Genomic DNA, 288358 nt, shown 5'->3' with positions numbered 1-288358 from the left:
GAGAAGCCAGTGAAGAGTTTGGGAAGATGGTATGATGCAAGTCTCAGTGATAAGGCACAGTTTGAAGGGTTGAGGCAGGAAATGATTCAAGGCGTTTCAAGCATAGAGCGGTCAGGGCTACCAGGGAAGTTAAAATTGTGGTGCTTGCAATTTGGTTTACTACCCCAGCTAATGTGGCCGCTGACAGTGTATGAGGTTGCCCTTTCAAAGGTAGAAAAGTTGGAAAGAATGATTAATTCATCTATCAGAAAGTGGCTCAGTGTCCCACACTGCTTAAGTGGCACAGACTTGTATGAGAAAGGCATTCTGGAGCTCCCAGTTACCAGCCTGACAGAGGAGTTTAAGTGTGCTAAAGTTAGACTGGAAATGACTCTCACTCAGTCAAAGGATCCAGTGGTTAGGAGTGCATTGCCCACTGTTAAGACAGGGAGGAAGTGGTACCCAAAAGAGGCAGTGCAGCAGCTCTTAGGCATAGGGATATCATAGGCCATGTACAGCAAGGGCATGGAGGCCTAGGGCTGTGTGCAGGGAAACCTCTGTGGAGCAAGGCATCAGTAGTAGAAAGGAGAAAGATGGTAGTGGAAGAGATACAGAAACAAGAGGAAGCAGTTAGATGCTTTAAGGCAGTGTCACAGGCTAAGCAGGGTCAATGGGTGAACTGGGAGAGTGTGGAGAAAAGGAAGGTGAAGTGGAGAGAGCTTTGGAGCATGGATGATTAGATTTATGTTAGGGGCTACTTTTGATGTACTGCCAACTCCCCAGAACCTAAACCAGTGGGTAGGTGAAGATGCTGCCTACCTGCCAACACTCCCTATTTTTAACAGTTTCTCCTGCCCTGCTCCCGTTTTGAAATTTCTCCCTCTATCTCCCGATTTTAAAGTGAAATGAGTCAATGGTGTTCCATGTGTCCTGGTACCTGACAACCTGGCAACCCAACCCAAACGCTCCCGCCCTACATGCCTTGTGTCCCATACGTCACTGCCCACGTCCACGCCCACGTCAACTCCCGGGCTACACAAAATGAGCAAAATCTGCCTGGTGGGACACGTTCACCTTTGTCATCGTGAGTCACGTAAGTGTCTCCCATGCTTTTTGTAAACTGTGTCGGGCTGATTTCTGAGTGGAACACGGAGGGAAAAACACGATGTGCGAAACGCAAACAAGCAGTGGAGGCGTCCAGTCGTTCTTGGTGAGAGGCGTGATGGCAATGCTGGTCGCCAAGAACAACATCCCTTTTGTTTGCTGTGATGACTTCAGCAAAACTGTGTCTTTATTTTATTTACTTTACATTGACCCCATTAGTAAGGGGGTAACTACATTCATTTAACGCAAGTGCTCTACTGGAAATTGCTATTTTGAATTTAGAGAGCTACAAGGCTTATGTCCGCCCGGTAGAAGTGGGCTGCCGTGGATTTGTGGCCAAGTTGGTGATTGCTCTTCTGAGTGAGCTGAGCATACATGGAAGAAGCCAAAGGACTGCAGTCAGCAACATGTCCAGGGCAGCAGAGAGAGCGAGCGAGTGGCTATGGGTACGTAGGAAGCATGCTAGCTGGGGAACTAGCTAAAGGTAAGGATGGCTGCTTGACTTTAGTGTGTTTGCAAATCAAGATAGATGTGGTCGGTTTGGTTCGTGGTTCAGTCCACATCAACGGGGCGAATCGTTGGTAGATTTGTTTGTTTGGGTCGTGGTTCATAAAAGGACTAGGCTAATGATTGAAATATTAGTTGTTGATAGACATTGAATGGTGAGGAAAACAGGGTTGTGCAGTGGCAGTGTGGAGGGGGGTGACTCCAGGACGCTGGAAGTCACTGTTAAGCCTTCTTGAGGTGTCATGGGCCTAATTTAACGAAGCATCGGTGAAGGGAGGTGCCCACTTGAAAACCCCAATGACATGCTGCATACTGCTGTTGTTTAGGCCAGGTTCCTGATGTCTTCATGTTGCTTGGTAGCTATGGTTAGCTGAGCAGGCCACACAAGTCGGCAGCGTTTAGTTAGTTTATGTTTCATAATGTTTGAATTATCCTCTGCTGCTCTGTGGGCTTACAAGCCAGCAGCATTTACTTAGTTCATGTATATTGTAGGTTAATCATCATATCACACGACCGTAGGTTTGGTAGGGTTTCTTAGTTGAACAGGGCATCTAAATGTGTTTTGCCTGGGATCTTGGCACAAGGGATTGTAACATCTCATCCTGTGTATTACTGAATGCTTAATGTCACCCTCCATACAAAAACAACAGTGAAAGAAGACAGCACTGGCTGTATCTGTAGCTATACAGGCTCTCTTGATTTTGAAATATTACACTGTTGACAGCTGTATAGTTTCTCTTGAATCCTATGTCAGCTCTTAAATTGATGCGCAGTTAAGAAATATTTTACAAAATATTGACAGCCACCGGTTCGAATCCATGGGCCGGCTGGGCCTTTCTGTGTGGAGTTTGCATGTTCTCCCTGTGTCTGCGTGGGTTCTCTCCAGGTACTCCGGGTTCCTCCCACCATCCAAAGACATGCTCATTAGGTTAATTGGTGATTCTAATTAGCTGTAGGTGTGAGTGTGTGTGTGAATGGTTGTCTGTCTCTCTGTGTTGGCCCTGCGATGGACTGGCAACCTGTCCAGGGTGTACCCCTGCTTCTCGCCCGATGACAGCTGGGGTAGGCTCCAGCAGACCCCTGCGACCCTTAACAGGACTAAGCGAGTATAGAAGATGAATGAATGAATGAATATTGACAGCTGTATGGTCTCTGAGCGATTTTATACTGAAGAGGCATTTTGACACTATTCTCTAAGTGATGGCAGCTATACAGTCTCTCTTGATTTTCTGTTGTTGTGGTGCTTTGAAATCTTACACTGCTGACAGCTGTATAGTCTCTCTTGAAGACGAACACAGCTCTTAAATTGATAAGTTGTTTGGAAATTGTTCTCAAACTAATAGTAGCTTTATCGTCTTTCCGATTGATTTCATGTTGATGAGGAGTTTTAAAATTGTTCTCACATAGATTGCAGTTATACAGTCTTTCTTGATTCTATTTTCTGTTGTTGCGGAGCTATGAAATCTTAGTTATCTCAAATAACTCATTTGCGAAGCGATGGTGAGAGGTGGAGATGTACTGTATTATGGCTACTAACGGGAGTGGATTTGCTATGATACCTAATCTAATCAAGCTTCTCTAAAAGATATTAATGGGGAGTTTCAAAGTAATGACACCAACTCTTGTCTCAAACAGGTAACAGTAGGAACAACTGAGCCTATTTTTTCGTAGAGTCTTTTCGGCACGGTGACCGCGAAGCATCGGCGTCCTCTGGTGTGATGAAGTGGTGACGAAACGGCGCAGCTGATGCAGGTCTTTCCTGGACCGGTAGACAGGTACCTGTTGCGTGGTCTGCACTCTAACACTCAGCTTCTCTTGAGACCGTTGTACTTGTTCAGCCGAAGGTAGTAGATTCCAACTTCACAATGTCTTTGTAGGTGACCGGATTGTCACGATTCCTCCGGAGCGGCGTCGTTTCTATGGCGACAGCCTCTTGGTTTCTTGATCCGTGGAAGAGATTGGGTCTTGCTCTGATATCCCAACTGACTACGCTGGCTAACTTATAAACGAGGTTGGCTTTCTTAATTAGTACTTCGAATAGAAAAATTAATAAATTTTAAGAATTAAAGTTAACTACAAAAATCAGGGCAGTACCTCTGGAGTGGCAGACCGGGGTGGTGGTCCCCATTTTTAAAAAGGGGGACCAGAGGGTGTGTTCCAACTATAGGGGGATCACACTCCTCAGCCTCCCCGGCAAGGTCTATGCCAGGGTGCTGGTGTTGGAATAAATGCATATAAGTTATCCCATATTTACTCTATTACCTAAAAGTATTACATTACCTAGACGTATTACCATTGATCTATTTTAGTGTGTGTGAGAACTGCCTGTTTGTTCAGAAGTTGTTTTCTTAGGAAGGTAAGAGCAAGATGGATTGCCGCCAGCTGCATGAAAAACGGAGCCAAAGGAAAAAGGAGCCGGACCCCAACAATGGAGGAATGGCTGAGAGCAGGACGCGCGGTCAAGGATGGAACAGCGTGTGCAGACAAGAAACAAGAAATATAGCTTGAAAGGTTGCAGCTGTGTGTCCCCCTTTCCTGTAGCGCTGCAACTCTTTGTAACTAGGAACCCCCCCAAGGAAATAAAAAGAGAGGAGACGATGGAACACACCTCAGAGCGGTATAGAGATTGTAACTGAGTGTGTCTCTGTCCGTTCTCCTCGCGAGTAAGAAATCTAACCCTCTTGTCTTTCTCTTCTTCTGAATGTTCCAGGTTAATTGAACCAGGCATTAACTTTGTGTATAAGATTTTGTATGTCTTAGGCTGGTTGAACCTGACAGCTGGAAAAGAGGGTCCGGTCGATCGTTGAACCTCAGATCGAGGAGGAACAATGCGGTTTTCGCCCCGGACGTGGAACCATGGACCAGCTCTTTACCCTCACCAGGGTGCTGGAGGGGAAATGGGAGTTTGCCCAACCAGTCCACATGTGTTTTGTGGATCTGGAGAAGGCTTACGACCGTGACCCCAGAGGCATCCTGTGGGGGGTGCTCTGGGAGTATGGGGCGGATGGCTCCTTACTAAGGGCCATTCAGTCCCTGTACCAAAGGAGTGCGAGTTTGGTCCGTGTAGCCGGTAGTAAGTCGGACCTGTTCCCAGTGAGGGTTGGACTCCGCCAGGGCTGCCCTTTGTCACCGGTGCACTAGGCGCAGCCGGGTGGGGGAGGGTGTCGTGTTCGGTGATCAGAGGATCTCGTCCCTGCTTTTCGCGGATGATGTGGTCCTCTTAGCTTCATCAAACAACGACCTCCGGCTCCTGCTGGGTCGGTTCGCAGCCGAGTGTGAAGCGGCTGGGATGAAGATCAGCACCTCCAAGTCTGAGGCCATGGTCCTCAGTCGGAAAAGGGTGGATTGCCCACTCCGGGTCGGGGAGGAGGTCCTGCCTCAAGTGGAGGAGTTTAAGTATCTCGGGGTCTTGTTCACGAGTGAGGGTAAAAGGGAGCGAGAGATCGACAGGCGGATCGGAGCGGCATCGGCAGTGATGCGGATGCTTAACCGGTCGGTCGTGGTGAAGAGAGAGCTAAGCCAAAAGGCGAAGCTCTCAATTTACCGGTCGATCTACGTTCCAATCCTCACCTATGGTCATGAACTTTGGGTAATGACCGAAAGAACAAGATCGCGAATACAAGCGGCCGAAATGAGTTTCCTTCGTAGGGTGGCCGGGCTCAGCCTTAGAGATAGGGTTAGGAGCTCGGACATACGGGAGGAGCGTCAGAGTAGAGCCGCTGCTCCTCCACGTCGAGAGGAGTCAGTTGAGGTGGCTAGGGCATCTGGTAAGGATGCCTCCTGGACGCCTCCCGGGAGAGGTGTTTCGGGCATGTCCCACCGGTAGGAGACCTCGAGGCCGACCCAGGACACGATGGAGGGATTATATCTCTCGTCTGGCCTGGGAACGCCTGGGGGTTCCTCCGGAGGAGCTGGCTGAAGTGGCTGGGGAGAGGGCTGTCTGGGCTACCCTGCTGAAGCTGTTGCCCCCGCGACCCGGACCCGGATAAGCGGAAGACGACGAGTACGAGTACGAGTACAAAAATTGTGCGTCGGAGAAAAAAGGTCCGACCAGAAAAGAAGTGAAAAGTAAAAAGTCAAAAAGAAAGTTTGAAAGAAAGTAAAAAGGAAACAGCGTGTCCCTCTGATTTTATGTGTTAATTATTCAGGGCGTGTTTTGGATTAGGTTTCTAAATTCTTCGCGAGGAAAGAGAAGGGAACGCCTACAGTTCTTTGTCTAAGGATATCTTATTACCTGATCTTCTTACCCTACTTTATATTACTTAATTTAATCATTCCATCACTCATCGTGGCTCGTTAGCAGTGTTTTGCCTATGCAGCAACATTCAGCATTACAACATGACAAGATGACGTATCTGAATCAAGGTTATAATAGTTTTGGATTTTTCATTTTAGTTTAGTTTTTATTTCGTTTTTACCTTTTCCCCTCCAATTCAGTTAGTTTTAATTAGTAATGTGGGTTTGCTAGTTTTCATATTTCCAAAAATGCTTAGTTTTAGTTTAGTTTTTATTAGTTTTAGTATTAGTTTTAGTTTTTTCATGCTTTGGGTTATTTGGGCAGGATTCAGAAAGGTCAGGGTGAGTATTGTATAATAAAATTCAACAAAAGATACGTTTAAAAAATGAGGGTGAGTTAATAATGACTGACTTTTTATTTTTGGGTGAACTATTCCTTTAATCCAGGGGCACCCACTTTTTTGGCTTGCAAGCTACTTTTACAGTGACCAAGTCAAAGTGATCTGGCTCGCATATCCAGGTGGGCGCCATCTTGGGGAAACTGAACTCTCTTCGTTCAGTGCTTCTCTATGCTCTCAGTGCTTTCTTCTGAGGTATATTGAATTTTAAAAGAAAACATTCATGTGGAGTCAAACGGTTGGCCAGATGGCCAAGTGTTTATGTTAGTGTCAGGATTCGAACATGGACAATAAGAAGGATTGGAAGGCTTTGAACGAGGATGCTGGGATTCAACGCATCAGTAATACCAGACTGAGAGCCAACGCTGCAGAAGAGTTGCAGATGGATACCTTCTTTTCACATATATATGTTTTCATTATTGGACTGTATTAGCTATATTATACTTGATGATATTATTAGAGAATGTTTGTATACCAGCAATAATCATAGTAAGTCACAATAGTTTGCAATTTTCTTTTGTTACATGATGAATACATATGCATCATTTTAGTAGTACTTGTTTGAGGAATGATGGTTTTTGTCGTTGGGCAAATATATTTGTACCTCAGATGTTTTTTTCTTTTTCTCGATGTTTAGGGACATGGGAATTAGGCAGGGAAAGGTCCATTGGAAGGTCCGATGGGTTGACTAGCCAGAAGATGGACATTGGATTGATTTTATTTTCTGGGGTTTCATATGTATTTGCTTAAGTCATATCCTTAAACATAGTATTAAAATTTGATTGGGCTGGAGTGCTAAATGTGGCCACCTAGGGCAGAGGGGCCGTGAGAGAAGTTTTCCTGTCTTGATTGTCTGAAGGATGTTTAAGGATGAATAGCTGCCTGACAGGTTTTTTCACTCTCACACTCCATAAAATTATTGCGTTGCTAAGCTTATGTGACAAGCAGAATTGTTATCTCTGTAAACAATGTTAAACATGTATGTTTTATTCTTTTGTTTGTCGAGGCTTGTTTAGCCTCGAAGGGGGGAAATGAGGTATATTGAATTTTAAAAGAAAACATTCATGTGGAGTCAAACGGTTGGCCAGATGGCCAAGTGTTTATGTTAGTGTCAGGATTCAGCAGGCTTGAAGTCTGGAGTAAAAGATAGAGGGGCCTAAAGGTTAAAGGTTACACGCTATGTAGGAGAAGTAAGGTATGGTGCACATTATGTGTGAAAAGTGAACTCTGTTCCAGCTGGTATACATTAAGTTGAAGTCAAAAACAAGTCCCCCTATATAAGGTGGATGTCAGCAGAGATCAGCGGAGTCTCAATTTGGCAGAAGGGCTCTCCGAGCAGTTGCAAATGCTTGTATTTTGATGCTGAACTTCTTTGTAATAAACCTTTTTATATACAAGAAAGACAGTGTCAGCGGAGATCTTTTTCTTCATCATCTTCACATCATCACCGACGAATAAACAACACTTCCGGCAACAGACAGTTCAGTTTCCCCAAGATGGCGCCCGCCTGGATATGCGAGCCAGACGCGAACGGTACTGTGTTCCTTTTTTAATAAACTGCCTGTATACTTGCAAAGTTCTCAATGCTTCGGTTTACATGTAGAGACCCTAGTTATGCTACCGCGTAAGTGTGGTGATACTGTGAGCCTTGTTAGTGGTATAGAAATAGCGATTTCTTTTTATGTGTCGGTGTGCCCCGAAGGCTAGCGTTATACGCTAAATAGCGGTTTGCAAGAAAACTGGTCACATTTGACCAGCAAAACAAATGCATGAAAACAAATACCAGAGAACGGTCGAACTCGGTACACATGTGTTATTAACCCCAGGTTCATTTTGCGCCGGAGTTCCCCTTTAATGCTTCTCCTTCGGGGGGCGGTGGCGGCGGACTCACAGAGGCTAGCTTGTTTTGGTACTCGACATTAGCCGCCTTGTGCGAGCTTCTTAAACGGACTTTGAGATTCGTGGAGTTTCTCCCCTTGAGAAGCAAGCCACATATTTTGTCACAGTCTGTTTCCACCACAAGACACTTGCTTTTATCTTTCTCGTCGTCATATTAAAACAAAAAAGTCCAGTACAGGACTTTGCCGCTTTCTCCTAGCTTTTGCTGCAACCGCCATGGTCCTGCCAGCTGGCGTAAAACTGCCAGAGCGGAATAAATTGATCATATGAATCCAGCCACTTGAGGGCACTGTTGATCCATCTTTACTGTGACAAATTAGGTGAATTTGGGCTAGGTTTATCGTACAAGGATCAAAATTGTCTCATCATCATCCTAAGCACTTCCTGAAAAACAGTATATGAATTACCAGGTTATTACAATTTCGACAGACATAGTTTCAAACTTAGGTTTTTACAGAGGAGTGAAGACTGGCATTTTGCTCAGGGAGGTAAAGAATCTTTTTTCACTCCCCTGGTCACTCTGGGAGAGGGGGAGGAAGAAAGTGTCCTGCATGTTTGCATGTGAGTGTCTCTGAAAAGGAAGAATTAATGAATCACAGACTTAAAACATAATGAATATAACATTAAGGCTTCTAGATTCTGTCCATGCGAAGCCAGAGAGATAACTCCTCATCTGTCCTTTTTAGTTCCTGAGATCGCATTGATGTTCTTTCAATTCAAGACTAATTAGATCAGAAAAAGAGAGAAGGAAATTCCACAGAATTGTAAAACTGTGTTTTTGACTCAGTTGATGTCCTCAGCGTTCAGAGAGGCCCCTTAAGGGCCCATTATCGTGGGTCTGTCCAGCATCTGGACTTGACACCTTTATGGCTAAGGTGTAAAGGTTGGCCCGTTAGAAGGGGTCTTCCGCAGGGCAATCTATTAAATTTACTTTCCAGATAAGGGGAGAGATAGAGAGGATGGCATGATCCCCTACACTAATGACAGCTGTATGGTCTCTGAAACATTTTATATTGAAAAGCCATTTGACTCCAAATCAGTGTGGGATCATAGTCCCCCATGGGCTCCATGAGATACACCTCTGTTTTTTACATTCTCAATCTCTCAATATTTTACATTAATTTTTATATGCCAATATTAGCATCTTAGCTCAATAGCTTCGAGTTCATGTGATCTATTGACTCCAAATCAGTGTGGGATCATAGTCCCCCATGGGCTGCATGAGATACACCTCTGTTTTTTACATTCTCAATCTCTCAGTATTTTACATTAATTTTTATATGCACTCCGGCTTCCTCCCACCATCCAGAGACATGCTCATTAGGTTTATTGGTGATTCTAAATTGGCCGTAGGTGTGCATGTGAGTGTGAATGGTTGTCTGTCTCTGTGTTAGCCCTGCGATGGACTGGCGACCTGCCCAGGGTGTACCCCTGCCTCTCGCCCCAAGGACAGCTGGGATAGGCTCCAGCAGACCCCCGCGACCCTTAACAGGAATAACCGGGTATAGAAAATGAATGAATGAATGAATTTTTATATGCAAATATTAGCATCTTAGCTCAATACCTTCCAGGGCATGTGATCTATTGACTCCAAATCAACGTGGGATAATAGTCTTCCACGGTCTGCATGAGATGCACCTCTTGTGTTAGCCCAATACCTTCTCAATAGCTTTAAACAAACAGTATCTCTGCTTTAAATATCCCACATTTTTATTTTGAAAACGGAAGTCGATACACGCTGTAGTCATCTTCTATCTCCGTGTGTTTACCATACGGGTGCACTTGAAAAGTTGGAGTGGCTTCCTTGGAGTTGCACTGTACCCTTAGCGAAAAAGAGGTTTACCCAGAGCGAAGGTCTGTTGAATATCCAACTTATAACGAACTTCACTGCGGAGTTAGACCATTGCATTTGCGCATCACATATGATCTGTTGACATTTACAAATTCATGTAATGGTGCTTTTATATCAATGTGTGTGCAGTCGATAGCTCCGATAGCATTCAGAAAAGCGGTTCTCGCTGTAGACAGTGTTGCCAACTTGGCGACTTTCTCGCTAAATCCAGCGACTTTCAAATCCTCTTGGCGACTATTTTTTGTCAAAAGCGACTAGCGACAAATCTAGCGACTTTTTCTGGTGTTATTGGAGACTTTTCTGGTTCTTGGAGACTCTGATGTGAAAGCACATATCGGTTTCCAGTTACTGTCCTCAACAAGCAGCGGGTGGTGCCGTGAGCCCCTCTCCGTCCCAAAGCACTCACAGGCGGTCAGTCTCACAGTAGCCCCGCGCAGCAGCAGTCAGAACAGAGAGGGAGAACCACGCCACCGCGTCCAGACTGCAAACGAATGGCGCATGCGCAAAGCTGCCGCTGATCGCGCCCTGGTTTACAGAGCGGGATGTAAATGTTTCTTCACTGTCACACTAAAATAAATGATAAAATAATAATCCATTTAGATTGTTAATTTTGTCAAGTTAAAACCGTTTGTACAAAAAATGTTAAAAATATTCTAGTTATGGCAAAAAAGCTCATGTTCTACTGTGACTGTGACTTGTAGGCTAGAAACTAAACCAAACTTAAGAAAACAAACAAAAAACAACACTTAAGTTACTGTGCCAGAGTGTCTCTTTAGAGTCATTTTGCCAATACCAAGCCCGGATAAAGGAGGCACGTTAATAATACAGTGTCCATCACAATTACATCCAAAAGGTAAATTATGCAAATTAGTCGATGACGTCATTTAGCGACTTCTAGCGACTTTTAGGACAGCCAATAGCTACTTTCCTTACTGAGGAGTTGGGAACACTGGCTGTAGATTGTTCTTTAATGTTGACCTGTTCAGGTGCATTGTATGGGAATCTGATATACCTGGCTGGCATGGGGATAATTCCGTCCCACGTGGCTGGCATGGCTCTGCTCAGGGTCGACCGGCACAGTCCTGATTGGTCGGACTAATAGTTTTCACATTTCTGACAGTTTCCCAGCATCACCTCTAAGTGTCGCCAAAGGATCAACAGCTGTAGAAGCCAGCATACGCCAGACATGACGTTGGCGTGAGGAACATACAAGTTCACAGTCATTTCACTCTTGATACATCTGAACTTTTCCTTGAACAAGTACGTACGGGACGTTTTTGTGCGCACGCACCCTTCGTACACGAGGCCCCAGGTTTAACCACTTCCTGATTCAGACCGTGCTGCAAACAGCAATTAGTTGTGTTAACGAGGACGAGGTTCATTCAGAGCCATGCAGGACTCCTCTCTGTCCCTGAAGACGGTTATTAGCTGCAGGCCGTCGCTCAGTCTGACTCTGAGTTTCAGATCTGTAGAGAGATACAGCTGCCGTTGTCTGGAACATGGATTATTATTTATTTGGGTTTCTATGCTCTGTTTCTAAACCAGCATCAGATGACTTCTACTCAGACACTGACTGCAGCCGTCACAGACATGAACAGTTCATGTGGTCACCTCAGAGCTCAGTCTGATAAAACCACTTCCTCATCCAGCTCCAACGGTGGGGGAGGAGGCGACTGCAGCTTGAAACCAGAGACGCTCTGAAAACACTCCTCCCTCCATTTTGTTCTCTGGTTCCAGGGCGAGGTTTGTCTGGAGGCCTACAGGCTTTCTATCAGCTTTATTGAAATATTCTTCCTTCTGTTGTACAAGCAGGACATCATTCAACTGAAACCAGGCCTGATTTAGGATTTGATATGATATTATTCTGTTCGATCTGAAGAGAGACGTCACTCTGAACTGTTCCAGATGAACTGAGGACATAATGAGAGACTGCTGGACTATTTGAAGACCTGACTGTGACCTCTGCAGGTTGTTGACCTGACGTTACCTGGAAAACTGCTGCTGTGTTGTTGTAGTTGTAGTTTGTGTGGGGCTGGTTGAGCTGGACTCAGAGAGATTAGACTCTGGATTGAACATCTTTTAGATTCTCAGACTGCAGAAAAGAAAGCAGCCAGCAAATCCTTTCAGCTTCATTTTATTCATCAAAGCTCTGCAAAGAAGCTCAGGACACCAAGAGTGCAGCAAACTGCGTTCATCATCAGCTTGACAAACACAGAGAGGAAGGGTTTACTGGAGCTTTGACCTTTCCATCACAGTCAGAGCCATTCCATCCTCTGCATCAGTGGTTCCCAAACTTTTCACAGCCCGTACCCCTTCAGACATTTGACCTCCAGCCATGTACCCCCTATTCTCACGCACTTGTAGCAGCTAGAAAAAGAAATGTCTGAGAGCCAGACTGGTGGTAGCAGTTGAGGTCTCTCTGGAAGGGCAATCTATCCGTTTTAGCCATTTATCCATTTTTGGCAGTTAGCCGGGCGACCTAGTTTACCACAGACTGATGACTTGACAGCTCAAATAACAGAATGTTATCAGAATTGTTGACGACATAATTTAAAGACCCAATCAAGAACGAGATTTGCTTGTTTCTGGGGGGAAAATAACTGTAGCGAGTACAGCTATATCATCAGGAGATTTGCACCTGCCTACCAATCACAGACATTGCAGGGAATTGCTGTCTTTCTTATTTAGGTGACCTAGCGCTAGCTACATTATCAGCAAACTGATACATAGCTTCAAAGCCAGTTGTCCTACAATCCAGCTATTAACATACTTGACTCACATGAAAAACAGTCTTTAGATTTTTCATTTAGGTGGAGAATCAGAAAATGAGAAAATAGGGCTGCTTGATTATGGTAAAAATCATAATCACGATTATTAAAGAAGATTATTCATTGATTTGAGAACAAGCATTTATTGAACTTTTAACTCTGGTATTTCTTTTAACACGATAAGTTTGAACTGAAAATCAAGAAAAATACAAATAAGAGAAAAATATATTAATAAAGTTAAAAAATAAACACTATCCCAGACTTTGGCAGGGCCAGCGCGGTGATTTTTTTTTTCAACAATTTATTTTTAACACAAGATACGCAAGCAACAGTACCTCGACCAATGAGGTGAGCGGGATTTCCGCTGTCAGCTCATTGGTCACAGAGCAGGAGACGGCCTGGGAATACATTTACCATAAAAGTTCATATAAAGTGCCTGGTTATTCCTTAAATCCATTGACATTTTACACAGTATTTTTTATTTTCACAGTAATACGGGACAAAGTGCGTGGTGTGACAGCTAAATAGGAGACACATACTTTTGTTTGTAAATACGGAATGATTCTGTTTTTCAAGGGACGGTTGGCAACCTTAGTGTGACATATCTTGCACAATATCTTCGTTTGTTCCGAGTCAGACTTCTTGAAACCGAAGTGTTTCCACGCCACAGAATTTGCTTTACCTTTCTTCCCGACCAAAGGCTGCCTTTCTGCCATCTTCTGTCGTCTTCTTCTACACTTCATTTTCATCTTATTTTCATGATCGAAGGAAGCCAAAATCAAAATCGAAATTCAATTAATCGCCCAGCCCTATTAGAAAACAACCCGTTATCCGTTTTTTCAGTTTCAAAATGTAATCAGGCTGAGATCAGAATCAACTCTTTCGCTCTGCATACCACTGGGCGTACGCGTACCCCAGATTGGGAATCACTGCTCTACATGTTGCTAATTCTCTCCATCTGTATATGGACTCTTTGACAGTATTCATATCAGTACATGCATTTCTTCTTCAGGTGGTTCAATAAATACACAAATACATAAATACAAGCAGTTCACACAGGCCCAGATGGAAGAGAGATATAAAAACAGCTGGATGTGTTTGAGACCAACAACGTCACTTATATCACAGAAAATGATGAAGATGATCAGGACAAAGATTTCCTGGACGAGTCCAAATGAAGTCCTAGTGTTTCATGTAGTCACATGAACATGAGAATCTCCTCTTCCTGTTGACTGACAGAGGATCCTCCCGTGGTTCCTCTCCTCTCTCCTCCAGCTGCTGAACAGAGGGAACATCCTCCATGATGGAAAGAGCTGAGAATTTCCTCCAGAGTGAGACCTCTGTCAGTTCACAGGATCTATGCTCTAAAACCAAGGAGGACAACATGTGGGAGTCTGTTCCCACCCAACTCACTAGAAGTAGAGGGAGTACCAGAAGTCCACGGTTCTTAAAGGGTAGAAGAAGAAGCAGCAGTGGGAGGTGGATGCTACTCAGTCACCTTCCCTGCTCTTTCTAGTCAGAGGAAAATGAAATCCTGACTACACTCACTTCAAAACTGAAACAGCACCAGTAACCATCAGTAAGAGTCAGATTAGCATGTTCCTCACAGGACACACACTCCCAGGATGTTAGTTTGACTGAACCTTGAACCAGAGGATGTGATGACAGCAGATTGGAACTGGTCCAACGTCAGGGGAGGGGTCAGGGGTCAGGGGTCAGGGAGCACCAGAACAGAGCAGGGGGTTGTACTGGTCAGTTAGCAGAGGTGAACAGAGAGGACGAGGTCATCACACTGGGCCATAACACAGAGCTGATCAACACTGATCCTTAAAGAGTCTTCAGACCAGGACTAGGAGCTGACAAAGCGTCCTCCTCTCTTCATCCATCGTCCATCAGATCCTTCACTGATCAATAATCAAAGATCAACAACCTGATCAAACTGACTCTTCAGCCATCAGAGGAGACGTTTCATCCTGGACCTGGACTCTGTCTGCAGAGGAGACACAAGACAGTTAGAGACAAAGAGAGACAGAAGGAAGGAAGGAAGAAAGGAAGGAAGAAAGGAAGAAAGAAAGAAAGAAAGAGAAAGAAAGAAAGAAAGAAAGAAAGAAAGAAAGAAAGAAAGAAAGAAACAAACCTTTCACATTGAGCTCCACTGTTTTCCTTCTCAGGATGTTTCCCTCCTTGTTGTAGACTTTACATCTGTATCCTCCACTGTCTCCATCTTTGGGGTTTATCAGGGTCAGACTGAGGTCTCCAGTTTTCAGCAGGTCTTCATTCATCTTTGTTCTGTTTCTGTAGCTCTGGTCCTGGTCTTTAAGCTGGTCAGAGCCGTTCTGATACACATGGACCTTCCTGTCATTTCTGTCCCTCCACACCACTTTAGTGTCTTCAGGCAGCTCTGTGGTTCTGAAGGGCAGCTGGACAGACTCCACCCCCTCCTCCACCTCCACCTGACAGACTGAGAGGACAACAAATCCCATCATCAGCTGTAGAGACAGCAGCAGCAGCAGCAGGTTTTCATGACTTTATTAAATGACTGACACAACAAACTAAAGCTGGTTGGTTCCCATGACTCTGGACTAAAGGACTAAAGGACACAATTCAGGTTAAAGCTTTTTTATTGAATTTAATTTTTGTTTTTTGTTTTTAATTTGTTTTTATAACTTTATTTAGAAGATGTTAGCGAAAATTAGGAAAATAAAATTAAAGCTGCAAGTAGCGTTGGACGGGCCCTTACACCCCACGCCTGTCAGGGACCGGCCAGGGCGGGGTTACTGCAGGCCTTAAGGGATACACTGGAGTAACAATGCACCGTGGCACGATGCACAGTCTGTGCAGTTGAATCTTTTTCAGAGCAAATCACCTGTGACAGCTGTAAGTCTTGGCTGTTTTGAATGTATTCTCACTGTGGCATCAAAGTATTTTAACAGCTTCACCAAGTACTGCAGGTTAACCAACAGACACACACACACACACACACACACACACACGCACACACACACACACACACACAAACACCAGAGAGAAATGCTATGGCGCCATCTGCTGGACAAAGTAGCATACTACTTGAAATGATGGTGGAATTAAGGAGACCGTCTGTAATTTCACTTTCACAACCAGAACAGGCCCAAATTTCAATGAATACTCACAAGTTTCACAGTAAGTCATCACAATGAGAGTAAGTCTGTCCTGACTACATTTGAAGTGAATCCAGTCACCCTGACAGTAACAGCAGGTCACACTACAAACACACTACAAAATAAGATGTTTCATGTTCACAATAGGTGGTGCTACAATAATTGTATGAATATTGACATATGGATGTGTGCAGTTAGGGACCACTAACAATACTGTAAAGTTTGATACAGTTTGGAGAAAGTATGGCTGAATTACAGCACGTTTAATGCAACTTCCTGTTTCATGGCGCATCATGAAACTTTGAGGGGCCAGAATGGGCCCGACCCTTCAACATGTTTTTTGCAAGTTGATCTACATGTTCAAAAAGGAGTACGAAGAAGTAAATACTTATATGGTCCTACCCATGTTAACTGACCCATGACAAAAGTAATGCGCCTGTAATAATACTCATATTAATAGTAATGGTGACAATGATAAGAGACAGAAGGAAGAAAGGAAGAAAGAAAGAAAGAAACAAACAAACAAACCTTTCACATTGAGCTCCACTGTTTTCCTTCTCAGGATGTTTCCCTCCTTGTTGTAGACTTTACATCTGTATCCTCCACTGTCTCCATCTGTGGGGTATTTCAGGGTCAGACTGAGGTCTCCAGTTTTCAGCAGGTCTTCATTCATCTTTGTTCTGTTTCTGTAAATCTTGTCCTGGTCTTTAAGCTGGTCAGAGCCGTTCTGATACACATGGACCTTCCTGTCATTTCTGTCCATCCACACCACTTTAGTGTCTTCAGGCAGCTCTGTGGTTCTGAAGGGCAGCTGGACAGGCTCCACCCCTCCCTCCACCTCCATCTGACAGACTGAGAGGACAACAAATCCCATCATCAGCTGTAGAGACAGCAGCAGCAGCAGCAGCAGCAGCAGCAGGTTTTCATGACTTTATTAAATGATTGACACAACAAACTAAAGCTGGTTGGTTCCCATGACTCTGGACTAAAGGACTAAAGGACACAATTCAGGTTAAAGCTTTTTTTAATGAATCTAATTTTTGTTTTTTTAAAAAAAAATTTTATAACTTTATTTTGAACATGCTAGCGAAAATAAGGAAAATAAAATTAAAGCTGCAAGTAGCGTTGGACGGGCCCTCACCCCCCATGCCTGTCAGGGACCGGCCAGGGTGGGGTTACTGCAGGTCTTAAGGGATACACTGGAGTAACAGTGCACCGTGGCATCTAGACTGCCCCTAGCGGCAGCAAATTACATTTGCTTCCAGGGTCAGTCTCGTTACTCTCCGTTGACTTGAGATTTCGAAAAATCCAAGATGTACCGAGCCAATCACGAGTCGGTGGGCGGGCTTAACATGATGACGACTGACCTGCGAGAGAACTATGGCTGTCTCCTTGTTGAGCTTTACCGTCTTCTTCCAGGACGAAGGCAGAAGCATCAAACGAGGTGAAAATCATTATAAATCAGGTCATGTCGAGAGCTGTAGTTACACGAAGGGAGTTTTGGTCGGTTCTGTACGCGCCAGCATGCGGGTAAGCGGTAAGCGACTTGGACTTGTAGTTCGTTTAATTACGTATTTTCCATAGCGTTTTACTTAACTATCTTGCGACAAACTGTGACATTCTTGACATGTAAAATCATTTTTTATTCTGAAAAACAATATATGTATAATCCAAGGCACAAGTCGATCGGGACCAGAAAATAATTTATCTTTCGCCATAGACTGCCGTTCATATTTTTTTGAAAGATAGGTCCCATGGAGGCAATCGGAAGGGGCGGGACTTCGTCTCTCTATAAGAGCCATCCTGCTAGAACTACCAGAGCGATGGCTGCTGCTAGCGAACAACTTTCTTTCGAATCGGCCGTCACTCTGAAAGACTTGAAGTTAAGCTTTTCTCTGAGAAAGGAACTCTCTTTTCGGTCGCTCTGACTACGTCACCTTCTTCGTTGCTCTGATTGGTTGTAGCGCTATCCTATTGCGTGGAGAGGGAGTTTGAAAGACAACCATTTATCCCACCCTTCCGGTTGAGCCCTGTCTATGGAGAGTGCCCAGTCCCTACATTTAATGTGGGTCTGGCTCGTCAGGCTAGTAAGTCTTGGCTGTTTTGAATGTATTCTCACTGTGGCATCAAAGTATTTTAACAGCTTCACCAAGTACTGCAGGTTAACCAACAGACACACACACACACACACACACACACACACACACAAACACCAGAGAGAAATGCTATGGCTCCATCTGCTGGACAAAGTAGCACACTACTTGAAATGATGATGGAATTAAGGAGACCGTCTGTAATTTCACTTTCACAACCAGAACAGGCCCAAATTTAATGAAAACTCACAAGTTTCACAGTAAGTCATCACAATGAGAGTAAGTCTGTCCTGACTACATTTGAAGTGAATCCAGTCACCCTGACAGTAACAGCAGGTCACACTACAAACACACTACATAATAAGATGTTTCCTGTTCACAATAGGTGGTGCTACAATAATTGTATGAATATTGACATATGGATGTGTGCAGTTAGGGACCATTAACAATACTGTAAAGTTTGATACAGTTTGGAGAAAGTATGGCTGAATTACAGCACGTTTAATGCAACTTTCTGTTTCATGGCGAATCATGAAACTTTGAGGGGCCAGAATGGGCACGACCCTTCAACGAAAAGTCAAAAAGCTTGCTTATTTTACTTCACCTATGTCATAACAACTTGTTTCCAACTTTTGAAGTCAATCTGATAAGGCATCAAGCCTGGAGGCATAAAAACCCAAACACAAAATATGTCTAATTTTCACAGTTCCATCAAAGTAACAGACTTCCTTTTGGGTTTAGAAAATGGCTCCAACTGACTTTTTGTGCATCCTGGGATGTTAAATATGTGTGCAAAGTTTCAGATTTTTAGGTGCAAAAGGCTTCGGGGGCTGGGTCATTGGGCCCCTACTACTTCGTTGCTCAGGCCCTAATTAAGACCTAGACAAATAAACAAATGGTTCCACATTTTTTTTGCAAGTTGATCTACATGTTCAAAAAGGAGTACGAAGAAGTAAATACTTATATGGTCCTACCCATGTTAACTGACCCATGACAAAAGTAATGCGCCTGTAATAATACTCATATTAATAGTAATGGTGACAATGATAACGCTAATGACATCTACAAAGACAACAGTAACAGCAACAGCAACAGCAACAATAACAACAACAACATTAATGGGATTCCAAAAGACAGATGACTGGTGAATGCTAAATCCCTTCCTTCCTGTATTTTGTGAAAATTAACTGTTTATACTTGTATTTGACGTGATTCATGCTTGGACATTATTTAAGCTTTGTATTCAGGCTGTTCCAGACTTTTACCCCAGCAACTGATATTGAGAACCTTACCTTTGTTGTGTGAAATTTTTGAGTTTTAAAGTTTGATTTTTCCCTTAAGTTGTACCCTCCCTCTCTTTCCTGAAACATTTTCTATGGTAATAATGTTGTATGGTAATAGGTTGTTTCTTGCGTTGTACATGAATATTGCTGATTGAAGTTGCACAATGTCATGAAGCTTAAGTAGTTTGGATTTTATGAATAATGGATTGGTGTGTTCTTGAAAAGCGGCGTTGTGAATTGTTCTGATGGCTCTTTTCTGTAGCATAAACAATGGCTGTAAAGAACTAATGTAGGTGTTACCCCAAACCTCTATGCAATAGATCAAATATGGTAATATTAGTGAACAGTATAGGATATGGAGTGATCTGTAATTCAGAAAGTGCTTTGGATATGACAAAAATACTTTTCGACAGTTTAGTATGAATATGACTGATGAGATTTCCATCAAATCTTGTCGTCTATAATTACCCCTAGAAATTTGATTTCATGAACCCGTTCTATGTTAACACCCTCTATTTGCACCCATTCTTGATTTTTAAGTCTACTGTTACAAAATACCATGAATTTTGTTTTGCTAAAGTTGAGTGAGAGCTTGTTGATGTCAAACCAAGTTTTTATTTCACCAAGTTCTTGTGTACAAGTGTTGCCCACAGCTTCTCCGGTACCTGTGGAAGACTTTGAAGGTGATTTGGCGAAGGGGTAGAGTGGCCAACCAATGGAGGTGTGCAGAAGGAGTCTGGATTCCCAAGGAGGAGGGCTTGAAAAACATCAACCAGTTTCGGACAATCTCGTTACTGAGTGCGGAAAGGAAGGTTTTTTTCAGCATTGTCTCCCGAAGACTGACAGAGTTCCTCCTCAAGAACAACTACATCAACCCGTCAGTGCAGAAGGGCGGGATATCTGGAGCTCCTGGTTGCCTAGAGCATACTGGTGTAGTCACACAGCTCATCAGAGAAGCCCACGAGAACAGAGGTGACCTAACTGTGCTGTGGTTGGACCTGACCAACGCCTACGGGTCCATTCCGCACAGGCTGGTTGAGCTTGCTCCACACCTCTACCATGTTCCCAGCAAGATCAAGGATCTGATCCTGGATTATTACAACAACTTCAGGCTCAGGGTCACTCCTGGTCAGTCACATCAGACTGGCATCGCCTTGGGAAAGGAATAATAACAGGCTGCACCATCTCTGTTACCGTTTTTGCCCTAGCGATGAACATGGTGGTCAAGGCTGCTGAGGTGGAATGCAGAGGACCCCTATCTAAGTCAGGAGTCCGACAGTCCCCTATCAGAGCCTATATGGATGACCTTACCATCACAACATCATCAGTCCCAAGGAGCAGGTGGATCTTACAAGGGCTGGAGAGACTCATCACATGGGCAAGGATGAGTTTCAAGCCCTCCAAATCAAGGTCTATGGTGCTGAAGAGGGGGAAAGTGATAGATAAGTTCAGATTCTCCATCTCAGGAACTGCAATCCTGAAAGACTCTGCTGCCATCCAGCGGTTGAAGGAAGAACTTGGAACTTGGCTCACAAAGGTGGACAAGTCTGGCCTCCCTGGTATATTCAAAGCCTGGATCTACCAGCACTCCATCCTGCGCTGAGTCTTGTGGCCGCTTCTCGTCTACGCAATCCCTATATCAACAGTGGAATCCCTTGAAAGAAAGATCAGTGCCTTCCTTAGGAAGTGGCTGGGCCTCCACTGCAGCCTCACCAGCAACGCATTGTATGGGACCACAAACACCCTGCAGCTACCCTTCAGTGGGCTTACCGAAGAATTCAAGGTGAATTCCTGAATTTGTCGGTAATAATATACATTGAATTAGAGTTTATTTCAATAAGAGTTTCAGTTAAGTTGGTTGCTGTTGCTGGAGCTGGAATATTTTTACTTAGGTTAGGGCCAACATTCACAAAACAAAATATTCGATTTGTTGACTACATCTTCCATATTAGTGATATCTTTATCATTATCAGTGTGATGTGTTGGGTAGTTACACTGCTTTGAGCCATTTCTAATAAAGCTATTTAATGTATTCCATAGTCGCTTAATATCATTCTTATTCCTATCTACCAGCTTCCTCAACGAACTAAATAACTACTTTGGGAGGTTTGAGGCATTAAACAACACAGCAGGAATAAAATCGGTTCCTCGCCCAGACGAGCGGTCACTCTGCCTGGACCCAGCTGATGTCCGAAGAACCCTGAGGAAGGTCAACGTCTGGAAAGCAGCGGGTCCAGACAACATACCAGGAAAGGTGCTTAAGGAATGTGCTGACCAACTGACGGGGGTTCTCACAGACATTTTTAACACCTCACTGCACCAGGCTGTGGTACCAACATGCTTCAAGACTGCCACAATTGTACCAATACCCAAAAGGAATACAACCTCCTCCCTCAATGATTACCGCCCAGTCGCACTCACCCCCATCATGATGAAGTGCTTTGAGAGGCTGGTAAAGGACCACATCACCTCCAGACTACCCTCAACATTCGACCCGTACCAGTTTGCTTATCGTCCCAACCGCTCCACAGAGGACGCTATCTCCTCTGCACTCCATCGGAGCCTGGAGCATCTGGAGGGGAGAAACACACATGTGCGGATGCTGTTTCTGGACTTCAGCTCCGCGTTCAACACCATCATCCCACAGCACCTGATAAACAAACTGGCCCCCCTTGGATTCAGCACCCACCTGTGTAACTGGCTGCTGGACTTCCTCACCAACAGACCTCAGTGTGTGCAGGTGGGAAAAAACGTCTCCAGTGTCATCTCCCTGAGCACCGGTTCCCTCCAGGGCTGCGTCCTGAGTCCACTGCTGTTTACACTGATGACCCACGACTGCTCTGCTAGGTTCGCTACTAACCACATCGTGAAGTTTGCAGACGACACGACAGTAGTGGGCCTCATCAGCAACAATAATGACCAGGCTTACAGAGAGGAGGTGAAACATCTGGTGGACTGGTGTGAGACCAACAACCTGATCCTGAATGTCTCAAAAACTAAAGAGATCATCGTAGACTTCAGAAAGAAGCAGTCCAGCCACACTCCTCTCACCATCAACAACTCAGCAGTGGAGATCGTCAGCAGCACCAGGTTCCTGGGGGTGCAGATAACGAACACTCTGAGCTGGTCCAAACACACTGGATCCCTTGTAAAGAGGGCTCAGCAGCGCATGCACTTTCTGCGACGGATGAGGAGAGTCAACCTGCCCCCTCCCATTCTCACCACCTTCTACAGAGCTACTATAGAGAGCATATTGACCAGCTGCATCTCTGTCTGGTCAGGGCCTTGTAGTGCCTCTGACTGGAAGTCCCTACAGAGGGTGGTGAGGACAGCGGAGAAAATCATCGGGACTTCACTTCCTTCCATCCAGGACATTGCCAAAAGACGCTGTCTGACAAGGGCCAAAAACATAACCTCAGCCCCCTCACACCCCCAACATGGACTGTTCTCACTGTTGGCCTCTGGAAGGAGGTTTCGCAGCCTACAGAGCAGAACAGTCAGGTTCAAAAACAGTTTCATTCCATATGCCATAAGACTGCTCAACGCACTATAAACAGTATCCCCCTCCACCCACTCCCATTACCCTGCAATTAAAAAAGTGCAATAATATTTATTTACATTTTAAGTTTCTTAGATGTATATTTATTATATTCTGTATATATGTTCCTGTAAATTGTACATAATGTTTCTGTTGTACATACCGTTTCTGTTGCACATACCGTTTCTGCTAAATATTCCTGCTGTACTATGAGCCATTGTACCGAAATCTGATGTTTTTTTCATATAATTGCTTTTGTAAACTGTAAAGACTGGAAGGAGGTCACTTGTGTCATTTATCAATAATCCGCTTAATGTATGATTAGTGATATAATTCATAAATATATTATCAATTAGTTTAGCACTGTGGGTGGTAATCCTGCTTGGTTTGGTTATTTTGGGATGTAGGCCAATACTATACAGTGTGTTGATAAATTGTTCTGTCTTAGAATGTTTGTTAGGATTTAATAGGTCAATGTTGAATCACCACAGACAAACATGACATTGTGGCACATCATGGAGAAATGGACCTCCATCCAGTCTTTTAAGACATTTATGTCAGAATCATTCCAGTTCCATCTACTGCTGATGAATATTTGACTCCAGTATAGATCCAGTCAAAGCCATCAACAGGTCACTATCAGTGTGTGTTGCTCTGTCAAGTTCTTCATATCAACCTGATCTTTGCTCTGTCACTTGTTGAGCAGCAGTGGATTTCTCTGAATGATCAACACTTGATCTGTCAGGAGAACAGAGCTGTGAGCCGCCGTCTCTGATAAACTTCCTTCTGCTTTCATGATGCTCATTAAGGATGTGATATCTCTGAGAGCTTCACCTGTTGGCTCTGGCTCCTTCTGTGCTTCCACTGATGCCAACAGCTTGTTGCTGCTGGAACTGATCTGAGAACAGGAGGAGCTGGAAAAGCTCTCTGACCTCTGACCTGTATCTACAGTACTGACCTCTGACCTCTGACCTGTATCTACAGTACTGACCTCTGACCTCTGACCTGTATTGACAGTACTGACCTCTGACCTCTGACCTGTATCTACAGTACTGACCTTTGACATTGAGCATCACTTGTTTCTTCATCAGGATGTTTTGCTTCTTGTTGTAGACGGTGCAGGTGTAGGTCTTGGTGTCTCTCTCTGTGGGGTATTTCAGGGTCAGACTGAGGTCTCCAGTTTTCAGCAGGTCTTCACTCATCTTCGTTCTGTTTCTGTAAATCTGGTTCTGGTCTTTAAGCTGGTCAGAGCCGTTCTGATACACATGGACCTTCCAGTAGTAAGTGTCCATCCACTCCACTTTAGCGTCTTCAGGCAGGTGAGCTGTGGTTTTGCAGGTCAGCTGGACAGACTCCACCTCTGAATTCACCTCCACCTGGTAGACTGAGAGGACAACAAATCCCATCATCAGCTGTAGAGACAGCAGCAGCAGCTCTGATGGTAACAGGACGTCTCTGTCCATCCTTGTCTATGTGTCTCATGTTGGTGGAGGACTCTCACTGTTCAGTTTGTTTGAGGACGTGGATCAACCAGGTGACCTGAGCTCACCTGACGTCTGTCACACCTCTGACACAAACCAGTGGAAACTAGTTTGTGACTGAACACCAGTTTTCTTCTTCAGGACATTTGGAGCAGTTACCAAAGAAGAAGTCAGGAACTAATGAGGAACCAATCAGATGAATGGATGAGGAAGAACCCTAACCCTCTGCTCTGGTTTTACTGGGACTGGGAGAGACCTGGACTCATGAGCTCAGAGCTCAGGTCCTGATTGAGGACATCAGAGCTTCTGATTAGAGCTGGATTGTGTCTCCGTTTGTTCCTGATGTCTTCCTGACTCGTTCCTTGGTAACTAGTCAAAGCGTCCTGTAAAGTGCTGCAGACATGTTTGATGAAGAGTTTCTGACTTCTGGAACTAAACCTGGAAGTTTCTCTTCAGCTCTCTGTAGCAGCTGTTTGAACTCTGAACTCTTTCAGCAGCTAGAACAAGTCTCCTCCACAGGACACATGTTACCATCAGCATTATGGGTAGTGTAGTAGCAGAGACTCACCTAACATGAAGTAGTGTCGAAAATGAAACAAAAGACCCCCAACGACACCAAGAACAACCAGGAGAACCAGGAGAACCAGGAGAACTATGGTCCAGGTTGGAAATGGTTCTGTGGAGAAACATAAAGAACAACATGACCTCTGACCTCTGGCCTGTATTTACAGCAGCTGGTTTGTTGCTGACCTTTGACCTGCAGATGTACATCTCTCAGTCTCTGGTATCCAATCCTAAAGTCTGTGACGGAGCAGGTGTAGGTTCCACTGTCAGACGGTTGGAGGTTCCTCAGATTCAGGCTGAGGTCTCCAGTTGTCAGAGCGTCAGTCTTCATGGATGTTCGGTCGCTGTAAAGCTGGTTTTGGTTTCTCAGGTCATCACCTTCTGTCTGACGCTGGTGGACGGTTGAAGGACTGAGGTCATGGCGGATCCACTCCACCATGAGGTTCTTCAGGTTTGAAGCTTGAAACTCACAGGGCAGCAGGACAGACTGGTCCCCCTCATACCCTTCCACTGAGCTAAACTGGGAAACTGTGAGGACACAGAGACAGAGAAGGTTCATGTCAGCAGCTCATCTCATGCCTGGTCCATCCTCAGGTCAAACACAGATCAATGCAGCAAACATTAAAACTGAAGCCTCAACATGTTGTTGTGCTTTATGACAATAACATGGTTATTAACAATAATAATCACTGTTACTGTTCCAAGTGTTAACACAACACAATGAATGACTCCATGGTCCCAACAATGAGTCTGAATGAAGCAACATTTCATCCACATCTGTTGTTGCTGTCAACAAGAAGACCACAGCAAAGCAGGATGATTACTGAATATTATGAACATTAAACATAGAAGAAGCTGAAGAAACAGTCTGCAGACTCCCTGTTGAACACTAAATATCAGACAGAGTACAGACTGATGAAGCTAAAGCACATCATCCAGGTCACTCCTGGGTTAGACAGCTCAGTGGTTTGAAGAAGACTTGGCACCTGAAGGCCTTCATCAGAGTCCTAGTGGTTCTCTTCTTCTTCAGGACACATTTTACTAGTTAACAGAATATTCAGTCATGTTTCTAATAGAGGTGTTTTACAGTGTTGGAGCTGTTAGGTCATAAAATGATGAGCAGAGGAATAAATGAAGAGCTTCCACTGAGTCCTTCCTCTGTGGATACAGTCCTGCTGTTTGCTGAGTGTTGGAGGTCAGCTGCTACAGTGGGTTGCTCATGTCTGCTGGATGTCCAGCATTGTTAACTCCTGTCTGTCCTCAAGAAACAGCAGCAGGACACTCAGAGTTCAGCTTCAACTCTTATCAGAGACAAAGACACAAACTCAACTCTACTCACTCACCTGGTGGAACTACATCCAGTCTGATGGTGCTGATGGGGTCAGAATCCAAAAAGCTTCTCTTCCTGCGGTTTGATTTAGTTTCAACACGACACTCGTATGTTCCACTGTCCTCTATCTTCACATTCTTCAGAATCAGAGACACGTCTCCATCCTTCATCTGTCTGTCCTGTAGATCCACTCGGTTCTTATATGATGGATGCTGGTGTGCTGGAGCTAACTGATCATCTCGATATAAAAGAACATATTCATCTTCCTTCAGGTCAGTTCTGGTCCACTCTAGAACATTGACAGGATCATTGTTCAGAGCTTTACATGGTAGAGAGACAGTCTGTCCAGGTTCAGTTCTGATGAATCTCTGTCCTGAAGGAAACAAGACAGAGCAGAGAGGTTAAAGGTCAACATGCAGCAGTCAGTCAATGGGAGGAGCTACCAAAGAGAGGACACTGGTCTCTGGACGTAACTGTTGATGAGCTTCAAGAATAGAGCCACTAACAATCAGTTCTAGACGACTGATGGTTCCAACATCTGTCTAGAGCAGTCTGAGGACTATCAACTGTTCATGTCACCAAAGAAGAGACATTAGAGTCCAAGAAGTGAGCAGTAGTTTGCAGTGTTTGTTGATCTTTGATGGACTAAAGGTTTCTGATCTGTCTCATTCTGCTCAAGATCAGTGTGTCTGGGTGAACACATGAATACTGTGTGTCTTCACGTTTAACACACAACACACACACACATACACAACGGAGGACAACAGGGGACAACAGAAGACACTAGAGGACAATGGGGACAACAGAGGACACTGAGGAGTCTGAGTCTGTAGATTCTAAATGTGTTCCAGACTAATGAGACACTAGGAGCAGAGAATATGGACAACTCATGATAAAGTTGGGGGCGCTCGAGGGTAGCAACATGTAAAAACACTTTTTCCTCGAGCTCTTCGTGAAAATTACACTTTCATTAATTTTCTTCCTCTAAAACAATCCGACGCGTATCCTAAACCTCCTACTGTACTGTAGCTATAGGGCTGACACGATTAGTCGACTAGTCACGATTATGTCAACTATTAAAATCGTCGGCAACTAATTTAATAGTCAACACATCGTTTATTTTTTTTTAATCTTTGTTTTTCTCTCAAAACTGCTGTGGCACCTTCCACTGCTGCGTCTGCCTTACTGTCCTTGACACACATGCACAGTAGTGGTAATCGGTGTCAGCCATGATGTCACCGGAAGTTATACCAGACGGGCTCTGGTATCATGGCTACCCGGTGGCAACGGAGCTCAAAAGTGTGGGATAATTTTAAGAAAACAAAAGATAAAAGTATGCAACGCAATATCTGCAAGACAGAACTTGCCTTCCACGGCAGCACAACTGCGATGCACGAGCACCTGAAAAGGAAGCACGTTGTGGCTTGTGACTAGAGTTGCACGATACCCACGGTACCCACGGTACCCCGCGGTGCCAAATCATAATGGTTCCTACTATACTAGAAATTCTACACGATGGTACTACCGTGGATTACTATACTACCGGTGCCAGTTTCCGCTACATAGCGGCCGCCTCTACTCTCCTCCTGGCTTCTCAATGCATGCTACTCCCTTGTAAACAAACCCAACTACTGCCACCGAACTACACAGCTGCTGAATGATTGGCTGTTTGCCTGTTACTGGTGACGTCCGGGGATATGATAGGTTGTTCTGCACGCTGGGTCCGCCCGTCTGTTAGCTGATTGGCTGTTCGTGTGTTTCTTCCGGCAAGAATGAACTCCATGAAGACAGCTCCGCTTCGATAGAAATTCGCTTCAAAACAAACAACAAGCTAAAGTTCTGTCTCGCCCAGACGCGCGCACGGCTTACAGTCACAAACACGAGACAACACACTCACCACACCAGAAGCACCGGGCCTGAGCGGCGAGTCTGGCGCGTCGCCGTCAGTGGCACCACTAATTTTGCTCAATCTTATAAGTAATTAATAAGTGTTTATAACTTGTACAAATACATTGCAGTTCATAAAAATAATAATAATAAAAAAGGCCGCAGTATCGCGATAACACCTGGAACCGTGATACTTTGTCTGGTATCGTATCGTGGTAACTCATTTTGGTATCGTGACAACTCTACTTGTGACAATGATGAAGAGGGACCGTCGTCTCGGTAAACTCAGCAGTGAGAGTTTAGTGCAGATAACTGACCCCAGCAGTAACCTAAAATTAACTACACAAACTATCTATAGGGAAGAGAAATTATTCTCTAACAGAGGTTTGTGCTGGTTCCTGTTTTTAGGTCTCACTGCTGTTCACTCTCGTAAACAGAGAGCTACCATACATATAGCTGTAAATGTTAAAGTTTTAATGAACTATCATCTTAATTGTCTTTATTTTTAGTTAGCATATACCTTAAACACTTCAAGCTGAAAACTAATGATGGCTATATAAGAGCAGCTTCATGCTGGTGCGATAAGCTGTATGTTTTACATTCAATTTACATATGATCCGATTAGTCAACTAATCGAAAAAATAATCGGTGATTAGCATTGGGCATTGGGTCTGGACTATACTCCAACACTTGACTAGTAAATGTAAATGTACTTTATTTACATACTTTACAACAACCCACAGGTGAACCAAAGTGCTTTACAAACAACGATTAGAAAAAACACACCAGAGACAATAAACATGAGAAAAAGTAAGATAGGAAAATGAAAACAATAAAAAAGTCAAATAAAATAAAATAACGTAAAATAAAAGTGTCACCACAGTACCGGGTACTAAAAGCCATTCTGAATAAATAAGTTTTAAGTTCAGATTTGAAAAGGCCCAGGTCAGTGACGAGACGCATGTCAGCTGGGAGCAAGTCTGTCTACAGCGTCATGACTTCCCAAACTTGAAACAAGGGAAGGACTTGACCAGACTCAGGGTTTCACTCAATCTTCAGTTTATTTGTCTGTGAAGGTTCTCAGTCATCCAGGTCATGGTATATCCAAAAAAGGTTCAAAAAAGGCAACTGGACTGTAGAGTTTTCCACTCATTAGTTTTTCACAAATTAAATTTAAGATTTAAACTATTTTTTTTTCTCTTTTCCAAATCATTTTTTTTTTTTCATTTGGGAAAACCTAATATTTACTGTAATATCTAATTAGAATTTTTACTTTGGAATAAACTAATTAATAACTAACTAGTGTCGTAATAAATAAATGTGAAAACAATTGAATGATGTGCAAATCAGAGACACACGAACAATTAACACTGATGAACAATTAACACACTCATGTGTCTGCAGTTACAGGAGTGTATAAAAAAATAACAGCATCAGTTAATTGGGAACAACACAGATCTAATTCACAATTCTGGTGGAAATAATGGGTCATTCTTGGCTAACTGGATGTATTTATTTATTTTTTTTGACAATTAAATAGACTGATAAACAGAAAGCTACTTTAAAAAAAGAATTCTACAACCTTAACGTTAGCACAGCACACACAATACAAAGCCAGTCTTTAAGATAATGTCAGTTGTTCATGCTGCCACTGACCAGAAATGTGCTTGGAAAGCCCATGCAGCACGACAACAGCACAATTTTGAATTCTCACCTTGTTTTAAAGAGTTTCTGCGCAAGATAGACGCTCCACACCTGCACTCCACACTTTATGAAATGAAACAATAATGGCAGACATGGCAGGAAAACCCTCTGGTTTGAAATGAAAATAACATTTAAGTAGAAGTGTCTCTTTTAATATTGTCCACCGGGAGTGTCATTTGCTTTGAAGCAAACTGAAAACATTAGATTTAAACATGAAACATAGTTTTTCATTAGACCAATTTAAAAATAGACTTTATAGGAATGACTACTTTCACTTTTTTCATCATAGCGATCCAGGGTTGACTTTAATGTCCCAAACATACTACATACTCACATAAAGAGCGACATACTCCAACTCTTTTAATAAGTTCAGTCCCTCATCTGTCACTCAAAGCGACCACGCCCCTAATTATGCAGAACTTTCATTCATTCGTCTTCTGTAACCTCTCTTCCTGTTAAGCTGTCATCGCTCCACTTCTATGATCCAGAGGTTGACACCGGCTACGTAATATGCAAATGATATGTTAATGAGACGCTCCGTGTGTTCAGCTGTCAGTGTTTTAGCCTCATATCTAATGAAATACTGTCAGTACTACTTCATAGTATTTAAAAATATCAGTTATCCAAGCATGAAGAACAAGACTGAGAGAATAATGTAGAGCTGAGCTGACCTGCAGAGGAAGAAGCCAGCAGACAGACTGACAGCAGAGTCCAGCAGAGAGACGCAGATCTTCCAGCAGACATGTTCTCTGTCTGCTTCCGTTAAAGTCCGCCGGGAGTTTCAGAGAATATCAGAGAAGCAACGTTAGATCAGTAAATCCACAACTTTCTGTTTCTACTTCGTGTGGGTGGAGCTGTGAGGCTGCAGAGTCTGAGTTGGTTCAGTCAGGGTGGAGTTTATAGGAAGGACAGAGTGCGCATGCGCCAACTCACAGGCTGCAGAGTTTCTTGTAAATCACGTGACTTCAGAGTCTTAGAGTAACTGAGCAGATTTACTGGATGTTGAAGTATTTCTCTTTACGTTTTGTTCTTCTTTCACAGCTTTGATTATTTTCAGTTATTTTTCAGATTAAAGTATCAACAGTAAATGAAGTCCAATATTAAAAAGATGTTTAGTGGTTCATGTCAATCAGTCAGCGGTCATGTGACCTGAGAGAAAAGATCAAGAGAAGATCTCAGTCCAGCTCTAATCATGTTCAAACTATGCTCATACATACATTTGATAGATTATTCCATCATGGACTTTTCATGTTTAGCTCCTTTTATTCCTTCATTAGTTGAAGAGTTTTCTAGGAGACATAAAGGCTCTGTGGTGAAACAGATTTGAGTTTTCTCTTTCTCTAATGATTGTATATATCTAATGACATAATTATAATTACAGAAACATAATTATAATTTTTAGATAATTATAATTTTATAAAAACTGAGTTGTTTAGTTTAGTTTAGTTTAGTTTAGTTTAGTTTATTTAGATCCCCATTAGCGTTTGACTTGCAGCAGCTATTCTTCCTGGGGTCTTTCCATCATCATGACATCTACAAAGCATTAACACACAACACATTAATACATAAAAACAAAAATATATTACCTGCTCCTACATTGAACCACCACAAAGTATGAATATCAGGACCCAATTTACAAATACACAAAAAATACACAAAAAATAGGCTACTGATGGTTGAAATTACATTCAAAATAATAATCTCTTAATTTCATTTTAAAATTTACCATATTTCTTTGTTGTGTGACATCATTTGGAAGGGCATTCCAATCCTTCATGGCTCTATATAATACCGTACCTTGAGAGAGTGCCCTAGGTAAGATAAAATAACCTCCAGCAGCATGTCTAGTGGAATAATTATGTATGTTTGAACTAAAAGATAATTTCTTATACAAAATGTATGGCATTTTAGTTGTTATAATATTTCTGAGAAAAACCATCAACAAATATGACATTCTATGTTTAACCTCTAGCCAACCTAGATTGGCATGCATACGACATACATTCGACCTTGTTCCACACACAAGTGCAACACGTGCTGCTTTATTTTGTATCCGTTGCAGTTTTCTGATGTTAGTTAGTGAGGTATTGGACCAAACAACTGCACAATAATCCATATGAGACAGAACCAGTGCTTGAATGACTTGTTTAGTAATTTGTGTTGTTAGATATTTAGAACATCTCCTAATCATTAAAAGAATGCTTCCAATTTTGGTTATTATCCTCTTAATATGCATATCCCATGATAATGTACAATCTATGACGACTCCTAATAATTTCACCTCTTTAACTTGTTCAACCAATTGATTACCAATCATGACATTAAGCTCTGGACTTGAACGCAGCGAATGGTTTGATCCAATAACCATGCTAGTTGTCTTTGACACATTCAAAATTAATCTATTACAGTTAACCCACTCGGAAACCAACTTCATTTCTTCACTTAAATTTCTATTTAATCCATCAATATTTCTTTCAGCTAAATAAATTGTTGTATCATCAGCATACATTGTCATGTGTTTAGACGACACTAACATAAAACATCCTGTACAGTAGAGACTGAAGTTACTTGACAGCAGCAGGATTTCATCCAAACACAAATCAAATTTGAACCAAATTCAATCGGCAATAGAAAAGAAATGAATGTGTGTTTTATCTGCTACTGTTATGTGAATATTATGAGTTGGTTTGTACAGAAGGAATGTACAACCAGTGTTGTGGTTAAGGCGTTACAAAGTTACGAAGTAACGCGTTAGAGTACTCTAATTACTTCGTGTAACTTGTAACGTAACGCATTAGTTTCGTGCGTTAAGTAATCAGTAACTTTGTTATTTTTTTTAAAAAGTAATCCGTTACTTTAAGAATTTCTCCAGATAAGGAAAGGATTAAAAAAAACATCTTGTATCTAAGAAGCACCACTCTATCACCCTGGTATTGTTATCCTGCAGAGTTAATCTGGTTGGATGAATGACGTATTCATTGTCAGGACTTCTCGGTGCATTTAAAGGAGGCTGTGTGTCGCTGAGTTGCAGCATGTGCGAGGTGCTGCAAACGGCTTTTAATGTTTGGTAACGCATGAGTACTCTAACGCTCTTATTCACAGGTAACGCTGTAACGTAACAGATTACTTTTAATTGATGGTAACGCAGTAACCTACCTAACTACTTTCCAAAGTAACTATACCCAACACTGGGCACAACGAGATGTAGTACTGTATTTCTAGAGCTGAACAGTGTAATACCACTGAAGGACACTAGATGTTGCCTTTAATAGGCTCATTAAATATAATAAAACCAATATATATTGGGGGGGGGGGGGGGGGGGGGGGTTCTACAAATCAAGGCCTCACAGAGAGTTACAGCAGGTCTGGGGTGTCCTTGTCTTGACTGACATGTAACGTCTGGCTCCAAAAATACCAAACTTGAGGCTTCACATTCTGTTTAAATTTCATTTCCTCATGTGAGGAACTTTCCTATAGTTCATAAACATGAAGATAAGCATTCACACCAGCTAGGAAATACAAAGTGTCTTCCAGGGACAGAGGACGTTATCATCTAACTCTACAGCTGTGTCTGTAGACAGACAGAGAGTGAGACTGAAGACGCCAAAGAGGGACCTTGCTCTTGGTATGTTCCTCAAAGAGAAAATAGGGCAGATAACTGACCCCAGCAGTAGTCTAACATTAACTAACCAAACTATCTATAGGGAAGAGAAATTATTCTCTAACAGAGGTCTGTGCTGGTTCCTGTTTTTAGGTCTCACTGCTGAGTTCTCAGGGGAAGTTCCTGTCAGGGTGCTGGAGTCTCTGATTGTCAGACCTCATGTGGAAACTGCTGACTCTCTAGTTATTAATGCAGCCATAGTGAAGTGGTGATGGGAGGGTCCACACTGGACTGTATTTATGAACACACGTCTCCTGTGACATGTGGGGGTGTTGTCCTAAACCTGCAACAGTTCTTTTCATTAGTGATTACTGCCATATAAAGCAGCACATGATCAAGCAGCTATTTATTTCAGCTCTTCCAGGTTGTGTCTTATGTCTTAATTTTCTTGGACAGTTCAAAACACAACTAAAGTGCAGAGAGTGTCTTCATGGAAGCATCAGGATTGTAAACCCTGTGATCTAACAACAGTGTTTGATTTGTCTGTGTTCAGAGGTTCCACCAGAGCCAGAGGTCGTCTACTCTTCACTGAAGTAGTCCACCAGTCCACCCACTGATGTCCAGCTGCTGGACTCAGACTGGTCCCCTCAGCCCCTCAGACCACAGTACGCCTGTCTGAAAAAGATCTGGATGTGTTTCAAGTCTTTCTAAAACTGGACTCTCTCTAAATTAGTCTTTTAATGGTAGTGTGAACTTCATCTGACTCTGGTCCTATCTGTTTGGAGAAGCTACTGATATTCTGCTTCAGAGGTACATGTGTCATTTTCATCAAGTGAGGCAGATAGACATAGATGAGACCTCTGAATGTCTGTGATCCTCTGATCCATCTAATGAATGATTTGATTTGATTAATGACTGGGAGACTGTTTATTGCATTGCTGTCACTGCTTTGTGTTTATTGGCAGTCATTTCCTGTTTTATTTTGAAAGGTTATTAAACCTTTAAAACAGTCCCATTTAGTTTATTCCTAATAATCCTGGTGATCCTGAGTATTACAGCTGAGACAATGCTGTGCTGTCTTATTAACTAAAGGTTTATTTCTAATCTTTCTGTGCTGGCTAACCTCGTTCATTGATCTTTGGATCATGTCCTGTTGAAGCAGCTGCTTTAATAATAACTGTCTCCATCATGTAGGACTGTGTAAAGGTAGTGTGCTGCTTGCTGCTGTTAATGGAGAACCTCTAGGATCTGAGCTTGGTCCACTTTCATTATCTCTTTATAGAAATGATTTAGTTAGTTGAGTTATTGAACACAGAACTTATACTATTGTATTCTGGCTTGTGAAGCAAAAATAAACAATACTACAATGAATGTTAGTTCTTTATTGTCATTATTTCAGAGGCAGCTTTTTAGATTCAATGAAACTCTTAATCTTCCCACATGGAATTAATGAATCACCTTAAAGTCTTCCCTTGTTAACTTTAATGGAGCTTGATCTCATAGACGTATTACGTCATAGATATTCAGTCCCGCTGCTGCTGCTGCTGCTGCTGCTGCTGCTGCTGCTGCTCCACCTCCATGATGTCCTGTCCCTCAGTATATGTGGCAGCAGGTTGCTGGGTCCAACCTTGGACAGTCCTCAGGTCCTGCAGATGTAACCTCTGTGTCCCCTCAGAAGGCTGCTAATGTCTCTGAGACACTCTGATGGACATGATGTTGGACAGCAAACATCTCCCTCTACTGGTCACATGGAGACACTGCAGGGATGGTGTCAGGTCAGACTGTTGGACACATTAGTTGATTGAAAACACTCAAGTGAGGCCTCATTGTTCACAAAGACTGAAGCAGTAAAGTGACCTTAGAGAAAAGATCAAGAGAAGATCTCAGTCCAGCTCTAATCATGTTCAAACTATGCTCATACATACATTTGATAGATTATTCCATCATGGACTTTTCATGTTTAGCTCCTTTTATTCCTTCATTAGTTGAAGAGTTTTCTAGGAGACATAAAGGCTCTGTGGTGTTTGGAGTCTGATTTGTTTGAACGTAGATTTACTTCAAGTTCTTTATCTGTGACTGAGTTTGAACCAATAGAAGAAAGAAGCCAGTCAGAGGAAGAGGGCGGGCTTTACTTGGTGTCACTGAGAAAAGATGAAAAAAGGTCAGACGAGTGAGAAGAACAATGAAGGAAACGTCTCTACAGCGTCTGCTCTGTAAGTCCACAATCTTTGACTGTTGATAACTGATGAAGGAGACATGAAAACTAGTCAGGATCAAGTCAGCATGAGGACGAGCTGCAGGTCTAAAGAGGAACTGGAATCATTTAAAGAGGAAACTGGTCAGAAAGGAACAGGTCAGCTTCAGTCAGTGATTCTATCAGTGGAACTGTCAAGTCAACACACACCTGTCTTTATGCTCTGAGCTACAAGTGGTGTGTTTGTTGAATATTCCTGCAGCACAGTCACTGTTCATAGTCAGGAGAACCATGAGGAAGCTTCAACTTCTGCTTTTAGATTCAAACTAGAGCGTTAAACTTCAAGACACAACATCACAATTCATGTTAATGCTCCATTATCTATATTATTGGCTCTTATCATTTATGCATTTATTCATTTTTTTTATAACTGTCTTAGACCTATTTTGCTTTTTTATTAGTGCTTTTCAAGAGTTTTTTTGTTTTGTTTTTTTGTTTTTTGTTCAACTGAGCTACCGTGACCAAACAGTTTCCCTTGTGGATCATTAAAGTCTAAGAACAGAGTTGGTTAACTTCCAAGCAATAAAAATATCAGATAAAAAATATTCAGATCTGAATGAAACCAGAGATGAATGAAACTCTTCTTGATGATTTAGTTGAACTCAAACTAACCTGAGTGTCATTTCTCTTTAGTTCTGAGCTCTCTGCTGTTCAGCACAACAAACCAAGGTTAGTCAACGTCTTCATTCACTTTAAACTTGTTCAGTCCTCATCATTATTACTCAGTGGAGCCAGCAAATCCTTTCAGCTTCATTTTATTCATCAAAGCTCTGCAAAGAAGCTCAGGACAACAAGAGTGCAGCAAACAGCGTTCATCATCAGCTTGACAAACACAGAGAGGGAGGGTTTACTGGAGCTTTGACCTTTCCATCACAGTTAGAGCCATTCCATCCTCTACATGTTGCTCATTCACTCAATCTGTATATGGACTCTTTGACAGCAGACCAAGCTGAAGCGGCTCACACGGGCCCAGATGTGAGGGAGAAATAATAACAGCTGGAGCAGTAGAGGGAGTGTTACGGAAATTCTTTCATCAAGAATGACAGAGTCACTGCAGTCTCTTTCAAAAGTTTTACTTGCAGCAAGGAGTTGACACATGCACTACAGCAAGTACAGAATCAACTGGCAATAATAAGATTACATTCACTTTGATGGTTACAGAGAGACAGCCTTGCTCAATTAGTCATAATAAAAGGAGTCATAATAAAAGTAGACTTGGTGCAGCGGTGCCTTATCTGTGGGACCTTTCCCCTAATATTTAATAAGAAGATGAGAGTAAATATTTTTTTGCGACAATTTAACCTTGGTATTTTTCCAACATTTCCCTCCTGTTTAAACTGTGAACGCTGAAAAGAAAAAAAATACTTATAAGATAAAACATCCTGCAAAAAAATTAAATATAAAATGAATGGTTAAAATGAATAAAAATCACAAAACATCAACTTCAAAAGATTTTCATTATGTGTATCATGTAAAATATTAGAAAAAATAGTAAAATATTAGAAAAATCTTAAAACATTAACTTCACTGTGCTCATCCTAAGTATCATCAAAAGATTTTCATTATGTGCATCATGGGTAGTTTATTTTAGTGTCGTTAAGGTACAGGGTCCTTAGGATTAGATGTTTTCAGCATCGCCATAATCATCCATCTCCATCTGCTGGTACATGATTCAGGTCATGATGGTCTCAATCCAGCGCTGTATAAGTCCTCTGGTGCAAGGGACGCAGCAGCATCCGCAGATTCCAGAGACTAGGAGAGAGGATATTATTCCGCTCCACCTACCAATCCTCTACGAGATTCTTAAATGGATCATCTATCACTGCGTTCTCAGTCAATTCTTCAGACAGAGCCGTCAGTCTCTCCAAGGCCCTGGTGATGCTTCCGGAGCTGTGTTGTTAGGAATGAACGTACAACAAAACGTTCCGAAGATTCGTCATACACCTCTTCTTTCAGTGAGCAATGTGTCTATCTTACCATGCCATAAGAGATGTTGGAGCTAATTGTTCAGCTGTGGCTCTCATGCCATCTCTGGTGTGATTTATAAATCTGTTGGTTATAATACAAATAGTTAATCCAATTAACATTTTTGTTTATTGTAGACCACCAGAAAAGGAATGACTCACAACCAACTACCAATTGATTACATGCCTCATCAGGAACACCTCTTGGTACACCAATAGCATCAATGTACACTCTGTTATCAAACGTACCTCCTGGCTGGGCTCTCTTTGAATGGTGGTATGTCCTGTGCAGTTGTCTGTCATGAAGTATAGCTGAGAGATTCTTAAAATTTCTTACTCTGAAGAGTTGGAATGACATGAGTAACCGCACCATCACACAGCTACCATATCAACCCAGAGGCATCTTAGATCTCAGTTTTTGGTGTCCACACAGCCACCAGAGGTCAGCTCTGCTTGTAGTCTGATTTGCAAATCATGAGGCGGAATAGTTGCTGTTATCAGCGGTAATATTGATAGTACTGGAGCACCACTCAAGGGTCCTTACATCCTTGCCATTTCCTGATCATAGAAAACAGGTATAATTACCTGGTAGTTGTCATTGGTGGGAGAGAGTCCTTGACTGGAGGAAACCACAAACACAGAGATTCACATTGATTAGTTGTAGTTGTGATTTAATTAACAGGGTTAGGCCACATTGCAACCTTGAGGGGTCAGAGGTGGAATTGTTCTGGCAGTGGAACATGTGATGCAGCTGGTTCTACCAGTTTCTTGTGCTGTATATATCATCCAATCCATCCAATAATTTTTCATATTTGTTTGATTTGTAACTCCTCTTTTTCCCATAAAAGAGTAATTGTCTGTTGGGGTTGTCATCATATTATTCTTATGTGAATGTGTCATGTGTACTGTCAGCACCCTTGTGGGTGGAGTTAAGAGCCTTTGAGTGTTGAATTTTGTGTCAGAATATGGTTAACACAATAATCACTGCTAGTATTCCTAAGATACATGTTGTTCATGTAAGCCACAGAATCAAGGTCTGTCCATTTTTTTGGGGGGGGGGGGGGGGGGGGGTTCTTCAGGGAGGTACCTCTATTGAAATACTCTGTTGTGACCACTTTCTCCTCTGGGATCTTTAACTCTTCACTGGGTTTGAGACGGTCCTCTATCTTTACCTAAGTGAACCCCCTTTGTAGCCCAGACTTCCCCCAGCCACTGGTGGATCAGTGTCTAAGAGTTATCGGTTCAGTCTGTCCCCTCAGACAACCCAAGTACCTTTTCACAGTGTGTCAGGTGAATCCATGTGGTCCTTTCAGCGGTGGTGAGAAGGACTTGGAATGGACCTTCCCACCTCAGACTGGACCACGTCTTTCTCTTTATGACACCGATCAGCACCCAGTCTCCAGGCTTAGCAGCTGGATCCTCAGGACTCAGGATAGTGTCTGGAACAGAATTAACTGAAGAAATCTCTCAATGTGTTAGCATCTGTACCATGTAGTTGTGATGGTTCTGGTTTTGTGGTTCCTGTGTTCACGTTTTGAGTTTTGTTCATGTTTCTTGTTTTCCTGTTTCCTGTTTTATTTTGTTAAGTTTTTGATTTCCTGTTACTCCCCGTGTTTCCCTCCTTTTTGATTAGTCATTGGTTTCCTCCTTGTGTTCTCTTAATTTGCTTCACCTGTGTCTCGTCACCCCTCTGTATATATATATATAGCCCTGCCTTGTCGCATCATACTGCCTTTTACCACTCCTATGTGTCTCCAGTGTTCCCAGTATCTCATCTTTAGTTTCATGTTACATTTTTTGTCTTTTTGATAGTTTTGATTTTTGTCTTTGGAGTTCCTGCTGTTTCAGCAGCGCCTTGTGTTTCCTTTTTGTTTAATTAAACACCAGTTTTGCCCACTCCTGCCTCGCCGCTTATTGTCAAGCATTTGGGTCCTACCTTCCCCAGGAAAATCCACAACAGTAGTCAGCTAATGTTTCTCTTTCTTCTTCTGGCCTCTTGAATGGAATTTCAAATGGTGTTAGACAACAAAATGAGTCCCATTGTTGTTCTTTCAGGAATGCCATATCTTGGGATTATCTCTTTTACTAATGCTTTAGCATCTGTCATGGCATCTGGGTTTGAGCAGGGGAATACCTCTACCCATTTTATAAATATGTCTATTATTACCAAGTAATATTTCTTCCCTTCACATTTGTTTAATTCTTTGAAGTCCATACATATATTTTGTAATGGGAATTTTGGTTTTGGAAACTGTCCTCTCTTAGGTCTCATATTACCTTGTGTAATATGTTTCACACATGTAGCGCAGGTAGTACAAAAATGTTTGAGAATCCATATGCAGTAAACACTTTATTTATCATAGCTACCATCCCTCCTGTTGAGACATGACAAGGTCCATGGCTCAATAAAGCAGCATAATTAAATAAACTGTTTGAGAGGATTAGTTTACCTTCAGGTCAGGTGTATAGTTCTGTCTACCTGTAAAACATTCCTAGTCGTGGGGAGAAGAAAAGGAGGCGAGGATCTAGGGCGAGGGCCTGATCTTCCTAGCTTAGAAAAGGAAAGTTCACCTGCTGCCTTAAAAATGTGAGTAAATTCAACCTGAAGAAAACCTGTTTCAACTCAAAAGTCATAACTAATGATCATTTCTTGTTTCAAATTGATGCTATGGGTTTGTTGACATTGTAATACCGCGTTTTAATCTTCTTTTGTAGAGCCTTGTTTCAAAGGTATTGTCATTTTATAGTTATTGTTCTTTCTAATCAAAAAAATGCAAAAATGGCGTCTGTAGCCTGTAGATTTTCAAATCATATCACCCTTCCTCCTCCTCCTCCTCCTCCATTAATTTTTCTAACTCAAAACTTAAAGACGAGTTAAGTGAACATTGACCACACAGACAAAACTCAAAAGAAGTCAAGGCAATGGATTATTTTAAGATTAAGTTTAGAAAACTTATTAAATTGAGTTCAATATCAACAACTTGTCATGACGATTTGCATTAAAGAGAAGAGAAATATTCGCATAACTTGATGGGGCTGTAATGTTGTACTGTGTACTTGTAATTGTGCTCCTTCGTTTTTCCATTTGTTCTTTTTTTACATCTTCATCTAATAGTTCTGTTTTAGTTTTACGACCTAAGAGATTCCCCATCTTCTTATCTTGGCTGTTTTAATCTTATTTTATTTTCGTCTTGGTTATAGCCAACCAGTTTGTATGGAGTTCACCCGGGCACCTGGTCCAGTTTTGGTGAGCACCAGTTCTGTTATCACCGCTAGGTTTCCATGGTCAGAGAGTTTGTTGTCACCGTTAGGTTGCCCCTCTCTGTGTTCTTCACCAAAAGACACTATAACAAAGCCGACTAACCTCTCCTTTTTATCTATCTTTATTTACTTTACAGTTTTTTTGTTATTTTGCGTATTAATTTTTTTTTAATTTCATTTTATTTTTATTTCTAGGCCTTTTTCTCTCTTTAATGTCCTGGGCGGAGTTATTTATTCCTGTAGTCTTCTCACACAGACCATGGACTATTCCTACTCTTCTTACTCAGTTAAATGTGGCTGCGTTTCTCTGATTATTCTTGTATCAAGTCTGCAGTATGGTGGCCTGTATACTGACGGGAGTTAATTTAAACAAGAGTATCATCACCACTTTATCTTACACTTACCCTTTTATAATAATAATAATAATAATAAATTTTATTTATAACGCACTTTACATCAAAGTAATGACCTCAAAGTGCTACAATGCACATAAAACAACATAAAGACTTTAAAACTAGCATAAAAGAATAAAAAAGAGAGACATTAAAAATAGCAGTTTTAGCCATAGGCTTTTATAAAAAGATGAGTCTTAAGGCCTTTTTTAAAAGAGTCCACAGTCTGTGGTGCCCTTAGATGCACAGGAAGAGTATTCCACAGGGTGGGTGCAGCTGAACAGAAGGCGCGGTCGCCCATGGTTCGAGGAGGAATGTGAGGAGGAAAGGGGGGTGATGGGTTGTTTGAGGTAACCGGGGGCAGTGCCATGGAGGCACTGGTGGGTCAGAAGGGAAACTTTGAATTCAATCCTGTACTGGACAGGAAGCCAGTGGAGGGATTTGAGGATGGGTGTGATGTGGTGGTACTTCTGCACCCCCATCAGGATCCTGGCAGCACAGTTCTGGATGTACTGCAACTGCTTGATGTTCTTGCCTGGGATCCCGATAAGGAGTGCACTGCAGTAGTCCAGCCTGGAGGAGACAAAGGCATGGACAAGTTTTTCGGCATCACGGAGAGTGAGTATGGGGTGGAGTTTTGCAATATTCCTGAGATAGAAGAAGGAGGTTTTGCAAAGGTGTTTAATGTGAGCCTCAAAAGTCAGGTGAGGGTCCATTCTGACACAGAGGTTTGTGACTGAGGATGAGAGGTGGATGTCATGGCCGGAGAAGGTGATGCTGGTGATAGTGGATGACCGGGTCTGGTGTGGAGTGCCAACAAGAATGGCTTCCGTTTTTGAACTGTTTAGTTGCAGGAAGTTAGTCATCATCCATGCCTTTATCTCCTCCAGGCAGGTGGAAAGTGTGGAAAGGGCTGCAGAGGGGTTTGGGTTGGTTTTGATGTAAAGTTGGGTGTCATCAGCGTAGCAATGGAAAGATATTCCATGCTGGCTGATGACATGACCAAGGGGGAGCATGTAGAGCGTGAAGAGGGTGGGGCCAAGGACTGATCCTTGAGGGACACCACAGGTGACAGAGTGTGTGTCCGATTTAGCACCACCCAGGGATACATACTCTGTTCTGTCGGTGAGATATGATGTGAACCAGGCCAGGGTAGTGTCAGAGAGTCCAATGGAGGAGTGGAGGCGGTGTAGAAGGATGTGGTGGTCCACGGTGTCAAAGGCTGCGGTGAGGTCAAGAAGGATGAGAAGTGATGGAGAGCCAGCATCGGCCGTCATCAGTAGGTCATTTGTGACTTCTCATAAAGACTCTTAGTTATGAGGTGGTTGTGGAGTTGGGCAGAAACTACCGTTTCCAACACCTTTGACAGGAAAGGGAGGATGGAGATGGGGCGGTAGTTGGCAGGTACTTCGGGGTCAAGGCTGGGCTTTTTGAGTAGTGGCTTAATGACAGCAGTTTTCAGAGACGTGGGGACATGGCCGGATCGGAGGGACTGATTGATGATTTTGGTGATCATGGGACTTATTGCAGAGGAGTGACTTTTTATCAGGGCTGAGGGAAATGGGTCCAGGTCACAGGTGGAGGGCTTCATCTTCCTTAGGAGGTCCTCAATCTCATGCTGAGTGATGTCCGTAAAACAGCAGAGGAGCTGGGTGGTCCCAGATTGAGGGTCGTGTGTCACCGGGACCGTGTGTCACTGAGGGACTTGCTGTAGGCCTTCTGATGTTCCCGATAGGCTAGCTTGTGAACAGCAAGTCCTGAATCCTTGAAACGCCGTTCAAGGACACGTCCTGTTCTCTTCTGTAAACGCAGCTCCCTGGAGTACCAGGGGGCTGAGTGTGTGAAGGTAACGGTTCTGGACTTGAGTGGGGTATGACGGTCCAGAAGGGTGCTGAGTGATGAATTGTAGAGATCCACAGATTCAGTGACTGAAAGTGGGTTGGCAGCAGAAAGATGATGGAGGTCAGTAGTCAGGGTGACTGGGTTGATGTTCTCAAGGTTCCTGAAACTGATTTGTCTGCTGGGCTTACTGAGGGGGGACAGGGTGGGTAGCTCCATTGAGATGGCCTTATGGTCGGACACGCCCAGATCGTGCACCGAGAGATTGCTGATGGTGGTGGAGTTGGTGATCAGCAAATCAAGAGTGTGGCCTTTGGAGTGTGTTGGGGCATTGACGTGTTGGGTGAGGTTGAGACTGTCAAGAAGATTAGTGAATTCAGCTACAGAGTAGGAAGGGGGGTTGTTAACATGGATATTAAAATCACCGAGTATGATGATATTCCCTGGGGTTGTGCAGAGTGTGGTGAGGAGATCATGTATCTCGGGCATAAAAGCTGAGTTCGGTTTGGGGGTTCGGTAAATCAGCAACATTGTGGTGGAAAGTGGCGATTTGCATTTGAATGCAAGGCATTCAAATGAGGAGAGGACCGGCAGAGATAGGGGGGACAACTCAAAGTCTACCCGGTGCACAACGGCAAGGCCACCAACGCGGCCAGTGGTGCGGGCCCTGCTGAGGTAAGTGTAGCCAGGAGGACAGGCTTCATTCAGACTAGAGTAGACTTCAGGTTGTTGCCAGGTTTCAACTAGGCACATGAAGTGTATCTGCTCGTTGATGATGTGGTCATGAATAAAAGATGCCTTGTTATTGAGGGATTGTGCATTTAAGAGTTCAATTTTAACAAGGGGTGCTGGGTTGGTGGCAGCGGAGTGTCTCTGTAGGGGCCGGAGTAGGCTGTAATCCACTCCACGTTTTCTGTCCTGCTTGGAATGAAATAGCCTCTTGGTGGCAGTGCACTGATGACGTGTCAGTTGTGCGACGGGCGTCCAGATGGAAGGAATGCACTGCTCAGGCTGCTGGTGGTAAACGAAGCTTCTGCGTGTACTCCGGTGGACATAACGGGGGCAACGCAGAAGTCTGAGTTCATTTATGATGGAGATGTTAATTCCAGGAGTGATTGCAGCGTTTAGTTTGTGGAGTTGTGAGGAGGAAAAGCTGAACGCCATGCCAACCAAGGGCGGATGCCACCTAGCCTCGCTAGCCGCTGGCCGACAAACCTCGCTCGCCGCTGGCCACCTAGCCTCGCTAGCCGCTGGCCGACAAGGTAGCCAGTATGCCAATAGCCCGCTTTCGTGTGCCAACACCGATAGCAAGCCCCGTGCAAGAGTCTCACAGATGGAAGGCAGACATAGGAGGACAGCCCAGACCATGGATCAGCTGCCAGGAAAACCTCTCACGGTGGACTCCAGTCAAGTTCATGGAAGTTCGTGGAGACGGTGATAGAAGGTTTTTTTAGGTTAGTCAAACTTTGATTGGTATAAAACAATCCAAATTGGTATAAAACAATCCAAATGAGGGCTGTAGTCCCAGTGAGCAGCGGCAGCCAAACGCGCCAGCGTACGCTCGTTAACCTAGTATTACATGTAAAGCTTGCTCTGCTGACCCCAAGTCAATCAGAACTAGTCTGTCTCTTTCAACAGAATTATTTAAATTAACCTACCCGAGCGTCCAGTGAGTCCACTGTGTTCTCTTTAGGATCCCGTTATTCTTCCTCCTCCCAGAAGGTACCGACCTCTTTACACAACAATTCAGCTGGAGGTCTTTCTGTAGGAGTCCCAGACTCCCCTGAGCACGGTTTTGGTGCTCAGAACATGGACAGAGGAAAGGCTGTTGGGATCCGGCTCAAAGGACCAAGTTGTGACAGAAATTCTTTTATCAAGAATGACAGAGTCGGGGGCGCTAGTGAGCAGGCAATGGAGTAGGCAGTAAGAGAGACCTGCTCTGCTTAAATTTGACTTAAAAGTTGTTTTTTGGCACCATATTCCAGCAGAAAACGACTAAACACACTTTTTGACCAACCGCTTTTCATTATACGACTTTACTGGGGACATCGTTGAGGCAATGGCCAGCAATCTGAGGAAATACAAGTTCACCGGAGGAGCCACCGCAACTGGGCCTAAAGCCTTAAGCTCAACTGCGACGCCTCCCGCGTCCGACACTCGTCAGCCCGACGACCAGATGGATATCGCAGACATGAAGGCAGAAATCCTAACATCCTTGAAGACTGACATTGCCATGCTGCTCAGGTCGGAAATAAAGACTGCTCTGGCTGAGGCTTTTGACGCCATTAAATCCGAGCTTCTGGCGGTAAAAACGGAGCTAGCAAACCACACCTCGGCTATCCGCTCCGACATGGAGGCGATGAAGACCACTGTGTCACAGATGGAGCAGGGGCTCTCATCGTGCTCCGATGACGTGACTGCGCTGCTGACGAAGGTGGGAAAACTTGAGACCGAAGTCAACAAGCTGCGAGGGGCCAGGACGGAAAGCCCCGCGTTATCGTAGCGAAAATCCACTACTACCAGGACTGCGTCAAAGTTCTACGCCGAGCCAGGGAGACCGGACCGCTCCGTTTCCAAGGGACAGACGTCTCCATATTCCCGGACTATCCCCCCAGCGTCGTACAAGCTAGGTCCGCCAGGTGAGAGGACTACTCTGTGGACGAGCCGGTGTTAAATACAGTCTTCTCTACCCGGCATGGCTCCGGATTACGCACAACAGATCTGACAAACGGTTTCAAAACCCGGAGGAAGCCATGACCTATGTGAAAACGAAAATCATCAGTCATCAAGAGACTGAGCACGATTTGAAGTGAGTGAGAATATCTTAGTTTTAAATGTTAATAAGATTGGTGTTCACATTACCATTTAAACATAGAGGAGGAAAAAAAGAAGAAAATGTTTTTGAAACTTTAAGTCTGGATTTTGAAATTATTGATTTTGTTGTTATTAAGAGTGCCTCATATAATGTTATGTTTGTTAGGAAGAGCTGGTTCTTTTGAGAGCAATAGCTAGTTACCCAAGCACTTGGGTAACTAACTTTTTGCGAGGGGTTTGGGAAATTTACTGTACCAGAGTTTGACAGCAGTCTTTTTTTTCGTTGGCTTATTATTATTCTCTATTTTCTTTTACCTAAGTGTCCTTCCAACACTTTAGAATATACAGGTAGAACTAACACATCATTAACCACTCTATCTTAAATACATCTATGGTTGGTAAAGACTCTCCAAATAGATCAGTTAACTGCGATGTGACCTTTGTAAGCTGGAATATAAAATCTTTCATTCCAATTTTCATTCCAAATCTAGAGGCGTGGCTATCCTCTTTCTATGTAAACTTCTTCACTCATATCCCCAATTTGGACACACGTTGTCTCATCCTCGGAGGAGATATGAGCTGTGCATTTTCACCCATTTTGGACCGTATACTCGTCTAGGACTGTGTCCATATCCAGCGCATTGATTTCATTCATTCATTCATCTTCTATACCTGTTTAGTCCTGTTAAGGGTCACGGGGGTCTGCTGGAGCCTATCCCAGCTGTCATCGGGCGAGAGGCAGGGGTACACCCTGGACAGGTCACCAGTCCATCACAGGGCTAACATAGAGAGACAGACAACCATTCACACTCACACCTACGGCCAATTTAGAATCACCAATTAACCTAATGAGCATGTCTTTGGACGGTGGGAGGAAGCCGGAGTACCCGGAGAGAACCCACACAGACACAGGGAGAACATGCAAACTCCACACAGAAAGGCCAGCCGGCCCATGGATTTGAACCGGTGACCTTCTTGCTGTGAGGCATCAGTCCTAACCACCTCGCCACAAATACAACTTTTTCTTAATGCAAATGGTTTAAAAACCCTACAGCCCTAGGCTACTCTTTCTTTTCACCAGTCCATGGAACATACTCCCGCATAGATTATTTTTTTCTGGATAAAAAGCTTATTTCATTGATGAGCAGATGTGAATACCAAGCTATAGTTATTTCTGACCATGCCCCCCTGCTGATGACACTTTGTTTACCAATCTCCCACACCAATTATCACCCCTGGCGTCTTAATACCTTATTACTTTCAGATGAAGACTTCATTAAGTATATTTCATCTGAAATAACTCTCTTTCTTCAAGACAACCAGACCCCAGGTATGTCCCCCTCAACTGTGTGGGAGTCAATGAAGGCATACCTTAGGGGACAAATAATATCGTATAGTGCGCAACAAAGAAAACAACGCATTAAGAGAATTGAACAGTTAACAAATGATATTCTCAGTTTAGATGCAAAACTTGCTGTTACTCCTTCCAGTGATTTATTTAAATTGCAATTAACCCTGCAAACTGAATTTAATCTGCTGTCAACCAGACATACAGAAAATTTAATAAACAAATTGCAAAGTAAAACAGATGAACAGGGTGAGAAGACGGGAAAGATTTTGGCTCAACAGCTCCATCAGAAATCCGTAAATAGGACAATAGCAGAGATAAATGATGAATCGGGCACAAGACACATAATAATAATAATAATAATAATACATTTTATTTAAAAGCGCTTTTCAAGATACTCAAAGACACTTTACATAAAAAGGACATCAAATTGGCAAAACAATGTGAAATATAACATCAAAAACACAATAAACTGAGCTAAACATTAAAATTTTAAAAAGGTGTGTTTTTGTCAGAGATTTGAAGGTAGGAAGGTCGGTACAGTCGCGGATGTGTTTGGGGAGAGAGTTCCAGAGGGAGGGGGCAGCTGCAGAGAAGGCTCTGTCGCCCCAGGTTCGATGCTTGGTCTTGGGTGGTGGAGTAAGGAGGTTTGCGTCACATGAACGGAGGCTGCGGGATGGATTGTGGCGATGGAGCAGGTCAGTGAGATAGGAAGGGGCCTGGTTATGGAGGGCTTTGTGTGTGAGGAGGAGGATTTTGAACTGAATACGCTGTGGAACTGGGAGCCAGTGGAGTTTCTGGAGGACAGGAGTGATGTGATCACGGGAGCGGGTGTGGGTGAGCAGACGTGCAGCAGAATTTTGGATGTACTGAAGTTTATTTAAAGTTTTGGATGGTGTGCCATAGAGGATGCTGTTGCAGTAGTCAATTCTGGAAGTGATGAAGGCGTGAATGAGGGTTTCAGCAGCAGAGAAGGAGAGTGATGGACGGAGTCGGGCAATGTTCTTGAGGTGGAAGAAGGCAGTTCTGGTGATTTGATTGATGTGATGATCAAAGGAGAGGTTACTGTCAAAGATGACTCCGAGGTTGCGGCTGTTGGGGGATGGAGACAAGGTGGAGTTGTCGATGGTGAGGCGGAAACTGTCTGTGGTGTTGTTGAGGGATTTGGGGCCGATAATGATTAGGTCTGATTTGTCACAATTTAGTTTGAGGAAGTTGATCTGCATCCAGGATTTGATGTCAGCGAGGCAATTGGAGAGAGTGGAAAGAGTGGCGGGAGTGATGGAGTTGGTGGAGATATAAAGCTGGACGTCATCAGCATAACAGTGGAAATGGAGACCGTGGTGGCGAATGATGTTGCCAAGGGGGAGCAGGTAAAGTATGAAGAGGAGAGGACCAAGCACCGATCCCTGGGGGACACCTTGGGACAGAGGAACAGTGGAGGAGGTGCAGTTGTTGATGTGGATGAATTGTTGTCGGTCTGAGAGGTATGATTTGAGCCAGGAGAGTGCAGTGCCAGTGATGCCGAGGGAGGACTCAAGGCGGGAGAGGAGAATGGTGTGATTTATGGTGTCGAAAGCTGCAGTGAGGTCCAGGAGGATGAGGATGGTGAGCTGGCCGGAGTCTGCGGAGAGGAGGATGTCATTGGTGACTTTCAGGAGGGCTGTTTCGGTGCTGTGTTGGGAACGGAAACCGGATTGAAATGGTTCGAACAGGTCATTTGAGCAGAGGTGGGCTTTGAGTTGTGTGGCGACAATACGCTCCAGTATTTTGGACTGAAAGGGGAGATTGGAGATGGGCCGGAAGTTCGACAAGATGTCAGGGTTGAGTCCAGGTTTTTTGAGGATGGGGGTGATAGCAGCCAGTTTGAGTGAACGGGGGACTGAGCCAGACCTGAGGGAGGAGTTGATGATTTCTGTGATGAGTGTGGAGATGGCTGGTAAAGAGTCCTTAATGAGGTGAGATGGGATGGGATCCAGAACACATGTAGAGGTTTTCATGCCTATCATAATTTTGGGCAGCTCCCCTGTTGACACGGGGGAGAACTGAGACAGAGGCTGAGAGGTGAGGAGGGGAGGAGCAGGTGAGGGAGTGGGAGTGCAGGCCGTGGGGGCAGGAGAGGAGGACAAGTTGTTGTAAATGGTGTCGATTTTTGTTTGGAAGAATGAGAGAAAGGAGTCGCATTTGTCAGTGGTGAATGAGTTGGAGGTATTGTCGCTGGGCTTGAGGAGTTTATTTACTGTAGAAAACAGAGCCTTGGGGTTGGTGGAGCCAGAGTGAATGAGGTGAGAGTAGTAGGTGGATCGGGCAGTACTGAGAGCATCCTTGTACTGCTGAAGGTAATCTGTATAGGCTTGTAGATGGACAGTTAAACTGGTTTTCTTGTGAAGTCTTTCAAGCTGTCGTTTTTGTGATTTCATTTTGTGTAGTTCAGGAGTGTACCAGGGGGCAGAGTGGGTGAAGGAGACAGTTTTAGTTTTGATGGGGGCTAGCTGGTTGAGACAGGAGGAGAGTGTTACGTTGTAGAATTTGGTGAGGTCAGAGGGATTGTCAGTTAACGGAGGGGGGGAAGCAGATATTTTACTAGCAAGAGAGGCAGAAAGGGCTGAAGGGGAGATGGATTTGAGGTTTCTGAAAGATATTGTCCGTTTGTCCTTAGCGGTGGGAATGGGGATGTTGATGTCCATGATAATTGCCAAGTGGTCAGAGATGTTGAGGTTGACGCTGGAGAGGTGATGTAAGGTGAGACCAGTGGAGCAGACCAGGTCCAGGATGTGACCACGGCTGTGGGTGGCAAAGTTGACGTGTTGAGTGAAGTCGAAGCAGTGTAGCAGTTCCAGGAATTCAGTGGCAGATTTGCAGTCAGTGTCAATGTGGATGTTGAAGTCCCCCAGAAGAAGAACGGAAGGTGAGATGGCCGATAACTGGGTGAGGAAGTCAGAAAAGTCAGAGAGGAAGGAGGGGTTTGGTTTGGGAGGGCGGTAGATGATGGCAGTGACCAGAGGAGTGGGACCAGAGAGTTTGAATGTGAGGTGTTCAAAGGAGCGAGCAGCAGGGATGGAGATGGTGGATGTTTTAATGTCCTTCCTGTAGAATGCTGCTACACCACCTCCCCGCCCCTCAGATCGGGGTTTGTCCATGTAGGTGTATCCGGTCGGTGTGAACCTTGAACTAGAGGATGTGATGACAGCAGACTGGGAGGGGTCAGACCATTCTAAAATTAACACATGCTTTCATAGATTCTACTCAAAGTTGTATGATAGTGAATCCCTTAGTGACCATACTTTATTTAATAATTTAACCATACTCTACACAGAAAGGCCAGCCGGCCACTGTGCCGCCCCAAATGGTACAGTAATTTTTTTTAATCTATTTATTTATTTTTTTTGGGGGGGGGGGGGGCTCTGTTGGAGCATGGGTGGGGATTGTTTTTTTTTTTGTTTGTATTGATACATTTACATTTAAATCTGTGATGTATTTGGTTTGTACGTTCATTGCATATATGACAATAAAAAGACTTTGAGCAAAAAAAGAATGACAGAGTCACGTTCAAAAGTTTTACTTGCAGCAAGGAGTTGACACATGCACTACAGCAAGTACAGAATCATCTGGCAATAATAAGATTACATTCACTTTTGTATAATAGGTGATCCTGACCGAGTGATGGTTACAGAGAGACAGCCATGCTCAATTAGTCATAATAAAAGTAGACTTGGTGCAGCGGTGCCTTATTTGTCGGACCTTTCTCCTAATATTTAAAAAGAAGATGAGAGTAAATATTTTTTGAAACAGTTTAACCTTGGTATTCTTCTAACAGGGAGTAGCAGGAGTCCATGGTTCTTAAAGGGTAGAAGAAGGAGCAGCAGTGGAGGTGGATGCTACTCAGTCACCTTCTCTGCTCTTTCTAGTCAGAGGAAAATGAAATCCTGACGACACTCACTTCAGAACTGAACCAGCACCAGTAACCATCAGTAACAGTCAGATTAGCATCATGGGGAGATGTTCCTCACAGGACACACACTCCCAGGATGTTAGTTTGACTGAACCTTGAACCAGAGGATGTGATGACAGCAGACTGGAACTGGTCCAACGTCAGGGGAGGGGTCAGGGGTCAGGGGTCAGGGAGCAGCAGAACAGAACAGGGGGTTGTACTGGTCAGTTAGCAGAAGTGAACAGAGAGGACGAAGTCATCACACTGGGCCGTAACACAGAGCTGATCAACACTGATCCTTAAAGAGTCTTCAGACCAGGACTAGGAGCTGACAAAGAGTCCTCCTCTCTTCATCCATCGTCCATCAGATCCTTCACTGATCAATAATCAAAGATCAACAACCTGATCAAACTGACGCGTCAGCCATCAGAGGAGACGTTACATCCTGGACCTGGACTGTCTGTCTGCAGAGGAGACACAAGACAGTTAGAGACAAAGAAAGAAAGAAAGAAAGACAGAAAGAAAGAAAGAAAGAAAGAAACCTTTCACTCTGAGCTCCACTTGTTTCTCTCTCAGGATGTTTCCCCCCTTGCTGCAGACGGTGCAGGTGTAGATGTTGGTGTCTCTCTTTGTGGGGTCTTTCAGGGTCAGACTGAGGTCTCCGGTTTTCAGCAGGTCTTCATTCATCTTCGTTCTGTTTCTGTAAATCTTGTCCTGGTCTTCAAGCTGGTCAGAGCCGTTCTGATACACATGGACCTTCATGTATCTTTCTGTCCACTCCACTTTAGCGTCTTCAGGCAGCTCTGTGGTTCTGAAGGGCAGCTGGACAGACTCCACCCCGTCCTCCACCTCCACCTGACAGACTGAGAGGACAACAAATCCCATCATCAGCTGTAGAGACAGCAGCAGCAGCAGCAGCAGGTTTTCATGACTTTATTGAATGATTGTAGAGAAAGCTGAAGGACAGAAGCAGATGAGAGCCGAAGGAACAGGACAGAGATCTAGAAAGGTGTTCTAGATGATCAGAGTCTTGATGTGAGTTCTGGTTTCAACCAATCACCATCCAGGACGTCCTGAGCATTGACTCCTTTATCAGACACAACAAACTAAAGCTGTCTGGTTGCCATGACTCTGGACCTCCAACTAAAGGACACAGTTCAGGTTAAAGCTTTCATTCCAGTTCCATCTACTGCTGATGAATATTTGACTCCAGTATAGATCCAGTCAAAGCCATCAACAGGTCACTATCAGTGTGTGTTGCTCTGTCAAGTTCTTCATATCAACCTGATCTTTGCTCTGTCACTTGTTGAGCAGCAGAGGATTTCTCTGAATGATCAACACTTGATCTGTCAGGAGAACAGAGCTGTGAGCCGCCGTCTCTGATAAACTTCCTTCTGCTTTCATGATGCTCATTAAGGATGTGATATCTCTGAGAGCTTCACCTGTTGGCTCTGGCTCCTTCTCTACTTCCACTGATGCCAACAGCTTGTTGCTGCTGGAACTGATCTGAGAACAGGAGGAGCTGGAAAAGCTCTCTGACCTCTGACCTGTATCTACAGTACTGACCTCTGACCTCTGACCTGTATCTACAGTACTGACCTCTGACCTCTGACCTGTATCTACAGTACTGACCTCTGACCTGTATCTACAGTACTGACCTCTGACCTCTGACCTGTATCTACAGTACTGACTAGGGATGTCCCGATCCGATCACGTGATCGGAAATCGGGGTCGATCACGTGGTTTCAGACTCGATCGGAATCGGACGTTACATCCCGATCAGGGATCGAAAATATATATATATATTTATATTTATTCTCATTATTTTTTTTTATCAGATCTAAAATATTTCAAAACAAATGGGAAAAATAACAGCTTAGTATTTGCTGTTATGTGGTGGTACAGAGTCAGACCGTCTCAACTCCACACAGAAACAACGTATGCGGCATGACGTCACTTTGCTGCGTGCTGTAAAGGAAGCAGAACACGGCAGCAACTTCAAGCTAGTGGCGCGAATATGTCTGCGGTGTGGAGATATTTTAAAGTTGATGAAAAAAATTTCGCGATTGTTGATATCATAGAAGGATAAAATAAAAAATCAGGGATATCCTGGATCTGTTTCTTCGCTGTTCTTCATTTTTTTTTAATGTACTGTAGAAGTATCGGATCGGGACTCGGTATCGGCAGATACTCAAAATCAAATGACTCGGACTCGGACTCGGGGGCAAAAAAACCTGATCGGGACATCCCTAGTACTGACCTCTGACCTCTGACCTGTATCTACAGTACTGACCTCTGACCTCTGACCTGTATCTACAGTACTGACCTCTGACCTGTATCTACAGTACTGACCTCTGACCTCTGACCTGTATCTACAGTACTGACCTCTGACCTCTATCTACAGTACTGACCTCTGACCTGTATCTACAGTACTGACCTCTGACCTCTGACCTGTATCTACAGTACTGACCTCTGACCTGTATCTACAGTACTGACCTCTGACCTCTGACCTGTATCTACAGTACTGACCTCTGACCTCTGACCTGTATCTACAGTACTGACCTCTGACATTGAGCTTCACTTGTTTCTTCATCAGGATGTCTCCCTCCTTGTCGTAGATGGTGCAGGTGTAGGTGTCTCTGTCTATCTCTGTGGGGTATTCCAGGGTCAGACTGAGGTCTCCAGTTTTCAGCAGGTCTTCATTCATCTTCGTTCTGTTTCTGTAAATCTGGTCCTGGTGTTCAAGCTGGTCAGAGCCGTTCTGATACACATGGACCATCCTGTAGTCACTGTGCGTCCACTCCACTTTAGCGTCTTCAGGCAGGTGAGCTGTGGTTTTGCAGGTCAGCTGGACAGACTCCTTCCCTGAATCCACCTCCACCTGGGGGACTGAGAGGACAACAAATCCCATCATCAGCTGTAGAGACAGCAGCAGCAGCTCTGAGCACATTGAAGAGAAATATTTGGAGTGAAACATGTTTGACTGCTTCCAGTCTGAAATATGTGTTCCCTGGTAAAAATTAAGTATATTTAAATGTAAGAAACATATACTTCAATGTCAGTGAATGCATTTATAGTACATTGTCATTTTGTGTGCTAAACGTAAGTGAAATAAATGTATATTACAAACATACTGGTCAAAACTAGTAGTAGTAGTAGTAGTAGTAGTTAGGGGTGTAACGGTATTAGTATTCGTCCCGCGGTGTCACGGTTCGGTGCTCGCAGTCATACTGCGAATACATCTGAGTGAGTAGCCTGTTAAAAAATAGAAAAAGTCGAGTCCTCACTTAGGCGGCACAGTGGTGTGGTGGTTAGCACTGATGCCTCCCAGCCAGAAGGTTCTGGGTTCTAATCCAGGCCAACTGGTTCCTTTCTGTGTGTAGTTTGCATGTTCTCCCTGTGTCTGCGTGGGTTCTCTCCAGGTTCTCCAGCTTCCTCCCACCGTCCAAAGACATGCCGGTTAGGTTCATTGGTGATTCTAAATTGGCCGTAGGTGTGAGTGTCTCTCTATGTTAGCCCTGTGATAGACTGGAGACCTGTCCAGGGTGGACCCCCCCCTCTAGACCAATGACAGCTGGGATAGACTGGAGACCTGTCCAGGGTGGACCTGAAGATGAATGAATGAGTCTTCATTTTGATCCAGGTGGCGGTAATGAGCCTAAAAGCTAACAGCTAACGTCATTAGCCTACAGCAGAAGAAAAACAGATGAAGAAGAAAAGTAATGGAGAGTGTGGAGTTGGAAAGAGCCGCTGGCTTCATTTAAATCAGTGTGAGAACACTTAGGTTTCCTGGTGCTTTTTCTTTTCCTCTGTATGAACAAACTGAATGAATGCTATGAGAACCCTCCTAATGCATTTGTTTTATGTTTTATTCTATTTTTTACTTTTATAACAGGAGGTGGTTTTTAGTTGTTTCAGTCTGTTCAAAATAAATGAAAAAAGTTAGTCTTACACATGTGTGAGTTTTTGTTGCTTTTTTCCCCTTGTACTGAACTGTGATGTCCACACTGAGGTACGTATCGAACCGTGAATTGTGTGTACCTTTACACCCCTAGTAGTAGTAGTAGTAGTAGTAACTGTATTCATAAAAAGTATACTTTCAAAAAAACTTAAACTTACTTAGCAGTGACTTCACTCGGATCCTCTACCCAAAACCTGAAGATTAAAAGGTCATTTAAAAAGTGAATACTAATCTATTTATTTCACACCTCCCTCAGTGAACGACACAATCCACCCATCTCTCTCTTTCTCACTTACTCACTCACTCACTCACTCACTCTACAACAACTTCCAGCTTCATTCAACATTTGAAGTTACACAAAGAACAATGTGTAGAGCTCAGCACAAGAGCTAATGCTAAGCTAACTTTAGCTTATCAGCAAGGTGCTCCTGAATGAGCCAGACACACACACAGGCCTGCACAGGTGGATAAGAGATACTGTATAGAGTTATTATCAACACACTGTCTCTGAGCATCAATATGCATCTGTCCAAAGATTGAAGCAACTAGGTTCTTGGCGTCTACTGGTATCTGGAGTCTCTTCAGAGTTGAAAAGAGTCACTGGAGAAGTCAAGGTTTGATGCAGGCAGAGCTGCCATGTGATTTCAGACTGATTTCATGTTGTTGTGCATCTTCTTTTACACAGTTTTGTGCTTTATTAACATATGGGGCTGGGTACAGCCCTTTGACAAAAAATAGGTGCTTGTTGCACCTATATAATAACCGTGTTTATCAGAGAACTGTGAAAGCTGCCAAGTCCAAGCATTTCTCAGACATCATTACCTCTAACTGTCACAATCCTCATGTTCTGTTTAAAACTGTAAACTCTGTTCTTAATGCTCCACAATCAACCTGTCTGGAGAACCCAACTGAACTCTGTGAGAAGTTCTTGAGCTTTTTTATTAATAAAGTTACAAACATTAGGACCACCTTTAATCCTCCTTCTTATGACCTCTCCATATCAGTCACAAGCTCTGCTGTTTTTGACCAGTTTGAGTTTGTCACTCTGCCCTATTTGACAGAGTTAATTGGTCATATGAAACCTGCTGGGTCTCCCAATGATCCAATTCCACCTCGCCTTTTCAAAGAGGTTTCTTCCACCTCAGCACCATAGGTGCTCAATATAATAAATGGTAGATTAGCAAATGGGATTGTACCTGTGAGTTTTAAACATGCTGTAGTGACACCACTGATTAAAAAACCTGGTTTAGACTCATCTGAACTTTCAAATTTTAGGCCAATCTCCAAACTCCCTTTCCTCTCTAAGATTCTGGAGAAAATTGTTTACTTCCAGTTGAGGTCTTTCTTAGATGAACACAACATTCGATCTTCCAGTCTGGGTTTAAAACCCACCACAGTACAGAGTCAGCAGTGTTGAGAGTTTTTAATGATGTTCTTTTAGCCACAGACTCTGGTCACTGTGTTGTTTTGGTTCTGTTGGACCTAACAGCTGCCTTCGACACAGTGGACCATCACATCCTTCTGTATCGCCTGGAGAACTGGGTGGGCATTCGCTGTCGTGCTTTAGATTGGTTTAGGTCCTTCCTAACTCAAAGAAGTTTTTGTGTCCATGTTAGAGCGGCTGAGTCCAATGCAGCACCTCTCAGATCAAGAGTTCCCCAAGGCTCTATACTTGGCCTGTTTCTGTTTTCCCTCTACTTGGATCCTCTTGGATCAGTTCCCCTAAAACATGGCATTGGATTCTATTTTTACACTGATAAGCCACACATCACTGTCTCGACTACAGCTGATTCAAAATGCTGCTGCTCAACTTTTAACTGTTACCAAGAGACAAGAACACATTACCCCAATTTTAGCCACAACTCATTAGCTCCCAGTTCATTTCCGGACTAATTTTAAAATTCTTTTATTTGTTCAATTTGTTTGATCTGTACAACAACAACAGAAATAAAACAGGTCAGATGCCTAGCAACAATCATAATAAAACCACCAAGAGAAATAAAATTGGAATTAAAATTTAAAATCACCCACCCACAACAAAGTAATCATACAACAATGATAAAACAAAATTATAAAACAAAGATAAGAAAAGGCCAATCGATAAAAGTGAGTTTTAAGAGATTTAAAAGAAGCCATGAGCTCGCCTGCCTGAGATCGCTGGGCAGGGAGTTCCACAGCTGTGAAGCACAGACAGCAAAGGCCCGGTCACCTTTAGTGACAAGACGGGACCTCGGGACCGTAAGCAGAGCTGCGCCGGTGGATCTCAGGCAGCGGTCAGGCTCGTATGATAAAAGGAGGTCACGGATGTAGGCAGGAGCCTGACCATTCAGGGCTTTACAGTTTTTCTCAATTGCTAAAACACAATTTCTGAAACCTTGCTCCATTTTCTCAAAACCTTAAACACAAACCCTCAGCTTCAAGCACGATTTACAAAACCTCTGACTCCTCTTGCAAAATCAAACTTTGGCCTCAAAACAGTTTTACCTGTGCCCAAAATGAAACTTTGGCCTCAAAACAGTTTTACCTGTGCTCAAAATCAAACACTGCTCTCAAATAATAAACAAATTGCTCAAAATTATATACACTATCAAGCAGTCAGTAAACAATGCACCAAAAAATAGAAAACACATTGTTCAAAACATATAGTTCTCAGGGAGAAGTACATTTTTAATCTCAAAACAAATTTCATATGTTTCTGTCATTATACAAAAAGCTCAAAATTGATCAGAAATTACTGTGTTTTGCTCTTTGCATTTTTTTTTGTTCTTCCTCCTTCTTGTACCCTTATTTTTACAGTGCTGTACCCTGCATCTCAAAAACTTTATCTCTGTGATACTGTGATTCTTGTTCTTTGATGATATGAACCTGTAACCAGTCGAAATCTATTGAGCAGTCAGTACTGAAAACAAATGGAAAGCACAATGTTCAGGGCCATACAATTTGTTTATTGTACCATATACAGCCTACAATGCACTGTGCTACAGTATACAATGAAAGTGACAAAAATCAAAGGACTAAACACGTGATCAATGGGCTTCTTCTTGTCTTTGGGCTGGGTCAGGCCAGAGCACTTCATCGACATCACATACAATATTTTCCCTCCTGAGGCAACGGGGGAAAAAGCCTCTGGTGTGCCGTATCCAGCCCTGACATGATTCCTCACCTATATCACCACAGGCTAAATCCATGGCTTGCAGCAGATTTACTCTGGTGTAGGGCTGTCTATCATACACTTTCCATCTCCAAGAGGAGAAAAACTCCTCAATCGGATTCAGGAAAGGCGAGTATGGAGGGAGGTACAGGTTCATAAACTGCCCATTGATGGTAAACCATTCCCTCACTTGAGCAGCTCGGTGGAAGCTGACATTGTCCCACACTATTACATAGGTGGGCATGGGATCTAGCTCTTGACCCTGCTGCTCTTGAACCTGCTGCTCAAATAATACATCTCTTAGACTGACAAGAAATCTGAGAAGATGCTGGGTGTTATAAGGCCCCAATGTAACATGCTATTGTATAACACCATGGTTGCTGATAGCAGCACAGATTGTGACATTGCCACCTCGTTGTCCAGGGACTTCAACAATGGCCCGCTGTCCAATAACGTTTCGGCCTCTCCTTCTCCTCTTTTGAAGATTGAAGCCTGCTTCATCGACAAAGATGAACTCATGGGGTCTGTTCAAGGATTCCAAGTCAAATATTGTCTGTGTAGAAATACAATATACTGTATGTAGAATTGTGTAAGTTGTACAGAGACAGTGCTATGCTGTAGAGTACAATTAGGCCTAATGTATGCACTTCTGATTCATATACATTGCACTGAAGAGTAATATCTTTTACACAGTATGTGTCGACAATCTGGATTACAGTAAATGTGTCTGGATGTACACTTACTTGCACATACTGAGCTCGCAGTTCTTTCACCCTTGGTGAGTTGCGCTCAAAAGGTACTCTGTAAACTTGTTTCATTCGCATCCTGTTACGATAGAGGACACGGTCAATTGTGGAAATGCTCACACTGTCGATTCCCTGGAAGTGTGTGTTGTCTTGTATCACTCGTTCCTGGATTTCTCTGAGTCGTATTGTGTTATTTTGAAGGACCATGCCCACTATTATGGTCTCTTGCTCCTGAGTGAATATAGCTGTCCTTCCACCTGCACGTGGCAGCCTTGCAATTCTATAAAAAGTAGATATACAGTTACAAAAAACATTCATGCAGTGCAATACAGTGATGAATTTTACAAATTTCTACTGGAACAGCTGCATGTACTGTAGTACAGTAAATTTATTATTACAAAAATACAGTAGTATACTGTACCTGTTCTCTTCTCTGAATGTCCTTACTATGGTGGACACAGAAAATCGGCTCAAATTGGGTTGCACTCTAAGTCCTGCTTCCCTCATTGTCAGTCCATGGACAACAACATGGTCTATGATTGTTGCTCGAACTTCATCGGATATTTCCACTCTTTGTCTTCCTCTTCCTCTTCCTCTTCGTCCTCCTCTTTCTATTTCTTGCCCTCCTCCTCTTTCTCCTCATCCCCCACCTCGCATACGCACTCGTCCTCGTCCTCTCACATAAATTCTTCTGTCCATTCTCACACTTTCTCATTCCCACCTTCAACAACCTGTTTGCTCTCTGAACTGGCTTATATTGGTTGTCACATCATTTGAAACAAGTGAAATCAGTTTTGACTGATTGTGTTCAATCAATGACATTTCTGCTCTCTTTATATGTAATTGTTGCCACTTGTGTTTACCAGTATGATTGACATGTGCATTAGAGTGCAGAATGTGTTTTAAGAATGAGAATGTGTTCAGAGTTTTGCTAAACCATGTGAAATGGTTTAAGGTATTGACAACAGACTGAACAGTTAGCTTAATGAGTTCAAGCAACTGAGAACTTTCTTCAGCCAATGGATTTTAGTGTTTTAGCAACTGAGAAAAACTGTAAAAACAAGTAGTAAAATCTTAAAATCAATTCTAAAACTCACGGGCAGCCAGTGGAGAGTGGCGAGGGTTGGAGATATGTGGTCACTTCTCTTAGTACCTGTTAAAAGCCTGGCAGCTGCATTTTGAATGAGTTGCAGTGTACGGATGTTTCCCTTGCTGATCCCAGCGTACAGAGCATTGCAGTAGTCAAGTCTTGACGATATAAAAGCATGGACAACCTTCTCCAAGTCAGCGGAAGAGAGGAAAGAACGGATTCTTGCTAGCTGTCCGATGTGAGAGCAGTGATTAGAAGTGATTGATGGTGTCTCAAAATACTATAGTCAAGTACACTTATTACAACTTAATTATATCTGATATATTAAGTATCACTTATGACATAACATTAGCATATAAAGTGCATTTTTAGTACTGAAATAGAACATTTAAATTACTAACTCGACTTTACCACAGCTGGATCAGCAGCTGACTGATTACTGTAGGACTCATTAGAACATGGACATTATTTCTAAGGTCAGTCAGCTGATCAGTCTGTTAGAGAGTCATCAGTTCATCAGTTAACCTCTGACCACTGACCTGTATCTACAGTACTGACGTCTGACCTGTATCTACAGTACTGACCTCTGACCTCTGACCTGTATCTACAGTATTGACCTCTGACCTCTGACCTGTATCTACAGTACTGACCTCTGACCTCTGACCTGTATCTACAGTACTGATCTCTGACCTCTGACCTGTATCTACAGTACTGACGTCTGACCTCTGACCTCTATCTACAGTACTGATCTCTGACCTCTGACCTGTATCTACAGTATTGACCTCTGACCTCTGACCTGTATCTACAGTACTGACCTCTGACCTCTGACCTGTATCTACAGTACTGACCTCTGACCTCTGACCTGTATCTACAGTACTGACCTCTGACATAGAGCTTCACTTGTTTCATCATCAGGATGTCTCTCTTCTTGTTGTAGACGGTGCAGGTGTAGATGCTGTGTCTCTCTGTGGGGTATATCAGGGTCAGACTGAGGTCTCCAGTTTTCAGCGGGTCTTCATTCATCTTCGTTCTGTTTCTGTAAAACAGGTTCTGGTCCTCAAGCTGGTCAGAGCCGTTCTGATACACATGGACCATCCTGTATCTGTCCATCCACTCCACTTTAGCGTCTTCAGGCAGGTGAGCTGTGGTTTTCCAGGTCAGCTGGACAGACTTCTCCCCTGAATCCACCACCACCTGGAGGACTGAGAGGACAACAAATCCCATCATCAGCTGTAGAGACAGCAGCAGCAGCTCTGAGCACATTGAAGAGAAATATTTGGAGTGAAACATGTTTGACTGGTTCCAGTCTGAAATATGTCCCATTCTCCATTGAGCAGAGACAGTGTTGTCTTTGGTGTCTTGGTGTCTGTCCAATCATGTGACATCAGTAACATGTTTACAACATTAATGTCCAGGAAGATACCCCCCCCCCCCCCCCACACACTTTACCACAGCTGGATCAGCAGCTGACTGATTACTGTAGGACTCATTAGAACATGGACATTATTTCTAAGGTCAGTCAGCTGATCAGTCTGTTAGAGAGTCATCAGTTCATCAGTTAACCTCTGACCTCTGACCTGTATCTACAGTACTAACCTCTGACCTCTGACCTGTATCTACAGTACTGACCTCTGACCTCTGGCTTGTATCTACAGTACTGACCTCTTACCTCTGACCTGTATCTACAGTACTGACCTCTGACCTGTATCTACAGTACTGACCTTTGACATAGAGCTCCACTTCTTTCTTCATCAGGATCTTTCTCTTCTTGTTGTAGACGGTGCAGGTGTAGGTGTTGATGTCTCTCTCTTTGGGGTATTTCAGGGTCAGACTGAGGTCTCCAGTTTTCAGGTTTTTCTTCATCTTCGTTCTGTTTCTGTAAATCTGGTCCTGGTCTTCAAGCTGGTCAGAGCAGTTCTGATACACATGGACCTTCCTATTTTTTCCGTCCGTCCACTCCACTTTAGCGTCTCCAGGCAGGTGAGCTGTGGTTTTGCAGGTCAGCTGGACAGACTCCACCCCTGAATCCACCATGACCTTGTAGACTGAGAGGACAACAAATCACATCATCAGCTGTAGAGACAGCAGCAGCAGCTCTGTTGGTAACAGGACGTCTCTGTCCATCCTTGTCTATGTGTCTCATGTTGGTGGAGGACTCTCAGTGTTCAGTTTGTTTGAGGACGTGGATCAACCAGGTGACCTGAGCTCACCTGACGTCTGTCACACCTCTGACACAAACCAGTGGAAACTAGTTTGTGACTGAACACCAATTTTCTTCTTCAGGACATTTGGAGCAGTTACCAAAGAAGAAGTCAGGAACTAATGAGGAACCAATCAGATGAATGGATGAGGAAGAACCCTAACCCTCTGCTCTGGTTTTACTGGGACTGGGAGAGACCTGGACTCATGAGCTCAGAGCTCAGGTCCTGATTGAGGACGTCAGGAGCTTCTGATTAGAGCTGGATTGTGTCTCCGTTTGTTCCTGATGTCTTCCTGACTCGTTCCTTGGTAACTAGTCAAAGCGTCCTGTAAAGTGCTGCAGACATGTTTGATGAAGAGTTTCTGACTTCTGGAACTAAACCTGGAAGTTTCTCTTCAGCTCTCTGTAGCAGCTGTTTGAACTCTGAACTCTTTCAGCAGCTGGAACAAGTCTCCTCCACAGGACACATGTTACCATCAGCATTATGGGTAGTGTAGTAGTAGAGACTCACCTGACATGAAGTAGTGTCGAAAATGAAACAAAAGACCCCCAATGACACCAAGAACAACCAGGAGAACTAGGAGAGCCAGGAGAACTATTGTCCAGATTGGAAATCGTTCTGTGGAGAAACATAAAGAACAACATGACCTCTGACCTCTGACCTGTATCTACAGCAGCTGGTTTGTTGCTGACCTTTGACCTGCAGATGTACATCTCTCAGTCTCTGGTATCCAATCCTAAAGTCTGTGACGGAGCAGGTGTAGGTTCCACTGTCAGACGGTTGGAGGTTCCTCAGATTCAGGCTGAGGTCTCGAGCTGTCAGAGCATCAGCCATGCTGAGGTTTCGAGTTGTCAAGGCGTCAGTCTTCATGGATGTCCGGTCGCTGTAAAGCTGGTTTTGGTTTTTCAGGTCATCACCTTCTGTCTGACGCTGGTGGACGGTTGAAGGACTGAGGTCGTAGCGGATCCACTCCACTGTGGGGGTGTCCAGGTTTGAAGCTAGAAACTCACAGGGCAGCAGGACAGACTTGTCCCCCTCATACCCTTCCACTGAGCTAAACTGGGAAACTGTGAGGACACAGAGACAGAGAAGGTTCATGTCAGCAGCTCATCTCATGTCTGGTCCATCCTCAGGTCAAACACAGATCAATGCAGCAAACATTAAAACTGAAGCCTCAACATGTTGTTGTGCTTTATGACAATAACATGGTTATTAACAATAATAATCACTGTTACTGTTCCAAGTGTTAACACAACACAATGAATGACTCCATGGTCCCAACACTGAGTCTGAATGAAGCAACATTTCATCCACATCTGTTGCTGCTGTCAACAAGAAGACCACAGCAAAGCAGGATGATTACTGAATATTATGAACATTAAACATAGAAGAAGCTGAAGAAACAGTCTGCAGACTCCCTGTTGAACACTAAATATCAGGCAGAGTCAGTGTTGTTTTCGTCAACGATGACGATGACGAAATTATTTCGTTGACGCCCCTTTTTTTCATGACGATATGTTGTGGGTGGTCTGTCAGACGTTCAAAATGCATGACATTTCTGCCTATTGTCTATCAAAAGCTAGAAAGTATCAGCAATGGTGCTGCATCCTATCCTTGTTTGGCCACGCCCACCACATGGCATCATGTCAGCATCTGTGCACATTCTGCACAACACGCCTGCCGTCACAGTCACACTAAATGATGGACCTTAGTGGCAGCAGCAAGGGCCTTCGTGGTCAGAAATGACGAGATGATCTATGGCAGGGGTGCTCATTACGGTAGATCACGAAGGTAGTGTGGGTAGATCGTGTGCCACTGAAAGTTTTTTTTAGATGTTAGTATAAAACATTTATCTGTTGCAACTCCAAAACAAACAGCAAGACAAACGTTCATCTCTATTTATTTTTCAGCAAAACTTCAACAACAACTCAAGACCAGCGTCTTTCTTAAAGAGACAGCACTATTTTTGTAAAGGTGCAGTGCACCAGTTTTTCTTGATAAAAAATAAAACAGGAGATGGATAGAGCTTTTAACACTGCAGCACCAATTAATATGACTATATATACACTGTTACCATTTTATCTGTGTGTAATGCATAATCCTTATAGTAGATCAGAAAGTATTTGCTGTTGGGTGGAAAACTTGTCTAAAACCATTCCTTTATTATTGTAATTATTGGTGAAAATACTTTCTTTTTTTTCGTTTTAACTGAAATTGACTAAAACTAGACTAAAATCTTTTTGAGTTTTCGTTGACTAAAACTAGACTAAAACCTTTTTGAGTTTTCGTCGACTAAAACTAGACTAAAACCATCACATATAGAAATGACAAAAATGTGACTAAAACTAATTAGCATTTTCATCCAAAAGACTAAGACTAAATCTAAAATGGCTGCCAAAAACAACACTGGACAGAGTACACACTGATGAAGCTAAAGCACATCATCCAGGTCACTCCTGGGTTAGACAGCTCAGTGGTTTGAAGAAGACTTAGCATCTGTAGGCCTTCATCAGAGTCCTAGTGGTTCTCTTCTTCTTCAGGACACATTTTACTAGTTAACAGAATATTCAGTCATGTTTCTAATAGAGGTGTTTTACAGTGTTGGAGCTGTTAGGTCATAAAATGATGAGCAGAGGAATAAATGAAGAGCTTCCACTGAGTCCTTCCTCTGTGGATACAGTCCTGCTGTTTGCTGAGTGTTGAAGGTCAGCTGCTACAGTGGGTTGCTCATGTCTGCTGGATGTCCAGCATTGTTAACTCCTGTCTGTCCTCAAGAAACAGCAGCAGGACACTCAGAGTTCAGCTTCAACTCTGATCAGAGACAAAGACACAAACTCAACTCTACTCACTCACCTGGTGGAACTACATCCAGTCTGATGGTGCTGATGGGGACAGAGTCCAAAAAGGTTCTCTTCCTGCGATTTGATTTAGTTTCAACACGACACTCGTATGTTCCACTGTCAGCAATCGTCACATTCTTCACTACCAAAGACACGTCTCCATCCTTCAACTGTCTGTCCTGTAGATCCACTCGGTTCTTATAAGATGGATGCTGGTGTGCTGGAGCTAACTGATCATCTCGATATAAAAGAACATATTCATCTTCCTTCAGGTCAGTTCTGCTCCACTCTACAACTCTGACAGTTTCGTTGTTCAGAGCTTTACATGGTAGAGAGACAGTCTGTCCAGGATCAGCTCTGATGGCTCTCTTTTCTGAAGGAAACAAGACAGAGCAGAGAGGTTAAAGGTCAACATGCAGCAGCCAGTCAGTGGGAGGAGCTACCAAAGAGAGGACACTGGTCTCTGGACCTAACTGTTGATGAGCTTCAAGAACAGAGCCAGCAACAATCAGTTGTAGATGAGTGATGGTTTCAACATCTGTCTAGAGCAGTCTGAGGACTATCAACTGTTCCATGTCCCAAAGAAGAGACATTAGAGTCCAGGAAGTGAGCAGTAGATGAATTGTTGTGGTGAGGATAATCCTCAGTGTGTTTTTTTTTTTTTTTTTTTTGATCTGTGATGGACTAACGGTTTCTGATCTGCGCCCACAGACACCTTGGCTAGTGCTACCATAATGGAAGCTATGTTGGCCTTGGCCAACATACAGGACATGGTCGCTACACTATCGATAGACCAGGACACAAAAATACAGAGCCTCTTCGACGAGTTATGTCAAGAAATAAATATAGTCCGCTCTGAAGCTCTGGAGATGGCTAACCAGGAGCTCAAGCTACATGCTACATCGATACGTAGCCTGGAAGATGGGGCTAACCACTTATCCAACCAGGTCATTGAACTGAGACACAGCTCACATCGCTGTCAAGGAAGTCAAGCAGTTAACATCTAAGACAGAAAATCTGGAGTCAAGGCAGTGCAGAGATAATTGTTGTATTATTGAAGTGGAGGAAAGCCTCTAGGATACAGTGGCTTGCAAAAGTATTCATACCCCTTGCACTTTTCCACATTTTGTCACATTACGACCACAAACATAAATAGATTTTGTTGGAATTTTATGTGAAAGACCAACACAATGCAGCACACAATTGTGAAGTACAAAGAAAATTATACATGATTTTATTCATATTGTTACAAATAAAAAACTGAAAAGTGCAGTGTGCAAAAGTATTCAACCCCCCTGAGTCAATACTTTGTGGAACCGCCTTTTGCTGCAATTACAGCTGCAAGTCTTTTGAGGTATGTCTCTACCAGCCTGGCACATCAAGAGACTGCAAATTTTGCCCATTCTTCTTTGCAAAACACCTCAGTCAGCTCAGTCAGATTAGATGGAGCGCATTTGTCAACGGCTGTTTTCAGATTTTGCTACAGATTCTCAATTGGACTTAGGTCTGGACTTTGACTGGGCCATTCCAACACATGCCCTGCCGAAGAAAAGCACCCCATAACATGATGCTGCTACCCCCATGTTTTGGGCTCATCTGACCAGAGCACCTTCTTCCAGATGTTTGCTGTGTCCCCCACATAGCTTCTGGCAAACATTCTTCGGCACTTCTTGTGGTTTTCTTTTAACAATGGCTTTCTTCTTGCCACTCTTCTGTAAGGGCCAGATTTGTGCAGTGCACGACCAATAGTTGTCCTGTGGACAGCTTCCCCCACCTGAGCTGTGGACCATTGCAGTTCGTCCAGAGTCACCATGGGCCTCTTGGCTGCATCTCTGATCAATGCTCTCCTTGTTCAGCCTGTAAGTTAAGGTGGACAGTTGTGCCATACTCTTTCCATTTCCGGATGATGGATTGAACAGTGCTCCTTGAGATGTTCAAAGCTTGGGAAACCTTTTTTATAGCCTAACCCTGCTTTAAACTTCTCTGCAACTTTGTCCCTGACCTGCCTGTCAATTTTTTGCACATTTACAATAATATTTGTCAACCTAGAGATATTTTAAATATTTAAATCCAAATGTTAAATGTTACACCTAAATATTAAATGTTAAATCTAAATGCTGAATCTAAATCTAAATGTAAAATCTAAATGTAAAATCTAAATGTTAAATCTAAATCTAAATGTTAAATCTAAATCTAAATGTAAAATCTAAATGTAAAATCTAAATGTTAAAAATAAATCTAAATCTAAATGTTAAATCTAAATCTAAATCTAAATGTTAAATCTACATGTTAAATCTAAATCTAAATCTAAATGTTAAATCTAAATGTTAAATCTAAATGTTTCAGGTGAAACTAAATATTTAACTAATATGCAAATTCAATGCCGGTGACTGGAAGTACCAAAATAAAAGCTCGAGGAGGTCAGAGTGTGTTTAGAGTGGCAAATAACGAATAAAACCCATCTTATCCGGGGAAATGGACTCTTGGACATGGATTATCGTGATAATAACTACCTAAAATAACAAACACGTTTGGAGAAACTTTATTTGAAGAGTACTTTGAGTTTTTAGTATCACTTTTATGAAGGGTGCGGGACTTATGACTTATGACCTGTAGCCACTACAGCCAGCCACAAGGGGGCTCACTTTGACTGATCTGTCATGGTCGCGGGTGTAGGATCTTCTACAACCAACCGCTTCATTTCAAACAAGTTTGATTTTCTTGCGAGCACACGATTTGTGATGGGTGGGTCGTCGTGAGGTGTTAATCTCTCCTCGTTACCCCACGTATACTGCACGAAGCACGACACGCGATTGAGCCGAAATTCGGCCCGATTCAAAAAATAGTCGCATGAGTGGCAAATCGCCTCAAAATGAGCCGACAATCGCACAGTGTATGCCCGGCAATAGCGACAGCAACCGCCACAGGGCCACCACAGGGCACTTCGGTAAGTATGTTTTCCAAATGTAGCATTGGATTCTTGTCAAGGCTAACTTAACTAAACTAGCTAACGGTAGCCAGTAGAGATTTGCTACTAGCACCATTGCACTTTATGTGTAAACAACAGTAAAACTCACACCGGTAAGTGACGCAGTGCGAAGTGACGAACTCATGAGCTGAAAAACAAGGTGTGCAAATGTGAGTTCAAGATTACGTGAAGATGTTCTGAGCAGCAAAGCATAAATTGTATGTTTTAGCGTTACAGCTAACGGAGGTCATATGTAAATCTGCCTCTGTCCTCAGTCAGACATCTCACCTAGGCTTACCTGCTGGCCTTTACTCACAAGATAAAACCGTTCTCTGCTCGGCTAGAGAGAGAGTTATGCTGATGGACGAGGTAGTCACAATGATAAAGACATTTCATTTAATGTGTATAAGGTACCAGAGTGTATACTGTAAAAAAAACATTAAAATGTATCTTTTTGTTTCTACATTTTCCTGCTTTTTTGTCCTTTGCCAATCACATCCCTGGTTTTTGACTGCTGGGCGTATAAACATTAAAAACACATGAAAGATAATGTTGCTAATATTTTGCTAAGGTCTCTTCAGGCTCCCACCAGCTACAATACCACACCTGGGCCAGCCACACCCACCACCTCCACTGGGACGTCATACCGCTCGGTATACTTTCATGCTCATGTAACCTAGCTGGCTGTTTGTTTGTTTTTTAAACTGTGTGGTGTAATGTTTCCGCGTTAGTTCCAATCATGGTGGCATATTTTACACAACACCAGTATTTTGATTTATTAAATTGGTTATTGACAAAAAAAAGGTTGATGAACCACCTGGTAATCGATCAATAGTATAGAGACCCCATGATGGATTGATGATGCTATCAGCTAGTTGGTTTGCATCTACAGTTTGCATTCACTATGAACTAAAAACTTATTGCTCTCTTATAATGCACAGGTGTCTCTGTGTTCATTGATTTCAAGTTCCCCTTCCATTAGTTCCTCAAAGGCCTGCTAGACACTCACGTTTTGTGAGAAAAAACAACGCCTGCAAACACTATACAAGAGATGTTGTGTGCTTGCCTTTTTCTTCAGCATCAACATTCCACATTCCCAGGGGAGACTGAAGAGCAAATTTGGCACAAGATGGCCTTATTGGGAAGATTTTCTTTACTTTGGGGCACACCTCCCACTTGCACTTGGCCCACATGCCTGAAAGAATTCCAGCCCTTATGAGGCCCACATCCGGCATCCAACATGTGTGCCACATAAGGCCCACATCTCAGCCAAACTGCAACCAGAGCTGGCCCTAATGTGGACCAAACCATTTTCAGAAGTGGTTCCTGATGTCAGCTTTAACTCAGCCACTAAATTTATGTCCCATATATCTTCATATTCTTTTTTTTTATTCATATTCACTCGGGTATATATATATATATATATATATATGGTGGAGGAGTTTGAGTGTCCTAATGACCCTAGGAGCTATGCTGTCCGGGGCAATTTGCCCCTGGTAGGGTCTCCCAAGGCAGATTGGTCTTAGGCAAAGGGCCAGACTAAGAACGGTTCAGAAGACCCTTGATGAGGAAAAAGAGCAAGAGAAAGTGTACCCGGACCGGTTACCGGGGCCCCACCCTGGAGCCAGGCCTGGGGTTGGGGCTTGTGGGCGAGCGCCTGGTGGCCGGGCCTTTATCCATGGGGTCCGGCCGGGCCCAGCCCGAACGGGCGACATGGACTCGCCTCCCTGTAGGCCCACCACCCGCAGGAGGTTCATGAAGGGTCCGGTGCTTTGTGGATTGGGCAGCAGACCAAGGTGGGGGCCTTGGCGGTCTGATCCACGGTTATGGAAGCTGGCTTTTGGGACATGGAATGTCACCTCTCTGGCGGGGAAGGAGCCCGAGCTTGTGGAAGAGGTGGAGCGCTATCGACTAGATATAGTCGGCCTCACCTCGACACATAGCGTCGGGTCTGGAACCCAAGTCCTTGAGAGGGGTTGGACTCTCTTCTTTGCTGGAGTCACTCAGGGTGAGAGGCGGAAGGCCGGGGTGGGCATTTTGCTTGCCCCTGGACTATCTGCCTGTACGTTGGGGTTCTCCTGGATGGACGAAAGGGTTGCTTCCCTACGCCTGGGAGACTTCAACGCTCATGTGGGCAACGACAGCGTGACCTGGAGGGGCGTGATTGGGAGGAACGGCCTGCCTGATCTGAACCAGAGCGGTGTTCAGTTATTGGACTTCTGCGCGAGTCGCAGTTTGTCCATAACTAACACCATGTTCGAACATAAGGTTGTTCATCGGTGCTCTTGGCACCATGACGGCCTAGGTCATAGGTCGATGATTGACTTTATAGTCGTATCATCTGACCTGCGACCGTATGTTCTCGACACTCGGGTAAAGAGACGAGCAGAGCTGTCAACTGATCACCACCTGGTGGTGAGTTGGATCAGATGGCAGGGGAAGACACCACGTAGACCTGGTAGGCCCAAACGAGTAGTAAGGGTCTGCTGGGAACACCTGGTGGAAGAACCTGTCAAGATGGTCTTCAACTCCCACCTCCGGCAGAGCTTCAACCGTGTCCCGGGGGTGGTGGGGGACATTGAGTCCGAATGGGCCATGTTCGGCTCCACCATTGTGGAGGCGGCTGTTTCAAGTTGCGGCCGCAGGGTCGCTGGTGCTGGTATATTTGCAACATGCCCACAGTTCAGCGGCACACATCCACAGCCACGCGTCGTATAATTATTAAGTCGTTAGATTAGTCGACTAATCAAAAAAATAATCGCTAGATTAATCGTTTGAAAAATAATCGTTTGGGACAGCTCTAGTCTGGACTATACTCCAACACTTGATTGAGCTCACAGAAGCCTGCTGCCCAGATCCCCCGCGACCGATCGCTGTTAAGTTTCACTATTTTCAAGAAAAGACGGATGTCTTGAAAAAAGCGTTAAGCCGGCGCCTGGTTCTACATAACAACAAGCCAATCTACATCTATCCAGACTACACTGCTGCTGAGAGGAAACATCGGGCTGCCTTCAAGCGAGAGGGCTGCTGAGCCACTGCCCTAACACCTGGTTTGGTCTGCTGTTCCCCACAAAGTTGAAAATCACCGTCCCAAATGGACAACAGAGATTATTCATCAACCCTGCTGAAGACACTTGCAAAGCGAAGATGCAGGTAAACATAAATGTACTTTATTTATATAGCACTTTAAAACAACCCACAGGTTGTTTTACAAACGATCAAACAACGATTAGAAAAAACACACCAGAGACAATAAATATAAGTAAAAGTAAGATAAAAAATGAAAACAATAAAAAAGTAAAATAAAATAAAATAACATAAAATAAAAGTGTCACCACACTACCGGGTAAAAAGCCATTCCAAATAAATAATTTTTTAATTTATTTTTTTCACACAGAAACCACACAGAAACGCGTATTGGTCTAAACGCAGATGTTTTGCATCGTTTTGGCCGATCGTCCACACGAATCCTGTAAACGCATTGCCCTAAAACGCACTTTTCTGAAACCGGGTCCCAGGGTGGAAAAATTCGCAAACGCACCTCTTGGGTTTTCGTGTGGATGGCGAAAACGGAGAAGAGCGTTTCGATGATGTCATCACCACACCCCTCGAGCAGCTTTCCACCTCTTATATCCCGCGAGACGTCTCATAACAACATCAACAACAATGCCGGACTACATGCTCATGTTCCTGCTGGAGAAGATAGTGAGCCTATTAGGGTTACCAGGGCAAAATATCATTTCTCCTTGAGTTTGGTTTCTTCTAAAGCCGATTTGTAAACAGCGCTCAAGCTTTATGCGCATGCTCCGCCTCTTCCTCTCCGTTTTTGGTGAATTTCTGAAACTGAAACAGCGCCACCTATAGGGCTGGATATGAAGTAGCGTTTTCAGTTGTGTTGAAACGGATCTGTGTGGACGCAGATATTCTTGAAACGATGGCAGGGAAAATGGAGAGGGAAAAGATCGTTTTTGTACGTGTAGACGTGGCCTCAGATAAGAGTGCCACATCAACATCCTTTCTTTTTAATAATTCTAGAACTTTCAAGCGTTTAGATAGTGAGTTTAATCCCCTAACATTAAGGGATTGTATAGTGCAATTAGCCATCCAGATGACCTCTGACCAGAATGAAATGTAATCCTGATATATGATTAGTATAACATCCCTAAAAATATAGCAATTCAACCAAAAATACCCAGCGAGCCACGGCATAAAATATAACAAAATGAAAAGCCAAATGGTAATCAAATGGTAAAGAGACTGTTGACTGATAATAGATCGCTGGGTGAAAGTCCATCCAAGATCGACTCCCTGTGGATGAAAGATCAGTCCATGCCTTCAACGGACAGAGCTGGACCGAGCTCCAACATCTGGGCCGAGGTGTTGGTTGAAAAATGCCTCCGCAGCCCCAGCAGTGCTGAATGAGTGTCGGGACCAACTGAAGTACACCACGAGCGTTGCAGGGTACCATAGGCTGAACTTAATATCCCTCTCGTACAGCTGTGCTTTCACCTTCTTATAGGCGCTGCGCTTGGCCATCAGCCGAGCACTAAAGTCCAGGAAAATAAGATGGCCCGTCTTGGCCATCAGAGCTCTGTGACATCGCTCCAGCTCCGGAGGCTTTGTGAAGCTTTTGTCGTTCAGCACTTTCACCAGAAGCTCGGACATAAATTTCAGGGGGCACTGTCCCCACTCATTGTCCTCGGCGAAACCGAGGACCCTCAGGTTCATACGCCTCTGCCTTTTTTTTATATCCATCCGATGTATCTTTTAATCCTTCATTTTCCTTATCCAGGTCCAGCACGGTGGATTGTAGTACCTCTACAGAAGCTTCCAGCGTGGTTATCCGGTCACTGTGGTTTGAAAGTGCGCCCTCTGCCTCGATAAAATGAGCCTCAAACAATTCCACCTGGTGTTTGACAGCTTCCAGTGTTGTCTGGATCTGCAAGAGCGCTGTTTTTAGTGCTTGCGTGATGTTACTCCAGGTTTTCTCGAGGTCAGTTACCAACGTAGCTAATGTTAGCTGTTGTTGCTCCACCGTCGCCGCCTCGGTACTTCTAGTCGTTTAACCCGAAAAGGTCGTTGTCGTATGGTTATGGTCATTTTATAGGCGTAACTTTAAAAGTTAAGACGAACTCTATTCGGAAGCTCTCCTCTCCCGCATCCCCCAAATAAATAAGTTTTAAGTTTAGATTTGAAAAAGCCCAGGTCAGTGATGAGACGCATGTCAGCTGGGAGCTCATTCCAGAGCCTGGGTGTCAAGTCTGTCTACAGCGTCATGACTTCCCAAACTTGAAAAAGGAAGGACTTGACGAGACTCAGGATTTCACTCAATCTTCAGTTTAATTGTTTGTGAAGGTTCTCAGTCATCCAGGTCATGGTATATCCAAAAAAGGTTCAAAAAAGGCAACTCGACTGTAGAGTTTTTTGAGAAGACGTTTCACCACTCATCCGAGTAGCTTCCTCAGTTCTGAACTAGCTGAACTGAGGAAGCTACTTGGGTGAGTGGTGAAACGTCTTCTCAAAAAGCTCTACACTTTTTGAAACTTTTTTGCATATTCAGTTTATTTGACCAATAAACAATGAAGGTAAAAAACCGGTAGCCCTTTTGATTTCAATCCTCATCCCATGCGCTGATTAATTTGTGAAGTACTTCTTTAGCTGTTTCTGCTGTCCTCCTTCGCCTTGCACCTGGCCAAACGGTGCTGTTTTTATGTGTGCTGCCGATTAGTCTAATTCCACTCACCTGATGAGGTTGCGCCACAGAGCAGAACACCTGCTGTTACACGCACGCAGCAGCACACATGCACGCAGCCACTCCTCCAGGCAGATCGCTGCAACACCTGCCACTTGATCTTTGCATGGTCATGGTGTGACCCGGAAAGATGAGGACGACAAGGACGACGAGGCGTCGGACAGTTCGATGCAGTATGGTACCCTGGAAACCGTTCTCCTTAGACCCGGATTCTTTGGCGACAGGTTTTGGAGTCTTCACCTGAACACATCCACTTGGACAGACTTTCACATAGACATCCCTGACGATGCCTTTGGAATCTGACCTGTAAATCTGCCTGATGTTTTTGTGTCCATGTTGGAACAGCTGAGTCCAGTGCAACGCCACTTTGATCAGGAGTGCCCCAAGGCTCTATTCTTGGCCCGCTTCTGTTTTCCCTCTACTTGGATCCTCTTGGATCAATTCCACGGAAACATGACATTGCTTTCCACTTTTCTGCTGATGACAATCAAATTTATGTGCCCCTCAATCAAACACCTAAGATTGGGAACAGGATAAGATTGGGAAACTAAACTGCATGGATAACTATAGACCTATTGCCCTTGCTAGTATTTTGTCTAAAGTGCTAGAAAGGATCTTATTAACAAGAATAGAAATGTTCATTCTAACCATGGATAATCAATTTGGTTTTAAAAGAAAACATAGTACAGACGTGCATTTATGCTCTTAAAGAAATTGTTGGCCATTATAAAAGTCAAAATTCCACTGTATTTTTGTGTTTCATAGATGCGTCTAAGGCATTTGACAGAGTCAGTCATGAAAAATTATTTTTGAAACTGTCAGCCAGAGGTATTCCAAAGTTCATACTTTGGAATACCAAAAAATGGTGTTCGCCAAGGTGGCATTTTGTCTCCTATTTTGTTTAATGTCTACATGGATGACCTGTCAAGACAGCTGAACACATGTAACACAGGCTGTCTTGTTGGAAATACTGTTGTAAATCATTTAATGTATGCTGATGACCTGGTTATTTTTAGTCCGTACAGTGCTGGTCTACAAAGTTTGCTAAAGGTATGTTCACAGTATGGAAAGGATTATGACATTAAATTTAATGTCAAGAAGAGTAATGTAATGATAGTCAGGAGCAAAGAGGACAAGAGACTAGTGTTTCCTTTGTTTATTCTAGATGATAATCCGCTCATGATATGTCAGGAGACAAAGTATCTTGGGCATTTTCTTACTGATGATTGGCAGGATGATAGAGATATTTATAGGCAGTGTTCGAAGCAATATGCACAAGCTAATATGCTCCTTCGTAGGTTTAGTATGTGCTCAGTTGATGTTAAATGTTCCCTTTTCAGAGCTTTCTGTACACCTATGTATACAGCTCACCTCTGGTGTAGCTATAGGAAAAGCAGTATGCGGTGGCTCATAGTGGCCTATAATGATGGACTGAGGTTGTTGCTTCAGGTGCCCAGGTGGCACAGTGCTAGCCAACTCTTTGTTTATTTAAATGTACCCAACTGTGAAGCACTTCTAAGAAATTTAATGTATCGTTTTATGTGCCGCCTGGATAACTCGGGCAACAGCATTATTGTGGCTTTGACTAGCCCAAATAGGAGCTGCTATAGGTATTTATCCAGGCTTAGAAAACATTGGTGGGATAGCCTGCTTATGAAATTATGTGGAGCGTTGATTCCTTATCTGTGTGTCTGTCTCTTTATCTCTCTGTTTTTATCTTGTTTGTTGTCGTTGCTATGGACCGCATATTGTGTCTGGAATAAAGATTTAATAAAATAAATAAACAGACAACTACTCTGCAAATCAACTGCTAGAGTGCTTGGCAGAACTCAAGGCATGGCTGGCCATAAGTTTCTTACACTTGAACAGTAACAAGGCCGAGGTCATGCTGTTTGGGCCTAGTGATGTCTCCAAGGTCCATGCTGATTTGGGGCCTTTAAATCAGCATTTAACACAGACAGCAACTAACCTCGGTGTACGAGTTGACACCGATCTGAAATTGGATGCACAGATTAAATCAGTGGTTAAGTCCAGTTTCTTCCAACTGAGACACCTGGCCAAAGTAAAATCATTTCTTTCTCTCCATTACTTTCGAGGTTTTAATCCATGCTTTTATCACAACTCGTTTAGACTACTGCAATGCACTTTATGTTGGGCTTGGTCAAATGTCACTGTCTCGACTACAGCTGATTCAAAACACTGCTGCTCGACTTTTAACTGGTACCAAAAAGGCACGATCATGGATTGATTTTGAAATTCTTTTATTTGTATTTACACTACTCACAATAAGTTAGGGATATTGTGAGAGACTCAGTGGATGTCATACATACATTGTTTGTTTCACTTCAGAGATTTTTGAGATAGGGAGGCAATTGTATTGGGGTGATAGACACACCTCATTTTGTGTTTTCCACATAATGGTCTCACTGTGTACAGTGTGCCTTACATATTGGGGCCAATACCAAAAAATACTAAAAGACAACCATTTTCAATGTGGCATCAATTTCAACATTCTGTGGGTATAAAATTGTCAGTAAGTCATTCCAAGTTCATCATTCAAACAGCCATGAAAACACGATGTCACTTAATGGACGAGCAGCGCCACCTGGCCATAGCGCACCTTCGGGTCGGTGGCAGGCAGTCAGATGTTGCTCGTGAACTTGGTGTGTCTCAAAGTTTCATCAGCAGACTTGCATCAAGACACAGAACTACTGGCAGAGTTTGTGACAGACCCAGGAGTGGAGCCCCACGAGTGACAGACCGCAACGATGACCAGTACCTAAGGACCTATGCACTCTGCCACACAGCTGCAGGCCCATCTACGAGATGTGAGGGGTACTAGGGTTTCCAGACAAACCATTTGCAACCGACTCCACCACTTTGGCTTGAATGCCAGGCGACCGCAGGTGATTCCACTGACACCAAGACACCGCCGTGAACGTTTACAGTGGGCACAAGATCATATGACCTGGACAATGCAGCAGTGGTCGACCGTCCTGTTCACTGATGAGGTCGGGTCCCCTTGCACAGAAATGATGGTCGTCACCTCGCCTGCAACGCTGGCGATACGCCGAGGTCAACATGGTCCCCAGAGTTCGCTGTGGTGGAGGAGGTGCAACAGTCTGGGCAGGCATCACCAGTCAGCGCAAAACATATTTGGTTCTTGTAGATCATGGAACCCATCATCATCCCCCAATTCCACCAGCACACCCCCAACTTTCTGTTCATGGATGATATGCTCCACCACATCGTGCCAGAATTGTCACTGCTCGACTTCAGGAAGTCGGAGTGCCTCATATGGCATGGCCAGCATTGTCCCCTGACCTGAACCCCATAGAGCACATCTGGGACCAGCTGAAGCAGAGACTGGATGATTGTACCCCACCCCCACGTGACCTGGCAGAATTGCATGTAGCACTTGTGGAAGAGTGGAACGCATTGCCTCAGAACAACATCATGAGGCTAGTGAGGAGCATGACACGTCGCTGACAAGCTGTCATTGCGGCAAATGGTGGAAACACCCGCTACTGACATTGTCAATTTTTGTTATTTGGGGCTATCCTAGTTATTGTCAAAATTTTTGGGGTAATAAATATTAAACTAATGAAAATGGTGTTTCTTCTCATTCATTATTAGTAATATCAAAGGGAACTTTTACTTATTTCATTAAAATTCAGACCAAATAGGAAAAGCACTCATGTAAATAACAATATCCCTAACTTCTTGTGAGTAGTGTATATATATATATATATATATATATATATATACAAAAATATAAAAAACAAATACAGTATTATAAGCAAATGTTTATTTTTTTTAGTAATGTCAGAACAATATACACACCTGCACATTAAACAAATATTTAACAAATTTAAAAACTGCAGGTTACTGCAGTTCTATGCACATTGAACACTTTTGATTTTAAATGCACTGCCGTGTGTCATTCTTTTCAAGTTGTTAGTACATATACGATAGTTTGGGTCAAAATATGATCATTTTAAAGTGACAGTACAATATTGATTCATTTCCCATCTGGCAACACTGCTTACTGCTCACAGACACGTCAGTTACTTTACATGATAGACTAATATTGTCCAACCTCACACAGACACTTGTATGTACCATCAACCTTAATTCTAACTCTTTTAATAAGTTCTGTCCATCATCTGTCACTCAAAGCGACCACGCCCCTAATTATGCAGAACATTCATTCATTCGTCTTCTGTAACCTCTCTTCCTGTTAAGCTGTCATCGCTCCACTTCTATGATCCAGAGGTTGACACCGGCTACATAATATGCAAATGATATGTTAATGAGACTCTCCTTGTGTTCAGCTGTCAGTGTTTTAGCCTCATATCTAATGAAATACTGTCAGTGCTATTTCATAGTATTTAAAAATATAAGTTATACAGGCACGAAGAACAAGACTGAGAGAATAATGTAGAGCTGAGCTGACCTGCAGAGGAAGAAGCCAGCAGACAGACTGACAGCAGAGTCCAGCAGAGAGACGCAGATCTTCCAGCAGACATGTTCTCTGTCTGCTTCCGTTAAAGTCCGCCGGGAGTTTCAGAGAATATCAGAGAAGCAACGTTAGATCAGTAAATCCACAACTTTCTGTTTCTACTACGTGTGGGTGGAGCTGTGAGGCTGCAGAGTCTGAGTTGGTTCCGTCAGGGTGGAGTTGATAGGAAGGACAGAGTGCGCATGCGCCGACTCAGGCTGCAGACTTCTTGTAAATCACGTGATTTCAGAGTCTCAGAGTAACTGAGTAGATTTACTGGATGTTTAAGTATTTATCTTCAGGTTTTATTCTTTCACAGCTTTGCTTCTTTTAAACTTGTCAGTTATTTTTCAGATTAAAGTATGAACAGTAAATGAAGTCCAACATTAAAATGATGTTTAATGGTTCATGTCAATCAGTCAGCAGTCATGTGACCTTAGAGAAAAGATCAAGAGAAGATCTCAGTCCAGCTCTAATCATGTTCAAACTATGCTCATACATACATTTGATAGATTATTCCATCATGGACTTTTCATGTTTAGCTCCTTTTATTCCTTCATTAGTTGAAGAGTTTTCTAGGAGACATAAAGGCTCTGTGGTGTTTGGAGTCTTATTTGTTTGAATGTAGATTTACTTCAAGTTCTTTATCTGTGACTGAGTTTGAACCAATAGAAGAAAGAAGCCAGTCAGAGGAAGAGGGCGGGCTTTACTTGGTGTCACTGAGAAAAGATGAAAAAAGGTCAGACGAGTGAGAAGGACAATGAAGGAAACGTCTCTACAGCGTCTGCTCTGTAAGTCCACAATCTTTGACTGTTGATAACTGATGAAGGAGACATGAAAACTAGTCAGGATCAAGTCAGCATGAGGACGAGCTGCAGGTCTAAAGAGGAACTGGAATCATTTAAAGAGGAAACTGGTCAGAAAGGAACAGGTCAGCTTCAGTCAGTGATTCTATCAGTGGAACTGTCAAGTCAACACACACCTGTCTTTATGCTCTGAGCTACAAGTGGTGTGTTTGTTGAATATTCCTGCAGCACAGTCACTGTTCATAGTCAGGAGAACCATGAGGAAGCTTCAACTTCTGCTTTTAGATTCAAACTAGAGCATTAAACTTCAAGACACAACATCAGAACAGAGTCAGTTCACTTCCATCAGAGTTCCAGCTGCTGTACTCTACTGATCATTATTATATAGCACTGAGCATAGAACAGCACTGCTGCTGTTAGCGTTCCTCTTCATCTGTACCTTACCCTACGTACTCTACTGTAGTGGATGTCATCACTAATACGTTCCACTGTCTTCTGTGTCTTTGTACCATCTGCATATGTTGAACTTTATTTAGACTCAGTTCTGTGATGTTCTGTCCTGGTAGAGTGTAGATTTATATTTCTGTAGCACCACGGTCCTGGTTTTATTGCAACTCAATCAACATTTAACAGATGAAGACTTTCAGAATCCCAGCAGTTGACATAAAGTCTGTCTGGAGTTAGTGTTGAATGATTCTTTAACATCACTGAGTCCTCAGCAGTGGATCCACCAGAGATCTTAGAGGAACCAGAGATGAATGAAACTCTTCTTGATGATTTAGTTGAACTCAAACTAACCTGAGTGTCATTTCTCTTTAGTTCTGAGCTCTCTGCTGTTCAGCACAACAAACCAAGGTTAGTCAACGTCTTCATTCACTTTAAACCTGTTCAGTCCTCATCATTATTACTCAGTAGAGTCAAAGCTTTCAGTCAACATCTCTCAGAGAAAAGACATTAAATGAATCATATTGTTTCATCTGAACCCTCCCAGCTCGTCTGACTGTGAGTCCCAGCAGCTCTCAGGTCTTTAAAGAAGACTCTGTGTCTCTGAGCTGTGAGGAGGACGACAGCTCTGCTGGATGGACTCTGAGGAGAAACACCACCACAGGACAGAGGACTCAGTGTGAGGACTGGGGAAAACCAGCTGGTTCTTCCTGTACCATCAGTGGCGTCTTCACTAGGGACAGTGGAGTTTACTGGTGTGAGTCCAGAGAGGGAGCAACCAGTATCAGCATCAACCTCACTGTCTCTGGTAAGCTCAGACTGTGGAGTTAGTATTGATGAAGCTGTGTGGAAATGGATGAAATGCTGTAGTTTGTCTCTGTGTTGAGGTGGACCAGTGATCCTGCAGAGTCCTGTCCTCCCTGTGATGGAGGGAGATAACGTCACTCTGCTCTGTAAAACAAAGACCACTCCCTCCATCCTCTCAGCTGGTTTCTATAAAGATGGCTCCTTGATCAGGACTGAGTCTACAGGTCACATGACCATCTACCATGTTACCAGGTCTGATGAAGGCCTCTACAAGTGTCACATCATCAGTCATGGAGAGTCTCCATCCAGCTGGATCACTGTCACAGGTGAGGAGGTCAGAGATGATTCTTCAGCAGCTTTCAACATTAACAATGAGACAATCAGTTCATTATTAGCTTTGCTTCATTCTAGAGAAACCCACCGTCACGCCTCCTCCTACATCCACACCTCCTCCTGGTTCCTCTCCTCCTGGTTCCTCTCCTCCTGGTTCCTCCCCTCTCCACCCTGTGTTGTTGTCTCTTTCTTCTCTCTGTTCTCTGGTTCTTCTGGTTCTTCTGATTCTCCTGGTGAGACGATGCGTTCGAAGGAAACCCGAAGGTGAGACAGACTTCTGGATTTTACTCAGTTCCACATTTCATCAACAGTTTTCTTTCTTCAAATGTTCATTTTGGTTCATTTCAGCTGTTGGAGGAAACGTCCCAGAAGACATCACGTACAGTGACGTCAAAATATCACAGAACAAGAAACAACCAATCAGACGGAGCAGAGGTAGAGTTGTTATTATTATTATTAGGGGTCCATGCAACAACGTTGCCTCTGCGTCCCACTCGGGGATGACTTCGCCACAACATGGACCCCTTTATTGTGATCAGCTAGTTAATGTAGAACTTTAGAACTCTGCATGTAAAACCACTTCCTCCTGCTGACTGCACTGAACTGTGGTCTGATCAGATGGTGTGATAGTGGCACTTCTCAGTATAGTGTGGTCTCCTTTGGCTGCTCTTAGTGTGTACATGTGTGAGTTCTGTGTCTTGTTGTGAGATGTGTCAGCTTTTATAAATAGCAGCAAACTGTGGTCGTCCACTTCTCTGTTTCACAAACATTTCCACCAGAGGTGTTAAGAAGAGAAACATGAGCAGCCATTAGAGCCTCAGTTAATCTCCTCCTAATTGTACATAAATTAATTAAATGTTTGCCATAGCTGCAGTTTCAACTACTGCTGTAAATATTAAAGCTTAATTTATAGTCATGCATCACTTCTTCAGTATAGGCTGATGTGGACAAAAGAGAGAAGACATCTGAGTAACAGATGGTGTGAGGCAGGCGGGAGGACTTTCTGTCCTTGTCCAGCTTCTGAGACATGTAATCAACGGAATGCATTTTGGACCGATCACAGCTGTAGCTCTCTGTACCGCCTCAACATGTTGTGAACTTTCTGGGGTAGGATCTGAGGCAACACTGTATGTTCGTCATAGATGTAATAGTTGACTATAAATTAAACTTAAAAGTCATGTTTAATCAATATTTGCTCCAACTCCATTCTGAGTGTGAAGGGCACAGAGTAACTCAACACGGCTGAAGTGTTTTGTTAATTATAGAACGTTTCAGACACATCAGTGTACAGGTAGAAATAGAGTGGAATGATTATAGGATGTAGAAGCTGGTTAAAAGTTTTCTTAAAATCTTTTCTCTAATAAAATCTATATTTGTTTCCACAAGACAAGACTACAAATAAAGTAGCAGTATATCTGGTGTGTGCTTGGCTTGATTTACATGGTGTCTTGTGGGGTCATGCAGTGCAGAGGTTTGAGCAGAATGTTCAGACAGTTTATTGTTATACAAAGCAGCACTGGATCTACAGATACAAGAATCTGAGATCAGGTCCTGCTCATGTATACAAAACGTGTAAACGTACAACTCTGTTTGATTTACTCTGAACTGTGTGTGTCTGTGTTCAGAGGTTCCATCAGAGCCAGAGGTCGTCTACTCTTCACTGAAGTAGTCCACCAGTCCACCCACTGATGTCCAGCTGCTGCTCTGACTGGTCCCCTCAGCCCCTCTGACCACAGTAGATCCATGTTATAAATAAAGCTTTCTATTTGCTTCAACTCATCTTTCTATTTACCAGAGATTAATTCTAACTTCCACTTGTTTTATGTCTTCATTAATTTACTAACACATATTACATTTATTGTATTTCTGATTTTTTAACATCATAATAACAGCATAATTTAAATCTGTATCTCACTGCAATGATATGTATATTTTATAGTTTTCCACACTTTCAGTCCTTCATTATTAGCTTATTGTTTAAAATATTTTAACGGAATCTAATGACAATGTTGAATTATTTTATGTCTCTACTAACGTACTAACACAATAACTTGTATTTAATTTGTGATTTCTTTTACTCTGCTCTCGCCACCAAAGCAACGGTCTGGTTTCTCTGCAGGATCAATAAACTTTGGTCTCATTTGTTGTTTTGTTCTCGTGTGGTTCTGTGGTTTTCATCAAGATGTCAGGTGGAAAATTTGACTTGTTCCATTTTGGTTGTGACTGATACACACCTCTCTGCAGTGAAGAAAACAGACACACAACAACCCGCAACTGCAGACAGAAATAGCTGCAACATCGTTTAGCTGCTGGAAACTTTGGCGAAAGGTTTGTTGACTGTTTGTGTACAGCTGAATAGTTGTTTATACTTTTTTGGCGAAACTAAATCAAATGTGTAAAATGTGTCCTTGTGTAGCTGTGAATATTGTTCCCATTACGTGTTTTAAAACCAAATCCATCAGGACTAAAGCTGAATAAAAATGTCTGTTAAGAACATAGAAAGGCTTTTCAACGTAGACTGTTTCAAGACACCTGGAAGTTGATTGCGTCCAGATGCTTTGTATTAAAAATCTGAAAAAATTAAAAGAAATTAAAAGTTTAGACACCTCCCTCAATAAGTGACGTGACATGATGGTGGCCCTGAGGACCTGTCCTAGATGTTACTTGTCTTACTTTTGGTTGTTTTTCTTTGCATAGCTTCTCATGTGTACTCCATTTGGGTCCTACAGTGTTTGTCCATATTAATATTCAGTATCTCACCACAAGGGGGACATGCTATTTCAAGTGTCTAATATACACTGCCTTGCCAAAAAGTCTCCAGCTGGATTTAACTAACCAAAGAGGTATGAGACACCTGTTGGATAATCACTGCATGGGTGATTATCTTTCAGCTGACAACAAGTTATTTAACCCCAACTGATGCAATGAGTAGCTTCTCATTTCTTAAACAACCATGTCTAAAGACGCATCCTGTGGTCGTCTGTTTGAGAAGGGTCAAATCATTGGCATGCATCAAGCAGAGAAAACATCTAAGGAGATTGTAGAAACTACTAAAACTGGGTTAAGAACTGTCCAACGCATTATTAAAAACTGGAAGGATAGTGGAGAACCATCGTCTTCCAGGAAGAAATGTGGTTGGAAAAAAATCCTGATTGATGGAGAACGGCGATCACTTAAACGTTTGGTGAAATCAAATAGAAAAAAAACAACAGTAGAACCCAGGGCTATGTTTAATAGTGAAAGTGAGAACATTTCCACACGTACAGTGTGAAGGGAACTCAAGGGATTGGGACTGAACAGCTGTGTAGCCTTAAGAAAACCACTAATCAGTGAGGCTAACTGGAAAAAAAGGCTTCAGTTTGCTAGGGAGCATAAAGATTGGACTCTGGAGCAATGGAAGAAGGTCATGTGGTCTGATGAGTCCAGATTTACCCTGTTCCAGAGTGATGGGGGCATCAGGGTAAGAGGAGAGGCAGATGAAGTGATCACCCATCATGCTTAGTGTCTACTGTACAAGCCTGTGGGCGCAGTGCTATGATCTGGGGTTGCTGCAGTTGCTCAGGTCTAGGTTCAGCAACATTATGTGTCCAAAGAATGAGGTCAGCTGACTACCTGAATATACTGAATGACCAGGTTATTCCATCAATGGATCATATTCAAAGATGACAATGTCAGGATTCATGGGGCTCAGATTGTGAAAGAGTGGTTCAGGGAGCATGAGACATCATTTTCACACATGGATTGTCCACCACAGAGTCCAGACCTTAACCCCATTGAGAATCTTTGGGATGTGCTGGAGAAGGCTTTGTGCAGTGGTCAGACTCTCCCATCATCAATACAAGATCTTGGTGAAAAATGAATGCAACACTGGATGGAAATAAATCTGGAGACATTGGAGAAGATTCTAGAAACAATGATACAGAGAATGTGTGCTGTAATCAAAGATAAAGGAGGTCCAACAACCTTTTTTTTTTGGTGGCAACTTTTTCTTTTGGCGAGGCAGTGTATTTGTTACAATAAAATTCTTAAGATGTGAAAAGACATGTCCAGTCATAATTAAATAACATAAGATTTGATTTATTTCTAATATTTCTGTTCTGGCTATCATTCTTAAAACATTTAAGCCATCAGTTGATTTTGTGGATTCAGGAAGCATCTTAGTATCACTACTTCATTGAAGGTTGTAGATGAGATTATAAAAAGCCTGAACAAGAAGCAGCACTGTGCAGCCTCATTTACAGACTTGTGTATCATGTCCTCCTGATGCATTAACCTAGTTTAATAATTACTGTATTTATCAATTAGGACTCAGTGTGTGGAAGTTAATGTGCTCACTTTAAATTGGTTAACTATTTTTAATGGATAAGATCTAGGTTCTATTCTGGGTACTCATTCTTTCTCTAGATAAATAATTTAAAAATTTAACATGGAACTTGTATTGACTGTATACTAACTTGTAAAGAAATACATTTAATGTTTCTTAACTTTACTTGTCTAAAGGTTCAGGTTTGGGTTGCTGTACCAGACTTAGACTTTGTAGTAGGGACACAGCAGACTGACAGCTATATATTATATATTACTACCAGTTGGTCATTTGTTTTCAGATCTTAGGAAACATATGCCTGTAAGTAGTGATGGGTGAATGAAGCTTTTACATAATTAAAGAGATTTAGTTTATACTGTTATTCCAACACTGGAGACTGACTGTATATTGTGTAGGTCTCCCTTGTGGTGACTAATCCGAGAATGGACATGGGCCTTCTGAGGGTGTCCTGTTGCTTGGGGGCGGGGGAGCTTTGAGGGGAGGGGCTATGTGGATCTAGTGAATTTGGAGGCCAGGTCAACACCTTGTGCTGTTTTTCATGTTTTTTTTTTTTTTTTAGTTGTTCCTAAAGTGTTTTTGTGTGTGTGTCTGTGTCAGGCTACATGGCTGCTGCCATCAAGGAGTGTCATTGCTATGGGGTGGGGGTGTCTGGTCTGGTCTAGGTGGGTGCTACATGTCTAAGTAACATCCACACCAATGAATGCCAGGTCCAGAAGTTTCCCAGCAGAACATTGAACTGTCTCCTGTCAGTGGTCATAACGTTGTGGCTGGTTGATAGTGTAGTGTAATGTAGAATAGAATGCTTATTAAAAAAAAAGAGTCAGACTGTTAACTGATTGGTTAGCTAATGAGTGTGCTCCCAATTATTGTGGATTCCTCTCAGGTGTGTTTGTCATGTGACTAGTGACAAGTATGTTTATTCTCTCTTTAGCCGGTATCTAGTCAAGCTCTGTTTATCAGGTTATGGGCCCAGATGCGTTGACGTTTGTGCAGATATGGCGTGAGTAGCAAGGCAGTTTGCGCATTTTGAATTCGTCTCAAGTTTTGAAGTGCCAGCACCATGAGCGAAAGGATAAGTTCACGTTGGTCTCGTCTTGTGTTTGACGGAGACGAAAAGAACTATGAACTGTGGGAGACAAAGTTTTTGGGCCATCTGCGGTTGCAGAAATTGAAGGACACAATTTTGAAAGGGCCCGCCGTGGGTGCGAATGCAGACGCAAGGGCTGAGGATACAGCAAAGAACGCTGAAGCATATGCTGAACTGATACAATTCCTCGATGACAAAAGTTTGTCCCTGGTCATGCGAGAGGCTGCGGATGACGGCCGTGGAGCACTCAAGATCTTGCGGGACTATTATGCTGGCAAGGGTAAGCCCCGCATCGTGAGTCTCTACACAGAATTGACTTCCCTGCGAAAGATGAGAGGTGAGAGTGTGACTGACTATGTCATACGTGCCGAAACCTCAATCACAGCGCTGAGGAATGCTGGAGAAGTCTTGAGTGATGGACTATTAGTTGCAATGGTTTTGAAGGGGCTGCCAGAATCATTCAAGCCTTTTTCCATTTTTGTCACTCAAAGGGATGAGACTCTCTCTTTTGCAGATTTTAAGACAAAATTGCGGAGTTACGAGAACACTGAAGGTATGCGGACAGCTGTGGCCGAAGACAACGTCATGGGGGCCCGGGCGCATCCAAGGAAGGCCAGTGCCCCGGCAGGCGCAAGGGTGCAGGGCACTGAGAGCGGGGACATTGAGTATTTCCGTTGTGGACAGAGAAGACACAAGGCAAGACAGTGTCAGCGTGGTCAACAGTGGTACAGCCAGGGCAAGAGTACCACATGGTGAGGAGGATGGAAACAGCAGCAGCAGGACAACGCACGCGGGCTGCATGAGGAGACAGACAACACCTTTGCCTTCAAGCTGGTGACCAGTGATCGTCAGCCACGGAGCGGTGTCATCAGAAAGGGGCTGATGGTGGACACCGGTGCGACATCACATATCATCACCGACCTGGCCAAGTTCAAGAGCTTCGACGACCGAAGCTCTAGACTGCTCAGATGCTGCGATCATCATCTGAGCAGTCTATTGGCTGATCATACTGCTGGGCCATAATTTCGGAGTAAGGCTTTCTACAGCTTCGACTGTGTGAATGCCTGTCTCGGGGAAGTTGGCGGACATGGCGGCTACGCTCAGTGTCCCTGTGTGGCCCTTTATCACTCCCCTTTGGTCTGTTGTGAGAGTGACGTTTAAAAGTGGCAGACTGGGATGATGCCTTGGTGGTTGAGCTAGAGGGCTCACTTGTCTTCCCTCTTGCTTTGGAAGTGACAACAGTTTCCCAAGCCACCTGTGTCATCTTCCTGATGTCCTGCATCGAGGGGTCACCTTGGCGTGTCATGAGTACAACGTGAGTGCGTACACATGGGTGCAGGTTCTGCAAGAATAAGGACTTGAAGGTGGAGTTGTCTTCTAAGCCTGGTGCGTTCTTGCCCTGGAAGTACACATGTCTCAAACGTTTGTAGTAATCTCTAGGATGCTCATGACGGGTATGTTTAATTTGAAGGGCTGCAACCATTGAGTCAATCTCATCAGCAGTAGAGGAGAATTCTTCTAGTAGTGCTTGACGGAGCTCTGAGTAGTCATCTCTGACTGTGGGAGGTTGTGACTGGATAAACTTATGGACAGCTTTAGAGCTTGTTTTCCATACAAGTTTAACCTTCTCCCTTTGGGTTGCATGGGGCAAATCAATTAGGGCGTGGTCTAAATCCCTAACGTAATTATCAACGTTATGATCACAGCTGTCTGGATCAAAATGTTCAATGTCCTGAGCAAGGAACTCAAGCACTTCAAAGCCGGGACACTGTGGTGTCCGGGCAGGTGCATCACATGCAACAGTTATCTCTGGTGGAAAGGCGGGGGCTGGGCAAACCTGTGGTGTTGTAGTCCCCCCTTTGGAGAGATGGGCACGGATGGAAGTGTCATGCATCATAGACTGAAAAGAAGATTGGGCAGAATATCTTCTGGAGGATAAACTACACATCTCTTCACGGTCTATATCAGAGAGATGGGACGTCAGGTAATTGTTACCTCGGTCTCTCAGAGGAGGTTGAGGAGCTGACTCCATTCCCAGGAACTTAGAGTCGGCTGGAAATTGTTCCCATCTTCTAACTGTAGAGGGCGTTAACCTTTCACTACAGGAGGAGTGTGAATCGGAATAACCAGAATCACATTGGCTTAATGACTGTGGTGGGGAAAGACAACCTGATTTAAGCCTTAACAGTTCCTCTTTGTGTGCACAAAGATCTGACTCTGCTGAGTGCAGGTCTGCTAAGTAGCGCATAGCTTTATTATTGGCCATTTGTACCTCATGGAGGAGACAAGCCGTTTGCGCTTTAAGGGACTCTACCTCCTTTTCTAAGGCTGCTTTGCTCTGAGAGGCAAGGTTGGATTGCCTGTGAAAGTTCAGAAGCAAACATCTTAACAATGGGCCCTTGGATGCAGTCTGTGCATCACACCTGTCCTTCAGCAGAGAATCTATCTCATTCCTGCACTCACTGAAATTCAACTTGTTAATGAATTCAGGGTAGCCTGGGTTTAGGCTCTGTGCAAGGGAAGAAATGAATTGCTCTACACAGGGGTTCTCCATTGTTACGTGGGACGGAGGTGTCAAAAACAACAACAAAGCGATGGGGTTAGCAATGCTATGCTAAGTAGCTATGTAGCTTCTAAGGCTAGAAAGGTAGCAATGGCACCATCTAGTGGCTCTAGTGGGCACAACAAATTTGGTAACACAGTAAATGCAAATTTACTCACCAAAACTCAACATACAATAACTGAAATGCAGGGCAGTAACAGTTAGAGACGTAATTCTTGAAGTTAACTTTGGCTGGAATGCATGGCAGTAACGGCTCAGTATATAATATATGTATATTTCACAGGGCTGGTAGCACGCTGTGGCTCTATCTCAGACTCCTTATCTTACTTAGGCTGAAATGCATGGCAGTAACAGCTGGCACAAGTTCTTTCACACAGGGCAGGTGGCACGCTGTGGTTTAATTCAACAGGGGAGCACTTAAATTAACAGGAAACAGCCTGACTGGATTGCATTGAATACGTGGTATTCGAATGCAGAAATTCTTACGATTGAGAAAAGTAGGTTCAACTTGAATTATCTAGCAGCAAAAGCAACTCTTAATGTACCACAATGGGGACCTAAGACGGTAGTTATTAATAACGAATTATTAATAAATTATCAATTTATGAATTTCATAAATTATCACCACACTGCACCTGTTTGTAAGTACAACTGGACATCTACTCCTGTGGTAGACTAGTGGGACTGAACGTTAAGACTTCTGGAAAGTCTAAAAGTTGTTCAAAAATATTTTTGGCTTTGGCCAAAATTATGCTGAAACTAATATTGCACAATTATGAATAATTGCCAACAGTACTCTGCCTCACACGGGGCACCATTATGTTGGGCCTGGGTATCAAGGCACTCAATATTAGGGTTTGGCTATCATGAATAATTAATAATTATCAAAAATAATTATTTATTATTAAATAATTGGATCCGGATTACCAGATCACCTCGGGGCACCACCCTTCTAGGAAGGGAAAAGATAGCCAATCAATCAAATCAGTCTCATAAATTATACTAAATTGTCAATTTGGAGTTCGGATTAATAATTAACTTAATAACTATAACCAAAATTACCATGTTAACAACTAGTTAAGGTTGAAGGAATTTGGAGTTCTTGGCAGTGTAGAGGTTGGCAATATTCACTCTTGTGCAACATTAAACAGACAGGTATGTTTAAAAGACATTTATTAACAAGAATAAAATTAAACATACAAGCTAACTACAGTGTACTCAATACAGGTGTGTGTGTGTGTGTGTGTGTGTGTGTGAGCCAAAATGGCCGCTGGGTGTGTGTGAGCCAAAATGGCCGCTGGTTGTGGGTGTGCCAAGATGGCCGCCGGTTGTGGGCGTGCCGAAATGGCCGCCGGTTGTGGGCGTGTCAAGATGGCCGCTGGGCCTTGAGGTCTTGAACACAAAGGAAACAATGGCTGCTGAGTGGGGACACTATCAGTTCTGAAAGATTGCTGGGAATATCAAACTGAATCAAAAGGGTTTGGCTGGAACATTAACAACACAGCAGAACAATACAGAATTAAAGAATTTAAATTTAGTCCTTCACTGGTTCTAAGTGCGGTTCCCCCATGGTTTCTCCCATCACCAGAGGTCAACAGTGAATTACTAAAAGGAAAGAAAGAGTATCCAAATGAACAAAGTTTTGCAGCATATTGCCAGGGGTATTTAAAAACAGCATTTTATGGATATGTACAAATATATACTGATGGATCAAAAGATCCACAAAATGGGCATGGTGGTATTGGAATATATATTCCCGAGTTTAACAAAAGAGAGGGGTATAGACTAAATAATATGTTATCTATATATTCTATTGAACTGACTGGGATAATAACAGCCCTTAGGTGGATTGAAGAGGTTAAGACATTGCGAAATGTAATCTGTACAGATTCCATGGCAGCTTTACATAGTCTAGATACAGGTCACTCTTCAAGGGAAGATTTGATTATTGAAATTAAATATCTATTACTGCAGCTCAGGAACCTTGGAATCATTATTCAATTTTGTTGGGTTCCAGCTCACATAGGTATTAAAGGTAATGAAGAGGCAGATAAAATTGCAAAAAAGATGTTGGAAAATAAATATATAGGAATTAATGTTCCAATGGGAAAGGGAGAAGTCAAATGCATTATCAAATCAGTAATTATACAAAAATGGCAAAGGGAATGGGATGCAAAGGTTGATGCAAGACACTACCATACATATCAGAAGAATGTGACAGGGAAAAGGGTTAATTCACTGAGTCTAAACAGAAGAGAAGAAGTGGTCTATACTAGACTTAGAGTAGGGCATACAGGACTAAACTCTACCTTACATATAGTAGGAAAGGGAAATGGTTTATGCATAGTGTGCCAAGTTAGAGAAGATGTCGATCATGTACTTTTTAAGTGTGAGAAATATAACGATAATAGAATAATCTGGCAAGAAATGGAAGGGGAGAATTCAATTAATGAAACTCTGGAAGAAAAGGGCATGACAAGTGAGAGACTGAAAGCTTTATTTATTTACCTTCATAATACTGGTTTAATGAAAAGAATATAATTTCTTTTTTTTTTTTTTTTTTTTTTTTTTTGATTTGATTTAATATAAGCCTAGACACCATGACGTTCATGGTATTACACACTCCTGTACAGTTGGTGGCGGTATACTACAAAATAGTCATCTGCCAAGAAACAGAAGAAGAAGAAGAAGAGTGGGGACACTCAGACCATGTGCTCGCCAGTAGATGTGTGGAATGTGATAAGGGTTTTATGAGGTACCAGGTTAGAGGAAGAGTGGTTAGTTAAGCATGCAAGACCCTGAGTCTATGTGTTGCATAATCTAACTAACATCAAACCACTATAATATAAACAACTCAATATAAACAATATCACATCAAATCAACATGTCTAACTCTAGCTTAGCTTAGCTTGACTAGGCCCAGGTCATACTACCAGATTTGGTGAAAAGTCAATTTCTGGTGTGTTGCTCCTTTAGCTGGCAGTTCCTGATGGAAGGCCAAACTGGAAAAGTTGTAGTCCTTGCTGTGTTTTCCTGATGGCAGACGTTGGAGGGAAACGGCCGCTCCTTGAAGTCCTTTGAAGTGGCTTGTTAGCAGCTCGGTGCTAACTAGCCGTGTGGCTCCTGTTGTTGGGAGTTTAGCCTGCAAACCTTCTGTTTGTTGGCTAAAAGACCTGGTGTAGATTCCTCAGCAGGATCTCGCTTCGCTGCTGTAAGGAGAACAGGCCTGGCACCCAGCTGCAGCCAAGCAGCTGGGGGGTCTCCACGTGGAGGTGTGGAGTTGTAGAGGGTAGGAGGATAAGAGAATAAGAGAGAGAACACAGGCCAAACGGTGTATTTTATATGACCAGATGACCTCATAGGTCACATGCCACTGTCAGCCAGTGAGCTGCTTGGTAAGTTTTCACACCTGGAGGGTTGTGGGACTTGGGGTTTCCAGGGCTTCCCTTTGTCTCCAAGACAAAGACAGCCATGTGGTTAACTTGGTTATGCATGGTGAGCTTCCATAGCTCACCACCAGGTTCAGATCCCAACACTCATTCATGAACATAACAGACTGTTCTATTTGCCTACTGTGCCAGTGAACAATGACTGTGATGATCAATGTATGGTTTGTCATGATATTCAGACGTGGCATGAGATTTTGGGACACTGCAATTTTAATGATATTCAGAAGTTAGAGAATGTTGTGGATGGTATGTCAATCAAGGGTAAAGCACCCAAGTCTATGCAATGTGAAGTGTGTATCCAAGGTAAATCCACTCAGAGCAGGAACAGAAAGCCTGATGTGAGAGCCAAGTCACCTTTAGAATTGGTACATACTGACTTGGCAGGCCCCATTGACCCAAAGTCGAGCCCAGCCTATATGGTCTACTATCCCGACAGTAGAAAGGTGATGAAACATGACTGGTGAGGTTTATGTCCAATGTTGAGGGACAGGAGACTGATGACGTGTCTGATGACGATGACGTTGGTGTGCAGTATAGCACAACCAGACCTGACCCCGACAAACCCAAGCAGTGTGACATCCCAGAGACTCGGCTAGGCCCAAGCCAGATAAGCCTACAGCCAGCTGAGGTCAAGCCAGAATCACATTCTCCAGATACCCTGAGAGAGGAGATACCCTGATAGAGAGAGAAGGAGGCCAGATTTCTATGGGGTGGAGAGTGATCAGGTGCAGATCAGCATTGATTATTGTTATAAGATGGTTTCCAATGTACCTCAGACTTTCAGAGAAGCTGTGACTTCATCCAACTCAAGAGAATGGGTAGATGCAATGGATGAGGAGATGAAATCACTGAGGGATAACAACACATTTACTCTGACCACCCTACCTGAGGGCAAGAAAGCAGTGGGGGGTAGATGGGTGTATGCTATCAAAACCAATGCTGATGGATCTGATAAGTATAAGGCCCGCTATGTCGCCAAGGGGTATAGTCAGGAGATGGGTGTAGTCTATGGAGAAACCTTTTCTCCTACTGACAACCTTACCAGTGTGAGAGTGTTAATGCAGAAAGCTGCTCAGGAGGATCTAATCCTTCATCAGATGGATGTTAAAACCGCGTACCTACATGCACCTATTGATTATGAAATTTACATGGAACAGCCAGAGGGGTATGATGTAAAATTTCAGACAAATGAGACAATGGTGTGTAAACTGAATAAATCATTATATGGGCTAAAGCAATCAGGTCAAAACTGGAACAAAATGTTACATGACTATCTGAGTGAAAACATCTTTGTACAAAACCCAGCTGATCATTGTGTTTACAAGAGAGAAACAGAACATGAGAAAGTGATAATATTGATATGGGTTGATGACTTGGTTATTGCTGCCAGTGATGAGAGAGCTTTAAAAACTGTCAAAGAGATGCTTAGTGGGCAATTCCAGATGAAAGATTTGGGCAGACTGAAGAATTACCTTGGTATCACTTTTGACCATTGTGATGGGGGTGTGACTATGTCACAGCAGAGTTATGTTGGCAAACTGCTGGAAAGGTTTGACATGCAAGATTGTAAACCCAGGTCGACACCTTGTGAACCAAAGTTGAACTACACCGACAGTGATGAAAAGCTGAGTGACCCCAGGAAATACAGAGAGGCAGTGGGTAGCCTAATCTACCTAACCTCATGCACTAGACCTGATCTGAGTTATGTTGTTAGCAGACTGTCCCAGTATTTCAACGAGCCAACAGAAGAGCAGTGGACAACTGTAAAGCATGTACTGAAATATCTGAAAGGCACAAATGACAAGATGCTCTGTTACAGGAAATGTGATGAAGGGTTAAGGTTGGTGGCTTACAGTGATGCAGATTGGGCAGGTGATGCAAATGACCGATGTAGTACATCTGGTTATTGTGTTAGCCTATGTAAGAATGGTCCTCTGATTTCCTGGAAGACTAAAAAGCAGCCAACTGTAGCATTGTCAACATGTGAGGCCGAGTACATGGCATTGGGTGCCACTATACAAGAGTGTTTGTACTTGACTCAACTGCTTGAACATCTTGATGATGACCGGTATGGTGTACCTATGATTTATGAAGACAACCAAGGTACAGTTGCATTGGCAAAGAATCCTGTTAGCAGACAGAGATGAAAGCATATTGATATCAAATACCATTTTGTGAGATCAACTGTAAACAATGGTGAAGTGTCTTTGGAGTATTGCCCAACAGATCAGATGGTTGCTGACCTACTGACTAAACCAGCTACAAACGTGAAGCTACTTACCTTCTCCACGTTCTTGTTTGGGTTATAGCCAAGCCAAGATGCAATGCAGTTGGTTTCCATGATGTTTCTTTGTTTTGTTTTTCCTTGTGATTAAATGTGAATGATGTGAATGATTGTGAATAATGTGTGAGCAAGTGGGGGTGTTAACTGATTGGTTAGCTAATGAGTGTGCTCCCAATTATTGTGGATTCCTCTCAGGTGTGTTTGTCATGTGACTATGCCATGTGATGTCCTATTTAAGCTGCACCTGCTTCAATAAACAATTGATTGTGTGTTCTCACTGCAACCTGAGTCCAAGCATGTTTATTCTCTCTTTAGCCGGTATCTAGTCAAGCTCTGTTTATCACAGACTCAAAGAGGCAGAGAGACCAGAGGGTCTGGAAAGCTCGCTGTTCGCTTTGCCATCCAAAGAAGACAGTGGACAGCTATTTCTTGAAGCTGTAAAGGGATTTTAGAACAGAGATCTCAGTGCAGGCTCATGTCTGAAACCCAGTGCTAGCCGTGGTTCTGCATTGTTCTTGAACTTTTAAAAAAGCCAGTAGCAAAGACAGTAGAGACTGACATTTTGTGACACAAGTAGAAAACTAGCCAATATATGTTTGTAAAACTAAAAAAAGGACAGAATTTTGGCCAAAACCCAGCCCAAAACTAAAGGTACAAACACTTCTATGGTATAAAACAAGGTGTAACACGAAGAGAAACCTGTTGTGACTGCTTCAGCTTTATGTCTACTCAACAGCTGAGCTGACCTGCAGAGGAAGAAGCCAGCAGACAGACTGACAGCAGAGTCCAGCAGAGAGACGCGGATCTTCCAGCAGACATGTTCTCTGTCTGCTTCCGTTAAAGTTCGCCAGGAGTTTCAGAGAATATCAGAGAAGCAACGTATTTAACAAGCTGTTTGTTCAGGATCTTTTTTGTGGAGATCATTAACCTCTTTTATATTATATAGAATGGTGTTATGAAACATTTGGTGGGGACTAAATAAATCTAAAATAGTGTGGGATAATGTTGTACACTTTCCTTTTAAACACTGTGTAAGTGTCGTGGGTATACGGTGTACTGTTATGCAATGTTCCCTCTAATTTTTCATGTGTCTGGGCATACACAAAAACTCTATGAGTACGCTGTGGACCACTGTGAGCAACATCACACGTGCACACTGGGGCCACACACCAGTATCACACCTGTCCAAAACCTGAGATCATAGCAAGTTACATAGTTAATCAAAAGAATCCCATTATAGCAGTAATTTCTGTTACTTTTAATATAAGTGATTTGGCCCACTTAACATGAAAAGGACAAAAATCTTGTTGTTCATGAGCTGTGTAGTACGTTATATGTCAGTGTGAGGGTCCTGCTGTTGTCTGGGTGAGGAAGAGTCCTGCTCTGGAAGAACTGACACATGTACACCTTTCAGAGATAAAATAAACCCTGTATTAAAAAAATATTAAAATTAACAGATTAAAATAAATATCTTTCTTAAGCAGACACCTGTCCTGCTTAACTTACTTAAGTTTTTTTTTTAACCTATATATTATATTCATCTATTTATTGTGCATAGTGCTGTCTGTGATGTGTGTGTGTTGCTTGTATGTCTTTATGCCACTGTCAAAGACAATTTTCCATTTTATGTAAGTTTTATGGACATTAAAGAAGTCTAAGTCTAACTGTATAAATGAATATAAAACAATTGAAAGCAGAACATTCCTCTTGTAATAGTGCAATAAGAAAAGTTCAAACAGAAAGTTTGAGGAAAAGTTGTAGCTTTGTTGTCTTCTGGTATCTTCTTCACAAGCAACAGTACCTCGACCAATGAGATGAGCAGGATTCCCGCCGTCAGCTTATTGGTCACAGTTTACCGTAAATGTTCATATAAAGCGCCTTGTTACTCATTAATTACATTGATATTTTACACGCTACTTTTGATTCTCACGGTAATACGGGACAAAGTGCGTCCTGTTTCAGCTCAATACGGGACGCGTACTTTTGTTTCTAAATACGGAACGATTCTGTTTTTCAAGGGACTGTTGGCAACGCCAGGTTTTGCAGAGCAGACCTTTCTCTCTCGAAAAAGAAAAATCTTACCCAGTTTCACCGCTGTTTCTTCTGTTTGCACACACTCTGACAGCCATTCCATCTTAAAAGAACCACATTTAATTTTTACTTTGTCTTGGTGAGTGGATGCGCCACTGCCTTAACTCCGCCGCACTGTTACCTAGCTAACCTGCAAAACAGCGCCGCGGCGCATATGGGGGGGCACGTACTGTCATGATTGGCAGCGTAAGTGAACCGCATCATATCATTGGCTGGACAGCCGTCACTCACTGAGTTACATTGCAAAATGGTACATAAACAAATAACAATTTACTTGTTTAATTTATTTACAGTTCATGTTGGGTTTTTTTATGCGCTGCATAGATTTTTTGTGCGCGGAGAACGTGCGAGCAGTGCGCGATTGCGCAAGCGCGCAGCTTAGAGGGAACATTGCTGTTATGGTGCACTGGAGCTTATTCTTATAACTTTTAGTCAGGATCTCTGCACAACAACACTCCCACTAGTGGCGGAAAAAAGATTCGGGACCCAGTCCATATAACCGGCCACCAACGACAATTCAAGAATCGCGAATCTAGAGTCTATTTAACCGGCTCAGTTGAGTCCTACCACATTTGATTTGATATATAATCAATAAATGGCACCATTCAAACATCTTATACCTCACTCGGCAGAGAAGCAAAATGTACCACCCGACTTGACCACTAGCAAGCAGCGCCACCTGCACTCAGCCAGCAGGGATTCATGAGTAGTGAATCTGTAGTGGATTCACTACTTATGAGTCCCTGCTTAACTGAGATGACTCATGATCCGAATCCCTCAAAGGATCCGGGTTTTCCACTACTAGTTTCCAGATCCCGCTCTTGTTCTCTCCCCAATCTAAACAAAACACCGGAAGTCTCTTCTTTGGAAGATTCTACACCTCCACTCTCCTCATGGTGTCTTTATAATGACACAGACCACACACTCTAAATCACTCGCCTCACAAACACTCATCTGGACCAGATCTCTGACTACAGGGAATGGCCTGCTCGTCTCCATGGTGACACAGGCTAATCAGGTATCAGTGTCACTATTTATAAAGCACATTTGACCAAAATGATGTACAGGTATGTAACAATAAACAAAACATATAAACACACAGTAAACACAAAGACTAAAAAGAAGAAGTAAAAATTTAGAAATACTGTAGTGGATTAGTTTGTAGTGGATTTTTTTCACTACTTCGAATAAAAAGTTCTCAAAACAAAGGTTTTGTCTTTGTGAGTTTTATTGCAGAAAACAAAGGTATACCGTCCATGAAGGGGGAAGAAACATCTGTGAAAAACTCCGCAGATTCTCTCCCCAGTTTTAGTTTTGCAGACGGTTTTTATCTTTAAAACAAGGCATTGTACAAGTACATTCTGCTCATTGGTTCTTGTTCCTCTCGTAGGAGGTTTTGTCTCTATCAGTTTTCTCAACAACCGTGGGACCTTGAGAAGGTTCTCACAGAAACGGCTGAGCAGGTGCAGATATGTTTTGGTACGTGTGAGCAAAAACAAGACAGTCAGTGCTTAAGGAATTTCATCACTACAGGAGTGAATGGGGCATCGAAACACAGCTTCTAAATAACACACTATCTGCTAAAAAACACGTTCATTTCATCAATATTTTGTTATGTTAGTCAGTAAATTTCCACTACAAAGGCATAATTAAAAGAGTAGCCCTCAAACTGAATTAAATGCCCAAAATAAAAATTAGTTTTAAGTAACAGGGTTAAGTTTTATTCTCTTGATTTTCTGTCATTGTGGTGTTTTGAATTATTACACTGCTGACAGCTGTATAGTCTCTCTTGAAGACTATAGCAGCTCTTCAATTGATGAATTGTTTGGAAATTGTTCTCAAACTAATGACAGCTGTATGTTTTCTTTGGCAGATTTTATATTGAATAGGCTTTTTGACACTATTCTCTAAGTGATGGCAGCTATACAGTCTCTCTTGATTTTCTGTTGTTGTGGTGCTTTACAAAGTCAGCACTTAAGTTGTTTGGAAATGGCTGCCAAACTAATAGCAGCTGTATGGTCTCTCTGATTGATTTCATGTTTTAAAGTTTTAAAATTGTTCTCACACAGAACAGTCAAGAACGACAGAGTCACTGGAGTCTTGTTCTAAAGTTTTACTTGCAGCAAGGAGTTGACACATGCACTATAGCAAGTACATAGTATATTATATTCCAAGATGGCGCCGCGTACAGACGCCTCGGTACTGTGCTCTCTAGTACTTGTTGCTGTTTTACTTTTTAGTGTTGTTTTCTGCACTCCCCCTGCTATAAAAAATAGCAGAGAGGAACTCTTGAACATAGGGCTATTTTTCTCCAGTTTTCACTCAGCCAGATTGTTTTTTGGAGATTCTGGTCGGAGGAGCAGCAGTGCTCTGTGAATTTAGACAGAGATGCAGGCGCGGGAAATGAGCTGGAGCACTTGTCTAGCTGCGGCAGCGGGGATTACGCACCGCTCTCCCGTCCATACACCTGGGAAACGTCCGCTCTCTGGCTAACAAAATTAATGAATTGCTCCTTCTCCTAACCAAGAACTCGGACTTTCGCCGTTCAGCCGCCCTGTGCTTCACTGAAACCTGGCTCAGTGAACACATCTCGGACAGCGCACTACGGCTGCCGGGCTTCCAGCTGTTCCATGCGGACTGCTGCACGGAACTGTCTGGGAAGTCAAAGGGAGGAGGAACGTGCTTCTACATTAACGAAGGTTGGTGTACAGATGACACAGTGTTGAAGAAGACATGCAGCCCTCACTTGGAATATAAACTGTAGATCATTTTATTCTCCGCGGGAGTTCGCCTCGTTTGTGCTGGTCGGTGGACTTCAGGAAGAGACCCCCATCAACCCCTCCTCTCACAATCCTCAACAGGACAGTCCCTACAGTAGAGTCATTCAGGTTCCTCGGGTCCACAATTTCACAGGACCTGAAGTGGACCTCCCACATAGACTCCATAAAGAAGAAGGCCCAGCAGAGGCTGTACTTTATGCGTCAGCTCAGGAAGTTCAACCTGCCTCAGGAGCTGCTGATCATCTTCTACACTGCAATAGTCCAGTCGGTCCTGACCACATCCATCACTGTCTGGTTTGGATCCGCCACCAGGCAAGACAGGGACAGACTGCAGAGAACAGTCAGGTCTGCAGAGAGGATCATTGGTACTGACCTTCCCTCCATCCAGGACCTGTACCGGTCCAGGGTCAGGAAGCGGGCCAGTAAAATCTCCACAGACCCCTCACACCCTGGTCACAACCTGTTTAGACTCCTCCCTTCAGGCCGGCGTTACAGAGCAAAGTTGCCGGAGTCAAATTCCTTGTATGTGCACATACTTGGCCATTAAAGCTGATTCTGATTCTGATTCTACAGAATAGACTGCCAATAGTTGCATAAGGTTACATTCACTTTTCTATAGTAGGTCCTGCCCTAGACACAGTTACAGAGACACAGTCTTGTTAGAAATCAGCTAGTCATAACAAGGGAGCTGAATCCTGGGTGCATCTATGCTTTATCTGTGGGACATAGTTAAAGCAAGATAAGAGTGAATATCAGTTCAACTTTCGTATTTTTCCAACATTGGCTTGGATCATCTTTTGCATCATCGTTATCATCCACAGACAAGATGAGAGGGAATATTATTTCCAACAGTTTAACTTTGTATTTTTCCAACAACAGTCTCACTTGATTCTCTTGATTTTCTGTTGTCATAATGCTTTGCTGTCTTACATCGTTGACAAGTCTAACACAGCTCTTAAATTGATGAGTCACATGAACATGAGAATCTCCTCTTCCTGTTGACTTCCTCAGAGGATCCTCCTGTGGTTCCTCTCCTCTCTCCTCCAGCTGCTGAACAGAGAGAACATCCTCCATGATGGAAAGAGCTGAGAGTTTCCTCCAGAGTGAGACCTCTGTCACAGTTCACAGGATCTATGCTCTAAAACCAAGGAGGACAACGTGTGGGAGTCTGTCCCTACCCAGCTCGCTAGGAGTAGGAGTGTTGTCATCACACTGGGCCATAACACAGAGCTGATCAACACTGGTCCTTAAAGAGTCTTCAGACCAGGACTAGGAGCTGACAAAGCGTCCTCCTCTCTTCATCCATCGTCCATCAGATCCTTCACTGATCAATAATCAAAGATCAACAACCTGATCAAACTGACTCTTCAGCCATCAGAGGAGACGTTACATCCTGGACCTGGACTCTGTCTGCAGAGGAGACACAAGACAGTTAGAGACGAGGAAAGAAAGAAAGAAAGAAAGAAAGAAAGAAAGAAAGAAAGAACGAAAAAAGAAAGAGACAAACCTTTAAGTCTGAGCAGCACCGTTTTCCCTCTCAGTATTTCTCCCTCCTTATTGTAAACTATACAGATGTATTGTCCACTGTCTCTCTCTGTGGGGTGTTTCAGGTTCAGACTGAGGTCTCCAGTTTTCAGCGGTTCTTTATTCATCTTTGTTCTGTTTCTGTAAATCTGGTCCTGGTGTTCAAGCTGGTCAGAGCCGTTCTGATACACATGGACCTTCCTGGGGTAAGTGTCCCTCCACTCCACTTTAGTGTCTTCATCCAGCTCAATCGTTCTGAAGGGCAGCTGGACAGACTCCACCCCCTCCTCCACCACCACCTGACAGACTGAGAGGACAACACATCCCATCATCAGCTGTAGAGACAGCAGCAGCAGCAGCAGGTTTTCATGACTTTATTGAATGATTGTAGAGAAAGCTGAAGGACAGAAGCAGATGAGAGCAGAAGGAACAGGACAGAGATCTCGAAAGGTGTTCTAGATGATCAGAGTCTTGATGCGAGTTCTGGTTTCTACCAATCACCATCCAGGACGTCCTGAGCAGTGACTCCTTTATCAGACACAACAAACTAAAGCTGTCTGGTTGCCATGATTCTGGACCTCCAACTAAAGGAAACAGTTCAGGTTAAAGCTTTCATTCCAGTTCCATCTACTGCTGATGAATATTTGACTCCAGTATAGATCCAGTCAAAGCCATCAACAGGTCACTATCAGTGTGTGTTGCTCTGTCAAGTTCTTCATATCAACCTGATCTTTGCTCTGTCACTTGTTGAGCAGCAGAGGATTTCTCTGAATGATCAACACTTGATCTGTCAGGAGAACAGAGCTGTGAGCCGCCGTCTCTGATAAACTTCCTTCTGCTTTCATGATGCTCATTAAGGATGTGATATCTCTGAGAGCTTCACCTGTTGGCTCTGGCTCCTTCTCTACTTCCACTGATGTCAACAGCTTGTTGCTGCTGGAACTGATCTGAGAACAGGAGGAGCTGGAAAAGCTCTCTGACCTCTGACCTCTGACCTGTATCTACAGTACTGACCTCTGACCTCTGACCTGTACCTACAGTACTGACCTCTGACCTTGAGCTTCACTTGTTTCTTCATCAGGATGTTTCCCTCCTTGTTGTAGACGGTGCAGGTGTAGGTGTTGTTGTCATCGTCTGAGGGGTATTTCAGGGTCAGACTGAGGTCTCCAGTTTTTAGGTTTTTCTTCATCTTCGTTCTGTTTCTGTAAATCTGGTTCTGGTCTTCAAGCTGGTCAGAGCCGTTCTGATACACATGGACCTTCCTGGAACTGTCCTTCCACTCCACTTTAGCGTCTTTAGGCAGGTGAGCTGTGGTTTTGCAGGTCAGCTGGACAGACTCCAACCCTGAATCCACCTCCACCTGGTAGACTGAGAGGACAACAAATCACATCATCAGCTGTAGAGACAGCAGCAGCAGCTCTGATGGTAACAGGACGTCTCTGTCCATCCTTGTCTATGTGTCTCATGTTGGTGGAGGACTCTCAGTGTTCAGTTTGTTTGAGGACGTGGATCAACCAGGTGACCTGAGCTCACCTGACGTCTGTCACACCTCTGACACAAACCAGTAGAAACTAGTTTGTGACTGAACACCAGTTTTCTTCTTCAGGACATTTGGAGCAGTTACCAAAGAAGAAGTCAGGAACTAATGAGGAACCAATCAGATGAATGGATGAGGAAGAACCCTAACCCTCTGCTCTGGTTTTACTGGGACTGGGAAAGACCTGGATTCATGAGCTCAGAGCTCAGGTCCTGATTGAGGACGTCAGGAGCTTCTGATTAGAGCTGGATTGTGTCTCCGTTTGTTCCTGATGTCTTCCTGACTCGTTCCTTGGTAACTAGTCAAAGCGTCCTGTAAAGTGCTGCAGACATGTTTGATGAAGAGTTTCTGACTTCTGGAACTAAACCTGGAAGTTTCTCTTCAGCTCTCTGTAGCAGCTGTTTGAACTCTGAACTCTTTCAGCAGCTGGAACAAGTCTCCTCCACAGGACACATGTTACCATCAGCATTATGGGTAGTGTAGTAGTAGAGACTCACCTGACATGAAGTAGTGTCGAAAATGAAACAGAAGACCCCCAACGACACCAAGACCAACCAGAAGAACCAGGAGAACTATGGCCCAAGTTGGAAATCGTTCTGTGGAGAAACATAAAGAACAACATGACCTCTGACCTCTGACGTGTATCTACAGCAGCTGGTTGTTGCTGACCTTTGACCTGCAGATGTACATCTCTCAGTCTCTGGTATCCAATCCTAAAGTCTGTGACAGAGCAGGTGTAGGTTCCACTGTCAGACAGTTGGAGGTTCCTCAGATTCAGGCTGAAGTCTCCAGTTGTCAGAGCGTCAGTCTTCATGGATGTTCGGTCACTGTAAAGCTGGTTTTGGTTTTTCAGTTCATCACCTTCTGTCTGACGCTGGTGGACGGTTGAAGGACTGAGGTCGTAGCGGATCCACTCCACTGTGGGGGTGTCCAGGTCTAAAGTTTGAGACTCACAGGGCAGCAGGACAGACTGGTCCCCCTTATACACTTCCACTGAGCTAAACTGGGAAACTGTAAGGACACAGAGACAGAGAAGGTTCATGTCAGCAGCTCATCTCATGTCTGGTCCATCCTCAGGTCAAACACATATCAATGCAGCAAACATTAAAACTGAAGCCTCAACATGTTGTTGTGCTTTATGACAATAACATGGTTATTAACAATAATAATCACTGTTACTGTTCCAAGTGTTAACACAACACAATGAATGACTCCATGGTCCCAACAATGAGTCTGAATGAAGCAACATTTCATCCACATCTGTTGTTGCTGTCAACAAGAAGACCACAGCAAAGCAGGATGATTACTGAATATTATGAACATTAAACATAGAAGAAGCTGAAGAAACAGTCTGCAGACTCCCTGTTGAACACTAAATATCAGACAGAGGACAGACTGATGAAGCTAAAGCACATCATCCAGGTCACTCCTGGGTAGGGTTGCAAAGGGGTGGAAAATTTCCGGTAAATTTCCGGTAATTTTCCAGAAACTTTCCATGGGAAGTTAAACTGGGGAATTTTGGAAATATTCCAAATTAGAAACTTTCCATGGGAATTATGGGAATTATTGGGAATTTATCGGAATTTCTGGGAATTATGGGATGACAATTGATGTATAAATTCTTGTATGGTTACAGAAAACCGTCTTGCAGGAGTCAGAAGAAACAGCATCAAATTTGAGGTAGCTACCACCATAATTAGCTAGCCTCTTAAATGGTCAATGAAATGAAAAATAGCTTTCATTTAGCACCTAACTTACCAGATAGTTAGCTACTGTATTAATACATTTTTATTTAATATTTGCAAGTTAAACATTAATAACGTTATAGATCAAATATATTTACCCCATGATATTAACAAAACTTACTTGACTTTATATAGTCCGCGGGCTCAAATGTGTGGCTTCAATAGTCTTGTGCTTTGAGCTCAAAAGTGTGGCCTCCAGGCTTCAAGAAATCACCTGTGCATGTGATGGAGGAATGCACAGTGCATGTAGGGGGCGTGGCCTCAATAGCCCTGCAGTAAGCAGTGTGCTGTGTGCATGTGATTGAGGAGTGTACTTGCATTAAATCTGGTTGTTTTAGCCAAGACTATGCTACAATATATTCCCCCCAACTATATTTAAGTTCCCTGTTAAGGGCCAACCTTCAATTTTGTAAATTTCTTATTTATTCCTGTTTATTCCCATATATTCCCGTTAATTCCCGTTAATTCCCATATATTCCCGTTAATTCCCATGGAAAGTTTCCAACTTTGAAAATTCCCGGAATTTTGCAACCCTACTCCTGGGTTAGACAGCTCAGTGGTTTGAAGAAGACTTAGCATCTGAAGGCCTTCATCAGAGTCCTAGTGGTTCTCTCCCACATAGCAAAACTGGTGTGGCCCACCTCTGGGCCACACCTCCCACTTGCACTCGGCCCACATGCCTGAAAGAATTCCGGCCCTTATGTGGGCCACATCCGGCATCCAACATGTGTGCCAGACAAGGCCCACATCTCAGCCACACTTCAACCAGAGCTGGCCCTAATGTGGCCCTAAGGTGGGCCAAACCATTTTCAGAAGTGGTTCCTGATGTCAGCCTTAACTCAGCCACTATATTTATGTGCCATATTTATTCATATATATATATAAAAACAAGTACAGTATTATAAGCAAATGTTTATTTTTATTTAGTCATGTCAACACAGTACACACACCAGCACATTTAACAAACATTTATGATTATGTCCATAAAGGTTTAAGATTGTATTTGTCACATACAGTTATATATAGTACAATGCACAGTGAAATGTATTCTTGTACCTGCAGCCAGTAGTAAAAAAAAAATGAGTACTACAGTAAAACAGTAGTAATTGTAAATTCCTTAACACACAAGGTAAACAATACAAGTGTAAATGTACACCGATAAAAATAGAATAAAATATAGATGGTAAAATAAAATATAGACTGCAATATAGAATAAAATATAGATGGTAAAACTCAAGTGCAAACTTAGAGGGGGGGTAGTTTGTATATATACACACACACATTTACGGTATTGAGCAGCTATGTGAGTAAAGTGCAGTGGTATAAGTCCGGTTAAGGCTCAGAGTTGAGCAGGCTGATGGCATGTGGATAGAAACTGTTCTTCAGCCTTTCAGTCTTTGTCCTCAGACATCGGAAACGCAACCTGATGGCAGTAGAGAGAAAACTGGATTCTCCCCACTCTCAGCACGAGTTTAAGATAAGGTGCTGTCCATTCCCTGCTTCCTCTTCATCCTCTTCAGTCTGCCACCATCTCTACCTTGATGTAACCATATTTTGATGGTCCAGTCTATTTCCTGGTCTGTGGCCCCAGATGTTAGTCAGTTACGCCAACAGCAGCTGAAACATACACACACAAATGATTGGAAATTAACATTTAAGTATCATTAGGTAATATGGCTACTGTAATTCTATTAAAACTGATAGTGATGACAATATTCAGATAAGTGTTTTCCCTACATCTGCTTGGTTTAATTTATGAACAAAACAAGGACTTACAGTGTTACACAAACTGTGAGTAGTCAGTATCAGTATGTAATCAATAAAAATAACTCTAAGATTCTTGAAAATAGAGTCTGTAGGTTTGTAAACACAACATTCAAACTGACCCGTTTTATGGTTGTTTACAAACAATAGTTTCAGTCTAAGGCCCTGTCCACACGTAAACGCAAATACGCCAAAACGGAGGTTTTTTTAATCGTTTTGGCCGAGCGTCCAGACGTATCCTGTAAACGCATTGCCCTAAAACGCACTTTTTTGAAAACGGGTCCCAGGGTGGAGAAATTTGAAAACGCAGCTCTAGCGTTTCCTTGTGGACACAGAAAAACGAAAACGATGACGTCATCGTATGCGGCCCCCCCCCCGAGCAGCCTTACACCTCCCGTGAGCGAGACGTCTCGTAACAACATCAACAACAATGGCGGACTACATGCTAGTTTTCCTGCTGGAGAAGATATAGAGCCTATTAGGGTTACCAGGGCAAAATATCATGCTCCTGTGCCACCACGCTGAGCAAAAAAGGCGATTTGTAAACAGCGCTCAAGCTTTGTGCGCATGCTCCGCCTCTTCCTCTCCATTTTTGGTGAATTTCTGAAACCGAAACAGCGCCACCTATAGGCCTGGAATAGGAAGTAGCGTTTTCGGTCGAGCAGAAACGGATCTGTGTGGACGCGGATATTTCTTGAAACGATGACGTCGAAAACGGAGAGGGAAAAGATCGTTTTCGTACGTGTGGACGGGCCTAAGTTCCTAAACCTCAGACTTCCCACCAGTCCCCTAGAACTGAAGAAGCTACTCGGATGAGTTGTGAAGCGTCTTCTCAAAAAAAATAAAAAATAAAAACACATAACACATACATAAATGAAACTCTACGAGTCCACAGTTGCCTTTTTAAACGCTATTTTTGGATTGAAGCACGATATATCTGCAATTGCCAGCGGAAAAAACACGCCAACGGTCAGCTAGCAGAAGCTATGGTAGTAGCACTAATGTTTAACTAGACGGAAAAAACGTGAAAAAAGAAAACGACCCCTTCGACAAAACATCTGCTGTGTTAAGTTCGTCTATATCATTTATTCAAAACGAATATGATAACAGCAAAACAGTGCAGTCCATCCTTTCCTGAGCCGCATTTTAGGCTAACGGTAATCGTTAGCCACATAGCTAACCGTTAGCCACATAGCTAACCGTTAGCCACATAGCTAAACGTTAGCGCCCCTTGTTAACATTCAGGCTAGACTCTAGACAGAAATTGTCTTTGTATACCAACTGCTAGCGCATTATCTCAAAAACAAATGTTATCGTAAACATAAAACTGATGCATTTCACTCACCACGTCTTTGTTGTCCGTCTCACCGGAGTGCACGAGCAGCCATCAGCTCCGGCCAGTGACGTCGGTCGCGTCAGTCACCTGGACGGTTACGTTACTTCCGTTGATTGGCTGATGAATTTGAAAAGTGGATAGCTGGCTGACCGTTGAAAGGCCGCTGTTGCAAAGTTTAACTTTAAATTTTCAGATCAACTGAGGCTACCTTTACACGGAAACTATCTGAACCAAAAGCGCAAAAGTGGCGTTTCGTTTTCACTTTTAACTCCGCATTTAGACGAGCGTTTCTGAAACAAATCTGTGTTCAAACGGAAACGCAAAAGTGTGTGAAATTTCATACACATAGATGCAGTATACCGCCAGATGGCTAGGTGGCAACACTCCCAATAGTGCCTGCGTAGAGGTATTTACTTTTCTTCTACTTTTCCACGCTTAGCGCGCGAAATACATTAACCAAAACAACCACTTGGATACAAATTATTGCGGCTAGGGCCTGTTGAACCTCCATCGCGGAGCTCGACATGTTGTTTACCTGTTTTTCCGGTCCTGTCGCATGCTTGTCACGTCATTTCTATTCGACGAGAAACGCAGTTTTGCGTTATTCACCCTTTGCACGGTGACGCGAGGGTGGAGCGTTTTTAAGATTTCCACTCTGGAGGGTGGTTTCACTTTTTTGCGTTTTGAACCCCCAAAAACGCCGTCACCATCTAAACGATATAGGACATCCGATAAAATGTTTTGCGCTTTTCACCTCCAATCGTTTCCGTGTAAAGTGCCCCTGAGACATCTGTCCTGTTTCTACAAGAACGATATTGATAGTTGACATTGATTGACATCGACAATATATCATAATAATATTTAATTTACTTATTTATTTTTATTAAATCTGTGACGTTAAACAACAACTCACTCAAAAATATCGAAAAATAACTTAAAGGGTGGCATGAGTCCGGCCTCACATATGTGGCCCAGAGGTCTAAGCTGATATGTGGGCCGAATTCGGCACTCCTCAAGTGGCCCACATCTGTCTGCCGGAGTCAAGACAGTGCCGCCTTTGCCGCATCTGGGCCATGTCCGGCTCACATGCCGTATGCCAGTGCCGAGTGAATGCCACCTGTGCCGGCTTCAAGCCAGATCTGGCCCACATGTCTCTGCTATGTGGGCTTCTTCTTCAGGACACATTTTACTAGTTAACAGAATATTCAGTCATGTTTCTAATAGAGGTGTTTTACAGTGTTGGAGCTGTTAGATCATAAAATGATGAGCAGAGGAATAAATGAAGAGCTTCCACTGAGTCCTTCCTCTGTGGATACAGTCCTGCTGTTTGCTGAGTGTTGGAGGTCAGCTGCTACAGTGGGTTGCCCATGTCTGCTGGATGTCCAGCATTGTTAACTCCTGTCTGTCCTCAAGAAACAGCAGCAGGACACTCAGAGTTCAGCTGGAAACTGATCTGAGACATTTAAAGCTGCTGAGGATCAGCTGATTGTTCAGGAGGAGGCTGCTATGGATCAGGATTCATGTTCTTTATGTTTTTAAAGATCAGAGAAGCAACAGAAGCAGGTGTGAGGTGTGAGGTAGCTGATGAGTGAAGAACAAACTGCTGTCAGACATTATCTACTGCACTCTGATCACATCACTCAGACCAGCTGTTTTCTAGAAAGTCTCATCAACAACATCTTTCTAAAAGTCAAACATCTGATCTGAGATCTTTCTCTCTCACATCAACAACCAGGAAGCAGCTTCAACTCTGATCAGAGACAAAGACACAAACTCAACTCTACTCACTCACCTGGTGGAACTACTTCCAGTCTGATGATGCTCCTCTTCTGGTTTGGTTTATTCTGGGTGACACTACACTCGTATGTTCCACTGTCCTCTATCTTCACATTGTTCAGAATCAGAGACACGTCTCCATCCTTCATCTGTCTGTCCTGTAGATCCACTCGGTTCTTATAAGATGGATGCTGGTGTGTTGGATCTACCTCTTTGTCTTTATATAAAAGAACATATTCATCTTCCTTCAGGTCAGTTCTGCTCCACTCTACAACTGTGACAGGATCATTGTTCAGAGCTTTACATGGTAGAGAGACAGTCTGTCCAGGATCAGCTCTGATGTTTGTCTGTCCTGAAGGAAACAAGACAGAGCAGAGAGGTTAAAGGTCAACATGCAGCATCAGTCAGTGGGAGGAGCTACCAAAGAGAGGACACTGGTCTCTGCAGGACTGGACCAGAGGACACTAGAGGACAACAGAGGGCAACAGAGAACAACAGAGGACACCAGAGGACACTAGAGACTGTATGAGTGTGGTTTCTCAGCCTTCATCAGTTTGTTCCTTCAGTTCTGGAGACTGACTGTACATTGTAAATGTGTTCCACACTAATGAGACACTAGGAGCAGAGAATATGGACAAATCATGATAAAGGTAGATTTAGACACAATGTTCATCTGAGTATTGATACAGAAATGTTTATGGAGATTAATGGATAAAGAATTCATGTTGTCCTCAACATAAGGTTGAGTATAACCCTGCCTAGTCCCAAACTGGATAATACAGATATGTAATCTTCACCAGTGGTTCCCAAACTTTTCACAGCCCGTACCCCTTCAGACATTTGACCTCCAACCATGTACCTCCTACTCTCAAACACTTGTAGCAGCTAGAAAAAGAAATGTCTGTTAGCCTGCCGAAACCCCCACCACCCACATTTAGCATGCATAACATACAGATAATATCTCTTAAAGTGAATTATTTCGCACAAAATAGATTTATTTACTTTTGAAAAAAGAAATCTACCAAACATTTCTACATTTGTTGGCTGACTGGTGGTAGCAGTTGAGGTCTCTCTTGAAGGGCAATCTATCCGTTTTAGCTATTTACCCATTTTTAGCCGGGCGACCTAGTTTACCTCAGACTGATGACTTGACAGCTCAAATAGCAGAAAGTTATTAGAACTGTTGACGACATAATTTATTTTTTAATCAAGAAAAATTGGTGCACTGCACCTTTAGAAAAATAGCACTGTCTCTTTAAGAAAGATGTAGTGTTGAGTTGTTGAAGTTGTGCGTGGCTGAGGATGTGTGCCGCTGAACTGAGGGTATGTTGCAAATATAAAGTAAAAATAAATAAAGATGAACATTTGTCTTGCTGTTTGATTTGGAGGTGCAACAGATAAATGTTTTAGACTAACATCTAAAACATTTTTTTTTTCAATGGCATGCGATCTACCCGCACAACCTTCGCGATCTACCAGTCGATCGCAATCGACATAATGGGCACCCCTGATCTCGCTATTAACATAACTGACTCACATGAAAAATAGTCTTTTGATTTTAACCAGCAGGAGGCCCCGGTGAGAACGGTGAGGAAACGCTACCTTACTTCTGAAGTGGCTGCAAATTTTATCCAGATTTTACAGAGCACTCCTGCAGAGATTTTACCAGCACCCTGTAATTTTATCGTGGATAGTTTTAACAAAAATCTGAAATCAGCGCTGGACTCAGTGGCTCGTCTTTTAACAAAAACAATTAAGACAAAACCTACACCCCAGTGGAGAACTGAGGAGATTAAGAATTTGAAAAGAGACTGCAGGAGTGCTAAACGGTCCACTACGAAACCTTACGCCAACAACTCAAAATCTACAATAACGCAATCAAGCAGGCAAGAATTTCCCATTTCAAAAAAATCTTTTCCGACCACAAAAACAACCCTAAATTCCTTTTCTCCACCATAGATCTTTTAACAAACAGTAATTTTAACAGGTCCCACAAAATAACATCAGATACCCTCTGTGAGGACCTTGTAGACCACTTCAGAGGTAAAACTGATGATATCACATCCAGTCTTTTACCTCAACAGATTTTGGCCGCGTTTCCCAAATGCGATCGTTCTTAAGGACTTAAGAAGGCTCCTAAGAAGGGTTCGGCTAAGAAGGAGCGCTAAGATACGGGTGTTTCCCAGAAGCGTTCTTAACTGCCTTCTTAGGAGAACCTTAAGATCAAGCCTAAGAAGCTTCTTAAGAAGCTCTTAACGGGAGCTGTCAACCGCGGTGGTGCTGAAACTGAATCAATCGATGCCAGGCTAATCGATCACCCACTCCTTTATCAGCGCTGAGCGCAGCGCGCAGTCACACACAGCGTTGTTTATAAGAAGTTGCGATATTCATGATGAGTACAGAGTTAGTGAATTAGCTTCACATTGTGTGCTGATAACCATATATAGATCAAATAAAAAGAAAAGAAAAGAAAAAATAATAAAAAAGAAAACAACAAGTAGCCTAGTTGCGCGCCTACGCGCGTCTCTCCTGCTCAAACAAAGTGTTTGCACGTGGATATTCATGGGTTTCATCAGGTCCCTTTCCACAGGTGTTTTAATCAAGCACCATGCAGTATACATTCATAATCTAGGTGCTTGATTTTAAACACCTGTGGAAAGGGACCTGATGAAACCCATGAATAGCATTAAGTTAATTTTTGTTTTAAGTGTGTGTGTGCCATCAGGTGTATCCAAGTAGTAATCAAGCCCATTAGCGCATATATACCCCCATGAATATTGGCACACACATGTGAGAATGGATGAAACTGGGAGGAAAAAGAGCAAGCGGGCACCGTCGTTTACCGTGGAGGAGATGGGCGTCCTAGTGGACGAGGTGTGGCAGCACCGCGAGGTTTTATTTGGAGGAACAAAAGGGAAAAAAAACATCATGGTGAAGAACCGTGTATGGCAGGATATAGCTAAGAAGATGTCCCCCTCCAGCCCATGTGGCCTGCGTGACTGGGGTGCTGTCAGAAAAAAGTGGCAGGAGTTTCAGAGCCTGACCAAAAAGAAGAGTGCCAAGGTGAGAAGGGAAGCCATGGGCACGGGTGGTGGAGCACCGGGTGGGACGAACCTCACTCCTGATTAAGAGAAAGTCCTCTCCATCATAGGGAAGACGGCCTCTGAAGGCATCACAGGGGGCATCGACGTTGAGGGGGACGAGGGCCTCTCAGAAAGTGAGGAAGAGGAGCCATCCGGGAGCGGAGTAGGGGCGTGCACGCCCACAGGAGAGGACGACCCCACACAGCCGTGCCCTGTCCCCGTGAGCCAACCAGCACGGCCCAGTGTCCGCATGCTGGGAGGCTTAACCAGGAGGCCTGCAATAGCCACCTGCACCTGCAGCGAGACGCTGGTGCGCCTGGAGAGGGAGAAGCTGGTGGTGCTGCGGGGGATAGAGGACCAGCTCCTGAGACAAACTGCTCTCCAGGAAGAGATGGTCCGGATGAAGCAGGAGAGGTTGGAGCTGCACCGGAGACAGCTGGCGCTGTCCGAGGCACAGTTCAACCGTCCCTCCATCTCCGTTCCAATCATCCTTCCCCAGGATTCAGGTACGGGACAGTTCTATTTCAAGTAATTTATCTAAGCGTAGGTTCATGACGTGTGCGTAATGTGCGCCCTGACGCACGTGCTTCTCACTACTACTCACTATAGCACAGCATGTTTTGCCGGTAATTTCCCACTTGTTTCCTGAGGGGTATTTCACAAAAGCAGAATTAAGACATCCAAAATAAGTGATAAAGCGAGGCTTGACATATCACTGTATATATATATATATATCCAGAACTGGTTCTGTTTATTTATTTCAGCCTTCAGGCCTGACAGTTGATATGGGTGGTGTGGTGGTTGTGGGTTTATTGTTTTGCTGATCAGTGCTTGGTGACTGGTGGTGAAGGGGTAGGGGCTGGGGTTGTTGGAACTCAGAAGAGGTTGACGAGTTCCTGTCTGGTCTGGGCACCGGCCTGATGGAGCACTACTCGCACATCCTGGGGGGCGGGGTTCGGGGCTTCGTCCTCTGAATGGTCCTCTTCGTCATCCACAGGAGGCGGCTCATCTGCGCCAACGCGCACTGCGATGTTGTGCAGCATGGCGGTGACAACAATCACGCGGCAACACTTGCGTGGTGACAAGCGCAGCCCCCCCGACGAACGATGAATGCACCTGTAGCGGGACTTCCACCTGCCAAACACCCGTTCAACCGTCGTCCTGGTGCGTGTGTGGGCCTCATTAAACCTCTCCTCCTGAGGTGTTGCTGGATTGGTCACCGGCGTCACGAGGTAACTCCGGAGAGGGTAGCCACTGTCCCCAAGGAGGAAACTCCGACCAAACTCTCCTCTACCAGCCTTCTGCCCCACAGCGGAGTTGGCCCACATGAAGCTGTCATGTGTGCCCCCTGGCCACCTGGCGACGATGTCTATGATGAGGCCGTTGTGGTCCACCACAACCTGGGTGTTGATGGCCGCGTAATGCTTCCTGCTGATCCAGCACGGATCCACCAAGGAAGGGTTGAGGATGGGAATAAGGGTGCCGTCCACCACACCGATCACCCGGGGGATCCCAGCCACTGCATGGAACCCCTGATGGACCTGGCGGACCTCGTCCCGTGTGGTGGGCATCTTAATGTGGGTACGGGCATGGCGCAGGAGAAGAATCGGTGTCACAGCTGCCACACTCCGGGACACAGATGCTTTGCTGAGGCCTGTACCGTCCCCTACCACCTCCAGGAAGCTCCCCACTGCATAAAACCGCAGAGCAGCCAGGAGCTGCACCTCCGGGCTGAGGGCAAAATTGCGGCGGGTTGCTCTCTGGATATGTGGAGACACCAGAGTGATCAGCCGTCGGATCGTCGCACGGGGCAGCCGGTACTTTTCCTGGACAGCCCGGTCTGACAGTACGTCGAGTGGGGAGAAGTGCTGACGCACATAAACATTTATATAAACCGTCTGGCTCCGCGCTCGGCGACGCTGTTGATTAGCAGCGAGAATGTGCTGTATTGCAGCCATGGTTTCTCACACACGCGGACTTTGGCAACGCCTTTATATAGAGTAGCAGGTGAAGCCTCTCTGGATTAGGTTCAGCTGAGTTCAATTACATCTGTTTCCTTGATATCTGTGAAATGCCACAGGGTGGTTGATGTTTTTTATGTGTAAACTCATATGCAGATGTGTGGAAAACTTAAACGTGTACTTCAATAATATATATTTTTTCCTTCTCTACTATTAGCCTATGTTTCTTGCGCCAGTCCCCCACAGCTATGAGTGCATTTCAACATTAAACATTGTTTTATTATTTCAAAAAGTGGAGGATATAAATTTCCCTGACGCAGCTTGATCACTGTAGCCTAGAAATCTAGACGCCCCTGGTGGCAGGCTATGATCACTGAGCATTTGATCGCTAAGAAGGCTGTTAAGAGTGGGTCGGATCGATCTTACGTTTCCTTCTTAGTGAAAGATCTTCTTAAGCTAAGAGCGACTCTGGGAAACGCGTTCTTCTTTCGGAGCGTTCTTAAGAGCGCTCCAAAGAAGATCTTAGCGCTAAGAGCTTCTTAACTCGTTTGGGAAACGCGGCCTTTAACTGTCGCCACACCTGGATCTTTGATTTTACCCCAGGAAAAACTGGAGAGTTTTGCCCTGGTTGATGCAAGAACACTTGGTCGAGTTTTCTCCCAGGTAAACCCTACAACCTGCCTTTTAGATCCAGTTCCCACACCGTTTTTTAAAACATTTTATGGACTCCTTGAGGAACAGCTGTTAAACATTGTGAACTGCTCTCTTCAGACCGGTGTCTTTCCCACCTCCTTCAAAACGGCGGAGGTGAAGCCCCTTCTGAAGAAGAGCAATTTAGACCACAACCTTCTTAATAATTACCGGCCTGTATCCAACTTACCATTTTTAAGTAAAATTTTAGAAAAACTGTTTTTTAACCAAGTAAATTATTTTTTAAGGACAAACATTTTAAAGACAACCAGGCATCATGTCTGGTTTTAGGACCAACCACAGTACAGAGGCAGCCCTTTTAAAGATTTTAAATGATATCAGGTTCATCTTGGATAAACATAAACTCACAGTCTTGGTTCTACTGGATCTAACTGCCGCCTTTGATACAGTAGACATCACATTTTATTAAACAGATTGAAGAAACTGGTCGGCCTCTCTGGTACTGTTTTCAACTGGTTCGTCTCTTACCTCACAGATCGCCACTTTTTTGTGAGTATGGATACATGTTCCTCAGGAACCCATGAGATCAAGTGTGGGGTTCCCCAGGGGTCAATTTTAGGTCCAGTTCTTTTTAATCTCTACATGATTCCCCTTGGGGATGTCATTAGGAGGCATGCCATCAGCTTTCATAGTTATGCTGATGATACACAACTGTACATGGCCGTGTCTCCTGATGACACAGGGCCTATTGATGCCCTTTTTAACTGCATTTTAGACATCAAGTCATGGATGGCAGCGGACTTCCTGCAGCTCAACCAGGACAAAACAGAGGTTTTAGTCATTGGTCCTGAAGGCCAGAGAGAGAAACTTTTAACAAAATTACAAGATCTTAAACCATCTCAAACTGTAAAAAACCTGGGCGTGATTTTTGACTCTGAGCTTAGTTTTATCCCACATATTAAAAACATAACAAAGACTGGTTTTTACCATCTTAAGAATATAGTCAGAGTCCGCCCATTTCTCTCTCAGGCCAGCACGGAGGTGCTGATGCATGCTTTTATCTCTTGTCGTTTAGATTACTGTAATACCCTGCTCTCTGGTCTCACCCAAAAAGGGCGGGAGCACATTACACCGGTTTTAAAATCGCTGCATTGGCAAAACATCCGTTTTTTCAGTTTCAAAATGTAATCAGGCTGAGTTCAGAATCAACTCTTTCATGTACCCCCTATGTCTTTTTGGGTGCCCCTAGGGGTGCGTGTACCCCAGATTGGGAATCACTGATCTACACAAATCTAAAGATATTTACCTTCTGGACCAACGCACCAAAAGTCTAGGTCGCTACTGGAGAAAGGGGCATGTGGAGGGGGCGTGGTGCATCAGCTGCAGGAGAGAGGTGTGGAGAGGGCTCAGGAGAGCAGCACCAGGTGAGAGTGATTGGCACACCTGCATCCTGTTGGACTAATCACTCTCTCCTTTTAACACAGTAGCATCTTGGACCAGGAGGAACACAATGCAGAGAGACACACTCACAGCTGTCTGCAGCGGAGAAAGGCGTGCAAGCCTGCAAACGACAAGTTTTGTGTTGTGTTCTCAATAAAGAAACTTAAATGTCATTGCTCTCCAGGTGATTCTCTGCTGTAGGACTCACAGTGGCATCGGAGTACGCCACACTGGCGCCCAACGTGCTTCAGTAGGAGGAAAACAGAAGTGATGACGGGCCACAGCAACCTCTAACTACGCTTGCACAAATGCTGGTGGAGGGTGCTGCGATGAACTGGGACCAGGCTGTGCTCAGCAGGCAACAGCTGGCAGCACTCCAGTGCCAGGCGGAGCAACAGACCCAGCTACTGGAGGTGATGGTGAATCGGGTAGGGGCAGCGTCACCACCCCCCTCGCTCGCCGGTCTCACGCTCTATACAGTGTCACCACAGCATGACCCTCAAACATTCCTGGAGATGTTTGAGACGATGGTGACAGCATGCGGCTGGCCAGGGGCGGAGTGGGCCGTGCCTCTGCTTCCCCTGTTGTCAGGGGACGCGCAAACTGCAGCGCTCGGCCTGCTTACCCCCGAGGACCGTAAGAAGAAATCAAAAAAGCGCTCCTCAATCGACTGGGTTTCTCCGTAGAAGACCATCGCTGCAGGTTCTGGGGGACCAAGCTGGGACAAGCTGATGCAGCCCTGGGTTTCCGATGGCGAGGGGCGGCTGCTGGAAAAGATCATCTTGGAGCAGTTCATGAACGGGCTCCCAGCTGCCACCTCAGACTAGGTGCGCTGCCACTGCCCGGAAGACCTAGCTGCTGCCATCACCCTGGAGGAGGACCATATGGCTGTCCTCTCCCAGTGCTGGGCACAGGAGGGTCAGCCAGCCACTCCCACCTGTCCCACGCCAGCACCCCACAGAAGACCCGCGCCAGGTCCCCCGTAACACACACCCGCTCGACCTTCCCCTCTCCCTCGCACTAATCCTCCTTCTCTTTCCTTTCCACCCCAGGTTCCAGCCGCTACAGGCGCTGCTCTCAACTCACAGAGGGTTCCTTGGGCAGCAGGGCAGGAGTGCTGGAGGTGTGGACAACCCAGACACTTCCGCCGTGAGTGCCCACTCATGGAGATTGGTCAAGTGATTCGGGTTGTCGGCCCTCCAGCACCCTCCCCGGTCCAGGAGGGACGTACAGCGTTCTGGTAAGGATTCAGAGAGGTACGCATCAGGCGATGGTGGACTCAGGCTGCACGCAGTCTGTGGTTCACCAGCATCTGATTCAACCCGGGGCTTTGATAGAGGCAGGATGGGTGGATATAAGGTGTGTGCATGGGGATATTCACATGTAAGATGGACCACAATTACGGCTGGATGATGCAGCAATAAAATGACCCACAGGCAGGTTTGGCGTGTGTAAAAGATGAGGCTTTTTTTTTTTCATCCATATTCCGGAGCACATGAAATCTCCCAGCATCAGACCAGCAACACTCAAGCTGTTAAAATGGTGCCTTTTTATACCGTGTTTCAACTAATGACCTCGGGAGACTTCATCGACAGGGATCCACTGCCTGCTCACATATTAACACACTTTTCCTTTCTTCAATTATATACCCACACATCCTCACAACCCTATATACATATTAATTTCCCCTGTTATTCATGAAAACAACCCACACTAAACCACATTACATTTAGAACAATAAAACACACATATATCCAAAAACCCCCAAACCAATTTACACTTGGTTACCCCCGGAACTTTAAAACATGGAGTCCGTTGTCTGGGGAAGCCTTTTGCCCGAACACCCTGAAGACAGAGACCGGTGAGTACAAAATACGCCTCCTCATTGCACATTGCACCTACATACACCTAAAGAGCAACATATTATATTTTACATCCACCATCACATTTCTTTAGCTTGGCTCTTGCTCATTGTTTTATCAATTAAAACATGGCTGCATATTTTACCCCCATGTCCCTCTCTTCCAGGTGGAGCTACGTGGCCTACACAGCACCAGCCAGCCAATCCCAGGCTACAAAAGGACAATCAGTATGGAGACAAATATTGCAAACTATAGCTATATCAATGTGCAAAACGCAATGTGACAAAATGTCTTGTGCAAAGTGTTGTTGCTCCTATTAAAGTGCTTGTGCAATTATTAAAGTGCATGTGTTCCCATACTCTAACAGCTAAAAGTGCATGGTGCCATATTTACAAAGTCAAGTGACGAAGCGCTCTTCGTCACATCACAGATACACTGTAGTACCAGTGGAAATTCGTTTTAAGGGTAAAAAGCATAGTGTGAAGGCTGCGGTTAGCTCCCGCCTGACGCACCCCCTGATTCTGGGTACTGATTGGTCAGGGTTTGTCCGGCACTGCAGGGGGAGGGGGCACCGGTGGTGCCTTCACAGGAGGCAGGTTCCCGTGTTTCTCTCCATGGATTTTCACTCGAACAGTCTCGTGATGATACTCTACGCTTTGCCTACGACCAAGTGATAAAAATTGGTGCGCCCTGACACAGCATTAACATATCCACACTTTACATTGTGCATGGGCAGACTATACAGAGTGAGCCGTGACACAGATGAGATAATTACCCAGTTATTGCTACAGAAAACCCGCGGGGATATGGTTTTCCAGACGGCTCATTATAACCCAATGGCTGGACATATGGGGTGTGAGAAGACACTGAACCGTGTAATTGTGGTAGATTGATTTTATTAAAAAAATGACAATGAAAATTACTTCATGAGACAGTAAAAACAGCTACCAATTTAAAAATGATAAATGAAATCAATAGTTTAAGAAAAACAAAAAAGGGAATTAGTTGATGGGAAGATGTGAGACTTGTACTCCTCTCCTAACTGATGATTTAAAATTCATGTGAACAAGATTAAATATGTGAGGTTAAAATACTTAATTGACTTGAACGAGGTTAAAAATGGTTATAAATATACCTGTCAGATTAGCTTATCTGTCATCAACCTGTTGGGCCTTTAAGAAAAATTACTCGTGATCGATTAGTTATGCCTGCAGTGACCGTGAGGGGGAGTTCGTGGCAAGGATGCTTCACACTAGTGATGGGAACATCAGTTCTTTTGACTGTACTGAATCACTAGAATCAGTTCATTAAAATGATTCGTTCACCGAATCATTCAGCGCTTAGCAGGAGCCCTGAGTGCATAATGCACATATGTGAAACTGAAGGCCTGCAGGCCACATACGGTGGTTGCCATGGCAACCACTCGGCATATCGGCACGGCAGCCAGGTGCTCTTAAGTTACATCAGTCCATATAATTGATCAATAAAAGCTCATCACAAGCATTAGAGCACTCAATACTGAAATATGTTTCTTATGATTCTTATACAAGGACATTGTAACGCCGTACCAGTTAACAGACAACGGACTGAATCTGTTACTGATTTGTTCTGCTACTGTCCCAGTAGCACATACAGCTAACAGAAAACTTACTAAAATATAAATGACAACACCGCTGCAGATAAACACCAGTCTGTTCACATACATGCTAACATGCAGACACACTGAAAGTATCCGTTAGACAAATAACAGCATGTTTAAAACGGTATTAGCATGCTAGCTTAGCCCTGTAGTTAGCTGCACTCTCCACCGTATAGTAACCACCACGTCCTGCTAGTCTCATTTTATACTACACGGTGAACGTGAGTCCTCTAAAGCAGTACATTCACTGAACATGCTACATGGATGTTAACAAGACAGTAATTTTAGCGATATAGTTACTAAACGTGAATCAAGTCCTCTCCTTGAGTGACAGTTCTCTCCGTGTGTACGTCACAGTACGTGAACATGCTGTGCTTAAAGCAGATTTGCGAATCGTTCGTGATTCGCTGATTCTAGGTTCACTAGGTGATTCGAGAACCTAGCGAACGAATCTTGCAGATTCGCTAGATTCGTGAACGAATCTTGCAGTACGTTCGTGAATCGTGATTCGCTGCAAGATTCACTAGATTCGCGAACCTACCCACCAAACACCAGACGTCATTTAGACGTTGTTTTTAGGGCTAAATCTGGTCGGTCCGTCATGGCCTTAATTTAGCCCAAAAATAGTTGTTAAAAATTGGGCTTTCTGTAGTCGTCCTTTTTTTTATCCAAATTTAGCCTAAAAAAAAGTCGTTGAAAATTGGGTTGTGTTTAGTCGTCTTTCTTTAGTCCAAATTTAGCCCAAAAAAAGTTTAATCAAAATAAAAATTTTAATCAGTCTGGGTGTTTCTACTGGTCACGTGTTCCTTCCCACACTCTTATTGGTTATACCTACTTAAGCCCGCGATAAGAACCGGTTTGAGCTGGAGAGGAGCAGGAGCTGAGAGATGAGAAGAGGAATGGAGGAAAATAAAAAAGGTCTGCAGTTGTGCCATACTCTTTCCATTTCCGGATGATGGATTGAACAGTGCTCCGTGAGATGTTCAAAGCTTTGGAAACCTTTTTTATAGCCTAACCCTGCTTTAAACTTCTCTGCAACATTATCCCTGACCTGTCTGGTGTGTTCCTTGGACTTCATGATGCTGTTTGCTCCCCAATATTCTCTTAGCAAACCTCTGAGGCCATCACAGAACAGCTGTGTTTGTACTCAGATTAGATTACACACAGGTGGCCTCTATTTAGTCATTAGGTCAACTAGGGCTGAACAATATATCGTTATCGTATCTATTTCTAGATATGAACATTCAAGATATTAATATCGAAAAGGCAACGATATAGAACCCACCGCTCGCCATGCATGTACAGCTCCGGCAGTCACAACAAACATTATTTTTACGATTGCCCTTGAATGCATCGCTAAGGCCAGCCAACCACAAACCTTATTTCATGCTTGCTGTGGATCGACAGCTGAAGCCAACCAATGACAAACATACGAGGGCGCAAACACACACACGACATACACCGCGGGGAAATTAAAAAGAAAGGGAAGAAACAGTGACTTGAGTGCGGAAGATAATGCGGCTGGTGGCGGTGCAGCATCTGATTTGGTGCCAAAACACAAATCATCTTCCATCATTTGGAGGTATTTTGGATTTAAAAGGGATGATGTAAACCAGAGCGAGGTGTTGTGCTGGTCGCTTGGCGGAAATTGCGACGAAGCAAGATAGCACAAGAAACATGTTTCACCACATGAAACAACACCATCACGTGCTGCACGAAGAGTGTATTGCAATGAGAGAAACAGCGGGGACTTCTCAGTCATCCCAAAGGAAGCAAAGTTGGATTGCTGATGCGTTCAGTAGTGTTACACCGTATGAGTCAACGTCCACCAGACATAAACACATTACAGACGCTGTAACATACCACATTGCAAAACACATGGTACCCATGTACACAGTCTAGAAAGAGGGCTTTTAAAAAAATGGTTCAGACGCTGGACAAGCGTTATAAAATGCCATCCCGAACACACTTTAATCAAGTGGCCATTCTGAAACTCTATAATGAGTGTAAAATGAATGTTGAATCCGAGCTCCATGAAATCGATCATTTCGCCACAACCACGGACCTGTGGTCGAGCCGGACAACCGAACCTTACATCGGTTTAACGGTCCATTTTATTACAACAAACTTCGAACTCAAGACCCGCTGTCTGCAGACGTCCTTCTTCCCCGGGGACCATACAGGGGATAATACAGCGCAGGAGATGAGAGGTGCGTTAGCAGACTGGGACTTGAAGGAGGACGACTGATAACGCATCAAACATGATAAAGGCTTTGGAGGTGAATGGATGGATGCGCCTTCAGTGCTTTGGACACAGGCTACACCTGGCAATAGGTACATTTTGCTATGTTTATTTTAATAACTTTGAGACAGAGAGAGAGGTGTGTGGGTGAGAGAGAGAAAACAATCTGCATTAATATGTGGTTATTTAGCTATTGTAATATATTCATGAATTATTTTGTACAACTATTTTGTCTAGAAAACGCAGTGAAAGGTGACAACCGGATCAGCCGTGCAACAGGTGTCTGCAAAAAGTTGGTGTGCCACTTCTCACACAGCTGGAACAAGAGAGTGGCACTTGAGCAAGCCCTGAAGCGCCTCAACCTTCCAGTCCATGGACTCATAACTGAGTGTCAAACTAGATGTGGGTCTAGGCTGCTCATGATTGACAGGGTTCTGGAGCAGCAGAAAGCACTCCATGAGGTCCTCTCAGAGGACAGAAGCACCCGGCACCTAATTCTTGGACATCAAGAATTATGCTGGAGTCAGTCAGCAAGGCACTGGGACCACTACTTGAATTCACGGATGCTCTGTCAGGGGAGGATTATGTAAGTGTTTCACACATCAAGCCAGTACTCAGCCTGTTTAACACAAACATCTTGGCACCAGAGGAGGATGACACTGACATGACCAAGTCCTTAAAAAAGAAAATGTTGGAGTACATGAATAGCAAGTATGAAGAGAGGGTCACACAAGAGCTCCTGGATGTGGCATCCTTCTTAGATCCAAGATACAAGACACAGTACATCAGTGTTAACGATGTCCTCATTATCAAAGCCAGACTGGTGTCAGAGATGAAGACGATGGAACACAAGGTAAATATAACGGTTAGAATGGATTAAATGTAACACAGTGCGCGCGCACACACACACACAACTACCTTTGTTCTGTAAGTAATGCATTTTCTGCATACAGTTCTGTTGTCTTTTGAAGACTATAAGATGTTGCACTATTTCAGTGTTTCACCTTCCACCAGCTGCAGCATATATTTGTTATTTATTGTTAAAGCAGAGCTGCAGTAAAATGTTTGATTTTTCATTTATTTATTGGTGACTTTGTTAATGTTGATGACTGGCAGTGAGTTCTATCGATAAAACTGCACTTTCCACATTCTTTTGTATGATGTTCTTATTTTTCTGAAAAATGCTTGGTTTTCACCAAACCCGGAGACATATCGTATCATATCGATATCGAGATATCTGGCATGAATATCGAGATATGAAATTTTGTCTATATCGTTCAGCCCTAAGGTCAACATTCGATCATTCAGCAATCATCAGGTGACTTCTGAAGGCAATTGGTTGCACTCAGAGAAAAGGGGGCTGAATACTTTTGCACACCGCACTTTTCAGTTTTATATTTGTATAAAAAAAATTTGTATCATGTATAATTTTCTTTGTACTTCACAATTGTGTGCCACTCTGCGTCAGTCTTTCTCATAAAATTCCAATAAAATATATTTATGTTTGTGGTCGTAATGTGACAAAATATGGAAAAGTTTAAGGGGTATGAATACTTTTGCAAGCCACTGTATTCATATGGAAAGGTCAGTAGCTAAGATACTACAAGATGCATTGGGTCTGGACTATACTCCAACACTTGATTGAGCTCACAGAAGCCTGCTGCCCAGATCCCCCGCGACCGATCGCTGTTAAGTTTCACTATTTTCAAGAAAAAACGGATGTCTTGAAAAAAGCGTTAAGCTGGTGCCTGGTACTACATAACAACAAGCCGATCTACATCTATCCAGACTACATTGCTGCTGTGAGGAAACCTCGGGCTGTCTTCAAGCGAGAGGGCTGCTGAGCCACTGCCCTAACACCTGGTTTGGTCTGCTGTTCCCTGCGACGTTGAAAATCACCGTCCCAAATGGACAACAGAGATTATTCGTCAACCCTGCTGAAGACACTTGCAAAGTGAAGATGCAGGTAAATGTAAATGTACTTTATTTATATAGCACTTTAAAACAACCCACAGGTGAACCAAAGTCCTTTACAAACGATCAAACAACGATTAGAAAAAACACACCAGAGACAATAAATATAAGTAAAAGTAAAATAAAAAATGAAAACAATAAAAATAAAAGTGTCACCACATTACCGGGTACTAAAAGCCATTCCAAAAAAATAATTTTAAAATTATTTTATTTTTATAATAAACTTTTTATTGATTTTAAACATTAAACATTAAGTACACAGGAATCAAACAGACATAAGACATAAAACACCCCCACATATCCCTCCCCTTTACATCCCCCTCCCCACAGAACACACAGAGCGCGCCCCCCCCCCCCCCCCCAATGGAATACACAGACGACTTTTACGTGGTGTTAAGTAGGTCCTGTGACAAATTTTGTAGTGGATTAATTGGTGATTTGGGTTTTTAGATGACCGAAAGACATTTTCCCACACAGTATCCCAATCAATGGACTCTGTTCCTGGATGTATATCTGCCTCCCAAGATCTGCGTTCGGGAGATTCTGCAGGAATGTATGACAGGAGATTGATATAAATATAAGAGACTGTTTTCTTTCGGGGAGCTTTCTCTATCAGTGATATTAAAGGGTGAGTCTTCAATTCAGCCCCCCAAGGAACCTTGAGTGAATTAAGAGCTGACCTTACTCTGAAATAGAGGAACCATGAGCTTCTTGAGATACTGAAGTGGGACATTTGATTGGGAAAATCCAAAATTGCGTTTTGGCCTGAGATATCCCCCAATGTCCAAATGCCATGTTGAGCCCATAATTGTGAAATGAATGGTTCGCTACCTGTCAATAGATTGCCGTTATACCAAATAGGGGAGTGTTTGTGCCATTTTGATTTAAAACCCATACATTTCTCTACATTCGCCATAGTTTGTATTACATATGATACTATTGGACCAAATTGAGAATAACATTTCTTATGTTTGAATCCAGAGAAGGCTACATCTTTAAGTCTTAAAGGATAAACCAGTTCCTGTTCTAATGCCTTCGAGGGTGAAATTACTTCTGTATCAAACCATTGTTTCAAGGAACGCAGCACGAACGCCCAATGATATAACTTAAAGTTTGGGCAAGCCCATCCTCCCTGGGGTTTGTCTCATTGTAATGTTGGCCATTTAATGTGGGGCTTCTTTCCATTCCAAATGAACTTTCTAAGTTTTGAGTCAAGTTTCTGCCAAAATCCAGCTGGGGTTGGCAAAGGGAGCATAGAGCACGGAAGTACATTCATTGTGATTGTAGCTACCCGGGCTGGCATTGATGAAGGGAGTGCTGCCCATCTCTCAAGGTCATCCCCAACTTTCTTCAAAATGGACAAGTAATTATTTTTCGCTATTGCCTGGACACAGGGACTGATTTCTATACCTAAATATATTGCTTTTTGTGCTACCGGTATACGGGATTGGATTTCCAATTTCTTCAGATCTGTGTTCAACAACAATAGTAGGATCGATTTGGAGTAGTTAATCTTATAACCAGAGAATGCACCGAAGTGTTCTATGATTTTCAGCACATTTGGAGGGGATTGTTGTATGTTAGAGAGGTAAACAAGTGTGTCGTCAGCATACACTGAAATGGATGCGGACCCTATTTGAATTGGAGCAACCAGAATGCTTTGTTGTATGTATTGGGCTAACGGTTCGATGATAGATTGATAGATTGCTCACTTATAGTGGAATTAATAGTGTCTAACCAAATCGGACCTATAATATTCCATAGTTCTAAATATTGTTCGGCAGGGATCCCATCAATTCCTGGGGAGCGCCCCCTATTGGTTAATTTAACTGCTAGATGTAGTTCATTTAAAGTTATAGGGACATCCAGTTCCTTAGATTCGTTGTCAGATAGCGTGGGTAAATTCAGCTTGTCAAAGAATGAGTCGAATGATCCCGGAGAAAGTCTGTCCTCCGAAGAGTACAGATTCTCGAAAAATGACTTAAATGTATTATTAATATCAGCTGTTTTAGTAACCAGTCCCTTCACCGGGCAGTTAATAGATGAAATACTGAGTTGGTTTTCTTGCCATTTCAATGTTAAAGCAAGGAGACGGCTCGGTTTACTTCTATCAGTATAATATCTATGTTTGGTGGCGTGCATCAAAAATTCAACCCACTGCCTAAGTATATCATCTAGTTCTGCTTTCACTGACTTAAGCTTTGTTTCCACCTCATTACTATAGTGGTCCTTAAGCTCTCTCTCTAAGTTACTGCAAGTCTGTTCTAGCTGGGAAATCTTTTGCAAACTACATTTTTGATGATAAAATGAGAAACCAATCGCATTGTGACGTAGAAAGCCTTTGATCACTAACCATACTATTGCGTTATCTGAGACTGAATCTTTGTTAATATTAATAAATTCTACTAATCTGGTTTTAACTTGTGAGAGATATTTTTCATTTTTGAGAAGGGTTGTATTGAATCTCCACCTGGACGAAGTACATTGTAAGAATTCCAGATTAAATGAGGTTATTATTGCATTATGATCAGAAATAATACGAGGTAGGAATACAACCTTGTCTACAGATGGGGTCAGGCTTGGTGTGGCTAGGATATAATCTAGAGCTGTAATCGGGCCTTAAAAGTTAGGCCTGACAGAAATCAGCCCGAGCCCGAGCCCGAGACGGACAGCTTTTTAAAAGCCCGAACCCGTTTACAGCCGACATTATTGAAATGTGCACGCACACAGCTCTTTTGCCTTTTGTCAAGAATGAGTCATTTATACATTTTTTAAGATAATTTATTAATGACTAGGCTATAGGCCACTAGGAAGTTATAACAAAGAAATGAAAGTCCTCTAACATCGTAACATCTCAGTAACGACGTAACATCTCGCGCTCAAATAGGCCTAGGCATAGCCTACACTATAAATAGGTCAACGGGCCTATAAAAAAGAGTCTTTCTTAACAAATTAAGTCAAGATAAATTCTAAACTAAGATAAGTATTTGGGAATAACGACATAAAACAAAAAGTTATATAACATTGAGATTAGACGAACGAAAGAGGGACTTGTCTAAGACAAACAAATGCGGCCGCCTCTCTCCACAATCACCAATAGGAATATAAATAGGCCAACGTGCCAATAAAAATGAGTCTTTCTTAACAAAATAAATTAAGATACATTCTAAATTAAGATGGGTATTTGTCAATAACGAAATTAAGACAAAGGCTCCGTCGGATTTGCTTCGCCACTTCTCTCCACATTCCGGTCTCAATGCGACGGTGAACAGCAGCTGAAATAATAAAAGAATAATGCCAACATTAGCCTATATAGCCTACTCTGTTTATGCATGTAAGACTCAATTAATATTTAGTTATAAATTTTAAAAAAACCTTTACTCACTATTATTAGGCTACATGTTTTTGTGGAGGAAAATTATTGAATCCACTGTAGATGGCTTCAGCGCGGTCCTGCGCTTACTGATGGTGCGTCCAGCAGCACTAAACACCCTTTCACTGCTGCTGCTACGGGCCGGGATGCATAGTACTGATCTGGCTAATTTTGCAAGTTTTGGGTAGGATGGTTTGTTGATGTTCCACCAGCCAAGAACATCCGTTTCATTTTCCATGACAGCCATTTCAATGTAGCGAGTGACCTCGTCATCTTCGCAGTCAGCTTGCCTTACATTTTCCCACTCCTCAAAATTCGCTCTTTTTGCCGGAGGAGGAGTGGGTTCTCTGGAGAGCTCTTGGTCTCGAATCGCCACATCTGGTGGACCTGCAGCCATGGCTTGCAGAAGAGTGCGGGCATGAGCATGTACGGCATTTCTGTCTGAGTGTGACAACATTCTCAGCTGATTAAATTTTGGCCAGAGGAATGTTGCGATCTTATGGAGGTCCTGTATTACCACTTTACGCGAGAGCCAGTCTTCGTGCCATTTACGCACGACAGCTTGCTGAGGGGAGTCCAGGACATTGGGCTTACAGTGACGCTTCAGTTTCTCACACCAGAGACACACAAGATTAAGTGTAGGATACTTGTCTCCCTCAAGTTCCCGTTGTGCTTCATAGAACGGCTTCAGAAAGGCTACCAAAAAGGCCAGTGTGTCCGGTGCTATTTTTTCAATGTGCGCTCTCCCCTCGTTCCTAAGCTTTTCGTGGAGCTCATGATAAATGGCCTGTATAGAGGTAAGTGTGAGGTACACAGTACTGAACCGAGTGTCTCCCATTTGCAGCAATGTTGCTGACAGTTGTGCAGCCAACCCCGACTGTTTAACGTACCTCACTAATGATTTAGCAGCAGAAATTGCATCTCCTATGTCCGGAGCACCGTCGGCTTTGGATAACTCGGCAATGTCGAGTCCATGGCGCAGTACTGTATTAATGACATGGTCAATGCAGTCCAATCTCTGGTATGGCCGCAGAGCTAATTTAATGTTTGCCCCCTCATCGGTCACCCATACAATTTTGCTAAGAGAGGAAGCGTCAAGGCCAAACTTTGTCACCAGTAGTTTCAGTATCTCCCGTCTGATATTTTCTCCCGTCTTCGCCTCTTTCAAAGGGAACATTGTAGTTGTCAGGGTTTTATTAACCAGTTCCATATCCTCACTTATGAAATGGCATGTGATTGTCAAATAACTAATTTTCCTATAATCCTCTGTCCACATGTCTGTGGTCATTGCGACCATGCCATCTTTCAAAACAGTCTTAATTTTCTGTACTAAAGCTTCCCTCTTTTCTTCTGCCATGTCAGCGCACCTCTTCGCAATTGTCACATGGCAGGGAATAACACAGTTTACCGGAACCCTCCCATATGCAGCCCCCACATTAATTAACTCTTGCGCCAGCTCTTCAAACCCCTGGCCATTTACAACATTAAAAGGCCTAATGTCTTTACAACGAAAGCTGACGCACTTTTCAGTCAACGTTTGTTTCACCTTTGCAGAGATGGGGTTTAATGCTGTAACAAACGTTCTGACAGTTGGTTGATCCTGGGCACTGGCACGTGTTGAACAGCTTTGATCAATATGCCTCATCAGGGACGAATTCCCTGTCGTTTTGCTGTCGTACTTTAACAGAATGTCGCATCTCTTGCATTTCACATAACCCACTGGCTCGTTGTTCTCGTTATGCACATGCTCAAAACTTTTCCACACCTCAGACTTTTTCTTTTCCGGTGCAACCAAAACATAATCGCCAGAGGCCAGCCTCCGTTTCACCTCCTCAGCATCCATTTTCGAATCTTTCTCGTGCTAATCGAAACGCATCACCTGACCACTCATTTACCGCGCAAGCTGGAGCGCAAGCTGGAGCGCAAGCCCGAGCCCGGCCTGAGCCCGTGTAAAATGCTAAAAATTAAGACCGAACCCGTCTGGCTCGGGCAAAGATTTACAGCTCTAATATAATCTATCCTTGAAAACATTTTATGATAAGGGGAGAAGTATGTATAATCTCTAGCCGTAGGATTCTGAACCCTCCAGATATCCACCAAGTTTATGTCCTTAGCAAAATTTCTTAAAGCATCAGAGGATAAAGCTTGTGAATGCGTAACGGATGGATTAGATCTATCTAGGCTACAATCGAAAAATGTGTTCATGTCTGATCCTACAATAAGTGAATAAAGAGACACAGTAGCTCTTTAGTTAACCAAGGAAAATAAGTTGGATCAAAGGTTGTGGGCGCATATATACTTGCGAAGGCTATCTTTTTCCCCTGGATAGATACTCCACAATAGGCCAATCTCCCTGAATTATTAGAACTAAATTTCTCAATTGCCAGATTTACGTTTCATTAGGATCATGACCCCCTTGGTCTTGGATCCATCCCCCGAGAATGCTACCATTCTGTAGTGTTTGTTCTGCATACGACGGGCATCGGACGGTTTTAGATGAGTCTCAGATAAGAGTGCCACATCAACATCCTTTCTTTTTAATAATTCTAGAACTTTCAAGCGTTTAGATAGTGAGTTTAATCCCCTAACATTAAGGGATCATATAGTGCAATTAGCCATCCAGATGACCTCCGACCAGAATGAAATGTAATATATGATATATGATTAGTATAACATCCCTATGTGCCCCCCCCCCCCCCTGCAATATACACATAACTTCCTTGTAACCATCTTGAGCTATCTACCCTACCTGGCAGAGCTCCCAAGTAGGGGTGGGCGATATATATCGTCTGCGATAATATCGTGATTGTTGTGTTAACGATGTGCAAATTCACATTATCGAGTATTTAAATTAGTCCGAAAAAAACACTCCAAAACACGCATTAAAACTCCACACATTCAGAGGTGCGTGCAGCAGAAGCCCTTGGCTGCAGCAGGGCGTCACGTGATTGTTGTAGTGGGCCTACACGTCATAGAAATGTTAGAACAGCAGAAGGTAGAAATGTTAGAACAGCAGAAGGTTTTCTTTAAAGACATGATGGATCTCCAGGAAAAGAACTTTAAAACGTTCCTGCAACTAATCATGGAGACAACAAACAAGCGAATCGACGACCTCGTAAAAGACTTCACGGAATACAAACAGAGCCTGGACTACACGCAAACTCAGGTGGATAATCAGAAAAAGTCCTGCGACGAGATTGCAGCGCTTTGCAGAGATGCGCGCAAAGACATAAACACGGTATGCGAATCTGCACTGTCACTTGATGGTAAAGTTGACAACCTCGAGGGGCAGTCCAAAAGAAACAACATCATTATTGATGGCATTCCGGAGTCTAAACGTGAGAGCTGGAATGTAACAGAGAACAAGGTTCGTCGGATTCTAGCCGAAAAGTTGGAAATGGACGAGGAACGGATCGAGGTGGAGCGAGCCCACCGGATGGGTGACCCGACAACAGAAGGAGAACGACACAGGCCGATCATCGTTAAGTTCTTAAGATGGAAGGACAAGGAGGCTGTTATGGCGAGGGCAAACAAGCTAAGAGGCACGAACATCTACTTTAACGAGGACTACTCTGAAGCCGTGAGGCAGAAACGAAAGGAACTCATCCCAATCATGAAAGCTGAAAGATCAAAGGGAAACATTGCCTACATTCGCTATGATAGACTCATTGTCCACCCTCCCTCCCAAAAGACTGTTGGAGTCGGAGGGGAAACATCTGCCAAGACCACAGGTTCGTAACTTCGGGCGCGCAAGTACACGCACTATGGACTGCCTATTAGGCCTTATTTTCCTTTACCACGTCGATGTCACTTCCCAAGAAAGGGCTAAAAATAGCCCATGTGAACATATGTAGCTTAAGAAACAAAGTTCAAGACATTGACAATCTGCTAACGACTGACAAAATTCATATTCTAGCCATCTCTGAAACTCACTTAGATAGCACATTTGATGATGCTACAGTGGAGATACAGGGATATAGCATTTACAGAAAGGACAGGGATAAGTATGGGGGAGGAGTTGCAATGTACATTCAGAGCCACATCCCTGTTAAGTTCAGAAGTGATCTTATGTCATGTGATGTTGAAATGCTATGGCTACAGGTTCACCTACCCCACCTAAAACCTATATTACTGGGATGCTGTTATAGGCCACCAAGTTCTAGCAGTCAGTATCTTGATAATCTGTGTGAAATGTTTGAAAGAGCATGTGATGAAAACAGAGAAATCTATGTACTGGGAGACCTAAACATAAATTTTCTTGCATCAAGCTGTCCTCTGAAAAAGAAAATTCTTAGCATTACCGGTGTCTGCAATCTTGTTCAGGTTATTAACCAACCAACCAGGGTGTTCACTAACAAGAACGGAACTGTATCATCCACATGCATTGATCACATTTACACCAATGCTGTTGAACTCTGTTCAAAAGCCATATCTGTTTCCATTGATTTCAGTGATCATAATTTAGTGGTTATATCTAGGAAGGCTAAAGTTCCAAAGGCTGGGCCAAAAATTGTATATAAAAGATCATACAGGGGTTTCTGTTGTGAATCATATGTGAATGATGTTAAAAATATTTGTTGGTCTAATGTCAGTAAACAAAGAGATCCAGATACTGCGCTTAATGTTTTCACTGAACTGTTGGTTCCAGTTATGAATAAACATGCACCTGTTAGGAGGCTAACTGTAAGAGCTGTTAGGTGTCCCTGGGTTGATGATGAATTAAAGGAATGCATGGCTCAGAGAAGTGAGGCAAAAGAAGTGTCGAAAAGGTCAGGCTGTACATCTGATTGGCAAGCATATTGTAAACTGAGGAACTATGTCACTAAAATGAACAGAAAGAAGAAGAAATTGTATTATGGATCAATGATAAACGACATAAAACAGGATGCAAAGAAGCTATGGAGCACCCTAAAGGACATCATGGGCAGAAAGAGTAACTCGGCTCCATCTTTTATTGAAGTGGAAGGGTCATTCATAACTAAACCTATGGATATTGCCAATTATTTTAATGACTATTTCACTAGCAAAGTGTGTAAACTTAGGCAGGAAATGCCAACAACACACAATGAGCCATTGTATTCATGTATACAAAACAAAATAATGTATGACAAGAACTGCTCTTTTGAATTCTGCAATGTGACTATAGATGAAGTGAGAAAACCTTTATTGTCCATTAGTAATGAGAAACCATCAGGCATTGATAACCTGGATGGGAAGTTATTGAAGATTGTAGCGGACTATATTGCCACTCCTGTATGCTACATCTTTAATCTTAGTCTTGACAGTAATAAATTCCCTCAAATTTGGAAAGAGGCAAAGGTAATCCCTCTACCAAAAAATACTCGTGCTGCCTTTACTGGCTCAAATAGCCGACCGATCAGCCTGTTACCTGTTCTAAGCAAACTGCTGGAAAAAATTGTATTTAATCAGATACATTGTTACCTGTCATTGAACAACTTGTCAAGTAATTACCAGCATGCTTACAGGGAAGGACACTCAACCTCCACAGCGCTCACGCAAATGACAGATGATTGGTTGAAAGATATTGATCAACGGAATATTGTAGGAGCAGTACTATTAGATTTTAGTGCTGCCTTTGATGTCATTGATCATAGCTTACTATTGAACAAACTTAAGTGTTATGGCTTTACTCCATCTGCCATAGCATGGATTGAAAGTTACCTAACCAACAGGACACAGAAAGTTCTCTTTAACGGTAGCATCTCGAATGCACAACATATACATTGTGGGATTCCACAGGGTTCGTCACTAGGACCACTGCTCTTCTCCATTTTTACAAATGATCTCCCACTTGTTTGTAAGAAAGCCTGTGTGTCTATGTATGCAGATGATTCAACTCTTTATATGTCTGCACAAACAGCTGAGGAAATCTCCTCAGCCCTCAACAAAGAGTTGCAGGAGGTATTCAAATGGATCTCTGATAACAAACTTGTCCTGAACATATCAAAAACTAAGAGCATTATATTTGGAACAAAACACTCACTAAGCTCTAAGCCCCAGCTGAATTTGGTACTGAACAATGTTGCGGTTGAGCAAGTACAAGAAACAAAGCTTCTGGGGGTAAACTTAGACTGTCAATTGTCATGGTCAAGGCATATAGATTTACTGGCGCAAAAGATGGGGAGAAATATATCTGTAGTTAAAAGATGCTCTTCTTTTTTAACACCTCATCTAACCAAACAGGTCCTGCAAACCCTTGTGCTGTCGCATTTAGACTACTGTTCAGTGGTCTGGTCAGGTACCACTAAAATGAATCTAGGGAAACTTCAGCGTGTACAAAATAGAGCAGCAAGGCTTGCCCTTAAATGCACACACAGAGCCAATGTGAAGAACATGCATGACCAACTCGGCTGGCTGACAGTTGATGCGAGGGTGAAAGCATCCCTTCTTTCTTTCATAAAGAACATTAATATACTAAAGAAACCAGACTGCTTGTTTAGACAGCTCACACTAAGCTCCAATGTTCACACATACCCCACTAGACACGCCACTAGTGGTAACTACACAATTCCAACAATCAAAACAACACTAAAACAACGCACAGTACTATGTAGAGCTATGGTTGAATGGAACTCCCTTCCAGATCAGATATCAAAAATCCAGAACAAAGTTAGTTTCAAAAAACAAGTAAAGCGACACCTTACAGCTGATTGCACTAAATCCTAGTATGTACTACTGAATTGAATTTTTATTTACTCATGTTCTTTTCTTTTTTTTTTTTTTCCTTTCTGTCATCCTATCTATTGTTGTTGTGATTTCTTGTTTGTTTTAGTGTGTGGACCCCAGGAAAAGCATTTACTCTTTTCCTTTTTATATCTATTGTCTTGTATGTAGAATTCTTGTTTGTATGTTGATTTCTTGTCTGTTATATGTTGTGTGTGGACCCCAGGAAGAGTAGCTGATGCTTTCTGCATCAGCTAATGGGGATCCAAATAAAATCAAATCAAATCAAATCATCTCTCTCACAGGCATGGTTACCGAGAATGTGAGCGCACCGCTGTCTCCTGACTGCTTTTTGTCAGCTGAGCTGTTTGCATCCCGAGGCCCGGCCGTTATCACAGGCCTCTCCCGCATACTCTAGATAATCCGTTGTCTCAGCATTGATGTGGGCGAACATACAAACTGATCGCTCCATGTTATGTCAGCTAGCGCTAGCTTTGAAGCTAACGGGTGTTAGCTAGCGTGCAGCCGCTACTTTAAAGTGAACGAGGTTATCCACGGTCATGACGGAAATGAAACTTCAAAATAAATGATAGACGTTGATTTTACTCTCTTTAATTGCTATAAGGTCTCATAAAAGTCATGTTTACTCAGAGGTCAATGTTCTTACACTAGTTCAATTGGTATTTTGTATTTTGTCTGAATTGTTTTACTTGAATACTTACATGTTAAAGAAAATAAATAAGAACTGTTTTCATTCAACATGGTGCCCATTATTATCAGTGATTGAGTAACTCAGACTTTTAAAAACACATTTTTAATGGATATCGTCTAATTATCGTTATCGTTAAAATCGCCAAAAATATCAAGATATTATTTTTTGTCCACATCGCCCACCCCTACTCCCAAGTATTAAATTCAAACATTTAATGCCAAAATCAATATGCACTGAAGTAAATTAGTGTAATAATAACGAAATGAAATAGAGTGGGGAATGGGATTTGAGGGTAAAGAGTAACTTCTTAAATCTCAAACAGAATTTGTCCCTGTCTCCTCCCATCTCAGTTATTTAGTTAGTCAAATAATATGGAGACATGGTAATGCAGAGACTACTGCCGACCAGAAGACAACCACATACTGTCTGAAGTTCTTATGAGAGATAACTGGTCATCGTAAAAAAGAAAGAAAATATAGCAATTCAACCAAAAATACCCAGCGAGCCACGGCATAAAATATAACGAAATGAAAAGCCAAATGGTAATCGTTCGTTATGATAACGGGAAGAGACTGTTGACTGATAATAGATCGCTGGGTGAAAGTCTATCCAAGATCGACCCCCTGTAAGAGATCAGTCCATGCCTTCAACGGACAGAGCTGGACCGAGCTCCAACATCTGGGCCGAGGTGTTGGTTGAAAAATGCCTCCGCAGCCCCAGCAGTGCTGAATGAGTGTCGGGACCCATTGAAGTACACCACGAGCGTTAAAGGGTACCATAGGCTGAACTTAATATCCCTCTCGTACAGCTGTGCTTTCACCTTCTTATAGGCGCTGCGCCATCGGCTGAGCACTAAAGTCCGGGAAAATAAGAATTTTCTTACCCTCATAGGAGAGTTGGCTTTTCTGTATCGCCAGCTGCAGCACCCGTTCCCTCTCCTGATAGCGATGAAAGCATAGGATGAATGGACGAGGGCATACACCGGGGCCCGTCTTGGCCATCAGAGCTCTGTGACATCTCTCCAGCTCCAGAGGTTTTGTGAAGCTTTTGTCGTTCAGCACTTTCACCAGAAGTTCGGACATAAATTTCAGGGGGCACTGTCCCCACTCGCTGTCCTCGGCAATACTGAGGACCCTCAGGTTCATACGGCTCTGCCTTTTTTTTTATATCCATCCAATGTATCTTTTAATCCTTCATTTTCCTTACCCAGGTCCAGCACGGTGGATTGTAGTACCTCTACAGAAGTTTCCAGTGTGGTGATCTGGTCACTGTGGTCTGAAAGCGCGCCCTCCGCCTCGATAAAATGAGCCTCAAACAATTCCACCTGGTGTTTGCCGCCTTCCAGTGTTGTCTGGATCGGCAAGAGTGCTGTTTTTAGTGCTTCCGTGATGTTACTCCAGGTTTTCTCGTGCTCAGTTACCAACGTGGCTAATGTTAGCTGTTGTTGCTCCACCGTCGCCGCCTCTGTACTTCTAGTCGTCGGCCTCTCTTTTCTGCCTCCTTCCGACATTTCTAATGTAAATTTAACCTGAAAATGTCGTACGGTTATGGTCACTTTATGGGCGTAACTTTAAAAGTTAAGACGAACTCTATTCGGGAAAACTCTCCTCTCTCGCATCCCCCAAATAAATAAGTTTTAAGTTTAGATTTGAAAAAGCCCAGGTCAGTGATGAGACGCATGTCAGCTGGGAGCTCATTCCAGAGCCTGGGTGTCAAGTTTGTCTACAGCGTCATGACTTCCCAAACTTGAAAAAGGAAGGACTTGACGAGACTCAGGATTTCACTCAATCTTCAGTTTAATTGTCTGTGAAAGTTCTCAGTCATCCAGGTCATGGTATATCCAAAAAAGGTTCAAAAAAGGCAACTCGACTGTAGAGTTTTTTGAGAAGACGTTTCACCACTCAGCCGAGTAGCTTCCTCAGTTCAGCTAGTTCAGAACTGAGGAAGCTACTCGGATGAGTGGTGAAACATCTTCTCAAAAAACTCTACACTTTTTGAACCTTTTTTGGATATTCAGTTTATTTGACCAATAAACAATGAAGGTAAAAAACCGGTAGCCCTTTTGATTTCAATCCTCATCCCATGCGCTGATTAATTTGTGAAGTGCTTCTTTAGCTGTTTCTGCTGTCCTCCGTCGCCTTGCACCCAGCCAAACGGTGCTGTTTTTATGTGTGCTGCCGATTAGTCTAATTCCACTCACCTGATGAGGTTGCGCCACAGAGCAGAACACCCACTGTTACACGCACACAGCAGCACGCATGCGCACAGCCACACCTCCAGGCAGATCGCCGCAACACCTCCCACTCGATCTTTGCATAGTGTGACCCGGAAAGATGAGGACAACGAGGATGACGAGGCGTCGGACGTCTCGATGCAGTATGGTACCCTGGAAACCGTTCTCCTTAGACCCGGATTCTTTGCCGACAAGTTTTGGAGTCTTCACCTGAACACATCCACTTGGACAGCTTTTCACATAGACATCCCTGACGATGCCTTTGGAATCTGACCTGTAAATCTGCCTGATGATTTTGTGTCCATGTTGGAACAGCTGAGTCCAGTGTAGTAGCCCTTAGCTCAGGAGTGCCCCAAGGCTCTATTCTTGGCCCGCTTCTGTTTTCCCTCTACTTGGATCAATTCTACGGAAACATGACATTGCATTACACTTTTATGCTGATGACAGCCAAATTTATGTGCCCCTCAATCAAACAGACAACTACTCTGCAAATCAACTGCTAGAGTGCTTGGCAGAAATCAAGGCATGGCTGGCCATAAATTTCTTACACTTGAACAGTAACAAGGCCGAGGTCATGCTGTTTGGGCCTAGTGATGTCTCCAAGGTCCATGCTGATCTGGGGCCTTTAAATCAGCATTTAACACAGACAGCAACTAACCTCGGTGTACGAGTTGACAGCGATCTGAAATTGGATGCACAGATTTAATCAGTGGTTAAGTCCAGTTTCTTCCCACTGAGACACCTGGCCAAAGTAAAATAATTTCTTTCTCTCCATTACTTCGAGATTTTAATCCATGCTTTTATCACAACTCGTTTAGACTACTGCAATGCACTTTATGTTGGGCTTAGTCAAACGTCACTGTCTCGACTACAGCTGATTCAAAACGCTGCTGCTCGACTTTTAACTGGTACCAAAAAGCACGATCATGGATTGATTTTGAAATTCTTTTATTTGTATTTACACTACTCACAATAAGTTAGGGATATTGTGAGAGACTCGGTGGATGTCATACATACGTTGTTTGTTTCACTTCAGAGATTTTTGGGATAGGGAGGCAATTGTATTGGGATGATAGACACACCTAGGGATGGGAATCGAAAACCGGTTCTTGTTAAGAACCGGTTCCCAGTGTTTCAATTCCTTTGAATCGTTTGCAAAATTTGCAAACGATTCCCTTAACGATTCCAGTGGGCACGATGACGTCATCACGCGCATTGCGTAGCTTACGCTCAGTCAATAGTAAACATGGCACCCAAGCGGAACAAACGCTCGAAAGTCTGGTTGTATTTCACCAAAAAGTTCGAAAACAGGGCCACTTGCAATACTTGCAACGTGGATATATCCTCAAAGGGAGGAAATACCACTAACATGCTAAAACATTTACGTACACAGCATGCAATAACAATAAATGAATGTCGCGTTTTCGATCCGCTCCGGACTAACAGTTCTCAAACCACCAGCAGCAGCAGCAGCAACGTTAGCATGTCCTCGGCTAACAAAACTGCAGGTAACTAATTAACTAACAAACACTGCCTATCATATTAGCTGTGTAAAACTTGCTGTTAGTAACGGTTAACGTTAAATGAATGCCTTCTCATGCATTACATTTAGATGACCATCACGAGAGACAGAGTCTGGCTGGCTCAGAGCCAGAGGCTGGCAGTGCTGCCTCCAGTTCACGGCTACCTCTAGTTGCTTCTCCTTTCACTGAAGCAGGGAAAAGTAAAATGACCCATGCCAGGATAGATGAATGTCACAGAGCAGTGACTAAGTTTGTGGTAAAAGGCTTACACCCATTTGCCACGGTAGATGCCCCTGAATTTCGGTAGGTGATTGTGAATGTGTTCAATTGCATGCCAAGTCAGAGAATGTCAAAGTTGCATGTTTTCCTCTAAGTTAACCAGATGTTTCATTCAGTCATTCATTCCCATTATATATTTTCTAGGGAGATGACAAAGATTCTCAACCCTAAGTACAAAGCCCCAAACAGAGACAGTTTAACTAACCACTTGATCCCTGCTTGGTATGCTGTTGAAAAGGGAAATCTGATCTCTGAGCTGAAACATGTGTCAAAGGCAGCCATCACTGCTGATGGCTGGACAAGTTTTAGTCAAGATCATTACCTCACAGTAACGCTGCATTATGTCAGGAATGGCCAAGCTCAAGAAAAAGTCCTCAAAACCAAAGCAGTGTACCAAGCACAGACAGGGACAGCTGTAGCAGAGGAGATTGATGAGATCTTGGAGGAGTATGGTGTCAGAGAGAAGGTTGTGGCAGCCACGGTGGATAATGCGGCAAACATGGATGTAGCTGTGAAAAAGCTACAAATTGTAAAGTTTCCATGTTTTGCACATACTCTGAACCTTGGAGCTCAGAAGCTGTACAACTCCACTACAATTTCCAACTGGGCAGCAAGAATTCGCTCTGTGATTGTATGGATGAAGAGGTCCCACATGGCAAAAGTGGTCCTTAAGGAGAAGCAAGACTTGCTCAGTAAGATACTTTATATTGCAAACAGAATTAAATGTGTGCATGTAAACTATTATATCATGATCAAATTAAATGCATAATATTACATAAGCATTTAAATTGTGTATGTTACCCCTCAGAGCTGCCCAAGCACATGCTCCTCCTTGATGTAAAGACCAGATGGAACTCTCTATATTTGATGATGGAGAGATTCTGCGAGCAGTTTCCTGCCATCCAGGCTGCAGCCATAGACCCACGGATAAGAAATCCCATGGAGAAGGAAAGGTGAGAAATATTGGGAAAATAATGATAATCTGGATTATTTTACACTTGGACTCAGGTTTTGTCTTTGTTTGTTTATGCAACATATATCTTGTTTGTGTTTTGTTTATATTACAGACTGGCCAAAATGGGCAATGAGGACTTAAGAAGAGCAGAGGAGTTTGTGTTGCTCATGCGAAAGCATTACACATCCACACTGGCAGTCTCCAGTGACAAAAGTCCGACCTGTGGGGAGATTTTGCCCATCCTGCAAAAGCTTCAGCTACACTACACCGTGCAGGAAGAGGACTCTGCCTTCACAAGGAGCATCAAGGAGAACATTTGGAAAGATCTTTCCACACGCTACCAGGTACAACTGATGATCATCATAAATTAATAACAGTTATGATAAATACTAAAGGATAGTCACTCATGACTCATGATGTCACATTTTCCTCCTTTTTGAAATTTAAGGAAGCTGATATCCAGAGATTCCTGGAGGAGGCCACCATCTTAGACCCCAGATTTAAATCCAAAGTGGATAAGGATGAAGTGTGGCACAGGATCAGGGAAGCAGCAATGGCAGCAAACACAGAGGCAGCAGCAGATGAGGTATTTGAATTTGACAATGTCTTTGATTGTAGCACATTTCCATTGTGAGAGTGAGACTTTCATCTATGGCTCTGTGGTACTGAGATTTATTTGTGTGTTTATTTGTTACTTTCTTAAGCTCCCGGAGCAAGGAGAGACAGAGAGGGAGGGATACGAAGATCAAGAGGAAGACAAATTAGACTATGTAAGTTTAGCTCATTGTCATGATCATTTAGATGTCATCGATTATTGAGTGATTTTTCACTGAAATGTCCATTTAATTTCAGGCACCGCCGCCACCAGTAAAGCAGAAAAAGACAGCCTTGGAGGAGCTCTTTGAAGAGGAGGACAACGAGCTGGAGTCATTCCAACAACGACAGCCCCTTCTTTCCGTGGCCCAGAGAGTGGATCAGGAGATCCAGCTCTACAGAAGCCTGCCCCCCATCCCCTGCAAGGATAACGTCATCCTATGGTGGTGGAGCAAGAGAGAGTCTCTGCCCCTGCTGGCAGGACTGGCTGAAAGCTTTCTGTGTGTGCAGGCATCCTCCACCCCCTCTGAGAGGGTGTTTTCCACAGCTGGAGACACCATAAGTCCAGAAAGATCGCGTATCCTTCCTGAAAAAGCTGATATGCTTATTTTTTTGCAGAATTGAAAGAATTGTTGATTCTTCATAGCAAGCTGATGGTTGCAGATTTGCAAAATGCACAGTTCAGTTGCATTTGACACTGTTTGTATTTGTCACTGGCTGACAGTTTTATTTTTGAGTGCATATATATCCTTTTAAAAAGGAGAATTTTCATTTCTATTAGAAAATGTTGGACATTCTTGTGGAATTGCCACAGAATAATTTATGTTGTATTTTGTTAATTTCTACAGAAGAAGAATATTTATTTTATTATTTAATAAAAAGTTTTTATTGGTGATGCTAATCAACAATTTATTGTCCTTTTTTTTCCAAATGAGAATCGATAAGGGAATCGATAAAGAACCGAATCGTTAAGCAGAATCGAAAATGGAATTGGAATCGTAAAAATCTTATCAATTCCCATCCCTAGACACACCTCATTTTGTTTGTTTTTGACACACCTCATTTTGTTTGTTTTTGTTTTGTTTTCCACGTAATGGTCTCACTGTGTACAGTGTGCCTTACATATTGGGGCCAATACCAAAAAATACTAAAAGACAACCCTTTTTAATGTGGCATCAATTTCAACATTCTGTGGGTATAAAAAGCTGGTATTGTCAGTAAGTCGTTCCAAGTTCATCATTCAAACAGCCATGAACACACGACGTTACTTAACGGACGAGCAGCGCCACCTGGCCATAGCGCGCCTTTGGATCGGTGGCAGGCAGTCAGATGCTGTTCGTGAACTTGGTGTGTCTCAAAGTGTCATCAGCAGACTTGCATCAAGACACAGAACTACTGGCAGAGTTTTTGACAGACCCAGGAGTGGAGCCCCACGAGTGACAGACCATAATGATGACCAGTACCTAAGGACCTATGCACTCAGACATCGTTATGCAACTGCTACACAGCTGCAGGCCCGTTTACCAGATGTGAGGGGTACTAGGGTTTCCAGACAAACCATTTGCAACCGACTCCACCGCTTTGGCTTGAATGCCAGACGACCGTTGCAGGTGATTCCACTGACACCAAGACACCGTTTGCAGTGGGCACAAGACCATGTGACCTGGACAATGAAGCAGTGGTCTACCGTCCTGTTGACTGATGAGGTCGGGTCCCCTTGCACAGAAATGATGGTCGTCAGCGTTGCTGGAGAAGGTGAGGTGAGCGATACGCCGAGGTCAACATGGTTCCCAGGGTTCGCTTTGGTGGAGGAGGTGCAACAGTCTGGGCAGGCATCACCAGTCAGCACAAAACAGATTTGGTTATTGTAGATGGCGCAGTCACTGCACATTCTTACCTCAGAGACATCATAGAACCCATCATCATCCCCCAATTCCACCAGCACACTCCCAACTTTCTGTTCATGGATGATAATGCTCCACCACATTGTGCCAGAATTGTCACAGCTCGACTTCAGGAAGTCGGAGTGCCTCATATGGCATGGCCAGCAATGTCCCCTGACCTGAACCCCATAGAGCACGTCTGGGACCAGCTGAAGCAGAGACTGGATGATTGTACCCCACCCCCACGTGACCTGGCAGAACTGCGTGTAGCACTTGTGGAAGAGTGGAACGCAGAGAACAACATCATGAGGCTAGTGAGGAGCATGAGACGTCGCTGTCAAGTTGTCATTGCGGCAAATGGTGGAAACACCCGCTACTGACATTGGCTGCGTTTCCCAAATGCGATCGTTCTTAAGGACTTAAGAAGGCTCCTAAGAAGGGTTCGGCTAAGAAGGAGCGCTAAGATACGGGTGTTTCCCAGAAGCGTTCTTAACTGCCTTCTTAGGAGAACCTTAAGATCAAGCCTAAGAAGCTTCTTAAGAAGCTCTTAACGGGAGCTGTCAACCGCGGTGGTGCTGAAACTGAATCAATCGATGCCAGGCTAATCGATCACCCACTCCTTTATCAGCGCTGAGCGCAGCGCGCAGTCACACACAGCGTTGTTTATTAGCGTCTCTCCTGCTCAAACAAAGTGTTTGCACGTGGATATAGCATTAAGTAAATTTTTGTTTTAAGTGTGTGTATGCCATCAGGTGTATCCAAGTAGTAATCAAGCCCATTAGCGCATATACCCCCATGAATATTGGCACACACATGTGAGAATGGATGAAACTGGCAGCAAAAAGAGCAAGTGGGCAACGTCGTTTACCGTGGAGGAGATGGGCGTCCTAGTGGACGAGGTGTGGCAGCACCGTGAGGTTTTATTTGGAGGAACAAAAGGGAAAAAAAACATCACGGTGAAGAACCGTGTATGGCAGGATATAGCGGAGAAGATGTCCCCCTCCAGCCCATGTGGCCTGCGTGACTGGGGTGCTGTCAGAAAAAAGTGGCAGGAGTTTCAGAGCCTGACAAAAAAGAAGAGTGCCAAGGTGAGAAGGGAAGCCATGGGCACGGGTGGTGGAGCACCGGGTGGGACGACCCTCACTCCTGATTAAGAGAAAGTCCTCTCCATCATAGGGAAGACGGCCTCTGAAGGCATCACAGGGGGCATCGACGTTGAGGGGGACGAGGGCCTCTCAGAAAGTGAGGAAGAGGAGCCATCCGGGAGCGGAGTAGGGGCGTGCACGCCCACAGGAGAGGACGACCCCACACAGCCGTGCCCTGTCCCCGCACAACCGTGCCCTGTCCCCGTGCGCCAACCGTACGGGCATGGCGCAGGAGAAGAATCGGTGTCACAGCTGCCACACTCCGGGACACAGATGCTTTGCTGAGGCCTGTGCCGTCCCCTACCACCTCCAGGAAGCTCCCCACTGCATAAAACCGCAGAGCAGCCAGGAGCTGCACCTCCGGGCTGAGGGCAAAATTGCGGCGGGTTGCTCTCTGGATATGTGGAGACACCAGAGTGATCAGCCGTCGGATCGTCGCACGGGGCAGCCGGTACTTTTCCTGGACAGCCCGGTCTGACAGTACGTCGAGTGGGGAGAAGTGCTGACGCACATAAACATTTATATAAACCGTCTGGCTCCGCGCTCGGCGACGCTGTTGATTAGCAGCGAGAATGTGCTGTATTGCAGCCATGGTTTCTCACACACGCGGACTTTGGCAACGCCTTTATATAGAGTAGCAGGTGAAGCCTCTCTGGATTAGGTTCAGCTGAGTTCAATTACATCTGTTTCCTTGATATCTGTGAAATGCCACAGGGTGGTTGATGTTTTTTATGTGTAAACTCATATGCAGATGTATGGAAAACTTAAACGTGTACTTCAATAATATATATTTTTTCCTTCTCTACTATTAGCCTATGTTTCTTGCGCCAGTCCCCCACAGCTATGAGTGCATTTCAACATTAAACATTGTTTTATTATTTCAAAAAGTGGAGGATATAAATTTCCCTGACGCAGCTTGATCACTGTAGCCTAGAAATCTAGACGCCCCTGGTGGCAGAAGATATCTTCTTTGGAGCGCTCTTAAGAACGCTCCGAAAGAAGAACGCGTTTCCCAGAGTCGCTCTTAGCTTAAGAAGATCTTTCACTAAGAAGGAAACGTAAGATCGATCTGACCCACTCTTAACAGCCTTCTTAGCGATCAAATGCTCAGTTATCATAGCCTGCCACCAGGGGCGTCTAGATTTCTAGGCTACAGTGATCAAGCTGCGTCAGGGAAATTTATATCCTCCACTTTTTGAAATAATAAAACAATGTTTAATGTTGAAATGCACTCATAGCTGTGGAGGACTGGTGCAAGAAACATAGGCTAATAGTAGAGAAGGAAAAAAAATATATACAAAAAGTAAAACCTCACTTCGTTGTTGGTCTTTATGAAAAGCGGTTGTTCACTTTGTGTGTGACGCTATTTTCCGCGTCTTTGTTATTCCAACCGTGAGTTCTTTGGGGGAGAAACGAGAATTCGCACGTACCCTGAATTACTTACACCTGGCTTCACATAGTCGCTCCTATTCGTCCTTGATTGTTAGTGCGTTAGTGAAACGAGTTGAGCATGGATGACCAGACAGTGCTATGTCAAGCCTCGCTTTATCACTTATTTTGGATGTCTTAATTCTGCTTTTGTGAAATACCCCTCAGGAAACAAGTGGGAAATTACCGGCAAAACATGCTGTGCTGTAGTGAGTAGTAGTGAGAAGCACGTGCGTCAGGGCGCACATTACGCACACGTCATGAACCTACGCTTAGATAAATTACTTGAAATTACAATTTGCCTCGGACTTTTTGTTGGTAGGTTTAATACTCATTTCAATGCAAAATGATACACACAATACATGGTTGAAAAGGAAACCAAAGTTTATTGAAAGCATAATGGGGGAGGAGGGGTGGCGTCTCCGGCTTCACTGGGCCGTCTGGGCGTCTGCATCACCTGCAATGAAGGGGGATTGATTAATGAAATTGAATGGGATACATTGCGTAATGCTAATAAAACAAAATAGAACTGTCCCGTACCTGAATCCTGGGGAAGGATGATTGGAACGGAGATGGAGGGACGGTTGAACTGTGCCTCGGACAGCGCCCGCTGTCTCCGGTGCAGCTCCAACCTCTCCTGCTTCATCCGGACCATCTCTTCCTGGAGAGCAGTTTGTCTCAGGAGCTGGTCCTCTATCCCCCGCAGCACCACCAGCTTCTCCCTCTCCAGGCGCACCAGCGTCTCGCTGCAGGTGCAGGTGGTTATTGCAGGCCACCTGGTTAAGCCTCCCCGCATGCGGACACTGGGCCGTGCTGGTTGGCGCACGGGGACAGGGCACGGTTGTGCGGGGACAGGGCACGGTTGTGCGGGGACAGGGCACGGCTGTGTGGGGTCGTCCTCTCCTGTGGGCGTGCACGCCCCTACTCCGCTCCCGGATGGCTCCTCTTCCTCACTTTCTGAGAGGCCCTCGTCCCCCTCAATGTCGATGCCCCCTGTGATGCCTTCAGAGGCCGTCTTCCCTATGATGGAGAGGACTTTCTCTTCATCGGGAGTGAGGGTCGTCCCACCCGGTGCTCCACCACCCGTGCCCATGGCTTCCCTTCTCACCTTGGCACTCTTCTTTTTGGTCAGGCTCTGAAACTCCTGCCACTTCTTTCTGACAGCACCCCAGTCACGCAGGCCACATGGGCTGGAGGGGGACATCTTCTCCGCTATAGCCTGCCATACACTAGGGCTGAACGATTTTGGAAACAAATCTAATTGCGATTTTTCATGCCAATATTGCGATTGCGATGCGATATGCAATTTTAAAGGTCTTTGTCTTCTGTATTATTAAGCAAAGACAAGCAATACATCATATAGTATGGCCAACACTGTATTAGATTAAAAAGAAACGGTTCTTTCCTGGAAGCCAGACCTGTTATGATGACATGAGGTGATGCAAGAATTGATGACTGACATTTTTATTTGATTAATTCAATCACAATAGTATTTTGAACATACACAATAGTATACTGTCACGTGACCAGAGTGCAGCCTCTGTGATTAGACAATCTCGTTTGCTCACACGTTTTACACGCGCATGTCACGCGCATGTCACGTTGTAGCGGGTTTGACTCGTTTTAATGTTGGGGTGCCAGTCAGAGTCAAGTCTGACAACGTAAAATAAAACAGAATAAAAAAATAATTAGTCAACCCACACAAAATAATAACCACAATTATGATCATCAGTGCCAAAACAAACAAACAAAAAAGGGTGCGCCTTAGTCCGTCTCTTAATTTCAGTTCAGTCCGGTTGGAAAAGTCTGTTTCAGTGTTCCGCAAAATCACAGTTCAGTCCAGTACCTGCGCCCCCACAAAACAACAACTCAAAACTCCGCTCCGGGTTTTACCGCGGGCTCCAACACAAAATAAGGAAATAACTCAAAATAACAAGCGCCTCTCGTCGCGGTGCAGCAAACGGCACATACAAAACAAAAATGCACACGAGTACTCACGGTACCGAAGTTTTTTAACGTAGTCAGTCAGTCAGTCAGAGTCGGACTTGCTCCACTGGAACGGTATCGACGGGGGCTCACCGGTGACTTGCACTCATCATAAATGTCCTTCCTGGAGGACGGATTCAAACTACGCGGGAATCGGTGGATTATCTCCATTGGAGTAGGAGATGAATGTGGGTGGATGACGGAGGAAGCCATGAATGGAGGTGTGTTTTGTGATTATGACTTTGCGGGCGCTACAACGTGAGCAGGGTATAATCGCAGCCGTAATCGCAGCCTTTGCGGTTAGAAAATTGCACTTGATCATATCGCGATATTATCGCAAATGCAATATATCGTTCAGCCCTACCATACACGGTTCTTCACCGTGATGTTTTTTTTCCCTTTTGTTCCTCCAAATAAAACCTCACGGTGCTGCCACACCTCGTCCACTAGGACGCCCATCTCCTCCGCGGTAAACGACGGTGCCCACTTGCTCTTTTTGCTGCCAGTTTCATCCATTCTCACATGTGTGTGCCAATATTCATGGGGGTATATATGCGCTAATGGGCTTGATTACTACTTGGATACACCTGATGGCATACACACACTTAAAACAAAAATTAACTTAATGCTATATCCACGTGCAAACACTTTGTTTGAGCAGGAGAGACGCTTATAAACAACGCTGTGTGTGACTGCGCGCTGCGCTCAGCGCTGATAAAGGAGTGGGTGATCGATTAGCCTGGCATCGATTGATTCAGTTTCAGCACCACCGCGGTTGACAGCTCCCGTTAAGAGCTTCTTAAGAAGCTTCTTAGGCTTGATCTTAAGGTTCTCCTAAGAAGGCAGTTAAGAACGCTTCTGGGAAACACCCGTATCTTAGCGCTCCTTCTTAGCCGAACCCTTCTTAGGAGCCTTCTTAAGTCCTTAAGAACGATCGCATTTGGGAAACGCGGCCAATATCCCTAACTTACTGTGAGTAGTGTATTTATATAATACTTTATAAATTGAAATACGTCCACACGGCAGACATGCCCGTGTTCGTCGATAAAAGTTGTTCGGCCGAAAACCAAAAAATGCACTTTTGGGCCATTTTCAGCTGAATATTTTCAGTGGCCAAATATTCGGTGCATCCCTACTTTAACGGAATGACACAGTAGTTTCACTTTTTTCATCATAGCGATCCACGGATGACTTTAATGCTCCAAACATATACTTTATACTACATACTCATGTAAAGAGCAGGATACTGCCAGTGTCCCAGATATACAATCATTATCGTATGTATATGACAGTTTCAGAGCCTGTACGATATAATAAGGCAAATATACGATAGTTTGACTGACGATGAATAAAGCAGTTCATTCCATGGCTGAGGCTCCTTGTCTAATTAGACTTAGACTTAGACTTAGACAGACTTTATTTATCATTTTGATTTCCATCAAAAAGAAATACAACAATCGGTACAATGGCTCATAGTACAGCAGGAATATTTAACAGAAACAGAAACAGTATGTACAACATAAACTGTATGTACAATTTCCAGGAACGCATATACAGAATATAATAAATATAAATATCTAAGAAGCTTGAAATGTAGATAAATATTATTGCACATTCTTAATTACAGGGTAATGGGAGTGGGTGGTGGGGGGTACTGTTTATAGTGTGTTGAGCAGTCTTATGGCATATGGGATGAAACTGTTTTTGAACCTGACTGTTCTGCTCTGTAGGCTGCAAAACCTCCTTCCAGAGGCCAGCAGTGAGAACAGTCCATGTTGGGGGTGTGAGGGGGCTGAGGTGATGTTTTAGACCCTTGTCAGACAGCGTCTCTTAGCAATGTCCTGGATGGAAGGAAGTGAAGTCCCGATGATTTTCTCTGCTGTCCTCACCACCCTCTCTAGGGACTTCCAGTCAGAGGCACTACAAGGCCCTGACCAGACAGAGATGCAGCTGGTCAATATGCTCTCTATAGTACCTCTGTAGAAGGTGGTGAGAATGGGAGGGGGCAGGTTGACTCTCCTCATCCGTCGCAGAAAGTGCATGCGCTGCTGGGCCCTCTTTACAAGGGATCCAGTGTGTTCAGACCAGCTCAGAGTGTTTAATTATAGGTTCCTGCAGCTCTATGCACATTAAACACCTTTGATTTTAAATGCACTGTCATAGTGTGTCATTCTTTTCAAGTTGTTTTAGTACATACGATAGTTTGGGTCCAAATATGATCATTTTAAAGTGACAGTACAATATTGTGTCATTTCCCACCTGGCAACACCAAGGACGAAATTCTGATTTCAGAAGTCAGGGGGACACAAGTATTTTTAATAAATCTCTAATCTTTCAGTTCACTGTGTTTTCTAGTAGTTCTTCCAGTTTTCTATTGCTACTTATAGATAGATAGATAGATAGATAGATTTTTTTATTAATCTCAAACTGGGAAATTTCTCTGTTGCAGCAGCAATGAACAGGCATTCAACACCAACATAAATATAACAAAACGCTAAAAATCAACAATAAAAAAACAACTAAAAAAAGAACAGAAATCTATACACAATATTTACAAAAAAGTTTTTTGGTTTGACTGGTTGTAAAGCATGTAGCAAAACATTAGAATAAGAATAAGAATAAGAAAAACCTTTATTAGTCCTGCAATGGGGAAATTGCAGTTCACAACAGCTTACAGAAAATGCAAAATAAAAAATAACAAGTAGCTGTACATTATCACCCAATTCTGTGTTTCACCTTGTTAGTCAACTTCACTCCAACTCAGTACCACCAATGTTACACTTATTTATGGAATATATGTTAAACAGAGCTCATTTACATAGCACCACCCAGTGGTGGGCAGGTCAAACTGGCATCACAGGTGGAGAGAAACTGAATCAAATGTCGGCACGCACATACGCACATGGACACCGATTCAAAGGTTAATGTAAATGAAAGCTCTGATGTTACAATCCTTCTAGCTGACGTGACCCAGGCAGAACAAAGGAACAATTTACAGTAGCAGGTTAACAAGGACTCCTGACCAAAGACTAGCAGACCGGTGTGACAGCAAGGTGGAGTGACAGCGGGGACGGCCAATCACACAAGAGACGGCAGAGCCAATGGAGGAGCTGGTGGGCGGGGCTAAACTAAGAGAAACAGGCTTCAGCTTGAGCGGCCGTTTTCCGTTTGGTCCTAGTGCTTGACGCGTCTCTGGTTACTATAGTAACATTGTTTTAGGACGATAAAAAGTGCAGGGGACCAAAACGGCCTTTTGAAAAAGTGCAGGGGACATGCCCCCCCCCCCACCTTAATTCTAACTCTTATAATAAGTTCTGTCCCTCATCTGTCACTCAAAGCGGCCACGCCCCTAATTATGCAGAACTTTCATTCATTCGTCTTCTGTAACCTCTCTTCCTGTTAAGCTGTCATCGCTCCACTTCTATGATCCAGAGGTTGACACCGGCTACGTAATATGCAAATGATATGTTAATGAGACTTTCCTTGTGTTCAGCTGTCAGTGTTTTAGCCTCATATCTAATGAAATACTGTCAGTACTACTTCATAGTATTTAAAAATATCAGTTATCCGAGCATGAAGAACAAGACTGAGAGAATAATGTAGAGCTGAGCTGACCTGCAGAGGAAGAAGCCAGCAGACAGACTGACAGCAGAGTCCAGCAGAGAGACGCAGATCTTCCAGCAGACATGTTCTCTGTCTGCTTCCGTTAAAGTCCGCCGGGAGTTTCAGAGAATATCAGAGAAGCAACGTTAGATCAGTAAATCCACAACTTTCTGTTTCTACTTGTTGTGGGTGGAGCTTTGAGGCTGCAGAGTCTGAGTTGGTTCCGTCAGGGTGGAGTTGAAGGACAGAGTGCGCATGCGCCAACTCACAGGCTGCCGTTTCTTGTAAATCACGTGACTTCAGAGTCTCAGAGTAACTGAGTAGATTTACTGGATGTTGAAGTATTTCTCTTCAGGTGTTCTTCTTTCCCAGCTTTGATTCTTTTAAACGTGTCAGTTATTTTTCAGATTAAAGTATCAACAGTAAATGAAGTCCAACATTAAAAGATGTTTAGTGGTTCATGTCAATCAGTCAGCAGTCATGTGACCTTAGAGAAAAGATCAAGAGAAGATCTCAGTCCAGCTCTAATCATGTTCAAACTATGCTCATACATACATTTGATAGATTATTCCATCATGGACTTTTCATGTTTAGCTCCTTTTATTCCTTCATTAGTTGAAGAGTTTTCTAGGAGACATAAAGGCTCTGTGGTGAAACAGATTTGAGTTTTCTCTTTCTCTAATGATATATCTAATGACATAATTATAATTACAGAAACATAATTATAATTTTTAGATAATTATAATTTTATAAAAACTGAGTTGTTTGTGATTAGACGACACTAACATGAAACATCCTGCACAGTAGAGACTGAAGTTACTTGACAGCAGCAGGATTTCATCCAAACACAAATCACATTTGAACCCGATTCAGTCGGCAGTAGAAAAGAAATGAATGTGTGTTTTATCTGCTACTGTTATGTGAATATTATGAGGTGGTTTGTAGAGAAGGAATGTACAACCAGTGTTGTGGGTAAGGTGTTACAAAGTAACGCGTTAGAGTACTCTAATTACTTCGTGTAACTTGTAACGTAACGCATTAGTTTCGTGCGTTAAGTAATCATTTTTTTTTTTGCTATTTTTTAAAAAAAGTAATCCGTTACTTTAAGAATTTCTCCAGATAAGGAAAGGATTTAAAAAAACATCTTGTATCCAAGAAGCACCACTCTATCACCCTGGTATTGTTATCCTGCAGAGTTAATCTGGTTGGATGAATGACGTATTCATCGTCAGGACTTCTCTGTGCATTTAAAGGAGGCTGTGTGTCGCTGAGTTGCAGCATGTGCGAGGCGCTGCAAACGGCTTTTAATGTTTGGTAACGCATGAGTACTCTAACGAGTTACTTTTATTCATCGGTAATGCTGTACCGTAACAGATTACTTTTAATTGATGGTAACGCAGTAACCTAACTAACTACTTTCCAAAGTAACTATACCCAACACTGGGTACAACGAGATGTAGTACTGTATTTCTAAGAGCTGAACAATGTAATACCACTGAAGGACACTAGATGTCGCCTTTAATAGGCTTATTAGATATAATAAAACCAATATATATTGTTTTTTTTCTAGAAATCAAGGCCTCACAGAGAGTTACAGCAGGTCTGGGGTGTCCTTGTCTTGACTGACATGTAACGTCTGACTCCAAAAATACCAAACTTGAGGCTTCACATTCTTTTTAAATTTAATTTCCTCATGTTGTCATGTGTTCAGTTGGTCATCTGTCTGACTCTTCAGACTTGAGGTTGTTAGGGAGGAATTTGTGGTGATGCCGATGAAGAAGAAGAAGTACCAGAGTCCTGTATGTCTTATGCTGAAGAAGTTTATTTAGGCTCGCATACGAGGAGAACAGAAGCTTCGTCATCACAATATAAGTGCATGAGTTCACCTCAATTCTAAGTGACAAACAGTAAAGCTCAGATTCTTATACTAGAAAGGTGGGCCGAGGCAGCAAACGGGAGATGTGTTAACATCCAATTGGCTATAGTTCATGAACATAAAGATAAGCATTCACACCAGCTAGGAAATACAAAGTGTCTTCCAGGGACAGAGGACGTTATCATCTAACTCTACAGCTGTGTCTGTAGACAGCCAGAGAGTGAGATTGAAGACACCAAGAGAGAGACCATGGCCTTGGCATGTTCCTCAAAGAGCAAATAGGGTAGATAACTGACCCCAGCAGTAATCTAACATTAACTACACAAACTATCTATAGGGAAGAGAAATTATTCTCTAACAGAGGTCTGTGCTGGTTCCTGTTTTTAGGTCTCACTGCTGAGTTCTCAGGAAAAGTTCCTGTCAGGGTGCTGGAGTCTCTGATTGTCAGACCTCATGTGGAAACTGCTGACTCTCTAGTTATTAATGCAGCCATAGTGAAGTGGTGATGGGAGGGTCCACACTGGACTGTATTTATGAACACACGTCTCCTGTGACATGTGGGGGTGTTGTCCTAAACCTGCAACAGTTCTTTTCATTAGTGATTACTGCCATATAAAGCAGCACATGATCAAGCAGCTATTTATTTCAGCTCTTCCAGGTTGTGTCTTATGTCTTCATTTTCTTGGACAGTTCAAAACACAACTAAAGTGCAGAGAGTGTCTTCATGGAAGCATCAGGATTGTAAACCCTGTGATCTAACAACAGTGTTTGATTTGTCTGTGTTCAGAGGTTCCACCAGAGCCAGAGGTCGTCTACTCTTCACTGAAGTAGTCCACCAGTCCACCCACTGATGTCCAGCTGCTGGACTCTGACTGGTCCCCTCAGCCCCTCAGACCACAGTACGCCTGTTTGGAAAGATCTGGATGTGTTTCAAGTCTTTCTAAAACTGGACTCTCTCTAAATTAGTCTTTTAATGGTAGTGTGAAATAAATTCATCTGACTCTGGTCCTATCTGTTTGGAGAAGCTACTGATATTCTGCTTCAGAGGTACATGTGTCATTTTCATCAAGTGAGGCAGATAGACATAGATAAGACCTCTGACTGTCTGTGATCCTCTGATCCATCTAATGAATGATTTGATTTGATTAATGACTGGGAGGCTGTTTATTGCATTGCTGTCACTGCTTTGTGTTTATTGGCAGCCATTTCCTGTTTTATTTTGAAAGGTTACTAAACCTTTAAAACAATCACATTTAGTTTCTTCCTAATAATCCTGGTGATCCTGAGTATTACAGCTGAGACAATGCTGTGCTGTCTTATTAACTAAAGGTTTATTTCTAATCTTTCTGTGCTGGCTAACCTCGTTCATTGATCTTTGGATCATGTCCTGTTGAAGCAGCTGCTTTAATAATAACTGTACCACAATGAATATTAGTTCTTTATTGTCATTATTTCAGAGGCAGCTTTTTAGATTCAATGAAACTCTTAATCTTCCCACATGGAATTAATGAATCACCTTAAAGTCTTCCCTCTTCCCTTGTTAACTTTAATGGAGCTTGATCTCATCACATCTCCCTCTACTGGTCACATGGAGACACTGCAGGGATGGTGTCAGGTCAGACTGTTGGACACATTAGTTGATTGAAAACACTCAAGTGAGGCCTCATTGTTGACAAAGACTGAAGCAGTAAAGTGACCTTAGAGAAAAGATCAAGAGAAGATCTCAGTCCAGCTCTAATCATGTTCAAACTATGCTCATACATACATTTGATAGATTATTCCATCATGGACTTTTCATGTTTAGCTCCTTTTATTCCTTCATTAGTTGAAGAGTTTTCTAGGAGACATAAAGGCTCTGTGGTGTTTGGAGTCTGATTTGTTTGAACGTAGATTTACTTCAAGTTCTTTATCTGTGACTGAGTTTGAACCAATAGAAGAAAGAAGCCAGTCAGAGGAAGAGGGCGGGCTTTACTTGGTGTCACTGAGAAAAGATGAAAAAAGGTCAGACGAGTGAGAAGGACAATGAAGGAAACGTCTCTACAGCGTCTGCTCTGTAAGTCCACAATCTTTGACTGTTGATAACTGATGAAGGAGACATGAAAACTAGTCAGGATCAAGTCAGCATGAGGACGAGCTGCGGGTCTAAAGAGGAACTGGAATCATTTAAAGAGGAAACTGGTCAGAAAGGAACAGGTCAGCTTCAGTCAGTGATTCTATCAGTGGAACTGTCAAGTCAACACACACCTGTCTTTATGCTCTGAGCTACAAGTGGTGTGTTTGTTGAATATTCCTGCAGCACAGTCACTGTTCATAGTCAGGAGAACCATGAGGAAGCTTCAACTTCTGCTTTTAGATTCAAACTAGAGCGTTAAACTTCAAGACACAACATCAGAACAGAGTCAGTTCACTTCCATCAGAGTTCCAGCTGCAGTACTCTACTGATCATTATTATATAGCACTGAGCATAGAACAGCACTGCTGCTGTTAGCGTTCCTCTTCATCTGTACCTTACCCTACGTACTCTACTGTAGTGGATGTCATCACTAATACGTTCCACTGTCTTCTGTGTCTTTGTACCATCTGCATATGTTGAACTTTATTTAGACTCAGTTCTGTGATGTTCTGTCCTGGTAGAGTGTAGATTTATATTTCTGTAGCACCACGGTCCTGGTTTTATTGCAACTCAATCAACATTTAACAGATGAAGACTTTCAGAATCCCAGCAGTTGACATTAAGTCTGTCTGGAGTTAGTGTTGAATGATTCTTTAACATCACTGAGTCCTCAGCAGTGGATCCACCAGAGATCTTAGAGGAACCAGAGATGAATGAAACTCTTCTTGATGATTTGGTTGAACTCAAACTAACCTGAGTGTCATTTCTCTTTAGTTCTGAGCTCTCTGCTGTTCAGCACAACAAACCAAGGTTAGTCAACGTCTTCATTCACTTTAAACCTGTTCAATCCTCATCGTTATTACTCAGTAGAGTCAAAGCTTTCAGTCAACATCTCTCAGAGAAAAGACATTAAATCAATCATATTGTTTCATCTGAACCCTCCCAGCTCGTCTGACTGTGAGTCCCAGCAGCTCTCAGGTCTTTAAAGGAGACTCTGTGTCTCTGAGCTGTGAGGAGGACGACAGCTCTGCTGGATGGACTCTGAGGAGACAGGACACCACCACAGGACAGAGGACTCAGTGTGAGGACTGGGGAAAACCAGCTGGTTCTTCCTGTACCATCAGTGGCGTCTTCACTAGGGACAGTGGAGTTTACTCCATCCACCATGTTACCAGGTCTGATGAAGGCCTCTACAAGTGTCACATCATCAGTCATGGAGAGTCTCCATCCAGCTGGATCACTGTCACAGGTGAGGAGGTCAGAGATGATTCTTCAGCAGCTTTCAACATTCACAATGAGACAATCAGTTCATTATTAGCTTTGCTTCATTCTAGAGAAACCCACCACCACACCTCCTCCTACATCCACACCTCCTCCTGGTTCCTCTCCTCCTGGTTCCTCCCCTCTCCACCCTGTGTTGTTGTCTCTTTCTTCTCTCTGTTCTCTGGTTCTTCTGGTTCTTCTGATTCTCCTGGTGAGACGATGCGTTCGAAGGAAACCCGAAGGTGAGACACAGACTTCTGGATTTTACTCCGTTCCACATTTCATCAACAGTTTTCTTTCTTCAAATGTTCATTTTGGTTCATTTCAGCTGTTGGAGGAAACGTCCCAGAAGACATCACGTACAGTGACGTCAAAATATCACAGAACAAGAAACAACCAATCAGACGGAGCAGAGGTAGAGTTGTTATTATTATTATTAGGGGTCCATGCAACAACGTTGCCTCTGCGTCCCACTCGGGGATGACTTCGCCACAACATGGACCCCTTTATTGTGATCAGCTAGTTAATGTAGAACTTTAGAACTCTGCATGTAAAACCACAGCAGCAACTTCCTCCTGCTGACTGCACTGAACTGTGGTCTGATCAGATGGTGTGATAGTGGCACTTCTCAGTATAGTGTGGTCTCCTTTGGCTGCTCTTAGTGTGTACATGTGTGAGTTCTGTGTCTTGTTGTGAGATGTGTCAGCTTTTACAAATAGCAGCAAACTGTTTGTGGTCGTCCACTTCTCTGTTTCACAAACATTTCCACCAGAGGTGTTAAGAAGAGAAACATGAGCAGCCATTAGAGCCTCAGTTAATCTCCTCCTAATTGTACATAAATTAATTAAATGTTTGCCATAGCTGCAGTTTCAACTACTGCTGTAAATATTAAAGCTTAATTTATAGTCATGCATCACTTCTTCAGTATAGGCTGATGTGGACAAAAGAGAGAAGACATCTGAGTAACAGATGGTGTGAGGCAGGCGGGAGGACTTTCTGTCCTTATTCAGCTTCTGAGACATGTAACCAACGAAATGCATTTTGGACAAATCACAGCTGTAGCTCTCTGCGCTGCCTCAACATGTCGTGAACTTTCTGGGGTAGGATCTGACGCAACACTGTATGTTCGTCATAGATGTAATAGTTGACTATAAATTAAACTTAAAAGTCATGTTTAATCAATATTTGCTCCAACTCCATTCTGAGTGTGAAGGCCACAGAGAAACTCAACACGGCTGAAGTGTTTTGTTAATTATAGAACGTTTCAGACACATCAGTGTACAGGTAGAAATAGAGTGGAATGATTATAGGATGTAGAAGCTGGTTAAAAGTTTTCTTAAAATCTTTTCTCTAATAAAATCTATATTTGTTTCCACAAGACAAGACTACAAATAAAGTAGCAGTATATCTGGTGTGTGCTTGGCTTGATCTACATGGTGTCTTGTGGGGTCATGCAGTGCAGAGGTTTGAGCAGAATGTTCAGACAGTTTATTGTTATACAAAGCAGCACTGAATCTACAGATACAAGAATCTGAGATCAGGTCCTGCTCATGTATACAAAACCTGTAAACGTACAACTCTGTTTGATTTACTCTGAACTGTGTGTGTCTGTGTTCAGAGGTTCCATCAGAGCCAGAGGTCGTCTACTCTTCACTGAAGTAGTCCACCAGTCCACCCACTGATGTCCAGCTGCTGCTCTGACTGGTCCCCTCAGCCCCTCTGACCACAGTAGATCCATGTTATAAATAAAGCTTTCTATTTGCTTCAACTCATCTTTCTATTTACCAGAGATTAATTCTAACTTCCACTTGTTTTATGTCTTCATTAATTTACTAACACATATTACATTTATTGTATTTCTGATTTTTTAACATCATAATAACAGCATAATTTAATTCTGTATCTCACTGCAATGACATGTATATTTTATAGTTTTCCACACTTTCAGTCCTTCATTATTAGCTTATTGTTTAAAATATTTTAACGGAATCTAATGACAATGTTGAATTATTTTATGTCTCTACTAACGTACTAACACAATAACTTGTATTTAATTTGTGATTTCTTTTACTCTGCTCTCGCCACCAAAGCAACGGTCTGGTTTCTCTGCAGGATCAATAAACTTTGGTCTCATTTGTTGTTTTGTTCTCGTGTGGTTCTGTGGTTTTCATCAAGATGTCAGGTGGAAAATTTGACTTGTTCCATTTTGGTTGTGACTGATACACACCTCTCTGCAGTGAAGAAAACAGACACACAACAACCCGCAACTGCAGACAGAAATAGCTGCAACATCGTTTAGCTGCTGGAAACTTTGGCGAAAGGTTTGTTGACTGTTTGTGTACAGCTGAATAGTTGTTTATACTTTTTTGGCGAAACTAAATCAAATGTGTAAAATGTGTCCTTGTGTAGCTGTGAATATTGTTCCCATTACGTGTTTTAAAACCAAATCCATTTTAATATTGTTCATGGCATCAGGACTAAAGCTTAATAAAAATGTCTGTTAAGAACATAGAAAGACTTTTCAACGTAGATTGTTTCAAGACACCTGGAAGTTGATTGCGTCCAGATGCTTTGTATTAAAAATCTGAAAAAATTAAAAGAAATTAAAAGTTTAGACACCTCCCTCAATAAGTGACGTGACATGATGGTGGCCCTGAGGACCTGTCCTAGATGTTACTTGTCTTACTTTTGGTTGTTTTTCTTTGCATAGCTTCTCATGTGTACTCCATTTGGGTCCTACAGTGTTTGTCCATATTAATATTCAGTATCTCACCACAAGGGGGACATGCTATTTCAAGTGTCTAATATACACTGCCTTGCCAAAAAGTCTCCAGCTGGATTTAACTAACCAAAGAGGTATGAGACACCTGTTGGATAATCACTGCATGGGTGATTATCTTTCAGCTGACAACAAGTTATTTAACCCCAACTGATGCAATGAGTAGCTTCTCATTTCTTAAACAACCATGTCTAAAGACGCATCCTGTGGTCGTCTGTTTGAGAAGGGTCAAATCATTGGCATGCATCAAGCAGAGAAAACATCTAAGGAGATTGTAGAAACTACTAAAACTGGGTTAAGAACTGTCCAACGCATTATTAAAAACTGGAAGGATAGTGGAGAACCATCGTCTTCCAGGAAGAAATGTGGTTGGAAAAAAATCCTGATTGATGGAGAACGGCGATCACTTAAACGTTTGGTGAAATCAAATAGAAAAAAAACAACAGTAGAACCCAGGGCTATGTTTAATAGTGAAAGTGAGAACATTTCCACACGTACAATGTGAAGGGAACTCAAGGGATTGGGACTGAACAGCTGTGTAGCCTTAAGAAAACCACTAATCAGTGAGGCTAACTGGAAAAAAAGGCTTCAGTTTGCTAGGGAGCATAAAGATTGGACTCTGGAGCAATGGAAGAAGGTCATGTGGTCTGATGAGTCCAGATTTACCCTGTTCCAGAGTGATGGGGGCATCAGGGTAAGAGGAGAGGCAGATGAAGTGATCACCCATCATGCCTAGTGTCTACTGTACAAGCCTGTGGGGGCAGTGCTATGATCTGGGGTTGCTGCAGTTGCTCAGGTCTAGGTTCAGCAACATTATGTGTCCAAAGAATGAGGTCAGCTGACTACCTGAATATACTGAATGACCAGGTTATTCCATCAATGGATCATATTCCAAGATGACAATGTCAGGATTCATGGGGCTCAGATTGTGAAAGAGTGGTTCAGGGAGCATGAGACATCATGTTCACACATGGATTGTCCACCACAGAGCCCAGACCTGAACCCCATTGAGAATCTTTGGGATGTGCTGGAGAAGGCTTTGTGCAGTGGTCAGACTCTCCCATCATCAATACAAGATCTTGGTGAAAAATGAATGCAACACTGGATGGAAATAAATCTGGAGACATTGGAGAAGATTCTAGAAACAATGATACAGAGGATGTGTGCTGTAATCAAAGATAAAGGAGGTCCAACAACATTTTTTTTTTGGTGGCAACTTTTTTTTTTGGCGAGGCAGTGTATTTGTTACAATAAAATTCTTAAGATGTGAAAAGACATGTCCAGTCATAATTAAATAACATAAGATTTGATTTATTTCTAATATTTCTGTTCTGGCTATCATTCTTAAAACATTTAAGCCATCAGTTGATTTTGTGGATTCAGGAAGCATCTTAGTATCACTACTTCATTGAAGGTTGTAGATGAGATTATAAAAAGTCTGAACAAGAAGCAGCACTGTGCAGCCTCATTTACAGACTTGTGTATCATGTCCTCCTGATGCATTAACCTAGTTTAATAATTACTGTATTTATCAATTAGGACTCAGTGTGTGGAAGTTAATGTGCTCACTTTAAATTGGTTAACTATTTTTAATGGATAAGATCTAGGTTCTATTCTGGGTACTCTTTCTTTCTCTAGATAAATAATTTAAAAATTTAACATGGAACTTGTATTGACTGTATACTAACTTGTAAAGAAATACATTTAATGTTTCTTAACTTTACTTGTCTAAAGGTTCAGGTTTGGGTTGCTGTACCAGACTTAGACTTTGTAGTAGGGACACAGCAGACTGACAGCTATATATTATATATTACTACCAGTTGGTCATTTGTTTTCAGATCTTAGGAAACATATGCCTGTAAGTAGTGATGGGTGAATGAAGCTTTTACATAATTGAAGAGATTTAGTTTATACTGTTATTCCAACACTGGCAACTGACTGTATATTGTATAGGTCTCCCTTGTGGTGACTAATCCGAGAATGGACATGGGCCTTCTGAGGGTGTCCTGTTGCTTGGGGGCGGGGGAGCTTTGAGGGGAGGGGCCTATGTGGATCTAGTGAATGTGGAGGCCAGGTCAACACCTTGTGCTGTTCTTCATGTTTTTTTTTTTTTAGTTGTTCCTAAAGTGTTTTTGTGTGTGTGTCTGTGTCAGGCTACATGGCTGCTGCCATCAAGGAGTGTCATTGCTATGGGGTGGGGGTGCCTGGTCTGGTCTAGGTGGGTGCTACATACAGTGGTCATAACGTTGTGGCTGGTTGATAGTGTAGTGTAGTGTAGAATAGAATGCTTATTAAAAAAAAGAGTCAGACTCAAAGAAGCAGAGAGACCAGAGGGTCTGGAAAGCTCACTGTTCGCTTTGCCATCCAAAGAAGACAGTGGACAGCTATTTCTTGAAGCTGTAAAGGGATTTTAGAAAAGAGATCTCAGTGCAGGCTCGTGTCTGAAACCCAGTGCTAGCCGTGGTTCTGCACTGTCCTTGAACTTTTAAAAAAGCCAGTAGCAATGACAGTAGACATTTTGTGACACAAGTAGAAAACTAGCCAATATATGTTTGTAAAACTAAAAAAAGGACAGAATTTTGGCCAAAACCCAGCCCAAAACTAAAGGTACAAACACTTTTATAGTATAAAGCGAGGTGTAACACAAAGAGAAACCTGTTGAGATCCAGAGGACACTTGGGTCTAACGATGTAGAACTTATACTGAAATAAAGTCTATTCTTCACATCTGAACCTGACTGCTTTAGTTTTATGTGTACTCAACAGCTGAGCTGACCTGCAGAGGAAGAAGCCAGCAGACAGACTGACAGCAGAGTCCAGCAGAGAGACGCAGATCTTCCAGCAGACATGTTCTCTGTCTGCTTCCATTAAAGTCCGCCGGGAGTTTCAGAGAATATCAGAGAAGCAACGTATTTCACAAGCTGTTTGTTCAGGATCTTTTTTGTGGAGATCATTAACCTCTTTTATGTTATATAGAACAGTGTTATGAAACATTTGATGGGGACTAAATAAATCTAAAATAGTGTGGGATAATGTTGTACACTTTCCTTTAAAACATTGTGTAAGTGTCGTGGGTATACGGTGTACTGTTATGGTGCACTGGAGCTTATTCTTATAACTTTTAGTCAGGATCCCTGCACAACAACACTCCCACTAGTGGCGGAAAAAAGATTCGGGATCCAGTTCATATAACCAGCCACCAACAGCAACTCAAGAATCACGAATCTAGAGTCTATTGAACCGGCTCATTTGAGTCCCACCACATTTGACTGATATATAATCAATAAACGGCACCATTCAAACATCCTATATCTCACTCGGCAGAGACACAAAATGTACTACCCAACTTGACCACTAGCAAGCAGCGCCACCTGCACTCAGCCAGCAGGGATTCATGAGTAGTGAATCTGTAGCGGATTCACTACTCATGAGTCCCTGCTTAACTGAGAGCATGGAGTCAACAGCCATTCATTCGCTCATGATCCGAATCCCTCAAAGGATCCGGGTTTTACACTACTATTTTCCAGATCCCACTCTTGTTCTCTCTCCAAACTAAAGTCGAAGTCTCTTCTTTAGGAAATGGCCTGCTCGTCTCCATGGTGAGACAGGCAAATGAGGTATTAGATGATGTCAATGTCAATTTATAAAGTACATTTGACCAAATTGTTGTACAGGTATGTAACAATAAACAAAACATATAAACACACAGTCAACACAAAGACTAAAAAGAAGAAGTAAAAAAAAAAAAAAAATACACAATAAAAGGCAAAATTAAAAGAGTAACCCTCAAACTGAATTAAATGCCAAAGAACAAAAATTAGTTTGAAGTACAGTCGCTCTTGATTTTTTTTTTGTTGTTGTGGTGCTTTGAAATCTTATGCTGTTGACAGCTGTATAGCCTCTATTGAAGACTAACACAGCTCTTAAATTGATGAGTTGTTTGGAAATTGTTCTCAAACTAATAGTAGCTGTATGGTCTCTGACTGATTTAATTTTGATGAGAAGTTTTAAAATTGCTGTCACACAGATGGCAGTTATACAGTTGTTATGGAAATTCTTTTTTCAAGAATGACAGAGTCACTGTAATATTGTTCTAAAGTTTTACTTGCAGAAAGGAGTCGACACATACACTATAGCAAGTACAGAATCGACTGCCAGTAGTAAGGTTACATTCATTTTTAGACACGGTTACAGAGAGACAGCCTTGCTGGAAATTAGCTAGTCATAACAAGGGAGCTGAAGCCTAGGTGCGTCTGTGCCTTACTGTCGGAGCTTTGCCCCGCTATATCTTTTTCAACAGTTTAACTTTGTATTTTCCCAACATTTTACTCCTGTTTAATCTAAGCAAAGAGAGAAGAGAAGAGAACAGCAAGATAAACATACATCTGTCATAGATACACATATCTGACTAAAGCGTACATGTGGAATCTGATGATACAAACTGATGATGTTAGATCAGGAACCAAAGTCTCTTTCAGGACATTTACTGATCATCCACACATTTGATGGAGTCACTTCCAACGGAGAGATGATGATTTCAAACATCCACTCTTTACTCATTCTCTGTTATTGTTAGATGAAAAGATAAAAAAATGGTTGATTGTTGTTTCCACCTTTTAGTTTCCTCTCCTGTTTGTTTCAAATGTTTTATGACATTAAAGCAGCAGCAGTGAACATAATAATAAAAACATCTTCAGGTCTGCAGCAGTCTGAGGATCCATCATCCCACGTCTGTCAACTTATGCCGTCCGCTTTCTTTATCTTCTGCCTGTCACATCCCACAGAAACACTCACAGGTGATCTGTCCAGGACTTTCACAAATGATCCCAGAGCTGAAGCACAGAGGGCTTTAAAGTGAACTCTGCAGAGAGGAAGCCTCGCTGCTGCAGCCGTGGACATGTCAACCATGAAGGTCAAGAGTCAGAGTGAGAGCAGATGGAGGTTCAGAGAGCAGCCCTCAACTGATTCTTCAAAGAGATTCTCCAACTGTCTAAAAGGATGTTCCGAACAAGGTGAGCACTTGTGACTTCTCTCTGAGCAGTGCTGAAGCTGAGCTCTGTATCATCAAAAACCTGCTAATGATCTCAACTTAGACCCCTGAGCTCACAAGACCTGTTCCCCTCATACTGAGATAATTTATTCTAAAGTAGTATCAGACTGACTTTGCTTCAAGTCCACTGAAAACCTGCAGCAAAGCAACTACAACTACTACTGAGCAAATAAATTGAACAAGCTGACTCATCAGCCATCAGAGGAGATGGATCCAGATGAAGTCCACCGTTTGGTCCCAGACCTGGACTCTGTCTACAGAGGAGACATAAGGCAGTAAGAGACAAACAGACAGACGAAACAAAGAAGTAGTTTTAATGTTATAGCTCAAAACATGAAGAACAACACTGAATGAATAATGTAGAGCTGAGCTGACCTAGAGAGGAAGAAGCCAGCAGACAGACTGACAGCAGAGTCCAGCAGAGAGACGCAGATCTTCCAGCAGACATGTTCTCTGTCTGCTTCCGTTAAAGTCCGCCGGGAGTTTCAGAGAATATCAGAGAAGCAACGTTAGATCAGTAAATCCACAACTTTCTGTTTCCACTTGGTGTGTGTGGAGCTGTGAGGCTGCAGAGTCCCGACTGAGAGTTCAGAGTTGGTTCAGTCTCAGTCTGAGACAGTCTCAATCAGCCAATCATGTGGTGGCTGTCCAACTTTAAATCTCTTGTCCTCTACTTGTGTCCTCAGCTGAGCCTCCTCCTCCTCCTGTCAGACTCTAAGGTGTTGCTCCGTTAAATCAATCATGTGATCATCATGTCAGATTCAGACTGATCTGTGGTTCTGTGCTCCTTGACTCATTGTTCTCAGTTTAACTTGACACAGTCAGAATCCTGAAGCAGCAGCAGAGAAGAAGAAAACATTTCAAATGAAAACCATTCTTCTCAGTGGTTGACAGGCTGTGTTTCATTCTGCTGTCTACAGATATGTGTGTCACTCTCTGGCCTTTTACTTTCTTCCATTTCAGTCACAGAGCTGAACGACAGGAAGAGAGAGAATAGTCTGACAATGACATCATGACACCGCCTTCAGATGAAACTCAGTGGATTAGATTTAAAGAGGGACGGTCCAGAACATGATGTGGACTGCATGGATCTGGATTCTTGAAGGTGTTTCTCTACAGAGCAGCTGGTTAAAGAGGGAGAGCTCAGGTCTCTGTTGAAACCACTTCCTGATTCAGACTATGCTACAAACAACAACTGGAGGACCAGGTCCATTCAGAGCCATGCAGGACTCCTCTCTGTCCCTGAAGACGGTTATTAGCTGCAGGCCGTCGCTCAGTCTGACTCTGAGTTTCAGATCTGTAGAGAGATACAGCTGCCGTTGTCTGGAACACGGCCAAGTGGGTGTGATCAACGTCTACATCCAGACACAGAGTCCACACTCAGACTCTGGATTAACATCCGTCCACAACATGTCTGTGTCTCATGGAGACTTTGTCTTCTTTTCCTTTGATTCTTCTGGCCACATGAACAGGAGGAAAGTCTTTCTAGCCTTTTACAGTTGATTGTGTTAAAGAGGAACAGCTCTGTTCTTCCTGGTTCACACTGAGGGGGAGGTGCTGATGACCATGAAAACTTTCCACTTGACTTGATTCAGACTCTGTGGAGTTTTTAAAAACTGCTTCAGAGCGACTGCAGTGAAATCCCCTGAATCCCAGAGCAGAGAAACCCACGAGAATGTGACTAAATATTAGACTTTCCAGGGACTGACTCTTGAGCAGACACTCAAACAGTAACACAATCTGATCTCCTCTTAGCAAAAAGTAGTTTATTCAAGTATACTACAAGTGTACTTATTTTATACTAAAATTGAGGTGCTATACTTTAAGTTTACTTTTTTCATTCATTCATTCATTCATCTTCTAAACCCGCTTAGTCCTGTTAAGGGTCGCGGGGGGTCTGCTGGAGCCTTTCCCAGCTGTCATCGGGCGAGAGGCAGGGGTACACCCTGGACAGGTCGCCAGTCCATCGCAGGGCCACACACAGAGAGACAGACAACCATTCACACTCACACTCACACACACACCTACGGCCAATTTAGAATCACCAATTAACCTAATGAGCATGACTTTGGATGGTGGGAGGAAGCTGGAGTACCCGGAGAGAACCCACGCAGACACAGGGAGAACATGCAGACTCCACACTGTGCCGCCCCAAGTTTACTTTTTATATACTATATCTCATATACTTAAGAATAGTATAGAGAAGTATACTTGGCTTATACTGAAAAGTAAAAAGAAAAGTCTAAGTATATATATACTAAGACTTACACTTATACTTTAAGACTAAAGCTTATAGTATAATTTTTACTTCTTTCTGCCACAAAGTACTAATACTTAGTATATCTTAGTCCAAGTACAGAATAAGATCAAGTCATTGACTTGCATATGTTTAAATTAGCAGAATAAAAATGTTTTTCCACTACACAATTTGTTTGTGGTATTACCCCTGTTAGAAACTTACATGTTCAAGATCATATAGTGCTGGACTTTAAAAGTTTACAGTAAATAGTATGTGTGCTTACTATCATTATTTTTATGTACCTTAAAAACATACACAACAACAGAAACATTGACTTGACTTTATTGATCAAGTTCTAGTCCCTTTCATAAGAGTTTGACAATGGTGTTAAGTACACATCATCATCTGTTTCAACAAGAACACATTTAGTTTTAATCATGTCAGGCCACACAGCATTAACAGTTTCGTTTTTTTTATTCTCATATATAAAGTACTTTGTACTGTGAATCTTTACATACAGGCCTGTCTGATTCAGTAAGTACCTCAACTAAAACACAACATAGTTTGGCACTAGCCTGGGTGTTCCCATACTGCTTTGCGCGCGATTTCATTCTCGCTGCAAAAGCAGTCTGGAAACCATCGCCCATATTTTCGAGATAGGGAACCAATCACAGAACGGGGGGGGGGCAGCAAGACGATGACGACGTCTATGCGCGACACCGAAGCTTGTAGTGTCAGAGAACGTCTAATATGGGGAGAAGTTCCACTCTCACTGAACTTCCGGGTTCTGAACTGTTGCAGTTCCACTCTGGTTCCATATGAGGGCGCTCTCAGGACGAGTGCAGAATGAATGGCGGTCTATGGAGCAGTACCCCTCAAAATCCACTTTTCTCAGGATATAATTTTTTGTGCAGTAATTTGAATATTGAATTTGAAAGGAGATGCAAAGAAATGACACACTGCTGGGTGTTAGATTTTTTAGAGTCACTTATTTTGCTTTAAAAAGTATTTTAAAATGTCAATGACGTCATACACATCGTACGACCAGATACTGCTTTACGGCAATTCTTCAGTCACTGCTTTGGTGCTTTCGCGCTCTGCACTTTCTTTTCTCTCGAGGCATGGACAACACAGCTGACACGGGTAAATAATCGTGCTAGAAGAGTTTCTGTTTTGTTATTTTAAAAGACCGGGCCGAAAAAAAAAAAACTTGGGCGAAAAAGTCCGTCTTAACATTCTGGTCCCGCTTCGGATGCCACGATGCCGTCAAGCGGGATCTGGTCGTAATCAGTCCTTCACTGACCAGTCAGCGTTCATTAGCACAATGCTAGCGTGTTATGGGCAACAACAACTGAACCTGTAAGAAAACGAAAGGACATAAGTTCTCGTTCATTCAACTTTTGACCTATAACCCATGTTGAACTTCCAAAACCTACAATCAAATCTGAGATTTCTCAACGACAATCGGATGAAAGAGACACATTTAGCCGTTTAGCTCCATAGAGTCCCATTCATGTTGCACTCATGGCGATCGCCCCCAGTGGAAATCTGGTGGAACTGCAACCAAAATTCGTTACAATGGGACTTAATAGAGAGTGGGAAGGCTCTCCGTAGACGGGCTCTGGTAGTGTGTTAATCCAACATGGCAGCGGACCTAACGTTACCGTTCGATGGAGCCTTACAAGTTTATTTTAAAAAAGAGCAACGTTTGGCGTTGAAAGACTTCATTGCCAAGAAGGATGTGTTTGCTCTGCTACCAACAGGCTTTGGCAAAAGCCTTATTTACCAGCTAGCCCCGTTGGTGGCTAAGGCTATGGGGCTTAGCGAGATAGACTCTGTGTTTTTTTGGATACAATAGGTCTGCAGAGTGACCGTATATGCCTTCTACCCTCATATTGACTTTGCTCAAACGGCAATAATCATTAAACGCCATCGTCTTCTCATGGACAGTAAAGCTTCTTCTTCCTCGTCGAATTTCTGTCGCTCTACATTTGTTATCTGGTATAAATGATACGATTGGCTATGAATCGCGCGCAAGGCAGCATGGGAATTACCAGGCGCATTTGATAGACATTCGTAGCGCCCAATAAATGGCTCTAGGCATTTGTAAAACCACGCCTCAAATACGAGAAAATGAACACGTAGTTTCCAGACCAGCATCTCATTGAGATGTGCAGTCGCGTCAGCCAGGCTAGTTTGGCACATGAACAAACAGCAGAAATTTGATGTCAACACATTTGTTTAAAAATAACCAAGTCATTAATTAAACTAAATGTATCATCTTTCAAGCATACAGCACTGTTGTATCTCTTCTTTAGTCTGAAATGTCCACATCCAGTTTGCTTGTGGTAGGGTTCTCAGTGTTGACTTCATCATCTTCATCTTCATTGTTGGAAGTGTTACTCCAGTGTTCTTCTGTGTTGATTTGGTTATCTTTATTATAATACGACATGTGAACCAAGGAAAGAGAATGAAAAATGTAGTTCATAAAACCATGACTGAAATTGTGCAGGTGGTTTGCTGTAGCTTTTGCCTTGTGCTGACAATGATGTCATTCGTCTACACTTGGGTTAAACTAGAGGTCTAACCCTAACCTTAGGTCAAAATGTTCTACAGTTAAGATAAACTGTCCGTTAGATGGTATGAATGCACTCAACTATTACAGCAAACCTCTAACTACATGTACAGTAAACTACATGTGTGCACTGTTGACACTTTTTGAGGGTGTCACTGGAAGCCCTCTGATGAATATGATATAAATCAGTGAAGTGACATATGACGTGGTAATGATTATACCTACTCAGGGGAGCTGACAGCACAGTTTAGTCTGACCTTTTCACATCACATATCAAACCAGTTCAACATAAATATGCAACTGTAAACGGTCATTTAATGTAAAGCTAGACACATGATAATCTTGGAGCTGACCTCACATCACCAGCAGCCTGTGGAAAGTAATGGAATGGAATATTCTACCAACTGTGTTGAACATAAAGCTCTGCTGCACTGTAAGCAGCAAACTAGCTGCTGTGTTCTTACCTTAGACATCATGAAATCATAACAGTCTTAATTCATTATCTGTTACTTACTTTTACTTTCCATCTGTACTTGGTAGTCCTTGGAATCTCTGCTGTGTAATCCTCCAAATGTCTTTTATAAGGTCTACGACGTTTCTCCATGTTAGCTCTAATGAGCTAATTCAGAAGCTTCTCCAGCTCTCGCTGTCACAGTGTCGCGCACATAAACTGTACGGTCGCGCTTTGCACTTCCGGTCCATGTTCCCGCCTCCCTACCTGGCAGCCAATGGGAGCCTAATTTCAAACTGGCGTCCACCGCTGCAGGTAACGATCTTGTTCTCCAAAGAAAAACCAACGGTCCCGTTCTCAACAAGGAAAGAAGGAGAAAACGACATGGAGGTGAAGTGGAACATTAAAGGCAGAGAAAAGTCAGACGGTCCAGCCTTTTTCCCAGCAAAGGTTTTAATGTTTGGTGGTAAGTTGTTGCATTTTATTTCTTCCCAGTTACCTTGATAGCATTGATTTAATCTGTCACTTTGTCATAGCCCAGTTGTTTGCACGTGACGTCACCTCCGGCATGCTGCCCATTGTTTTCCATCAGTTACCACTCTGTCATATTCAGTCTAGATCAGGGATGGGCAACTGACGATTCGGGGGCCGCACATGGCTCTCCGTAGACGGGCTCTGGCCGTGGCTAAGAGCGGAGGAGAGGGAAAACTTGATTGAGAAAATGGTGTGTGGGTTTCAGGTGAAATGGGAAGAAGGTTATCTAAGTACGCAAACAACAGCGACTTTTTACCAGTGCCCACTTCTGATAGTGGTGAGGTAGAGTGGGTATACAGGGAAAATGTTAAACTCTTTCTTAGTGTAAAAATGCACAAATTAGTTCTTGCACTTAATGTTTGTCTGTTGTTCTGCAGGTTTCTGCCATCCTTGAGATGGATGGTGATTTGTATGTTTTATTTTCATGAGCCCTTTGCGCTAAAAAAACAAACTGTAAGTGGTTATTTTTTGTTCGCTTCAATAAACATATATATATATATATATACACACACACACACACAAACATATTTAAAATGGCAGTTTTATCATATGGTTAAGTGTGCAGTCCTATGTGGCCCTCTGGTCGTGTAGATGAAAAATTGTGGCCCCCTCAAAAAAAAAATTGCCCATCCCTGGTCTAGCTGATTCAGGTGTGATGTATGCGCATTCCCTCTATAGAATTTTTTTCCTGATTGCATTTAAGTTCACAAATGTACCTGATAAACCATCCTTCATGCCTCTTTAACAATTGTATTAATTGTGGATGGTGAATAAAAATAACACTGAAGTAATGTTTTGTGTTTTTTCACTCACAGTCCATGACCAGGCCAAGTTCCCTGACACCACCATGCACGATGTGAGACCAATCAGAAGAAAGAAATGCCTATGGGAAAGAACATTTTACACTAAATGTATCTAATATTGTGTTGTTCATATTTAAATAATTCATTATGTTTTGTTGGGAAAAAAAGAGGATAAAATAAAAAATAAATAAAAAATCGCAACCTGAAGCACAACAGGAAACAGCCAATCAGACACCTTCAAAGCATTGGACTTCCTCACTGTCACCTGAGCCAATCACCTGCAGTCTTGCCAATCACCTGCAGTCTTTTCCACCTGGTATTCACCCCTTCCTTTGTTTGAAGTGAATTCAGCTTCATTCAGACACACGGTGGCAGGACTGAGGTGCGTTCTGGGTTGATGGCAATGGGAGGAAGTGACGTAGCAGAAACGAGTGAGAGTGAGATGGAGAATGAGGAAGCGGGAGAAACAAACCGTGGATGGGAGAAAGTTATTTCTAGGAAAGAACAAAAGAGAAGAAGATCTAATAGTGATAATAGTTTAAATGCTAAATCTCTGAAGTCAGGTGAGGACGATACTGGAGTAAATGTAAGACAACAGGAAGAAATAAAGGTAAAACTTCAGTTTGATTCGCCATGTTCTTTGAATCCATTGAAGCTATCAAAAGCGTTATATGACGCTGTGGGAACTGTGTCAGTTAAACCATTGAGAGATGGAAGTTTAATCATTACATGTGTCGATAACAGACAAAGAGACCTTCTGGTTAAAATGACAATCTTGGAGGGGAAGAAGATCAAGTGTGGATTATGGGAGAAGAAAAGAATAGTGCAGGGAGTGATCACAGGGGTCCCAACTGAGTTGACTAATGATGAGATTATGAGAAATGTGACGGGAGCTAAGGTAGAGAGAGTGAAGAGGTTAATGTATAACAAAAACGGGATTAAAAAGGAGAGTTTATCCATACTGTTATCCATGAGAGAGGAGGCATTACCGACAAGAGTTGGGGTAGGTTACATGAGCTACCAAGTACGTGAGTACATCCCACCACCACTCAGGTGCTTTAAATGTCAAAAGTATGGGCATATAGCAGCAGTATGTAGAGGGAAAGCCAGGTGTGGCAAATGTGGAGGGGAGGACCATGAGTATGGTAAATGTAAGCAAGGTGTTAAAGTTAAATGCTGTAATTGTGGAGGAGAGCACAGTGCTGCGTATAAAGGGTGTGAGGCGCACAAACGCGCAGCAGAGGTTCAGAGAGTAAAAGTAGAGGAAAAGGTAACATATGCTGAAGCAATTAAACAAGTTAAAGGAAAAAAGGAAGCAGTGTTAACAGCAGGAGTTGGTCCCGGAATACCTGGACAGAATCAGCAATGGCACTCTCAGGAAATTAGACAGATCGGAAAAGAAGTAAAGTCAAAATATATCGCAGTGGACAATGTAAAGTTTATAGCCTTCATAGCAGAAGTTATCAATTGCTCTGCTCAAACAGCGAGCAAAACTGAGAGAATCAAAATCATCATAAAAGCAGCACAGAAGTACATTGGTGTGGGGGAACTAACTATAGATAGCATCAATGATTTACTACTAGCAGAGGTTGGGCGAGAGGAATCACAAACATTATGACTCTGTCTATTCTTCAGTGGAATGCTAGAAGTTTAATTGCTAATGGTCAGGAACTAAAGCATTTTATTGAGGAATTAGAAGACAAACCCAATATTATCTGCATACAGGAGACATGGTTAAAACCAACACTGGATTTCATTATTTATGGATATACAGCAGTGCGCAAAGACAGGGACACTACAGGAGGTGGAGTGGCTACATTTATTCAACAGGGGATTAATTATAGAAATATAAACTTGAATATGCTGGTAGATGTAGAAGTAGTCCTGGTGGATATATGGATAGGTAAAACTAAGACCAAAATCATCAACTTTTATAATCCTTGTAAAAAAATCGTGAGAGAAGTGCTAGATAGGATGTATGAGGGCGGAAATGGAAAGGTAATATTATGTGGAGATTTTAATGCTCACAACACTCTGTGGGGAGGAACAAAAGTGGATGAAAATGGAAGTACTATTGAGGAATTTATGGATGACAATAAATTAATATGTTTAAATGATGGAAGATGTACTAGATTTGATGCATATCATGGGACAGAATCTGCGTCAGATCTTACGATAGTATCTGATCAGATAGCAGGGGTTAGTCAGTGGGAGGTTAAGGAAAGATTTCTTGGCAGCGATCATTATGTTATCTGGTTAAGTGTTGGGAATCAAAATTTGTGTTTAGAAGATAATTGGTTTCCAAGATGGAAAATGAGAGAGGCAAACTGGGGGCTGTATAGTTATAAAGTGAGTGGTAAGATGATGGAGATAATATCAGATAGGAGTTGTGATGTTGATGAATTAAACTCAAAAATAACGAATATACTGTGTGAGGCAGCGGGGGAGGTTATTGGTAAATCTTCTGGCATGGGGAAAAGGAAAATGGTACCTTGGTGGTCAGATGAATGCAAGGAAGCAGTAAAATCCAGAAATAAAGCCTTCAGAAATGTTAAATCAAACCATTCATATACCAATTTAATAGAATTTAAAAGAGCACAGGCAAAGGTTAAACAAGTTGTAAGAGAGGCTAAAAGGAAATATTGGCGTGAATTTTGTGGTAAGATAGGGGCAGAAGTTAAAGTGGGTGATGTTTGGAGCATGATTAGAAAGATGGGAGGAATTAGAAGGGAATTCTCTATACCTGTGATTAAAAATAATGAGGTAGAGGCAGTGACTAATCAGGAGAAAGCTGAGATGCTTGCAAAAGAGTTTGTCAAGGTTCATAGCTCAAAAAACTTAACAGATGGAGAAGTATCATGGAGAGTTAAAGTAATGGAGGAATCACTAGGGAAAAAGGTAGATAGTGAGAGTGTACTTGATAAGGAGTTTACTTTATTTGAGCTTAAGAGAGCATTAAATGGGGTCAAGAATACTTCACCAGGGAAAGATGGTATATGCTACAAAATGATTAAGGAGATAGATGATGTGGCCAAGTATGGGATTATAAAACTTTATAACAAGATCTGGGAGCAAGGTAAATTACCTTTGTGTTGGAAACACTGTAGTGGTTCCTATTGGAAAACCAGGAAAGGACAGAACTGAAGTTAAAAGCTATAGACCAATTGCATTAACATCGAATTTATGTAAACTAATGGAAAGAATGGTGGTTAGGAGGTTAATGTATGAGGTTGAAAAGAAAGATCTACTCTCCAAACACCAGAGCGGGTTCCGTAGTGGTCGAACAACAATGGACCCTGTAGTTTGTTTGGAGAATCTGATAAGGAAAGCACAAAATAACAAAGAAGTAGTTCTGACTACATTATTTGACATAGAGAAAGCATATGATATGCTATGGAAGGAGGGGTTATTGATCAAGCTGAATAGGATGAACATTGGTGGGAAGATGTTCAATTGGATTAGGGACTTTTTAAAAGACAGAACAATTGAAGTCAGAGTTGGGGTTAATTTTTCCAAGACCTATTCTATAGAAAATGGAACACCTCAGGGCAGTGTGTGCAGTCCAGTGTTTTTCAACCTAATGATCAATGACATATTTGAGTCAATAGAAGATATGAGAATAAACAGAGCATTATATGCTGATGATGGAGCTTTGTGGGTAAGAGGGCGTAATATTGAAAACATTACAGCTAAGATGCAACTAGCTATTAACAAGGTTGAAAAATGGGCATTTGAATGGGGTTTTCATTTATCAGTGGAAAAGACACAAGTTATCTGTTTTTCAAAGAAAAGAAATAACCCTACCATAGAACTAAAGGTATATGGACAACAATTAAAGCAAGTCAATACTATTAGGTACCTGGGAGTGTGGCTTGATGTAAGATTAACGTTTAAGGAACATATCCAAAAAATGTTGGAGAAATGCAAAAAGGGAAATAATGTATTGAAATGTTTAGCAGGGTACAACTGGGGAGCTTCAGGAACGTCCCTTAAGAGAATTTACATTGCTCTGATTAGATCAGTATTTGATTATGGATGTATTGTGTACCAATCTGCATCAAAGACACAAATCAAAGAACTGGACAGAATGCAGGCTAAAAGTCTAAGAGTATGTAGTGGGGCGTTTAGAACATCTCCTGTACCAGCGCTACAAGTAGAGACAGGAGAAATGCCATTAAACCTCAGGTGCCTGAAATTGTGTATGGCTTATTGGGTCAATTTAAAAGGACACAATGCATCACACCCTACTAAGGAAGTCCTAAGCGAATGTTGGGAATATGGGAGATCGCAGATATGTAGCTTTGGGTGGGATGCCAACAGATTAGCAAATCAGTTAAAGATACAGGATATACATTGTAGCAAGACCTTACATCTGGCAATAACCCCACCTTGGTTGTTTTGTTCTCCTAGAGTAATTATAGAAACAAAAGATATAGTAGGGCAGTATATTGAGACTATGTGTTACAATACTGCAAAAATATATACAGACGCATCAAAGGATTCTGAGGGTAAGACTGGAATTGGGGTGTATATTCCTGAATCAGAGATATATATCAAAAAGCGAACTACTGATAATTTATCTATCTTTGCAGCTGAGATGGTAGCCATTATCATTGCATTGCAATGGCTAGAAGAGGCTAGGCTCCCTAAAGCTGTTATCTGCTCTGACTCTATGTCATCATTAACATCTATTCAGAATGGTGAATCAGTGTGTAGACAGGACCTCCTGAATGAAATCAATCAAATTATGTTTATAATTAATCAACAGGGAAGAATAGTGCAGTTTGTATGGGTCCCCGCACACAAAGGCATAGAAGGGAATGAACAAGCTGACAAACTTGCAAAAGAGGCAACAAAAGAAGAGGAAATTCAAATAAATGTTCCACTCAGTAAGTCAGAGATAAAGGTAATAATCAAACAAAAAGTGAATGCAATGTGGCAGTCTGAGTGGGATAAGGAGAAGAGGGGTAGACATCTATACAAATTGCAACAAGAAATATCAAGGAAAAGGACCAGTTACACAAATAGACAGGAGGAGGTTTGGTTTAACAGATTACGAATAGGACACACTGGTTTAAATAGTAATTTATTTATCATCAAGAAACATCCATCTGGGATTTGTGAGGTTTGTGGAGAGAGAGAAGATGTGGAGCATGTCCTTTTAAGGTGTAGAAGGTTTTCTAGGGAAAGAGAAATACTGAAAAGGGCGGTTAATACAGCTGAGAAAGTATTCTCCTTAGAAACATTATTGACAGAGCCCAGGTCAGGAAACATGAATAGCTCTATAGTAGTAGTTCATCAAAGACACACAGTTAGCAAGTAGGATTTAGAACTCTTTGTTTTGTTTTGATTATTTTGTTTTCCTATATTTTATTTTTATTTATTTATTTTCTTTTACTTTTATACTTTATTCAGTTTCTTAAAAACCCAAAATGAACTGCACCTCAGTCCAGCAGATGGCGGTAATACACTTTGATTGTAAACTGCCATAAAACTCAACAGAAGAAGAAGAAGAAGAATTCAGACACACACAGCAGTCACTCGATCACACCATATCACTCAGCATCAGAATCTCTATCATAAACCAGCAGGAAACTGGAAACAGGACTTCTCCTTGGATTGGTGAGTCAAATCTCAATTGAAACAAGTGGGAAACTGCTCAGTATCAGAGCTAACAAATGCTAATGCTAACAGGCCTCCACCACTCCATTACCCAACCATTTCTACTGCTGCCTTGGATTTCTGGATATAACATTTGGCTGAACAGTGGTGAGACTGAGGAAAAGGCATACATTAATGTGGAAAGACTGATGATGATGATGATGGTTCTAATGATGCCTGTTTGCAAAACAGGTTAGGCTTTTATGGATGAAGAGATTCGAGATTGATGGCGAGCTACCCTTTGAAAGAACTGGACAACTTCTGAAAGGATTCGAGGATTCACCCATTCACCCACCCCACCTATTGGCAGGCCTCAAGCATACCTGCTCCATGCCCTTTCTCAATGGTGTGGTAGGAACATAACATCATATACCGCATTCACTGTTCACCTCCTGAACAAAGAACTGCCATTTCATACTGCTTTTGATTTAATTGATTGAAAGGTTTGAATTTGAGACTTGGAGGCGCATTTAACGAACTTATACTGAAACCACTACTAGCAGGACTGAATATAAACTATTGCATTGCAACTGTGAGATTTTTGTGTTACTGTTTTGGCTTAATCATTTTGCTCATTGTTTTCCTTGATGCATTTCAAGTATTTTTTGTTATAAGAATATTCAATACAATACCGGTAACATCCGTACTGTGTCTTGTGCTTCATTAATCTTCACACAGCTCCATGAGTCGAACCTTAGCCCAACATTATCCTAATAATTACATATAGTAGCCTAGCAAATTATTATTCCTCATATCTATTGTGCATTGTTTAATATGAATATTCTATTGTAAGTGTTACAACGACAAGTAAACTAGAAAAATAGCAAAAAATAGTTTTTCAGTTTTAGTAATTCCAAGTTCATATTTACCCTTAGCAAAAAGTAGTATACTTGAAGTTCATTTTTAAGTATGCTTGAGTATAAGTATACTACAGACCATGTACTTGTAGTGTACTAGAAAGTATACTAATTTAATACTACTTTGGACTAAATTGGAACATTTTTAATTTTATATAAGTATACTTTATAAGGTCATTTTAAGTTTACAAAAGTACACTTTGAAGTATACAACAAGTACACTCATCTATATACTACTAGTGTACTAGTTATATACTTCGCGTCCACATTTTAGTTTATAAAAGTTTACTTAAAGTATACTTTAAGTAAACTTTACACGTTCCAATTTAGTCAAAAGTATTAAATTAGTATACTTTCTAGTACACTACAAGTACATGGTCTGTACTATACTTACTATACTTATACTCATGTATACTTAATAAAATGAACTTCAAGTATACTACTTTTTGCTAAGAGTCTGAGTTCCTCTTTGAACCTGCTGCTCACTGATAACTGGGACACCCTGAGGCAAGAGTCTCGTCTAGTCTAGATTTTCGTCACATTTTTGACATTTTTAACTTCCTGCTGCCAGAAAGGAGTCAGTCAAGGTTGTCATTGTCACGTTTCCTAATCAGGGAACCAGACAAAAAGAGTCCACACCAGGCATGTACTTTTTAAAGAAAGAAATTTATTAAACAACTCAGAAACCAGGAATCAGTAATCAATTGTGTGTAATGGATGTGTGTCTGTAAGTGAGGTGGCTGAATGTGTATGAGTGTGTGGATGCAAAAACCTAAAGTTAATCCAACATAATCCATTACCACAGAACACCAGGCCCCAAACAGTTCCCACACCATGTGCGAGAGATCCAAGCCAGACAAAATACAGAGAGAGACTGTGTGGCCTGAGCAGAGTACTAATGCTCAGGCCTAGTGGCCACACCCACACCTTGCCAGGTGCCAGCCATTCAGCCTGATGAGCAGGCAGCACCAGGACTGGGAGGGATCTCCTCCCTCCGTCACAGCATTCAACAGCCATCACAGACATGGCTGAGTTCAGCTCAGTCTGATAAAACCACTTCCTCATTCAGCTCCAACGGTGGGGGAGGAGGCGACTGCAGCTTGAAACCAGAGACGCTCTGAAAACACTCCTCCCTCCATTTTGTTCTCTGGTTCCAGGGCGAGGCTCGTCTGGAGGCCTACAGGCTTTCTATCAGCTTTATTGAAATATTCTTCCTTCTGTTGTACAAGCAGGACATCATTCAACTGAAACCAGGCCTGATTTAGGATTTGATATGATATTATTCTGTTAGATATGAAGAGAGACGTCACTCTGAACTGTTCCAGATGAACTGAGGACATAATGAGAGACTGCTGGACTATTTGAAGACCTGACTGTGACCTCTGCAGGTTGTTGACCTGACCTTACCTGGAAAACTGCTGCTGTGTTGTTGTAGTTGTAGTTTGTGTGGGACTGGTTGAGCTGGACTCAGAGAGATTAGACTCTGGATTGAACATCTTTTAGATTGTCAGACTGCAGAAAAGAAAGCAGCCAGCAAATCCTTTCAGCTTCATTTTATTCATCAAAGCTCTGCAAAGAAGCTCAGGACAACAAGAGTGCAGCAAACAGCGTTCATCATCAGCTTGACAAACACAGAGAGGGAGGGTTTACTGGAGCTTTGACCTTTCCATCACAGTTAGAGCCATTCCATCCTCTACATGTTGCTCATTCACGCCATCTGTATATGGACTCTTTGACAGTATTAGTATCTCAGGCTGCATTTCTTCTTCAGGTGCTTCAATAAATACACAAACATCTCCGCAGAATATAAATGCATTTAAAAAAAGCAATCAGCACGTTAATGTGCAGTGGTAGATCGTTCCATAGCAGCAACAGAGAAAGCTCAGGGAGGTGAGGTGGGGTGAGATCATTTAAAGATTTGAAGGCAAATAAAAGAATCTTAAAATGCGCAGGCAGCCAGTGGAGGGAGGCCAGAAGGAGTTATGTGCTCCCTCTTACGTCCTCCAGCTAAGTGACGAGCAGCCACATTCTGGACCAAAAGGAGACGTGAGAGGGACGACTAGCTAGACCTCTTTAAATAAGTGACGAGAGACAGTGTCACAGGGAGAGCCTGGTGGCTTAATATGGGCGACCACATCTTCTACAATCAACAGAGACACCGGCTCAAACTTATCAAACACAGCAGAGGATGGAACAGGGTCAGAAGGGTCAGATGTAGGATCTGAGATGAGGGCCCTTGCAGTAGCAACCTTATCGATAAAAAAGTTCAGGAACCTATTGCACATTTCAGGGGATGTCTCAGTGGATACACGCTGTGGGGCATTAAGAATACTGTCAATAGTACACGTTGGTTGTGGTAGTTGGATTCAATCTGTTTTGCCAAGTGTTCCCTTTTGGCCTATTCTGGTAATGGCGCAAGCAGTCCTTCAGGATCTGGAAGAAACCTGCAGCTTGTCCTTCTTCCACCTGCGTTCAGCTCTGCGGTACTCCTGTCTAGCTGCTCGAGTTCTGTCGTTAAACCAGAGCTCAGGTTTAACTTTAGGCTGCACAGTTTTTAATGGAGCCACAGAGTCCAGTATGGTTCGGCAGGAGGAGTCAGACCAGGAACAGAGCTCCTCCGTGTTAGCAGATGCTGAGCTGGTCTAAAGCAGAAGAGAACTGAGCAGCAGTTAAAGAGTTAAAAGTCCGATGATACTGAGCAGGAGCGCCAAGTTTAACTGCAGCAGACACACGATCAGAAATCACATCGTCACAGATCTCCAAGTTAGACACAGAAAGACCGTGAGAGAAAACAAGGTCTAATGTGGGACCAGACACATACTGCACCAAACTAAAAGAGTCAATAATGTTTAAAAAGTCCTTCACCAACGGCTTATCAGGACAGCACACGGGAATATTAAAATCTACAATAAAAAGGGCAAGATCATACTTTGAGCGTAATTTGAGCCCGAAGATCAGAAAAGTAATTAATGAAGTCCTTATTGTATTTGGGGGGGTCGGTAAATAACAGCGCACAGCACCAGTCAGAGCGACCCACCTCACGTAAGGTCGCTTCAAAGCTGAAGATTGAAGATGAGACAGCGCGCTGCTTACATGTAAAACTGTTTCATGTAGTCACATGGAACATGAGAATCTCCTCTTCCTGTCAACTAATAGACTTCCTCAGAGGATCCTTCTGTGGTCCCTCTCCTCTCTCCTCCAGCTGCTGAACAGAGGGAACATCCTCCATGATGGAAAGAGCTGAGAGTTTTGTCCAGAGTGAGACCTCTGTCACGGTTCACAGGATCTATGGTCTAAAACCAAGGAGGACAACATGTGGGAGTCTGTCGCTAGACGTGATCAAACTGACTCTTCAGCCATCAGAGGAGACGTTACATCCTGGACCTGGACTCTGCCTGGAGAGGAGACACAAGACAGTTAGAGACAAAGAAAGAAAGAAAGAAAGAAAGAAAGAAAGAAAGAGAAAGAGAAAGAGAAAGAAACAGACAAACCTTTAACTCTGAGCAGCACTGTTTTCCCTCTCAGGATGTCTCCCTCCTTGTTGTAGACTATACAAAAGTATTGTCCACTGTCTTTCTTTGTGGGATATTTCAGGGTCAGACTGAGGTCTCCAGTTTTCAGCAGATCTTCATTCATCTTCGTTCTGTTTCTGTAAATCTGGTTCTGGTCTTCAAGCTGGTCAGAGCCATTCTGATACACATGGACCATCCTAGGGTAAGTGTCCCTCCACTCCACTTTAGTGTCTTCAGGCAGCTCTGTGGTTCTGAAGGTCAGCTGGACAGACTCCACCCCTGAATCCACCTCCACCTGACAGACTGAGAGGACAACAAATCCCATCATCAGCCACAACCACAATCCTCCAGGTGTGAAAACTGATCCAGTTATCACTGGCCGACAGTGGCATGCGACCTCTGAAGTCATCAGGTTTATATAAAAGCCTCTGCTTGGCTTTTGCTCTCTCTCTTCTCCTCCACTTGGCCCTTCCACTAGGAACTGCCAGCTTAAGAGTAACACACCAAAAAGCGACTTTTCCACCAAACTGGTAATATGACCTGGGCCTAGTCGAGCTAAGCTAAGCATAGAACTATGAACTTTGACTTGATCTGATATTTGTTTTTATTGAGTTGTTGTGATCATATTATAGTATAGTAATTTGATGTTAGTTTAGGTTATGCAACACATAGACTAAGGGTCTCTTGCATGCTTAACTAACCATTCTTCCTTTAACCTGGCACTTCTTAAAACTCTTATCACATTCCATACATACGTTCAACCAGCACATGGTCTGAGTGTCCCTTCTCAGCAGCCATCTTCTTTGTTCAAAACCTCAAGGCCCCAGTGGCCATTTTGACCCCCCCCCCACTGTATAAAGTACATTGTAGTTACTTTTATTCTTGTTAATAAATGTCCAAATTCCTTCACCTTAAACAGTTGTTAATGTGGCCATTTTGTTTATAGTTATTAAGTTGATTAACTGACAATTTAGTAACTATTATGAGACTGATTTGATGAATTGGCTATCTTTTCCTGTCTTAGAAGGGGGGTGCCCCGAGGTGATCTAGTAATTCAGATCCAATTATTTAATAATAAATAATTATTTTTGATAATTATTAATTATGGCGGGCACAGTGACGTGGTGGTCAGCACTGATGCCTCACAGTGAGAAGGTCCCAGGTTCGAATCGATGGGCCGACTGGGCCTTTCTGTGTTCTCCCTGTGTCTGCGTGGGCCAAGGCCGGTGCTGGAACAACACCCCCAGGAGATCGCTGCAGTGAGACGCTCTATCCTATTCCTCCCTCCCTTCCTTCACTGACACCTGTTGATGGTTGACTCCGTCTGGGACCCGATCAGGGACGTCTCCATGGCAACCTGCTGTGTTATCGCGATGACATCCTGTGAACTGAGGCACTGATTGGAAGGCTAGACGAAGCGACTCTCCAGGCTTATGTACACACAAGCACCCACGGACACTTACACACATGCACATATGCAGTACACCTCCCTAACCCCCAATCCCACGCCTTCGCCGATTTACCCCCCCAGTGCGACAGGCGGGGTCCGAAGGCTGCGCCTTAGTTGGCTATGGCTGGGGGATGCCTGTCTGCGCTGAACACCCCCCCCCCCTTTCCCCAGTCCCCTGGTGCAAGTTGTTTTGAGTTTTTATTTTGTAAAGTGTGCTCATATGTGCTTATGTTGCTGAGGTTTTTTTTCCCGGTCCCACACTGTACTCCCCCAGATAAGTGTAGTCTGGGAGCTGCTTTTTTTATCGTCCCCTCTCTTCTTGTTTTTCTTCCCTTTTCCTCCCCCGACTATTGTAATATCCCCATTGCGGGATCAATAAAGGTTTCATTCATTCATTCATTCATTCATTCTCTCCGGGTACTCTCTGGCTTCCTCCCACTGTCCAAAAACATGCTTGTTAGGTTCACTGGTGATTCTAAATTGGCCGTAGGTGTGAATGTGAGTGTGAATGGTTGTCTGTCTCTCTGTGTTAGCCCTGGCGACCTGTCCAGCTCCAGCAGACCCCACAACCCTTCACAGGAACAAGCGGTCACATAAGATGAATGAATGAATGAATTATTAATTATTTACGACAGCCAAACCCCAACATTTAGGCCTTAGTACACAGGCCCAACATAAATGGTGCCCCATGTGAGGCTGAGTACTGTTAGCAGTGATTCATAATTGTGCAATATTAATTTCAGCATAATTTTGGCCAAAGCCAAAAATATTTTTTATCAACTTTTAGATTTGTCAAAAGTCTTAATGTTCAATTCCACTAGTCTACCAAAGGAGTAGCCCAGTTGTACTCCAATAGTTTAGTAACTATTATGAGACTGATTTGATGAATTGGATGAATCTTTTCCCTTCTTAGAAGGGTGGTGCCCTGAGATGATGTAGTAATTCAGAAATGATTTAATAATAAATTATTATTTTTGATAATTATTAATCGTTTATGATAGCCAAACCCCAGTATTTAGTGCCTTGGTACACTGGCCCAACAGCTTTCATTCCAGTTCCATCTACTGCTGATGAATATTTGACTCCGTATAGATCCAGTCAAAGCCATAAACAGTATCACTATCAGTTTGTTTTGCTCTGTCAAGTTCTTCATATGAACCTGATCTTTGCTCTGTCACTTGTTGAGCAGAGGATTTCTCTGAATGATCAACACTTGATCTGTCAGGAGAACAGAGCTGTGAGGCGCCATCTCTGATAAACTTCCTTCTGCTTTCATGATGCTCATTAAGGATGTGATATCTCTGAGAGCTTCACCTGTTGGCTCTGGCTCCTTCTGTGCTTCCACTGATGCCAACAGCTTGTTGCTGCTGGAACTGATCTGAGAACAGTAGGAGCTGGAAAAGCTCTCTGACCTCTTTCAGGAACATCTGAATGACACTGACCTCTGACCTCTGACCTGTATCTACAGTACTCTCCTCTGACCTCTGACCTGTATCTACAGCACTGACCTCTGACCTCTGACCTGTATCTATAGTACTGATCCCTGACCTCCGACATGTATCTACAGTACTGACCTCTGACCTTGAGCTTCACACGTTTCTTCTTCAGGAGGATTCCCTCGTTGCTATAGATGGTGCAGGTGTAGGTGTTGTTGTCATCGTCTGAGGGGTATTTCAAGGTCAGACTGAAGTCTCCAGTTTTCAGGTTTTTCTTCATGTTTGTTCTGTTTCTGTAAATCTGGTTCTGGTCTTCAAGCTGGTCAGAGCCGTTCTTATACACATGGACGATCCTGTAACTGTCCTTCCACTCCACCTTAGCGTCTTTAGGCAGGTAAAGTATGGTTTTGCAGGGCAGCTGGACAGACTCCACCCCTGAATCCACCTCCACCTGGTAGACTGAGAGGACAACAAATCTGAGAGGACAACAAATCGCATCATCATCACGCCTCTGACACAAACCAGTGGAAACTAATTTGTGACTCAACACCAGTTTTCTTATTCAGGATATTTGGAGCAGTTACCAAAGAAGAAGTCAGGAACTAATGAGGAACCAATCAGATGAATGGATGAGGAAGAACCCTAACCCTCTGCTCTGGTTTTACTGGGACTGGAAGAGACCTGGACTCATGAGCTCAGAGCTCAGGTCCTGATTGAGGACGTCAGGAGCTTCTGATTAGAGCTGGATTGTGTCTCCGTTTGTTCCTGATGTCTTCCTGACTCGTTCCTTGATAACTAGTCAAAGCGTCCTGTAAAGTGCTGCAGACATGTTTGATGAAGAGTTTCTGACTTCTGGAACTAAACCTGGAAGTTTCTCTTCAGCTCTCTGTAGCAGCTGTTTGAACTCTGAACTCTTTCAGCAGCAGGAACAAGTCTCCTCCACAGGACACATGTTACCATCAGCATTATGGGTAGTGTAGTAGTAGAGACTCACCTGACATGAAGTAGTGTCGAGAACAAAACAAAAGACCCCCAACGACACCAAGACCAACCAGGAGAACCAGGAGAACCAGGAGAACTATTGTCCAGGTTGGAAATCGTTCTGTGGAAAAATATAAAGAACAACATGACCTCTGACCTCTGACCTGTATCTACAGCAGCTGGTTTGTTGCTGACCTTTGACCTGCAGATGTACATCTCTCAGTCTCTGGTATCCAATCCTAAAGTCTGTGATGGAGCAGGTGTAGGTTCCACTGTCAGACAGTTGGAGGTTCCTCAGATTCAGGCTGAAATCTCCAGTTGTCAGAGCGACAGTCTTCATGGATGTTCGCTCGCTGTAAAGCTGGTTTTGTTTTTTCAGGTCATCACCTTCTGTCTGATGCTTGTGGACCGTTGAAGGATTGAGGTCATAGCGGATCCACTCCACTGTGGGGCAGTCCAGGTCTAAAGTTTGAAACTCACAGGGCAGCAGGACAGACTGGTCCCCCTCATACCCTTCCACTGAGCTAAGTTGGGAAACTATGAGGACACAGAGACAGAGAAGGTTCATGTCAGCAGCTCATCTCATGTCTGGTCCATCCTCAGGTCAAACACAGATCAATGCAGCAAACATTAAAACTGAAGCCTCAACATGTTGTTGTGCTTTATGACAATAACATGGTTATTAACAATAATAATCACTGTTACTGTTCCAAGTGTTAACACAACACAATGAATGACTCCATGGTCCCAACAATGAGTCTGAATGAAGCAACATTTCATCCACATCTGTTGTTGCTGTCAACAAGAAAACCACAGCAAAGCAGGATGATTACTGAATATTATGAACATTAAACATAGAAGAAGCTGAAGAAACAGTCTGCAGACTCCCTGTTGAACACTAAATATCAGACAGAGTACAGACTGATGAAGCTAAAGCACATCATCCAGGTCACTCCTGGGTTAGACAGCTCAGTGGTTTGAAGAAGACTTAGCATCTGAAGGCCTTCATCAGAGTCCTAATGGTTCTCTTCTTCTTCAGGACACATTTTACTAGTTAACAGAATATTCAGTCATGTTTCTAATAGAGGTGTTTTACAGTGTTTGAGCTGTTAGGTCATAAAATGATGAGCAGAGGAATAAATGAAGAGCTTCCACTGAGTCCTTCCTCTGTGGATACAGTCCTGCTGTTTGCTGAGTGTTGGAGGTCAGCTGCTACAGTGGGTTGCTCATGTCTGCTGGATGTCCAGCATTGTTAACTCCTGTCTGTCCTCAAGAAACAGCAGCAGGACACTCAGAGTTCTGCTGGAAACTGATCTGAGACATTTAAAGCTGCTGAGGATCAGCTGATTGTTCTGGAGGAGGCTGCTATGGATCAGGATTCATGTTCTTTATGTTTTTAAAGATCAGAGAAGCAACAGAATCAGGTGTGAGGTGTGAGGTAGCTGATGAGTGAAGAACAAACTGCTGTCAGACATTATCTACTGCACTCTGATCACATCACTCAGACCAGCTGTTTTCTAGAAAGTCTCATCAACAACATCTTTCTAAAAGTCAAACATCTGATCTGAGATCTTTCTCTCTCACATCAACAACCAGGAAGCAGCTTCAACTCTGATCAGAGACAAAGACACAAAGTCAACTCTGCTCACTCACCTGGTGGAACTACTTCCAGTCTGATGGTGCTCCTCTTCTGGTTTGTTTTATTCTGGATGACACTACAGTCGTATATTCCTCTGTCACCAGTCTTCACATTGTTCAGAATCAGAGACACGTCTCCATCCGTCATCTGTCTGTCCTGTAGATCCACTCGGTTCTTATAAGATGGATGCTGGTTGACAGTAATAAACTTATCATCACGATATAAAAGAACATATTCTTCTTCCTTCAGGTCAGTTCTGATCCACTCTACAGCTGTGACAGGTTCATTGTTCAGCGCTTTACATGGTAGAGAGACAGTCTGTCCAGGTTCAGCTCTGATGGCTCTCTTTTCTGAAGGAAACAAGACAGAGCAGAGAGGTTAAAGGTCAACATGCAGCAGTCAGTCAGTGGGAGGAGCTACCAAAGAGAGGACACTGGTCTCTGCAGGACAGGACCAGAGGACACCAGAGGACAGCAGAGGACACCAAAGACTGTATGATTGTGGTTTGTCAGCCTTCATCAGTTTGTTATTTCAGTTCTGGAGACTGACTGTATATTGTAAATGTGTTCCACACTAATGAGACACTAGGAGCAGAGAATATGGACAAATCATGATCAATGTAGATTTAGACACAATGTTCATCTGTTGATGATTAAATGAATGAAATAGCTTTAAATCAAAGTACTTCTTGTTGTCTTCGCGTTTACTGCGCAACTTTTGTCCTCCCGGGTCAATTTGATCAGGGCTGTTAAAACATGTTGTATACAGTTTTTTAATTTTTCTTTGTTTCACTCTTTTATTGAACTTGTTTCCAACACATTAACATACATTTTATATTTATTTTTGTAATTTATGGAATGATTCACCTAATTTACAAAAAAAGTACAACTTGTTTTTGAGTGAAAAAAAAGAAGCAGAAATTCTGAATTATTTTCACTATGCTTATGATCAGAGGCATATGTGTTGATCCATTATCACAGACTGGTATATGTCAATGTTCAGTCAGGATATTGTTTTGGAACCTTTTTGTTTTGTTTTTTTAATGGCAGCAAATTGTCACACCTGACTATTCAGTTTGAGCCGGGCTGTTTTAAGTGGTTATAATGCATAATGTGTAAAATGATCACACCATTCTGTGTTACATATTTTTGGCCAACTTCATTACAAGTCATTACCACAAATTTTAAACTTCTTTTACACCTGTATTTATGAAAATAAATCTAATTTACATGTAATTATTAGTTATTTGGATAACCCACTGATTGGTATATGTAAAGCATTAACCAGGATACCCCAACGTCAAAACTGACTGATGCAATTTCATAAATAAGAGAGCAAACAAATACAATTTGCAAACTGCAGCATTTATTTTAAAAAAACTATTTTTTTGACCTTCTTTATAAAATAATAAACACAGAAAAACAGTGCTGCCCGTCACATAAAAACAGCCTGTTGTCTCCTGACATGGGTCAGTAATCCATTTACAGCTGTATACACTGGTGACCTGCAACAAAAGTCATAAACAAGAAGTCATTCAAAAATGAATTCTTATTTCACACAAGAATGCAATGCATTGAATGAATATTGATAAATATTACATGATAAAAGTGCAATACCTTGTCGAGGCTGTTGACTCCCCCCTTGTTCTTGTTACAATCAGGGATGATCTGGGGCTTTTCGTCCTCCATGGAGCTACTAAAAGCAGTGTCCCAATGCAGAGTGCTCATGAGAAGCAATTTTTTTTCTCTCTTTGGGGCAATAGGAGACAAGAGAATACGTCTTCTTCATCATGCTCTCTCAGAGTGAAATTACAGTTTTTGCCAGTTGCTTTAACACTATAGACACATGCTTAAATCAAAGTAACATAACTTGAAGTTGTTGTTACTATACCTTAAACAAAATGTAACCATACCTTAAACAAAAGCGCTGCTTTGCACTTTAGTTGAAATTCTGTAACACACTTGCCCCTTTCTGCAAGACACTTGCTGCTGTACACTAGACACTATTTCCTACATAAGACAATTAGTTCAAAAATGAAATCTCAAGGTACCATTAGGAAAACACATCTATTCAAAATACAGCACACATTGGTTTACAGTTTTTTACAATCACTTTGCCACTATTTTCAGAACCTTGATGTCATTTTTCACAACTCTAGACACAAAACTCACAACCAATGATCAAAATGCACATTTTTCAAAACTCTAACCATTTTCTCAATTGCTTGGATACAATACACATAAAACTTAGATCATTTGTTCATTCAAAAAAAATCACCTGTTCAATATGATACAACTTAACATCAGAATACTACTATTTAAAAAGGCAATTCACACATTACATTTCAAATGAGTGTCTATTCATGTCCTTACAATGATCTAACTATCAATTGATACAACTGCTCAAAATGATAAGTAACTGCTGCATTACTCTTACTGTAACATCAAAGTACTACTATTTCAAAAGGCAATTCACACATTACATTTCAAATGAGTGTCTATTCATTTCTTCACAATGATCTAACTATCAATTGATATAAAATGATAAGTAACTGTTGCATTACTCTAAATGCATAGTTGTATGGAAACAGACAAACAATCTTCCATGTCCAATCATGAAAGCTTCAAGATACTTTACGTAACGAGATTCATTGTCACCAATTAGCGTGGAGCATGAACCAATTAGACTACAATATCCATGGATGACGCCTGCAGACCACTTTAGTGATCCCCAAGGGGAAATTCAAGACAGTACAATCACAGCATAGGTTTACAGTATTTGAATCAAAGCAAAAATACTGTAATTAGCTATGAAATACAGTAGAAAATAAAAGACAGTACTGTAAAACATCAAATGCAGTGTTCCTCAACTTGCTTGTTTGTACTGTACATGTAAGTAACAAAACAGGAGTGATTACTGTACTTCTACATTGTCATCAACTCTGTGTTGTGGATTTGGCCACAGGTTCTCATTTACATCACAATGGATGTTTTCATTAGCCAAACATCTTGGAAAAAACCTTCGGGCATGGCGAATCCAGGCCTGACAGTGGTCTGCTGTGATGTCATTGCAGGCGTCATCCATAGATATTGTAGTCTAATTGGTTCATGCTCCACGCTAATTGGTGACAATGAATCTCGTTACGTAAAGTATCTTGAAGCTTTCATGATTGGACATGGAAGATTGTTTGTCTGTTTCCATACAACTATGCATTTAGAGTAATGCAACAGTTACTTATCATTTTGAGCAGTTGTATCAATTGATAGTTAGATCATTGTAAGGAAATGAATAGACACTCGTTTGAAATGTAATGTGTGAATTGCCTTTTGAAATAGTAGTATTTTGATGTTACAGTTTTTTTCAGTCGCTAACAAGCGTTTGTCCAATCAGTTGTCACATTTTCAAAACTCTAAACACAATTAGCACAGCATCGGACTTTTGTGGCCATACCATTCACACATTTCATGTTGTTTTCACACAATATGCAGTCAATGAACACATTTTCACAATGCTTACATTTTCTTAACAGACCAGCTGTACCTCCCAACAAAATTATGGATTGTTTTTGTATTATTTATGAATGTTAACAGACAACATCCAACAATAGCAAAAACAATATTCCAAACCTTAGATAGAGTATAAAAACCTCTTCTTCTGCAATGATATCAGTTCAAAAACAACATATCTCAGCTGATACAGTTTTTGCCAGTTGCTTTAACACTATAGACACTTGCTTATACCAAAGTAACATAACTTGAAGTTGTTGTTACTATACCTTAAACAAAGTGTAACCATACCTTAAACAAAAGCGCTGCTTTGCACTTTAGTTGAAATTCTGTAACACACTTGCCCCTTTCTGCAAGACACTTGCTGCTGCACACTACACACTATTTCCTACATAAGACAATGAGCTCAAAAATGAAATCTCAGGGTACATTTGGGAAAACACATCTATTCAAAATACAACACACATTGATTTATTGAAAGCACTTAGACACACCAGAAAATACTTAGAAAACTGAACACCAATCAGCCAGATACAAAAAGACCTCAACTTTGCAAGCATGGAGGCAGGGAGAGCTAGAGGCAGAGGAAAAGGAAGACAGAGACAGAGAGGAGGACGTGGTCGAAGAGGCCACGCAAGGACCATTATTTTGGATGACATAAGAGCAACTTTGGTGTACCATGTCATAAACCATGGCCTGACTGTGAGGGAAGCTGGGCAGAGAGTCCCCCCTAATCTAAGTCGTTTCACAGTTTCATCCATAATGAGGACATTCTGACTGGAAAACAGGTATGTCTTCAACTCTCTACTCTACTCAGACTGTATCTAGAGTATTTACAGTACTGTACAATATCACGTTACCGTATCACATGTACTGTATTGCAGGGTGGCTAATGCTCCTTTTCGAACAAAAGTGGTAGTTTTGTGAAACATTCCGTGATCATGTGTTGAGATGTTTCAGTACTGTGTATGATAAATACAGTAAAGTACAGTATATTCAGTACTGTTAAAAAAGAAACAAACAATACCAATTTGTGGTTGCATTTTTCTACAGAATGGCTAGAAGACCAAATGGGGGTGGACGCAAACAGACGGCAGGATCCGAAAGCCCATTTGTGCAGAATTGTGTTTTTCTGTGTTTACCGTAGTGTATTGTTTGTTTTATTTTTGTTTTATTTTTGCTTTAACTAAATTTACTGTACTGTAAAATACACTACTGTAATGTAATGATTTTGAGTATTTCACTTTTTGGTTGTTGTGAAAACTTTCCGTCTGTGGAACTGAATAAAAACAGTGAAAACAAAAGTCTGCAGTGTTTTATATAAAGCAGACTAGTGTGTTGCTGCTGATCTGACAGTGTATTCATATGATGTAAGTGGGTATCATTTTGTCATCAGAGTGACATTTTGACAAAGGATTGTTAAGTTTTGATAGCAGAGTTTCAATTTGACATAGATGTGAATGGTTTATTTCCCAGTGTTGTGTCTTTTTTGCCTGTGTGAAGAGTTTTGAAACACTGAGCCGAGTTTTGCAAAACGTGTTCAAGCAACGGACAAAAACTGTAATACAGTTTTTTTTCAATCGCTAACAACATGGTTTGAAGTCCACTGTTGAAGAAAAAAAACAATCCAAGTCTAGTTCCAAGTTTGCTGAAGTGGTGCAAGTTTATTGGAGTTCCAGGTCATGGTGAGCCTACCGACACAGAGTGGGTCTGAGACCGGAGACTGACCCTGAATGTAGGGACAGAACAAAGATATACCCTGTCCCCAGGTGTGGTTGCATATTGGTCAGTCGAGGGCAACTTTACACAGGAGGGTAAACTCAGCAGAGGGGCAGAGGTGGCTCCCAGACGTGGTCAGAACAAAAGGACAAAAGGACAAAGGAGTGACACTCAGGTAGTATGATCAGGAAACTCTCATCAGCAGGGGAGCAGAGGCAGGAGAGATCAACATATGGCTGGAATTGCCCCAGACGTGTCAATTTCAATGTCCCTTCAAAGTTTACTTCTTCACCACCCAAGACTGGTACGTCTCTTCCTTCCACCCTATTCACCGTTCCTCAACCCCATAGAGGAGTTGCTTTCTGCATGGAGGTGGAAGGTTTATGACCGTCAGCCACATGACCAGATGTCCCTCCTTGAAGCCATGGATGCTGGCTGCAGGGACATGACAGTTGATGATTGCCAAGGGTGGATCCGACATACCAAACGGTTTTATCCAGGGTGCATCACCTTGGATAATATCAGATGCGATGTTGATGAAAACATGTGGCCTAACCCTGAAGATCGCAAAGATTAGATACAGTAGTCCCCCCCCCCCCCCCCCCCCCTCCCCTTTTTTTTATCTGGGCTTTTTCCTCCTCTTGTGTGTTTCATGGATATTTTGTTGCTGTACTGTAAGCAATACTGTAAAACGGGGTTATTTCCTGCAGCAGTACCTCCACCTCTGAATTACTAAAGTTTTTTTTTTCGCTTTGCCTGCTGCGCTCCAATTGACTTACGTTTTGCTTTAGGCATTTTTATTGTAGTTTCCTCTGTTCGACATCTGTGTCAACTCACGGCCCTGCAGTCCCTTTTATGGGCACTGATGGGCGGTTACATATGCTAATCCTATGTTAATTAGACTCATCTGGCAAGCGCTCTCAATTTACGAGGAAATGGCATTCATCAATCTAAGAACACAGCTGCGAACAATTCTGCGGCTTAAGAACACGTTGATGAATGCGACGTAGAGTTTTCTTAAGAATCTTCTTACGAACAGCTTAAGAGAGAATCTAAGAAGATTCTTAAGAAAATATTGGTGAATGAGGCTCAATGTTTTGGAGTGGCCATCACAAAGCCCTGGGGGGTATTCCAGAAAGCAGGTTTAACAAACACTGAGATAAAACTTAACCTCTGGGTTGTCTGAACCTGAGGCGACTAAACCCGAGCTGTCGGTTCCAAAACACCGGTTAGCAATCAGTTCAATCAACCCCGGATTGTTTAACCTAGAGTTGTGCGCGATCACGGCGAAGTTATAAAGGCAGCATCTATTGAGAGTCGAAACCATGAGTAAAAATGGCAAAGCGCAGAGCAGCCTATTTTTCTGAAGCGGAGCAGCAAGTTCTGCTCGAGGCGTACGAGGAGGAAAGAGGGATAATCACGAAAAAAAGCAATACTTGCGCGTCTGCCAAGGAACGAGATTTTGTTTGGCAGAGAATTGCCGACCGCGTAAATGCGTAAGTTTAGTAGGCTATAGCACATTAATGTGTCAGAAGCAGTGCTTTAAGTGGGCCGGTACGCACCGGTACGGAGTACCGGCACTTCTCAATTTTAGCCTCTGGCGTACCGGGACTTTTTACGGCGTACCGGGACTTCTCATGAGCTCTAGTACCCTGTCCTGTTCTATTTCTCGCTTTGCGATTCGTGATACTCATGCTCCTATACTTACCGTAAATTCCGGACTATAAACCGCTACTTTTGTCACTTGCTTTGGACCCTGCGGCTTATACAACGGCGGTCACTATCATGTCATAGACGATGACACGAGGATTAAGAACTGACTTTTCTGATATAGTAGGCTGGTTATTTTGATACAGTAAACGGCCGTGTTACTGCACCTTTACTGCTGTGTTGGCTGTTTTCGAAAAAGATTCAGTTGAGCAGCCGGGTTACTGCACTTTTGCTGCCGTGTTACAGGCAAGCACTTTTACAAACGAATTAAATTTAGCCATTTAACGTTATTGCCTCGTCAAGCGTTGTAAGCTTTGTTTTTTGTTATACTGCACTACTACGGTACTATGACTGCAGGAAGTGCGCTAGGAGCGCACCGTTGTATTATTTGTGCACTGCACGAATGCTGTTTGTAATGTCAAAGATGTGAAAGTTTGATCGATTGATTTTTTGTTTGATTGATCGAAAGATTTGTTTCTCAAATGTAAATAAATGGGACGCTTTGCGTTTCCAAACAGTCATTTCTGTCCCGACAATCCCCTCTGTGGTAGAAGAAACTCTTACGGTAATTAAACATTAAAACACCAGCGGTTTATAGTCGGGTGCGGCTTATATATGGCACGATCTGTAGTTTCTCCAAAATTTAGCTGGTGCGGCTTATATTCAGGTGCGCCTTATAGTCCGGAAAATACGGTACTTACTACATTACCCAGTGTGCACTGGTCACACCGCACTCCTGCCCCTCGCGAGAGGAGGTCTCGCGAATCGAGTGTGCCGGAAAGGAATGGGCCACCATTAGAACAGTTCAGTCCACAAAGTTATGTGATCATGGCTGGCAAAGGGGAGACGAACCGCAGATGAGAGGGAATGTGAAGCTCCAAGCCGTTCGAGCAAAGATGACCCCAAGACCTGCTGGGGCCTTTTTTAAGTAGGTTGAAATATAATCACAATTGTCTTATATACTCATAGTCTACTTCTTTTGACACATCTGTACAATATAATGTCATCCAGAACAGCAACATTGCCATGAATTCTGCTTCAAAAAAGCTTAGTAGTTTTTAACATTTGTTGTCTGGAAAAAAATTATATATATTGTTATGATAGAAACACAGGAGTATGCCATTTAATTGATTTACTTGTCAACTGCATAGCTTCTCCAATTTTCTCCATCTCTTATCCATGTCTGTCTTTGATGTGTGTGTCCACAGGGTATGTTCAGTACCTGTTGCCTTGTACGTCAACCTCCTTTCCAGGATTTGTTTGCATTTGTGTAAGTATATGAAGATCTTATTCATCAATAATATCAATGTTATGTTGTAATATATTTAGGTCTAAAATAATAGACAGTCATTGTCTACTGATTTGTTATGATGGAAACAAACACAGGAGTATGTCATTTAATCAATTTACTTGTCAACCGCATTGCTTCTCCAATTTTCTCCATGTCTGTTCTCCATCTCTTATCCAGGTGCCAGTTTGTTACCTTGTTCATCAGCCTGTATGTTACCTGAGAACAGCCTCCCTGAAGACCTTCTTTTGGGCCACATGCAAGTGAACAACATAATTTGTCTGGAGAGTTGAAAGTTCAATAAAACGATTTTCTTTTAAAAAATCAGCATCGTGTTTTAGTATTTGAATATATCACTTAATGATCTGCTGGAACCGACCGCCCACCGCCTAATTTACCTGGCAACAGTTGTATAAGGGGAGTACTGGCACTTATTTTTTTCCACTTAAAGCACTGGTCAGAAGCACAATAATTCAGTAGATATTAGGCTACATATTAACTGCTTTGTATGAGACTTTCTTATACTATAGACTACCTTGTCATATATTGTACCTATTATTTTTAATTAGATGTAACCCGACCGCCCTTAAGAGAACGTGGCCGCAGGTCAAAACAAAATATAAAAACATTGTCCAAGTTGGTAAGATATATCTGGGTGCATCATCTTAGACATCACTTATCCAGTATTATATTCTTGAATTGCCATATTACAACAAGTTACATTCATTTCAAAGCCAATAGGAAGAAAGCAGAGGAGAGGAAGACCGGTTCTGGGCCAGCGGTGTCCCCCCTCACCAGTGTGGAGGAGTTGGCGATCAGTATCAATCGAGGGCGTCCGATGATGGAGGGGATTTCAGGGGGTACGTCATCGGAGTCCTCAACCTCCCAGGAGGAGCAAAATGAACAAGTGCAATGTATTTACCCTAATAGGCCTACGCCTAAATCACTTATGTCTAATTTGTGTAGCCTTGCAAGTTCGAAAATGACCAATTTATGAACTTCTCAGTTGTAGGTGGAGGTGGAGTGGTGGAGCCCGCACGCGCAACAGTTACGATGAGCGAATCCACGATGCGTAACGTTCGAAATGTGGGGATGGAGAATGTTGTTTAAATATATTAAAGATTCCGCAGAAAAACAGTAGCGCTCTGGCAAAAACTCATTAGGAAAAGAAAGGATATTAAGTCGTGGTCTTATACCCTCTCACGGTGAATAGCCCGAATGATTTGTGCTTCAATGTCAATTGGATCTTCCTCAAAAGGAAACGTCATTGTGTGACAAGTGTGGAAACAGCAGCCTGGCTGAACGTGCACTTAAATACCCGAACATAACCTGAACAAAACCTACCCCTACCAGGTTAAGTTCAGAGCCTATGTTACTATAGTTACTTACATAGCCTGATCATATTTGAGCGTTCTGGAACCAAAATCCCAGGTTTACCGCTAACTCTGGGTTTACATATCCAGTTAAGCCAGTAAACCTGCTTTCTGGAATACCCCCCTGATCTCAGTCCCATAGAAGTTTGTGGGCAGATCTGAAAAAGCATGTGCGAGCGAAATGGCCTACAACCCTGACTTAGTTACACAAGTTTTGTCAGGCGGAATGGACCAATGGAATTTCAGCAGAATATTGTGAGAAGCTTGTGAAAGGATACCCAAAGCGTTTGACCCAAGTCATTCAGTTTAAAGGCAATGCTACCAAATACTAAGGAAATGTATGTAAACTTCTGACTTTGAAGAAAGTAATAAAACATTCTGTAACAAATTCTCTCTCTCATTATTGTGGCATTAAGCAAATAGAAATAATTTTGGTAATCCTAACTGACCTAAAACAGGAGAGGTTTAGTCTGATTTAACTTCAGACAGTGAGGAAAAAAGGTTTATGTGTCTTTTAACACAGTGTATGTAAACATCTGGTTTCAACTGTAAATTTTGATAAAACACACATAATTTAACAAATATAGTCATAATTAAATTGACTTGCAAAGAGCATAGTAGGGGACTATCCATGTAATTTTCAGGCAATGATATGGAAGAAAACCAAAGTTATGACAGTTTACATTTTGAAATCGGGCCAAATTGACCCAAAGACAACAGGAGGGTTAATTCAGATCAAATCATCAGTTAAGTAAATGCTGAGTTAAATGATGACTGTATTAATATGTATCAGCTCATGTTCAGCTAAACCAGGTGGAGTCAACCACAGTCTGTAGAAACAAGCACCAGGAGAACTCCACATGGACCTGTCACTTCATCAACTTTATAAAGACTCTGAATGTGTGAGTGACATAGAGCAGACGAAAACTCCAAGCATGAAGAACAAGACTGAGAGAATAACGTAGAGCTGAGCTGACCTGCACAGGAAGAAACCAGCTGACAGACTGACAGCAGAGTCCAGCAGAGAGACGCAGATCTTCCAGCAGACATGTTCTCTGTCTGCTTCCGTTAAAGTCCGCCGGGAGTTTCAGAGAATATCAGAGAAGGAACGTTAGATCAGTAAATCCACAAGTTTCTGTTTCCACTTGGTGTGTGTGGAGCTGTGAGGCTGCAGAGTCCCGACTGAGAGTTCAGAGTTGGTTCAGTCTCTCAGTCTGAGGCAGGGTGGAGCTGACAGGAAGGACAGAGTGCGCATGCGCCGACTCCGCTGCAGAGTTTCTTGTAAATCACGTGCGAGCTGCATACCGTGAATGGTAAAAACATGATTTCATTCTGTCATTCATCTTCTATACCCGCTTATTCCTGTTAAGGATCGCAGAGGTCTGCTGGAGCCTATCCCAGCTGAAAAGCATGATTTATAGACTCTAAAATGCATTTACCTGTTTGGTTTTTTTTGGTCATACTAGATATCATCATATTTCACAACATGACTTTTGCTTGAGGATATGTCGCTATAATCTCTGCATAAAGTTAGTAGAGGAAGTTTTATTTATTTATTTTATTACCTCAGCCGTCTTCCCTCCTCTGTTTGAGCAGCTTAAGTGAGAAGACAGGATTGCTGGAGGTCAAAATCAGAAACAAAACAAATATTATCTTATCACGATCGGCCATGTCTGTTGTTTATGTTCAACTTCGTTCTCTAGTGTTGTTACGAGACGTGCCGAGGCTTCGAAGCGTGTGTCGAGAATGGAGGCGGGGTTTCCGCGAAGCGCGTATCGAGGCTTGCTTCATTTAGGGGAGGGGCCAAAAAAATGACGTCCGAAGCCTCGCTGCCCGGCTGTACCACGTGACTGATTCAGAAAGTGGTTCGGATTTTGCCGCGAGGTTTGACAGCACTATAAACCCCTCGGGGTTTTTGATAGAGTGTCAAGTTGCGGAGTTTGGATAGAGTTTATATAATTTGGAGATAGTTTGGAGAGTTTAAAAAGAGAGATATAGTTTGAAGATTTAGGAGAGTGAGGAGAGAAAGATAGGTAAGAGGATGGAGCCAGCTAGGAAGAGACATAATGAGTGCCCTCTTCCTAGTTCCACAAGCACTTTTACTTTCCTCTGCCTGTTTAAGCCCATGCCATTTGCCTAAAGTGACGGAAAAACACACAACCTGCCATATCATATCATACTACCATTTTGGGAAAAGTTACATATATTGTGTGTTTTATTCAAAAAATATCATACACCTGTGATAATTTAAGTAGGCTAGAGAAATTATTTGGTCATACATTTTTTTGTAATTCATAGTCATTCCCAAGAGCCATTACAGATAGTGATGGCCCTCTGACACCCGAGGCTCCGACACATGCGCCGTAGCTCATGAAGCAATTGTACCGAACCACTGTGCCGAGGCGTGGTTCGTTCGAAGCAGCTGAGTGACGTCCGAAGCAGTTCAAGTGCTTCGAGTGACGTCCGAAGCACTTGAACTGCTTCAGACGTCACTCGAAGCACTTGAACTGCTTCAGACGTCACTCAAGTGCTTCGGACGCTTCAGCAGCAAACGAATCACCTGAGGGGTTCGGTTTGTCATGTGAATCACTTGGCGGATCGTGTGTTCAGGGATATCCCGGATACCCTATCCCTATTTAATGGCGCTCATTTGAATGTTTCTTTGCAGAGTAGGTTGGTTCGTTGCTGTAGTTGGAGTTAGTTGCGTATTTTGTGGAGATAGATCGTAATTAGAGATTCAGAGAGAAATAGATAAATTAGTTTCATAGTTAGATAACACTGTACTGATAGATAGACAGTTACATAGATAGTCCTAAATAGCGGTATATATAGATAAGACAGAGAGAGAGATACAGATAAGATATAGACATATATCTAATATAAAACTATAGCCCAAAACTATACACGCACTTCTGACTATATATAGTCACACTACTAAACCATGATTCCAAGAGCAAAAGAAAATAGTTGACGTAAGCGCTGAAACATAAACATTAGTGCAAATTAGCGACGGTCCATAGAGTGTAGTAGTGACGTAATGAAAATGGTGCAACGACAACCGAGCGCCATTAACGGGTTTAGTGGCACATTGTGAAATCACCGGTCTTTCGTTATTGAAGCAAGGGATCGATTCCCGTTGGTTCTTTTTTATTTTTTATTGTTATATGTATATAATTTTCTTATAATCAACTTTAAACCACATATCCATGTAACGTAGTCGAATAGGAATGTGCATGGCGAATCAAGTCCCACACAAGCATGAACCAGTATGACACGTCTCCATTGCACTACATTGTATTGTCCACTAGATACAAAAAATAGAGCACGGAGTCACTGAAGCTTCGAGTAATGAACCTTTTTTTAATCACGTGTCGAGGCTTCAACAAAACCTCGATTGCCCATCACTAATTACAGACACAAAAAATCAATGCATCACACATTATGTGGTTATACACCTGGCCAGTAGGTGGTTTCATGTGCACATGAAGCTTCGAGAAATGAACCCTTTCTCGAACCAGTTGGCTCAAGTGGTGCGATGCCTCATGAGGCTTCATCTCGCCATCACTATCGTTCTCCTGAGGGGTATTGTACAAAACTAGAATAAAGAAATCCAGGATAATTGAGCAAGCGCGGCTTAATTGGTTGCACGTTTGCCGAGCCAGGATTAAAAGGCTCAGCTATGTTAAACCAGATGAAGATAGCTGGGATAAGTGCGCATTCACGGGATACTTAAACAGACCTCGCGATCGCTCACAGAATCACTGATGAGAACATGGATAAAAGTCGCGCGTCATGTTTCACAGCCGCGGAACAACAGCTCCTGATGCAGTTTTACGAAGAGGTGAAAGATTCAATATGAAAAAAGGCAATACTATTGCCATAATTAAACAACGCGAGAAAGCCTGGCAGACAATAGCGGACCGGCTTAATGCGTAAGTAGTCCAAAACTGTACAATTAATAAACAGTGCTCCATTGGAACCGTCATAATTAGGCTACAGTTAAAAAGGACTAAAGGAGTTACTTTTCAAGTTACTCAGGAAATGTAGAGTATGATTAAGTGCAAACAAGTATCCACAATGTGTGTGTTTAATCTATTTTTCTCATGTTACGTTTTTATCTATTTTATCTTTAATAAAGAACAAACTTGTCTGGCCATAAAAGGACCTGGCAGCAAGTTAAAATTAAATATAAGAACATTTTGCAGGCTGGTAAGTGACTTTAAATAAAGGGAGGCCAGTGATGGAGGGGATCAGGGAGGGACAGTAACCGACTCTGTCCCTGCCACAGAAGCTGTCCGCTTCATACAAGGTACATATTGTAGCACTACTGCACATGGAACACAATCAAATCAATAAATCAATCAATAATTTGTTTTTGTTTTTTTAAAAAACTAGAAAACATTGTGGTGTCCTCCCTCTTTCATGAATGTAAAGTAGAATTGAAAAGAGCCACCAATGCTAAGCAAAATGCACACAACAAAAAGTGACATTTAAGATCTTTTATTAACTAAAGAGAGGCTAAATCCAAAAATGAAGTGAAAAAGCTTGCAATATATTGCTCCCTCACGAGTCTGCCATTAGTGTTGTCTGGGAAGATGGGAGCACTTTCCCAGTCAACATCAACAGCCACTCGGGGGGGCTGCAATGTTATGCAGTACTACACATGCAGCCATAACGTCACAGGCCGTGTCCGGGGGAACCCTCAGGTAGTACAGGCACTGAAACCGAGATTTCAGAAGGCCGAATGTCATCTCGATTCGAGCCCTTGTTTTATTGTGTGCATGGTTGTAGGCCTACTGTGGTGGGGTTTGGGGGTCCGCAAGGGGAGTCAAGAGGAATGACTCGCAGGCATATCCTTAGTCTCCCAGCAGCACACCAGAGAATTCACCTGACAATACAAGGTATCATTTAGAAAACACAGCAGAGTTACACACACAATGTCCAAGGTGCTTACAGTACAAATAAAAAAAAAATGTGTGGCTTACCTCGTGAAAGCCACTCGTAAATTGGACTAGCCCGAAAGACTCTGGAGTCGTGCACTGAGCCAGGCCACTTTGCCTCTAAATTGCTCACAAGGCAGTCAGCATCACAGATCATCTGAAATGTTAAGTTGTAACGTATTAAGGTCATTAAATGCACAGAATTAATTTCTGTAGGCCATAACCACAAATCACTCTTACCTGAACATTGATGCTGTGAAAGGATTTCCTGTTAATGTAATCCTTACATGTGTGCAATCCACTGCACCAATGACGTTAGGGAACGCTGTAACAAAGAATAGTGAGTATCCAACTGTGACTGATCAAATTAGAAACTAATGGTTGTACATTGAAATTGAGGTTGCAATCTTGTAAAACTCCTCCTTGATGTAGAGGGGTCTTCTGTGGCCAGGGAAGGTGATGAATATGTTGCTAAATGATTTCAGCGCCAGACAAACACGTCTTATTGTGCGGCAAATGGTTCCTTAATTGAGGTTCTTCTGCATCCCCAACAGAATAAAGGAAGCTCCCACTTGCAAACCACCTCAATGTAACACAGACCATCTGTGGTACAGTGAGAGCATGGCTTCGCGCAGTCTGGTGCTGGATTTTTGGACCCAGCAGCCTACATAAATATCTTAGTCCATCACCTGAGATCAATTACTGCAATACAACACATATTTATGAAACCTCTGACAGCAATTTGACAAGCAGTCTTCATTAGCATAGCAATATAACACTTGGCCTGAGTAATAATACTACCACTTAAATCAATATAAAAAGACTATTGAAATTACAAACAGCCAACAGATTTAAATGAAATGGGAAATTACTATATATATATATATATATATATATATATATGTAATATTTTAATACAGGATAATTAAAATGATGCAACATACTTAGAAAGACCATGGACATGCTGTAAAACACATTAATTCCTCACAGGATTGATGGTGGAAGTACAGGTGGATCACCAGGATTAATCTTAGCCTGGCTGTTAGCCTGGTCTGGAGCAGGCTAGCTGCAGAGAATAAATCACCATAGTAACTTGGCCGGGTTAAGTTTGAGCTGCTTTCATGCAACCGACTTGAGGCTAAATTAAGCCGGGATAACCAACATATCCCGGCTTAATCCCTTATCTTGGTTTTGTGCAATACCCCTCTGGAATGCTTTGAGGTCGAACGAATCTAGTTCACTCCATAAATCTGACATCCCAGCTTTCTGGAATGCAGCAGAGTAGATTTACTGGAAGTTGAAGCAGTTTTTCAGATTAAAGTAGCAATAGTAACTCCAACATTAAAAAGATGTTTCCTGGTTCATGTCAATCAGTCAGCAGTCATGTGATCTCTGATCATTACCTCCCTCCTGACTCTACTACAAACCAGTCTGAGAACCAGACTGAAGAGCTGCTGGCTTTTGATTTCAACTAGTGGTGTACGATACAGCTATATTTGGTATCGATCCAATACCAAGTAAATACAGGGCTAGTATCGCCGATACCGATATCGATACTTTTTAATAATTAGGGTGGATGCATTATCAGTCTGAATCAATATAAATCTGAATGAATTTTCATGACCTTTAAGTGTTTTTGTGATTTGAATTTTGGATTATTAATCAGTTAAAATCCAGTACAGAATTTGGGCAAAGTTTATAAGTAAATAGAAAATACTTTATTATCACAATAAAAGATTTTGTTCAGAAACAACACAAAATGATCACTTGAGGACAAATAAGAACAGATTGTTTTTCAGGCAGAGTGTTCAGAAACTACAATACAATAAACTGAATATCTCCCTTCATTGAACTTCTTTCTGGATTTGGATGTATAACATCCAAGACAACATTTCTCCCCTTTAGTGCACTTATTTCTTCTTTTCAGGGGTCTGTCCGGGCCTGTGTCTGAAACTGACGGTTCAATCTCATTACATTGGTATCGATCAATCTCTGCTGCTGCTGCTGCTGCTCCACCTCCATGATGTCCTGTCTCTCAGTATATGTGGCAGCAGGTTGCTGGGTCCAACCTTGGACAGTCCTCAGGTCCTGCAGATGTAACCTCTGTGTCCCCTCAGAAGGCTGCTTATGTCTCTGAGACACTCTGATGGACATGATGTTGGAAAGCAAACATCTCCCTCTACTGGTCACATGGAGACACTGCAGGGATGGTGTCAGGTCAGACTGTTGGACACATTAGTTGATTGAAAACACTCAAGTGAGGCCTCATTGTTCACAAAGACTGAAGCAGTAAAGTGACCTTAGAGAAAAGATCAAGAGAAGATCTCAGTCCAGCTCTAATCATGTTCAAACTATGCTCATACATACATTTGATAGATTATTCCATCATGGACTTTTCATGTTTAGCTCCTTTTATTCCTTCATTAGTTGAAGAGTTTTCTAGGAGACATAAAGGCTCTGTGGTGTTTGGAGTCTGATTTGTTTGAACGTAGATTTACTTCAAGTTCTTTATCTGTGACTGAGTTTGAACCAATAGAAGAAAGAAGCCAGTCAGAGGAAGAGGGCGGGCTTTACTTGGTGTCACTGAGAAAAGATGAAAAAAGGTCAGACGAGTGAGAAGGACAATGAAGGAAACGTCTCTACAGCGTCTGCTCTGTAAGTCCACAATCTTTGACTGTTGATAACTGATGAAGGAGACATGAAAACTAGTGGTGGGGTGTTAGCATGTACACATTAACACGCAGCAGGATGACAGTTGCAGCACAGGAAAGTAGAGGAGGCGAAAATCTTCTTCAGACTTTGCGGCATATTTATTTAGGCAAACAACACTGCTCTTTTAAGAGCCATCAAGTTGAGAGAGAGGGTGAGAGGGGTCGGAGAAAAAGGGAACACCCATCCATACACGTGATGTGACGTCACCAATCACACTTCGCCCCTAGACAATCAACAGCACCCCCTTGTGGAGTGGAACCAGTATGTACAGAATACATCTCAGTCATACACATTATGTCAACACTCCCACTTATGAATGACTTGTATACTGTACAGCTTTTTAACAATCAAAACAGTAAACTCAAAAATAAATGACAGGTCGAAACAGTTACAGTACATACCTATGTACTTAACATATGTACAATACATCAGACACTTACACCAAACATGAGTTCTGAAAATCTCATCAACTTAACCTTGGAGACAGGCTTGGTCATAGCATCTGCAACCATCTTATCTGTAGGACAGTAAACAAGTGTCATCTTCCCTTCTTTAATGGTTGACCTAATGAAATGATATTTAACGTCCACGTGTTTGCACCTTTGTCTGCACACAGGGTTCCTAACAAGTGCAATAGTGCCCTGGTTATCCTCGTAAACGACTGTTTTCACATATTCATAGGAATCGATGCCCTTCAGTAATTGCTCCAAATAGATGCATTCCTGTATTGTCAGAGCTAAAGCCATGTATTCTGTTTCACATGTGGATAACGCTACTGTGGGTTGCTTTTTGCTTCTCCAAGATGCCAGTGAGCTGTCATTGCTCATGCTCACACAGTAACCAGACGTGCTCCGTCTGTCACTAGTGTCTGCCCCCCAGTCTGCGTCACTGTATGCCTGGAGGCCTAAACCGTTGCTGCTCTTCCTAAAAGTCAGCTGCTTGTCTGTAGTACCTCCTAGATAACGCAGCACATGTTTCACTGTAATCCAATTTTCATCTGTGGGGTTTGCAAAATGTTGTGATAGCTTGCTCACCACAAAACATAGGTCAGGTCTCGTACAAGTAGCTAAGTAGATGAGACTACCTACAGCTTCTCTGTACAGTACTTCCTAACATCAGTCATCTTAGGTGCATCATCAGAGTAGTCAATCTTTTGTTCACACGGTGTCTCACGTGTTCTGCTCTCCTGCATATCAAAACGGTTGAATCTTTTCAACATATCTCTGTTGTGACATTGTTACACAACCATCAGATTGGCTGAAGTCTATGCCTAGAAAATGCTTCAACCTGCCTAGGTCCTTCATTTTAAACCTGGTAGAAAGCATTGCCTTCACTTGCTCTAGACTTCATATATTGTTCGCTGCGATGATAAGATCATCCACCCAAATGACTATTATCACCTTCCCTGCCTGCTTAGACTTTTTTGTGTAGACACAATGGTCCGCTGGGTTCTGTGTGAAGTTGTCATTTATCAAACATTTGTGTAGCATCTCATTCCAATTACATCCCGACTGCTTCAGACCATAAATAGACTTCTCTAGTTTACACACTAGGGTTTCTCCCACTTTTTCATAACCTTCAGGTTGATCCATGTAGATGTCGCGGTCTATGGGTGCATGCAGATACGCCGTCTTTACATCCATTTGGTGTAGTACCAAGTTCTCTTGGGCCGCTTTCTGCATGACTACACGTACACTGATCAGATTGGCCGTGGGGGAGAATGTCTCACTATAATCTATCCCTGCTCTCTGGCTATATCCCTTCGCCACAAATCTGGCCTTGTACTGTTCGCGTCCATCACTACGCTCCTTAATAGAGTATACCCACCTACCTCCCACTGTTTTTCTGCCCTCTGGCAATTTGGTCAGGGTAAAGGTCTGGTTTTCCTCTAGTGACTGGATCTCCTCGTCCATAGCACTCTTCCATTTACCTGACTGTGGTGATGCCATGGCCTCTTTAAAGGTTAATGGCACACCACACACTGCTCGGTAGCAATAGTCTACACTAGTGAGCGTACTATCATCATCGTCACTATCTTTCTGAGTATAATCACCAAGATAACTCGGGGGCTTACGCTCTCTAGTGGGGTATCTCCCACTGCTTGGGGCCTGTGGCGTCACCCTGTGGTGCTCCTCGCCATCATCTCCTGGGGATTGTGGACTGTCGGTCTGTACGTCTGTGCCGGTAGCACTGGGCTGTGATGCGTCTGTCTTCTCACCATTTACAGTGGGGTCAAATCCTAGCTCCTGAGTCTGAGTCTCGCTTTCACATGTGGTCTTTGTGAAAAACTTAACCAATCTGTGCTTCTGCACTTTTCCCTTGCTGGGGTAGTAAACTAGAAAGGCAGGACTGCCCTTGTCGTGCCCTACGAAGAGCCCCTTCTCACACCTGGGATTTAGTTTACCCTTGTCTTGTTGGTACGCGTAACACTCTGACCCGAATTTGTGCATCTTGGCTAGATCACACTTCTTCCCTATCAGTGCTGTGTACGGAGTAGTGCCAATGTGCTTATTAAAGCATCGGTTCCTGGTGTAGGCTGCTTCCTGAATGGCATAATGCCATAGGCTTTTAGGTAAGTTGCTGTCAATAAGCTTACACCTAGCCATCTCAAAAAGAGTGCGCCCTTCCCTCTCAGCTATCCCATTCTGCGAGTAAGGACAGGACGTCTCGTGTCTGATTTAGTTCTCTCTCAGTAGTGCTTGAAAGTCTCTGTTAGTAAACTCGGTCCCATTATCTGACCGGATGCATTTCACAGTGCCATAAGGCGCTACGTCAGCCAGGAACTTTTCAGTAGCCTGTACGGCATCGCTCTTTGCTTTGAGAAAGTAAGTGAAAACTGCTCCTGTGCACACATCTGTAAATGATTGCATATATTCGTAACCATCAATTGACTCATTGGTCACTGGACAAGCTAGATCAGTATTCACCAGCTCAAGTGGTGTATTCACCTTGTCAGTTGCATTTCTGTTTCTCGTCTGAGTAAACTTCCCTTCTATGCACACATGACATTCTTTGTCAGGCTTACGCTTTGCACCTTTAATGTGCATGCCTACAGTTACATCCTGCAGTTTCAGTATATCATCGTAGTTGCATGCGGTCAAAGATCCGCCGTTCTTTTTCTTCGGTGCTGCGCGGGCTTTCAGCACCCTTTCTCCCACTCCCTCAGCTACTAGCTCTGCATCCTCCGACGCCTCAAAGTTTCGCAACTTTGCCTTGAACTCCGCCAGTTTCATGTCCGCCAAACCATGCGTTACCATCAGCGTAAACGGCTTGTACTTCTCTGGATGTCCTCTCATAATCATAGCCATCATTAGTCCCTCACTCGGTGCTTCACCTGCACCCTTGAGTGCCGTAATGATCTGCTCTGCCCGGATAATGTACTCAGTTACAGTCTCTGTATCCGCTTTCTTCAGCGAGGTCAATGTTATATACATGGAGACAATTCGTGGCCTACCTTTGCCAATGTAATGCTCTCTCAACACTTGCAGACTCTCACGTCCCTTGTTTTTAGTGTCTCTGAATATTAGTCCCAAACTCACGTTGTCCAGTAGTGGTGCCAACGCCCAGTATGCGTCAGCATTCAGCTTGTCATCCTCGGCTTGTCCCGCCGCGGTCAGTGGTGCGCCAGGCTCGTTCAGAATAGTCTCTTTTAATCCAATACGGTGCATGCAACACAGCATCCGTTCTTCCCAGAGCTCATATTTTTCGGCCCTACCGTCGAATGTTGGCCACTTTGTCTTGTTTTGGTTTGCCATTCTTCTCTGCTTAGCTTAGCTCCCCGGTTCCACCGCGCTAAACTAGCTACCACACTTTTAGCTAACATGTTTATCGCCAAACTTTCTGTCGTTGCAATTATTGTCGTCGTTCCTGGGCCCATAACCTGTTAGCATGTACACATTAACACGCAACAGGATGACAGTTGCAGCACAGGAAAGTAGAGGAGGCGAAAATCTTCTTCAGACTTTGCGGCATATTTATTTAGGCAAACAACACTGCTCTCTATGAGCCATCAAGTTGAGAGAGAGGGTGAGAGGGGTCGGCAAAAAGGGAACACCCATCCATACACGTGACGTGATGTCACCAATCACACTTCACCCCTAGACAATCAACAGCACCCCCTTGTGGAGTGGAACCAGTATGTACAGAATACATCTCAGTCATACACATTATGTCAACATGGGGGGATCGATCCAAATATCGATACCAATAAGAGGCTGTAACCTGACTCTGTCTAAATGCCGCTGCTGTCACAGAGCAGAGCAGACTCATTTTGCTCCTCCTCCCCCTCCTGTGTTTAGGCGTGTTCGACTTCATGCAGATCTGTGCAGATCTGACTTAACGTGATGCATGCTGGGTTGAACAAGTTCATTTTAACCAATCATATTCGAGGTCTATGAGCATGAACAACCTAGCATGCATCACGTCAAGTCAGATCTGCACAGATCTGCATGAAGTCGAACAAGCCTTTTGTTTTACCGTCACGTGACTCCGCGACGCCAGGTGACCGAACTCCGCCCACCTCCACCAGCCAGGTGCGGCAGCAGCAATGGATTAAACACAACGCAGAGACATAGCAGGAGAATGGCAGAGAGAAAGAGTAGAGCTGTTTGGTTATATTTTCGGGGCGAAAATGAAACGATAGCAAGTTGTACTATTTGTAAAAAGGCTGTAAGATACAGTGATAACACAACAAACTTGTATAAGCATATGTACATTTTTACAATCCCCAGCCCTCTGGCCCTGACAGACTCCTGAAAAGAAGAAAAAAGTGCAGCTAAAGCTCTAATAACTTTATCAAACAGTTGACGTGCAGCCTCCTTCTCTCTGTTACCACAGGACGTTTGGTGACGTTGTTAACTGACTGCTGTCCAGAGGATTTGGACCGTTTCTCTGCTAGCGTCAGCCTTAGCATGTCTTTATTTGCAGTAGTACTTTAGTTGTATTTCAGTGTGAGTCCAGAGAGGGAGCAACCAGTAACAGCATCAACCTCACTGTCTCTGGTAAGCTCAGACTGTGGAGTTAGTATTGATGAAGCTGTGTGGAAATGGATGAAATGCTGTAGTTTGTCTCTGTGTTGAGGTGGACCAGTGATCCTGCAGAGTCCTGTCCTCCCTGTGATGGAGGGAGATGACGTCACTCTGCTCTGTAAAACAAAGACCACTCCCTCCATCATCTCAGCTGGTTTCTATAAAGATGGCTCCTTCATCAGGACTGAGTCTACAGGTCACATACAGATACAGAAAGCTTTATTAATCCCCGAAGAGCAATTCAGTTTCTACAATCCACCATCTAGACATACAACCATTCACACAGCAATAGTATATAGCAGGAGTAACGCGATGAGGTCTGGGTCCAAATACAATTTATAAATAAAAAGACATCAGAAGCAGAATAGATAATGATAAAAAGAATACAAATAACTGCTTGTCCTGATAGAGAAAAATAAAAATAAGATAAAAATAAAAATAAAAATAAAAATAGAAATAGCAGCCCAGAATAAAAGATAATGTGTGCTTAATAAAAACACAGTAATAAATAAATAAATAAATGGAAGATGGATTGCACATATCCGTAGCTCCTAAAGTGCATTGTGCCAAGAACAGATCAGTCAATAATTATTTCCTCAGCTCAGTATTTAGTAGTGTAATTGCTGAAGGAATAAATGATCTTGCGTAACGGTTTGTCTTTCTGGGAGGCTGCAAGTAACGCCGACCTGATGGCATAAGAACAAATTCATCTTCCAGAATATGATGTTGGTTCATCAGACTTTTTGCTTTTTGGAGGACACGTTTCTCCCAAAGAGAATTCAGGTCGCACATTTGAATTCCAATAATTTTGGAGCAGACTTTCACAATATTATTTAAACAGTTTCGGTCCTTCACTGTAATGTTACCAAACCAACAAATGAAAGAAAAGGTAAGAAGGCTCTCAATATATGACAAATACACAGTGCACAGTATAGAACTGGAGACCCCGAAGGAATTAATCCTGCGCAATAAATGGACTCTCTGCTGGGCACGTTTGACCACTGAATCAGAGTTAATTTCAAACTTCAGTTGACAATCAAAAACCGTACCCAGATATTTATAAGAATTTACGATCTCCACATCCTCACCATGGATCCTGCATACTGAGGTATTTGTCCCTTTTTTTCTAAAATCGATGATGAGTTCCTTAGTTTTAAGAACATTAAGGTCGAGAAGGCTGTCGTCACACCACTTTACAAAATCAGGAAGCGCACGTCCGTGGTCTGACTCTGCGCCATGGAGGAGTGACATCAGAGCAGTATCATCAGAGAATTTAACGAAAAAGCTGTCCTCTTTAAGAGACCTGCAGCTATCCGTGTATAAAATGAACAGGAGCGGGGAAAGTACACAGCCTTGTGGGGAACCTGTGTTGGAGACTTGGGTTTTTGATGTAACCCCATTTACTAAAACCCTCTGTGTCCTATCAGTCAGAAAGTTTAAGAACAAGGCTAAAAGCTGGTCGGGCAGATTAAAATGAGAAGCAAGCCTCTCAATCAAAATGTAAGGCTGCATTTTGTTAAAAGCTGATGAGAAGTCAGCAAATAAAAGCCTGGCATGAGATTTGGGTTTCTCCAGATGCTTATAAATTTTGTCCAAGATAAAAAGCTTAGCGTCATCCACTCCTTTATTCCTCTGATAGGCAAATTGAAGTGGATCAAGTTTGTCCTCGACCAAGCTGAGAACCTCTTCTTTTAGGATTTTCTCAAGGTTTTTTACTACAAGAGAAGTAAGCGCCACCGGTCTGAAATCTTGTAATTCCCTAGGTCTATTTATTTTGGGAATAGGAATAACAGTGGAAGATTTCCAAATTGTTGGGAGCTTGCAGGTATCAACACACAATTGAAAAAGATGGGAAAAAACACCACTGAGTTGTTCAGCACAGTGGTGTAGTGTGTGACCACAGATAAGGTCCGGGCCTGAGGCTTTCCTCTTTTTTGTTTTCTTAAATAGAACCTCAACTTGTTCTTGAGATATGTGAATGCCACTACATGGTGTCAAAGAGTTCTTCAACCTGGAGACATCATGCATGAAATCAGACCTTTCAAATCGTAAAAAGAAAGTGTTAAAAGCATCAGGCAAACAGTCATCCTGAACACTGTTTAGACTGATAAGTTGCTTGGGTTCATTACCATGCTGATTAATTGCAGCCATAGATTTAATCCCTCGCCATGCTGACCCAAGGTCGCCATTTATATATTGTTTTTCTATTTTTTCCCTATACTTACTTTTGGCTTTGACTATTTCAGCCCTAACCTCTCTGGATACAGACTTTCTCTCCAGTGAGTCACCAGTAAAGAAGGTCTTTTTCTTCTTATTAATAACTGTTTTTAGATCTTTGGTTACCCACGGTTTATTGTTAGGGAAAGTGACAACAGTTTTGGTTGGGATAACAGTGTCCACACAAAAGGTGACATAGGACGAGACAGTGTCCGAAAGTTCATCAATATTGTCCCCACAACCATCGAAAAAACATTTCCAGTCCGTACACTCAAAACAAGCCTGGAGGGAGGATATGCTGTCCTCTGTCCAGAGCTTAACAGTTTTTGATTCTCCCTCCCGACGTCTAATACAAGGTTCATACGTTGGCACAAGGAAGATGCTGTTGTGGTATGAAGCCCCCAACCCTGGCATGAGAAGAGACTTATATCCTTCCTTTACGTTGCCAAAACACAAGTCCAGTGTGGTGTTTCTTTGCGTGGTTGGGCAAGTCACATATTGTTCATATGTCCGCAAGACCTTGTCTAAACGGACATGGTTCATATCCCCCATGTAAAATTTGGGAGCCTCACTGCAAATAGTATCCAGCCGCTGAGATAAATCCATGATCACTTGTGTGGCTGCAGTAGCGTTGGCCCGGGGATGACAGTACATCAGCGTGAAAAACAGCTGAGGGAACTCACGTGGTAAATAGAAGGGGCGTAAAGACAGAGTGAGTAACTCGATGTCGGGAGTACAGATTTTTTCCCGCACATGAATAGTTTTACAGTACCTCTGATTTACATAAAAGCAGACGCCTCCTCCACGGCTCTTCCCTGTCATCTCCCTGGAGCGGTCCAGTCTGATGGGACAGCCGAAGCCTGTGAGCGCCATCTCGTTGTCCAGGTCGCTCTCATTCAGCCAGGTCTCAGTGATCCCCAGCAGGCAGCACTCTTTAATCTCTTGTCTTAATTTTACCAGGCTCTCCAGCTCGTCAATATTGCGCCTCAAGGACTGCGCATTAGATAAAAAGACCGAGGGCAGAGGGGGCAGCCGGCGTCGATCATCAAGGCAGAACTTTTTAACTCTGCGCTTGATGCCTCCCCTCCTACCTCTTTTCCTCCGCGGTGGCCGCCTTGGGGGGTTCCGGTCAATGTGGAGAGGCACAAAAATCTCTGCCGGTATTGTGATCGGTATCTCTCCCTCCGTTGAAGAACGTAGTGACAGGAGAAGCTCTCTGGTAAAAACAAGGCGGTATCCATGCTGCTGGGCAGTATTCGCCCCTCGACAGGTGCAGCAAACCAGCGTAACGATAAAAACAAGTGAAAAAAGTTGCGAAGACGACCACAGATTCCACATCTCTGTACTCCGTCGTTATACACACACGCACACAGCGTTCAAAAATCACTTAAACATAAAAACAACATAAAAACAACTAAAAGACGGTGCTGGCTGTAGTGGGTCGCACACAGAGGAGCGCCCCCGGAAGTCACCCGGGGGCGCTCCATGACCATCCACCATGTTACCAGGTCTGATGAAGGCCTCTACAAGTGTCACATCATCAGTCATGGAGAGTCTCCATCCAGCTGGATCACTGTCACAGGTGAGGAGGTCAGAGATGATTCTTCAGCAGCTTTCAACATTCACAATGAGACATCAGTTCATTATTAGCTTTGCTTCATTCTAGAGAAACCCACCACCACACCTCCTACTACATACACACCTCCTCCTACATCTACACCTCCTCCTGGTTCCTCTCCTCTCCTCCTTGTGTTGTTGTCTCTCTTCATTCTGTTCTCTGGTTCACAGTAGAGGCAACGTTCACTCTCTCCAACATTAAACACACCAGCTTAGTTATTCAGAAACATTCATTTACAAGATAATAAATTAAACAATAATAAAACAGTAACAATAATCCTTAATGTCTTAATAATCTCCTAACACAGGAGGTAATCATAGGTTTGAACAGAGTTCTGTAGATTTGACCTGATTATGAATTAGAGTCAATAAGACTTTATAGACTCATTAGAGCCTCATGTGACAAGTGATAGAAACAGTTGTCATGGAAACAACATGGACTGTGAACAGCTTTCATTCATTCATATCTACGTCTCAGAATATAAACATCTGATGTATCTGACCAAGTAAAGCTCTGACTGATTTAAATGAAGATCAACCAGAGTCCAGCTGCTGTTGATGGACTTTAATGCAGGTCAGTGTGTGTTGGACTCAGTGTCACATTGTGATGAACTGATGTGTAGTTAGTGTTTAACTCTGAGCTCTGGTCCACACTCAGTAGTTGTTAGTAGGATCCATTCATCACTGGTTTGTTGTGAGGATGGAATTAGACTTTCTGAAACCATGAGAGAATAAAGAGACTGATGAGAACAGAGATCCTCTGCTGGGAGTTTTCAGCCTCTCAAACTGTCTCTTGATCCAGTTATTAATGTAGAACTTTAGAACTCTGCATGTAAAACCACAGCAGCAACTTCCTCCTGCTGACTGCACTGAACTGTAGTCTGATCAGGTGCTGTGGTAGTGTCACTTCTCTGTATCAAGTGTGTGCATTGTGTCTTGTTCTGAGATGTGTCAGCTTTGACAAATAGCAGGAAACTGATTTTGGACGTCCACTTCTCTGTTTCACAAACATTTCCACCAGAGGTGTTAAGAAGAGAAAAAAACTGAAAACCTGCTGCAACTGCATCCTTAATTTAATTTCTTTCTCATTTTACATGAAACAATGAAATGTTTGCTATAACTGTAGATAGACCTGGTGCAGTAACAGTAATGCAACTAAAGAGTTTATTATGAGCAATAAGAGTTCTGGGTCATAAATTATTGGTGATTAGACTGAGACAGAGCAATGCCTCAAATAGAGGAAGGTGTTTGTGGAGCAAAGGCATCGGCTTCAGACACTCCTGACACAAACTGAGGTCATTCCAAGTGTACTCCGAATCCTCTGGTAGACCCCTTTTGTGTTGGAGGCAAAACAGTCAACAGGAATACACTTGATAGATAAACCAAGCATGGACACTAAAGATAAATCCTCAGATGACGACAACTATGTCCTGAATGGTTATGAACACGACTTAACTTAAAAAGATCAAACAGAAGAGTTTTGTGTTGTGTGAGCCGAAGTTCTGCCAAGCTAGCAGGAAGGCTGGAAAACAAACATGGCTTGGGTTATTGTGAACAAAGCCAATGGATACGTCTTAACAGCTAACTGCACTAGCTTGGCTGGATAAGTAATGTATGTTTGTATAAGGTAATGAATATGCCAATGAGGGCTATTACACAGGCTAATGGCTAAAAGGCTAATGAAATAGCAAAATGCTGTTGACATACAACAAGATGTTGACCAGACAATGCTCTATTTATTGTCACTGCACACACAAGCACACCTCGGTCTAATCCCTTTGTATAATCATGTTTAACTACAGGTTTGTTCGATCTTTTTGACACGCTCATAAGAAAAATTCTCAGGGCCTTCCACCTCCATAGTTCCAAGGCTCCAGGTATCCTTACCCCTTTTAATTTTATTGCATCGCTTTTTTTCCAATAGATATGATCTCTGCCTAGCTAACTGGCTTAACAGTTTCAAGGCATATCTCAGGACATATTAATTTTCTTTTTCTTTACAAGATGTTTCATCTCCAGCTTTATCACTCACACTCATTTGATTCTAAAAATCTGCAGCTCCACCATCCAGACTTAAGTGCAGTTTATGCCTCTGTGGGACATAGACACCATAACCAACGTATGTAGCCTACACTGGTGCGGACCATTTATACCTGTGTGCTTGTCAGCCTGGCTCGCCCATTCTCCCATGTCTAAGCTTGTTACAGGCTGATGAACTTAATTTTTTTTCACTTTGTTTTCCATATTTCATCATCTGGATGACTGGGAATCTTTAGAGACTTATTGTCAAGATGAAAAAGAAAAACTGTTTTAAAGATAACATGTTCAGTGTATAGTTGTGAGTATGTTATGCTCAATCATGGTGTGAAGGAAAATTACTGAATTAGATAATATGTAAAAATAAGAGGTTCTGCATATTTTGGTTAGGCTGTTGTTTGGTTGAGGATATCTTCCAGACTGAACTGTAATAGTTCAGTTGATGTCCATTTGGCTCACTGGACGTTCATCATCACCACTCTTCACTCTTTCCACTTTCATTGTCTGTCTTTATCATATTGATAACTGAGAATCAGGATGGACATCAGCCAGCATCAGTCAGGTCCTTGGAGACCAGAAAGGCTGTTCTTGCAAATTGTCCGGCAACTCCAAAAGGAGAAGCAAGTCTTTGCTCAGCATGTGTTCCCCCAGGGAAGAGAACTACTAACCTAGGTTGGAGATGCTTTCACTCAGTGCAAGAAGGAATTTTAGGACCTCTTGAATCTGGCCAACATGTCCTTGAGGAACTCAAGGAAAGGAATCTCTCTCTGTTAAAAACCTCCTCTGTGACAAGATGCCATATGTGCCTTGTTGGGTCATCTTGGCTGACATGCCTCTTCAATGTCTAATGAGGATAGGAACAGGATCTGTGGAGTGGCTGACCAGGTGGGTGGGTTTAATTTTTGGAAAGGGTGAGTGGGTACCACACTGCTCAGTCTCTGTAGAAAAGTTTATTTCAAGGTGCTAGATAGGAGACTCCAATCCTGAGGAAGTGGTGAGTAGTGGCTTTGTTGCAATGAGCCACCCAGTCCAGTTCCTGTTTCTTACAAAGTCTAACTTTATTTTAGGTTAAGTACTTTTGTCAAGAAAGGCAAACGCCCACAGAGTCCATTTTTATTCATGAGTTATTTATTATTGTCTTTTATCGTTAATTTTCTCTGCTTTATCCAAAACAAACAAAGAAAATTTTCTCATAAATATTAGTGGACAGGAAACCACAGCACTGACAGTCAGAGGAAGGAGGAGGGATTTACTTGGTGTAGCAGTGAACTGATTAGAGTGTCGTTATATCGTGTGACATCGTCAAAAGACGGTATGGAGGAAGCATCTCTGCTGCATCTGCTCTGTAAGTTCACTCTGTTTTCATGTCTTGACAAATATTTGACAGAAACCTTTAGTGTCATTCTAGATTAGAACACAAGTCTGCAGCTGTTCTGTTGTCTAATTAAATTAGCTTTCACTTTAGTTTTTACACCGAGTTCCTGTCTATGTGGGAACCATGTATGAAGTTTTGGTTCCAATAAACTTCACGAAAGTGAACAGTCCTTAAAATAATAGTTTATACTTTGACTGGATTAACATGTAATAAATAGATATTGTAAATGTTTCCCTGTAATATTATCAGAATAGGTTCCGACTGTTTTATACAGTGTTGCCATTTTAAAGACACTTGAAAATACTTTGTACGTAAAGAAGAGAAACAAACATCGATCTCTGATCTCAGTGATGAATATGAAACAGGTCTGTGACAGAGGTCGGTGATCTCTCACTAAATGTGAAACCTCAAACTAACCTGAGTGTCATTTCTCTTTAGTTCTGAGCTTTCTGCTGTTCAGCACAACAAACCAAGGTTAGGAAATGTTTTGTCAACGAAAAACTGCTTCTCAACAGAATTTATGAAACTGTGTATTCAGTTGTACTAGATTTTCTAATTACTGTGTAGGCAAAATTAACAAATAATTGTCATTGTATTATTAAGACACGTACACTGTTAAACCTTCTCTCTTCCTCCCAGCTCGTCTGACTGTGAGTCCCAGCAGCTCTCAGGTCTTTAAAGGAGACTCTGTGTCTCTGAGCTGTGAGGAGGACGACAGCTCTGCTGGATGGACTCTGAGGAGAAATACCACCACAGAACAGAAGACTCAGTGTGAGGACTGGGGAAAACCAGCTGGTTCTTCCTGTTACATCAGCGGTATCTTCACCAGGGACAGTGGAGTTTACTGGTGTGAGTCCAGAGAGGGAGCAACCAGTAACAGCATCAACCTCACTGTCTCTGGTAAGCTCAGACTGTGGAGTTAGTATTGATGAAGCTGTGTGGAAATGGATGAAATGCTGTAGTTTGTCTCTGTGTTGAGGTGGACCAGTGATCCTGCAGAGTCCTGTCCTCCCTGTGATGGAGGGAGATGACGTCACTCTGCTCTGTAAAACAAAGACCACTCTCTCCATCCTCTCAGCTGGTTTCTATAAAGATGGCTCCTTGATCAGGACTGAGTCTACAGGTCACATGACCATCCACCATGTTACCAGGTCTGATGAAGGCCTCTACAAGTGTCACATCAGTGGTCATGGAGAGTCTCCATCCAGCTGGATCACTGTCACAGGTGAGGAGCTTCACTTTGATTTCAACTCTTATTTCATCCACATGTTCACCTGACCAGATGAGATTCTCTCTACAGAGAAACCTACAACCTTAGCCCCGCCCACCTCTGGAGCTCAGACCTCTTATGGAGCCCCACCCACCACAGGAGCATCACCCCCTCCACCACCCCCTCCACCATCCTCCCTCCAGCTTGTCCTCAGACTGGTCTGCCACCTGGTGGTGTTCTGTCCATACTTCATCTCCACTCTCCTCATGGTGTCTTTATGTCGACACAGACCAACAGGTAACACTCTGAATCACTGACCTCACAAACTCTCACCATCAACCAGTGGATGATTGACAGTTGCTTGTCTGAACTCTTCATGTACTGACTGTTGATAAATGATCTACTTTTCATCACTAAAGGAACTGACCTGACCATCTCCATGGTTACAGCCCCACCCACCCAGGCTGAACAGGTATTGGATGATGAGGATGGATGGATTGGATGATGTCACTACAGAGCATCACATGTACTGAACCAATGACAGTGTTTGTTTGTATGGGACTCGTCTCAATGTCCCTGCCTAAAGAATACATCATGTACCTGGGTATTGTTTACTGACATCGTACTGGAAAATCTATCAAGATACAATAATAATAAACCAAACATCTTTTCTGTCAGTGTTTCTGTGATCATGTGTTTTGTTTCTCTTCTATTCTCATGTCAAAGTGTTAACTGGTAGCTGCTGCAGAAAGAAGAGGAAAGATATTTAAATATCTGTCAAACTACTTCTGGTCTAATTCTAGTCCAGAGGCTGCTGGCTGAGTTTGATCTGCTGGATGTGTGTTGGTGTCTAAACATTTAGGAACACTTTAGTGTCGTTTCTTACAGCTTTTTATTCCTTGCATCTCATTTAGTGCCAGTTGACATTTAGGCCAATCAAACAATGTGGTGAAAGCCACTTTGGGTTGAGCACCATCTAGTGGCTGTAGGAAGCATTGGAGTAGTAAAGCCAGACTTCAAGATCATGCTGTAGGCAGCCACACTACAACCTGCTTAATGTCACCCTCCATACAAGACACAACAGTGAAAGAAGACAGCAGCACTGACTGTATCTGTAGCTATACAGGCTCTCTTGATTTTGAAATATTACCCTGTTGACAGCTGTATAGTTTCTCTTGAATCCTATGTCAGCTCTTAAATTGATGCGGTTAGGAAATATTTTACAAAGTATTGACGGCCGTATGGTCTCTGAAAGATTTTATACTGAAGAGGCATTTTGACACTATTCTCCAAGTGATGGCAGCTGTACAATCTCTCTTGATTTTCTCTTGTGATGCTTTGAAATCTTGCACTGCTGACAGCTGTATAGTCTCTCTTGAAGACTCACACAGCTCTTAAATTGATGAGTTGTTTAGAAATTGTTCTCAAACTGATAGTAGCTTGTCTGTGTCTCTGTGACACAGACTACAGACTGGCGACCTGTCCAGGGTGTACCCCCGCCTCTTGCCCGATGACAGCTGGGATAGGCTCCAGCAAACCCCCGCGACCCTTAACAGGAATAAGCGGGTGCATAAGATGAATGAATGAATGAATGAATAATAGTAGCTTTATCTTCTCTCTGATTGATTTCATGTTGATGAGGAGTTTTAAAATTGTTCTCACTTAGATTGCAGTTATACAGTCTCTCTTGATTTTCTGTTGTTGTGGAGATGTGAAATCTTACCCTGTTGACAGCTGTATGGTCTCTCTTGAAACATGTGACAGCAGTAACTGATGAGCGGTTTGGAAATATTTGTCAAACTAATGGCAGCTGTATGGTTTCTCTGATAGATTTCACACTGAACACTCATTTTGACATTGTTCTCCCACTGGTGGCAGCTGTACAGACTCTCTTGATTTTCTGTTATTGTGTTGCTTTGATATCTTACACTGTTGACAGTTGTATGTTCTCTCTTGATACCTTTGACATCTCTTAAACTTATGATTGGTTAGGACAGGAGTTCCCAAACTTTTCCATGCCAAGGCCCCACAAACAGCATTAGCTTCTGGTCGGGGACCCTCTTTGCAAACCTACAGACAATGCTACAAAATATGTAAAGAAATGTCATTTTTTATAATGTTTTTTCTTACTTTTATTCACTATTCAATAACTATTACATTTGTTTAGCATAAGTGCTGCCTCATATTTTCTGATTTTAGTTGGCCAGGAGTTCTTAGTTTTTTTTTTGCAGCAGTGTCCTCCACGACAGGGCTGTTGGTCTGTCTCTTTCTTGTCAAAAACCTGTCCATTTTGTGCTAGCTACATGCTAGCTTGAGGAGCAAAGCAGCTTGATAAATGGTGCCACCGCCAGATTATGAGGTCATGAACGATGTTTTGACTGGCAGGGAATCAGAAAGATGAGCATGGCAAATAACATTTAGATATGATATATTATTAATAATTATGTTTTATAATAATGACTTAAAAATAATTCCATTATATTTTATAACAATGGTTGAAAATAATCTGATTTTTTTTTCATTTTTCTAATTTCTTTTTCTTATCTTCCCTCTAATTGTCTGAGGCCCCCCTAGCGCCCCCTGGCGGCCTGTATTGACAGCTGTATGGTCTCTGAAAGATTTTATACTGAAGAGGCATTTTGACACTATTCTCCAAGTGATGGCAGCTGTACAGTCTCTCTTGATTTTCTGTTGTTGTGGGGAGTTTCAAAGTAATGACACCAACTCTTGTCTCAAACAGGTAACAGTAGCAACGATTGAGCCTACTTTTTTCGTAGAGTCTTCTCGGCACGGTGACCGTGAAGCATCGGCGTGCTCAGGTGTGACGAAGTAAGTGGTGAGAAACGGTGCAGCTGATGCAGGTCTCTCTGGGACCAGTAGACAGGTGCTTGTTGCGTGGTCTGCACTCCAACACTCAGCTTCTCTTGAGAGCTTTGTAGGTGTTCAGCCGAACGCAGTAGATTGCAACTTCACAGTGTCTTTGTAGGTGACCGGATTATCACGGATCCTATGGCGACAGCATTTTGGTTTCTTGATCCGTGGAAGAGACTGGGTCTTGCTCTGATATCCCAGCTGACTACACTGGATAACTTATAAACAAGGTTGGCTTTCTTAATTAGTACTTCTACGTGTAGAATAGAAAAATGAATAAACTTTAAGAATTAAAGTTTACTACAAAAATTGCATGTTGGGGAAATAAGGTCTGACCAGAAAAGAAGTGAAAAGTAAAAAGTCAAAAAGAAAGTTTGAAAGAAAGTAAAAAGGAACGTGCAGAGAAGAGCGTGTCCCTCTGGTTTTATGTGTTAATTATTCAGGGCGAATTTATTACCTGATCTTCTTACCCTACTTTATATTACTTAATTTAATCATTCCATCACTCATCATGGCTCATTAGCAATGTTTTGCCTATGCAGCAACATTCAACATTACAACATAACAAGATGACGTATCTGAATGACCAAATCAAAATAACTGTAAAACATCAGTAAATTAATAACATCAGGTTTTCTTTACAGATGATATTTTGCTAATAAGGGAAAAGGTTATGGTTGCTAAAATAACAATTTAAACTAATAGCTACTATTAGTATAAGAACATACCTTAGGTTCAACATGCTTTCATTTTAACAATGGTTTAAAAGAAAGAAAAATGTTTTTAATGATAGCCACTTGAGGGCACTGCTGAGCCATCTTTATTGTGACAAATTATGTCTATTTGGGCTAGCTTTATCGTACAAGGATCAAAATCGTCTCATTGCGATCCTAAGCACTTCCTGACAAACATTATATGACCTACCAGGTTATTACAATTTGGATAGACATAGTATCAAACTTAGGTTTTTACAGAGGAGTGAAGACTGGCATTTTGCTCAGGGAGGTAAAGAATTTACGACCCTATCTGTTTTCACTCCCCATGTCACTCTGGGAGAGGGGGAGGAAGAAAGTGTCCTGCATGTTTGCATGTGTCTCTGAAAAGGAAGAATTAATGAATCACAGACTTAAAACATAATGAATATAACATTAAGGCTTCTAGATTCTGCCCATGCGAAGCCAGAGAGATAACTCCTCATCTGTCCTTTTTAGGTCCTGAGATCGCATTGATGTTCTTTCAATTCAAGACTAATTAGATCAGAAAAAGAGAGAAGGAAATTCCAAATTGTATTGAATTGTAAATCTGTCTTTTTGGTTCAGTTGATGTCCTCAGCGTTCAGAGAGGTCCCTTAAGGGCCCATTATCGAGGGTCTGTCCAGCATCTGGACTTGGCCTGTGGCTAAGGTGTAAAGGTTGGTCCATTAGAAGGGTTCTTTTGCAGGACAATCTCTTAAATTTACTTTCCAGAGAAGGGGAGAGAAAGAGAGGATGGCATGATCCCCTACACTAATGACAGCTGTACAGGCTCTCTTGATTTTCTGTTGTCGTAGTGCATCGCTATCCTACACTGTTGACAGCTGTATGGTCTCTCTTGAAGTCAAACACACCTCTTAAATTTATGAGTTGTTTGCAATTTGTTCCCAAACTAACGGAAGCTGTATGGTCCCTCTGATAGATATAATAAAGAGTCATTTTGAATTCATTCTCAAACTGATGAAAGTAGTATTGTGCCGCTCCTTTAAGAGTGAGGGGGATTGTTTAGGCTGCTGCACTGTTTGTCCCTGCAAGTTTACGGTACTTCCTTTTCAGTCAGTCAACGAAGCTGTTACACCTGCACAGGTCCTGAAGGCTCTGAAGAAGGTGAACCCCCACAAGGCGGTGCGACCCGATGGAGTGCCTCCCAGAATACTGAAGGCCTGTGGGGAGCAGCTAGCCGGTGTGTATGCTGACATCTTCAACATGTCATTATCCCAGGCTGTAGTCCCCTGTATCTTCAAAACCTCCATCATCATACCAGTCCCCAAAAGACCAGACACACCCACCCTAAATGACTTCAGGCCAGTAGCACTCACACCAGTCACCATGAAGTGCCTAGAAAAAATAGTACTCACCCACATCAACAACACGGTCCCAGACATGGTCTACCCCCTCCAGTTTGCATACCGCCCCAACCAATCAGTGGACAATGCGGTAGCAATAGCCCTTCACCACACCCTGCAACACCTGGAGAGCAGCAGAACGTATGACAGGATGCTCCTCCTGGACTACAGTTCTGCATTCAACACCATCCGCCCAGGCAGACTGATCGAGAAGCTGACAGACCTTGGAGCCCCAACTCCCACCTGCAACTGGATCTTGGATTTCCTGACCGACAGACCACAGGTGGTGAAGATGGGAGGATGGGTGTCTGCTGAGCTCAGGGTCAGCACAGGATCACTACAGGGCTGCTGCCTCAGCCCCAAACTCTTCACCCTGTACACACACGACTGCGTCTCCACCCAGGACGGCACCATCATCAAATATGCTGATGACACCACCATCCTGGGGCTTATCAAGGGGGGAGACGAGTCAGGATACAGGGCCCTGGTCAACAACATACTGGTCTACGGAGAGGAGAACGACCTCGTCCTCAACACAGACAAGACCAAAGATATTATTCGGGACTTCAGGAAGAATCCTCCCCCTCTACAGCCTCTCTTCATCAGAGGGACTGAGGTAGAGAGGGCAGACAGCTACAGATTCCTGGGACTGCAGGTCACATCTGACCTTAGCTGGACTCTCAACACCACAGCCACAGTGAAAAAAGCCCAGCAAAGGCTCTATTTCATCAGGCTGCTCAGGAAAGCTGGTCTGAACCATCGCCCCCTCAGTCAGGCCTAGAGGGCTGATAGAGAGCATCCTCACCGCAGGCATCACTGTCTGGTACAGACACCACACAGGCAGAGAGGAAGGCTCTGCAAAGAGTCATAAAGACAGCAGAGAGGATTATAGGGACAAAACTTCCTTCCATGGACTGTATGTACGTGCAGCGATGTAGGAAACGAGTAGAGGGAATCATCAAAGACTCACTCCACTCAGCTCACTCTCTGCTCAGACACAAACACTGCACATACAACCTGAGACACAGCAGAGCAGTGGGTTCTCTCCGGGTACTCCAGCTTCCTCCCACCATTGAAAGATGGGTTAATAGGTTAATTGGTGATTCTAAATTAGCGTAGGTGTGCGTGTGAGTGTGAACGGTTGTCTGTCTCTCTTTGTTGGCCCTGCGATGGACTGGCGATCTGTCCAGGGTAGAGAGCAACTCCAAAACAAACAGCAAGACAAACGTTCATCTTTATTTATTTTTACTTTATATTTGCAACAAGCCAACAGTTCAGCGGCACACATCCACAGCCACGCACAACTTCAACAACTCAAGACTAATCGTATAATTAGTCGTTAGATTAGTCGACGAATCGAAAAAATAATCGCTAGATTAATCATTTGAAAAATAATCGTTTGGGACAGCTCTAGTCCAGGGTGTACCCCTGCCTCTCGCCCGGCAGACCCCCGTGACCCTTGGCGGGAATAACTGGGTATAGAAGATGAATGAATGAATGAAAACATCCTGTAGATGCAGCCAGCAGGGGGCATCACAGGAGCTTCAGTTAGTCTATGAACACATGATGAAGTTGACTCTGGAGTCTGTAACGTGTGAGGAGCAAGAACGTGAAGGTATGAGGTTTGTATCCACACAGACACTGAGAGTTACGGCAAATATCAAAGAAGGAAACCAGGAAGTGAACGCTGCAGCTTCAGAATCCTGAAGAAGAAAACGGAGACTTTTTGTTCACACATCACACATTTGATTCTGCTGTCTACAGATATGTGTGTCACTCTCTGGGCTTTTAGTTTCTTCCATTTCAGTCACAGAGCTGAACGACAGGAACAGATAGAATAGTTTGACAATGACATCATGACACCGACATAAGGTGTTTCTCTACAGAGCAGCTGGTTAAAAAGGGAGAGCTCAGGTCTCCGTTGAAACCACTTCCTGATTCAGACTGTGCTGCAAACAACAACTCTCCTCCATTTAGTTGTGTTAACGAGGCCCAGGTTCATTCAGAGCCATGCAGGACTCCCCTCTGTCCCTGAAGACGGTTATTAGCTGCAGGCCGTCGCTCAGTCTGACTCTGAGTTTCAGATCTGTAGAGAGATACAGCTGCCGTTGTCTGGAACACGGATTATTAGAATTTACAGAGACTGACTCTTGAGCAGACACTCAAACAGTAACACAGTCTGATCTCTGAGTTCCTCTTTGAACCTGCTGCTCACTGATAACTGGGACGCCCTGAGGCCAGAGTCCCGTCTAGTCTAGATTTTAGTCTGTGAATACTTGGTAGAGCTGTTTAATATCAATCAAGTCAAATATGTGATCAGCAGCAGCTTCAGCAGCTCCGACACTTTTAGACTTGTTTCCAGGAACTGTCTCTACTTAGACCCTGATCATGAGAAGACTGAACAGAACAGCAGCTTCTTCAACCTGTTTCTATCCATTTCTACTCTCAACCAGCACATATGGTCTTCAGTGTTGTGGCTTTGGGTTTCTCCGCTCTGTTTCTAAACCAGCATCAGATGACTTCTACTCAGACTTCCCCTGCTCTCACTCACATCAACATTTTGAACTTCCTGCTGCCAGAAAGGAGCCAGTCCAGGTTGGCACACTAACTGCAGTTGAGTTCAGCTCAGTCTGATAAAACCACTTGTCTTTGAAGGTTCTCAGTCATCCAGTTCATGGTATATCCAAAAAAGGTTCAAAAAAGGCAAGACCACCTTGTCGGCTGGCAGGAAAGGAAGGCGCTGGGGTCACTGCAAAGAGACCAGGACATCACCATCTTGCCAGCCGACAAGGGAAGGTGCACTGTGGTGTTGAACACAACGGACTACCACACAAAAATAAACAACCTCCTCAGCGACAAGGACACACATGAAACACTGAGACGAGACCCAACCAACACCTACAAAACCAAAATAATAAACTACCTACAACAGTTGGAGAAGGAGAAGGCAATCGATAGATGCCTTTACTACCGTTTGTATCCAGAAGATGCCATCCCGTGTATTTATGGACTTCCTAAAATACACAAGGAAGGAGCACCTCTCAGACCCATCTTCAGCAGCATAAACTCGGTCACATACAACATTGCTAAACATCTGGCATCCATCCTGTCTCCGTTGGAGGGCAACACTCCCCACCACATTGAAAACTCCAGGGATTTCGTCCAAAAAGTTAACAACGTCACACTGGGTCCAGAAGAAACCATTGTATCCTATGATGTAACCTCCCTCTGCACGTGTATCCCCACCAGAGAAGCCACAAGAGTAGTAAGGAAAAGACTACAAAAGGATGACTCCTTAGCGGGTAGGACCACCCTCACCCCAGACCAACTCTGCGTGTTGTTCGATCTGTGCCTGACGACCACCTATTTCCAATTTAATGGAGGATTCTACAGGCGAAAACACTGCTGTGCAATGGGGTCACCAGTGTCACCTATTGTGGCCAATCTCTACATGGAGGAGGTCGAGACCAGAGCCCTGAACTCTTTCACAGGAAACACCCCCACTCACTGGTTCAGGTACGTGGATGACACTTGGAGGAGTAAAGGAAGCCATCTATGTGACTGGAAAAACCTTCACTAAACAGTTGAGGTGGACTGAGATTTAATCTGCCATCTATTTACAGTTTTAACTTCTGTCCCCAAGAAGTTTCAACCTCATTCACACCTTGACACTGGAACCTCTGACGGACAAGAGTCGTTAGAGAAACATTCACAGGGAAGAGGACGGGGACAAAAACAGTCCCCCCTCAGCAACAGGTAAGTACCCAGTCGTTAGTGGAAATTAGCTGCATCAGTTTCTGGTTGTCAACATATCAAGCAAGTTTCAGGAGGAGTTCCTATTTAAACCTCAGACTTCCCACCAGTCCCCCAGAACTGAAGAAACTACTCCGATGAGTGGTGAAACGTCTTCTCAAAAAACTCTACAAGTCCAGTTGCCTTTTTTGAACTTTTTTTGGATATAAAACCACTTCCTCATTCAGCTCCAACAGTGGGGGAGGAGGCGACTGAAAACACTCCTCCCTCCATTTTGTTCTCTGGTTCCAGGGCGAGGCTCGTCTGGAGGCCTACAGGCTTTCTATCAGCTTTATTGAAATATTCTTCCTTCTGTTGTACAAGCAGGACATCATTCAACTGAAACCAGGCCTGATTTAGGATTTGATATGATATTATTCTGTTAGATATGAAGAGAGACGTCACTCTGAACTGTTCCAGATGAACTGAGGACATAATGAGAGACTGCTGGACTATTTGAAGACCTGACTGTGACCTCTGCAGGTTGTTGACCTGACGTTACCTGGAAAACTGCTGCTGTGTTGTTGTAGTTGTAGTTTGTGTGGGACTGGTTGAGCTGGACTCAGAGAGATTAGACTCTGGATTGAACACCTTTTAGATTCTCAGACTGCAGAAAAGAAAGCAGCCAGCAAATCCTTTCAGCTTCATTTTATTCATCAAAGCTCTGCAAAGAAGCTCAGGACAACAAGAGTGCAGCAAACAGCGTTCATCATCAGCTTGACAAACACAGAGAGGGAGGGTTTACTGGAGCTTTGACCTTTCCATCACAGTTAGAGCCATTCCATCCTCTACATGTTGCTCCTTCACTCCATCTGTAGATGGACTCTTTGACAGTATTAGTATCTCAGGCTGCATTTGTTCTTCAGGTGCTTCAGTAAATACACAAACCTCCCAGCAGAATAGAAAAGCATTAAAAAAGCAATCAGCACGTTAATAGAAAAATAAAATACAATGTTGGATACATGATGCTAGAACAAGTCCAGATGAAGTCCTTGTCTTTCATGTAGTCAAAGGACGTTAGTTTGTCTGAACCTTGAACCAAATGTTGTAATAACAGCAGATTGATTGGAGGACAGACTGGAACTGGTCCAACGTCAGGGGAGGGGTCAGGGGATTCAAGATTCAAGGAGAGGAGGTCATCACACTGGGCCATAACACAGAGATGATCAACACTGATCCTTAAAGCGTCTTCAGACCAGGACTAGGAGCTGACAAAGCGTCCTCCTCTCTTCATCCATCGTCCATCAGATCCTTCACTGATCAATAATCAAAGATCAACAACCTGATCAAATTGACTCTTCAGCCATCAGAGGAGACGTTTCATCCTGGATCTGGACTGTCTGTCTGTCTGCAGAGGAGACACAAGACAGTTAGAGACAAAGACAGAAAGAAAGAAAGAAAGAAACAAACAAACAAACCTTTCACTCTGAGCTCCACTCTTTTCTCTCTCAGGATGTCTCCCTCCTTCTTGTAGACGGTGCAGGTGTAGATGTTGGTGTCTCTCTTTGTGGGGTCTTTCAGGGTCAGACTGAGGTCTCCAGTTTTCAGCAGGTCTTCATTCATCTTCGTTCTGTTTCCGTAAATCTGGTTCTGATCTTCAAGCTGGTCAGAGCCGTTCTGATACACATGGACCTTCATGTATCTTTCTGTCCACTCCACTTTAGCGTCTTCAGGCAGCTCTGTGGTTCTGAAGGGCAGCTGGACAGACTCCACCCCCTCCTCCACCTCCACCTGACAGCCTGAGAGGACAACAAATCCCATCATCAGCTGTAGAGACAGCAGCAGCAGCAGCAGCAGCAGGTTTTCATGACTTTATTGAATGATTGTAGAGAAAGCTGAAGGACAGAAGCAGATGAGAGCAGAAGGAACAGGACAGAGATCTAGAAAGGTGTTGCAGATGATCAGAGTCTTGATGTGAGTTCTGGTTTCTACCAATCACCATCCAGGACGTCCTGAGCAGTGACTCCTTTATCAGACACAACAAACTAAAGCTGTCTGGTTGCCATGACTCTGGACCTCCAACTAAAGGACACAGTCCAGGTTAAAGCTTTCATTCCAGTTCCATCTACTGCTGATGAATATTTGACTCCAGTATAGATCCAGTCAAAGCCATCAACAGGTCACTATCAGTGTGTGTTGCTCTGTCAAGTTCTTCATATCAACCTGATCTTTGCTCTGTCACTTGTTGAGCAGCAGAGGATTTCTCTGAATGATCAACACTTGATCTGTCAGGAGAACAGAGCTGTGAGCCGCCGTCTCTGATAAACTTCCTTCTGCTTTCATGATGCTCATTAAGGATGTGATATCTCTGAGAGCTTCACCTGTTGGCTCTGGCTCCTTCTCTACTTCCACTGATGCCAACAGCTTGTTGCTGCTGGAACTGATCTGAGAACAGGAGGAGCTGGAAAAGCTCTCTGACCTCTGACCTCTGACCTGTATCTACCGTACTGACCTCTGACCTCTGACCTGTATCTACAGTACTGACCTCTGACCTGTATCTACAGTACTGACCTCTGACCTGTATCTACCGTACTGACCTCTGACCTCTGACCTGTATCTACAGTACTGACCTCTGACCTGTATCTACAGTACTGACCTCTGACCTCTGACCTGTATCTACAGTACTGACCTCTGACCTGTATCTACAGTACTGACCTCTGACCTCTGACCTGTATCTACAGTACTGACCTCTGACCTGTATCTACAGTACTGACCTCTGACCTCTGACCTGTATCTACAGTACTGACCTCTGACATTGAGCTTCACTTGTTTCTTCATCAGGATGTTCCTCTCCTTGTCGTAGACCGTGCAGGTGTAGGTGTTGGTGTCATTGTCTGTAGGGTACAGCAGGGTCAGACTGGGGTCTCCAATTTTCAGCAGGTCTTCATTCATCTTTGTTCTGTTTCTGTAAATCTGGTTCTGGCCTTCAGGCTGGTCAGAGCCGTTCTGATACACATGGACCATCCTGTAGTCTCTGTCCGTCCACTCTACTTTAGCGTCTTCATGCAGGGGAGCTTTGGATTTGCAGGTCAGCTGGACAGACTCCACCCCTGAATCCACCTTCACCTGGGGGACTGAGAGGACAACAAATCCCATCATCAGCTGTAGAGACAGCAGCAGCAGCTCTGAGCACACTGAAGAGAAATATTTGGCTTGAAACATATTTGACTGGTTCCAGTCTGAAATATGTCCCATTCTCCATTGAACAGAGACAGTGTACCCAGTATGTCTGTGAAGGTTCTCAGTCATCCAGGTCATGATATATCCAACAAAGGTTAAAAAAGGCAACTGGACTTGTAGAGTTTTTTGAGAAGACGTTTCACCACTCATCCGAGTAGCTTCTTTCAGGAGTAAAGGAAGCCATCTATGTCAGACTGGAAAAACCTTCACTAAACAGTTGAGGTGGACTGAGATTTAATCTGCCATCTATTTACAATCAGGGCTCGACAGTGCGAGCACCTCGTTGCAAATGCTAGTAAAAATTGTTCAGTGCGAATTGTGAAATGCAATTAGTAGCACGTGTGCGACTACCGAATTTTACCGTTCAATAAATGTTTTATGATGTGTTTCTGACGTTTGGAGGTTGTGGCCGGTTGTGCACTTGAATGCAGCCTCAGCTGAAAAAATAAATACGCGATTTATACGTAGTGAGCGTGCTTGCCGACGTGCTGCGGAAGACGGTTAAAGGCAGAGGGAATGGAATGGAGAATAAGGCCCTGAAATACTAGAAAATACACAAAGCTGTTGATGGATACGCTGATAGTCAAGATGGCGCCAGTGTGTTTGGCCCGCTGTCTGTCTCTGCGAACTTGGATTATATTTACGTATGTTGTTTCTGTCATTTGTCTTTTTAAATGTCAACTCTCTGCTGGTGTATTATCACCAAACACTTATAAATCTTTGAGAATGGACACAAAATGTGGGCCCGTCGTCCAGATGGTGCCAGATAGTAGCCTGTACCTCTATACTTCAACATGTAAACTAGGTTCTTGGCGTCTACTGGTATCTGAAGTGTTTTCAGAGTTGAAAAGAGTAACTGGAGAAGTCAAGATTTGATGCAGGCAGAGCTGCCATGCGATTTCAGACTGATTTCATGTTGTTGCGCATCTCCTTTTATACAGTGTTGCGCTTCATTAACATTTGAGGCTGGGTACAGCCCTTTGACAAAAAATAGGTGTTTTTTGCTTTTAAAAAAACCCCTGGAGATCAGGTTTTCCCCCTCTTCCTTAAAAACAATGATGTCCATATATGGACACTGAATCCAATAGTGAGTACGTCCTCATCCTTCTTCTTCTTTGCCTAGCGCTCCATCGTGGAGCATAGGCCATTGATCACAGTCCACCAGAGTCCTGGGCCTTCTTTATAGAAGAACCTTCCTTCCTTCTGTCTTTCTGTGTTAAACGTTTCTGTAGCATATGTATGAGCTGGGGTTGCTGGCCCCAAGCCCAACCTTCCCCCATTTCTGGGTTCCCTAACCTCTAGTCCTCCAGGTAATGGATTACAGTCTCATACCATGTGAGACCAGACAGGTTTCGGGTCAAGCACAAGCACAAGTACAAGTTGCCTTGGCACGCGAAGCCCGGCCAACCCCAGCCAACCCCTGCTACTGTGTAATCAAGGTTTCCCCAAGAGAAAACATTTCATACCAGCAGTGCAAGACAGATTCTCATCCTTCACCTGTCACAATTATTTCTGCTCCTTTTCCCTTGTACATCTTTTAAAGAAACAACTCCATATATCGTCTGGTTGGCTCTGGGTACTGAACGTACTCCTAGAATACAGCTGACTGTGCCCATTCCTAATTACAATGTGACTACATGTTCAAACTTTAATAATATCGTCTTGTGTTCTTCCGCGGGGGCAGCAGCTTCAGCAGGGAGGCCCAGACAGCCCTCTCCCCAGCCACTTCAGCCAGCTCCTCCGGAGGAACCCCCAGGCGTTCCCAGGCCCGATGAGAGATATAATCGCTCCATCGTGTCCTGGGTTTTCTTGTCTGGCCCTTCACCTACTGACCTTGCTGAACGTTTGTCTTGCTGTTTGTTTTGAAGTTGCAATAGATAAATGTTTTAGACTAACATCTAAATAAATTTTTCAGTGGCACATGATCTACCTGCACTACCTTTGCGATCTACCGGTCGATCGCAATCGACGTAATGAGCACCCCTGCCATAGATCATCTCGTCGTTTCTGACCACCAAGGCCCTTGCCACTGCCACTAAGGTCCATCACCATAAGGTCCATCACCTTAGTGCCACAGCAGGCGTGTTGTGCAGAATGTGCACAGATGCTGGCGTGATGCCATGTGGTGGGCGTGACCAAACAAGGATAGGATGCAGCACCATTGCTGATACTTTTAGCTTTTGACAGACAATGGTCAGAAATGTCATGCACTTTGACAGACCACCTACAACATATTGTCATGTATATAATTTCGTCATCGTCATCAATGACGAAAACACCCACTAACATTTTTGTCCAGTCTCGTCTCGTCAACGAAAGCTTACAAACATCTCGTCATGTTTTCGTCATGAAAGAGCCATGCTTAGCTTGTCACTGTCTCATTATCGTCATGAAAAAAAGGGTCGTCAATGAAATAATTTCGTCATCGTCATGGTTGACGAAAACAACACTGCATATCTGCCACATGCTCTGCTGTTTTTGACCAATTTGAGTTTGTCAGTCTGCCCTGTTTGACAGAGTTAATTGGTCATTTGAAGCCACCTTAGCACCATATGTGCTCAATATAATAAATGGTAGACGAGCAAATGGGATTATACCTGCGAGTTTTAAACATGCTGCAGTGACACCACTGATTAAAAAATCTGGCTTAGACTCATCTGTACTCTATAATTTTAGGCCAATCTCCAAACTTCCTTTCCTCTCTAAGATTCAGGAGAAAACTGTTTATTGCCAGCTGAAGTCTTTCTTAGATGAACAATGACATTCTCGAGATGTTCCAGTATGGGTTTAAAACACACCACTTAATTATAGCTTAAGTATCACGTATGACATAACACTAGCATATAAAGTGCATTTTTAGTACTGAAATTGAGCATTTAAATTACTTACTCTACCACAGCTGGATCAGCAGCTGACTGATTACTGTAGGACTCATTAGAACATGGACATTATTTCTAAGGTCAGTCAGCTGATCAGTCTGTTGGAGAGTCATCAGTTCATCAGTTAACCTCTGACCTCTGACCTGTATCTACAGTACTGACCTCTGACCTCTGACCTGTATCTACAGTACTGACCTCTGACATAGAGCTTCACTTGTTTCATCATCAGGATTTTTCTCTCCTTGTTGTAGACGGTGCAGGTGTAGATACTGTGTCTCTCTGTGGGGTATTTCAGGGTCAGACTGAGGTCTCCTGTTTTCAGCAGGTCTTCATTCATCTTTGTTCTTTTACTGTACAACAGGTTCTGGTCTTTAAGCTGGTCAGAGCCGTTCTCATACACATGGACGATCCTGTATCTGTCTGTCCACTCCACTTTAGCGTCTTCAGGCAGGTGAGCTGTGGTTTTGCAGGTCAGCTGGACAGACTTCTCCCCTGAATCCACCTCCACCTGGGGGACTGAGAGGACAACAAATCCCATCATCAGCTGTAGAGACAGCAGCAGCAGCTCTGAGCACATTGAAGAGAAATATTTGCAGTGAAACATGTTTGACTGGTTCCAGTCTGAAATATGTCCCATTCTCCATTGAACAGAGACAGTGTTGTCTTTGGTGTCTGTCCAATCATGTGACATCAGTAACATGTTTACAACAATAATGTTCAGGAAGATAACCCCCCCCCCCCACACACACACACACTTTACCACAGCTGGATCAGCAGCTGACTGATTACTGTAGGACTCATTAGAACATGGACATTATTTCTAAGGTCAGTCAGCTGATCAGTCTGTTAGAGAGTCATCAGTTCATCAGTTAACCTCTGACCTCTGACCTGTATCTACAGTACTGACCTCTGACCTGTATCTACAGCACTGACCTCTGACCTCTGACCTGTATCTACAGTACTGACCTCTGACCTCTGACCTGTATCTACAGTACTGACCTCTGACCAGGGTTATCATAGTTAACGAAAACGAACAAAATAATGAAAACTAAAATTGAAAAAACAATTTAGTTAACTGAACTAAATAAAAACGAAAATTAAAAGAAAAAAACATTAAATAATTGAAACTGTGCGTGTTTAGAAAACGAACTAAAACGAACTGAAATTATAGATATAATTCCCTTCATTTTCGTCTCTGTCAGTTTAATTATAAGCCTCAACTGGTTGGATTCATATGATCGATTTATTCCGCTCTGGCAGTTTTACGCCAGCTGGCAGCAGCAGCAGCACTTTACGGCACCACACGGTCCGTGACGTCACCTGGCAGCACCTTGGCGGTTGCAGCACAGTGTTGCCAACTTGGCGACTTTGTCGCTAAATCCAGCGACTTTCAAATCTTCTTGCCGACTTTTTTTGTCAAAAGCGACTAGCGACAAATCTAGCGACTTTTTCTGGTTTCATTGGAGACTTTTCTGGTTCTTGGAGACTCTGATGTGAAAGCACATATCGGTTTTCAGTTACTGTCCTCAACAAGCAGCGGGTGCTGCCGTGAGCCCCTCCCCTGTCCCAAAGCACTCGCAGGCGGTCAGTCTCACAGTAGCCCCGCGCAGCAGCAGTCAGAGCAGAGAGGGAGACCCACGGCACTCCGCGTCCAGAATGCTAACGAATGGCGCATGCGCAAAGCTGCCGCTGATCGCGCCCTCGTTTACAGAGCGGGAGGTAGCCTAAATGTTTCTTCACTGTCACACTAAAATAAATAATAAAATAATAATCCATTTAGATTGTTAATTTTGTCAAGTTAAAACCGTTTATACAAAAAATGTTAAAAATGTTCTAGTTATGGCAAAAAATGCTCATGTTCTACTGTGACTTGTTGTAGGCTCTAGTGGAGCATAAGGTTAGAAACTAAACCAAACTTAAGAAAAAAAACTAAACAAGAAAAACTTAAGTAACTGCCAGAGTGTCTCTTTTGAGTCACTTTGCCAAGCCCAAGTCCGGATAAAGGAGGAGCATTAATAATACAGGACAAAATTACTTTTGTGTGGCTAGGCAAAGCATAAGTCATGAAATTATTTTGAGAGGTGATGGCAAAATAAAAAAAAAAAAAACAAAAAAAACAACAACCAAGAGTCAACAGAAGAATGTTCATTTGTAGTTCTAAACATTTTTAGTTTTTTTTTACTCTTTCTTATTCACATTATTCCTCTCTCCTACCGCGTCCATCTCAATTAAATCCAAATGGAAAAATATGCAAATTCGCTGATGACGTCATTTAGCGACTTCTAGCGACTTTTAGGACAGCCAATAGCTACTTTCCTTACTGAGGAGTTGGCAACACTGTTGCAGCAAAAGCTGGGAGAAAGCGGCATAGTCCTGTATGGGACATTTTTGTTAATATGACGACGAGAAAGATAAAAGCAAGTGTCTTGTAGTGGAGACAGACTGTGACAAAATATGTGGCTGGCTTCTCAAGGGGAGAAACTCCACGAATCTCAAAGTCCGTTTAAGAAGCTCGCACGAGGCGGCTAATGTCGAGTACCAAAACAAGCTAGCCTCTGTGAGTCCGCCACCGCCCCCCGAAAGAGAAGGATTAAAGCAGGGGTGACCATTACGTCGATCCCGATCGACCGGTAGATCGTGAAAGTAGTGCGGGTCGATCGTGTGCTATTGAAAAATGTTTTAGGTGTTAGTCTAACACTTATCTGTCGCACCTCCAAAACAAACACCAAGACAAACCTTTATCTTTATTTATTTCTACTTTATATTTGCAACATGCCCTCAGTTCAGCGGCACACATCCACAGCCACGCACAACTTCAACAACAACTCAAGACGACCGTCTTTCTTAAAGACGTCGCTATTTTTCTAAAGGTGCAGTGAACCAATTTTTCTTGATAAAAATAAAAACAGATGGATAGAGCCTTTAACACTGTATCAACAATTAATATAATTATTATATTAATATAATATATATAATTAATATAATATATTTAGATCACTTTGACTTGGTCACGGTAAAAGTAGATCACAAGCCAAAAAAGTGGGTGCCCCTGATTAAAGGAATAGTTCACCCAAAAATTATCATTATCATTATTAACTCACCCTCATTTTTTAAACGTATCTTTTGTTGAATTTCATTATATAATACTCACCCTGACCTTTCTGAATCCTGCACCTGACAAATAACCCAAAGCATGAAAAAACTAAAACTAATACTAAAACTAATAAAAACTAAACTAAAACTAAGCATTTTTGGAAATATAAAAACTAATAAAAACTAGCAAACCCACATTAAAAACTAATTAAAACTAACTGAATTGGAGGGGAAAAGGTAAAAATGAAATAAAAACTAAACTAAAATGAAAAATCCAAAACTATTATAACCTTGCCTCTGACCTGTATCTACAGTACTGACCTCTGACCTCTGACCTGTATCTACAGTACTGACCTCTGACCTCTGACCTGTATCTACAGTACTGACCTCTGACCTGTATCTACAGTACTGACCTCTGACCTGTATCTACAGTACTGACCTCTGACATACAGCGTCACTTGTTTCTTCTTCAGGATGTCTCCCTCCTTGTTGTAGACGGTGCAGGTGTAGGTGCTGGTGTCTCCATCTGTGGGGTATTTCAGGGTCAGACTGAGGTCTCCAGTTTTCAGCGGTTCTTTATTCATCTTCGTTCTGTTTCTGTAAATTTGGTGCTGGTCTTCAAGCTGGTCAGAGCCGTTCTGATGCACATGGACCACATCCTCTCCACTATATTTCCACTCCACTTTAGCGTCTTCAGGCAGGTGAAATATGGTTTTGCAGGGCAGGTGGACAGACTCCACCCCTGTATCCACATCCACCTGGGGGACTGAGAGGACAACAAATCCCATCATCAGCTGTAGAGACAGCAGCAGCAGCTCTGAGCACATTGAAGAGAAATATTTGGAGTGAAACATGTTTGACTTGTTCCAGTCTGGTTCCCTCCTCTACTTTACCACAGCTGGATCAGCAGCTGACTGATTACTGTAGGACTCATTAGAACATGGACATTATTTCTAAGGTCAGTCAGCTGATCAGTCTGTTAGAGAGTCATCAGTTCATCAGTTAACCTCTGACCTCTGACCTGTATCTACAGTACTGACCTCTGACCTCTGACCTGTATCTACAGCACTGACCTCTGACCTCTGACCTGTATCTACAGTACTGACCTCTGACCTCTGACCTGTATCTACAGTACTGACCTCTGACCTCTGACCTCTATCTACAGTACTGACCTCTGACCTGTATCTACAGTACTGACCTCTGACCTCTGACCTGTATCTACAGTACTGACCTCTGACCTGTATCTACAGTACTGACCTCTGACCTCTGACCTGTATCTACAGTACTGACCTCTGACCTCTGACCTGTATCTACAGTACTGACCTCTGACATTGAGCTTCACTCGTTTCTTCATCAGGATGTCTCCCTTCTTGTTGTAGACGGTGCAGGTGTAGGTCTCTATGTCTCTCTCTGTGGGGAATTTCAGTGTCAGACTGAGGTCTCCAGTTTTCAGGTTTTTCTTCATCTTTGTTCTGTTTCTGTAAATCTGGTTCTGGTCTTCAAGCTGGTCAGAGCCGTTCTGATACACATGGACCTTCATAGTAAACGTAGGCCTTTCTATCATCCACTCCACTTTAGCGTCTTTAGGCAGGTGAGCTGTGGTTTTGCAGATCAGCTGGACAGACCTAATCCCTGAATCCACCTCCACCTGGTAGACTGAGAGGACAACAAATCACATCATCATCTGTAGAGACAGCAGCAGCAGCTCTGATGGTAACAGGACGTCTCTGTCCATCCTTGTCTATGTGTCTCATGTTGGTGGAGGACTCTCAGTGTTCAGTTTGTTTGAGGACGTGGATCAACCAGGTGACCTGAGCTCACCTGACGTCTGTCACACCTCTGACACAAACCAGTGGAAACTAGTTTGTGACTGAACACCAGTTTTCTTCTTCAGGACATTTGGAGCAGTTACCAAAGAAGAAGTCAGGAACTAATGAGGAACCAATCAGATGAATGGATGAGGAAGAACCCTAACCCTCTGCTCTGGTTTTACTGGGACTGGGAGAGACCTGGACTCATGAGCTCAGAGCTCAGGTCCTGATTGAGGACGTCAGGAGCTTCTGATTAGAGCTGGATTGTGTCTCCGTTTGTTCCTGATGTCTTCCTGACTCGTTCCTTGGTAACTAGTCAAAGCGTCCTGTAAAGTGCTGCAGACATGTTTGATGAAGAGTTTCTGACTTCTGGAACTAAACCTGGAAGTTTCTCTTCAGCTCTCTGTAGCAGCTGTTTGAACTCTGAACTCTTTCAGCAGCTGGAACAAGTCTCCTCCACAGGACACATGTTACCATCAGCATTATGGGTAGTGTAGTAGTAGAGACTCACCTGACATGAAGTAGTGTCGAAAACGATACCGAAGACCCCCAACGACACCAAGAACAACCAGAAGAACCAGGAGAACCAGGAGAACTATGGTCGAGTTTGGAAATCGTTCTGTAGAGAAACATAAAGAACAACATGACCTCTGACCTCTGACCTGTATCTACAGCAGCTGGTTTGTTGCTGACCTTTGACCTGCAGATGTACATCTCTCAGTCTCTGGTATCCAATCCTAAAGTCTGTGACGGAGCAGGTGTAGGTTCCACTGTCAGACGGTTGGAGGTTCCTCAGATTCAGGCTGAAGTCTCCAGTTGTCAGAGCGTCAGTCTTCATGGATGTTCGGTCGCTGTAAAGCTGGTTTTGGTTTTTCATGTCATCACCTTCTGTCTGACGCTGGTAGACGGTTGAAGGACTGAGGTCGTAGCGGATCCACTCCACTGTGGGGGTGTCCAGGTCTGAGGTTTGAGACTCACAGGGCAGCAGGACAGACTGGTCCCCCTTATACACTTCCACTGAGCTAAACTGGGAAACTGTGAGGACACAGAGACAGAGAAGGTTCATGTCAGCAGCTCATCTCATGTCTGGTCCATCCTCAGGTCAAACACAGATCAATGCAGCAAACATTAAAACTGAAGCCTCAACATGTTGTTGTGCTTTATGACAATAACATGGTTATTAACAATAATAATCACTGTTACTGTTCCAAGTGTTAACACAACACAATGAATGACTCCATGGTCCCAACAATGAGTCTGAATGAAGCAACATTTCATCCACATCTGTTGTTGCTGTCAACAAGAAGACCACAGCAAAGCAGGATGATTACTGAATATTATGAACATTAAACATAGAAGAAGCTGAAGAAACAGTCTGCAGACTCCCTGTTGAACACTAAATATCAGACAGAGTACAGACTGATGAAGCTAAAGCACATCATCCAGGTCACTCCTGGGTTAGACAGCTCAGTGGTTTGAAGAAGACTTAGCATGTGAAGGCCTTCATCAGAGTCCTAGTGGTTCTCTTCTTCTTCAGGACACATTTTACTAGTTAACAGAATATTCAGTCATGTTTCTAATAGAGGTGTTTTACAGTGTTGGAGCTGTTAGGTCATAAAATGATGAGCAGAGGAATAAATGAAGAGCTTCCACTGAGTCCTTCCTCTGTGGATACAGTCCTGCTGTTTGCTGAGTGTTGGAGGTCAGCTGCTACAGTGGGTTGCTCATGTCTGCTGGATGTCCAGCATTGTTAACTACTGTCTGTCCTCAAGAAAGCAGCAGGACACTCAGAGTGTCTGATCTGAGATCTTTCTCTCTCACATCAACAACCAGGAAGCAACTTCAACTCTGATCAGAGACAAAGACACAAACTCAACTCTACTCACTCACCTGGTGGAACTACTTCCAGTCTGATGATGCTTCTCTTGTGGTTTGTTTTTCTCTCAATGACATTACACTCGTATGTTCCACTGTCCTCTATCTTCACATTCTTCAGAATCAGAGACACGTCTCCATCCTTCATCTGTCTGTCCTGTAGATCCACTCGGTTCTTATAAGATGGGTGCTGGTTGACAGTAATAAACCTCTCATCACGATATAAAAGAACATATTCTTCTTCCTTCAGGTCAGTTCTGATCCACTCTACAGCTGTGACAGGATCATTGTTCAGAGCTTTACATGGTAGAGAGACAGTCTGTCCAGGTTCAGTTCTGATGGCTCTCTTTTCTGAAGGAAACAAGACAGAGCAGAGAGGTTAAAGGTCAACATGCAGCAGTCAGTCAGTGGGAGGAGCTATCAAAGAAAGGACACTGGTCTCTGATGGACTGGACGAGAGGACTCCAGAGGACACTAAAGACTGTATGATTGTGGTTTGTCAGCCTTCATTAGTTTGTTATTTCAGTTCTGGAGACTGACTGTAGATTGTAAATGTGTTCCAGACTAATGAGACACTAGGAGCAGAGAATATGGACAAATCATGATGAATGTAGATTAAATGAATGAAATAGCTTTAAATCAAAGTACTTCTTGTTGTCATCGTGTTTAATGCGCACCTTTTGTCCTCCCGGGTCATTTTGATCCGGGCTGTTTTGACTGCTTATAAAACTTGATGTATACAGTTTTTAAAATTTTATATATATATATATATATATTGTTTCACCTTTTTATTGAACTTTTTTCCAACTCTTTAACATACATTTTATATTTATTTTTGTAATTTACAGTATGATACACCTAATTTACATAAAAGTACAACTTGTTTTTTAGTAAATAAAAAAAAAATGCAGAAATTCTGAATTATTTTCACTATGCTCATGATTAGAGACATATGTGTTGATCCATTAACACAGACTAGTACATGTCAATGTTCAGGATATTGTTTTGAAACCTTTTTGATTTTTTTACAGGTTTTGCCCATTGCTTGAACACTATAGACACCTGCTTAAACAAAAGTAACATAGCTTGAAGTTGTTGTTACTATACCTTAAACAAAGTGTAACCATACCTTAAACAAAAGTGCTGCTTTGCACTTTAGTTGAAATTCTGTAACACACTTTCCCGTTTCTGCAACACACTTGCTCCTGCACACTACACACTATTTTATACATGAGACACTTAGTTCAAAAATGAAATCTCAGGGTACCATTAATCTGAAAATACTTACTTAGAAAACTGAACACCAATCAGCCAGATACAAAAAGACCTCAGGTAAACCATTTTGAGAACTTTGCAAGCATGGAGGCAGGGAGAGGTAGAGGCAGAGGAAGAGGAAGACAGAGAGGAGGATGTGGTTGAAGAGGCCATGAAAGGACCATTATTTCGGATGACATAAGAGCAACTTTGGTGGACCATGTCATAAACCATGGCCTGACTATGGGGGAAGCTGGGCAGAGAGTCCACCCTAATCTAAGCCGTTTCACAGTTTCATCCATAGTAAGGACATTCTGACTGGAAAACAGGTATGTCTTCAACTCTCTACTCTACTCAGACTGTATCTAGAGTATTTACAGTACTGTATTATATCACGTTACCGTATCACATGTACTGTATTGCAGGGTGGCTAATGCTCCTTTTCGAACAAAACTGGTAGTTTTGTAAAACATACCGTGATAATGTGTTGAGATGTTTCAGTACTGTGTATGGTAAATACAGTAAAAAAGAAGCAAACAATAACAATTCGTGGTTGCATTTTTCTACAGAATGGCTAGAAGAACTACTGGGGTGGACACCAACAGACGGCAGGATCCATAAGCCCACTTATGCTGAATTGTGTTTTTCTGTGTTTACAGTAATGTATAGTTTGTTTTATTTTTGCTTTAACTGAATTTACTGTACTGTGAAATACACTACTGTAATGTAATGATTTTCACTTTTTGGTTGTTGTGAAAACTTTCCTGTTTTTTCTTTTCACTAAAAACAGTGAAAACAAAAGACTGCAGTATTTTATATAAAGAAGACTAGTGTGTTGCTGCTGATCTGACAGTGTATTCATACGATGCAAGTGGGTATCATTTTGTCATCAGAGTGACATTGTGACTTTGATGAGCTCTTTACTCTCATCCATCTCTGGAGCTAAAGTGAGAAGTCGGCTACTTCTAGGGACTGGCTTCGCTGCTCTTAGCAAGCCATACTCTTGTGGGAAACTATCCATCTGAGCTCTCTGAAGGATCAACCGTTCAGCTCGGTGATAATCCTCAGCAGCAGGGTGACTTTTAAAGTTTTGCTGCCCCGTGCAACTCCCATGCTGTGACCTTCAGCAGTTCCCTCAAGGAGCGATACTGGTTAAGGTCTGAAGTAGGCTGACTCGATGCAACTGCGGTGATCCCACAAAAGACAGACTTGCACAGCTCTGATGTGTCGTGGGCTTGGTCAGCTGAAGGGTCTGGACTCAAATCTGGACTCTGTAGGAGAAAGGAGGGTCCCTGACTCCATCTGTTGGGCTCAACCAGCTCTCTCAGTCCTTTCCCTCGAGTCACATCATCAGCAGGGTTGTTTGCCGAATCAACATATCTCCAAACATGCCCGTCGGTCAGCTCCTGAATCTCGGCCACGCAGGTACCGACAAAGACCTTGAATCGGCATGATTCAGATTTCAACCAGGTCAGCACGGTTGTCGAGTCAGACCACAGGATCATCCGGTCGATGTTGAGCGTGAGCTCTATTCCTAGAACCTGTACGAGCTGTGCCCCAGTAAGGGCAGCACAAAGTTCTAATCGGGGCATGGAGTGGGACCACTTGGGAGCGACTCTGGAGAGAGCCATCAGGAAGGACAGATGCACTCCCCTATGTCTGTCAGTGGGCCGGAGGTACATGACCAAGCCATGCGCTTCTTCAGAGGCAACACAAAATATGTGTACCTCTCTGTGAAGACTGCAGAGGTCCACCTCCTTAGGTAAGTATGGACGGGGCAGGGTGACCTGTGGTAGGATGGTCAGTTCATTCTCCCATGACTCCCACTGCTGCTGAAGCTCCTGGGGCAGTAGTGAGTCTTCCCAGCCCCGGTGCTTGTCCCAGAGGTGCCAAACCAGTACCTTAGCCCGAGTATTGTAGGATAGGATGAACCCCAGAGGGTCGTATCAGGACTCGCAGAAGTGATGCTCCTAACGTCCGCCCAGGCAACAGGTAATCATTTAGGCTCTGTCTGCGGTGATGGTAGGAGCAGTTGAAGACCAGTCTATTCTTGCCGTTATGGCTTACCATATGATGTGGGATGTACCAGGCGTCACAACCTTACTCAGCTGGTGCTTCAGGACCACACTTGATGACAGAGCCTGACTTGATCAGCTTCTCCATCTCCACTCTGTAGGCTGCAGTCTGTGCAGGGTCTTTGGCCAGCCGCCATTCCACGGCTCGCAAGGTTGGCATGACAGCTTCTTTGGTAGCTTGAAGGAGCGGCATGTCCCCCTCTTGGTCTCAAGGATACTGATGGCCTCCTGATCTTGCTTGGAACGAGTGACGAGCTTCTTGCTCCTGAATGGAACGAGCTCAGCTCGCTCACCTGGGGTGCTACCACCGTGAAGAGGCACTGCTGCGGTTGTCCAACCCACCTTTGTGCGGATGGCAGCAGGTCCCCCTAGAGTTCCCAACCTGACGGGTTTGATGGGGGTGATGAGGTGGGGGGGATCAGTCCCGATGAGCAGTGTCACAGTGTCACAGTGAGGACTCAGCTACCTTCTGTGGGTCGGTCTAAGTACAGCACCTCCATTGTGGCCCTCGTAGCATGGCTCGCTACCTCTGGTGCTCCTGTCGACGCCTTAGGTGATCTCACGTTGACCTCATACAACACCTGAAGTTGTTTTCCCTGACAGAGGACACATGGCTTCTTCAGGTTGCACTGTGCAGCTTGATGCGCCAACACCTCTTGTTGGTCTTTATACATACACATATACTTGCATGCTTCATTCACGCAGTCGCCATATCACAAACTGATGACCCGGCGTTTACTTCTCACTCCCGCCATTCACTGCGGCCACACACACTGCTGCCTGACCGAGCGCGGTCAATTACGATATAAGCCCAGCAGGGGGCTCTACTCACCTATCAATTAACACTATATTGAACATATCTGACATCTCTAACAGCAACAATATACAGTAACTTTGGGGCCTTTTCTACCTTTTGTGTTGCCTGGAGGCCGAATGCACATCAGAGACTGGAAATATTACACTGAAAGAATCAGAGCGTTGGAAGTTGCTTTGACGCATGTGTATGTGTGTGTATGCATTTGTGTGTCTGTGCTGGTGTGGGTGTATGGAAGTGTGTGCATGTGTATGCATGTATGTGTGTGCATGTGTGTCTGTGTTTGTGCTTGCGTGCATGAGTGTGTGTATGCGTGTATGTACTGTATGTGTATGCATGTTTGTGTGTATGTGTGACCTATTGCACCACTAAATATAATCGGGTCAAAATGATCCAGGAAAACTACAGTTGTTATAAATTTTGATAAAACACACATAATTTAACAAATATAGTCATAATTAAATTGACTTGTAAAGAGCATAGTAGGGGACTATCCATGTAATTTTCAGGCAATTATATGGAAGAAAACCAAAGTTATGACAGTTTACATTTTGAAATCGGGTCAAATTGACCCAAAGACAACAGGAGGGTCAATTCAGATCAAATCATCAGTTAAGTAAATGCTGAGTTAGTGATGACTGTATTAATATGTATCAGCTCATGTTCAGATAAACCAGGTGGAGTCAACCACAGTCTGTAGAAACAAGCACCAGGAGAACTCCACATGGACCTGTCACTTTATCCAACTTTATAAAGACTCCGAATGTGTGAGTGAAATAGAGCAGAGGAAAACTCCAAGCATGAAGAACAAGACTGAGAGAAGAATGTAGAGCTGAGCTGACCTGCAGAGGAAGAAGCCAGCAGACAGACTGACAGCAGAGTCCAGCAGAGAGACGCAGATCTTCCAGCAGACATGTTCTCTGTCTGCTTCCGTTAAAGTCCGCCGGGAGTTTCAGAGAATATCAGAGAAGCAACGTTAAATCAGTAAATCCACAAGTTTCTGTTTCCACTTGGTGTGTGTGGAGCTGTGAGGCTGCAGAGTCCCGACTGAGAGTTCAGAGTTGGTTCAGTCTCTCAGTCTGAGACACTGTGGAGTTGATAGGACTTCACCTGCCGTAGAGTTTCTTGTAAATCACGTGACTTCAATCCAAACGCTTTCCCCTCCACCACCGACTGAAGTACCCCTGAGCAAAGTACAAACTGCACCCTGCACACAGCTGCACTCTGCCCCAGGCTGGATCACTACGGAAATGAAGTCGAGCAAATAAAAAGATGTTTCCTTGTTCATGTCAATCAGTGATCTCTGACTCATTGTTGCTGATAACACATGTGGACTTTTACTTCAGGAACTGTTCCATTGTGTTCTTGATGATTTTCCACCAGTTAATGATCTGATCATTACCTCCCTCCTGACTCTACTACAAACCAGTCTGAGAGCCAGACTGAAGAGCTGCTGGCTTTTGATTTCAATGTTCATTTACATCCTCTGCCTCCATCAGACAGAAGAAAGCTGCTGTCCTACTAACTGATGACCATCACATGTTGACTCTTTTACTGCATATCAGTCCTGAAGCAGCACACAGGGCATACCGGCGCACTGAGCCGAGGGGGGAGGCGTTTCATGATATGATTGGCCCAGCCCCGTGTCAGTCAAGAAAATAACCAATGGGCCGCAGACCAGCGTGTGTCAAGCACCGGTGGTTAGGAAACAAAAGGCGCGTTCGACTTCATGCAGATCTGTGCAGATCTGACTTGACGTGATGCATGCTGGGTTGAACACAATGCATACTGGGAAGGATGCAATGCATACTGGTTAGAAATCCTGTCCGGACTTACCACCATGTCGCCATGTCACATGACCTTAAAATATCGCGGGAGTCTTCGCCTGCAGTCAGATCTTCCAGTTGCTTTCCACGAACTGCACGACCGGAAACCCGCCCTCATGACGTCAGGTCAAAGACGTGATTGGGCAGTTTGGGAGGAATCTCCTCATGACGATTTTGACGTTTCTCGCTTCCTTATGTTGGAATACGCGAAAATGAACAGAAATCGAAGGGATACCTTCTTATATGTGATTTCTGCAACAATGGTAGGCAGGCCTACTGAAAACGTTGTACATATGACTGCAGTTCAATGCAGAGTTCATTTCTTCAATTAACCAGTAAAAAGGAATTTTTAACATGTTGGTAACACGGGTATAAATTCCGGTAACTCCAAAGCTTCTATTTCGTCGGCAACAACGAATGCAAACGCAGCGAGATCCGCCATTGTTTACACAAAGTAGACCGTGTCCGACTTGTCTGCAGCCGTTTTATGCTCCACCCCTACAGTCGGCGTAAGTTCACCTTGACATATGCACCTAAGCCTCAGACAGGCGCAGACATCTCAAACGAGCCTAATCTCTCTATGCAGGCAGGACCAAAGTGAACAGGGTTGGTGTTTAACAATGTGATTGGGCCAGCCCAGTGTCAATTTAGGTCTTCCAGTCCGGTTTTAAAGAGTTTTTAATGACATCCTCCTGGTAAATGACTCTGGTGACTTTGTTATTCTTGTCCTGCTAGACCTGACAGCAGCCTTTGATACTGTGGATCATAACATTTTAGTGGCTTGGTTACAACACCTAGTGGGCATTTGTGGTAGTGCTCTGGATTGACTTAGGTCTTATCTGGCAGACAGGACTATGTGTTAAAGCCTTGGTCGTTCTGAGTCCTGCTCTGCTCCTCTGTCATATGGGGTTCCACAGGGTTCCATTTTAGGGCCTGTGCTTTTTTCATCACTGCCTCAGGGTTTCATCATGAGAAAGCATGGCATTTCCTTTCATTGTTATGCTGACCCTCACTGTCCATTTTTATGTTTAGTGTCTTGTTTAGTGCTTTTAGTGCTTTTTATTGTTTTGTTTTTATTGTTTAATTGTTTTATTGTTTTCAATCATTTGTCTTGTGTTCTTAGTCTTACCTATGTACAGCACTTTGTTTCAACTGTGGTTGTTTTTAAAGTGCTCTATAAATAAAGTTCAGAGTTGAGTTGAAACTGTCTCTTGATATAATTATCAATGTAGAACTTTTGAACTCTGCATGTGAAACCACAGCAGCAACTTCCTCCTGCTGACTGCACTGAACTGTATCTGATCAGATGGTGTGATAGTGTCACTTCTCAGTATAGTGTGGTCTCCTTTGGCTGCAGTTTTGTGTCTTGTTGTGAGACGTGTCAACTTGTATAAATATCAGAAAACTGTTTGTGGTCGTCCACTTCTCTGTCTCACATTAAACATTTCCACCAGAGGTGTTAAGAAGAGAAAAAAAATGAAAGTTATAGAGTTAGCAGGTCTGCAGATATCTATCAATCATTCAGTCTTGGTTCCCTGTAGATAAACAGCAACTCAGATAAGATCTGATGGGTTCCTCTTTTACTGTATATTTTTATGGACATTGTTCACTTTTAATTTCAGTCTGACGTCACTCACTTCAAGGATCATTGTTGTTTAATTGTGGTGTCATTGCTATCTGACTCGTGAATTAGCTTTCAGGTCAATGTTCATTTTGAGATCCTTTTTGGTCTGTATATCTAAAATTAAGTTACCTGGTTAACTAAGGGTTGGGAGCAGGGTTATGCCTCAACCACTTCCCTAACTGCCTGTCAAGCTTTCTTATACATAGTTAACTCAATCAGCACTGCTGGCTGCTCTGCACCATACTAGATTGCTAAAGGTCAAAGCTCACTAAAAGTGTCAAATAATCAACTCACCATGGATTCCAAACTCATTTAGTTCATCCGATTCTCCTCCAGTTAGGATATTACCACCACAGTCTGATGACATCAAAACATTTCAACAAAGTTACCTGTGCTTCATAGGGCATATTCCTTAGCCTTGCAAACAAGTGTATCCTCAGCCGGTGAGATCTCTCCAACACAATCTTCACCACCTTCACCCTCAAGGCCCAGTAATACCCGCAGTCAGCTGTCAAGGCTATTCCAACTCTATTCCTTGTCCAATTAACTGGAGTCAACTCCACTCAAAGGGCAGCACAGGACTTGCAGTTTTGCTTCTCAATCCCTGAGCTCACCACCTCTTGACAGTGCCTGGAAGTAGGCATCATGGCTGGATGCACCGTCTCTCCACTGGCATTCACCATGGCAATGGAGATCATCATTCGAGCCTCAAAATGGGTTGTAAGTGGACAGGGAGTCGGCTCCTCTGTGCACCTTCCTCCACTCAGGGCTTACATTGACAACATTAACACCCTGACTACCACCGTCCCATGCACCAGAAGACTGCTAAGAAAACTGGAGGAGAACATCAGTTGGGCCCACATGAAGAGTGGTGAAGGGAGTGCTTACTAACCTGTATTTCTTCATCTGTGATGATCCAATCCTCACAGTATATGAACAGCCTGTCAAAAACCTCGGAAAGTGCTATGACGCAAGCCTGAAGGACAGGGCTCAGGTGAAGCAACTGCGTAAAGACATCAGCACGGTCTACAATCTATCGACAACACCGAACTACCTGGAAAGTTAAAAAAGACCTGGTGCCTTCCAGTTCAGTCTTCTACTCTGGGTGTTGGGACCCCTTGCAGGCTATGAGGTTCCCATCTCAACGGTAGAGAAGATGGAAAAAGGAGTCACAGCTTACATCAAAAAGTGGCTTGGACTTCGATGATGCTTTACCATCATGGGCCTCTACGGAGATGGTGTCCTCAAGTTGCCCCTCACCACTCTCACGAAGGAGTTCAAGTGCGCTAAAACACGACTCCAGATGACACTGAATGAATCCAAAGATGTAGTAGTGAGGAACAATGCAGCGACCTTGGCCACTGGGTGCAAATGGAGACCAGCAACAGCGGTGGATGTGGCAACATCAGCTCTCAGACATGCCAACATCATTGGGCATGTTCAGCAAGGAAGAGCAGGCTTAGAGCTAACAACTTGCCGCCCATCTTGGAGCAAGGCCACTGCCACTGGAGGAAGATGGTGGTGGAGGAAGTATGCCATCAGGAGGAGGCTGCAAGGTGGGCCAAGGCGGTCAACAAGGCAAACAGGGACAGTGGACATGGTGGGACAGTGTTGAGAGGAAGAAAATCAGCTGGAAGGATGTGTGGGCCATGGAAGCGAGGAGCCTGAGCTTTGCCATCAAAGCTACTTACAACGTCCTTCCAACACCAACCAATCTACACCAGTGGTTCAGTGAAGATCCAGGGTGCACCTTTTGCTCCAGGCCAGCCTCCCTCCGGCACATACTCTCAGGGTGTAAAACAAGTCTCACCCAAGGACGATGCACTTGGCATCACAACCAAGTTTTAAAGAGCCTTGTGTCCACCCTGGAGGACAAGCAAGCTGCCATCAACTCCCTACCATCGCCAGTACCCGCCCAACATGGACAACTGCCTTTTGTCTGTGAAGGGGCTAAGGCAGCCAGGAGAAGCTCCACACCATCCGAGAGAGGCCAGATGCGCTCAGCATGCGAAACTACTGGTGGATATTGGCTGACAGCTTGACTTCCCTCCAGAGATCGTCACTACCACCTTAAGACTTGATATGGTGCTCTGGTCTCCTTCTCTAAAGAAGGTCTATATCATCGAGCTGACTGTACCCTGGGAGGATTCCGTAGAGGAGGCCTACGAGCAAAAACATCTGCGTAATTCTGAGTTAGCTGCTGAAACAAAGCATCAGGCTGGAACACCGAAGTCCGCCCGGAGGTTGGGTGCAAAGGGTTTGTAGCAACATCTACCACCAAACTGCTGAAAGAACTGGGAGTCAGGGGCCAGAGTCAGCACAGCGCCATCAGGAATGCATCAGGGGCTGCAGAGAGAAGTAGCCAGTGGCTCTGGATGACGCAGAAGGACCCCTGCTGGGCCCCCAAGTACCAGACCAAGGTATGTGGTCAGGCTTGACTCAGGGAACAGGACGCCCCTGCCATGCATAGTCCCATGAGATGTCCGCAACATTACAATAAGACAACTCTCATGAACAACTGGGTATGGGATGCAGGCTTAGGACTGATCACCCTGTAGCCGGCCGCCTCTGATGAGGGTGTATAATGTGAAAGGCCAAAACACCCTGTGAATCAGAGGAGCACTACTGATGATGCATCCCAAAATTAAACCAAACTCCCAAGCTTCTTCAACAAGTTCACCAATAATTCCAGTACGTGTTTACACAAAAAACATCTAATCCTGTGTTTTGGAATCTATTCACCAGTTCCACACTCACTCCTTTGCCAGAGTGTTCTTTGCCATGCGAGACTTTCCAGTGTTCATCTGCTTGACTTCCTGTCTCCAACACACCTACCGCCTGGTAAATCATCTTAGTCTTCTGTTCCTGACCAAGAGTTCTGCCTTTGCCCTCCTGGTAAAAGTGTCAATATAAAGCTTTAATAAAAGCCCAGAAACTTATGATCAAAAGGACAGTTTCAAGTTGTTCCCTCAAACACACATTTGTCCATTAGGGTTATCTTTTGTCACTGAATATAACTTTGACATATTCATGTTTTAATTTGCATTCTGTATTGTATTTGTGTCAACCTGCTAAAACATTATCTTTTAATTTCATCTTTACTGCAAACAAACAAACTTTTCTCAAAATAGTCAGGAGAGAAGAAACCACACCGCTAACAGTCACAGGAAGTAGGAGGGATTTACTTGATGTGACTATGAACTGAACACAGTGTAGATATGATGAGAAGACACGATGGAGGAAGCATCTCTACTGCTGCTGCTCTGTAAGTTTTCTCTGTGTGTTCATGTTTTGATGAAGAAACCTTTCGTGTTATTTTAGATTAAAACACAAATCTGCTGCTGTTCTATCGTCTAATGAAATTCATGTTCCTGTCTGTGTGTGCTTCCAGTGAAAATTTTCTGATACTGATTCTCACTGAATGAGAATATTACTGTGAAGAAAACAACAGTCCTAAGTGTTTGATTTAAAAAAAAGAAAGAAAACACTGTTCTATTCTTTGACTTGATTAACATTCACTAAATGGATATTTTTAAATAAATGTTTTCCTGTAAAACTCTCAGAACATGTTGGACACATTATTAGAGGTTACAAAAAAATATTTTCTGTTCGAAATTTATACCTGTAATGTTTGTCTATAACTTTAAAACAATGTAAAAGAGAGAAGCTGGAGACAGCAGCTTAGTGTGAAACCTCAAACTAACCTGAGTGTCATTTCTCTTCAGTTCTAACATCTCTGCTGTGCAGCACAACAAACCAAGGTTAGTCAACTTATTCTCACAGCGTGAAACTCACTGACTGTAGAAAACTGCTTCACAGGAGTAGAATGTATGGCAGATCTACTGTTTTGTATTTTATAAGATTGTCTAATAATAACCTCTCATTAAAAATGGCTGTGTAAGCAAAACTGGTATCAGCAAAAAAAAAATATATATATAACCATGAATGTAACCATATTAACATACAGTTAATGTTAAAAAATGTTAACATACAGATAAACCTTCCCTCTTCCTTCCAGCTCGTCTGACTGTGAGTCCCAGCAGCTCTCAGGTCTTTAAAGGAGACTTTGTGTCTCTGAGCTGTGAGGAGGACGACAGCTCTGCTGGATGTACTCTGAGGAGAAACACCACCACAGAACAGAGGACTCAGTGTGAGGACTGGGGAAAACCAGCTGGTTCTTCCTGTACCATCAGCGGTATCTTCACCAGGGACAGTGGAGTTTACTGGTGTGAGTCCAGAGAGGGAGCAACCAGTAACAGCATCAACCTCACTGTCTCTGGTAAGCTCAGACTGTGGAGTTAGTATTGATGAAGCTGTGTGGAAATGGATGAAATGCTGTAGTTTGTCTCTGTGTTGAGGTGGACCAGTGATCCTGCAGAGTCCTGTCCTCCCTGTGATGGAGGGAGATGACGTCACTCTGCTCTGTAAAGCAAAGACCACTCCCTCCATCCTCTCTGCTGGTTTCTATAAAGATGGCTCCTTCATCGGGACTGAGTCTACAGGTCACATGACCATCCACCATGTTACCAGGTCTGATGAAGGCCTCTACAAGTGTCACATCAGCGGTCATGGAGAGTCTCCATCCAGCTGGATCACTGTCACAGGTGAGGAGCTTCACTTTGATTTCAACTCTTATTTCATCCACATGTTCACCTGACCAGGTGAGAGTCTCTCTACAGGTAAACCTACAACCACAGCCCCACCCACCACTGGAGATCAGACCTCTTATGGAGCCCCACCCACCACAGGGGCACCACCCCCTTCATCATCCCCTCCACCGTCCTCTGTCCATCTTGTCCTCAGACTGGTCTGCCACCTGGTGGTTTTCTGTCCATACTTCATCTCCACTCCCCTCATGGTGTCTTTATATCGACACAGACCAACAGGTAACACTCTGAATCACTGACCTCACAAACTCTCACCATCAACCAGTGGATGATTGACAGCTGTTTGTCTGAACTCTTCATGTACTGACTGTTGATAAATTATCTACTTTTCATCACTAAAGGAACTGACCTGACCGTCTCCATGGTTACAGCCCCACCCATCCAGGCTGAGCAGGTATTGGATGATGAGGACGATGATGTCACTACAGAGCATCACATGTACTGAACCAATGACAGTGTTTGTTTGTATGGGACTCTTCTCAGTGTTCCTGCCTAAAGAATACATCATGTACCTGGGTATTGTTTACTGACGTCATATGGAAAATCCATCAAGATACAATAATAATAAACCAAACATCTTTTCTGTCAGTGTTTCTGTGATCATGTGTTTTGTTTCTCTTCTATTCTCATGTCAAAATGTTAACTGGTAGCTGCTGCAGAAAGAAGAGGAAAGATATTTAAATATCTGTCAAACTACTTCTGGTCTAATTCTAGTCCAGAGGCTGCTGGCTGAGTCTGATCTGCTGGATGTGTGTTGGTGTCTAAACATTTAGGACACTCATTTAAAAAGCTATGACATTCTTTTCAATTCAATTTAACTTCATTATTATAGATACCTGTCAGTCCTGTGAAACAGTTTATTCCTGGCTGTTACTATGAAGCCTCCCAGCCTGAGTGAGAAATAAAGACAGATTTCGAGATGATCCTAGTTGGTGTTGTTTCTTACAACTCGAGGCCTCAGATTTTTATTCCTTGCATCTCATTTAGTGCCAGCTGACATTTAGGCCAAGCAAACAATGAAAATCACTATGGGAATTGCTTCTTGTGAAGACACCGAGGTTTAACACCATCTAGTGGTTGTAGGAGGAATAACATATTGCCAGAATTCAAGATCATGCCGTAGGCAGCCACACTACAACCTGCTTAATGTCACCCTCCATACAAGACACAACAGTGAAAGAAGACAAGAAGAAAATAAATGAATCACACTGTCAAAAATATGTTCTAGTTCAGATACCAGGATTTATTATACACACAAGATGCATGACCCTTTGATGCATGCTTAGTATCAAAGTTCTTGTGTGACCTTACATTAGAGACAATCCAGATCCTGATAAGTCAGCTGAATGGCAGGAACAAGATCCAAGCCATCAACATGTACGCAATACCAGTCATCAGATACCCCGCTGGGATCATAAGCTGGCCAAAGGAGGAGACAGAAGCCACAGACATCAAGACAAGAAAGCTCCTCACCAAGCACGGAGGGTTTCACCCCAAATCCAGCACCCTGAGACTGTACACTAAGAGGAAAGAGGGAGGCCGAGGACTAGTGAGCATCAAGGCCACTATCCAGGATGAAACATCAGAAATCCAAGAGTACATCAGAAAAATGGCCACAAAGGATGAACTGCTACGTGAATGTCTCAGGCAAGAGAAACCCAATAAGAGTGCAGAGGAAGAGGAGCCAATCACCTGGAGGGACAAGCCCCTACATGGCATGTACCACCGCCAAATCGAAGAAGTGGCTGATATCGAGAAGACCTACCAATGGCTGGAAAAGGCTGGACTCAGAGACAGCACAAGAACAGGCCCTGGGTACAAAAGCCATAGAGGCCAGGATCTACAAGAGTAGATCAGACCCAAGGTGCAGACTATACAAAGATGCCCCTGAGACAGTCAACTTGTGCTGTGAAATAACCAGTGATGATCTTAGGATTGCTGTTGGTTGAATACGCATGAAGCCATATCATGAGTCTTGAAGCCATCGATATTTCATAAGAGAATGCGTTCATTGTGTTCAATAAAACATACCACTACTGTGGCCCCCACAGGAGTCAGGCCATGGCCCAGGGGATCCGTGGTTTTCATTTCTGAAAGGTGTCAACCCTACTCAGTGCTCATCAGCTAGTTTCTAATCGTCTGTCTGCTTTTTTGAGTTCTTTTCAGCAGGAAGCTTTTCTCTGAGAAACTGTTGTAAAAATCAACAGAGTTCTTCTCTAATACTTGAATGAAGTTTGTCCATAACTCACACCATGTTCGAACATAAGGTTATTCATCGGTGCTCTTGGTACCATGACGGCCTAGGTCGTAGGTCGATGATTGACTTTATAGTCATATTATCTGACCTGCGACTGTATGTTCTGGACACTCGGGTAAAGAGAGGAGCAGAGCTGTTAACTGATCACCACCTTGTGGTTAGTTGGATCAGATGGCAGAGGAAGACGCCACGCAGACCTGGTAGGCCCAAACGAGCAGTGAGGGTCTGCTGGAAACGCCTGGTGGAAGATCTTGTCAAGATGGTCTTCAACTCCCCCCTCCGGCAGAACTTCAACCGCATCCTGGGGACGGTGGGGAGCACTGAGTCCGAATGGGCCATTTTCCACTCCGCCATTGTGGAGGCAGCTATTGCAAGTTGCAGCCACAAGGTCGCTGGTGCTGGTTGCGGTGGTAATCCCTGAAGTCAGAAGTCGCCGAGGTAGTGAAACCACTCCACGGCGGCGGAGCTCCGGGAGCGGATGAGATCCGCCCTGGGTATCTCAAGGCTCTGGATGTTGTAGGGCTGTCCTGGCTGACACACCTCTGCAACAGAACGGGTTGGTGGTCCCCATCTTTAAAAAAGGGGACCAGAGGGTGTGTACTCCTCAGCCTCCCCGGCAAGATCTATGCCAGGGTGCTGGAAAAGAGGGACCGGTCTATTGTTGAACCACAGATCGAGGAGGAACAATGCGGTTCTCATCCCGGACGTGGAAACTTTACCCTCACTAGGGTGCTGGAGGGGAAATGGGAATTTGCCCAACCAGTCCACATGTGTTTCGTGGATTTGGAGAAGGCCTATGGCCGTGTCCCCAGAAGCATCCTGTGGGGGGTACTCCGGGAGTATGGGGTGGATGGCTCCTTATTAAGGGCCATTCAGTCCCTGTATCAAATGAGTGCGAGTTTGGTCCATGTAGCTGGTAGTATGTCAGACCTGTTCCCAGTGAGGGTTGGACTCCAGCAGGGCTGCCCTTTGTCACCGGTTCTGTTCAAAATCTTTATGGACAGAATTTCTAGGCGCAGGGGGGAGGGTGCTTTTCACAGGTGACGTGGTCCTCTTAGCTTCATCGAACAACGACCTCCAGCTCTTGCTGGGGCGGTTCGCGCAACTGAGTGTGAAGCAGCTGGGATGAAGATCAGCACCTCCAAGTTTGAGGCCATGGTCCTCAGTCGGAAAAGGGTGGATTGCCCACTCCAGGTTGGGGAGGAGGTACTGCCTCAAGTGGAGGAGTTCAAGTATCTTGGGATCTTGTTCACAAGTGAGGGTAGGAGGGAATGGGAGATCGACAGGAGGATCGAAGCGGCATCTGCAGTGATGCGGATGCTTAACCTGTCGGTCGTGGTGAAGAGAGAGCTAAGCCAAAAGGCAAAGCTCTCAATTTACTGGTCGATCTACGTTCCAACCCTCACCTATGGTCATGAACTTTGGGTAACGACCGAAAGAACAAGATCGTGAATACAAGCAACCAAAATGAGTTTCCTTCGCAGGGTGGCCGGGCTCAGCGTTAGATGTAGCATAAGGAGCTCGGACATACGGGAAGAGCTCAGAGTAGAACCACTGCTCCTCCACGTCGAGAGGAGTCATTTGAGGTGGCTAGGGCATCTGGTAAGGATGCCTCCCGGACGCCTCCCGGGAGAGGTGTTTCGGGCATGTCCCACCGGAAGGAGACCTTGGGGCCGACCCAGGACACGATGAAGGGATTATAGCTCTCGTCTGGCCTGGAAACGCCTGGGGGTCCCTCCAGAGGAGCTGGCTGAAGTGGCTGGGGAGATGGCTGTCTGGGCTTCCCTGCTGAAGCGGCTGCCCCCGCGACCCGGACCTAAATAAGCGGGAGAAGACGAAGACATCTATGACAGTTTCCCAGCATCACCTCTAAGTGTCTCCAAAGGAGCAACATCTGTAGAAGCCAGCGTACGCCAGACATGACGTTGGCGTGAGGCCCATACAAGTTCACAGACATTTCACTCTCGATACATCTGAACTTTTCCGTAAAAGAGTACGTACGGAACATTTTTGTGTGTACGCTCCATTTCTAAACGAGCATCAGATGACTTCTACTCAGACACTGACTGCGGCCATCACAGACATGAACAGTCCATGTGGTCACCTCAGAGCTCAGTCTGATAAAACCACTTCCTCATTCAGCTCCAACGGTGGGGGAGGAGGCGACTGCAGCTTGAAACCAGAGACGCTCTGAAAACACTCCTCCCTCCATTTTGTTCTCTGGTTCCAGGGCGAGGCTCGTCTGGAGGCCTACAGGCTTTCTATCAGTTTTATTGAAATATTCTTCCTTCTGTTGTACAAGCAGGACATCATTCAACTGAAACCAGGCCTGATTTAGGATTTGATATGATATTATTCTGTTAGATATGAAGAGAGACGTCACTCTGAACTGTTCCAGATGAACTGAGGACATAATGAGAGACTGCTGGACTATTTGAAGACCTGACTGTGACCTCTGCAGGTTGTTGACCTGACGTTACCTGGAAAACTGCTGCTGTGTTGTTGTAGTTGTAGTTTGTGTGGGACTGGTTGAGCTGGACTCAGAGAGATTAGACTCTGGATTGAACATCTTTTAGATTCTCAGACTGCAGAAAAGAAAGCAGCCAGCAAATCCTTTCAGCTTCATTTTATTCATCAAAGCTCTGCAAAGAAGCTCAGGACAACAAGAGTGCAGCAAACAGCGTTCATCATCAGCTTGACAAACACAGAGAGGGAGGGTTTACTGGAGCTTTGACCTTTCCATCACAGTTAGAGCCATTCCATCCTCTACATGTTGCTCATTCACTCCATCTGTAGATGGACTCTTTGACAGTATTACTATCTCATTTCTTCTTCAGGTGCTTCAATCAATACACAAACCTCCCAGCAGAATAGAAAAGCATTAAAAAAGCAATCAGCACGTTAATATCACAATATAATACAATGTTGGATACACGATCCTGAAATGCACCAGACCAAGCTGAAGCGGCTCACACAGGCCCAGATGTGAGGGGGAAATAAAAACAGCTGGAATAGTAGAGGGAGTAGCAGGAGTCGTCTCTTCATCCATCGTTCCATCAGATCCTTCACTGATCAATAATCAAAGATCAACAACCTGATCCTGAGCCTTCAGAGGAGACGTTACATCCTGGACCTGGACTCTGTCTGCAGAGGAGACACAAGACAGTTAGAGTCAGCTGATCAGTCTGTTAGAGAGTCATCAGTTCATCAGTTAACATCTGACCTCTGACCTGTATCTACAGCACTGGTTTGTTGCTGACCTTTGACCTGCAGATGTACATCTCTCAGTCTCTGGTATCCAGTCCTAAAGTCTGTGACGGAGCAGGTGTAGTTTCCACTGTCAGAGGGTTGGAGGTTCCTCAGATTCAGGCTGAAGTCTCCAGTTGTCAGAGCGTCAGTCTTCATGGATGTTCGGTCGCTGTAAAGCTGGTTTTGGTTTTTCAGGTCATCACCTTCTGTCTGACGCTGGTGGACGGTTGAAGGACTGAGGTCGGAGCGGATCCACTCCACTGTGGGGGTGTCCAGATCTGAGGTTTGAGACTCACAGGGCAGCAGGACAGACTGGTCCCCCTCATACCCTTCCACTGAGCTAAGCTGGGAAACTGTGAGGACACAGAGACAGAGAAGGTTCATGTCAGCAGCTCATCTCATGTTCATCAGTTAACCTCTGACCTCTGACCTGTATCTACAGTACTGACCTCTGACCTGTATCTACAGTACTGACCTCTGACCTGTATCTACAGTACTGACCTCTGACCTCTGACCTGCATCTACAGTACTGACCTCTGACCTCTGACCTGTATCTACAGCAGCTGGTTTCTTGCTGACCTTTGACCTGCAGATGTACATCTCTCAGTCTCTGGTGTCCAATCTTAAAGTCTGTGACGGAGCAGGTGTAGGTTCCACTGTCAGACGGTTGGAGGTTCCTTAGATTCAGGCTGAAGTCTCCAGTTGTCAGAGCGTCAGTCTTCATGGATGTTCGGCCGCTGTAAAGCTGGTTTTGGTTTTTCAGGTCATCACCTTCTGTCTGACGCTGGTGGACGGTTGAAGGACTGAGGTCGGAGCGGATCCACTCCACTGTGGGGGTGTCCAGGTCTGAAGTTTGAGACTCACAGGGCAGCAGGACAGACTGGTCCCCCTCATTTCCTTCCACTGAGATATGCTGGGAAACTGTGAGGACACAGAGACAGAGAGGGTTTATCTCAGCAGCTCATCTCATCAATCAATCAATCAATCAATCTTTATTTATAAAGCACTTTAAAAACAACAACATTGGCCAAAGTGCTGTACACAGACATGAGGATATAAAAACACAAAGAAAATTTAAAAACAAGACTTAAATCATAAAACCAATCAAAGCATGTAAACAATAAGAACCAACATCTGAAAAGCTTTTGGTTAAAAGCCAAAGAGAAAAAATGTGTTTTAAGAGAGGATTTAAAATGAGAAAGACAGTCGGCCTGTCTAATGTGCAATGGCAAATTGTTCCATAGTTTGGGGCCAGCAACTGCAAAGGCACGGTCACCTCTCATCATCCTCTTTGTCTTTGGGACAACCAACAATGACTGATCTGCCGACCTAAGAGAGCACGAGGGAGAGTACGGCTGGAGCAATTTGAGAGATACTGAGGAGCGAGGCCATGAATACATTTAAATACTAATAAAAGAATTTTAAAATCAATCCGGAAACAGACAGGAAGCCAACAAATTTCTGCTAAAATTGGGGTAATGTGATCGTGCTTTTTGGTACCAGTTAAAAGTCGAGCAGCAGCATTTTGAATCAGCTGTAGTCGAGACAGTGACATTTGACTAAGCCCAAGATAAAGTGCATTGCAGTAGTCTAAAAGAGTTGTGATAAAAGCATGGATTAAAATCTCGAAGTGATGGAGAGAAAGAAATGGTTTTACTTTGGCCAGTTGTCTCAGTTGGAAGAAACTGGACTTAACCACTGATTTAATCTGTGCATCCAGTTTCAGATCGCTGTCAACTCGTACACCGAGGTTAGTTGCTGTCTGTGTTAAATGCTGATTTAAAGGCCCCAGATCAGCATAGACCTTGGAGACATCACTAGGCCCAAACAGCACGAGCTCGGCCTTGTTACTGTTCAAGTGTAAGAAACTTATGGCCAGCCATGCCTTGATTTCTGCCAAGCACTCTAGCAGTTGACTTGCAGAGTAGTTGTCTGTTTGACTGAGGGGCACATGAATTTGACTGTCATCAGCATAAAAGTGGAAAGCAATGTCATGTTTCCGTAGAATTGATCCAAGAGGATCCAAGCAGAGAGAAAACAGAAGCGGGCCAAGAATGGAGCCTTGGGGCACTCCTGATCGAAGTGGCGCTGCACTGGACTCAGCTGTTCCAACATGGACACAAAAACTTGTTTGAGTTAGGTAGGTCCTAAACCAATCTAGGGCACGACCACGAATGCCCACCCAGTTCTCCAGGTGAGACAGGAGGATCTGATGGTCCACTGTGTCGAAGGCAGCTGTAGGTCCAACAGAACCAAAACAACACAGTGATCAGAGTCAGCGGCTAAAAGAACATCATTAAAAACTCTCAACACTGCTGACTCTGTACTGTGGTGGGTTTTAAACCCAGACTGGAAGATCGAATGTTGTGTTCATCTAAGAAAGACTTCAACAGGAAGTATACAATTTTCTCCAGAATCTTAGAGAGGAAAGGGAGTTTGGAGATTGGCCTAAAATTTGAAAGTACAGATGAGTCTAAACCAGGTTTTTTAATCAGTGGTGTCACTACAGCATGTTTAAAACTCACAGGTACAATCCCATTTGCTAGCAGAGAATAGCAAATAGCAGAGAATATGGACAAATCATGATCAATGTAGATTTAGACACAATGTTCATGTGTTGATGATTAAATGAATGAAATAGCTTTAAATCAAAGTACTTCTTTCTATTCATTCAGAATAAATGATGACTGTATTAATATGTATCAGCTCATGTTCAGATAAACCAGCTGGAGTCAACCACAGTCTGTAGAAACAAGCACCAGGAGAACTCCACATGGACCTGTCACTTCATCCAACTTTATAAAGACTCTGAATGTGTGAGTGAAATAGAGCAGAGGAAAACTCCAAGCATGAAGAACAAGACTGAGAGAATAATGTAGAGCTGAGCTGACCTGCAGAGGAAGAAGCCAGCAGACAGACTGACAGCAGAGTCCAGCAGAGAGACGCAGATCTTCCAGCAGACATGTTCTCTGTCTGCTTCCGTTAAAGTCCGCCGGGAGTTTCAGAGAATATCAGAGAAGCAACGTTAGATCAGTAAATCCACAAGTTTCTGTTTCCACTTGGTGTGTGTGGAGCTGTGAGGCTGCAGAGTCCCGACTGAGAATTTAGAGTTGGTTCAGTCTCTCAGTCTGAGACAGGGTGGAGTTGATAGGAGGGACTTTGCTGCAGAGTTTCTTGTAAATCACGTGATTTCAGTCCAAACGCTTTCCCCTCCACCACCGACTGAAATGCCTCTGAGCAAAGTACTGAACTTCTGAAATGAAGTCCAACATTAAAAAGCTGTGTCCTGGTTCATGTCAATCACTCAGCAGTGATGTGTTGCTGCTGCTGCTGCTGCTGCTGCTGCTGCTGCTGCTCCACCTCCATGATGTCCTGTCTCTCAGTATATGTGGCAGCAGGTTGCTGGGTCCAACCTTGGACAGTCCTTGTGTCCTGCAGATGTAACCTCTGTGTCCCCTCAGAGGGCTGCTAATGTCTCTGAGACACTCTGATGGACATGATGTTGGAAAGCAAACATCTCCCTCTACTGGTCACATGGAGACACTGCAGGGATGGTGTCAGGTCAGACTGTTGGAGACATTAGTTGATGGAAAACACTCAAGTGAGGCCTCATTGTTCACAAAGACTGAAGCAGTAAAGTGACCTTAGAGAAAAGATCAAGAGAAGATCTCAGTCCAGCTCTAGTGGAGAGCATGTTAGCAGGCAGATCAAGCATTAGAACAGCCTCTGAGGAAAATGCTGTAGTCCTGGAGAGCTTTTATGTCTTCAGTCTTAATAGGAGGCCATGAAAGAGCCCTTTCCATATATTTCTGTGCGTTTCCAAAGTGCTCACATAACAAGGCTTCAGCTTTGACATAGCTCCTCTCTGGGTCAAAGTGTTGGCAGCTTCTCACCAGTTCCTTAGGGTGCCCCCTAGTGAACTGTTCCAGGAAATAGAGTCTGTCACTGCAGTTCTCTGTATTTCTCTCCTCACCATTCTCAAAAGCTTTAATAAATGTATGATATTTTAATGGATCCTCATCAAAAACTAGGATTTCGACTTCCGGTTTGGGCCATGCTGGAGTAGGAAGCAAGAGAGACGAGCTCCGGCCTAACTTGCCTATAAGTTTCCTTTAAAGTGTCTTTAACGCCGTAGAAGTATAATAAAACAACAGATATAACGTCTTAAACCAGCCACGAACGTATAATGAGCACCTCTCGACACAAACAGTCGACCTCAGCTCCACCGACAACGCGGAACACCATTGCTAGCAAGCTAGCTGCTATGGCCTCCCCTGCTAACGAATGCTCTCGGAAGGGCGAAGGAATCTCCATGGACCAGTTGGTGGAGGAGCTGTCAAAGCAACGTGCCAGTTTAAGAGAGGATATTTCCATCCTCATTCAGGAATCTGTTGGCCCTTTGCAAACTTCTATGAACGCTGTAAAAGAGACTGTAGATAACTTTCAAACCCGCTTGACCGCAACGGAATCCCTGGCAGGGGAGAACTTTGAAAAGTTATTCGCAGCAGACGCAGCTATCAAATCGTTGCAAACACAGAATACACAGCTCCTGGATCACATCGAGGATTTAGAAAACCGCTCTCGCTGATCTAATTTGAGAATTGTGAATGTTCCTGAAGACAGTGAAGGGGGCGAGGATCCTGTGGTGTTTATGTCAAACTTGCTGATGGAGATTATGGGCAGTGAGGTTTTCGACTCTGCTCCAGCTTTGGAAAGGTCGCATAGAGTGGGCAAAAAACCTGAACATACTCGACAGTCTCCTCGGCCGTTTGTGGTATGCTTCCAAAGATTCCAGGAAAAGGAGCGGGTACTGCGATGGGCTAGATGGCATGAGCTGAAATACAAGAATTCTACTCTGAGAATACATCCGGATTTCAGCGTTAGTCTGTCAAGGAGACGTGCGGAATTCAACGACATCAAACAAGCACTTTACAAGAAGGGAATAAAATTCCAGTTGCTTTATCCAGCCTGTCAGGAATCAGACCATGCACCAGTGATTCTTGATCTTGTTTTCTCTCAAAATCTAACGCAGCGCAATACCTGGAGATTGAACACAGCCCTATTGGCAGACGAACAGTTTTGTGAATTCATATCTAAAGCAATTGATGAGTTTTTGTTATTCAACCGATCAGACGTAATATCACCATCTACTTTATGGGAGACACTAAAAGTTGTTATAAGGGGAGAAATTATGTCATACTCCATATCACGTAATAAGGCAAGAAAACAGAGGGAGCAAGAACTTATTAACTCTATAAGAAACATAGACCGCCAGTATTCCACAGCCCCAACTCCAGAACTATATAAAGACAGAATCGTTCTGAAAACTCAGTATGATTTATTATCAACGCAAAAAACTGAGAGACACCTCCTGTGGTCACGAGGGCACTACTATGAGCATGGAGATAAAGCAGGTCGCTTGTTAGCTTACCAGCTGAAATGCAGATCAGCGTCTCGTATGATCCCACAGATTCTTAGTGCTTCACAGTTAACAATAGATCCAGTGGAAATAAACAATACTTTTAAAGCATTTTACTCAGACTTATATACATCTGAATTTCCACATGATACGTCAAACATGTTACAGTTTTTAAACAACTTAGATATACCTAAGATTGATATGGCTGTTAAGACTGAATTGGACAAAGCCTTGCAACTACAAGAGATCTATGATTCCATCCAGAAAATGCAAAGTGGTAAAACCCCAGGGCCAGACGGCTATCCTGTGGAATTTTACAAAAAATTCTCACCTCAGCTAGCTCCCATTCTCCTTGAAATGTTCAATCATTCATTGAGTCATTCAAAACTACCACAGAGCCTAACAGAGGCATCTATTTCACTTCTTTTGAAACCTGGTAAGGACCCGCTTAAGTGTGGGTCGTATCGGCCAATTTCGCTTCTGAACACAGATGTAAAGATATTAGCTAAGATCCTTGCCTCAAGATTAGATACTGTAATGCCCCAAATAATCTCAATGGACCAAACTGGATTTATGAAGGACCGCCACTCTTTCACAAATATTCGTAAACTTTTGAATGTTGTGCACTCTCCAGCGTCCAGGGGGCTTCCAGAAGTGGTTGTCTCCCTGGATGCGGAGAAGGCATTTGATCGAATTGAGTGGGGTTATCTGTTTGCCGTATTGGAAAGATTTGGCTTTGGTTCTGATTTTATCTCTTATGTCCGCCTGCTATATACTTCTCCAAAAGCATCAGTAATAACTAACAAATTAGCTTCCCAATTTTTCCCTCTGTCAAGGGGTACCCGACAGGGATGTCCCCTCAGCCCACTTTTGTTTGCATTAGCTATGGAACCCCTGTCAATTAAGTTGAGAACATCACACGTCATACATGGGATTCACAGGATGGGAGTTGAACATAGAATTTCTCTATTTGCCGATGACTTATTGCTCTATATATCAGATCCAGTGTCATGTGTCCCTAATGTTGTGGAAATGTTACATGTATTTGGGCTCTTCTCTGGCTATAAATTGAACCTGTCCAAAAGTGAATGCTTTCCAATCAATAATTTAGCTCTTCAGATTTCAGATAATGCACTCCCTTTCCGCATTTCCAAGTCTGGCTTTAGATACTTAGGCGTACAGGTCACCCGTAACTTCTCTGACCTTTATGACGAGAATTTCAAACCCCTCATGAGAAAACTAGAATCAGACCTTCAGAGATGGTCAGCCCTATACTTATCTCTCACAGGTAGAGTTAATTGTATAAAAATGAATGTTTTACCTAGATTTTTGTATTTGTTTCAGTGTCTCCCAGTATTTTTGTCCAAATCTTTTTTTCAGTCTTTGAATAAGTTAATCTTTTCATTTCTATGGGATGGTAAAACTCCTAGAATCCGGAGGGAGTTTCTAGAGAGACCCAGGAGCCAAGGCGGCCTAGCGCTTCCCAATCTAAGGAATTATTATTGGGCGTCAAATATACAAAAAGTTATTCACTGGTTTCATTCTCCAGAAATGGAGTGGTGCCAAGTTGAAGCAAACTCCTGCTTATTAACATCTCCCCCTGCTTTGGCTACAGCAAAATTACCTTTCTCACCATCACAGTATACATCAAGCTTCATAGTACATTCTACTCTTAAAATTTGGGCACAATTTAGACAACATTTCAAACTTCTTGATTTTTCTATATGTAGCCCTATTTCAAATAACCACCTCTTTCCTGCAGCCAGAATGGATCATACCTTTACACAGTGGCAAAGAGTGGGTCTTATTAGATGCAGTGACTTTTATATAAATGGTCTTTTTGGCAGCTTTAATGATCTTACAAAGAAATTTAAACTACAACGGTCAGATTTGTTTAGATATTTTCAGGTCCGTCACTTTATTCAAACATGGAGTTCAACCTTTCCAGCCTTACCAGTAAACTCAGAGTTGGACAATATCTTACAGATTCCTGTGCAGTGTAAATGCCAGATTTCAATTATATCCAACACAATCTTTTCTTTTCAAAAGGTGTCTTTAGATAAAATCAGGGCTGATTGGGCTGAAGAACTTGGGATGGAGATATCTGACGCAGCCTGGGACTGTGCTCAGAGTAGAGTTAATGGAACATCCTCCTGTGCCCGGCTCAACCTGATACAGTTTAAAGTCTTTCATCGAATTTATTACACCAAATTAAAGCTGTCCAAGATTTATCCAGACATTGATGACCGCTGTGACCGTTGTAATTCTACTCCAGCAGATATGGCTCATATGTTTTGGACTTGTCCAAAGTTAAGAGACTTTTGGTCATCTGTTTGCAAAACTTTAAATGAAGCTTTTGACACTGATGTGAAGCCAAATGCAGAAATGGCCATTTTTGGTGTACTAGTGAGTGAGGTCTTAATGACTACTAATAAGAAAAACGCGTTTGCCTTTGCCTCCCTATTGGCTCGTAGAAGGATAGTGCTCGAGTGGAAATCTCATCAACCACCGAACGCGTCAGTCTGGCTTAAGGACCTGATGCTATTCCTGAAATTAGAAAAAATTAAGTATTTCTCTAGAGGATCAACTAATACATTCCACAAAATATGGGATCCATTGTTGTCATACTTTGAGAGGCTTCACACTCTCCCCCCAGATAATATAAGGCCCAGATAATGTAAGATTTTGCCCAGTGTGCACAACTGTGTTGTCTGATACCCGATATGACCTCTACACAGAGTGGGAATTGCTCCCTCACTTTAATCTCTTCCTCCTTTATTTATTTATTTTATTTTATTTTATTTTTTTATTTATTTACTTATTTATTTTTATTTATTTATTTATTTATTTATTTTGTGGCAGTATATGGGTGGGGTGGGTGGGATGGGATTGATTTAAAAAAAAAAAAAAACAGAAATCAAGAAGACACTGTACCTGAATGTATGGTTCTGTTTTGTCTTATTCTTCTTGAATAAAAACATGGTAAAAAAAAAACAAAAAACTAGGATTTCTCTCTTTGCTAATGATGAGGCTGCTCAGAGACCTTAACACATTTCATTTTGCCGTATGTGCTGCAGCGTCTCATCCATATGAAGCTGCTCCTTTTTCCTTTTCAGACATTCTTCCTGTTCCTCCACTTCATGTTTGTCCTTTAACAGTTGCTGTCTTTCCATTCATGTTGCCAAGTCGGTCTCAGCTTTCAGACGTGCAGAAGCAGCAGTAGAAACAGCAGCAGATTTTCTTCCAGAGTTTTTGCTTCTCACATTTGACACACTGTCATTTGGTGTAACGTCATCCTGCATATCCTCTGTACTGAGTATTAACACAGCCTGAGTTGGAACGTGAGGTTCATCCTCTGTTGGGCGTTGACGTACTTCCTCATTTATTTCATCTGGATCAGACTGAGGTGGGTTGAGGTTGATGTTGTGTTGTTGTGATTCCCTTGATTCACTCAGCCACTTGATAACATCCTCTTTAGATGTGTTGCTGTATTTTATGATGCTGGAAAACCATTCACTTTGTCTGTTTTGTTCATCCTCCATGATCCTCAGTAGCATTTTCACAAAGTTGTTTTAAATTTTCTAAACCAGACTGAACATGTGAAACATTTTCCTTTGTTTTCATTATAGATTCCATTTCTGGTATGAGTGCTTTCATTTTATTCACAGTGATTTTACATTCATGTTGAAGCTTTTCCATTTTATTTGCCCAGGCCTGGCTGTTAGTTTGCTTTGTCTTTCCCCACACTCCATTTCAACAGGATTTATTTCACTCATTTTCCGTGTTTTCCTTTTGATTGTTTCTCAGCTTATGCATTTAAAACGCATCCATTCCTCTTTTAATTCCTTTTGTTTTTCCCATCAATATGTTGTTTGTGCATTTGAAACACAGACAAAAGCAACATTTATCCAACACAGATCATCAACTTCAGAGACAGATTGCAGATTCAAATTTACGACTTGGAGATCATTTCAGTATCAGAATAAATTGCGGTGAAGAATCCAATCCTCCATCAACCAGACAATCGTCCCCAATGAACAAACAGCAGTCAGTATACAAGCCGTAATCCTTCCTTTGATATACGGCTTCCAAGTTACATCCACAGGTGAGTTTATCTGAATGTAGTAGTTCCTTTAACATCAGCTCCTTTTCACAGCCAGCGCCCACCTCCATACTTTGTCTGTATTGCATCCTCTTCCTCTTTTCATCCTCTTGGTTTCAGTTCCGTTGCTCCGTCAGATGCTTTATGATTGTGATTAATGCCTGTTTTTTGTTTTGTTGACAAAATGTACGACTTCACTAATCCAAAGAGTCGCTGAGAGACAGAAGATGGGCCCTAGTGTCTGACACGCTAAAAAGAATCCACTGAGACTTCAAACCTACGTTTAACCGTTTATTAACAAACAAAAGATAATTAACTCATGATAATGTGCTCCAAAATAGAACCAAATATAGTCACAGTGGTCAACAAAACCCGCTCTCTCTCTCTCTCTCTAACCAAAAATCAACAGGTGCTTTATTCATAAAGCACTTTAAAAACAACCACAGCTGAAACAAAGTGCTGTACATAGTAAGACAAACTATTAAAAACAATAAAAGCACTAAACAAGAGCAGGGTCTCATGCTGGGTCAAAGCCAAGGAATAAAAATGGGTTTTAAGACAAGTTTTATAAATGGACAGTGAGGGTCTTGTCTGATGTGCAGTGGTAGATTGTTCCATAATTTGGAAGCAGCAACAGAAAACGCTCTGTCCACTTTGAGCTTCTGTTTAGACTTCTAGACCTCTAGGAGCAGCTGATCAGCTGACCTGAGACATCGAGCAGAAGTGAAAGGATGGAGAAGCTCAGAGAGGTCAGGAGGGAGACCATTTAAAGATTTAAAGGCAAATAAAAGAATCTTAAAAGAATCCACAAGTCGTGGATCCCTGCTCAACTGAAACGATAAGTTTGTTTTTTCTGCAAAGTGAGTGGGAGAGTGAAGCTCCATTCTCATCTCAGAAAAAACACAAATCCTCGTCCACACGGAAACGCAAAAACGCCGAAACGCCGAAACGCATAAGTTTTTCATCGTTTTGGCCTTTCGTCTACACGTATCCTGTAAACGCATAGCCCTAAAACGCACTTTTCTGAAAACGGGTCCCAGGGTGGAGAAATTCGAAAACGCAGCTCTTGCGTTTTCATGTGGACGGCAAATACGGGGAAAACGATGACGTCATCGCCACGCTCCCGCGAGACGTCTCGTAACAACATCAACAACAATGGCGGACTACATGCTAGTTTTCATGCTGGAGACGATGTTGAGCCTATTAGGGTTACTAGGGCAAAATATCATGCTCCTGTGCCACCACACTGAGCAAAAAAGGCGATTTGTAAACAGCGCTCAAGCTTTATGCGCATGCTCCGCATCTTCATCTGCATTTTTTGTGAATTTCTGAAACCGAAACAGCGCCACTTATAGGCCTGGAATAGGAAGTAGCGTTTTCGGTCGTGCTGAAACGGACCTGTGTGGACGCGGATATTTCTTGAAACGATGATCGAAAACGGAGAGGGAAAAGACCGTTTTCGTACGTGTGGACGGGCCCTTAATGTGTTGCCGCCTACAGCCAGTCTAAAGACGGAAAAAACTGACCATATTTTAACATTTAGACCATTAATCACAGACAAGAATGTCTGTTTTCTTCTAGTAATGTTATGATACCAAATCTGACTGGAGCCTATGCTGTGAGTGAATTAATATCCAACTCTGCATTTAGATTTAGGCTTATGTAAACTACTTGATATGATTTTCAGTGTCTAAGTATCACAACTGATAAATGACAATAACAGGTAACTGTAATAATCCTTTATTAGGTCTTTGCTATGCCTTCTTATGTCTCAGTGAATGTACTGGAAACACTTTCTTTCACAATCGGGCCATTTTGGGTCAAATGACTCAAGTGACTCGCAAAACCCGGCTCATATCAGTGAGTGACTCAGACTGATCCGAATCCCTCGAAAGATCCGCGTTTTACACTTCTAGCGTGGAGCTGTGAGGCTGCAGAGTGAGAGTTCACAGTAGGTTCAGTCTCAGGGTGGAGTTACGACAGAGTGCGCATGTGCCGACTCTGCTGCAGAGTTTCTTGTAAATCACGTGACTTCAGAGTCTCAGAGTAACTGAGCAGATTTACTGGAAGTTCTTCTTTCACAGCTTTGATTCTTTTCAGTTATTTTTCAGATTAAAGTATCAACAGTAAATGAAGTCCAACATTAAAAAGATGTTTCCTGGTTTATGTCAATCAGTCAGCAGTAAAGAGAAAAGATCAAGAGAAGATCTCAGTCCAGCTCTAATCATGTTCAAACTATGCTCATACATACATTTGGTAGATTATTCCATCATGGACTTTTCATGTTTAGCTCCTTTTATTCCTTCAGTAGTTGAAGAGTTTTCTAGGAGACATAAAGGCTCTGTGGTGTTTGGAGTCTGATTTGTTTGAACGTAGATTTACTTCAAGTTCTTTATCTGTGACTGAGTTTGAACCAATAGAAGAAAGAAGCCAGTCAGAGGAAGAGGGCGGGCTTTACTTGGTGTCACTGAGAAAAGATGAAAAAAGGTCAGACGAGTGAGAAGGACAATGAAGGAAACGTCTCTACAGCGTCTGCTCTGTAAGTCCACAATCTTTGACTGTTGATAACTGATGAAGGAGACATGAAAACTAGTCAGGATCAAGTCAGCATGAGGACGAGCTGCAGGTCTAAAGAGGAACTGGAATCATTTAAAGAGGAAACTGGTCAGAAAGGAACAGGTCAGCTTCAGTCAGAGATTCTATCAGTGGAACTGTCAAGTCAACACACACCTGTCTTTATGCTCTGAGCTACAAGTGGTGTGTTTGTTGAATATTCCTGCAGCACAGTCACTGTTCATAGTCAGGAGAACCATGAGGAAGCTTCAACTTCTGCTTTTAGATTCAAACTAGAGCGTTAAACTTCAAGACACAACATCAGAACAGAGTCAGTTCACTTCCATCAGAGTTCCAGCTGCAGTACTCTACTGATCATTATTATATAGCACTGAGCATAGAACAGCACTGCTGCTGTTAGCGTTCCTCTTCATCTGTACCTTACCCTACGTACTCTACTGTAGTGGATGTCATCACTAATACGTTCCACTGTCTTCTGTGTCTTTGTACCATCTGCATATGTTGAACTTTATTTAGACTCAGTTCTGTGATGTTCTGTCCTGGTAGAGTGTAGATTTATATTTCTGTAGCACCACGGTCCTGGTTTTATTGCAACTCAATCAACATTTAACAGATGAAGACTTTCAGAATCCCAGCAGTTGACATAAAGTCTGTCTGGAGTTAGTGTTGAATGATTCTTTAACATCACTGAGTCCTCAGCAGTGGATCCACCAGAGATCTTAGAGGAACCAGAGATGAATGAAACTCTTCTTGATGATTGAGTTGAACTCAAACTAACCTGAGTGTCATTTCTCTTTAGTTCTGAGCTCTCTGCTGTTCAGCACAACAAACCAAGGTTAGTCAACGTCTTCATTCACTTTAAACCTGTTCAATCCTCATCATTATTACTCAGTAGAGTCAAAGCTTTCAGTCAACATCTCTCAGAGAAAAGACATTAAATCAATCATATTGTTTCATCTGAACCCTTCCAGCTCGTCTGACTGTGAGTCCCAGCAGCTCTCAGGTCTTTAAAGGAGACTCTGTGTCTCTGAGCTGTGAGGAGGACAACAGCTCTGCTGGATGGACTCTGAGGAGAAACACCACCACAGAACAGAGGACTCAGTGTGGAGCTGACTGGGGAGAACCAGCTGGTTCTTCCTGTAACATCAGCTACACTCTCTCATCAGACAGTGGAGTTTACTGGTGTGAGTCCAGAGAGGGAGCAACCAGTAACAGCATCAAACTCACTGTCTCTGGTAAGCTCAGACTGTGGAGTTAGTATTGATGAAGCTTCCATATGCACCGTAATCTCTGGTAATAAATAAAGACATTGGTAAAAGAGGATTCATGTAACTTAACCACACACGGCTTCTCATACAACAACATGACCACATCAATAATCAACCACATGCTGAGATGTTATTTAATGACAGAATCACATTAAATACTTTCATTTGTTATTTTCTACTAAATCTATTATTTTGTTAGTTAACAGCTACAAACACAGACTCTTTTAAAAGGCTCTCATTACTAATGAACAGACATCACTTATGGTGCTGATCATTTATCATAGTGGTCATGTGTTCTCTCTGAATGAATGAGTTCAACTCCTCTGACAGAGCAGCCCTGTTGACTATAGGAGGTCTTTAATGGACTCAGGACTCACTGTGTTCATGTAAGGTCTGAACAGGCCCTAGATCCTAGACATGAGGATGTACTGAGTAATCATTAGAAAAGAAAAAACAGGCTATCACTGATTTTAGTTTCTACATTCATGTATAAAATAAAAACGTCTCTGTGAATAGCTTTGTATTTTACATGAATACATCAACATGTGTATTATTTGAATACCTTAGTACTGAATGTACAATAGCAAGGTATGTTTGTCCTGTGTGGGCGTGTCTCCTGGAGGAGAGGGGCGGGGTTACAGGACAGGGGTAGTGGTCAAAACGGTTCCCTGTGAACAGGCCTGTTTAACACAGTCACTGAGAATTTAACAGAGATTCTATCAAGTCATGAAAGAAACATATCAACTAGTGGAAATGGACATCTGATGTCCCCTTTAAAGCTTTCAGTAAGTTAGTGTCGTGCTTTTCAGGGAGAGGTAGGACCCAAATGCTGGACACTATACGATGAGGCTGGAGTAGACAAAAACTGAATTTAATAAAACAAAAGGAAACACGAAGCACTGCTGAGACGGCAGGAGAACCAAATAATAATAAAAAAAATCAAAACTTTCAAAAAGACAAAAACATCACAAGAATAGAGACAGAAAACACTACAAACACAGAGAAACAGTAGAAAACAGTATGACACGACAGAGGACAAAGGGAGGACTATATATACACACAGACAAGAGCAGGGGAGACGCGGGAGACAATCACAAAGGCAGGAAGAGACCCAAGACAGGAAACCAAGAACTTAACAAAATAAAACAGGAAACTGAAAAACATGAAACGTGACAGAGATGAATAGATAGTTTCATGTTTTCATTAGTTTTGACAACAATAGAATTAATCACTGTTGATTCATCTGAACCCTCCCAGCTCGTCTGACTGTGAGTCCCAGCTTCTCTCAGGTCTTTGAAGCACACTCTGTGTCTCTGAGCTGTGAGGAGGGCGACAGCTCTGCTGGATGGACTCTGAGGAGAAAAACCACCACAGAACAGAGGACTCAGTGTGAGGACTGGGGAGAAGCAGCTGGTTCTTCCTGTACCATCAGTGGTGCTTCCACTAGGGACAGTGGAGTTTACTGGTGTGAGTCCAGAGAGGGAGCAACCAGTAACAGCATCAACCTCACTGTCTCTGGTAAGCTCAGACTGTGGAGTTAGTATTGATGAAGCTGTGTGGAAATGGATGAAATGCTGTAGTTTGTCTCTGTGTTGAGGTGGACCAGTGATCCTGCAGAGTCCTGTCCTCCCTGTGATGGAGGGAGATGACCTCACTCTGCTCTGTAAAACAAAGACCACTCCCTCCATCCTCTCAGCTGGTTTCTATAAAGATGGCTCCTTCATCAGGACTGAGTCTACAGGTCACATGACCATCCACCATGTTACCAGGTCTGATGAAGGCCTCTACAAGTGTAACATCAGGGGTCATGGAGAGTCTCCATCCAGCTGGATCACTGTCACAGGTGAGGAGGTCAGAGATGATTCTTCAGCAGCTTTCAACATTCACAATGAGACAATCAGTTCATTATTAGCTTTGCTTCATTCTAGAGAAACCCACCACCACACCTCCTCCTACATCTACACCTCCTCCTACATCCACACCTCCTCCTGGTTCCTCTCCTCCTGGTTCCTCTCCACTCCTCCCTGTGTTGTTGTCTCTTTCTTTCTGTTCTCTGGTTCTTCTGGTGAGATGATGTGTTCGTAGGAAATCTGAAGGTGAGACACAGACTTCTGGATTTTAAAAATTCTTACAGAATATCTTCTACATTTATATTTGTGATTACTTTTGTTTTGACGTTGTGTGTGAATATAATTATTCAAATGTTACAATTATACAATTCCAACAATTTAATTTCCGTTAAATTCTATTGTTGTTCATGTTGGTGGAAACGTCACATACAGTGAGTTATTAATATTATTAATATTGTGTTTCCATGTCTTTGTGTCTCTGTGAGGACCATTGTCTGTCCTGAGGTTTAGATCTAATGAGAGTTAATCAGAGTCCTCAGTGTAAACACTGCTGCTCTGTCTCTGATCATTTAGTGTTTTGACAGCGTACTCTCTGAGACATGAGAATACTTTAGGGAACATGTCAACATTTTTATCACGTGAGAAGATCTTACAAGAAAACAGATCATTTTCAAATCCACTTGTTCAGAACATCAGAATAAGTTTCTGTAAAACATGGACACGTTTGACTCCATGAGGTTCATGAGGTCTGTTTCAGAAAGTGATGCTGTGTTTAGACTCTGATGGTTTCTAAGGACATGATGGACATTTGATGAGACAGACTTCAACCCTGAGGACATTTTTATAAGATTTATAATCAAATGTCATCTGATGCCTTAATCCATCAACAAGTAGATCAGCTGTGGTAAATGTAATGTTTAGTTGATGACTCTGTTGTCAGGGAGGTTTGTTCTCTGTTCCTGTGGTGAGTCTGTTAACAGAAGCTAACGGCTCTGTTTCCTGATTCTGGTCTCAACATGGACCTGCTCATGGTTCACTGCAGGACTGGAAAAGACGTTGTATTTTATGACCTGGCATTAACATCCGTCCTGGGGAAGCCACATGGAGTTAAGTTATTTCCTCAGTCACTGGTGTCTTTATTTCTCTTTATTAGATTATGGTGCAGATAGAAGCTTCCAGGGTTGGAGTTATAATCTGAGTTGTGTGCAGGTCAGAGATCAATAGATAATAAATGAATGTGAGCAGTTCTTGACAGCACTTTTACACATTTTAAATGTCTCATTAGGACACCACCTCCTTTTATCGTAGGAAGAACACGGTTTAAATCAATTTATCAGTCTCAATTAAATATATTTCATATCTAAAGGAATTAATTCTTTTCCACAGTTCAAAGAGATCTGAGTAACAGAGTGGAATGATGTCAGGATGTTCAACCTGGTCTTAGTTTGACCTAAAACAGATTTGAGTCTTGTCTTCACATGATGCCTAAAGATACAACTCTGTTATCAAATATTCTTCTTATCAGTTAAACATTATCTTTTCTGTCTCATCAGATGAAAACAGTTTGATCAGATGACATTAAACATGAATCATCCTGTGCTGTGGAGACTGAAGTCACTTTGATAGCAGCAGGATTTCATTCAATGTGGAACAAATGTGAACCAATCTATGTGTTTCATCCACTACTGTTCTGTGAATATTCAGAGTGGCTTTGTTGAGATGCTGATGGCATTAAAGTGCTGATGTGGTTTAAAGAGCTGAACAGTGAAGCTAACATGGCAGTGGGTTGATGTGTAATACTACTGATGGACACTGGGGGCAGCCTTCATTAGACTCCTGGAGTTGTTTCCAGCAGTCAGGGCTCAGAGAGAGTTCCAGTGTGTTGTGGCTGAGCTTGGCTTCACTGACATGGTGTTTTGTAGGGAGTGCATTGAGTGTAAGGGGTTCAGAGGTCGTCACTCCTCTCTGTCTGTATCTCTAGGAGGAGTTCTAACATATTTCCATTGTCTAAGTTTGTCTAAGGCTGCACCACCTTCATAAGTGATTATTATTAATTATTCAAAATAAAAAGCTTCTCATTGTTTCCAGTGAGGTAAAACCCAAAGACACTCAGTTTACTGTGTTATATAACAGCATTAAATCTGCACATGTCAGACAATACTTGTCATTTATTTGACTTTGATTGTTCACCTGATCAATGACTTCATGTTTTCAGCTCAGTGGCTTCCAGGTTGTGTCTTGATGTTTGTCTTCTTGTCATTTTCTTGGACAGTTCAAAACACAACTAAAGTGCAGAGAGTGTCTTTGTGGAAGCATCAGGATTGTAACTGTGTGTTTTACAGATGATCCAGTTCAGACTAACTTAACCAGACTGGATCTGAGGCCTCTTTTCAATCTGTGTTAGAAAACCTGAAATCCTACAACTGTGTCTCATTTTGTTTTCTCTCTGTGTGTCTGTGTTCAGAGTTTTCACCAGAGTCAACAGTCGTCTACTCTTTAGTCCACCGGTCCAACCGCTGATGTCCAGCTGCTGGACTCTGACTGGTCCCCTCAGCCCCTCAGACCACAGGACAGCTCTGAAGAACATGTTCATTTGTATACAGCTTCAAAATAAAAGCATATTTACAACATGTACTGCAGTAATATATATTCTAGTTTTCACCATCAATATATTTCTGTTTATTTCTAATGATAACATCCAGTTCTTTTATATCTCCAGTAATGTACTAACTCAGTGACTCTGCTCTCGTCACCACAGCAACGGTCTGGTTTCTCTGCAGGATCAATAAACGTTGGTCTCATTTGTTGTTTTGTTCTCGTGTGGTTCTGTGGTTTTCATCAAGATGTCAGGTGGAAAATTTGACTTGTTCTGTTTTGGTCATGGCTGACAGATACACACCTCTCTGTAGTGTAGAAAACAGACACACAAAAACCACGTATGTGTGTGTGTCTCTTCTGATCCTGGCATTAAGACTGAAGCTAAACATATTCCAGTTAAGAACATTGAGGACAGTAGTGTGAAGGTCATGTGACTGTGGTCCTATCTGTTTAGAGACACCTGGACGTTAATGTCGTCTTCAAACCCAGAACCTTGTTGCTGTGAGGCATCAGTGCTAACCACCACACCACCCCCCAGCTCAGACTCTGGCCTCTTTAAACAGTGAACCAGGAAGTGTCCTTTAATCACAGGTGGAGTCTGCTGCCATCTCCTGGTGATCCTGAGTATTACAGCTGAGTGCTGTGTGTAAAGTCAATCAGACACTGACTGCAGCTCCTTCAGTCTGTTACTGGTTCTTTGAGCCGTGAAAGCTTTAAGCTCCAATCAGCTCCTTCTGAACAAACATCAATAATAAACCTGGTGGTTCAGGGAGCATGAGACATCATTTTCACACATGGATTGTCCACCACAGAGTCCAGACCTTAACCCCATTGAGAATCTTTGGGATGTGCTGGAGAAGGCTTTGTGCAGGGGTCAGACTCTCCCATCATCAATACAAGAGCTTGGTGGAAAAATAAATGCAACTGGATGGAAATAAATCTGGTGACATTGGAGAAAATTATTGAAACAATGATACAGAGAATGTGCTGGAATCAAAGCTAAAGGAGGTCCAACAACCTTTTTTTTTTTGGTGGTGATTTTTTTTCTGGCAAGGCAGTGTAAAAGTCAGTTCAAGAGTTTGTTTCCTAACCACCGGTCCTTGACACCATTGATCCACGCTGGTCTGTGGCCCATTGGTTGTTCTCTTTACTGACACGGGGCTGGACCAATCATATCATGAAACACCTCCTCCTTTGGCTCCGTGTCCAGATCAATGTAGAGCCGTTTCTTGCTATAGGTGAACGAGGTGAATACTTAGGGCCCCCAAACCACCAGGGGGCCCCAAAGCTGCATGTTCATCCTCATCTGAGGAGAATTCAAATGTCCTGTCTTTATCTGTAGCTATCTCTGTGTTTGTTACATCCCTTATATGCTTCAAAATAAACGTAGGATATAAATCAAATAAACTCCAATGATCAGCTGTGGCTGGTGTTTTTGTGGCATTATTACGTCATATTCGTTGGACCACACTGTCACACAGTGAGTGACGTAGTGGGACGCCGACAGGTATGATGGGAATGATTGACAGCTAGCCATCATTAATAGATGTTGGTTTGTTGTATTTTCTTATTTAAAGTAAACATTGTTATATTTTATTGACGTATAGAGGATTGTTGTTTTCCTTGTCTTATAGTTTTTATCAGTTTAACTTAAGATGTTTAATTTTAACTCTGGTCTGTTTTACTCATGAAGTTAATAGATTGTTTGGTCTTAGTGGACCATCTAAGGGTTAGGAATCTCTTCATGGTAGTTTGACAAACTAGGGGCCCCAAACAGCATCTAGCTTTGGCCCCCATGAAGCTAGAAACGGCCCTGCTGTCACACACACGTCAACACTACGCCCCGCCCCCCCTCGTGTGTGTCAGTCGCTGTCACTGTTGCCTAGAGACAGACACCACGCGGCGCTGCTCATAAAACCCGCTCCTTTTAAAAATGTCCTCTACACCTGATAGTCCACCACGTCCTGTAAAACTACAGACGTGAGTGTGAAGAGACACATCCTTGGACAGCGTCAGTGGAGACAAGAGGACAAGACCAACTGTAAAATGTGACGACGAGTGGAGGAACAGAAGAGACAAGTTCTTCATCCCCCAATCATCTGAGACTGATCCGGTATGAGACATGCTGTTATGACTGGTTTCATATCTGGTTGGACTTTTGTCAGAAGATGTCAGTTCATGGTCATAGCCTGTTTTATTAGACTATTGTGGTTTGATTGGTTGTTTAGGACAGTGGTGTCCAACTCAGTCAGAGGAGCTAACCACGGGGCTAAGTTAGCATGCTAATGCTAATGCCGTGTTAAACATGCAGCTGTTATTTGGCTAACGGACACTTTCGGTGTGTCTGTATGTTAGCATGTATGCTAACAGACTGGTGTTTAGCTGCAGTGGTGTTGTCATTTATAGTAGTTTTCTGTTAGCCATGTGTGCTACCTGGAGCAGTAGGCTAACAGGTTTAGCCCGTTGTCTGCTAACTGGTCTGCTAACTGGTTACAAAGACGTAGTAACGCTGCTAACTGGTTACAAAGACGTAGTAACGCTGCTAACTGGTTACTAAGACGTAGTAACGCTGCTAACTGGTCCAGAGCTACTACGTCTTTGTGTCAGAGTCTCCGTTAACATATTTTAGTATTTAGTGCTCTAATACTTGTGTCTTGAGCTTTTATTGGTCAACCGTATGAACTTCAGAGCGCCGCGCTGCTGTACCGATACCTGAGCGGTTGTCAAGGCAACAATGAGACTCTGACGAGTTTGTCAATAAAGTTGGGAGGAGGAGCTAATTGACGTACCTGTCTGACGCACGTAAAACACCTGCGGGTCAGTTCTGATAGATATAAATATTATCTACCCTGATACAGTTATGGGCCTTGAGTTTGACATGTGTGGTTTATGAATGATCATTTATTTAATATACAGTAGAATTAGACAATATAAATATTATATATGGCCATTTAAAAAAACAAATCATACTAACAGATTAACAGTTAATAAATAAATAAACTTGTTCATATTTTAAAAGTTCATTGGTACAGATTTCATTAAAGATTTAATTAACTGCACTTTAAAAGAGAATGTGTTCATTGTGTTCAATAAAACATAGCACTACTGCGGCCCCCACAGGAGTCGTCCCGTGGTGGTCATGGCCCAGAGGAGCCGTGGTGGGCGTCCCTTATTTTCATTTCTGAAAGGTGACAACCCTACTCAGTGCTCATCAGCTGGTTTCTAACCGTCTGTCTGCTTCTTGAGTTCTTTTCAGCAGGAAGCTGTTCTCTGAGAAACTGTTGTTGTACAAAAGATCATCCCTCTGTGCATGTTTCTTTCATTGTTTATAACACACCATAGACGTATCGCTCGGCTCAGAGCAAACATCGGCTGAACGATCTCTGCAGCGTGTGCGTCCATAGAGCCGTGAGTTATGGTGTTGTTCTTATGTGTTACACTCTGTTGATGTTTGTGTTTATCCATGAGTCTGTTTTAATGACTTAGCAGTAGTGTTTCACCATCGGTTGTTTAATGTGATGAGCATTTAGCCGCTAATGAGTGACGTGGAGCTAGCCGCTAACTAGCCATAACCTGAGAGGTTTATGTTGCTGTGTTGCTAATCCCTGTTGTTTATACGTTTCATACTGAATGCTGATTGATCAGTGACAGTGTATGTTCCTCTTATGTTGCATCTAAGCCTATAGATTAATACTCAGGTTGATTAATGCTGACTTTAAATTCATAACTAATCTGGAGCTGTATTTCAGCTGTTATCTGCTAGCTCAGTGTATTTTTATGTTTAAGTTCTACTTTATTTTCTAATCAGTCGGTATTGTTGTGCTTGTATTGCAGCAGCCACACACTCTCACACTGATAAACAGTTTGAACTGTATTAAAGGACTCTGCCTCTTCTTAATGCACTCACCTGAACCTTACAACAGTGTCCTGACCCGACACCCTGAAGCGATTGCTGCCACCTAAGATCTCGATATAGTCTGTCATACAATGTTTGGTCCAGATCGGAGCAACCGCTTCAGCCTTACATGTTCAGCATGGAAGAGGGATACCCATACAGAGAGTCTGACCACTCGCACCGACGCAGCCAACAGCCACCATATCTTCAGGACTATGAGGTGGGTTACCCTCCTAAGCACCGCCTCCCATATAATGAGCAGGTCACACAGACTACTTCTCCTGAGATCCTACAATACATTCATAATATGAGAGAGGAACATGACCAACTGTGACGAGATGTGCAACGCCTTACAGAAGTCATCTCCAACTCTCCTGTACTAACTCTGCAGCACACCATGTCACGGTCCAGACTGCGTGAAGATGAGACGCCATCCACACCTACGCACGCTAGTAACCTGGCGCCATTCAGAGGTCATGAGGACCCACATCAGTATGAAAGTGTGATACACTTATGTGAGAGCATAAGAAAATTTGTTATTTACATGAGTATTATTCTACACAGTGTTTTTTTTTTACTGTCGGCAATAACCAGCTCAGTGTTTAACATAATTTCAACATTTTATTGATAAGATCAGTATTAATGTAGGAAGGAAGTAATCAGGTGGAACCAAAGTGCGGGTATCGTTACACCACGGTACCTAATGTGAGAGACTCCTCCCTCTCCCTCCAGACAGAGTTTCGGAGCGGAAGATGGCGGCTCGTTCTTTCACGCACTAACTTCATTGGTTCGGTTTTCCAGGTCAGTACCCGGTAAAACTTATAGAGACTATTTCCTCCTGAAGTGGGTAGTGGTGTATTGTAGCTGTGATAAGTTTGTTGAATTTCTGATGTGTGTAACCGAGTTGAAGAGCTACGTTTATAAGCGGCAGGTGCGGACTTTTCAAAACAATGGCGCTAGCGGCTAGTTAGCATGTGTGAACTGTGATGCTGTATGTGTGATTCTGTGTGCTAGTGTCCTCACTCCCTGGCATGTTTTAAATTTCGGTTTTGAGGTATCCTGATGTGTTATGAATGACATGTGATGAAGGAAATGTTATATGTAATTATATGTCTGGTCTGTGTTCAAAAATGCATTACAATTTAAGCAGTTGTCCCTATGTGTATGATGTTTCATGGTTATGACTGAAGTCATTTGAATATTCATCTAAAGCCAAAGAGGGTTTATGATTTACATGATTACATTAGTATGACAGTGGATTTCTTGAGTTAAAGAACAAAAATACCTAAATGTGACGAACACATGATCTATTCTTTGGATATTATTGCACTTGAAAGAAAGAGTGATGTTTATTTTTATAAAGACATGGTTATTTCTGTGAATGTGTATGTGGAAGATGTTGCCTTCAGATGTGTGAAAAATAGAGACAACTATATTGATGTATTCAAAATTAAAATAACAAATGGACTTTAAAAACTGAAACAAGATTACACTAGGGAATGTTTATTTTTATACCATGATTTTGAAAGTTTGTAATAAACATACAGAGATTCGGAGCAGAAGATGGCGGCTCGTTCTTTCACGCACTAAATTCATTGATTCGGTTTTCCAGGGAAGTTAAGAGCGGTGGATCCCAGCAACCAGAAGGAAGAAAAAAAAATCATTTGTTACTCCGGTTCCATATTGAAACCCGTAACAAAAGCGCCCCACAGGTGTTAGTCAGTGATAAGTCTCCACACTCACAGGACAGTCCACATGACATGACCGAGGAGCTCACTCACAGTCTAAAGCAGGGGTGTCAAACTGATCCGTGAAAGGGCCATGTGGCTGCAGGTTTTCATTCCAACCATGCAGCATCCATGCAGTGGGTGTGGCTGGCAAGTTTTTGTTCCAATCAAGCAAGAGGACACCTGAAATGACTGTGTGAAGGGAGTTCAGTTGATTGATTGAGCCAAGTCAGGTGTGCTGCTGCATGGTTGGAATGAAAACCTGCAGCCACAGTGGCCCTTTCACGGATCAGTTTGACACCTGTGGTCTAAAGGGCGCAGGGTTGCACAGTCAGGGCGCAGCACAGTCACCATCATTTTCTGGTGAGTCATCCCCTCAATCTCAAGACTTCCCCCTGCCCACAACAAAGGGTGAGAAGCAGCTCTGCCAAGAACAATGCACTCCGTGCCCCACAGCTGGTACTGTTTCCAGTCAGCCTATAGACAGTCGCCGCCCTCATCATAGTGCTACAATCAAACAGCCTGATAGCAGGTATCCTCTCCAGGTTGATGATGTTTATGGTCACTGTGACAGCAGCTACAGTCAGCCTGCCAGATCTCATAGACTGCCTAGTCTGAGAGCCAGCTATGATGATAACTACTACAGACAAGATCATGTGTATCCTTCACCTGATCACCACAGTTGTCCTAACAGTTGCTACCATCCTGCTCATGAATATGAATATTATAGTCATACTGATCAGTACAGGCACTGGGATAACCGCTACCCTCGCGATCCTTGTCGGTATCCACCAGATCACCTGCAACCAGGTTTTCTGTCCCTTTTGTCACTTCCTGTTTTATTTTGTAGTGTGAGTCCCATGAGTTCTGTCTTCCTGTCTAGTTCTGTCACTGATTGCTTTCTCCGCCCTCATGTGTTTCACCTGTGTCTCGTTGTCTCCTTATCCCTTGTGTATTTAAGCTGTGTTCCCCACTCCTTCTGTGTCAGATCGTCTTATAGGTTTACCTGAAGCGTTCGAGCCCCGTTTCTTCGAAGTCGTGACCTTAGCCTGTCTTTTTACCTGAGTTTTTGCCTGCCGGATAATTGCACCTTCACCTGTATCCTGATTTCCTGGTTTTGACCCTGCTATTGAATAAAACGACCTCCGAGCTTGCCTGATCCCTGGCTCCTCCATTGTGTCCACCTGGTCTGAACCTGATAGCTTGAGTATGAAGTGTGTGTCCAGGTGATTGGAGACCAGTACTGTGACCACTCAGACAAGGAAAAACCAGCTCCACGAAAGGACTCAAGTCTCATAAGACTACGACTATTCTCCACAGAAGTGAACAGAAGGGAAAGTCAGAGAAAGACACGACTGCCACACAGGAGAAACTGAAGAATTACTGCCTGTTCTGTGACACTGTGCAGCACTACTTGAATCAGTGCAGTAACTTCAAACTGTTATCAAGTGAACAGAAGACAGAGTGGATCAAGGCGAACAAGAGGTGCTGGAGATGCGGCCGTGAGCATCAAGCAGCTAAGTGTTACCTCAAAGCCAAGTGCAAACAGTGTGAACGATGGCTCCTTGAAGTTCTTCATGAAGTCAACACCAGCCAAAATGCACCAGCATCTGGTAAGCCCAGCACAACTGAAGAAAGCACCTGCTTGGTAAGTTCCATCTCTGAGACGCTTCATGTAGATCGACCAACCAGCAGCGGCCAGGTTCTACTTAAGTTGAGTTGCGTTATCCTGAAGAGTGGTACCAAGGTGATTGAGACCTATGCTATATTGCACGAAGGTTCGGAGTGTACCATACTATGGGAGGCGGCGGATTGCTTGGGGCTTCAAGGGGAACCTGAGGACCTAGCACTCCGCACTGTCCAGAAAAAGTTTGCACCATCCATGGTGCCACTGTGTCATTCTCTGTGGTTCCTGCAGCACAGCCTGCAAGTCCTTCCAGATCCACAGAGCCTTCACCGCCAAGAAACTTGTCCTCGCCTGCCATACCTACCCAGTAAAAGCCCTACAGGAGAGGAACCGTCATCTCAAGGACCTGGCACTGCCGGACATAAGGAAGGTACAGCCACTGCTGCTCATTGGGTCAGATAATCCACATCTTATCACCCAAGTGGAGCCGGTACGCCTGGCCCCCCCTGGTGGATTTGCCGCTCTGCGTACCAGACTCGGATGGACTCTACAGGGTCCTTCAAGATTCCTGCGTCACCAGTTACCACCACAGCAGTGCCTTTTCACTTCTTGTGCCTCACCAGAAGCCGAGCTCTTCAGCCATGTTGAGAGACTGTGGCAAATGGATACTTTACTGTATCGGAGTGAGCGGCTGATTATCAGGTCCAGACAAGACGCTGAGGCACTCCGGAGGCTTGAGGAGAAGACAGGTTTACAGTGGACGGAGTGAGGCGCTACGCCACCCCATTACTATGGAAGGAGAATCTTCCTCCGCTCCGTGCTACACAGGAGGCCGTCTTGGCTCAGCGATGTGGGACAGAAAGGCGGCTAGCCAGAAAACCAGAAAGGGTGGTGGTATTGCGACTTTCCTGTCCTTTTGAAGTCTCTTGAGAGGTAGATAGGTCCTGTATATGTGCGACGCGCTGCTGCTTGTCAAACAAAGCAACTATTTAATAAGCAAAAAAAATTAAACGAACGCCTACTCAAACGGCTTCTCGGTTACACACACACATAAGATGGGAAACGTGCACTGCTTGTGGATGTGTAACAAAGCGATCAAACAAAAAGCGGTCAACAAAAATTACGGCTACCTAAACTCGCCTCTCTCCACTCGAGTACCTGTCATCCAACCCATATGTAGCCTAAAGCTGTCACTCACAGCAACCACGTGACCCACAACCCAGACATCATCGTGGCAACCACACCAAACAAATCAAACCCAGAATAATCAATAAGTGAATCAAATTATGGCTCCTACAGGTGGCTTACTCCAAGGAGATTCATAAACTTTTCAATGCTGGCTATGTCACACCCGTGTCAACTGCAAAGGCTGCAAAGAGCAACCATTCGTGGTTCATCCCGCACCACATGGTGCACCACAATGGCAAAAACAGGATAGTCTTCAATTGCTCCTTCACATTCGAGGGCCAGAGTCTGAATGACCACCACAGCTGGGGCCCACACTGGGAGCCAGCCTGTTGGGAGTCCTCCTTAGGTTCCGGGAACACCCAGTCGCCATTAGTAGTGATGTGAAGGGGATGTTCCACCAGGTCCAACTGCCAGAAGACAAGCCCTTCCTCCGCATCCTGTGGCGAGACATGAAGGTAGATGAGAAACCTACTGTCTACAAATGGCAGGTGCTCCCTTTTAGGACTACATGCAGCCCATGCTGCGCCATCTTCACACTTCAGTCCCACGTCCAGAAGCACACAGAGCCAAAAGAGGATGCCCGTCTGTCTGTGGAACGCAATTTCTACATTGACAACTGTTTGCAGAGTCTCCCCTCAGAAGTGCAAGTAAAGAAGTTGGTGGACCGCCTGCAGTCTCTTCTCAGGGAGGGTGGATTTGAACTGCAGCAGTGGGCTAGTAATGATCCTGCAGTCATTGGCCAGTTACCGATAGAGTCCCGGTCAGAAAGCAGCGTACTCTAGTTCTGCCAAGAGTCAGCCGATCCTCAAGAGCGCACTCTAGGACTCGTGTGGCAGTGCATGTCCGATACACTTTGATACAAGCATCACCAGAGCGAAAGTCCAGAGCCGACCATGCACGACATATATTAACTGCTTGCCCAGCAGTACGACCCTCTCAGATTCCTTATCCCATACACCACTAGAGCCAAGGTCATTGTGCAACACCTCTGGAACAGAAAAGAGGTTGGGACGATCCTCGCTTACCAGAAGATCTGCTCTAAGCCTGGCGTCTGTGGGAAAGTGAACTGTCCCAGCTGTCACAAATAACACTGCCAAGATGCTGCACTGATCCATGCTTGGATTGCCGCAACAGCGTATTCATGTGTTTTGTGACGCTTCAGAACGTGCGTACGGGTCCGTGGCATATCTGCGCACTGACAAAGATGAAGGACAAATCTATGTGGCTGCAAGGTCAATAGTGGCGCCCAAGAAGCCACTCTCAATCCCCAGACTGGAACTGTGTGGTGCTCTAACTGGAGCACAGTTGACTTCGATCTTGAAGAAGGAGCTTGCTCTTGACATCCAGGAGGCGGTTTACTGGACAGACTTGACTACAGTACTCAGCTGGCTCCATTCCAACTCATGCCAGTACGAAGTGTTTGTGGAAACCAGATTCACGGAGATACAAGAACTCTCAACCCAGCATCCGGCGTTATATTGACTCAGGGACCAATCCCGCCAATGACATTATGAGAGGAAAGAGACTGGCTCCGCTTGCTGGAGAGAATCGCTGGACCTGAGGGCCGCCGTTTCTTCAGCTGCAGGCCAACCACTGGCTGTAGGCACCAGTGGGAGAACCTACAGAGGAAGTAGAGGAGCTGAGGAGGACAGTGTTCTGGCTGTTGGTGCGGTCAGCCAGTCCAGCAATACATGACATCCAACAGTTCAGCACTTACCAGAAACTCATAAAAGTCACCACGCAGTCGCTGCACGGGGCGGCCCCTATCACCAATCCTCCTGCTGCTGATGACTTCCAAAGGGCAGAGCTGGACATGCTGGGACACTCTCAGACAGAGAGCTTTCCGGAAGAGTTTGTGCTACTAAAATCAGGAAAGGCCATCTCATCCAGTCGCTGAATACTTACCCTTGCTCCTGATAATGACAAATCTTGTGCCTGCTCAGAGTGGGAAGTAGACTCCGCAGGTGCGATGGCCTGTGTCCTGACGTTCTGCATCTGATACTTCTAGACTCGTCTCACCCTATGACAAAGCTCTTAATCCAGCACTGTGATGCGCAGCTGCATCATCCTGGTGCTGAACGTGTCTTTGCAAAGCTCCACAGGAAGTACTGGATACTGAGGGGTAGAGAAGCAGTGAGGAGATATCAACATCACTGTCCTGAGTGTAAGAAGTGGAGACTCCAACCAGAAGTCCCCAGAATGGCAGATTTACCCGCCTCAAGTTTGAGGATCTTCCAGCATGTCTTCTACTCAACCGGGATGGACTGTTTTGGCCCTATGCTCATCAAAGTAGGGCGATGCAATGAGAAGAGGTGGGGCATTCTTTTTAAGTGTCTTACAACTCGGGCAGTCCACCTAGATCTGCTGGTGAACATGGATGCCGATTCCTTCCTGATGTCGCTCCGACGTTTTTAGCTCGTTAAGAGAAGCCCTTTGAGCTGCTTTCGGATCAAGGCACTAACTTTAAGGGTGGAAGTAAAGAACTACATGAAGCATTCAAAGTCATGGAGCCAGCCCCAACAGATCCGGCTCCGCTTCAATCCCCCTAATGCTTCTCACTTTGGTGGGTCTTGGGATAGAGAAGTGCAATCCGTGAAGGCAGCCCTGCGCACCACATTGGGAGCTCAAACTGTGTCAGAGGAGGTGCTGAGGACCGTCTTGCTTGAGGTAGAGAGCATCCTCAATTCCAAGCCTTTGGGTTACATCTCCACGGACATTGCAGATCTGGATCGTGTCACACCCAACTCCTTGTTGATGGGGCAGCCAGACTGCTCTCTGCCACAAGTGGTCTACCCAGAATCGGAACTGTTCAGTCGCAAGAGATGCAGACACACTCAAGTTCTGGTTGACCATGCATTATGTCCCAGAGCTGCTTCTTGCTTTTTACTCTTGATGAGTCTTTTCCTGATAGTTTTCATCTTACTGTTCAGTCTTGTGGTCAATCAAGGGACTAATACTGGTTTTCAGACGTATCAACAGTAAATCTGCTGAGACTCTAATGTGCTGGACTGACCTTTAAAATCTAAAACAACCCTCCTCATCATCACTGCTCCTCGTTCACACCTTCCTCAGCATCAACAGCAACTGTTTGTGAACACATTAGACCTCCTCTCAGTGGTGCGTCAGAGGGGAGTGAAGTACTCAGGGTAAAAACATCCTGCAGATGCAGCCAGCAGGGGGCATCACAGGCGCTTCAGTTAGTCTATGAACACATGATGAAGTTGACTCTGGAGTCTGTAACGTCTGAGGAGGAAGAACGTGAAGGTATGAGGTTTGTATCCTCACAGACACTGAGAGTTACAGCAAATATCAAAGAAGGAAGCCAGGAAGTGAACACTGCAGCGTCAGAATCCTGAAGAAGAAAACGGAGACTTTTTGTTCACATTTTGTTCACACATCACACATTTGATTCTGGTGTCTACAGAGCTGAACGACAGGAAGAGAGAGAATAGTTTGACAATGACATCATGACACTGACATAAGGTGTTTCTCTACAGAGCAGGTGGTTAAAGAGGGAAGGTCAGGTCTCTGTTGAAACCACTTCCTGATTGAGACTGTGCTGCAAACAACAACTCTCCTCCTTTTAGTGGTGTTAACGAGGACCAGGTTCATTCAGAGCCATGCAGGACTCCTCTCTGCTGCCGTTTTCTGGAACACGGCCAAGTGGGTGTGATCAACGTCTACATCCAGACACAGAGTCCACACTCAGACTCTGGATTAACATCCGTTCACAACATGTCTGTGTCTCATGGAGAGTTTGTCTTCTTTTAGTTTGATTCTTCTGGCCACATGAACAAGAGTAAAGTCTTTGTAGCCTTTTACAATTGATTCTGTTAAAGAGGAACAGCTCTGTTCTTCCTGGTTCACACTGAGGGGGAGGCGCTGATCTCTGAGTTCCTCTTTGAACCTGCTGCTCACTGATAACTGGGACGCCCTGAGGCCAGAGTCCCGTCCAGTCTAGATTTTAGTCTGTGAATACTTAGTAGAGCTGTTTAATATCAATCAAGTCAAACGTGATCAGCAGCAGCTTTAGCAGCTCGGACACTTTTAGACTTGTTTCCAGGAACTGTGTCTACTTCCTGTTGACAAAGCAACATCATGACCCTGATCATGAGAAGACTGAACAGAACAGCAGCTTCTTCAACCTGTTTCTATATATTTCTACTCTGAACCAGCACATATGTTCTTCAGTGTTCTGGCTTTGGGTTTCTACGCTCTGTTTCTAAACCAGCATCAGATGACTTCTACTCTACTTCTGCTAGTTCATGTGGTCACCTCAGAGCTCAGTCTGATAAAACCACTTCCTCATTCATCTCCAACGGTGGGGGAGGAGGCGACTGCAGCTTGAAACCAGAGACGCTCTGAAAACACTCCTCCCTCCATTTTGTTCTCTGGTTCCAGGGCGAGGCTCGTCTGGAGGCCTACAGGCTTTCTGTCAGCTTTATTGAAATATTCTTCCTTCTGTTGTACAAGCAGGACATCATTCAACTGAAACCAGGCCTGATTTAGGATTTGATATGATATTATTCTATTAGATATGAAGAGAGACGTCACTCTGAACTGTTCCAGATGAACTGAGGACATAATGAGAGAATGCTGGACTATTTGAAGACCTGACTGTGACCTCTGCAGGTTGTTGACCTGACGTTACCTGGAAAACTGCTGCTGTGTTGTTGTAGTTGTAGTTTGTGTGGGACTGGTTGAGCTGGACTCAGATAGATTAGACTCTGGATTGAACATCTTTTAGATTCTCAGACTGCAGAAAAGAAAGCAGCCAGCAAATCCTTTCAGCTTCATTTTATTCATCAAAGCTCTGCAAAGAAGCTCAGGACAACAAGAGTGCAGCAAACAGCGTTCATCATCAGCTTGACAAACACAGAGAGGGAGGGTTTACTGGAGCTTTGACCTTTCCATCACAGTTAGAGCCATTCCATCCTCTACATGTTGCTCATTCACTCCATCTGTAGATGGACTCTTTGACAGTATTAGTATCTCAGGCTGCATTTCTTCTTCAGGTGCTTCAATAAATACACAAACCTCCCAGCAGAATAGAAAAGCATTAAAAAAAGCAATCAGCACGTTAATAGAAAAATAAAATACAATGTTGGATACATGATCCTGAAATGCACCAGACCAAGCTGAAGCGGCTCACACAGGCCCAGATGTGAGAGGGAAATAAAAACAGCTGGAGGAGTAGAGGGAGTAGCAGGAGTCCACGGTTCTTAAAGGGTAGAAGAAGGAGCAGCAGTGGGAGGTGGATGCTACTCAGTCACCTTCCCTGCTCTTTCTAGTCAGAGGATAATGAAATCCTGACGACATTCACTTCAAAACTGAACCAGCACCAGTAACCATCAGTAAGAGTCAGATTAGCATCATGGGGAGATGTTCCTCACAGGACACACACTCCCAGGATGTTAGTTTGACTGAACCTTGAACCAGAGGATGTGATGACAGCAGACTGGAACTGGTCCAACGTTAGGGGAGTGGTCAGGGGTCAGGGCTCTGGGGTCAGGGAGCACCAGAACAGAACAGGGGGTTGTACTGGTCAGTTAGCAGAAGTGGACAGAGAGGACGAGGTCATCACACTGGGCCATAACACAGAGCTGATCAACACTGATCCTTAAAGAGTCTTCAGACCAGGACTAGGAGCTGACAAAGCGTCCTCCTCTCTTCATCCATCGTCCATCAGATCCTTCACTGATCAATAATCAAAGGGTCAGCAGGACAGACTCCACACCTGAGTCCACCTCCACCTGGGGGACTGAGAGGACAACAAATCCCATCATCAGCTGTAGAGACAGCAGCAGCAGCTCTGAGCCCCCCCACCCCCACGACCTCTGACCTGTATCTACAGTACTGACCTCTGACATTGAGCTTCACTCATTTCTTCATCAGGATGTTTTCCACCTTGTTGTAGACGGTGCAGGTGTAGATGCTGGTGTCTCCATCTGTGGGGTATATCAGGGTCAGACTGAGGTCTCCAGTTTTCAGCAGGTCTTTATTCATCTTTGTTCTCTTTCTGTAAATCTGGTCCTGGTCTTCCAGCTGGTCAGAGCCGTCCACCTCCAACCCTAACCCTCTGATGGTAACAGGACGTCTCTGTCCATCTTTGTCTATGTGTCTCATGTTGGTGGAGGACTCTCAGTGTTCAGTTTGTTTGAGGACGTGGATCAACCAGGTGACCTGAGCTCACCTGACGTCTGTCACACCTCTGACACAAACCAGTGGAAACTAGTTTGTGACTGAACACCAGTTTTCTTCTTCAGGACATTTGGAGCAGTTACCAAAGAAGAAGTCAGGAATTAATGAGGAACCAATAAGATGAATGGATGAGGAAGAACCCTAACCCTCTGCTCTGGTTTTACTGGGACTGGGAGAGACCTGGACTCATGAGCTCAGAGCTCAGGTCCTGATTGAGGACGTCAGGAGCTTCTGATTAGAGCTGGATTGTGTCTCCGTTTGTTCCTGATGTCTTCCTGACTGGTTCCTTGGTAACTAGTCAAAGCGTCCTGTAAAGTG

General features: G+C 43.2%; 8 protein-coding genes across 10 annotated transcripts; 4 read left to right on the top strand and 4 right to left on the bottom strand.

Annotated features, from left to right (window-relative positions):
- Positions 1 to 12739: 12739 nt before the first annotated feature.
- LOC311487315 (muscle M-line assembly protein unc-89-like) lies at positions 12740 to 78476 on the bottom strand. 2 transcript variants are annotated; one of them, XM_084543550.1, is made up of 9 exons: positions 78333 to 78476; positions 65170 to 65529; positions 26186 to 26545; positions 25029 to 25370; positions 24847 to 24954; positions 23855 to 24181; positions 16412 to 16735; positions 14881 to 15204; positions 12740 to 14733 (listed from the first exon to the last, which is right to left on the bottom strand). In XM_084543550.1, exons 1-9 carry the CDS (start codon positions 78403 to 78405, stop codon positions 14678 to 14680), a joined length of 2274 nt encoding a protein of 757 aa, XP_084399676.1. In that variant the 5' UTR covers positions 78406 to 78476; the 3' UTR covers positions 12740 to 14677. The 2 variants fall into 2 exon arrangements, with proteins under 2 accessions (XP_084399676.1, XP_084399677.1); XM_084543551.1 differs by lacking the exons at positions 65170 to 65529; positions 78333 to 78476 and adding an exon at positions 30435 to 30610.
- A 762-nt stretch (positions 78477 to 79238) lies between these two features.
- LOC311492780 (high affinity immunoglobulin gamma Fc receptor I-like) lies at positions 79239 to 82436 on the top strand (the record flags this gene model as incomplete). Its single annotated transcript, XM_084551184.1, has 6 exons — positions 79239 to 79308; positions 80175 to 80435; positions 80515 to 80760; positions 80846 to 81031; positions 81116 to 81202; positions 82393 to 82436. 6 exons carry the CDS (start codon positions 79239 to 79241, stop codon positions 82434 to 82436), a joined length of 894 nt encoding a protein of 297 aa, XP_084407310.1.
- Positions 82437 to 102016: 19580 nt separating this feature from the next.
- Positions 102017 to 196331, bottom strand: LOC311487329 (coxsackievirus and adenovirus receptor-like). 2 transcript variants are annotated; one of them, XR_014699033.1, is made up of 8 exons: positions 196069 to 196331; positions 185510 to 185845; positions 184052 to 184393; positions 183870 to 183977; positions 183014 to 183334; positions 179969 to 180292; positions 178673 to 179872; positions 102017 to 102026 (listed from the first exon to the last, which is right to left on the bottom strand). XR_014699033.1 is itself a non-coding variant. In XM_084543571.1 (7 exons), the coding sequence occupies exons 1-7, from the start codon at positions 196139 to 196141 to the stop codon at positions 179817 to 179819; spliced, it is 1560 nt and encodes a 519-aa protein (XP_084399697.1). In that variant the 5' UTR covers positions 196142 to 196331; the 3' UTR covers positions 176728 to 179816. The 2 variants fall into 2 exon arrangements, 1 of the variants encoding a protein (XP_084399697.1); XM_084543571.1 differs by lacking the exon at positions 102017 to 102026 and having other exon boundaries at positions 176728 to 179872.
- On the bottom strand, positions 112986 to 114068 carry LOC311492770 (putative nuclease HARBI1; the record flags this gene model as incomplete). The annotated part of the gene is made up of 1 exon (XM_084551172.1): positions 112986 to 114068. One exon carries the CDS (start codon positions 114066 to 114068, stop codon positions 112986 to 112988), a length of 1083 nt encoding a protein of 360 aa, XP_084407298.1.
- On the top strand, positions 138832 to 140856 carry LOC311492763 (E3 SUMO-protein ligase ZBED1-like; the record flags this gene model as incomplete). The annotated part of the gene is made up of 7 exons (XM_084551161.1): positions 138832 to 139375; positions 139492 to 139636; positions 139751 to 139982; positions 140087 to 140224; positions 140343 to 140408; positions 140491 to 140766; positions 140851 to 140856. 7 exons carry the CDS (start codon positions 138832 to 138834, stop codon positions 140854 to 140856), a joined length of 1407 nt encoding a protein of 468 aa, XP_084407287.1.
- Positions 196332 to 214778: 18447 nt separating the features above from the next.
- Positions 214779 to 216903, top strand: LOC311487339 (Fc receptor-like protein 5). Its single transcript, XM_084543589.1, has 6 exons — positions 214779 to 214986; positions 215455 to 215490; positions 215656 to 215916; positions 215996 to 216241; positions 216317 to 216523; positions 216646 to 216903. The coding sequence occupies exons 1-6, from the start codon at positions 214956 to 214958 to the stop codon at positions 216729 to 216731; spliced, it is 867 nt and encodes a 288-aa protein (XP_084399715.1). The 5' UTR covers positions 214779 to 214955; the 3' UTR covers positions 216732 to 216903.
- A 31749-nt stretch (positions 216904 to 248652) lies between these two features.
- Positions 248653 to 250530, top strand: LOC311492758 (Fc receptor-like protein 5; the record flags this gene model as incomplete). The annotated part of the gene is made up of 6 exons (XM_084551153.1): positions 248653 to 248683; positions 249144 to 249179; positions 249437 to 249697; positions 249777 to 250022; positions 250098 to 250304; positions 250427 to 250530. 6 exons carry the CDS (start codon positions 248653 to 248655, stop codon positions 250528 to 250530), a joined length of 885 nt encoding a protein of 294 aa, XP_084407279.1.
- Positions 250531 to 254436: 3906 nt separating this feature from the next.
- LOC311485355 (matrix remodeling-associated protein 8-like) lies at positions 254437 to 258675 on the bottom strand. The gene is made up of 4 exons (XM_084540715.1): positions 258483 to 258675; positions 256171 to 256512; positions 255603 to 255944; positions 254437 to 255486 (listed from the first exon to the last, which is right to left on the bottom strand). The coding sequence occupies exons 1-4, from the start codon at positions 258553 to 258555 to the stop codon at positions 255422 to 255424; spliced, it is 822 nt and encodes a 273-aa protein (XP_084396841.1). The 5' UTR covers positions 258556 to 258675; the 3' UTR covers positions 254437 to 255421.
- Positions 258676 to 288358: the final 29683 nt, after the last annotated feature.

The sequence above is a fragment of the Chelon labrosus genome (genome assembly GCF_963514085.1).
Source record: "Chelon labrosus genome assembly, chromosome: 1".
In the NCBI taxonomy this organism is placed as follows: domain Eukaryota; kingdom Metazoa; phylum Chordata; class Actinopteri; order Mugiliformes; family Mugilidae; genus Chelon; species Chelon labrosus.
The sequence above is the reverse complement of the archived record's forward strand: the minus strand, read 5'-3'. Positions and strand labels throughout refer to the sequence as shown.

Coding starts and splice junctions, on each gene's coding strand:
- LOC311485355 (XM_084540715.1), bottom strand. CDS start 258,555: ATGTCTGCTGGAAGATCTGCGTCTCTCTGCTGGACTCTGCTGTCAGTC. Junction 256,513..258,482: donor GCTGGCTTCTTCCTCTGCAG/GTCAGCTCAGCT, acceptor GTGTCCTCACAG/TTTCCCAGCATATCTCAGTG. Junction 255,945..256,170: donor TGTACATCTGCAGGTCAAAG/GTCAGCAAGAAA, acceptor GTGTCCTCACAG/TTTCCCAGCTTAGCTCAGTG.
- LOC311487329 (XM_084543571.1), bottom strand. CDS start 196,141: ATGTCTGCTGGAAGATCTGCGTCTCTCTGCTGGACTCTGCTGTCAGTC. Junction 184,394..185,509: donor ACTGGAAGTAGTTCCACCAG/GTGAGTGAGCAG, acceptor GTGTCCTCATAG/TTTCCCAACTTAGCTCAGTG. Junction 183,978..184,051: donor TGTACATCTGCAGGTCAAAG/GTCAGCAACAAA, acceptor ATTTTTCCACAG/AACGATTTCCAACCTGGACA.
- LOC311487339 (XM_084543589.1), top strand. CDS start 214,956: ATGGAGGAAGCATCTCTGCTGCATCTGCTCT. Junction 214,987..215,454: donor ATCTCTGCTGCATCTGCTCT/GTAAGTTCACTC, acceptor ATTTCTCTTTAG/TTCTGAGCTTTCTGCTGTTC. Junction 215,917..215,995: donor CATCAACCTCACTGTCTCTG/GTAAGCTCAGAC, acceptor CTCTGTGTTGAG/GTGGACCAGTGATCCTGCAG.
- LOC311487315 (XM_084543550.1), bottom strand. CDS start 78,405: ATGTCTGCTGGAAGATCTGCGTCTCTCTGCTGGACTCTGCTGTCAGTC. Junction 24,182..24,846: donor TCGACACTACTTCATGTTAG/GTGAGTCTCTGC, acceptor TTGTCCTCTCAG/TCTACCAGGTGGAGGTGAAT. Junction 16,736..23,854: donor AGTGATGCTCAATGTCAAAG/GTCAGTACTGTA, acceptor TTGTCCTCTCAG/TCTGTCAGATGGAGGTGGAG.